This window comes from Myiozetetes cayanensis, unplaced genomic scaffold (assembly GCF_022539395.1).
Source record: "Myiozetetes cayanensis isolate MyiCay16 unplaced genomic scaffold, myiCay2020 scf2-11, whole genome shotgun sequence".
In the NCBI taxonomy this organism is placed as follows: Eukaryota; Metazoa; Chordata; class Aves; order Passeriformes; family Tyrannidae; genus Myiozetetes; species Myiozetetes cayanensis.
This window is the reverse complement of record NW_026087411.1, coordinates 23759260-24047617: the sequence shown is the minus strand read 5'-3', so window position 1 is coordinate 24047617 and position 288358 is coordinate 23759260. Positions and strand designations below refer to the sequence as shown.

At 38.9% G+C, this 288358-nt stretch overlaps 1 protein-coding gene and 2 non-coding genes across 9 annotated transcripts; 1 reads left to right on the top strand and 2 right to left on the bottom strand.

The window, feature by feature from the left end:
* The first annotated feature begins 13714 nt into the window (after positions 1 to 13714).
* TRNAM-CAU (transfer RNA methionine (anticodon CAU)) lies at positions 13715 to 13786 on the top strand. The gene has a single exon. It is a non-coding gene; the product is annotated as a tRNA-Met (tRNA).
* A 57488-nt stretch (positions 13787 to 71274) lies between these two features.
* EML4 (EMAP like 4) lies at positions 71275 to 221097 on the bottom strand. Of its 7 annotated transcripts, none has more exons than XM_050314223.1 (24): positions 220807 to 221097; positions 141245 to 141427; positions 130806 to 130935; positions 125480 to 125653; positions 123264 to 123392; positions 120210 to 120235; positions 119724 to 119756; positions 107795 to 107918; positions 103136 to 103285; positions 101594 to 101663; positions 100148 to 100258; positions 97862 to 97957; positions 96086 to 96220; positions 95729 to 95864; positions 93791 to 93942; positions 92158 to 92283; positions 91905 to 92036; positions 91511 to 91578; positions 85853 to 85941; positions 84579 to 84676; positions 80208 to 80295; positions 78854 to 78952; positions 74592 to 74722; positions 71275 to 74107 (listed from the first exon to the last, which is right to left on the bottom strand). In XM_050314223.1, the coding sequence occupies exons 1-24, from the start codon at positions 220829 to 220831 to the stop codon at positions 73643 to 73645; spliced, it is 2970 nt and encodes a 989-aa protein (XP_050170180.1). In that variant the 5' UTR covers positions 220832 to 221097; the 3' UTR covers positions 71275 to 73642. The 7 variants fall into 7 exon arrangements, with proteins under 7 accessions (XP_050170180.1, XP_050170178.1, XP_050170179.1 ...); XM_050314221.1 differs by lacking the exon at positions 220807 to 221097 and adding an exon at positions 160298 to 160367; XM_050314222.1 differs by lacking the exons at positions 119724 to 119756; positions 220807 to 221097 and adding an exon at positions 160298 to 160367.
* Positions 157372 to 157445, bottom strand: TRNAD-GUC (transfer RNA aspartic acid (anticodon GUC)). The gene has a single exon. It is a non-coding gene; the product is annotated as a tRNA-Asp (tRNA).
* Positions 221098 to 288358: the final 67261 nt, after the last annotated feature.

Genomic DNA, 288358 nt, shown 5'->3' with positions numbered 1-288358 from the left:
GAGATAAGAAAGTCAGATGCAGAGGTTGTTATCATCTTATAGTTTTTATAGAACTATTCTGCTTCTGTTAAATGTGGAGAGTGTGTCCTAAGGACATTGTTATCAACAGTACATCAGTACTTCTATTTCTTTACTGCCATAAAAACGTACATAGAAGGTGTACAGCAGTCCTGACAAAAACACCTTTTCACAGTTACCATAGAGCTGGAAGTAAACTGAAGAGGTAAAATGGCACTTACTCCAACATGTCCCCACACCTGTCATAAGCCCGGAGCCCACTGGGCACTACCTGTGAGGTGATGGGCAGTTCTTTGCTCTGGATGGAAGCATCATCATCATTTTCCAGCTTTGGTTTGAGGTACTGCTGGGTACTGGCTCTGGCTGACCAGTATAACACCCGAAATTTTGTTCCTTCTATTTGACCACGTGGTTAACTGCATTAATTTTTGGTGTACCTGTTTATGTTACATTTTTGAAGAGTAAAATACCTATGTGTTAGCTTTTCATACCAAGGTACCTTGTGTGCTGTTGGTTTATAAACAATTTAAAACTGTAAAAAAAAAAGTCTTTCTGCATGACTATGGATGGCTATGTCTTTAAATTATGATTCAAATCAGGATAACACATGCTGAAGAAGTATATTTTAATCATGAGTGAATTCTACACACCTCTACAAACAAACCATGCTGCTTGTCTAATATCTGCAAAATGTAGTTTCTAAATGTGCATAAACAAGGTTAATGCGGAACTTGTGTTACCTTACGACTCGGGTTCCACACATTCAAAATTAAACCATTAGTAAACTGATGCAAAAGCCTAGAGACAGACAAACTTATTAAGAACTTAGCATCATGATGTATAAATAGCAGATAGGGCTCTTGCACATGGGTAAATTGCAGCAGAGCTGATGAACACTTCAAATCCTGCTCTCTACTCCATTAAACCCATTTTATGCCCAAGTAGCACTACTATTGTTATTATTGAAAAGCAAATAAGCAGATCCATTTGAAAACAACCTGTTTGTCAAAATGAGGGCAAGCCGTGCAGTAAATAACCTCATCACAAATAAAAGCACAGGATTCTATTAAGAGCTTTTGTTCATGATGATTTTTATTACAGTTGTACCCTGAGATCCCTGCTAGATGCTGTGGATATAGAACAGGAATCAATAGCTCAGGAAGCACACAACCTGAGAAGGAGGATGAAGGAAAGGTCCGTGTCAGTGAGGTGACCTGACTGAAAATGTACCAAACACAGAGCTACCAGCAAAGAGGAGGTAAAGAAGTGAGCACGTGCTGAAGGTTTTTAAGTGGAGAGGTTTTAACTGTTCCTCTCCATTTGCAGCCCTTCAGTTTAATAACTATAATAAGATGATTCTTCACTGACTATTCGTTCACAGACAGGATGGCACATGTGTAAAATGATAGATTCACTTACAAAATAGAGACAATCTAACACAGACAATCTAGGACATACCTTTTGCCTTTTAGCTTAATCAACGTCTCTCAAATTTTCTCAGTAAATATTATAGTGTTGACACTTTTATCTGCATTACTGTATGAACTAATAGTTTAATTGCCAAAGGAGAATGTGAAATATTTCAACACATAGAAATCAATAAGATTTCTAGATGGGAGTATAAATTCTATTGAACAAGCTGCTAATGTATTTGGATTTATTTCAGAGATATTCATTATGGCAGACAATACTGAACTACATTTTTATTTCACAAGCAGTAAAATATCATGGAAAGATAATAAAATGTGATTATTTAGACTAATACTTCAGATAAGTCCCACAGAAGCTATGAGTATTTATTGTTTTCTTTTGGCAAGATATTAATTTTAACTTAATTTGCTTGAGTGCTTTAAAGATGGACAAAAGAGGCAATCAGGGTTTTGATTAAATGCAAAAGGGGAGGATATCCACCACAAGGAACACCTGGAAAGAACACAGGGGTTCATCACCCTCTTAAAGGACCAGAGAAGATGAAGGTTTTTTCCTATCTTCTATTCTGTTACTCTTCCCTTCTGCCACACAATCATACTTCAGCAGTAAAAAAGTAATAATACATTTATTTGCCATGTACCTGCACCCAGCCTTATGATTTGAATTTTTATTTTTTAAGTTCTACTCCCCCTTCACCATTCTAAATATTTGATTTATGCTTTGATTTGGTATCTCCCTAGCACATGCATTCTTTTCTTCCTTTGGTCTCTCTCTCACACACGGGTCAAAAAAAGACCTGACACCTATAACTGAGAGTGAACAAGAATCTACTGTGCCTCAGAGAGTTCATGCATTTGACCTGAAGGTAAACCAATAGGATAATATTTGGACTTGGGTTGTTTCTGACAGAAAACCTGCTGGTAAAGGCACAAGAAAACTTCTTCAAACTTCAGAAAACTGTGACTGAAACATATCCTGATCAGCTCTAGAAGATATTATTAAACACAGGACTCTAATTGCATATCCCCTTCTTAGCAATATTTCTTTCAGAATATCAGCAGCAGAATTTGGAGATCCATTTTAGCTCTTCCCCACAGAAGTGAAAAAAGAACCTAAGCATTTTCTTACAGTACTTGGAGAATTATTATGACCACTATTCAAGCAAGGTAGATGCTTTTACTTTATTAGTTTGAAATCAGGGAATTTACTTTTTTTAGTGGGGTGTTGGTTTCCGTGATGACCAGATCACCCAGGTTTTCTAATATCTTCCTGAAGGCTCTGCTTTTTGAAGACAGCTCATTTTCTGTTCTAGAAGAATAATCCTGTGTTAGCCTTTATGTTACCTTCAAGACAGTCTCTTCAAGAGGTTGAACCTGAGAGGACATAAATCCAATTTTCTGTTTTCAAAATTTTTCATGATGTGACTTTTCTAACAGATAGCAAAAGCATTTGAGGGTAGATTTCCTTAACCTTATAAGATAACCTTAATAAAGAAAGACTTTAACTTAAGAGCTGCAGGAAAAGTAATATAGGAGGACACAGATGTCCTCAGGTCCCCAGATTTACTACTTTATTTGTGTTTTTGAAGCTAGAAGAAGCAATTAGGTGGGCAGCTATTTTTTTATTCAGTGCAGACAAACAGGGAGGAAACGCCTGAGATCCTAAAGACAGAAAGCACTTCAAGTGAAGCATGTTGGGAGCAACGGCACTCAATGCCAGGGCAGGAAACCACGGTGGGGTGAGGGGCTGAGGTGGTGGTACTCCTACAGAGGAGCAGGACAGGACAGTTCTTCCTGAGGAGGGAACAAGCCCACCTGAGCAGTCTGACAAGCTGCTATGGCGAAGGAGCAGGCGATGAGCACGTGAAGGGATAACAAGGAGAAGGCTGAGTTGCCCGTTTGCATTAGCGTGCACAAAATTTGTGACAAGCCACTTAACACAGTTAATACTAGCAGGTAGGTAGAAAGCATGATAGAGAATGGATAATTTGACTCTATTTAAGTCAATGGGGCATGCTCAAATGTACCCTAAAGCCAAAGAAATCTCTTCTGAATCATTATCCTTGAGAAATCACAGAGAGCTGGTGAAAGGCAAGCACTGTGCTCTCCTTAGCATCAAAAGAGTCCAGGGAATCATTTGTCGTCTTACTTCCTACACTGAAAAATGCCAGAGCAAACGTTAAATGATCAATTTGTAAGTACATAAAGGATAGCAAGGTGGTTAGTAGACATAGCAGTTTTCACGTACCTCAAAATTGTTTAAAAAGGATATAGTGGTTAACTATTCTCCAAGGTAGTTGAGAGTGAAACAAAGAACAATTTGTTTCATAGCAGGGAAAGGTTAGAGGGTAGACTGGAGTTCAGAGCAACTTTGTACTTAATCACAAGGACAAATTCTACAAGAGTACCTACAAAGGTTACAGAAATTAAACTGGAGGTTTTCAGTAGCATGTCAGGTAAATATTTGCTAAAGAGCATTTCAGTGTGACCTCTTCTGTCTCAGAGTAAGAAGATGAAATAGCAAAACAAAATATATCTTCCAGCTCTTTATTTTTCAGACTCTATGTTTCATATACTTTAAGAGGGTTTTTTTCCTCACAGTTTCTAACACATCTATATCTTACTTACAGATTTTCACATATTGTTTTCAAAGGCAGTCCCAGACATCTATCATAACTCCTGACAGCTCTGAACTTCCAAAGGGGGACTTTCAAAGTATTCAGTGATTTTAAGACCTCAGCTCATTATCCATAACAATTTATCAGAATACTAATTTTAATTAAAATAAATAAATAAAAGGAGTAAGTACATGGTCCTCTCATACTTTATAATCCTTGTAGCTATAGAGAAAAACTTGTCAGTGTGGCCAAAATACAAGGCTCAGAAACCAAAGAGAATGAGATTCCATTTTGTAACACTTATTTTCAGAAGATTGATGAATATTTTTAAAATGTTTAGGACTGGTCATAAGATAAAGAACAATAGATATTTTCTTCTAATATGAAGAAGAATTTCAATTAAGAAGTGCAAAGTTGAAATTTGTTAGGTTTTAAAGCATTCTATTCTTATTTTACATTGTTTAAGGAATTGATAGTTTGCATAAGTAAGAATATATGGAACAAAGCAACAGGGATTTATTAATCATGCAACTCAAGTCTTAGGCTCCTAATGAGCTACATCTGCATTGCTGAAAAAGAAAGGAATAATATAAAAATTTTTAATTAGACCTCTTCCATGCCTTCCTTGGACTAACCTTTGTCACTTTGAACAGATGTACATGAGAGTGTGTAGCAGAACCCCAATTCTATTCCTAAAACAAGCAACCAGTGTTTTTAAAACATTACCCAGGTAAATACCCAGAATAGCTGTTGATAATGCTAGAATGTACTGTGTTGATTTACAACACCATGATTGGGAAAAGAATGTTATCCATGATTATGAAGACATCATGTTTGGGTAAGTTTTAGATGTTTCTCCCACCTTGACAGGCTTTGTTTCATGTTTCATACATGACAGAAGAATAATGCTGTCATCATGCTCTTGCCACAGTTGCATTACTACATGTTAGATATTATTCAACATATATGGTTTTTAACTCTATTCCATAAAGTGGCAAAGTTTAAAAAATTAGACACAAGTCCACCTTTTCTTTATTTCTCTTATACTGATTTTTAATTATTACATCACAGTGATGTATGCTGCTGGGTGTTTTTTGCTCTCTTTTTTTTTTTCCATTTAAATTGTTATTCCTTGAGTTTCAGTCTTTCAATACCTAAGCCCAGATTTAAAAAAAAAACCCTCAGTCTCTCACTCCACTGACCTTGTTTTGCATTTGTACATACATATGTAATTTGATTAATCTAAATCAAGATTCTCCTAAACATCAGTTGGCTAATCCCTTATCTAGGTATTCATCCCTAACAAATACGAATTACGCAGAATCTGACCTTATAAACAACTGATGTAACAAAACATTTGAGTTCATGACCATCTTCAGCACTGAATGCCTAATGTCCAGCATTTTGCAAGACTAGAACCCAATGAGTAACACAAATGATAAAGATCTGTGAGCTGCAGGAAGATGGGCAGACACATTTGGAAAGAATGAGGCTCAGTTCTGCCTATATTTATAAAGTCTTCCCTGTCAGAACCCATGGGATTTATCAGAAATAATACTGCTTTAGTCCTAAATCAACTCTTACTCCAGCCAATTTGAAGAACTCTCAAGCAGGATCCAGTGTGAATTCCATCTAAGAGTGTGTATTAGGATCAAGCAAGCACAGTACATATAATTCTTTATGTATATAAAATCAGTAATTCATGCAATGGTTTTAAGACAGTTTGATTATTGCTTGCTGGGATATTTCTAGAAAAATGTTAGTCTAAAAAATAAACTTAATTGTGTACTGCAGAGTAGGAAGTGACCATCCTCTTTAATTTCAACAGACTTTGTGATAGTGTTGTTTTAAACCTTGTATAGTAGGAGGGATTATTTTTAAACGGCATGTGGGTGAATTAATAAAGTGTTCTCTTACATTTAGGGAGAAGATTAATTAAGACCTTTTGTTTTTTCTGAACCATAGCAGTACCTCAGAAATAATAACATAATATTAATTCTATGAGTACAGTTAATCTTTATCATCATGATTTTAATTTTAAACATGAGATTTTCCCTTCAAACAAGGAATAACAACGAGATATCTTGGTTACTTGTTCTCTATGGAACTTCCCCCATGCTCTCCACCTCCTGCTCCTCTTTTTAGGAGTATAATCTTCATCAGTTCTTCCTCAAATGAAATGGAAAGACTATTTGACTTTGGTAAAGGGAGTGATGAAAACAGATGCTTTTTCCTCTTAACTTTAAAAATCAGTATTTTTAACTGTTTTAACCAGTTTGGAAAAGTAGGGCTCCTACCCGAAAATCTTGGTACCTGAGAAGTATCATGTAGAGTGAGAGGAAGAGGTTGTGTGCTGCTGAAATGTAGCTTATTTAATTCACCAGCTTTCATAACACTGCAATGCTGTAGCAGGACGGCTGAACTAATCCATTACTGCATGTAACAGTCTCACAGGAACAGCTGCACAAACAGATTGAACATTACAGAGATCACAGGTGCTGAGATTTTCAGTCAATCATCTGTGCAAGCACAAATATTTAAGGCCAGCGTCTCACATAACACCCTCTCAGACAGCGTGGAAATGAGCTTATCACAGTCACTTTAGACATTTCTTACACTAACAACCAATAGTTTCTGAAAGTCTTATCTGCAGAGCCAAAGTGTAATCCTAACAAATCTCTCTAAAAATCAATTAGGTTAGATCCCAGTACTGGAAGACTTATTTGTGTAGAAAAGTGACATCTGTAAAAACAGGAAGCAATCTCATATTGAATACCATCTCCTTACTCTCTATTTTTTTAACCATGAGAGTACCCTTCATAAGGACTGTATTTCTCTAGTGGAATTATAAAAAGCAACATGGCTCGTGAATACTTCATGGCACTACTTCCTGGCATGTGACACAGAAATACAAGAAACCTCTTTTACATTTGTAGTCGGGGAACATCTCGTGTAAAATGATAAAACTAATTAAGAAATTATTATTTCTTTTTACTCTAAGCAGAAAAGCAGAAAACCTCCAGCTCTCAGAAAGAATAACTGCAAATTCATCATAAGCTATACTATCTTCCTACTCCAACTCTCAGTTCAGAGGGAGAAGTCAGCCTGGATGTCAAACTCTGCATCTTTTATACTACAGTACTCAAAATAAGATCTACTCTCTAAAATCTAGTGAAATTGGTGGGTTTTTCCCTGGGCACACAGAAGCAGACAGTGAAGTCTTGAGTGGCAATTTTTCTTAATATATCTTGATGCATCCGCTGTGAACTTAGCAAGTAAATCAAGTGCTACTGATGTTTTGGAATTTGATGAGCTCTTCACAAAGGCATGAAGTACATTTACATGTAATTTACAAAACATAGTTAAGATACACAATATATGACATCATATTGCACAAGGCTACCAAGAGCTGAGACTAATCTGGAGTCAAGTTCTGGGACTGCTGAAGTCAAAGACTGCAATCCTCTTCCCTTCAGTATAGGCTTGATTTTATCTGGCTGTACACCAACAGGAGGCTGCTAGAAAAGCCACAGCACATCCTGAGAAGAGGAAACTAAACTGTGATCATTCATAGTTCTGCTTAAAGGGTATAACCAACCACTGAGGCATGACAGGTGTGTGAATGCAGAAGAAAATGTACTGCAAGCCAGTCATCAGTTTCCCTCTACTGAATATGTCTCACATGAGACTGAGCTTAAGTTTTGGTTTCTTATGACTAATTAGTTAATAGATGCCATAAATGAAGTCAATAGTGCAAAGGCTGTAAAAGACAAGCTATAAGAGTGCTGCACTGACAGAAAACACAGTTTTAGGAAGAAAGTCAAATATTCTGTTCTCATGCAGTTTCTTTACATTAAAGCTTTTGTAATCTGTCAGCATCATAATCCTGAATTTAAACCTAATTTTTATTAGAAATGAGGATGACTTGTTCTCACCCCCACCAGCATTTGTTCATTGCTAGAGGGGAAAATAAGACAATTTTCTCTTCTTTATCCCTAGGCTGTACTTAAGTGTTGAGCAGCTGTCTCCCCCTCCTCCCTCCTTTTTTGATGGCATGGAGCAAGTGCTTCAGCAGCAGGGCAGATTCATGTGAAAAAAGAGGATTCCCTATTTTTTTTTTAATTAATCCATCTCATGCCAGCACAAGGTAGGATATACAACTGGACTGAAAAGCCTAAAGGGAGACAGAAACAAAGTGGCAACTGCTTAACCAACATTGCAGTAAAAGTTTTTTGTGATACTCATGTGTTCATTAAATGAAAATGAGGTATAGACAGAGCTAGATTAGGTAAATAGAATGAAATTATTGAAGGCAGTTTTAGCTGGTCCATCTAATAGCATTCAGCTCACCATATTTAATCTAGAGCAACCTGTGGGCTGCCCTAGATTTTATTGTCGATACTCTCAGACACCTTTTCGAATACCCATGAAGCATAGCTCTGGAAAGCTCCTTTTCCCACAGTTCCCCACCAAATTCCACCCCAAAATAGGAAAGATGAAGGTGTTGGAGAAGGTGTTCTTCATATCATGTAGAAATCATGCTTGTGCAAAGGTGATTAAGATAGGACAGTAAAACAAGACCTCCAGTTATTTTGCAAGTTTACTGCAAGAGCAAAATTGCCAAACCACATGAAAGGATCAGGGCTTACATACTTTCAGGAAGACCATATGAAGTAAAACCACAGTAAATGATTCTCTGACAGTTAATTGTTGAAAATATTGAGTCATCGTACCAGATGAGGAGCTGTACTTTTCCTTTAGTGCTACTTGAGGTCACAGTCTCACTGGATTGCTGTGGCAGGTCGATTTATAATGCAAAATGAAAATTCATCCAGTATTTGCAGGATTAGAAGCAACAAGATTAAAAAAAAAAAAAAGTAAATGACTGGGAGGAATTGCTATGTACCTAAAAGCAAGGAATGCTAGGAAATACGGCAGATGCATTTTGACGGATTTCTCTGTGGCCTGCCTGTTTACTTAGCGACTTTATGAAACCAGAAGAATCCCATCTCAAGTCTGAAAATACCTAGACTAAGATTTTTCTTACTGATATTCAGTAAAATCTTAATTTCTCTTAGCTATAATCAGTGAAAGACTATACCAAACCAATCACTATATCTTTCTGCTCAGATTCATAATCACTCATCAACTGAGATACAGTAGCACTCCAAAGATTAATCTCACTTAACGTTAGACAGTAATATCTGAGCTAATCATGTAGATACCTTTTAGACTCAGTGGAGCAGGATTCACACACTGTTTTGAACAGCTATCCCAAGATAAGACAAAGGGCACTTCACATACACCTGTTTCTTTCCACTGACTTTAAGATGAACTTAGACAACTAGCTCAGATGTAGACCTCTTTAACACACAGATCTCGATTTAGAGCAGTGAAACCCTCTCAATGTGCATTTTTAACCCATGGCACACTGGGAGTAATTTGATTCAATGAAAGAGAGTTAAATAACATTACTTGGCATTTTACATGTCAAGCACATGAATGACCAATTGCCACAGCTCAGCTGACACATACCGAAAACGTAACTTGCTGAGTTGTGGTAACTTGACTGTGAGAGTGAGCTGTTAATCATACAGTATCCTCCACCTCCTTGGATATGCAGAAGGACTAAGAGAGATAAAACCCTCTGGGGCTTGGGTTAGGGTTCTGGGTTTTTTTTAATCATCCTGACATTGTCGTAGAGTCAGCAGGAGGAAATATGGTACACTGGTCATAAAATAATCAACATTTCACACCACTGTGTTATCTCTTCTATTTCTCCCCCCAAACACAGTTGAACAGCTCCAGCTATCCAAACTCTCAGCACTTCTCAACTTCTCTCTTATGGGTACACGATGAATTAAGAAGATCAGGTAGCAGAGTGATGTTGATTATGGCTGAGCAGATGAGCTTTGGATTCCCAGTCACAAACAGGGTATCATATGTCCAGTCTGCTTTCATCTCTCTGCCTCGCTGTGGATTTTTCACATGGAATTTTGCAGCTGTCTTATTATATCAGCTTTTAAATTTTTCTGTTATTCATATTGCACTTTTGTGCACACTGTCAAAGGGAATGACATTCAAACTGATTTTTTCTCCCATTCAGAATATGCACCAGTTACAGTGAGTTCAAAAGTGTCATAGTATTTTCTTGATATCAATTTGTTCTGAGATATACAGTGACAAATTTTACCCAGAGCCTTGCTTTGCCTGTCACTCTAATAGCTGGACTTACTCAGTGTTGTCTACAACCTCCTTCATGGCATAGTAGAGAGTGTTGAACTAAATAGTAAAACTAACAAGTAAAAAGCATACACTGCCCAGTCTTAAAATCCATTCCAAAATAATTTCAGTGTTTTTCCTTATGAATCCTCAGATCTCTCTTCAATTATTTTTTACCCATATGTACTCATCTTTCTACTGAGTTCAATCCAAAACCTATGTAACTGAATAGAATAGAAGATAATTTCTCCTTATGTAGACATATATGTATGCACATATATGTATATACATATATTAGTCCTTTATGTACCCAAGGTGATTTTTAACTTATTTTTAAATAAAAGCATATAAATGGCCAGTTTGGTTCCAAACTCCAGTTGATATAATTAACAAGGATATTGATAGCATTTTCTTTCTTAGCTTTTGCTGGACCAGAACTCCAGATGGCAAAGACTGAAGTAGGACTGGTATAAAATGATAAAATTGCTCTTAGGTCATAGGAGCTATGTGAATTTAAGTCTGAAGGTTGAATAACGTTTTTTTCATCTGTACTTCAAGAGCCCTCAAAAGTTATTCATTCTGAGGGAGAGGATTATAGCTTACCAGGAGTTATAAAACCAAACAAAGTGGGCTTGCTCACAGCAAGGCACTATGCCTAGAAACACTTCACACTTCTGGAGCTTACCTGCTTGTAGGATGTGCAGCTGGAGAAGAAGTGTTCAAAGGCTGGTTAAAAGGGCAAACCCCTGCTGAGATCACCAGAGCTGTATTCCCATTGTAGGTCCAGAATCAGTGATACAGGTTTAGTCATACCAGCATGGAGGCAGCCTAGCTAGCTGCTAGGAAATTTTTGCAGTGAACAAAGTCAACATTGTGAAACCTTTGCAGGAGTTCCCTTCAGCTACACAGCCTGGTAAAAACAGGCTACCAGGAATTCTCCTAAAGGAGAATAAAGGCACCTCCCTGGTATTAATGTGATTGGGATAATAAGCCAACACACCTCAGCTGTGGCACTATGCTATTTAGCAGTCCCTAGGCAGGCTGCTATTCCCCACCACAGCAAGGACACTGCAACTACACCAAGCAGGAACATGAAGGAGACCATGGTGCACAAAGCTCTGTGCCTCCTTAGTAAATCTGCCCAAGACAGGAACAAAGTGTGTTGAGCATCTTCAGAAAAGCTTGATTTAGTGAAAAAATGTATTCATTTAGCCCTGCCTCACAGGGTAAGAAAAAAAATTCTTTTCCATTTGTTGTAGTCAGCACCTGCCTAAAGAGCTCTAGGGTAAATTTCCCAGAGTAGCCATTGTGCAAAGTGCTCACTTCTGAGCCTCAGAGGAAAAGTTCAGCAACTTTCATCCAAAACCTGCTTCCTTTGGGCACATCCCACCTCTTCTGACACACAAGTAAAATGAGTTTCTTTTACCAGCTCTGTGAGCGTTCATCACGTTGTGCAGTTCTGCTGTCCTCCCACCACCCTTCCTGCTCTCTCTTGGGGAAACCTGTCTGTCACAGTAAAAGCATGAAAGGAACATGGCAAAGCCACAATTTCCCACTTTTATGAAAGTGGTCTTCTGCTGCAGGAACAAAGCAATATCACTGCCGAATCCTCGGTAGTGTAAATGGATGAGAGTATATTTACTTTGTCATTTTCACAGAGATGCCACAAGGTGAATCTTAAGTTGATTCAGATTGAAGCAGGAAATGTTAAAGACTGTAAGTCAAAGAACAAATAAACCCAAACAAGTTTATCTCAAAGGACATTTCTTTTATAATGTCCTGGCTGTGAAATGTTAAAAGGCATGTATCTTAAAGGGATTCAAGAGCTCTACAAGATCATCCTTCTCTTGCTGAAACAGCCAGAAATAAATTTTCAAATGTCATGTGTCAGAAAAAGCATGGTTAATAGGGCAAAAGATATAACTCCATTTGAAAATGCTGCCTCTGAATTCAAATATCCTCTGACCTGTACTCAAAACTGTGTGTGACACTTCAGCTTAATACTGAGAGGTCCAATCCAACAGACAGTGTTTGGATGAATAGGAAGTTTTGAAAATGCTAGTTCTGCTCCTCCAAGAGTTTCACAGAGATGAGCTTTTTTTTTTGTCTGGTAGTTAGCTGTCGAGTTCAATAACAATGAACCAATTTGGGTACTAATGGTATTCCTACTCCATGAGTCTTGTTTAAGAAGTCAGTGACTTGCAATTTGGGGCTATCAGGATCTGTGTTTAAATTGTATTTTTTAAAACTATTTTAAAATATTGTAAGAACATAAACATTTTTTGTAGTCATGCACCACATAATTTGAAGCAGTGGACAAACAATGATTTCTGGATTAGAATCACAGCACTTCAGTTTTCCCAAAGTTGGGTGGTTAAATACCTTAGTGTAATACCTGAGTAATGCCATGTTGGGCTTATATCTGTATCTGAGTAACAAGCAGAGATGTCAAGGCATGTAGGCTTTGTATCTATGTGATACCTTAATAGATTGAGTAGTGGTTCTCAAATTTATTATATTCTTGGTCAACACAGGAACAATGTTGTGGTGAATCCATGGGAGAAATTACTTTTCTCAGCCTTGATGCAGTTTCAGCAGAGGTGTAGCAAAAAAGCACATTTGAATGTGGTTAAAATCATTATTGGTGGCAGACACTTGGTGGAAAATGGGAGATCTCTGAAAGTATACTGGAAGCATTTAAATTGAAATATTAGGTAAATACCCACTGAAAACAAAACATTTCAGTCAGCATAGGTATTAGGGTATTAAACAGTTAAATAGTTACTAAGAGACCATCTTGTACAATAAAATTGCTTTCTAGATTGAAAACCCAATACCTTTATGCTGAAGCCAGTGAAGACCATCTGAGGCCAAGGATCTCATTATCAAGCAGAGCTTCATCTGAGATGAGAGAAATCAATAAACAATATAATTACATTAAAAAGAAACTAAATATCTAGAAACAACGACAAGGAGTGAATATGCTGCTTCAGAAAAGATAACATGTAAAACCATGATAAATAAGGCAACTCAACAGCCACATCTCTTCAACATTTAACCTGGACTACCTCCACTTTTGGAGGTAGTAAATAAGGGCAGTGGTTAATGTGGCTGAAGGAAACTTTTTTGAATCCCCATTGCCCTGACAAATAATTTTGACTCCAGAGAGGCATACTAAAGCCATTTGGTACTTTCAAGTTTTATGTTAAGACAGATTGCCTTTAAAAAACTGAGCTGTTTTACTGCATGTTCAGCTTAGTAAAAGGCTTATGTAGATTTCCAATCAGTTTCTGTAATTTAAAAAACACTTCACAATAACAGAGTCTTTCTATCCAAATTGTGCTGCAGCTGTGAAAAAGCAATTCTTCATGCACATTCTCTGTTTGATAGTTAGCATTTACAGTCATAGCACTGGGGCTCAGGAGGAGCAGAGTGGCGCAGCGGGAGCGTGCTGGGCCCATAACCCAGAGGTCGATGGATCGAAACCATCCTCTGCTAAAGCCTTTTTCACTCTCGAGGAGAAAAGACAATGCAGAAAGAATCGCATCTCGTCTATATCACCTGGGGAGTCTTTCTGCTGTGCCTTCTGCAACCGGACTTGTCTATCTCTCATTGGCCTTTTTAGCCATCAGCGTGCTTGTAGCAAGCGTGGGTAAAGCCCCCTACTCAAATCTTCATTTGTGAAGCCTAGCCACGATGATAGTCATAGGATTGTTCAGATTCAAAAAGACATTCCAACTGTTAACCCAGCACTGCCAAGTCCACCACTAAACTGTGTCCCTAAGTGCCACATCTACGTGGTGTTTTAATTCCTCCAGGGATCATGACCAAACACCTCCCCTGCCATTTCCCTGAGCAGCTTGTTCCAGTGTTTGACTACCCTTTCAGTGAATAAATATTTCCTAATATCCAGTCTAAACCTTCCCTGACACAACTTGACCTATCATTTGTTACCTGGCAGAAGAGACTGTCCCCCACCTGGCGACCACCTCCTTTCAGGTAGTTGTAGAAAACAATAAGGTCTCCCCTGAACCACTTTTTCTCCAGGCTAAACAATCCCATCTCCCTCATCTGCTCCTCAAAAGACTTGTGCTTCAGACCCTTCCCTCTGTTGCCCTTCTCCGGACATGCTCCAGTACCTCAATCACTTTGTTTTCGTGAGGAGCTCAGAACTGAACAGAATTCAAGGTGTGGCCTCACCAGCACTGAGCAGAGCAGGACAATCATTTCCCCAGTCCTGTTGTCCACAGTACTGCTGATACAGGTCAGGATGCCATCGGCTTTCTTGGCCATCTGGGCACACTGCTGGCTCATGTTCAGCAGGCTACTGATCAGCATTCCCAGGTCCTTTTCCACTGGGCACCTTTCCAGACACTGTTCTCCAAGCCTGTAGTGCTGCCTGGGTTTGTTGTGACAGAAGTGCAGGACCCATTTTATTGACTTCAGCTTATTGACTCTTATACAATTGGCTTTGGCCCATCAATCCAGCTTGTCCGGATCCCTCTACGGACTCTTCCTACTCTGCAGCAGACTGACACTCCTGTGTAACACAGTGTTCTCTGCAAACTGGCTGGGGGTGCACTCAATCCACCCATACAGATTGTTGATAACGATATTAAACAGGACTGGCCCCAGTACTGAGTCCTGGGGAACACCATTTTGTAACACTTCACATTGCAATACTGATGGATAAGCTTCTAAAAACTTGGCATATGTATAAAAGCATTTTTATTGCATAGTTTTTTTCATTTACAATAATTTTCTTGCTCAGCATGTTTGCAGAAGTTATGCAGGTAAAGAAGCTATTAATATACATTTCTACAACATGAAAGTTTACTGTCTGTTGTCTGACCTCTAGTGGAAATAAGGTTCATTTTGCAATATTTTTTTAATTGGTATTGGGTACTATGAGGATTATGGGATTTTGGGGTGCTAAAAATGTATTTAATTTGCATTATATGATTGACTGTGTAAAATGCAAAATGAATCTGGGTACACATGACTTCTTCTCTCAAGTTATATCCAAATACATTACTAGAATGGCAGGATGAAACCAGACCCCAGAACAACAACAGTGATTAGTTACTACGACTGTTATGCTGCACATTCAGAAGGCAGGCCTTTAGTTTTATTTAAATGAGGTAACTCTGAAATGGCAGGGTGCGAAATACACCAATAACACACATCAAGGCAAACTGTTCTTCAGCAGGGTACAGACCCTGCTACTTTCTCTGTGCTGGTCGAAACCACTTGATCATTATAAATAATCAAAAAATTCTCACAACCACAACATTTTCATTGTTATGCATCAGTTTCATCCATCTACAGATGCCTCCTATATCCATTTCAACTCCATTCTTGGACAGGTGTTGGTTCCTCTCAAGATCAGTGTTGAGGCTTCTCCAAAGTCTAGTGTCATGTGTTTTCTTCAAATTTTATTTTCTTCCCTAATTTCACCTCTCCTGTAGCTACTAATGGTTGGTACTTTAAGAAATAAGGGGTGAATAAATACATCTACATGAGACACAAGTTTCATTTCCCTATTTGTAGCACCTGGAAGTATTTGAAAACTTGGTCAATAGAGAGAATGCTGAGCATATTTCTTCTTTACTTTTCATCATGCCTGTGTTTGTTTGCCTGATTGCTAACGAAATTCCTCCTCCTCTCCCCTGACTCCATTGGATTCCAGATTCATCTTTGCAATTAAACCTTTGGTTCTGTAGCATATGGTTGTTGATGATTTTGAATAAGGAGAACACAGTGGCATCTGGAGGGCTTTGATTAAAAAATGCATGAAATATAAAATAAGCCAAACTCTTTCTTGTAAAGGAGCCTCTTGCAGTCAAAACTCCCTGTTAGGGAAAATATTAATGGGTAATTTCTAAGGCAGCAACATCTGAAAATTTTGGGCTTGCTATCTGTTTAGCTCTGCCAGGCTTGTTTCATTATTTGCCACCTTTTAGAAGGTTGGAGAAGCAATCTTGGATTGCTGTATGATGCGATCAGAGAAAAGCCAAGGAGTCTGTGTACTGGAAACAGCTAGGAACAATAAGCCTAATCTCTAGTACGTAAGCATTTGACTTAAAAAAAGAAGATACTTTGGCTTCATAAACATGGAGTCCTCCAGTATTATTACTCAACACCCTAGAATACATAATACCTTCGAGTTCAGCTGTATTTACTTCTTTGAGTTTACCTTTCTGGACTATTCCCCATCCTTTTACCCTTACCCCCCTCAAGAATCTGTCATCCTAAACCGAGTCAGACTCTCTTGTCCTGCTACCACTTTTGCTTACCAGGGAGTCCCTGTCTGATTCCCATTAACCCAAGTCAGCTTCACCATCCTGACGTCATTACTCGCATTCCCACTTCTGTCCCCCAGCTCCCACTAATACATTTACACAGTTAAACATTTCCTTGCTTAATGCAAAAGAAATAACAAATTCACTGTGGGAAGGAACACTGAACAAAAACACTGATTGATATTTTATTAGGCTTTACAAATACATTCATTAGGGGTAGAAAATAAAGACAGCTTTTACACTGAAGCTGAATGAGACACATTATATTCCTTAATCTACTTCATGTAATTTTTCTAACCTTTTTAATTACATTTATTTTATAAGTGGAGTCCACAAAGTTGTTTTGATTGATCTGTGACAATCTAAGAAAAATAAACTGGTTTGTTTTGTTGAGTTTATTAAAGAGATTTTATACCATCCCCAGAGCTGTGATCAAATTCTGATAGTTTCTCCATTTTTTAATATTGTCTACTCTTTCTATTAGCAAAATGGTGAAACTGTAAAACTAGACCCCTTGCTTTTAGTAAAACTTTTAGCAATCCAGTGAAAGGAAAAAAAGTATTTCTTTAATTCTGAGTAGAGGACTATGTTTTATACAATGTAATTTTATCCTATTTGTTATTCACAAATTATATAATGACTATGAGAATGAATATTCACTTAGTTACTTTCCTGTACCTTTTTAGGTCTGATTCAGAACTTTCCCAAATTTAGACTTGCAACAGGCTTTTATCTCAGCTTTTTTGCCCTTTTTACCCTTTTCTTGTAATAGTTCTTCCATTTTCTATATCATAAGAGGTCAGATTTCAATCTGCTGACTACCTTGCGCTGCTGTTGACTTAAGTGGGATATTCTCAGAATTTTCCACTGAGTCATTAGTGTCCTAATGTGGGTTCACTCAAGATTTAAAAATACATTTTTATTCTGTTTCACTGCTTAATTTTGCACTTTCATGGTATTGCTAAAGAACATATGGACATTTTTGTTTCCCTTTAGTGTTTGGGAAATAAGTGTAGTGGAAATAAGAAGATGCAGCCCTCCAGAAGGCTGTGCTGGTTTACTGGACTGGGTATAATGAATACATCACATGAATAGTCTCTCCTGCACTACCCCAGTTCCCTGCAGTTTAAAGTACAACCATGGAAATACACAGTGAAAAGAAAAGAAAATTAACAAAAAATTCTTCCACTGAAAGGAGTAGTACTGCATTTAATGAAGCAGAGGATTTGTGAGATTTTGGTTTTCCATTAAAGCCTTTTCTTGTACACATTTTTTTTAAAATTCCTAATCTGAGCTTTATATAGACAGTTTAATCATTCTTAATAGAAAAGCTGATCTCCAATCCTATTTGGCTGAAACCCCAAATCATTACTAGCTGCAAGACTAGCTCCCTACAGACCATCCTTTCTTCTGCTTATATATAACAATCTTGAAAGCTGTTCAACAGATTGTAGGCAATTTTAGGCTTGAGATTAACTACGTTTTGAAAAAAAATGAAAATGTGTAACGGTCTTTTTAGAACCATTCAGGTTTGGAAACGTAAACTCTTATTATTTTCTACAGACAGTAAGTATCAGACTATGCTGGAGCTAAATATAAAGAAGTTTTTTGGAGAATAAAAAAGGTTTTTTTAACCTTTCAAATATGGCTTATGATATGTCTTTGATAAATAAACCCTTACCTCAGGAGTTTTTTAAATGGTCATATCATAAATATTGTGAGGAAATTCTTCGTTTACTCCGTATTTGCTCCTTTTATTTATAACCATTAGATGGGAAGTAAAGCAGGGAGAGCACCAAGCACAGTTTCAGATCTAACAAAAAGTCTAAATTCAATGAAAAGGAAAATTTACAAACTTCAAAATCAATAAAAGAGGCATCTCCCATTCTTACCTTCTACAGCATGCACATTTTGCACATGATTAAATTATAGATCTCATTACCTCAGAATTTCTAAGTTCAAAGAGACTAGAACATTAAACTGATATGAAAAATATCAGGGTTATAATGATAAATATAAATGACATTAGAAATTATAATAAATATAGTGTCTATTTAATGTAATATAAAAGACATAATAAATGATAATGAGGAACTAAACAGAGGCTTGTCTGGTATGATGGGGTCCATTACAACCACTCGGGATTGCTGGCTAGACTGCCCTTGTACAATTTTCTGCTGTGTTTTTTTGCACCTTCCTCATATGCTCAAAGCTGGCTCTGATAAAAAGATCTTAAACCAGCCAAATTCCTACCCTGAGCCAATCTGTCCATCCCTCTTACAGGCTTCTGCCCTGCAAACCTACACATTGCCTCCAACAGCTCAACTATTTTATCACTTAAGTGAGAGATATTCCACTACCTTAGGTGTTCTCAAGAGACAAAAAGACACCAGAAGATGGAAAGAGGGTCCCATCTGTCTCTTGGATGTGATACAGCCCTGTTCAAATGAACCAGCTGTTAAAATTGTGTTTACCTCTTGAACTGCTTATTGAGCAATTTCTTTTGATCATTCCCTGCCTTTTTGTGCTACTGTCCTTTCTGTACAATATTATCACCCCTCAGATTCTGCTTGGTCGGTGGTGCCTTATTCTTTCTCATCATCCCTTATCCTCATCTTATCCACAAACTTCTGAGGAGCATGGGAGCCACCAGTGTGGCATAGACAAGCTGGCTAGATCTTTTCTGCTGGTCACCATAGGCTGAGCTGGGTGATATTAGAAGTCCAGTACAACTGATTTTACATACTGTCACATGCATAAAAACTATATAGATTTTTTTTTTCTGAACAGCCTTTTGAATAGAGGAGGAGGATTCAAGTCCTTTTTTAAAAAAAACTTCTACTCAAGGTGTTTAAAAAATTCTGAAGAGAAGTATGGCAGAAAAAAAATATATATGCAAAGTTTTATATTAGAGAGCTCATTGGATTTTACCTTTTAGAGAGAACATTTTTACCCTTTATGGAACAAGAGAAATTTCTGGCACCTGGTTCTTCCCATGTCACATGGCTATGTCTGGAATTGTTTCACTGTACATGAGGGACCCATTACATTTCAAGGGCTGTGATTATACTTTGGGTCTATCATAGGCTGAGCTATACGGGAATCCAACGGTTTCAGACAGTGTCCTCCTCAAGAAGAATCACACACAGCCAGAGAGTGGAAAAACTTAATCACTTGGCTCCTGTTCTCTTTGTTCATCCTCTGCATGTGTCCCAGCTATTGATATAACTACTGGTTTTGTGATAGCAAGGCCTACAAATGAAAAGGAAGAATTGAACTGACTTTCTTTTCTCTTGAAGCACAAACACAAGAAGGTGCATCATTCAACTGCTGCAAGATCTACCTCGGATCTCAGGAAACACACCAACAGGACAGTAATTAACAAAGCAACTGGGTAGCTGAAGAGCAGCTCAAAACTGATATATCATCTGCAAGGTCTGAGTATTTCCAAATACACCTTGAATAAATATCAGACTTCTCTTTAATGTGTGACAATTAAAATCTATATTTTCAAACAGAACAGATTTCCAGCTTCTGTCAAAAACAAGCAGCAAAAAACTTGGAACACTGTGGTTGTTTGATCCCAAGTGTTACCCTGTGTCTGCTGTATGCCAGGAGTTTTCACAAGTGCAGTTTTCATTTGTGGGTAAGGCCAGGAAAAAAATGGATATAGTCCACTTGAATTAAGTCTATTTATATTAGCCTATAACACAAGGGGAAATTCTGAGTCTAATCTATAAGCTTCTAGCAATCTGGTATTACATTAAGTATGATTAATTCACTTATCTCTTCTTTATTAATTCATCCAACTACATTAATCAACTTTTTATTAATAGAAATTGTAATCAGGATTGCTTTATTAAGAAAAAGGTCATCTAGACTAAAAGCATAATTATGTTTACTAAGAAACTCTTTTGTTCAAAAAAATATTTGGCTAGTTCAATCAAAATGCAAATTATACTACTGTGGAGAAATAAAAGGACAGTACTTAATAGCTAAATGTTCCATAATTGCACAGACCTTGCTGCTAACAGTTTATTTTGGAAGAGCTCACTGTTGAAGTTCAGTCTCATACATCATGGACTATACTGCCATGTGCTTTTCAGAAGAGCATCTTAAGTCTGGGAGCAAATCTTCCCAAAGCTTCAGTAGTGCTTGGCTTACTGAATGCATGGCACCCATACTTTTTCTGTACCTATTGTATATGTATCCTACATACCCTATACCTGCCAAAAACTAGTTCTCTTGGGATGTCTCTCTCTAGTAATGGCCACAGCACAAAAATACAGTAGAAATGTTCAAATATTAGCAGCCTCCTCTCCCAGAAGCTGCCATTCTCTTTCCTGCAAGGAACTGAAGTTGGTGTGTACCACTCACACACTTCTTGGTGACACTGGTGCTGGAACACCACCGTATTGCTGCACCTCATCTCTCTGCTTGTGTTATTCACTGCACAAGGCCTCGATTTTGTCTTCCAGTTGATATTTGATCTGCCCAGTGTAAGCAGACTGTAGCCTTGATAGCAGCTCAACTGTGTGTGTCACAGTGCATGCCATTGCTTGTCATGAAGGTTCCTGTACATAAGCATATCGTGGCAGCAGGACCTGGGCTTTTCTTGGGTTTCTGCAGTTAGCTCATGGCCTCTCCTGCAGAAATCAGTTCCACATGATTAATTTAAACATATTTGTCCCCTTTCTGTATACTTCTTACCAAAATAAATGAAGAGACCAGGGAGGAAATACATTTTCTGTACAAGTTAGACACTATTCTTCATTTTCTCTCCAAGTCCTTCAAGCTTTCAAGTGCTTAAGAGGTGAGGTTATGCTTGACAGCAGAGCAAGGTCTTTCTGGATTCTGGGCTTTTTCATTTTAAAGCTGAACTTTGGCATCCTAAAGCAGTATAGAAAAAAATTTCACAATTATTTGGATAGTTCAAAAGAGCAGGAACACATTAGAGAGATAATCTGCCTGCCACATCTACAATAATAATTAGACTTACTGCTGAGCCAAACATCAGAGAGTTCCTCAAGCCCCAAATTCTTCTTCTTGTGGCACTTGAAGAGCAAAGCTCTGGAGAGGAAAGGATCTGCCTCTGGGCATCCACAAGCTCCCACAATGTAAGAAGACAAAGCAATGCAAACTCCAACCTGATCTTAAATCCAGCTGGGAACTATGAACTTATTACTTCTCTGGCTTTTATATGAAGCCTGATCTGATGGGAATTCTCAAAGCACATCATCTGGGTTGGGCCCTGCAAGGAAAAGAAGCAGAGTAGTCTGCTTTTACAGACTGGTTTTACTGCCAACTTCTCCTTAGTCCGCCTTCCTGCCTCTCCATTTCTGTCTCTTCATCCTTGACATCTCCTTTTTCTCCCTCTTGATTTATCACCTCAGATATCAGCCCCAGCATGCCTGTGCTGAGCCACACCTGTAATCACTTTACTACATTTATTAGTCTCTTTGGAAACAGTTCAACTTCCACAGACTATTTAAATATGCCTTTTGACAGAGCATGATCTTGAGCACGATTAAAAAGTGAGGAAATTTTCCTTCAGTAGGAACCTGTCTCCCTGTCACTGCTCCAGCACCTTTGTCTTTTGTTAAGCTGGGAAAGGAACTGAACTCCAGCCCTTTCCCTCCAAAGGCCCTGCTGTTACCAATCTGTAATGACTCCCTGTAGGAAGTCAGTCCATGGAAGGGGGACCATGTAAGTGAAGCTTAAGGAGCATCATATCCAAAATACAAATAGCCTAGTAGTTTTTTCAGTCTGGACTGTGGATATGAATCCATTTAGGCAGAAACCCAGTTGAGAAGTCACTAGTGACCAACCTCTGTCCTATGCATTTGGGCAACACTTTGCAATGAATTTACCCTCCATTGAATTACATTGACTCAGAGAAATCAATAAATCTGGCCTGAAATCCGAGAGACAGGGAAACAGAGATGCTGTTTTTGCTAAGAGATTTTAGGTTTTTTTAAGACTCTAGATGATATAGGAAGATTAGCTTTATTACATGTATAAATTATGTTTACTGTTGTAGTTTCTGCAAGCAAAAATACCTTTCATTTTCTGAGTAAGCGCAAAGTTTGGTGTTTGTATTTGCATTTCAGTAATGTAATTTTAAACCACCATGAACTTCGGAATTCTTCAGTAAAAAGTCCTCTTTTGCTGAGCAAAACCAAGATTTTACTCAAAAAGAAGCAAAACTGATTACAATGCTTTCTTACTTGTTTGCTGCAGCACTATAAGACTGAGGTTAAGCTTGGCTACTTTTATCCCAGTGATACTTTGTGGTGATTTATAATTCATCATCTCTAATAGCACATAAATATCACTGTCACTCTCTGAGCTCTGTCCCACTGTAGGCATGTGCTGTTTAAAACTGATCACTTGAAAAATACATCTGAAAGTCCAAACTCTGAGATGACTTCTTCAAATTAATATTTCAAATATATCTGTCTGAAAGGAAAGAGAAACTCTTGTCTTTTGGTGTGTCAAATTCTTCTGATGCTTTCTTCTTCATAAATATTACTTAATTGTACTGAAGGGTACAAAGAATTATTAATTTGTATAAATATCAAATATTTTACACTCCTCGCATCTCCTTTGTGCAAGACTGAGATGCAGTGGATCTCATATCAATTCCAAGAGATTTGTATGAACTTTCTTACATCAATTAAACCTTGTCAAATCATGCACAAAAAACACAACTGTTTTATTGCCAAGGAACCTTTGGCCACGTGGATTTTTTTCTAATTTCTTTCAGTAATTAATACTTTATAAAAACTAATCAGAGAATAAGAGTGCTAGAAAGGTGATTCAAGTTGATTCAAGTTATAAGTAATCTTGTAGTGTCTTTCCCAGTACCCAATGCAACAGATCTTCATCTCATTGCTGAGGTTCTCAGCTGCTATAATGGTACCTCATACACACAAAATAATAATAATGTCTCATTATATATAACATTCCTAAAACTATTCGCATCCTTCAGGATGTAGGCTGACTTTCCCTATGGCCCTGAGGACCAAGGCTTTATATAAAGATAGCAATGTGAGAGCTGTCAATAGACGATCAACAAAGAGCAGCATGTGGGAAGAGTATCTGCAGTCACCGTGTACTTGGGGGCATATATTCTCACTGACCACATACCAAATGTTACTGTGATGAGGGAAAAAAGTTACCAGCGGTATTCACACATAAAACAGCAGTGTGGAAGACAAAATCACTTACAAGAGATGAGAATCAACAACTCTAACCATCAAAAATAATGTCTGGATGCAAACTGACACACTAGATGGTGGGAGAGGACATGTGGATGAAACCCATTGTAATCTGAAAATACTTAAGCATACCTAGGGAATGAAAATGCAACCTACATTAGGTGTTCATTTAAAACATATTTAAAGGATTTTATAATTTTGTGTAGTATAATGTTCACTTTGGCAATTTAGCAAAACTGTAGTTTTTTTAATGATGAAAACAGTTCTTTGCAGTCAATACAGAATGCATTCTCTTATCACACACAGCATTTTCTCCTCCTGATCTGCTGTTCTTTTATTATGGCAGAACAGCCACCTTTATCTTAGCTATCATTTATAGAACTGCAAGAAACTGACCTCTCCTGTAAATATCCTATTACTAATAATTCTGGATTTCATTTTAAGGTTTGCTTCTCTGGCATATATAGTTGAATTCAGCTGAAAAAAAGGAAGTTGAAAATCAATCCTAATAGGGAGTGACAGATTGAAGATGTAGGAAATGCTGACTGAGCATGAACCTGGAAAAGATGTTGGCATATGAAACTCATTTGCTGGGTCTCCTCACTAAAATAACACCTTTATTAAGGATTATTTATGAAAAGTTTGTGGTATTGCTGAAACTCTCCCTCGTTACTTAAATTTGGGAAGGACAATTCAGTCAGGCATAGCAATCAGTATTACATACAATTCTGGAATATTTTTTATATTTTTAGTTTACTTTATTCTACCCATATGTAAATCTTGGATCATGTAAATTAACAAATAGAAGATGTTTCACTTGATTTATATGATGAACAGGTGATTTCCTATGCTAAGCAGTTGTGCTTTTTTATTTTTTTTCTGATCAGTCCTTCTTCCTTTTGTGGCTGGACGTAGGATAAAGTAATATTTATCTAGCCTTTTGGAGTCTACTTTTTATCCCTTATTCCTGATGCTTTACATCACCATACCTTCTTCAGTGCTGCTCCATCTCACTGGCCCAAGAGGAGGTTAAGTAGACTCCACCAGGGATGATAAGCAAAAGGAAATCTGTCCCAGATTAAGCTAATGGCAAAATTCCTGCTACCTTCCAGTGAGAGTCAGGATTTCATTGGCAGTGTTTTGCCAAGCTCTCTGTGAGTTGTCCAAAGGAATTCGTCTATTTTGATCTGGTCTAAACCAACACACAGGTTAGTCTTAAACTCTCACAGTCCTGATGAAAACAAAGAGCTAGCATCTCAAGGCATAACATTTGACCATAAATCCTCTGATTTCTGCAAATTTACTTCATATATAAAAGCCACAAGAGTGTTGCTTGATCCAAAATATTAACTGTGCTGGGAAGCCCAGTGATATTGGCTTACTTTGTATGTGAGGTGATTGAACTAACATTGCATTTTGCTACCTAGACAAGCATAAGGTCTCAAAAGAAAAGCATGTAGGCAATTCAAACCAAACCTTTAAAAAATGCACCAGGATTTCCAGCATGATGAATTCCTAATTCTTTTTCCACTGTAAGAGGACTGTAATGGGTAGAACTTATAAGTTTAGCAAATATTTTTAAAAATGGACACTTTTCCCATTTTGTTTCAAGTCTGGTAACAGCCAAGGTGCTTTTATACCTCAGAGTTATGAAGACATATAAAATTGTTGGTATGAAACCGCTTTTGTCTACGTTTAAAAAATTGCAGGTGGCATAGTGATCTTTCCTGATTTCAAGTCAAAGGAAGCATAGGGCTGTTTTTTAAGTCAACACCCTTACCTAAAATGTGCCACCAGTTATCTCAAGAACTCCACACTGATTGCAGAAACAGATCAGATTATTTGTTGGCAGTAATGTTCATTGAGTTCTATCTCCCTATAATCCAGCAAACAAATGGCTTTCAACAGCTTTGATTTGTGCATATCTGATTGTTTCATGTAACATTTGGAAAACTTAATTTAAAACCACAGACTTCTTGTAAACCCAGTATTGTTCAGACCTGATTGAGTAACCAAATGTCCAAGTCTTGTATTTCATACTGTATTCTGAGGCCTAAAAGAATATTATTTTTAAAATCAACTAAAAAAATCTGTTATTTTATTTGCCTTAAAAATGACACCATTAATGCTGCAACACTGCTACCACCTCTCAAAACAGTTGCATTTATGAATTGTGCTTGTGTTTTCTTCTATGGCCAAACAATACCACAGTTTCTTGCTTACCCTGTTTAAACATTGATTTTACTCTTGTTGTTGTGTTTAAGTCTTTGTAACTTCAAGTTCAAGTGAATACTTGAAGGTACTAATGCCCTTCTTCTCCATCTTGTTTTTTGGGCAAAACCAATTGGGTAACCCTCCTTTAGAACATCCACAACAACAAAAAACAAGAAACAACAAAAAAAAAACCAAACAAAAAACCCCCCCACAAACAAAACCAATCAACCAAACCAAACCAAAACCAAAAACAAGAAAGCGATTACTTCCATAATTCAGGTTCAGACTGTAAAAAACCAACACAACTTCCTAAATCAAAATTGGTTTTAGCACTGCATCTAAGCAATCTGTAGCATCCCAAGTCCAGGGCAGCCACAGGACCATTGCCTGCGCAGTTAGAAATCAAGGTCAGGTTTTCATTCCATCTTACTTAAGCAGGCTTTTGGTCACTCAAATTACTTTTTTTTTAATTTTTACCAAGAATTTTATATTAGTTAGTAATGTATACATTCTATTTTTTTATGTTAATTGTGAAATAAATTGATAGAAACTTATCTAGCACAGAAAATACTAAGCCTTCATTCATATCACTTTTCTGAGGACAAAAGTATGCACTGTACAGTCTTAGAATAGCTATGTTTATGTGGATTGTAATCTAGCTGTCCTTTTTCCCTTCAACTTTTGCAAAGCTGTAGTCTATTGACAGCAATTTTCTAGTTCTGAATTAAGGTTCCTCCCAAGGCTTATCAACTTCTTTTCATATTGCTTTCACACTTCTTGATTCATTAAAATACAAATTCAGCCCTCAAAATAGAAACTTGAGCTTTCCAAAGAAAACGTGTGAAAAGCCCTAAAATATGAATGTAAAAACTTCTTCATAACACCACTGGTGAGATTCAGCTTCTGTTCCCACTTTCTTTAATTCAGAACTTTTGAGTTGAGGAAGTTCTGTTAGAACAAAACAAAATCTCTCCAGAACAGTGTATTCCATGACTAAAACTGCAAAATATCATGTTTATTGAGATCACAGAACAAAATACACACCTTTGTTTATTCAGTGTTACTTCTTCAATATTTGCATGAAAATGGGAAGTAATAATAGACATGACCCATTCCTGTGACATTCTGGGAGGCTTCAGACCTGATCTGGGCAGCCCATGATGAGTGTCAGTGCCTCAGGTTCACTCACAGCATCCCCAGAGGATTCCTGCATGCTGGTTGGGCTGCACAGACAGACACACACGGCTCCTTCCCACAGCACAGCTGCAAACTGCTCCAAAACACAGAGAACAAGCAGTGGTCTTCTCCAGGTGAAGCCTATGGCTTGTGTCCTTGCCCTTGTTTACTTTCTTAACAACGCCGAAAATAATAATAAAACCCCACTCATTTTGAACATTTCAAAACCATCAAGTCATTGGTTATGAAGAGTGAAATCTCTTTTTTCTAAAAAAAAAAGGCATTTTTTTACTTTGTTTTAGCCAACCTTGAAGAACTTATCATAAAAAGACACAGAAAGCAGTTATCGTCTCAAGGCCCATTTAAGTGCAAGTAAATTCCCTCCGTGTTTGCGTGTCTTTTTACAAACACTGAGAATTAACTTCTCAGTATGAACTTCTAGTTTTTTCTACAGTATTTTAAAGATGAACAAAACTTCCCAGCCATATTTTATAAACCATATTACTAAAGTCAGTGAAAAATAGCTAAGAACAAGCTCAAATAACTGAATGTTTTACAATTCAGTGAGAAAGAAAAAACCAGACAACCACAAGAGTAAGTTCTTCTTATAACCCTTACTATCTTCCTGTAGATCCATAATATTTTCCTACACATTCTTTACCTTAGTAGCTAGTAGTCCATTTTACCATGTAAATCTTGACTTACAACAGGCATGAAGGTTTCTTTCCAGGGAGCTAATGCATCATTACCTTCCAGGGCCAGTACTACCGCAGAGCTGTTGCTGAATTAATTTGTCCTCTGGAGATGTTGCTTCATGCTCTGAGCTGAACCACAGCTCCTTGTGAGCTGCCATTACCAAATGTGAAATAGAAAAATACCAAACTTGGGAAAGAAAGAAAGGTCTCATGTATTAGTAAAGAGCCTTGGCAGACATATTTCGAGCCCAACCGCACGAGTGACAACCAGAATGCTGCACCTCACAGTCACAAAGCACAAACCACAGAGCAGTCTCCTAAAGCACCACCACAGCTGATGGAGGTAGCAGCTCCCAGACACCTGCAAGCCTGGGAAGGGCCATCATTGTGTGTGATGAGTATTACCACACCATTTCTGGTATGGTACATTTTCCATGGGGTAGGAACCTCAGTGAGTTCAGTGGAAGGTTGAAGGCAACTCTCTCTGAGGCTGACATGATGATTAATGCCTGTGCTGGCCACAGTAGATTCACACTTAATTTACACCTGTGTAAACAACTGGAGACACAGCCAGAAGGATCTGATCCTACTGGAGCGTAACCACTTTGGCAGGTTTGTACTGATGTCAGTGGAAGCATGCAGCAGTCAGGTCCTGACTGTTTCAATAATAATGTCTCTAACCCCCTGAAAAGTTTGCTTAAAAAAAAAAAAAAAAAAAAAAAAAAAAGCAAAAAAAAAAAAAAGGCAAAATAAAAAGCAAGCTGTCTATCATTTACTGACACTGTGACATTCTTAGCCACCCACAGAGAGGCTAAAGCTACATTTCAGCATGTAGAGAGAGAAAATGATCTGATTTTCCAAAATCCTTACAATTTTATTCATTCTACTATAAATAGATAATCTACAGGAGCCTGTTATAATCCCACTTTGTTTTTAGAACAAATCCAAGGACCCAAACTTCTACAGCATGCCTCTTGATTTACACACCCTGGAAGGTATCCGATAACCTGCGCTTCAGACCCCTTCTTCCTTGGTCTCTCTGGGCAATATGTTCTGGGCTCTCAGCCAGCACTCATCCTGGCTGAATTTACTCTTATCATCCACCTTCAACCTCTCACCACCACCACCAATGACAAAACAATTGCAAAACTGTAAAACCTTTTTGTGCCTCTGTCTTTCAAATATTCACCTCTGTGTACTTCTGTGAAGCTGTGGTACTGCTTTTGCACTACTTCTTTCTTGACCCTTGTCTGCCAGATCAATGCATTCATTAAGGAAATCTTCACTACCCAGATGACGAACAGACATCATAAAATTGTTATATTTGACAATTCTTATTACAGGTTTTATATGGTGGCTATGTTTCTGCCACATAAAAGACTCAGAAGACTTTTCCTGATGTACAACCTTTCCAACAAGAGGAGGAATGTAATTAAAATATATTTTCTAGAAGTCTCTGCTTTGTTTAGGGATTAATCCAAGCCTCATTCCTCACATTCCCTTAGTTTTATGGTAATTGTGAACAGAGTGAAGTGGGCTGCAAATATCTTTACAATTGTTTTATATTACTTGGAGAGATAATTACCTGGTTGTGCCAACAAATGCATACTTAGCCTTCAACCAGTGAAAGAAATTATATGCATTTCTAGACATAATTGTATGCAGATGAAAGAGCAGGAATAAAATTTTGAGAGCCAAACTGAGATGCTTTTGAAAAATCAAGAACTTAACTCCTCTGCCCCCAAAAATTGAGATCGAGTTTTAGAACAAAGTTTTTCATTAAATAAATATCTTATATTCTGTGTGATTCAAGAAAACTTTGAGGCTGAGAACTCCACAGTTATTTGGTAGAGAAAAAAGTCCCCTTTCTAGTGAACAGCACTAGGACTGTAGCTTAGTCCCTTGGAAATGCCATAACTTGCCCTTGATACAGCACAAAGAATGTTGCTCTTCTCCACTTTCAAAATGTCAGCCAAGTTCCTGGGAAGTGTGCAAAGGAAAAAAAAAGACCCTTAAATGGCTGTTCTGCCTACATTGCCTCTGCATCACTTATCTTCTGAGGTCTTGCCTGGGCTGTCTGCAGGTTGGATAACTTCTGTCTATCTCACTGTAATCACTGTGATATATTGGAATGAGAATTCATCACATAGTTAAATCCAAATGTCCTTGTCTCAGTTTTCCACACTTTCCAATACTCATCTCCCAGCACTGCAGGGGATAGTGAAAGAGGTAAAAATCCACAATCTCTGATTCCTTAAATGCCACCATATATTTAAAGTATCTCCCTGGTTGCTCATAGCTTACAAACTTGGAAATATCCCCATATGGACACCACAGTGGCACTGCAACAGGACAGTTCCCAATGCTATTCATCTCTATTCATCACTGATCCAGTGATGAATCTGGGATTATATCCAGATTATATTTCCCTGCTTTATCTGGGAAAAACTGCTCCTCAAATTATAAGAGACTTAGGTCCACAATTCTGTCACTAAAAAAATACATGACCCAGAAATCTCTATCATTGCAGCAAAATGCAGTGCACGTCTTCAAATGCCATTGGGCAAGGGTAGATGCTCTTTTTGTGTTTGAATAATAATCATCATATCCACATGTTCATCTATGCTTTTAATGAACAATAAAAGGCATCTTTTTAGGTAGTTTCTTATGAAATTTTTTCATATATTTTCTTTAAAGAGGGAGAACATCATCTCCTGAACTGTCTGGACACATCCTTGTTCTGGTAAGACAAATAAGTGCAGCAACACAAAATTAAAATTAGCTTAAAAATGTTTCAGGGACCAAATCAAGCCTTAGATGAAAAATTCTTCTATGTAATAAAATACGGATTTCACCTCAAGTCGATATGATATTTGGATGCACTAGACATTATGTGAATACACAAATTCACATTAAAATGTTATTTCTTGACCTGTTGCCCTAAAAAAAAAAGTTGCCATGCAAAAATTTCATTTTTTCTCAAAAGACAGTCTCATAGGTGGAGAGAGGGATGCAAAAAATACCAGCCCATGGCTTGTGTTTGACAAAGACAGCGGGGGGTAATCAATTATTCTGTGTGAATCAGCAGAGTAATGAAGAGCCAGAGCTCACTGCGAGGTAGGGCTGCTGAATTAACTCCTCACCTGTCACAGGCACCACCTGGAGATCTGACATCCCCAAAGTCATTTGCACACAATCCTCTCCTTTAGCTCCTTCTAACAAACATGGAGGGTGTTTTTTCCCTGTCACCTCAGGCAAAGTGCAGATTTTCTGTGTCATTTAGTCATTCCTTCCTCCCCAAGGTCTTGTTTCACATATTTTGAAGAGAAGCATTCCTGCTACATGCAGGCCAGATTTATGACTAAAATTAGGCTGCTCTGCTCCCAAGTGGGGAAAACAACCCACCTTTCAAAGACCTGAGATAGAGAGCAGTAGAGACAGGTTCTAGGCAGCAGGAGAGAGAGAAGATTTACACGTGGCAGCACCTTTCCAGTTTATGAAGGTCTTGCAGTTCCCATCTTTGTATTTAACATGGAAGTTTTTGTACACCTGTTGTTAATAATAGCAATCTGAAATAAGATTACTTGAAGCATATTTTAAGTATATCTAATTCACCCTAATAGTTGTGGAGTTGTTTTCTGTTTAGTGAACTTAAGGCAAGAAATGGAGTGAAGGACAAAAAGATACAGACCATAGTACAATAAAGGTGGAAATCACATCATTGCATCTCTCTCTCTCTCTGTATATATATACATATATGTGTGTGTGTGTGTATAGACCCTGTCATAGGAAGAGCAGAGGAATAATTGGTGTAATTTGCTTTCTGTGCTGGAAAGTTTGGAAAGGTTAATCATGATTACCAGGTGTTACATACACAGTACCATCTTAGCGAGTGTATATGCAAACATATATTACTAATTGTTGTTCTAAAGCTCTTTAAGCTGCTAAAATGTGGGATACTGGTATAAAATAGGAATATATTTCATGCAAACCAAAAATACATAAGTATATTGTTCAAGATTGTGTTGTGGGTTGGTTTTTTTTAAATTAATATAGCTTAATGAAGCTGTGGTTGCAGAAGTAAATCATGAACATTCTTGAAATAGAGTATCTTTGCGTAAATCCATTCAAGCACATAACCATGATAAAATCTGAGCATCACAGAGTAATTAACAAATTCTGGTGTTGCAATGAACATCCAAACAACACAATCATTCAAACAGGAGACTTCTTGCCCATCCCTGTCTGCAGGCAGTTTGAACAGGATGCAACTATGGAAAACCACCAGAGATTGCGCAGTCCAGACAGTCCTGTTTATTACCAAGAATTTTGTAATGTGCTATGGCTGCAAACTGGCATGTATGTACATCCCTCACACTGCTCCACTCACACCAGTGAATTTATGGCAAGGATGAATTTAGGCTAATACATTTAATGCAAAAGAAAGTCCAAAGCATTGGAAAAAATGAAGAATGTCCATTTTAGGGACAGTATTGTTTTACTTACTAAAACTACCTCTGTTAAAGCAATATCCTTGATATAGTAAAAAGCTAGAGTTCAGAAGCCTTGCAAGGTCTTCTAATTCTTAATCTTTACCCTCAGCAACTGTGTATAATAGATCAATTTTATCCCACACGGAGAATCATTACCCTTTGACTCTGAATTTGCAGAGCAGAATTTAGGAGCTACAGTCTGTTTCCCACATAATGGAAGACTAAGTATTTCCATCAAGATTGCCTAGTCTGAGTGATATTTTTTGTCACTGCACTATAAAACTTTTAAAATATTGGGAACTTTTAATATTTCACAGTGTTGAAAGTATCCCTTCTGGATTTACTGAGGCATCCCAGAACCTTTCATAGTCTTCCAGTCATACAATGCAGAATGGTTGGTCTTCCTGTGCACATCCAAAAATATTATTCACAGCTGTGTTTGGGCACACATTTCAGGACTGTTAAAAACAGGGTTGGATGTAGCTGCCTGTGGCTGCAATGTGGGTGGGAGGCTGTGCAGAGACATTTATCACCAAAGGAAATTCTCCCCTTCTCCTTTTTATTTCATTAATTTTCCCTAGATTTATATAGGACACATGAAAGGTGCTCTATTTAAAGCATCTTTAGTCCTCAAAATGGAAGCAATACCAAGCATGTCCCCATCTGACAGCCTTCAGCTCCCATGCTCAGGCTGTATCTGTGCAGCATAACCTGCAACAGCAGTTTCCTTGTGTCCCAGGGTTTTCTGGGGCCCCAGAGATCCTCATAAATACTTGGGAAAAATAAAAATAACAACAGAACTGTAGAAGGTCTAACAGTAAACTAGTTTGCTACTAAATCTCTGTACTTGGTGATTTTTGAAGACTGCATGTGGTCAGTACCAATACATTGGAGGATGTTCTATACGCAGTCTAGGAGACCCCTGTGACAAAAACTGTGTAGCATTCCATATCTCTTTATAAATCAATTCATTCATAACCTACACTAGAGTCAATTTCAAGAGAACAATTTCAAGATATGAGTTGTGGTACTTTATCAAGTTCTATCCAGTTCTACTGAGATTCACACAATAGTGAATTACCACAGTGATTATTTAGCATTTGTTCACAGTGGGTATGGTTCCCTAAAAGTTGTAACTTAATTGCTGGAAACAATCATTTGGGGGTTTTGGACATCTTTTACAAGCACACTAAAAGTATTCTTCCTCAAGAGAGATATTAGGCCATAGGAACATACTTAATGGCTAAATAGGAAATTCCATCTTAACATCCAAAGATGTAACTATTGTATCACTTGTAACAATGGTTAAACCCCCCCTAACAAATTAAACCTTTGCAAAAGGCAGCTTTTTATCATACAAACATTATTAGAAAACAAAATATGGAGGCTATTTCATATCAGTCATGGCTGGCCAACCAGCTAGATTTCTACCACATTGAATTTCTTTTGAAAAAAAATCAGCTGGAAGGCAGGAGGGCTCTGTAGAGGGACCTGGACAGGCTGGAGAGTTGGGCTGATTCCAATGGGATGAAGTTCAACAAGGTCAAGTACCGGGTCCTGCACTGTGGCCACAACAACCCCCTGCAGCGCTACAGGCTGGGCACAGAGTGGCTGGAGAGCAGCCAGGTGGAAAGGGACCTGGGAGTGCTGGATTGACAGGAAGCTGAACATGAGCCAGCAGTGTGCCCAGGTGGCCAAGAAGGCCAATGGCATCCTGGCCTGCATCAAGAGCAGTGTGGCCAGCAGGAGCAGGGAAGTGATCCTTCCCCTGTACTCAGCTCTGGTGAGGCCACACCTTGAGTGCTGTGTCCAGTTCTGGGCCCCTCAGTTCAGGAAGGATATTGAGGTGCTGGAGCAGGTCCAGAGAAAAGCAACGAGGCTGGTGAAGGGACTCGAGCACAGATCCTGTGAGGAGAGGCTGAGAGAGCTGGGGTTGTTTAACAAACAACCCGGAGAAGAGAAAGCTCAGGGGAGACCTCATCACTCTCTACAACTACCTGAGAGGAGGTTGTAGCCAGGCGGGGGTCGGTCTCCCAGGCAGTTATCAGTAGGACAAGAGGGCATGGTCTTAAGCTCTGCCAGGGAAGTTTAGGTTTGATATTAGGAAAAAATTCTTTACATAGAGGGTAATCAGGCATTGGAAAGGACTGCCCAGGGAGGTGGTGGATTCTCTGCCCCTGGAGGTGTTTAAGATGAAACTTAGTGGATGTGGCACTTAGTGCCACAGTCTAGTAACTGTGGTGGTAGTGGATCAAGGGTTGGACTTGATGACCTCAGAGGTCCTTTCCAACCTGGCTGATTCTATGATTCTATAATTCTTGCCAATTTTGCTTCTATAGAAATAACTGAGAAAAAACACAATGAGGTCCTAGGAAATAGTTGTGCACTCTCCAAGCAGCTCTGCTGATTTCAATCTTGATCTAGAGTAAAAGAGTACCTAAAAATAAAAAGGTTAACCAGACATTCACTGTATTAACACTTTTTCTCTACTTCTTTTTTAACTACCTCTGGAAAGCCAATGCAAAGGCAGAGGAAGCAGTCTGTTTTCTCTCTTTGCCTGCCCAGCAGCATCTCCTTTGGGATCTGTGCTGGAAAAGTGTTCCCAACTGCCGATTGGTTGCTTCTGGATACTCCTGACACCCTCTGTCCTCCAACAGCCTGTTTCCTCTTAAATACCTAGTAAAGTGATTCATATGAGCAGTAAACCTCCCTTTTCCATTAGAAGAAGTGTAGAGCAACCTGGAACTTGCCTGACAAAAACGAATCAAATTGTGTTTACACTGGAAAGGAAGCAATTAATCAATTCCAGCATGCACATTTATTTGCAAGAGTAAATTATGAAGGTAAAGCAATCTGTTAGGCTCTGCTTTCTGACTTTCTGTTGGGATTTACCTTCAGACTTACCTGTATGTGTTTCAAAACGCTGCCAACTGTGATAACAAAAATAGTAAGTAAACAATGGCAGAAATTGGTGCCATGGGAACATTCTTTATGAAGGAAGCACATAAATGAAGTTATAGGTTACCTAGCACCTGGCACGTGAGCCTCTTGTGTAAGAGTTCTTCCTCTCACATTACTTTCATCCTCCCTCGAACTCAGCACCTCTTCAGCAGCAGGTCCTGAGACAAAGCAGTCCTGGCTCCCTGCACAGAGCTCAGGGTTCCCAGCTGCCCACCAACTGGGATGCATGAGACAGTCAGCATGAAGGGGTTTGAGAGCCCAGGGGAAATATACTTTTCCACAGTAAGGCATACCTTTGTCAAGAAAGTATTTGATGGTTTTGCATAAACGCAGGCTAGCAACAACATTCCAATGAAATGAATGGTTATGAAATTTACATCATTTTTGTGTGCAAATTTTGTGAACCATTACTGTCAAGTAAGCAAAAAAAATTCAGAGTCTCTCCAACTGACTTTCAATAGTTATTGAAAATTGTTTATCACTATTAAGTTTCTCTGTGAACTTTTACTTCTGATAGAAGTAAACCATCAGAATTCAGACTTCCCAGAATTCAACCTCACCACAGAAGCTCCTTGCCAAATCCACATCTGAGACAATGAAAGATGATCTGTTCCAAAGCATCCAGCTATAGCTGTGGGGGAATGCAAGATAAAATGCAATATTAAAGCATTTTTGATTTAAAGATTAAAATGTGGACTATGCATAATTCCAACTGCTCTTTACATTGATTTTATGCTCTTGTAACCGCTCTCTTTCAAAGGGTGAATGTTTTTAAAATACAAAACACTCACTTGTAAAAGCAATGATTTCTGAAAGGGTAACATGACATTAACCTAATCTTTCCTGTTTAATCAGCAGACAGAGTAAATGGGATATAACACGACTGTCCACATCCTCCATGGCTTGAACTCAGAGAGAAAGATGATAGGGAACATGTTGGTGGAGGAGAAAAAAGGGAAATGAGACTTTTTACGCATAAAGCACCGCTCTGTTATCAGGATGATTAAAGCCATTTACTGTAAAATAATAATCTTCCAGATCCTCCCAACATCCTGAACTCATTCTACTGTTCTGCTGTAATTAGATGAGTTTCGAATGTTGTAAAATATAAGCCTGTTTATGGAAAAATGTTCTGCTAATCAAGATGTCTCGGCGCCTTTGGTACAAGTTTTCATTTCTATTCCTTCTAACATCTGTCATATAGGGGAGCCAATGGAGTTTTGCAAAAACATATCTAATACCTCTGCAACTCCTGCTTGCTACATTGAAGAACAGAAAATTCTCTAAAAAACAAGTAAAAATAGGGTGGCTTTCAGGCATGCCCTCTCTGTGTGCATGCATGTCTAGGTTCATGTCCTCCAGGACAGGTTGAGGAGTGAGTACAAATCTCCTGTAGCCCCAAAAAGAGTTTTCTGTCTTTTTTAAAAAAAGTTTAAAAAAGAGGAAATAGCAGAGCTACCAGCAGCACTGGTTTTATATCTCTCCATTCCTTTTACTTTCCTTACAAGTCATGGCTTACAAAGGAAATCTTTTTGTGGCTAAAAGGTTACATGTTTTTTATTTCAGTCCCTCTTATCAATTTTCTTATTGCAAGTTTTCCTAATTCTTTTGAGGCACTGAACTGCTGGTCAATGGCTATTGATTACATATCCATTTTTGTCTATTCCATCACACATTTCACTGCCCCAAGTGCTTTCTGCAGCACAGTGAGGAGCTGAGACCCGTTCTCTACAGCCCCTGCTCGCCAGCTCTTGCTGGTGAGCTGTGCTCTCTCACACAGTGTGAGGGATCTTTGCTGCAGGGCCATGTCATCACCCCAGTCGTGTTTCAGTCACTTTCCTGGGTCACTGACTCCTGCTCAGGAGTTCTGGTCAGCAGCTCAAAGTTGCAGTACATCTCGGGCTCTGCAACCTCAGATATCCTCCTTGGGATTTGGCAATGATTTTTTATAAGTAACATTTTGAGACCATTTTCAAACAAATACACATATACCAAATGCTAATACGCAAACTAATGATTTGGGTGTGGGTGTCAGGACCCTGAGTGCACTAACAGACCTCACTATCCTTTCCCAACCTCCTCTGGGACTCCCCCTACCCTGTCTCTTACCCAGGAGCCCCATTTCAGCTTAGCTTGGGGCTGTCAGTCCCTATTCTGGTGAAACTGCAGCTGTACCAGGCTCCAGCCCTACCTCTGGCCCTGCCTCAGTCCTATGCTGTGAATAGCCTGCCTCCAGAATGAAGTCTTTCGGTGTACCCTATCAGCTGTTTCCTCAGCCCTATCTCCTTTTTCTGCTGTCGGGGATCCCTGTGTGGATATCAGACCCAGTTCATCCTCCCACAGCGCCAGGGGCTCTGGATGGACCTTGCTAGAGCTCTCTAACTGTGGTGACTGGCTGCTGTGGAACTGCACCCCATGGATGAGGGCCACTATAGCTCCTAGCCCCTCAAGATACCCTGGCAACACACAAGCTGCAAGGGGGAAAAAAGACCTGGAGATGTCTTGGTGTATATGGATGCATCATGGAAATAGTTCATCAGTGGAGAAGATTTAGGAACTAGAATATATCTTTTGAAGAAACAAGACTTGATTAGCAGGGTCTAAAGGCAGAAGTTTTGCCAGAGGGATTGTAATGGCACAATACAGATATATATATATATGTTTATGTGTACATGGTGGAGGTTCTGCTATCCCCAGAGCTGAACAAAGCTTTAAGTTTCAAGGAAGTGTGGATTTCTTCAAATGCAGATAAGGGATGAACCTTTTCTATCGTAATTATGTATCCTTTTCTGCAGCCCAGTAGCATGATATAACCTGCCAGGATTAAGTGGCAGCTATCTGCTCCTCTGCCCAAACCTGGGTGTAGTTGACTGCCAGGCAAAATGAATTACCTGCATCGCTAGAGCCTGCAGTGAGCTACACAGCATAGGCAACTCAAGCCAGATCACCTTGTCAGATCCTCTCTCCACACACAACCATTGATTAATAAGAGCAGCAACCCATCACAGACAGCTCAAGGAAGGCTACAGTCACACATCCAAGTGCCACTGGAAGCCTTGAGTCCAGTTAGACTGGATATTTTATGAGTGAAAAAATCCGTGGCATGGACATACCAGTGTAAATATCCACATTGCATCCTAGGGCTTAAAAAGTAGAATCCTTCATTGTGACCATTTGTCTCAAGACTGAACAGATAACAACTGAACTGTAGTAATTCCTGACTCTTCAGAATGCTTCTAAACAATAAAACAATGCAAGGGAACAAATAGATGCAGAAGCAGCAAGAGACCAATCAAACAACAGTTTTAATACCCTAAATCAGGCATGCCTGTAGAAGATGTTCTATATTTAGTAAATTTGGATCACAGTCTCAGGTCTTGTAATTTACAAAAAATTGGTTTGAAAGTAGATTCAGTCCATATTAATAATAATTGACATTACCTTGTAGGTGCTGCAGTGTTTTTTTTCTAGCATGTATAAAGGCAAATCTTGATTGCATCTGAACATCAGAGTTGTTTGGAAAAGAAATACCAACCCTTTGCTGTTTTCTTTTGGTAATGCTGGAAATACTGTTTCTCATAAAAAAATTGATCCAAATTACCAGTTTTGGTTCATCTACTGCACACTAACACGAAATCCTCATTTGTTACAATTTCAGGACCAGATTTTCAATGCTGAAGGCTTGGTATGCTTATCACTCTCTGCCTCCCTTTTTCTTATACTTTTCCTTAAGTTTTAGTCACTATTTGCATCAGAGTTACACTATGGGGTTAGATGGGCCTTGGAATGACACATCCACCCTTAGTGTTTCAGTAATTGAAGGAGGGAAACTTTCTGAAACAGATTTGTTATTCGTTCAGAAGCAAATAGTTTTAAACATAAGTTCTGTTCAAGTGGAAAGCTCATTTTTTCCCATTATCTTTTATTCAGAAGATTACTTACCTTTATGTTTTCACTAGAACAAGTATTTTGAACATTTCAGCATGAATTCTTGTAAAACGTTTAATTGAGACTGCTGAATAACTTAGTTTACATTATTTATAAATTATTAAAAGCAGTAATCTTAATAATCATATGTCCAAGATGGAATGAAACAGGTCAGAAAAGAACATCATAGAGGGTGTAGCAAATGTATTTTCCAAAAGAAAAAGAAAAAAAAAAGGGAGTGGGGGGATGAACTGAGCTACAGCAACAATATTGCAGTGTCAACAATAGCAATATTGGCAACAATTTCCCTGTATGTTCCATTACAGGGGGAAATGTCACAGGCTGAACTAATGTGGGAATGTTTGATTTAGACAGAGAGGTTTTAGGCTGTTGGCAAAAGCAAGAAAAATTAACATTCATGTAAAGAGTGGCAGTCAAATTCAGGTAACAGACAATAGATCTGCACCAAGAACATCAATAGATCAGTGTCAATTTTTAAGTGACTGCTGGGAGACAAATGACCCTGACACACAGTTATACAAAAAGAGTCTATCAACTAAACAAAACTATTTGTATTTAAATGAAGTTACTTCTTCCTTATCTATGATGTTTACAAGAGGTGAGCAGCAATCAGAGCACTTTCTGTCTGCGTGGGAATCGTGAAATTTCTCCAGTCTTTTGTAGATGTTCTGGTGACACCCAATGGTTAATGAAAAAGACATTATGTTACTCTGACCTTTTGTCAGACTCATTTGGAACATCCATAGGTCTTTTTATTTGATTAAAAAGTTACCTTTTTTTTCCTTTTTCTCTTTTATCTGATACATTGTAGTCTGGAATGAGGAATCTAACAGCCTTTTATTTGTTCTATCACGTATCTCAGCTCTCTGTTCTTACTTGACTTTAATTTACCTATCATACAAAATGCTTGACTAAAATAGACATGGGTGGGTGTGTGGCAAAATTGCACTTAAAACAGCAATCTAAAATAGGGTTAGAAAAATTATGTCCTTATGATTAATTAGAGTACTTTTTATTTGATGTGAAGTACATGCTAATGATTGCTTTTAACATATTCCCGTTGCTTCTTCTTTATTTATCTGTCCATAAAGTTATTTGATTGAGTAAATGCTGTGAGTGGGGCTTTATATAAACACATTTTATAAAAACAGAGGAGTACGATTACTGTAAATTTCTTAAAGTGACAGATTCTGGCAGTGGTAGTTCAGAAAAAACAAGAAATTGAGTATACAAGCCTTAATTTTTCTGCCCTTTCATTTAACCAACATTGACAAAGGAGCTCCATTCTGCAAATAGTGAGAGTTTAAATTATGGAAGGAGTGGATTCAGTCCATACTGTATAAGAAAATGTATAAAAAAGCCATTAACTGGGTTTTCCAACACCTCTTTCCATGTCCTGACACTTTAAGCTACTCTCTCCTCTGACTGATGGACAAACTGGGTTCAGAGAGAAAGATTTCTCTGTGAGAGAACTGCAAAGGGACTGTAGAATGCTTGCTGTCACAGGATAGCACAAGATTTGGTCACTCCCATCAATGCAAGGGCTGTCATAAGCTACCAGGAACACCAGGAGTGTCTGTCTTTGAAAGCAGAGAACATCTGTCTTCCATTGTTCCATATGCACTAAGAATTCAAAACATAATAAATACTATATGTATATTTCACCCTTAAGAATAACAAGAGTCACATGAATAATATGAAGACAAATGAAGTTGACCCAAGTGGTTATTTTCAGCCTGTGGTAGACAGTGTGATGGGGATCTCTAAAATGCATCTAAAGAGACTATGAAAGTTAACTAGTTCCTTGTCCATAAGACTTCAATATTTGCATAGAGTTGAAAGATCCACTTGAAAACTTCAGGAAAAATGTTAGAAATACACTGATTTCAATTACAACACCAGTTTCTTTTCTTTGCCCCATCCCTGGAGGTGTTCAAGGCCTGGTTGGATGGAGCTCTGAGAAACCTGATTTAGCCCATAGCAAGGGGGTTGAAACTATTAGATCTTCAAGGTCCCCTTCCAGTCCAAACCATTCTATGATTCTATGAAAAAGAGAGACCTATCATATAACGAAGATCTAAGAAGAAAGTGCCTATTGAAATAGTGGGATTTCATGTCCTATTATTATCAGGGGGGAGGCAGTTTCCGTGTAAATCATTTCGTTTCTTATACTGTCCACCATTAGCATTTCTGCTGTTACTGTTCTTTTCTTTATCTCACTGTTTTTTCCAGTAAACTGTTCTTATCTCGACCTGTGATCTTTGCGTTTTGTGTCTCCAATTCTCCTCTCCATCCTACCGCAGCAGGGAAAGAGTGGGTAAAACACTGGCCCTGCAAGAGAGTGGCCTGTGGTTCCGAGAGTCTTGGTGGGAGCGCTGACCTGGGGAGTACCTTTCCTAAACACCACACTCTGTAAGAAGGCCAAAAGGTGAGGAAGACACATATTTAGGTCATTATACCTATGCAAGTAGGATTCCATGGGCAAGTGAGTAGTAGATGAGATTCTGTTTGCAGAACTCTCACCTCTAAATTTTCCCCTATGTATATTAATTGAGTAATTTTTTTATACATTTTGATTTTACATTCATTTTGGTCTCAGAATGCTATCCAGACAACTTCTACTTAAGTTAAAAAAAAAGCCTTCCAAGGGAACAGCATAACACCCTCTGAGAGATATCCTGGCATGGCCCAGGTTGTGTAAACAGTACCAGTGCTTTAAGCCATACCTGTCCCACTGGTGTGCTCCAGGAAAATAGGCAAATCAGTGGAAAATTCAGAAGAGCCTCATGAACTCAGAATATTCTCAGGCCTTCTCTTTTCTTTAGCTTCTGCAGGCTTGATAACATGTAATGAGCCATGCCAGATAGCTTCTGGATGGAAGAGAAAGACTTGGCTGCACTAAGAGTGGGGATGAGAGTTAGGAGCTATTCCAAAGATAAAACCTGTGACTCCTGGAAGGTGAATGGCTGCATTAAGAAAATGCTTGAGGAAGGACTTCAGATGATTGATCATCAACACATGGGTGGATTTTTCTGAATGGGAGAATGGAAACAAGTAGTTTGAGATGGGGGAAGATGTGAGACAGAATTCCTTGGCAGGAATTATGTATATAAGCAGAGAGTTAAATAAAGGGAAGAAGCAAGGAGAACTGTTGCAGAGATAGAAAATGTTGTCCAGCATTTTGTGTAGGAAAAATTACAGTGGACAAGACTGCAAATTGTTAAAGAAAGAAAAGGGGGGCGAAGTACAGGACCACAGAGAGCAGCCTTTTCCCTCCTTTCCTCTGCAGTAGGAAAAGGGGAATCTCATCTCACTCAACTCCCACCCAAGTCCTGTTTATTTGGCTTATACACTCCCCTACTGTGTTTTTATTTTTACTTCAAGTTCTGTTGAATCTCTGCTGGTGGAGAGGTGTTTCTCACTGCAGTGTCTGACACAACTAAATCAAAATAGCGGCCATCTTACTTATTTTTAGAGGTCAGTATGAGTAAGTCTGAAGCCTCTTTGAGCTCAGTTCAGTTCAATACCACATAAACTAAATTATAAAGTTTCTGTCATTATCTGGTCCTCTGAGCAATTTTGTTGTCTTTCAGAGCCTCCTTTGTTCAGTATCTCCTGCTACACAGTAATCACAGACTTCATAAACCTTCTTGTAAGCATCTCACGGAGCAAAGTACAAGGACTTGAATCCACAATTTTAAAATAAATACAAGTGCTTGACCATAATCAAATATATCATGGTGTGTATCTTCTCTTGTTCACCAATTGTTTATATTTTGAGCCACAAATACATTTGCCACTCCTCAGTTTGTAAGAAAATTTCTTTAGTAACAATTTACTAATACATCCTCAGTTCTTGTGACCTCAATGTTGCAGTCATTTGTTAAATTCTGCCCTTTGCCAGCATTTTAAGCCACAACCTTCTGTTCATTATTAAATCATTCTAAAAAATATCACCAGCTAAAATTAATCTTTGGGAGACAGGAGAAATAGCTGCAAGACTCCATATGTTATCAGTCTTAATTTTATTCCCTCCCAGTCTCATAATCCTGCTTCCATTTGTTCCAGTAGTTCACTTATCAGCTCCCTGAGGGTACCTCAGAGTAGTCACTTCTTATCTCTTTACCACAAATGTGACATTACTTAAAGTACAGGCTTGAAGAATGATGTCAGTCCCTGTGTTTTCCTCTCCCTTTCTCTGTTAATGCACAGGACTAATCCAGCCTACTCTCTTGCACTTGCTATTCACTGAAATAGTTAACAAATACAAGCTGTTTTCTGTGGGGTTTTATTTCTAAAAGATCATAATTATCTCTTGATAGATCACAGTGTATTTGACTATGTAAGATAAGTTAATTTGAATATTTGTTTAGCATTTTTCATTATGAAAATGGCATTTTACCAGCAAGCCTGAGAGCAAAGGATGACAGCTGGGTTGATGGCAGAGTAACCTCTTGTCCTGTGGGATTATTGCCAGGGCTGCTGACGAAAGTCAAGTTAGAAAACACTCCCACACGGAATATCTACCCTGGGATTCTAAACCAGAACACTTATTCCTGAACATAAAGCTTTCTGCCAAAACCAGACAAGAGGAATTCAGCTTGCAGGGTCAAGTTTGTAAGGCGTCATCAGTAAAGGACTATAGCACCATGACTTCAAGGACCAGATGGCAAACTAGGAAAAATATGGAACACCGAGATTATTCACCATCCAAATTATGCAATAAGCATTTATATGATGCATACCTTTTGATAAAACATTTATTCTGCAGTTGGCAAGGAAAGAGAAAGGGTTGTTTGTTCACTAAGAGCAGCTGTGAAGGAAGAGCAAGTTGGACCAAATCCACACATCAGAGAAGACGTGAGAGAAGATAAGGCTTTCTAAGAGAAGAGTAAATCAGTAAACACCAGTGTATGATGGCTGACAGCAAAACTGGTGAGAAACAGGAAGTTAGGAAACCCAAGGTCTTTATGGAGACAGGATAAGAGGAACAGAAAAGTAGTGGCATGGGCAAGCTGCAGGGTGGGATGTTGTTACCAGTTCAATGCTCAGATGCTTTACCTGCAGTTCAGAGCACTAACATAAGAATGTATTCCTTGTTATAGGGAAGCCTGGAAATTACAGCCACAAAATAATAAAATGCAATTACTGGGAGAGCAAGGGAGAAGTTGCCTACCTACAGTCACTTTATTACACTTCAGAAATGGTTGATTTTTTAATCTATTCTTGAATACCACTTCAAAACAACAGTCGTCAGCTCAGACAAAGTCTTCAGTGTGCCCTGGTAGTCTTTGTCCAAGGTGAGCTCATGGGTACCTGCTGCACCCTGCTCTTACAAGTCACAAAGCACAGAGGAGAAGGCAGAAGTGAGGCCAGTGTGAAAATAAAGGCCAGTGGTGAACCCGGAGAGATTCTGAACTCTAGAATTCCATGAGTTGCTTGAATTGGTCTAGGAACTCTTCCAGCCTTGAATCAGACTAGAAATTAGGATATAAAACACATGGCCTGTATTTTCTAGCATATGCCTGCAGGAGGCTAAGCGAAGCGTTTGACTCTGGATTTGATATCTGAATGTCCTTTCTCACGTTTCACTGAATACAACCAGAGATTTGTGTTCTCTGACAGTGCACGCACCTCCTTACAGCATGCGTTATTTCTGACAGCTTATTTTATGATCTGGGATGATTTCATCCCCACTGTGGGAAGCAGGAGCGGGTCTTCTCTGGCTCAGTGTATCCTGCATTCTTCTCTCTCAAACCATGATTAGCTGCTTTAGCTCCTATAAGACACCTCCTGACAAATTTGTGCTTAGATAACCTAATCATTCTTAGTGCATGCTATGAAATCTCTCCTGCCAAATGAATTCTGTATTTCACTCTGACATTTACAGAATATTATGAAGGCTATTTAAAAAAAAGAAAAAAACAGGTCTGTTTTGTGACTCTGTGGAGTAATATTTTTATTTTCTTTTATACCAATATTAATAATTTTAAATGCAAATTTAATGTAGAGTTTAATTTTAAATGCATGATAAATATTAGGTTTAAATATTTCAAAAAATTTTTTTGAACTTTAAGAGAATTTAGAATTATTCAAATAATTACTGACATCTTACTGATACAGTACAAGTAACTCCTTAAGTTTGCCTTTTAAACTTAGTCAATAGGATTATAAGTGGCTGGACTAAGCCCTAGCTGCAATTCTCACATGATCAAGTGAGGCATACATGTCACTGCAGCTTGGTGAGCTGCCTACACTTAAATCTGATTGAAGCTTAAATAGATCAGAAGGATGGTCAGCCTGTGACATATTCTCAAATGCCAAATCCACAAAGGAGGAAGAGAAGCCCTCAGATTTTAATAATTTATCTTTAAATGGCTTGGTTACTCAGTCCAAACCAAACAAAGGCTATGTTCTAATTAAACAATCAAAAAATGCTTTCAGATCTTTTATCTGGAAACTCAGACAAAATTACATCCTTATGTTTCTTTAGCACTATTTAATGCCTTTAATCCTTGATTATGTAACAGTGTTTTAATCCAAAACAAATTGCAAGAGAGCAACAAGGACCTCAAGAGTTTTGATTTTCAGATTAAATTTGGTCTAAAGGCACACTGTACTCTCAGAAAACCTCAGCAGAAACCTCTGCAGAAGCCATGCCTGACTTAGTATTGTTTCAGGCTTGGTCTAGAAAAGATACTGCGTTTTAACTTCTATGCTCTGCACAGTTACAAAGTTTTTAATCAGCCTTTGATGTGTATACGCAGAGTGGCTTGAGCACTTAAATAGAGTTCAAAGTCATTTTGCTCTTCAGTGGCACAATTTTTAGTCCTCACGTGTGCCTCTGATGTCTGCTAATTGTCTCTTCAGACCTGAACAGTCCTTCTACTCTATTTACACAGGCAATCAACAAAGCAGCTTTCCTCAGTAAATTGTTATTTTTTCCACATTGCAAACACCAAATATCCTGCTTGTAGTTACTTTAACTCCTACAGCTGACACAAATACTACTGAACAAATACTTAAAAACCCAAAATCAATATCTTTTAAAAAACCACAGGAAATATAGCTGGGGAATATTCTAAGTGCTTTTTTTGAAAAGTTAGTTAGATAAGGATAATTGCTGTCATGTTACGGATATAAAGACAATGACACACGAGACATCTTTTATTTCCTTGATAACTTTTACAGTAGAGGTGAGCAATGACTTAGTCAAATTCACAAAATATCAGAATTTGCTGGGAAGTGAGTCTTAAGCTCAAGAAAATCAAAAGTTTAAAAGCCAAAGACCACATAGCAGACACCCGAAATGCAAGGTTTTTTTGGGGGGTGTCCCAGATTTAATGCACTTCCCTCAAATTTGGCCTGATGACAACTCAGATATAAAGGAAACGATTCCTTCCAGTTCAGTTGGCCAGAGCTGAGACTGCAGAAAAAAATGACACTTAAGTGTCATGTACAGCAGCGTTTTTTTGTAGTCATTCCTTTTCAGAATAAAATTGGAATCACAATCACACCACTGTTTTTTAATGAGACCTCCAATCAATCATTATTATGATAACAAATGTAACACTATTCACCTGAGCCGAACATAAATTAGAGACTGCACTATGATAAATCCTGGTTAAAATATTAAATTCAACAAAATTACGTTCATTAATTCAAAAAATAAATTATCCCCTGACATGTGAAAAGCTCTATGCTGTTATGTGAGAGCAACTGAAGTCTTTGGGGACGGTTAATGGAGAAAAACAGATTTTTTTCATGGAAAGAAGTTTGGAAAGTCTGCCAAGTGTTTTATAGAACATTCTTCTCTAGATACAATTGAAAATATGAATAAATACTTTTATGTTCATAATTTACTGGATGGTCTTACATAAAAATAGATTTTTGGGAGTTCTATCTCTGCATAAAGAAGGGAGAGGAATTTATTGAAAGAGCATGTTGACTCCCCAGGGATATTAATGCTGTTCCCAATAAAGACTGCAACTCATTGCAAGCGTATCTTTAGCCTGAGTTCTTCCACACAATCTCCTCCCCTTTGGGTCCTCCTGGTTCCCGTCAGATTTTGACCTTGCAAACACTCTAGAAATGTTCACACTAGATATGAAACTGGTAAGGTATTACCCTCTCCACTTTACTTACCCTCCAGTTTCTCGCTTGCAGCCCCAGGATTTGTGTCGGCTGGGTGTACCAGCAGATTATTTCAGCAGCAAGCTTGCGGAGGCTGGGTCCCTGTTTGGAGAAAATCTTCCACCCCCCTGCCAGCTGGTGAGGTTACACATGGACGGGTGTCCAGCTTTGATTTCCACTCCTGAAGATTATCTGTGTTTTACATAAAGAGGCACAGACACAGTATACATGGCTGGGAATCCACGGTTTTCTACTCCTGAGCAAAAACCACTGGACTGCTGGTCAGGTTTACACTTACTGTTACAGTCTTGAGTTCTTCACCACCCACTGCTATGCCTGAAAAGAAGACACAGAGGATGTGGCCCCACTGCCACCTTAGTCTGACCAGTAGGATTTTCTGAAAATTGAAGAAAAAAATGGAAAAAACATATTCACCCTTACTGTTACAATCTTGAGATCTTCACCAGCCACTGCTATGCTAGAAGAGGAGACACAGAGAATGTGTCTTCCACCTACCGTAACCTGACCAGTAGGATTTTCTTAAAACTGAAGAAAAGAATAGGTCTGTGGGTCATTCCAGCTTTAGTGCTTGGTTTGTGAGAACACCACTAATGTGGCTATTACTCGCCAAACTTCTTTGGACATATTTTTCCTACCGAACTGATGATCTGAGCTGATCACAGTCAGCAAAGAATTGTGGTAAAACACGAGAAAACATAGGAGCAGCATGAGCAGCTGATAAAAGTCAAGGCAAGGAGACAACAGTGACAGGTGCTACATTTAGAAAACTGTTATGAAAACGGGATTAAATGCTTTGTTCTCTGTAAAAGCAAAAAACTTACCAGAGAGGTAGTAATTTGAATATTAGGGGATAATTCTAATAATAGAGGTGGAGAAACAGAGGCACAGGTCACCAAAATGGTGTTTCTAAATTCCTAGTCAGGGGAGATTTTAAGATCAGAGCATAACTCAGACAAGGACAGGACTAAAGAAAGTTTATGAACTGGAAATGCAGGTGACCTCTGAACAGAGATGGTCTGTAAACACCAAAATGCTTTCCCTGGGACACTCCTCTCCCTTGAATGGCTGGCTCTTGCCCAGGAGAGCATGCAAACATATTTGTCCATTTGTACTGGGACACAAGGCAAGTACAGTGCAGAAAAAGCAAGAGTGACTGTAAGGATCACATTCTACCACATCTTGGTTTTTTTTTCATAAAGAGGTAAAGTGAAGCAGCTGAATGCACCATACGTATTAAAAGTTCAGGTCACTGCTGCCCCCTGTAAAGTTCCACCACAAAACCTTCCCTTCCCTGTGATCCTGCACATCTCCAGAGCCCAGGAAGGTCTGCCCACCAACAGCACAGCTCCCAAGTATCTCACCACAGCAATCTGTCGTGCACATCTCGTAGAACAGATGATTAACCAGAGACTGAGAGCCGTGGGTTTCTGTGGACTTTAATTTCCTATTTCATAATACCTCTGGTTATCCACACTGGAATGCATGATGAATACATCTATACAAGTTTAGTGGAAAAAACATACTGGGCATTATCCATTTTATATCTTTCAAAGGCTCAGAATGTTGGCCAAATCAAAACCAATTTCCACTGAAACTCTCCAAAGTCCTTCCCAATGAAAGCTATAATCCTTGCCAAATGTGAGTTCTCAACTGAGCTATTCAAATATTAATTTTTAAATGTTTTCATGAAGGCAAAAATATTCAATTTATTTTTTTTATTTTATTTTTACATTTACAAACAGAAAACAGGCATCTCATGAACATTTACTGGACAATGAAAAAGGACTGCCTTTCCCAAGCAACATTTTAGCCTCAGAAGGGAGACATTCTGCCCGAATGAAAAGAGGTAATTTTTGGCTACCTTTATCATGCAATCAGTCTCTGTTTTTGCAAGATCACTGCAGTAAGTTCATAATCAACTATACTAATATTGAATCCTTGCCAGAGTGAGGACACACTGCCACATCACACCCTGACCAGGACATCTCAGGTGGCAGAAGCAGCAGCATTGACATCCCCAGTGCTCATCCCACACCTGCCCTCACACATACTCAGCTCAGAAGGTCTTATAAATTAAAGCAATAAACTTTAATTTATAAATAAAAAGCTGAATCACATAAAATTTTTGCGTAAAATCATTCATAAAAGAAAGAAAAACAACAAGCACATCATGACTCATGCTCATTTATGTGTTTGTTTTTGCAGACTCCCAAAAGCCTACCAATAGTTTGCTGCATATAGGAGTATACTAAACTACCCTCAAAAGGTACATTCCAGGCACAATATAAATCATATTTTTCACTGACAGTACCTTTATTAAGCCAGCAAAATGAATTTTTCACCTAATAATTTCACTTTAAAAAATTTAGAAGAATTTTGTATGTTTATGCTGACTTTGTTATAGCGAGGTACAAATTCCGTGTTATTGGTTTTCAGTAAAATTAAAAGAAAAAATACAGCTGACTCAACCTTACTTAGTAAAACTTTATGACTATCTCAGAAATACATTTTCTTTAATATTCTGGTTCAACTCTAGCTTTCACTTGTTGTTTGAAGGATCTTATATCATTAGTCTGTGGGAGGAACAAGATTAACAGCTGATATTCTGGGGGAGGAAAGGGAAAATGATCATAATTAATTTTGTACCTTCTTTTAATATGTCTTGTTATTATTTGCTATTTTTATAGGCTTCACTAGAACATATGCGAGAATTTCCATCTACTTTTGCTTGATGGTTTAGTGGTTTTATGCACAAGAGAAAATTCAATAGAGGGAGAAAGACAGGTGTCTTGGCAGAGAACTTGGAGTCACCTTCCTTGGTGACAAAGCTCCCAACAAACCTGCTGCACTGCCAGGAGCAGTTGTTTCTCTGGGATGCTGATATCATCTGCCAAAGGTACATCACAAACCTGGCCTTACCAGCCCACTACCAAGACTAGAATACCATGATCTGGAGGCTGGATCTTCAGCCATAGAAAGCAATATGGAGAGGATGAAAACACTGTGCAAGAAAGTACAGCCAATTCTTATCTCAGCCACTTCAGCTTTTCCTAATTTTTCCCACTATGAGTAGGCCATATGTTAGTGGTCACACTCTACTATCATCTTGTGACTGAGCCTGAAATGTCCCTGACAAAAGCCCTTCTATCTGTATTTTACTTGGTTTCCACACTGACATTACATTTTCAACTCTGTCAATCCTAAAAGCCAGAAAAGACTTATTTTCTATCTCAGTTAAGACTATGGTCAGGAAAGTCCAAAACAGCTAGCAATTTAGTTATGGGATCATGATAAATCTTAAAAACATATTTGTGTAGCCTGGGCTGGAAAATGATTTGAGCTGGCACCAAGCATACTTCACAGGAGAGGTTCTCTAAATATGTCACTGCACTGTCATCACAGTCAGTCTGTGGTCTCTAGAAGAGATGACAAACTTGCTGGGAGGGGGAAGCAGTAGCTGTTGAAAGGCACCTTATAGAAGATGTATTTTATTTAATTCCTTCACTGCATGCAACAAAGGAAAGCAAAGGATAGGGAATGATAGGGAAGATAGGAAAGAATGTCTGTACAAAACTAAATTTCCCAGCAGGAGAAAGAGTCCCTTGGTGAAAATGCATCCTTCTCAAATGCCTAAATACCATCACCTTTCCTCATTCCATTCAGCAATCTGACATCCTGGATATGAAATCCTTTCAGCATGGACAAACAATTGCCCTTACCTGAGCCTTCAACACCCTGTAACACATTTTTCCAGTGTTTTAGAAGTACCTCTGGTCTAGGAATTCCTGGACTAACTAGCGCTCAGTGCAAACTGTCAAACAACAGTTGATCTGCATTGTTCCTCTTCCAAAACCTCAGTAGGTTCAACTGACTGTCTATTGCAAGGTAGTGTTCTCTTCTACCATTTTCCCAGCAGCCCAAAATACAAAGGTTCTCACTGGTCACAGAAACAGAGGCCAATTCTAGGACTGTATCTTGTAATATCTTGTAATAAAGATTCTTCTTTTGAAAAAAAAAGTCTCTGTTGTTTACTGAGGCATCTGACAAAATTCAGTCCTGCATCAAGATTATTTTTGGCTTCTGCAGAAAGTGTCTAAATAAATTCAGAATCTATTTTAATGCTAATTTATTTAAATTAATTGGATAGACATGCATATTAATTGTATTTTCATTTTCCTTTCAGATATTTTTGGTGAACAGTTAAAGCAGGAGGGAAAACATCTGTTCCAGGTAAATGACATATACAAAAGCCGTCAACTGGAATATGATACAAAGGATGGCTGAGCCACTAACGTTTCTCTACAAGAGGTGTTTTATGCATCTCAATAACCTAAGCCTAAATACCATAAGAAAGCCTTAGTTTCTGAATAGTTATGCTAATCAGGGTTAAATATACATAATCAGATACAGAAGATTGTGCTAACAGAAAACCAAATGGATTAAAGATCAGAAATTCTAATACTGCACTTTATAAAACAAAGGCCAAGTTCAACTTCCAGCTCTGCTGGTACACTGGTTTCAGTGGTATTACTCCAGGTTTACAGCAGCATAGCAAAGACCTGAACCTCAGTACATGCCAAGAATTAAATATCCCAGTAAAGAATGTGTGTTGTACCTATATCTTAGTTTTATGAATCCTATCATGTTTTTCCCCATCAAGGCTAGAATTATTACAGTCCTGTCAAAAAGTTAATGTAAATAGTAAGAGAACTAAATACAGAGTCAAGAAATATTTTTCAGAAGCATATACCATAGAAAGCAGAAGGAAAAAGGGCATCAGTATATTACTGGAAAAGCAGCTACTTTTGAAAAATGTGCTGATTATTCAGGATGACAAGATTGTTAAATGAAAATGTTCTGTTACCAAAGTAAAGATTCATTCAACCTACTCACAAGTGGTACATGTTCACCATCATGGTTAAAAAAATAAAGGATGCCCAATCACCCCTTGCACACTGCAAGTAGGCATGACTATTTTGAAGTCTGCTTTATACTTGCAGTGCTTTCCTAGGAGTCAAATCTTGTTAAAAGGAGAGACAATACACAGTAAACACTTTAAGACTGAGCAGCAAGCAAAGTACTTTCTTTGATTTTTTCCATAAAGCCTTCTATTCCAGCCTCCACTGTTTCTATCAGGCAAGATCTAAAGCCCCATGATAGATAGAGGAATATATGTGGAGTTAATTACAGGCCCTGGAGAGCAGCCAAGAAGATACACTGCTGTGAAACGTTTACTCACATTCCGTAGGTCATATGAACAACATTAATGGAATTCCCAGTCTCAAGACTGCATGGAAATAAAAGTGGGGAACCTCCCATAGGAATAGAAAAATGTAAGCTAAAAATGGAAATTCAGACAATAGGGAAGGGAGGTTTAGGATTTATTAATGCAAGGAAATGTACTATGATGAAGTGAACATGCAGCTTTTTTACTTATATGAAAAGAGTAGATTTTTAAGATCCAGCATGTGAGTATGCAGCATTAAAATATAGTGAATAAGATGCTGCCAGCAGGTGAGCCTCTCTCCTCAGCTTCCAGGCTCTGAGAGAAATGCTAGTGCAGTAAATAGGAAACATCAGGCGGATTTGTTTTGGTTTCCCTTTCTAACTTCTTTTGTGTCGATTTGGTACTTAAAACCCAGAAGGTCCTGGTTTGTATTCCCTGGGATGGAATATTACTTGGTGAAATCCCTCATTTCTCTACAATCAAGTTGCATAGAGCAGGGGTGCTTGGCCATGCTTCCCAAAGCTTCCAGCAGGACAGATGGATGCACTGACATGAGGAAGTACAGTTCTCCCAAAAGGGGGAAAGATGAGTGACCTGGAGTGGCTGTGCGTTCATTTGAGATATCTTTGGGATACAAACCAAAATGCAGTGAGTGGAATGAACCAGGAGATCTGCTTCAGAATTGTGCTCCTAACCCAGAGTGAAAAATTAATTCCTTATGTGTTAAATACAACACGATGGTGTGCTCCAAGAGTGCACATAATGTGCTAATGGGCAGCAAGTCCACAGGATCAGATTAGAGCTATTAAAATATAAATTCCCCCTACACATATCCTGCAGACATGAGACTCCCCAGCACAAAGCATTTTACCTTTACCTTGTCTGTTTCTGCAGAGCATTTTTTCCTAACATCAGCATAGTATTAGAGGAATGATTAGCTCATCCAAAGCAATCTGAAATGGAATCAAGTGGGATCTGAAAATATTTATTCCACCCTGTGTTGTCTATTCATATACATCTATTGCTAACTCACCTTATTTTGACTGGTTTTCCACAAACAACATCCCACCTATAAAGGTACCTCTCTCAAATAAACCTCCTTTGCACCTCTCAGTAGTTGTCATTGTCACAGCAAGCCCCAAGATTGCTATTAGAAGAGGTTGGTCCGTCTGTCTCCATAGGTGTACAAACTTAATCTCAGGAAATCCTTTATAACCCATGTCCTTATAAAGGCACTGTCAAAGGCAAGGGTTTGCTGCAGAATTCACTACCAAGGCTTCTAAGTGTGAAATCACCTAAAATCACCTATCTGCAGATTCACACACCTTTTTATGCTCAGAAACTGTTTTGCCAAAGAGCAGTCTTCATGGATCCAACATAGATAACTCAAAGGCTTGTCAGCAGTCTTTGAAAACACTCAGGTTTACCAAAATGACCAAAACTTAAGTTTCTCACAGCAACTAAGAGAGAAATGGTATATAAACAAGAGAAGCCACATCCACAGCACAGACCAATGTCTGATTCCTTAATTCTGCATGAAGTGTTGGAAAAATATTTAAGTACCACAAAATATTAAGTTGCTATCAAAGTTCCTGTTTGAAGAATGCACTTGATTCCACATCATCTAACTCAGGCAGACTCATGCTGAAGAACATTCTCTAATCTTACAGAGAGAAAGGGATTATCATGAAGTGATGCACTACTTACACACCAGATAGAATATGTCTTCCTCTGCTCAGCAAAATTCTGATGCCCAGGATGACATTTTACACATTCCCTTTCCCAGGTGCTTTTGCCTTAGTAGTGTTTTCCAGGAAATTTCTATTTCTGGTTAAAGTATAATTGACACTGCTGATTTTGTTCATGATTTAGCTCCTACAAAATAATTAAAAAAAAAAAAAAAAAAAAAGAAAAAGGAAAAAAGTCTTCTATTTGTTACCTCTTCTTGGAGTCTTACACATGGGCTCTGGATATTGGTGTCCTCTTTGTTGGTGTTTTCCCTTAAGCCTCTTTAGGAATCAGCAGCTTTTGGAAGATCCTCTCTTTCATCTGCTGGTTACATTTTCACTCGTTTTTTAAAATAAGTTTTTAGTCTGGGCAGCCATAAAGGAAAGCTTTATTGCTGTAATCCAAGAGCATAAATTCATTTTTTGAGCCAGAAAAATAAAATAAATTTTAAAATGCCAAAATATTGAATATGAAAATAAATTCTTCTTGTTGTTGTTTAACTGGGAAAGGAAGGCAGGGAGAGAAGAGAATAATGCTTAAGACTTAACCACAGTGAAAGCTTGTGTTTGAAAACTCTTTCATCCAGCCCCATTTTACAATATTTGCAAACATTTTATGCAGTGTGAGACCTGAACTTTGTATATGCAAACCACAGAACTCTCTCTAATTGCACGTGACTCTGAAGCTGACCAGGTGTCTTTTCAATAACCCCCAAAACCTGACTGGAGGTATATGGAAACCTTGTCCCTTTTTCAACACCACAGCCTGCAGAGCAACAACGCATTTCTCATCAACTGCTGCACAAATTCTGGATAAGCTGAATTTTCCTGTGTGAAAACTAACAGCAGCTGGCAAGTGTAGTGCCTTCTTAGGAGAGGTCCACAGGTCATGTACAAAATAATCAAAAAGTGGGATAAAAGCACAGATGCACATTGCTTCAAATAATAATGCAGAATCTTTGCACATGCATTAGAGCACAGTAACACCACTGTCTTCAGCAAAGTTGCTGCTGCTTTCATATGTGAAATATCTGAATCTGGCCTCTAACCTTAAAAGGTCTGCATATTTCTTATGTCATGCAGCCAACAGTACTTTAAATCTGTCTTGCTGACATCCTGTAGCCCCAAAGCACATCCATGCCATATTGTGCTTTTCAATCAGGCTTATGTATGTGTGGGTTGCAACTATATCCCTAATGCAGGCCTCCAAGAGAAGTGCAGACTATTAAAAGCATTCCTTCCAATTTTTAACAGGATTCTGCCAAAATACTTAAATATAGCTGGTCAGCAGACTATGCAGTGGTTTCTGCGATGAAGTGAGACACCAGCTTAAGCTCTGTCTGCACCACAAATTTAACCAAGCTGGTAGCTGGTTAGCAGTACAGTCTGTTAATCTGGGCTCATCTCTCAAACATAATACAAGTTCAGTCATATGTGCTTCCACTGAGAGAGTATCCAAAGGTGTCTGTGGCTCTAGGAAGACATGTGGGTGAGTGTGTGTAATTCAGCTTCAGGAACACAAAAGAAGAAATTATCTAGGGTTGTTTATCCTCTGATTTAAGGACAGGCTTTTAAAGGTGAAAAAACGAAAGGCTGCTCCCAGCACCACTTTGCAAACTGAGACCAGGTGAGCTTTTCTTCAAAGAGCTGGATGGCTTACTTTCATATCCCTGGATACTACCCTCTCCTTTTCCTTGTGACACTGATGCAAAAAAAAATCACTAAAACGAACAAAAGCCAAACTATAATTTAAACTTTCCATTGCATTGCACTGACATTATCAAGCTGTGGGTGGATTCACTGACACAGTAGTGGAAGTACGAAATCAGCGTTGGTTCCATTCTTTAGAGACGCAGTGCTGCTGGCACCCGTACAGAAACGCCTACAGGTCTTGAGAGAATATGATAGTTGACCTAAAATATTTGTATACACTAGGTTATTCAAACAGTTTTCAAAATATTTCTCAGAGTGAGCCTTATTTCAGTTTGATCTCTGGCTCCGTGCTCAAGAAACATCTTGCACTTAATTGAGAATTTGCTGGGAATCTAGATTATATCCCAGCACTAAATGCTTCGCCAAGGAGATCTAGGGTCGCTGCCAGCAGAAATATACACTGGAAGACAGGCTGCCTAGTGTGTTTTACCAGTGTTCCACCACATATTGTACTGATTTGAAACCACCCACTGCAGTTGTATTCCTCCACAAAAAAACAGTTAAAGAGGGCACATTTCACCATGAACCACCTCAGAAGGATTTGAATTTATATGGGACGTTTTTTAATGTAATCTTTACAGGGAGGGAAGCAATAGGTCCCAGAAAGACAAGAGAAAAAAATCCAGCCACAAGTGTGTACAGGTAGCCACTTACTCTCATTGGGCTTTATCTTTCCTTGCACACATGCCTCCAGTTAGAAATACAGAAGTTTTGAGCTCTCTTATCCCTTAGAAGGAAGAAATCTATAAAATATGTCCATTTTTACCATTACAACAACTAAAACTCTGCTATGGAAAAAAACCCTAAGTCAATTATTTGTGAATATTTGAAGAGAAGCAAATAATAAAGGCATTCCAAAATATCAGAGCTGCCTTACAGCACCAAAAAAGAAGAGCTGGGCTAAAATTCAGGGGAAAAGAAACAGTCCAGTGAACTGACTGTTGGAAGAAAACTGTTATACAGATGATATGCCCAGATAGCCAAGGGAAATGGCACCAGTCACTTGGGGCAATAAGAACTGGTCTACACAGAGCATAAGAAAAAGTATTTTGGGAGGGAGCCTTTAATGTAAGGGACAGAACTCAAACCACAAAGGTCATAGATTAGTATTAAAAAGTCAGCCTTCACCACCGAGGAACATAGAGACACACACACACTTTGTATGAAACACATTTTCTCTATTTTGACAAGGTCTGGCATTTAAGAGGCACTTGAAGCTCAGTTCTCCCTCCCAAGCAAGTGCCAGAAGCATGGAGTTGGGCCAGGCTCCCGTTTTTCAGTCCATCCTCCTGCTTCCTGAACTCATGCAGGAGGTGGAAGCCCTGCAGCTTGCCCTGGAGCTCTCTTCTGGCAAACAGTGAACCTAGACATGCATCTCCACATGCCAAGGAAGAAAGTCAGCCTCAGGTCCTCAAGATACCTGGTGAAGATATCTAATATCTAAACTAGTTAATTAAAAAAAAACATTGCCCTTCACCTCCCCTGCCAGCCCCATTTTCAAGGACAGCAGAGAGTTCTGGTCAGTTTTCTCAGGAAATGCCTTCAGCTGCCTCCCTGCTGGGATGTCCACACTTTCTGACTCCCAAGGGGACAGGTGCCTTCAGCAGCCTCAGACATGCTTTCAAGCTCTGCTGAGCACAAGAAATTTCCCCAAGTGTCTCAGCTTAACCAACAACTCTCTCTCTTCTCTGGTCAGCAGCAGAGATACTTAACTCTCATTGTGTACCAGCCACAGAGTCTCAGGTCCTCAACTCTGTGAGTTAGAGGATGAATAAATTATAGCAGATGAGCCTTTGACTGAATCCAGCCTTTATGTTCATAGTCACACAGGAAGCCTGTATCATCAGACTTCAATCACCAATGCAGTACTCCCAGGGGTGGGTTTGTGTCACGGGCAATCGGTCCCTTCCTCTGAAGCCACTCAGAAATAGCACTGACATAAGATCAATGGCTGACAGTCATTTTCCAGATCACATATTTTTCTTAACAGCATTTACAACCTGAGCTTTTGTTTCTTCACGATGAGCAGCACACACACAAATTCATCCCATTCATTCAAACAAAAAGAGTTTGAACATATGCTGAGAGCACGCGCAGCATTTGTGCTACCCTGCCCAGGGCTGGTCACTGATACTGGGCATGATGACCTATGACACACTGGCTGATGACCTACGACACACAACTCAGCTGCGTGAGGAGGGATGGGGTAGGAGCTGCAGAGAACAGTAACACTTTCCAGTGCTTTGAGCATCTCCAAGGAGGCAGGAGGACTCCTAGATACTGGCTGTCCTAGGGCACGGTCTCACTGCCCTTAGGCTTTAAAAAAAAAAAAAAAAAAAAAAATTAACTTGGATCAGGAGAAAGTTTTTAAAACAAAAACCCAATCTCTGTCTTGAGGTTCACATCCCCAAGCAATTTCACAGGTTGCAAAACAGGTTTCCTTCATGTGAAACATGCTTAGAAGATAAAGTGCTCTGGAGCTCAACATCTTCCATTTGGTATGGGCACTCAGTGGGCCCAGTCCAGAGCCAGCCCAAAGCATACATATGCACCTAAATGTGTGAAGCATGAGTGCTAGGAGTTCAGCACCAAATGTCTGGATTGTGGATTTACTCTTGCTGGTCCACTTTTCAACATAGATACAATTTCTGCTAACTGAAATTATGGCACCTGATTCAGTACCTGAAATGTTTGGTTGCAGAGGATTTTCACTCTGATGTATTCCAAGAAAATGTGTTATTGCCCATATTTAGCCCTGTGAGACACAATTTCAGAGTTTACTCTCAGGAGCTGTAGTACAAAAGGCTCTCCTCATCTACTTATCATGCTGCTGATGTCACTAGAGGGGAACTTGGGCAGCTTTCCTTGAACATCCCTTCCTGGAGTTTGGATGAATTGCAATGCACCTCCAAGGTTTCTGGGTTATTCTTTATTGCTAGAAGCTGCGTTCCAGCACTCCAGCCCTACATCCATCAATTCCACTTCTTCTTTTAATGATTCGTTCCTCAAATGTGCCCACACCAATACCCACCACCAGGACCCTATCCTCCTCTTGGACTGATAGTTGGTCCTGTGCCCACCCAGGCAGTATTTGACCCAGAAACCCAACTCTCTATAAACTCTTCACACATCCCACAAATTCAGTCCATTAAAATATATAAAAACACTTAGCAATGCAAAGTCCTGAAAACTAAAAATAGTGCAGCTTTCCCTCTCTTCACCTCTATAATACAAACTGTACTAGGAGCAAATGGGGCAGAACTTCACTCTTCAGTGTCTCACAATTCCCATCCTATTCTCTACTGACTTTGAATAATTTTAGATTGTTCCACATCCCAAGAGGGCACCACATTATTAACCCCACAAAACACCACATTGGTTTCTCAATAGCAAGTCCAGTGATTGGCACTATTAGAATAAGTACATGGATCTCATTTCCTCCCTGCCCTCTCATCCAAGGACATTAGAGAGGCTCAAACAGCTTTACAATCTAGTTAAAATTCCCCTCATATTGTAACATGGGTGACAATACTGGCAAATTGTTGATGAATCTAATCTCTTTTTGTTGTTCCCACTGCTAAAATGTTTACCAAACTTTAAAAGTAATGCAAACTAATTTAGATTATAGCAGAGTGCCACCTAGTGCTAAGCAGGTTTGAATTCAAAAGGCGTGCTCTTATCTACAAGAAAATATTGACCAAAAATTCATTCTTCAGTTGTATTGGCAGTGTAAGACACCCTCCCTGAGAGGGTGCAAAGAAAGCAGATGAATAACGGTGGGAGAAATTATAAAAGAGTCTGTACTAATTATGCTCTTCGTAAAGTTGACAAGGCTCTGCTGCTAATGATGCTCTGCAATTCTAGGTGAGTGCATTTACACTCTTACACACGCTCTAGATGCATTTACTTTTTGTCCCACCAAGAGAAAATATAAATCCCCTGGCTGAAGTGTGCACATCACATAGTACCGGGAACATCTTCTGTGTTACAGATGCAAGGCATCTACTGATCCGAGCAAACATCAGCCAAAAGCTTTTTATGTCCCACAACTCCCTGAAGAGACACAAGGTAAAAACTCTGCTTGTGGGCTCTGAAAATGGCCAAGGACATGAACAGAGATGAGAGCGTCAAAAGTTTTCACTCCTTAAATGCTCTCACTGATGTTCCAAGGGAAATATTAGGCTGGCAGAGTGTGGGGGCAGAAAGAACTTCACTGATAGCTCCAACAAAGATTAATCATTTCCTACTGTCAAGCTAGAGAAAGCATTGCCCTGGCTAGGATGATATTCCTGTGCTGCCATTCTTCCATGCATTCAATTCGTCTCTGAGACCAACAAGGGAAAAATTGAGAAGAGTCAATTTATTTTTTTTTTTTAAATTTCCTAAACCTTCAACACACCCAACAACAGGTGTTTTGTAAAATTAGATTTCCCAGAAAATGATACCCAGACTACAAGACCCTCAGTCTCTTCTTTTGGTGAGCTCTACACATGGTAATGAACAACTGCCTCAGACAGACTGCTGGGGTGGAGCACAGATATTCCCAGGAAAACACAGTCTGAGGTAAAGTCTGTTTGCTGCTCAGTTCTATTTTCTTCCTTGGGTGTGTTTGAGAGAAAGCTGAGATTATCTGACATTTGTTACCAAAAACACAGCCTATATTGAGGCTAATAGAAATGGGCAGAACAGAGCAAGAAATAATTAATTTAATTTTTCTGAATTACTATTCCAGTTCTTGTGTCATCCTCTTCAGTGCTTTTTGACTGCAGCAAAGCCACAATACACCACAGTTACTGTTGGTGTTTGTAGCCTGTTATAATTTAAAAACATGGACTGTCACTTAAAAGTTATCAAAATCCTTCGGTTTTACAGGACAAAAAGACTTCATAGTTGCTTAGTAAATGTTTCTAAATATGAAAAGTACACCTTTGCAGAACATGATTCCATGAGTTGCTTTTTATTTTTCTTTTGGGGTTACAACCACTTGGGTCTGAGAGGTGTAGCAATTTGAACCCTTTGTCTACTGTGCAGCTACTGTATGAACAAAATCAGTCTGAGCTACTCTCCTCGTGTAGCAACCAAAAGCCATCATTTAGGTCACATCTGCTGTGACCCAAAAGCCTCAAAAGACAAGAGAGGTTCCACTCTGCTGAGATGGTGCCCATTTGTTGCCATTTTTACACTGGTGGAAGAACTTGGTGCAAGCCCAGCAGCAACACATGAGCAGGCAGGGTGTGGGGGTGCCTCTAGGCTAGTGGGCTTGGGAAGACCTGCTGATGAACATTTTTTTGAAGCATCAAGCTGGTCCCACTACACCCTTTCCCACCACACAAAGCTTGGGATGGGTGGCTCCCACTAGCAAAAGTGTTGTATACCTGCACACAGTTTCATACTGCACTCTGTGTGACAGAGTTCATACTCTACAGGTAAACGAAAGTGTCCCTTTTTTCAAGTCTTAAAAAGCAGAACTCCCTTCACTCAAACTCCCTTCAACAGTAATTAAGACAAAATTCAACTGTGTCTGATTCCAATTATTAAAAAAAAAAAGGTGTGGGGGGAAAGATGCACCCCTCCACCTTTTCAGAATTACCCCAGCATCCCCCAGAGAGTCTGTATCTTTCACTCAACCTCAGCAGTCCACTATCTCCAGCATGCTGCAAGAAATGGAACCTCCATAGATGGCTCAGCTCTCTGGTCCTGCAAACCTTCTTGCTTGTGGCAGAGAAAGAATTAACTCCATCCTGGTTACAATAATTCTCAAAAAGCTCGTTTTTCTCTTACAGGACGCCCAGGCAAAGTGATTTCTGCTGTTGCCTACATTTCCCATTTTACTGAGAATGAACTTACATCAGCCCAAGTACAGTAGGTGCAACGTGCTCTTTCACCATCTAAGATTCTGTCCCATATGCTGGTGTGCCATGGAGAAATTTGTGCATCTTTGCTAGTAAGTATGTGTCATTATCACCACAACACCTATTTTTATATGTTTTTAAACATTTTTTTTTTTTTTTTTTATGGCCAGTCTTCGCGAGCGAAGATCCGGGGAAGGCCTTTACACCTTCCAGCCTGCGCATTGGATTTTTAGGTGAGACACAGTGTGCGCGGAACTGAGCCCACCCTTTAATCCTAAGGTTCATCTGCCGGGGCCAAGCGAGCGAGCTTGGACGGTGGCAGCGAGGTCCTTGGGACGTAGATGGGTTGCCTTTTTAAGAGTTAACGAGCTCCATCTGCCCGGGAGTGGCCCTGACCGGGAATCAAACCCAGGCCTCGGCGGTGACAGCGCCGCGCCCTTACCACTAGACATATTAAATAATATTTATATCTATATATCTATAAATATCTAGAGATACATATATATATCTGGCAAAGCAGCACTCCTCAGTTTTACAGAAGTGAGATGCCCTCATGTTACACACAGGGAAACTGAGACACGTGGGTAAAGCCCTTCGGTAAAGGCTTCCCTGTCAAGTTGGGAGCAGCACTCTGATGTTTCCCAGCTCAACAGGGAAGTTTTCACCAAAAAAAGCTCCATCCAAGGTGCCTCCCTCCAGCTACAGCGCATCCCACTGGTGTTTCTGAGGTGCCATTTGCACAAGGTCAGCTGCCCTGTTTAAGCTGTGACTCCAGTTTAACACAAGGTCAGCTGCCTACCCAGGGCTCTGGTTTAAGAGACCACTTTTCATTGAGAAGCTGACGTCCCAGCCAAGGACCTTTAAACTCAATCCAACAACCAACAAGGAGTCCCCCGTTACAAAACTGCGCAGACAAAACAAAGGGACTGAGCCCAAATTCCCTGCTTGATACCCGCTGGTGGAATCCTCTTTGGGATATTGCATTTGAACTGCTCCAAGTGAAATGCAATGCTCAGCTGTAAAATATTTTCTTTTTGGCAGCTCACAATCTTGTTCCAGAGGCACATGTGAAATACATTCCTGGGTAATCTTGGAGTGAAGTGGGCCAGATGGTAGCAGTCAGATGTGACCCAATTCTTCTTAAGCTCTCATATTTTCATAAATGTGTGCTTAAAAACCTCATGCTTCTCTCCCACAACATATATATATCTCAGCCCCTTTTTTTTTTGAGGCAGTTGCAGGCACATACAAAGCTGTCACCTTCTGGCACACTTTACCTTGGGGATAAAGGAGCTGTGCACATCTGTAGCAGAACAAACCATCCCACTGCAGTTTTCATCCCATTTCCCATGGATCAAGGAGATATCAGGCAGCCTTCTGGTTTAAGGAGGGCGAGGGAGCGGAAACACTTTCTTCAGACTTTACTGAAGGGAAACAGATAAAAGAGAGCAGAAAAGGGAAACTGGTTACATTTGTTATATCAGCTGCGGGGGAGGGAACAGCTTTCAAAATGGCTGAGGGAATGGCTGTAGAACGTTCTAGCTTAAGGTTTAGACTTGTTTTTCTCAGAAAGACTTTAAAATGCCTGAATCTTGTTCAATTAAGCATGCATGCAGGCCCTCCCCTGCTTCCGGAGGGTTTACTTTTTGTTCTTATTTTCTTTCCACTGTCTAGCACAGGGCATCTGAGTCATATCCCTGGTGTCTAAATGTTTCAACATTCACTGCAGCTATTACAGAGCTCAGGGTAAGTCCATGTGGCTATCACTGTGAAACCCAGCACCGCATGAGGAGTGCCTCCAAGAGCAGGGCAAGGAAAAGCCCTGCCAGTCCAGATGGCAGCTGGAGCTGACCAGTGCCAAAGCAGGGGTAGGATGGTCCTGGCCCTACTTTGTGCAGGACTCCTCACCCAGCTCGCAGCGGTTTTAGGATGCTGGGTCTGATTTCACATGTATGCTCAGACAAACCGCTCCGTAAAACTACATTTTTCAGTGTTTTTTCTCTGACAAAAAGCTCATTGGTACTCAGTCATCACTATCTTGCATAATCATGATCCCTACAAAAAAATAAACCACATAATTCACCAACAAATCAGTCTTTCCCAGCTGAGGAGACGCAGAATGAGAGTTGCCTGTTAAAAAGGCTTTTCCCCCCAACAAAAGAGTTCAGCAAAGGTTTAACACGTGCCTCCCTGCAGTGGCCTTGGCTAGAAATTTTAGTGGTGCATCATATTAAGAAGAAAACAGAACTAATGTTCGGCAGCCTGCCATGCCAAGCATGCTTTTGGATGGTCTGTGCCTGGATTTTGCATTTGATAGAAAATGGGATGTCAGCAAACAGAGCTCATACGTACCCTTTCCTGTGCTCTGTAGCCTTGCACCAGCACGGTCCTCTCTTCTGGGGTTCCCCTGCGCAACCAGCAGCACCAACATCACTCTCCAGCTTGGTTGGAGCTGGTGCATGGACCTGTGGACATCTCACTTAATGTAGAAGGTCTACTCTTCCTCCTCCAGAGGAAAAGCTGAATGGAAGCAACTTGTTCATTAGAAGCATATTACATAAAGAAAATTTCAAACCAATGCACACATTTGGTTCCATATTCTGGATGATCAGTTTGAATTTAACTTCTGAGGCAGAGTTCAGCCTCCCTGATGGTGGCTGGGTGCAACTGCTCACTGTGGAAGAGCACACACACACTGCACACTCAGAAGTCACATTTGGCAGGGCCAAGTGCAACCCAAGGATCCGACACCTGCATCTCATCGGTGTCACGGGCTTTTATTGTCTGCCAGGAAGACGCAACTGGAGTTGTTTAGCCTGGAGAAGAGAAAGCTCAGTGGGGACCTGATGATTCTCTACAATCGCTCTCTGAGTTGGGAGGTGCAAACATCTTTCCACTTGGGCAGATTTTCACCTTCTGTGAAAACAGACAGCAACACAGCCAGTTACCCATCCAGCTCTAATCTGTACTGAGCTTGCAGTCAGAGATGAATTAGGGGCACTATAGTACAACTGGAGAAACAGAACTGGCCATTGCTACAAAATAGAATAGCCAGGATCAGACAGGTAAAGGTAACCTGTATAGCCTGTATCACAGCTGGGATATTCAGGGGAAAACTGGAAGAGTAAGTTCAAAAGCTTAAGCTTAAATATGTGATTCCTCAATACAAATGAGGGCAGTGGTCAAATTAACCACTATTATTTTCTGTATGTTAAGGAAAAAGGCCAATGTAGAAACACAGAATACTTGAGGGAGGAAAGAGATTCAAAACCTGCTTGAATAAAGAAGGAAAATAATGAAATCCAAGTGTCCCATAGGGTGTAGGGAAGGGCAAGGGTATGATTTCTGAGGAACAGGGGGCTTGTATCTACATACTGATCCCACAAGTTTTTGTTTTAATAGAATAATATCCCTGGATGAATGTGGGGAAAATCCTTTAGTAAAGTCTGCTTTGTAACAGGTTTTGACAAAACACTGCACAACATATTTCCTATCGTCTTTTCTCTACTAAAATATAAAAGACCTTTTTAAAAGATCAAATTCTTGCAGTTTAGAGAATGAGAATCTCAAACCTACCATCTGGTGTGCAATGCACTATACTGGTGAGGACACTCCTTTGCTAAGAAAACTAGGATGATCCATCCATGCAAATCCTATTTTACAGCTTTCTCCCTCCTATCAAATTACTCAAGAAACATATGATTATTTCCTAGAACACATCAACTGCTGAACTAACCCAACTCCCTCTGCCAGTGTTTGTAAACCACTTGTTTGTTATAATTAAGAAAATCCAGTGGTGCAATCTCCTCTTTTTTTATGTCAGTCATATCAGGGCGTGTATTTCCCTCCCGTAATCAACTCTCAGAGTCACTTTTTCACTTCAAACTTAAGTTTGTAACCATAAGTGACTATTTGTTAGTGTCAGATTAAAATTTGCCAGATGTGAAATGTCCATATTCATGATAAGAAGGGGAGGATCTTTTTGTCAACAAAAAGCCACAAGTTCACTTGCAGCACTGCAGGTCAGGAGGCAGGAATTGTCATTATATTAATTTATATACATGTATATATATGGGCAGTGTCTGGTGCATGCAAGCCAAGGAGAAACAAGTATGAACATTACTTAGCCAAAGCAACTAAAGGCAAACAAGTCTAATCATCATGCTCACATACCTGCAGTAGAAATGGTGTGCATGTACTGCACTTGGGTTTTAGTTGGCACTACTGTTTTGATTGGCTTTTTTTCATCACCATATTCAGCAACTATGGAGTCTCCCTGCTGTAACATTTCAACAAACCATCAGCTGTAGCTGGATTGATTTTGGATCACAGGACACTGATTTTGGATCACCCAATGGAGTGTTTTACTGCTGTTTAAATGCAGCTCTCTCCTGAAAATTACTCTGAACTACCAGGAACAAACCTCATGAAGGGCCTTTGAAAATGTGAAGAACGAAGGGAAAACAAACAAATCAGGTTAAGGTTACAACAGAGTTGCATATTGGGCTGATTAAAACTTGCTTATTCCTTTGCACACATGATACTCATTGCCTCTGTTTCACGTACATTCCATTAAAAACATATTTTAGAGCAATGTGGCACATCAGATGTGCAGCAAGACTATGTGCACAGAGCATAGCACCCCCAGGCCAAGCTCTCTGCACACAAAACTTCATGCAGATGCAGCCAGCCTGAAACTCGTGAACCAATTCCCATGATTTTCAATGAGACAAGTTTTCAATTCAGCAAAAAGCTGGACTGTCAAGTAAGCCATTTATGGCAGCTTTCCCCATCTGCAGCTCTCCCCTCTATGCACAAAATCCCTTTCTGCTATTTGCTGTAGAGTTATGATTTGTTCCCAACGGGTGATTCTGGGGAGATAGTGCTTGCAGCGGGAGTTATTATAGCTGGCAAGAATTCAGAAACCAATAATGCAATACAGGCCATAGTTCCCCTCAGTCTTTTCTTGCAGCACAGCTAAACCAGAATTTCTATAATGCTATCTGCGATAGTAAAATCTGTGACATTGGTCAGGCTCCAAAAAGATGGGAGGAATTTAGGAATAAACTTTCCACTCAAACGTGCTTCAGCCTTTGTGCCAATGTGTTCCTTCACTGACTTCCAGTCAAAAAAATTTAAAGCTGTGGAAGAACTAAGGAAAAAAAGTAAAATTAAAACAGTAAACGAGAATGCTGCATACAAAATCCTCTTCCCCTCTTTCTGAGAAATTTATGGATTGCAATTGCCTGCGTGCTGCTGCTAAACTGCAAATACTCCAGGAGAAAGTAATCCAAGGAAGTGAAACTGCTGCAGGAACACCACATGGGTTGGCAATGATGATGTGCCATTCAGCAAGGCTCACCAAAGAAGGGTGAACTTAACAGTGCTCCACAAGCTGCAACGGGTGGAAGAGTCCACGCAGCCAACTCCCAAAGGGCAGGCACCTGCATATGGGCACAGCCAGTCCCATGGAGTCTCCAACTGCAGCATCAGCACGGAGTAACATTCATCTGGATAGCTGAAGCCTTAGCCAGAAATTTCAGAAAATATAGGTCCTAGGTGAGCTATAGCCATTCCCCTCTTTGATGTTAGGGAGAACAAATCTGATTTAATTGCTGGAAATAACGTGAAATGTCATCCTATTCTTAAGAGGGGAAAAACCATTTTGAAACATTATGTATAATTTAACGAAACGTATCAGAACAAGAAGTCTACGCAGGAAAAGGTATTTCAAAGGCACAACCCTAGGAAGGCCTCTGACAGCAACTTGGAACATAGTTATTCAAGGAGTTTGGTTTGGTTTTGTTGTTTTATTTTGTGTTTTTGTTTGTTTGGATGTTTCTTGGTTTTTTTCCCTTCTAGAGAACTATTGAGTCTAATACAAAATGCTCCAATATAAGCAGAAATTTCATGAACAGTTTCATGAACAAACATACAAAATACAATGTAAGCAGATCCATATGGTCCTGGCAAAGGGTGGAATGGACATCTGTCCCAAAAAATCCCTCCTAGGTATGCTTTTTTGAAAGCTTAAAATGCTTCACATCTGTTTCCCTCAACAGCTGGCAGAAAATCCACAGAACTGCAGATCTCCCGATTTGTGAATCAATCTAAAAAACGCATTACAGCTTTTGACATAAGAAACCCAGCTTCACACGCTCAATTGACATTTAATTTTCTGTTTGCCAAACTTGGGGCAAATGGGATCCTTTCAAGAGCCCTGTCTATACAATAGCCATTTCACATTAAACAGTCATGGAAAATTTCTGTTTAGCATTTGCAACGGAGGACATGTGTGTCCAGACAAGATGTTGAATGCTTCCTCTACTCTTAATTCTCTGTTGCCCAGTTCTTCAACTAAAAATTCTAATCAACATGATGCTGCAAACAAGGTTTTTCACAGCAAGTCTGCCCAGGGTAGAATCTGCAGCATCACTAATGCACCCCACAGCAAGGGGTGCTGCTCACACCCACCTCTGGACCAGAAGAACTGTAGTAATAGCAAGTTTGGCATACAGTAGCTCCTCTGTGCACACACTACATAGCTCTGTTTGCTCCCTCTTCTTTCGCTGCCAGATGGAAAACTTTTTGCCTGCTTTGGTAAACCCAAAAGCTTTAGCTGTATTTTTGTTTGACTCACCATACAAAAAAGCATGTTCTAGAAATAGTAACTTAAAGGCACTTATCAAAAAATAAAGCTGGGACAATATAACTGATAATAATTCAGACAGCCTATAAGAACTTAGAGAAAGTGGTTTTTTTTTACAAAGAACCAACAAAGCATGGTGGTTATCTGAGAGCAAAAATAACGTGACACACACAGAGATACGCAACAGAGGACCTTAATGGTCCTGCCAGAGATCACTTAGCTGGTGAGAGCTGGGAAGTGTCCAGAGGTCCACTTCTGAAAAGTATACTGGGCTGTAAAATCCACCACTTAAATCACAAGGACATACATATCCCTTTATTATTTAGGCTGTTTATACATTCAGGTGTCTTAGTAGAACTTTCTGGAAGAAAGCTGTTTTCTAGAATTGTTTGTTAATAAAAAAACCCAGCCAAAAATCTCTATAAACTTGCTTTCTCAAAACTACCCTAACTTACAGCCAGAACATAGTAGAGGGAAATCTGGGGTGTGTGGTGAGGAACCAAGGTAGTAAACACTGCGCTGGTAAATCCACTATTCCACCACTGCACCTCCTCTCCCAGTCCTCTTACCTTGCCATCCTGCTGGGAACATGTTTTATTCTGTTCTCCTAAACCTGATTAATTCACTGTGAAGTCATCCACTTCTCTCTTTCAAACAAATAAAAAAAAGGCCTAGAGCAGCCATATCCCTTTGATGTTTGCATACGTGTATATGCACACAAAGCCACACCATGCACGCTAAATATATTAAAATGTGTACATTGGCTGGTCTTCTAAATGGTATAATCCTACTGTAAGCAGTTTTTCATTCTCAGTTGATTAAAGTATTAGTACACAAAACATCTGTCAGAAATAAAGATTAGGCAATGGACTTGTTCAGGAGAAGGCAAACATGCAGCTCAAATGTTGCTCAAGTAAAATCCACCTCATGTAATATTAACCCTTTCGTTGCCAGGAGCCAACATCATATTGGCATGAGGCTGCAGAAAGGAGAATTTTATGTTTGTTTGGCTTGACCAAGTTTAAAGTTCATGAGGACGTTCTATTTACTTTACTCCCATTCAACTGAAATACTGCACTTAACTGAAGGAAATATAAGGGGCTGTAACATATCTTATGGGGTGAAGAACAAAGTAGTAAATATGGCATAGTGTTCTGTGTAGACTGCAAACAATGTAACAATCAAAATTTAATTTTTGCTTTATTTTCAGAGACATTCTGAATCTACTTTTTAGGGATGATCGAGAAAAATGAGAGAACTTGACATGCATCAGACACAAAAACTAGTTCTCATTATTTGTAATGAGAATTACAGCAAGATCAAACCCAAGAAACACTTGATTCATCACTACCCATCCACATCCCCAGCCTGTTCCTCACCTATCCTGCAAATTCAATGAGAAAAAAACTCCAGGATATGTGCTCATATCTTTAAAAGTGCCCTTAATATGTCAAACTCAGGATCACTTTGCATGATGTGCACCCCATATGGACATACACTCCAAGAATCCATAAGCATGGCATTTCATAACTTTCTGGTATTTTACTATGTAACTATACAAACATTTTAATACAGACTTTGAACTTAAGTTTTCAATTGTGTTAGATGGGAGGCTGTTATAATTTAACGCCTTCAGTGGAGCTTCCACCCTGAACTTTAGCTCCACGTAACAAATACCATCCCCGCAGCTTCATGAGCTGACAGCAGATGCTGCTGTCCCAGATGAGAGAGGTCACTTGGAAGCCCTATCCCACCTGCATCACAAACGAGGACTCACAGAAGACCAGCTTACCCATTCCTCAGAAAGGCCTTACTGAGAATCCCTGAAGAGGCAGCAAATACTTGATCTGGATTTGGAGAGGAAGAACCTAGAAAAGCACAGCACTGTACAGTTGCAGGTGTGCTGGGAACAGCACAGCGTGACCTTAGGACATCTACTTTCTGCTCATGTTGGAACAGCAGCATTCTCCTGACAATCTGGTGGAAAATGAGAGTCACTGAGGTTTCCAATGATGGTTTGTTTGCTTTTCCTTTATGTGAGAATAAACATGAGGTATTTATCTATCTTGCAGGTTTCTTTTCTCTCTACCCCACCCTGCCCTTTTGTGAAGGACAGAAACCAGATGCAAGAAATGCAAATGATCCAAAGCCTTTAAAACGACAGAATCTCTCACAAGGAATATATTCAGCATATTGTGACCTTCTGCATCTGGAGCTGGACAGAGACTATCAGTAATGTGGAAACCTTGCGGTATTTAATACATTATAGCTAAAATAAGCTTGTAGTCTTCTCCCAGAAGAAAGCTTCTGGGTACAACCCTGGAAGGTAGACTGCACTTTGCATCGGGACAAAAACCTATTCATAACACTCTGCCACTTATGAATTAGCTATAGAAAGATAAGGTTAGTGGGATATTAACGAAATATGGAAAAGGGAAAGGTTGTAAAACTTTTGAGAAGTAGAAAAGAGCAATGTTTAGGAGTGCTAGCACTGTTCATGATGCTGAACTAACTTATTTTTAGGCAGCTTGGGAGGTAATCAAGAAAGCACACGTTAAAAGGTTCTTCCAAAATCACAGACCCTGTAACTGCGATGGCAGCATCCACTTTATAACAGAAACAACCAGAACAGATACGGAGAGAGACACTGCAATATTTTATTTTGATTATTTTATTTTTTTTAATCTTCAAAGTTTTCTGCCTTGAGACAGGAATGCATGATAGATAGAAATGGCTCAAACATCTTCACATGAAACACTCTTAATCATAATTCATTCACAATTATTTTTCTAAAACATCTACAGTTACATAATCCCACCCATTTCCATCCATTATCACAGATTTAATTGTTAAACAGTAGTTGCCAGCAATTGAAAGCTGTAAGGCTTTTTGCATATTAGTAGAGTCTTCAGAACTACAAACACAAGAATATCACAACTATAACTCTCACTTTACATGGCAACCCCAGGTGACAGATGTTCCAAATAGAAATGTGTTGCTTAATGTGGAGTTCATAAAAGTGACAGAGAGCTCTCTGTGCCTCATTAGCTCTACAATCCTTTCTCCTTTACTAAGATTATTTTCTAAACCTACAGCATATTCCTCATTTGTAACCAAGAACTTTGATGAGCTGACCTTTATCTTCCACTGCTATTTGGCAAATTTGCAAGTCAGGCATACTAGAGCTCTCCAGTAAAACTCTATGTACAGAGCACAGTTTAAACAGATGGGTTGCTTGGAATCCATATCTCCCTCCATCTGAAGGGAACTACTTTGAGGTTCTCTGGAACTGTTGTAAACAAGAGGATATTTTTTTTATATATATATGTGTGTATATATATATTTATATATTTTATATATAAATGTTCTAAATGTCCTTTGGGAGTCCATTTGTTTTTTTCTTTCCAAATGATGACTAAATACCTGATCTGTAGCATTTCTCCTGAGAAGATACTAGTAAGGGAATGACAGTTTTGATGCACTTTGGAATGGCACAATCACGTAAACGCTTGCACAATTAAGACTTATGAACTCATCCAAAGTTTCTAAACATGATATTCTAACTAAGAACTAAAATACCAGCACAATGCAGCAAGTTAGAAAAGAAAATTCTATGTAATCAAAATATAAACAAGTACATAGGAAATGGATATCTGCCAGTAAATCTGTATCTTTTTTAAAGTAGGAAATGTATGCACTTAAGAAAAAAATGTAGCTATCTGACAAACTCATAAAAAAAAAAAAGTACTTTCCAAATGCATAACAAAATGCCAAAATATCCCGTAACTGGCCAGGTATAGCCACATGAGAGCTGCATGGCTTAGAGCAACCCAGGGAGGGGTGGGGTGGAAATAAAAAAATCACAAAAATAATAGATCAGCAAGTCTAGGGGGAAAAAAAAATCACATCATCATCACCTAAATTACTGTATGCTTATATCACAACTGCTAAGGGAGCCAGGGGAAAAAATAAAAAGTACAGACTGCAGTTAAATGATTCTTAGAGTTACCTCTAAAAACTCAGAAGAAAAAATTATCAACTTAATATACTAATCCTAAGCACCAATTTAATAATTTAAGTTAACTGTATTTATATTTCTCCTACTAGGGATGGAGCAAATTTTGCTTGAAGGCTTAAAGTTTAACTCTGGAGCCCATCTGATTTCTGTGTTCTTGTCATCCTTCCTCTGCTGCTCACATCAAAGTCACTGTAAAGATTCTCTCGTTTCCAACTCTCTAGGCAAGCAATTCTTTGAAAAGACAATTACATCCTATAGTTTAAATCAACTTTCAGGTCACGAAAAGTGAAACACACCGGTATTTGGTTAGTCTGCTATTAAATAGTCGGTGAAAATGGAACAGCTGATACCGTTCCTTGACAGGATTTGCCTTAGAACTAGCAGCACCCAGGGCAGACCAACTACAAACACATTCAGACTCCACAAAGAATTAGTAGTGTTAGAAAATTGCATATGTGTTAGATCAAGAAGGCATCGCCATACACGTGGCATTGTTACATCATTTTTCCTCTATTTTTCTCCTTAAGAAAAAACAAAGGAAAACAGCCCCACAAAGAGCTTTTTGGTTGTTTGTTTCATTCTGTTTGTCTTTGCACCTGGAAAAAGCAGAACAGTACTCCCCAGCTGGAACAGCTCAGCACTTCCCATAAACTCAGTTCTTTTAGAAAGCACTTTCACACAGTTATGGTGGTCTACTCCAGCTAATTCTCAGAGCTAACCTTTTTTCCAGTATGTATTTCATGCTACTTCCTGACAGCAATTTCAGAACTGAAATGGATCTACGATAATGTCCACTACTAACTGTGACCAGATCTTGACACAGACCATCAAGCCAGGCCCTTGGGATGGTTCCACACATTGAACTGAAGCTCAGACTAAAAATCTCACTGAAACTCAAAATCTGGAGTGGTCATGAATCTCAGCTAGTCTTCCCTATTTGAACCCTCACCCTGTAATGAAAGCACGCACACCAAGGGAAAATAACAACCGCCTGAGCTGGGAGCATTAAGACACTGGTGAGTTATCCTGCTGCTCTTCAGTGACTGTGGATTCGCTGTGCTCCTCACTCAGCTCGTTGGAGGGCTCCTCATAGCTCGGCTCAGCAGGATCCAGGCTGCTCCCCTCGCTTTGCTCCTCACTCTGCTCTTCGCTGGCCTCCGCAGACTGCTCCAAGTTGCTCTCCAAAGAAGCCGGAGAGCTGCCAGTTACACTTTCATTTTGGTTCATTTCATTAAAAGGTTGTGGGAGATGTGCAGGAGACTGCACAGCATTTTCACTGGCAGGGATGGGCACTTTGGTTGCACCAATATCTATGACAATGTCATTTTGTGGTAGAGTTACCTTCTCCACAAGTTTCCACTGAATAATACTCATGTCTTTCCCTCCAGTTGAAATCAAGTGACCATCGCTATGAGTGAAGCTGACATTTGTCACATGACTACTGTGAGCACTGTATTTGTGACTTGGAGCCTATTGAAAACAAGCACAAAGATAAATCACATGCTGACCAGAAAAGCACATGAAATTTAAAACTACTAGTATTTTTGCTTAGCCCTTTCAAGAGAGATCTAAATTCACAAAGAGTAAAGAATTGTATTTATATTAGGTTTTCTGTTGCAATACATCATCTCTTCTTAAGATCTTTAACTTGGGACAGATGTAGATCTCTATGCAAAAAGTAATGAACCTAACACTAAGGCCAGCAAATACAAAACATCAAGTACATAACCCATAATTTAAGGATAACTATTGCCACTTCACTTTTAGGTATATTGTTTTACATTTGTATTATTTTATACTTTCAATTTTCTATATAAATTTAATGGAGGTTCTTGGATATAAATCAGGTATTAGGCTGCCAGGTTCCAAAACAACCACGCTGGAAGCAGGTATCTGGCAGGGAAAGCTTCACACAATGCAAAGAAGCATATGGACTAGACTGGTTTAGACTTACCTTTGGCTTGGAACAGGGATACTGAAAGAGATGGACCTTACAAAAATCATCAGCAACTGCTATCACTTTTCGGTTATGGGATCTGACAAGGGCATTTATATCTGTTCCATCTGATCCTTCAGGCCAAACTCCTAGAAAAGAGTACAGCAGGTATTCAGTCACGGTCATAACCAAAAATAAAATCGATAAAGCTGTGAGAAAATATAAGTTTAACAAAAGGTAAGACAGAAATTCAAATGGAAAATGGAATGTGCATTGCATTAAATATCATAAATATTTTGCTACTCTAATGCCACTCCCCCACTCCGTTCTCTTAACTCCTCAGTCTCAGTCAGGATAACATCTCAGGCTTAACATACACTTCCTGTTCAAAACCTCAGTCTTGTTTAAAGTTTATCTTAAGTTTGCTGCTAAAACTGGTAACTCAGTACTTTCATTCATGCACAGACATTTTAAAAGCAACAGCGATGCTGAAGCATGGGACAAATCCAGGTACTGTACATTATGGTTTTGTTGGTTTCTTCTATGTTTCAATTGGTTTGGCTCCTTTTATGTTAAATCTTAGTATTTGTGTGGTTCAAAGGAGACAACTGATTGATGATACTCTGCACAGAAACCCAGCCTGCAAGGGTTTCATGGATATGAGTGCTGTCAAGTGCTTAAGTACAATTCAATATGCTTTTAAGTAAAAAGAACGACACAGATATGTCTAGACAAAAGAATAACAACATTTCCTGGATGAAAAGCACTGAGCAAAATGGGGATGGGGCAGGCTCTAGTTTTAACAAAAACTGAAGACCTTAGAGATTCCCATAACAAAACAGACGATTCACATCTGCAAGGAAAGCTGAACAAAAGGTAAGCAAGGGGTTATAAGATACCAAAGTACCATATTTTTAAGCTCAGGCTTGGGTTTCTAATTAGGTTCAGGAGTTAGAAGGAATTTTCCCCTCCTCAAATTTCACGCCCACTCCAAAAAACTGTGTGTCTGATTGACTGAGAGGTATACTGATTATCAGATATGAAAATATCTTCTTCCTCCATTACAGTCACTGACTTCAGTAAAATAAAAAACATGTGGTGTCTACTGTTTTATACAGCACAAAAAGCCAAACCATAACTTCCTTATCTTTTTCAAACTCCCACACTATATATTCTTGCTTTTATCCAAAAAGGCAAACAGTGTTTAACTTTAAAGTTGTTTTTTTCCATTCTTCAGTGGGTGGCGTAAGAACTTAATTTTCTCAGAAGAACACAAAGTCAGCTTGTTAAACTTGTTACAATGCCAATAAGATACACTGTAGGTAATTTACTAAATAACAACATGAAGCGCTAAGGAAAGTATTCAGAAACATTTTAGTGTTCTCACACCAATGAAATAAAACTGGAAAATATATATTTTTTAAAATTTTCAAGTAGCTCCACATGAGCTACTTGAATGAATGAATGAATTTTAGCTTTTCTCTTGGTTTTTATATATAAAATACTGTCAAACAGGTGGAAGTAATAAATGAACTTTGGCTTCCCAAAGTTTCAGCTACCACCTTAGGCAGACTGAGACAAACAGCTGTGCTACTGCCTCTTCTTTTCAATTTGTTGTTCTTTTTAATTTAAGATTAAAATTACAAATATTCAAGATTGCATCTCCTATTAAACATCTTTTGTGTTTGCAAAGTCCTTTAGGATCTCTAAATATAAGGCCATCTTTTTTCCTAAGACAGTAGGATTTGCTTTCAATGCATCAGGCAAACGGAAAAAACCAAGACATTAATATAACTGAGTTTTTAGTTCTCAATATAACTGTAAAAATAACAACCCCCCCCAGATATTATTATGAAGCACGACAACAGCACTTCAGTTTCAGTAAATCCTGCTAAACAGCAGTAAGCCTCTCAAAAGAATCTGCTCAGAAAAAAGTGTGGGAAATGTGCAGTAACCCAGAGAATGATTTCTACTGCTGAGCCAATAGTAACATCAACTGCCAAAAAGAGCAATGCTATTTCTCATCCAAAGCATGCATTTCCATCCTTTTTCTTCTGCTGACAATAGTGCAATGCTTGAGCCTACGGTACACTATCCACAGATCTAAACTGTAAAACACATAAACCCAAATCCCATAAACTTAACCCTCTCTCCTGAGCGTCAGTGAGCAGTCTCTGGCTTGCTTGGATCCCTGAGCCCACTGACCCTCAGGTCAAAGCCAGACTAGCAAATATCTGCAAGGTTGGCTTAGCTGCACTGTCTGATTCAATGGGAAAATACTTGCCTTTGTCTGAGACCAAGCCGTAATTTTAAGATTCTGTAAAGGGTGTCAGACTAGTAGACAGTATAAAATTAGGGCATGATGTATCTTGGCTAGGAAGTTTAAATATATTCTGTTCTGCCCCAGAATACCATCATATTATCTGCTTTATCTACTTCATTCCCAGGTCCTCTGGCACACTGAAGCCTTCGAGAGAAGTTGAGACTACTTAAACTTATCCAGAGTGGCAAAGTTTGTATTAAACCAAAAGGGCATGCAGACAAGATCAAACGACTTCTCCACTTTTCAAAAACTAAAAGTAAAATGGTCTCTCAAATCAGTGATTATGGGAGCTGCTCATCTCCAGCCTGGCCCCAGTCACTTGTAGCTTCTATCTAACAGCTGTTAGAGACAAAGTGAATGGTCCAGATGTGAAACCAAACTCTTCCTGCACTCCCACATCTCACCTCCTTAGGTCAGGAGTAAGGGACACTTCTGGGAAAGCCCTGGGATTCAGAGAGCTGCTCTCCTTATTCTGTCTGCTCTACCACCAAATGTAATGGTAAAAGTTCAGTAGCGACAGAGCCTGCTACCTCCATGTTTCTGGTAGATTTAGGTACTTTGCATAGAATGTAAAATGCTTCAGCTCCAAGTCTATTCCAGAAGGAATATGCAGTCCTTAAAAAGTGTTCTCCTTGCTCCTGGAGAAAGACATTATATTAGCATGACAGTTTTGGTTTTCACTTTCTGTAGCATCTCCCGAATCTTCTAATACTCCATTTTAAAAAAGGCTTTTGTGTTGCACTATTATTTCAGTCACAGTAGCAAAGACAGTGAGGAAATGACTGCTGTGGTCCAATTCCTCGTTAGCCTAAGCCTACATGCACAGAGCATCAGGAGGATACAGCCATCCACTTCCAACTTCACCCAGACAGACTGAATAAAAACAAACACGTACACAACCTGGTTCACAGTTCTCAGGATTATGGAAACCAATATTTTCATCAAACTAGCACTAAGCAACAGTATTCAGCACCAGAAAGAGTATGCTCCTGTTTATTTCTGATACCTACCTCAAGCTCCAAAGAACTCAGAAATATTTATGCAGTCTATCAACTCATCATCTTCCTTCTCTGATCCCTTTATTTTCCCTATTCTGTCTCAGATCTTTGTACCCAAGAAGGAAATCATGTCTAGTTATTAAGCACCAAATGCCCTCCACCCAACCAATATGCCACACAAGAGTGTCAGTGTTAGGCCACACATCAACTTTAATCCTTTAAGGCTACTTGCCCATCAAGGACATGACAGCCCTTAAATATGCATGACAGGTGTCAGAAGCTACAGAAAGAACTCAGACTCACTTGATTTCCTTCTATCCTGCATATAAACTGATATTCAAAGCTGAAACCCACCACAGAGAGGCTCCTTATTTATGGCCAACAGAGCTGTCATAAGCAAAAGCAGTTTGAATTGTACTATTAAAAGCAGATCTGTCAGCTGTGTAAAGTGGTTTTGTACATTTTAAAAATAAACTACTAGGTAAAGAATCTGTTTAATCTGTAAAGCATTTTTACTCTTTATAAACAGGGTCTATTACTCACCTTTGACTACAGGTATCAAAGTGCTGTCATGATTTTAAGTTATGAACTATAACCTACACTCACACCTTCTTGTTCCTATCCAAAAATAAGGTAAGCAAAGGAGAATGCACATGTGCTTATATGAGCACCTTAAAAGTATAAGCTTTTTGCTTCGGTGCCTCCAAAACTGGTAGCCTAAAATGACAGCAGAAAAGTCAAATCTCAAACTTCAAGAACTAAACAGAAACCAATTGCACGCTGTCTGTAGAACATCCGGTGCTCTTTATTTCAGACAAATATTGTGGTCGGTCTCTTTGGTCTGTGATCTCAGCACCATCCTTAATAATCATTAACAGCGTACCTCTAATGACAAACGGAAGCAAACAAAAACACAAGCACAGCATGAATAGCTTAAAAGTAAGTTAAACAGTGCTTACCAAACACCTGGAAACCTAGCACACAAGTATATGTTGTCCAATCTATATCCTTACAGTCAGAACGATTCCTGATTAGCTTACAGCCACTTGGAATGTCCCCTGTAAAAAAAAGTGAGTGATGAATTATGCAATGTAAAACTATATTTATATATGTGCTCTCTGAAGATGCTAATACAGTAAATAAATGTGTCTTAAAACCAATTTGGAATTACACTGTAGAGGCAAAGACAGACCAGTACCTTTATCAAATTCCAGATACTTGAAGCTTTACTTGGTTTTTATGGGTCATATTTACTTCTCATTTCCCTCTTCTGATAGCATAACCTCCCTGCAGCTTGAGTACCCTGCTACCAACTCGATAAAATGCTTTAATAGAAGTCTGTAATATAATAATTTCTTCCTCCTACCAGCTCCACTGATGTGCTAAAATTCAATCAATCATTCAGGAAGTTCTGCTTTTACAACAGTGAGCAACTACTGCCAGAAAAACCTTAGACTGCTTTTCAGCTTTTAACTAGGAAAAGAAAGATTGTCCATCTTGTAATACATTAGGCCACTACTAATGGGTCACAGCTCTTTTCTTCCCTGTACATGAAATTAAAGCACCAAAAATGCCCTTTTGATAGATTGCACTATCTAGATTTGAAACTTAAGTGTGACAGGCAGAAAAAGCATGTTAAGGTTACGGATATTTAAATTGCTGGCTATTCTTGTCTGTACAGGGAAAAAGCAGCAGTCCTCTTGGACCTAGTTAAAAGTTGTACGAAGACAAGAATACAAAAAAACAATTTAAAAACAGAATGCTATGTACTACTCAAGTTGCACTTCTGACATAGCCATTATATATTAAATTCATATTTTCACATACTGAAAAAAAGACAAACCCAGAACCATTATTTCCACTAACTCATTAAAGTAGCATTATTACTTTGCTTTGTTTTCAACACCACTGGCCACGATAAAGTTTGAAACCAGAAACCCCGGAACAGAACTGTGGCACAGACCTACTAATTTTATTCCCCCAAAATAACTGGCATTGTTGATATTAATTAGACAACTGTGTATATTATTTTCAATCTACAGAACTTTGGCCAACATCAAAATGTAGTGCCACTTGTTCTGTAAATTCTAAGCCATTAAACTGATTTATGACCTTGTAAAGAAGTAAGCTATATTTGGCATTGCCATTAGGTAATACACAGCTCTGAATAACATCAAGATATCAGGTTACACAAGTTCAAGTTGGTCCCTTTGTCAGCAAGCATTTTGTACAGCCCTGATCAAACATACTTTTTTAAATATTCTGACAGTTAATACATATTTCTGTTTCCAGTCTATTTAATTTCATACTTACAGTATAGTATTTCATAGTCTCCTGAGTTTGACATTATATACTTGTTGTCTGGGGACCAGTCAAGGTGTGTAATATAGCTGGAATGTCCCTGGAGAAGAACACAGTAACACCAGTGTGAAACACCTACTTTAGTGGAAAGTGAAGCAGAAGCTGCACCCATAGATGGGACAGCTAACAGCAAAAAAAAAATCACCTCTCACCCACCCCAGGTCTGCTGCAATTCACTTGTGTTCTTTTAAAGGCTCCTTCCTTACTCACAGTGCCACACTCACTAACAGCTAAATGAATGCAGGCTGGGCATCATGCCTCTTCCACTCTTCCCTTGTAAATTGTGTCCCTTTTGGACCCCAGAATGATTTACTCCAACATCCATGATGCTAAAATATGGATGAACTCGAATTTATACGTGAATTAGGAACATACATGTTGCTACTAATTTAGAAAAGCAAGTAACTTGCATGGGATCATTTTTAGATCCCAACAAAAAAGTGACAGAACTCTTATTTCTCTGTCTTAGATAGAGAAATCTATTTCTCTATCCAAGTTTAAAATAATTTCCATTAAATGCACACACATGCAAATCACCTTTGCTTACCCAAAAAGCCCAGGATACCTCAGTTAACAACCACAATGTAAAAGTACAAGATCGTGGCCTGGTGTTACAAGAATACTCTTCCAAACTTTTTGAAAGTTTCTGCTGTGCTTCTTACACTGTACACGTGTTTAGTACCAGTTCTGAAAGGTGTCTTCTCTATAGGCACGGGGTCATCTATATTAAGAATCAAACCCCTCTGGTCTAGTTGCTTAGTTATCACCATCAACAGCACACTGAGGGCTAAACACATGTCTGGAGTTTTGAGGGAGAAGATAAATGCAGCTGGTCAGAATATTTTTCCTGTGCACAAACTTTTTTGATGGTAGTAATAATAAAAATAACAACAACAACAACAATAATAATAATAAAGCTATGAAAGGCTCCAGAAAAGCCAAAAATTTGCATAAGGTAGGAATAATTTATTTCTCTGTAGAGGAAAGGGTAGGAAATTAATAAAAGTAACATCCACGTCACTCTTTTCTTCCTCCACCCTTCCATTTCTTCTCACTGATCCTCTTCCCCTTGTAAGTCCATCTATTTTCTCCCCTTCCTAGTCATTCCGCTAGGCAACAAAACAGCATTTTCTTGACTGATTCAAGTCAATTTATCTCCCCCTCTCAGTGGGCATTAGGAAGGTGGTGTCCCTCAGCTTCCCCCGAGGCCCCATGGCCCAGCCTGCACTGGCCACACCAGGGCCATGCAGAAGCACTGCACGGGCTGCCACGTCACCCACCACGCCAACTGCTTCCACACAGACACTGATTGCTTCCAGAATTACATGTAGAAATACACCCATGTCTTGTCTCCCTGTTCCCAGGTCCTCTGTGAGAGACTGCAAAAACATTTAGGAGAAAAGCTAGCCTTTATGATTTATTTACTTATGAACTAGTCTCTCCCTCAAGCAAAGGAACTGTGTATTGACATAACTGCTTTGCAGTCATGGGTGAGATATACGATACTGACATGCAAACTTGGTATTAAACAAAAAAAAAAAAAGTGCACAATTGGCTAGGATTTTTTCTCCCCCCTCCCCTTATTTTCCAAGTCTTCGAATTTGCAATCGAATTCCAACATAGAAAAGAATTGGTCAGTCATTTACTAAATCCTGCCAGACATTTGGCAGCTGTTAAAATTCCTGGGGGCTGCAGGGGAAGCAACAAAGCAATTGGCCAGGGGGCTCCAGGCTGCAAAATCCCTTCAGGCGATCACCAAATGATGAACTGGAACATAACATTGTTATCATATTTTCAATAGGAGGATCCTGTTTTCTATTAAAATCTTTCTTTGGTAGCTGCCCACTGATAAGGTAACATTTTAGTCTCTCCTTTTCTGTACCTTTATATACAATGAATGATTCACTGGCTAATAGAACTACCTGCCTAAATGGAAACCCTCTCCTTCATTGGCAATGTCCATCTATTTCAGACTTGAGTGATGAAAGGTTCAAAATGCCCACAGCCTGTAGGAGAGGTACAGAAATCATTTCAGGCCAAGTCCAGTGCATTAAACACTTCGGTGTGGCTGCCTGTGTGGCTTTTACCCCACAGCCCTCTTGGTAAATGCACAGCATTTGCTCCTCTTTTGCTAAGTTATCTCTGATGTAAGGCAAACAGAGACAGCACCAGCCACCCCGGAACTGCTGACATGCTGGAAGTTCATACCCCAGCCCATACCTTCAAATTGCTGACTGCATAGCTGGAGCCCTCAAAAAACAGCTGCACTAGTCAAAACGGTTGTTTAGGCTCATCTGAAATTCTGATCCCAGCCAGCACTATCCCTCACTGTGGAAACAGGCTCACAGGTCACAGACTTGCCTCACTAGCAGCAGCAGAATGCCTGGTTGTGACTGAGAGGGGATTTAAATGTAACAGTGGGCATACAGCCCTCATGCACAAGCTAATGCCGCTTCCGCAGATAAAATCCTTCTGAAAGTATTCAAATAATGCACTCAAGTTGGAAGAAACAAGAAGTTGACTACCAGGAGTACTGAGTCATACTACTTGGAGGTCACCCGCAAGGCTACTGAATGACAGAATGCCAGAAGGATGCACTGCCAGGAGAGCACGCCGGGTCCCGAGCATGCCTGGGTGTCTCCCTGCTTAGCATCAAACTGGTACGGACCTGCCAGCATGCTGGCAGGAAGCGGAGGGCAGGTGCAGGGTGCATGAAATCGGATCAGTAGCCTCACAGCTACATGGTCACTGCCTTCTGCACAGGCTAGAAGGGTTGGGGAAGCTCAGCCCCGACAGAAACCAGCTTGCCAGTTTTGTCTTCCTACATGCAGTCACTCAGACTATAAAAACATGGGACAACAGAAATCTGCTTTGAAGCCTTAACACTTCTGCCTGAGTATAACAATGCTCAATTCTCCCACCCCAATTTTAAAAAACCCCTTCCTGCCAAGGCATAGGAACATACAGATGATGGTTTAAGTTACAATATGGTCTCTCTTGATACATAATACATACAATATACAGAAATAAATACTCATGCATCTTCAAAGAGCTCAGAGAGACCTTGAAGTACATGGTAAGCTAAATATTATGTATGTTAGGATTAGCCATTTCTGAGATATTTTATATTCTATGGTTAAAAAAATAAGTGATGAGGTGAAATATTGTACTGAGGTGCAGTCATCCATTGCCATCCTCACTAGCCCCACTGGGACCTTGGTCTAAGCTCCCTGTAGCTTGGTCCTTTCCCCACTGCCTGAGCTCCTGGGGAAGGCTACAGATCCAATTTCTCATCTCACAACCACTGTGCTATTGGTTAACCCCATCATCACCCTGCTCAGAGGCTGCATCATGCCTGGCTCACCCCACCCCACAATCCTGACATTGAGGAGTCCCCAGCACACCCACCAGCCTTCCCTCCCAGCTGCATTCCATGCCAGCGCTGAGCCCGCCCTGCCAGCCTGCACACTGCAGGAATGGGGCAAACCCCAAACTGTTGCTGATTGCCCTGACAGCTCTGTGCCCAACAAAGCAGCTGCACACAGGCTGCTCTGGACCCACATGCGCTAGCAGTACGTGTCACATTTCAAACTTGAACCTATTCTTATGATGTAATTTGCAAATCCCATTAAGTTTCACGTGTTCTTTACGTAAATATTTCCACTAACCTACAGAGAAAGCTGAACTTAAGGCCAGAATGTTAGATAACCAAACGCTTAAGGAAAAAATAGTGGGGATTTTTTAGCACTGGGACAACCTCATCTAAGTGTAATGACTAATATGAACTCCACTACTTGTGCTACACTTAGACCAATTTACCCTGGACCATTCAGGGAAATCAAATTTTGAACTTCAATTTCAAGTTTTGTAATAACAATTATAGCTGAAAATAGTGTACGTTTGCAACCTCCAAAAGTACATGTTCTAATGGAATTCCACCACCTAATAATATGTTGGTTCAAGGAGTACTTTACCAATAGGGAGAAAATACCCCCAAACAGATGTAATATTTTCCTTGAAAGAATTTCAGCATACAGGTGTAACGCATTTCTCCACCTTACTGCTAATTTCCTATTTCAGAGAAACAGGCAACAGTCTGATAAATTAGTCATATTTGATGCAAAAGTGATCACTGAACACCAAGAGTTGTGGTACCCATCAGACTGAAGTTTCAAATCAATCAAATGCTGAAAAAATTCCTGTCAAACATTTAACCAAAAGGGAAAAGCATCAGTCTGGAAAAGGTTTAATTGTTTAACCATCATAGTATATGTATAAAATCAAAATGCAAGAACTGATGATTATATGTGCTCCAAAACTTACATTGCATTTTCCATATCTGCTATACTTTCTTCCATTTTCAGATACTACGTAGAGGTAAATGAAGTTGTCATGGGATCCAACTGCAAGTAAGGTGCCATCTACAACACAGAATATTTGATAAAAATTAACAGAATGTTTGTTTTCTGAGTTTTAATTATTTCAGACTTATCGTTAAGACAACAGTCTCAGTTAACCTACTGCTTATGAATTGTATTGAAGGATTCATAACTGTTTACATTATGCTGTTTTTCAGTCAGTATCTGTTTACTTTTTGGGCATGGTTTCTGGGCAAGTTCATTCATTTCTGCTTTTTTTAGAGTCAGTGTCCAATGGCCAGGATATAAATCCTCAGATTGCACTGGATTTCTGAAAGCTGTTGACAGCAGGCAGATTTGAATTTTCTGCATCATAAAAATGCAGAACAGTGTTTACTCTATGGACACCTTAACTTTGGAGGTGTGGACTGCATATAAATCATCACTAAATAATGTCTAAAGATGTGGAACATTCAAACGTTTTAAGTAGTTTTCTAATCTACATTGCCACCATTTAAAAATGTACACGGACAAAAGCTGCCATGAATCATGATCAAACACCTCTAGTGTCAATGAACATCAGTGATTTAAAATAAATTGCTGTGCTTGGCACATGCAGCAGCAGCAGAGGAACGTTTTGCTCACTGACATTCCATGTTAGCCAAAAACAAACAAGAGAAAGATTTACAAGAGTGTTCTTCCATCCTGTTTTAACAGAGAGAGGAGTCAGCCTCTGATGATTTTTCATGTCACGCCTGAAGAGGAGACTCAATACTGGCTTTGACTCCACATAATCCCTTAGCAAATACTTGACAAGTAGCTCTGACTGTCAGACAGACATAAGCTCAGTTTTTTGCATTAATAAACCTGAAAAATAACTAAGAAATATATTAAGATATCACTGAAATATTAAGCTTTTTATGGACTTTGCTGTTAACCTGTCAACTATTTAGCTGAGAACTTTTATTTTTTCTTGGAGCAAAGCTAACACTTATTATGACACCACAGTGTAACATGAAGGAAAGGCTGAGAAAGGCCATGGTAACTTTTGTAGTTACAAAACTCCAAGATTTAGCACACGCAAACAAATCTAAGCAAAATACACAGTTATATATTAAGTATTGGAAACCATCTTTTCAAAGCTGTGCCTTTTCTAGTGGCTGGGGACTAGTTTAACATCATTTAACAGAACATATATGTGATTTATCAGAATTATTCTCCATGTACAAGTCTGCCTACCTACTGAGTAGCGCATCACTGAAAGCTGTTCGTTGCCATCAGTGTGTATCGAAACCAGATCCCTCGTTTCTGCATCTAAAACAAACCACCTAGAGAGAGAAGAATTCCAATGAGTATCACTTCCACTAAACAAAAAAGCAAGCAAAAGAGCAATAATCACTGCCTGCCTTCATCTTCTCAAGCTATCCCCTCAAGGGTAGCATAGTGAACATCTGTTTTTAATGGAACACTTTTCTGGTTCACAAAGCCATACAAAGTTTCAGTGAAGAATATATAAAAGATTCTAAATACAGTTCAGTTTTTTCCCTCTCCCCTGACCACTGCAGCAATCACCAAAATTTCTACTGGATGATAAACATGTCAAACAGACGACATGACTGAATCTTATCATCATGAAGACTTAAGGCTAGAGCTGAATTTTATTCTACTTCTTCCCTATTTTGAAGAGCAACTTTGACACAAAAACTGATCTTTCAATTTCTATGAAGCAAAGTTAAAAAAAAAAAAAAGAAGTGAAAGTGGGAAACATTTTCAAACTCATTTTAAACACAAAATATATTCTAATTTGATACTTTCCTCTCAGTCCTTTCCATTTCTATGAATAAGTTTAGCAACATAAGAAGGAATTCACTAAAATTTGATGGTTCATAACCTAGCATTTTATTTTTCAATTTCTTACTTGGTTGAATGACCTATAACTATGGTAATTAATTGCATTTTTTATTAATTAGCAGTAACTTTTAACCTGCAGTATTATTTATGAGGCACATGCAAAAAGCCCAGGGATGCTTACAAAAACTCACTGGCACATACACTGAAATGGCCACTGACAGCAAGATGTGCAAGATCAGCAGAGCCTGAGCATTTTGCAATGGTTCTGATCCCCACCTAACACCTAAATAGAGCGAACATTAGCAACAGAGAGACAATGACAATTTAATAAAAATATAGATTCATACACGCAGATCATGAAAACAGAAGGTGCCAATATGGCTAAATCCCCTGAAGCTGTACTGAGAATTTAATGTCTTTGCTCCCAATTTTTGATTTCACAGCCAGGTTTCTATCCATAATGGTAAATGGTGAGTTTATACACTGTGGAAAAGAATAAGGCAATTCCACCCTCTGTATCATAGTTAGAGAACCACACAAAAGAAATTAAACAACATACACATAAAGAAACCCCAACCCCATATGCCATGGACTGCTGCATAATCTGCGTGCAAGAGATGGAACCAGTGGAATACAGCTAATGTGTTTGCACTGGAGAGCAGTAGAAAACATGCTGAGAGTCTCTCTGATGTAATCCTGTAGGATTCTGACATCCAATCTACACTGAAATCTACTGAAGCTTTGCAGGTTCTCTGAACACATTAGGAGTTACAAGTTGCTATTCTGTTATTTAGTTCAAACTGTGTCACACTTTGGTCCTGACAAATGCTTCACTAAAACGTTACCTGGCTGATAACCCTGAGAGGGGTGTGAATATTAAAGAACAAACTAAAATGAATTTAAACAAAACAAGCACCCCCTCGAAACCAGCAAAAATCTATTTATCTAGCAGGATGACACAGCATGATGCCTGTTTGCTTCTCCTGAGAAGCGTAACTGGAGTGCCTGTATGTAAAAACTGATGATCAGCACAGTAACAACCAAAAGCAGTCTTCTTCCACAAAGTGGATGGGTACCCCCCTTCCCACACCCTCCCAGAGGTGATCATGTTGCACAGTAGTTTTGCCAGGGAGCTGAGGGAAGGGCTCAGCCAGCTTTGTCCCAAAATACACAACCAGGGTAGAGCAGGGAGGCTGCTGCAGCAGGGACATGCCTCTTGATGCTGGCCCTGAGACTGGCTGTTTAAGTTTGTTCTTTGAGGCTGTCACCTGAATCAGTTAATACTCCAGATAACATTACATAAAATGGAAAATACCCAAAGCCTAAAATGCAGCCAGAAAAAAAATGCAAACCATTCCTATTTTACTTAAAGCACAGAGGTGGTATTGTGCAGTATCAACCACAATGCAAAACTTCTGCTGCTCTGAAGAGTGCACACTAAACTGCATTTGGGATGAGGAGAAAGCGTTTGCGACATCAGTACCTCTTCAAAAATTCTTTTGAATAGGAAATACTAGCAGCAACCTTAGCTATCCAAGGAAAGAGTCAGTGCATTGTGACAATTTTGATAGTAATTTAAGAAAGGAAACACTGGTCACATATAGTACAGTTGTTTCTTGATGCCTCCACAGCTGTAATCTATAATCAGAAATGTTCCCCTTAATCTTCCAAGCCTTCCCAATGCCGAGGCAAACACTGCAACTGCCAGCATGAAAGTCCATCTCCATGAAATGTGTCTCCAGTCCAGCAGCTACAGCAGTTCACTGGCATGCCTCACGTAGGCCCTTCTTGCTAACAGCTGGGGTCCACCTTGAGACTGTGTTTTGGGAGAAGATCTTCCTTCCCACGAGAAGGTATGCAACATGCAAACAGCAGCTGACCCAGAAAAACTCTTAAGGGCTGTGAAATGCAAAGCTTGGCTTCCAAGTGATCTTCTGATCCATAGATTGGATGAAATAAATGGATGAATGGTATTCCAGCACCCTAAGATAGTGTCTCTCTCACTTTTTCTGATTTTTATTGATTTTTCTCCCAATTGTTACTGTTTGAGAATTCACATGGAAAAGAAAAAAACGTGAGCAATTTTCATCCGTTTCTTGTCTTCCCATTCCTTTGCTTTAAAAAGAATACTAACAACCTATCTTAAAAAAACCCTACGCTATTAAGAAACTACTCTCTTTTGGAAAACAAATTCTACCCATGACAAACATGTATTACTGATAATCCAAATCTGTAAATATATAATTTTTCTGGTTAAATCACCAGGGAAACAGTATTCCTAAGTAGCTAATATATTTTTGCACTTACACCTGCAATTCCTATGTTTAGTTAGTTAGTTAGGTAATACTGAATGCTGAACTTGCCAGGCATTAATCAAAGCGCACAAACCAACCCATCTTACAAGGTTCCCTAGGATATTTAGGCTTCTTCACCTTAATACAACAACAGATGCTGAACTATATAAATCTCGGTAGCTCGATCGCCTGATTCACTTCCTTGTGGCTCTGGTTTATAACACCCTTGCCCTTCAGCTTTCAGTTTTCCTAATAATTATTAGCAGTTTTGTAGGACTCTTGTTAAGTCTTTTTTTCTGCAGTCCCTTTGAATACTCATACGCTTAGCACTCTAGATATTCTATGTGATTATTCACATGGCAGCACGGCAAAAGGATCTCCATAGTGCCTTGAAGAATCCACTTCTGTGGTAGGACTTCTACCAGGATAGCTGTTCCTTTTTTAGTTTTCCAGCTGTGCCTTTTCAGCAAACAGCAGGATCCACAAAAAGTATCAGTTCTCTCCAAACTAGGCTTACTTCCAAACTGCTGATGATTAGGCACACAGCAGGTATTTAAAGAAGTGGTAACAAAACCTGCAGTAGACCATTTGCAGACAGCCCAAAAAGGGAAATTATACCAAAACACTCATTATGGGAAGTGATACATGAAAAACACACCAAAAGCATGTTGCCTGGCCTAATAAAAAACAAAGCACTCTGCAAAAACAGACAAGAATGGGAAGAGAAGTAGGAAAATCCAGTTTTCTTTAGATGTTACAATTTTAACCACCAAACCCAACTTTCTTAGTGCTCCATTCCCTGCCTGTCTTACTGACCTCTGTACTGGAAGCTGAGCAGCACTAGAATGGCAACAGACACATCCAATGTTTGGGTTAATTGAGTTCTAAACACATTAGACTAATTTAATATTTGCTTTAAGATTTTTGGGCTATGAATCAAATTATTAAATTATTTCTTATGGGTTTGAAGTTATTTTCTCCTGTGTTAATTGAGATATATCAGGCTGCTCTGATTCCTTGGGAAATAGCTCCCTTGGACCAGATTATCTGGCACAGAAAGCACCACATGATCCTGCTGGTTAGGCAGTAATTTTAAAACTCTTTTGTTTATCTTGACTCACAACTCCACTTATTTCTCATCCACTTATACACTTACCAGGTATCATTTCAATTCAGTTTCATTTGTGTATCTCAAACCTATCATTGAGTCATGCAGTTTCGGAACACACTAAAATATAATGGTGAAAATATAACTGCTTAGTTCCAAGAAGAACGGTAAAAAATGCCAAAAAGCCCCAAGGCCATCATCATACACTTCTTGAAACTGGTTGCCTCAAGTAAATTAAAAATAAGTATTTCAACTGAAACATGCTGAACTTAAAAGGTAACATTAAATGCTCTGGGAGAGGGAAAAAAAGTCAATCAAAGCAAACAACAGACTGCTTTGGCCATGCAATGCCTCAATTGTGCTTGACATAAGTTCAAAAATGTCTAATAACTCTGAAGAAACATAAACTGACCTTCTTTCACCTTTTCCCTGTTTCAAGTACTATTAGGCCCGAATGTCCAGCTCTCTTTAATGAAGATAGAAACATTTATTCAATTTAATTTTTATAATTATAAGAAATAAATAATTGGAAAGGTTCTACACGGTAATCAAATATACAAGAGCTCAGCTTGGTTTTCCAGCCTGATGTTATACCAAATGAATTTAGTGTAGGCTACATCTTTACCTTGGAGAAGAAAACTCCCTAAAATTGTTTAATATTTCATTTTTCCTGGAAAGTTTAAGGGTGTTGCGCGTGCTCAGAAGTTTCTAAAAACCAATCTTCAAATGGTTTTTAGGCATGTGGTTAGGAATAAAAAAAAATTCTAGTGGGTGAATTAAACAAACTAAAAAAAAAAATCCCAATTTTCTTATATGCACCAGGCATTATTTTATCATCAAGTTATATCAACAACATTGATATGAGATACCTCATATCAATGAGGTGTAACTGAAAAACAGAATAAAATGCTAGTAGATTTAATATCTGCTCCTCTCACCATTTTAATGCTATGAATATCCTATTTTTCTTTTAATTGGTACATTGGTACTTTTTTTTTGGGAGATAATACCAAACCAGAGTTGGACTATGAAATAAACTTTTTTCACCACTGAAATACGCCTGAGTTAAAAAGATTCAGCTTGTATTTTTACAGATTTCAAATACACAACCATTTGCGTATTTCAGGAAGAACAGATACAGTTCAGTATCACTTCACTGCAGCAATGTGCCATTTTGAACTCTGTCTTACACAAAAGTCAAAATAGTATCCTGCTCACTTGCCTTTCCACCTCAATTTAAAATGCTGCGTGTTCGATCTGGGAAAGAGAAAATCTGTACTGTACCTGTCTTACAAACTAATGTAACATGCACATATTATTAAAATATATGGTACTTGGTAAAGCCAATAAGGAGTATTCATGGAAACCCCTGCAAAAAAAATAGCTAAAGAAAAAAAAATCAAGATCTGGGCTTTTGTGAAGCAGTTGTTAAAAACCAAAACAGCCTAACAACAATCAATTAATTCTTCTGTCTGCGTCTAACATATATATACGATGATCTGCCCCCTTCTTCCAAGCTTTTTAGGCTCCATAAACTCAAGCAATAGGGAATAAAAAGGAACTTAATTCCAATTATAAGAAGCATCATATTAAACCATCTCCTTTAAACTTTCAGTCATCAGAACTGAGTTGAAAGGCGTTTACCTGCCCGAGTGTGTTCCTATCGCGACCACCGCTCCACTGGGATGGAAATCAGCACAGTGCCCCGGTTCCTGAACAGAGAGCGACAGACACGATATTCACCCATCCACTTCCTGAGGGTCAAACACCTCTCTTTATACCAAAGCTATCCTAAAAATCTGAGGTGAACTGACATAGGAAAAACTAATCAGTTAGCAGCATGCTAATCCTCAGACAGCTTTTCTTTTAATGTATCAGTGACATGCACTACAAGACCACCTTGAAAGTAAAAAGCCTGAATTTCTGTGTAAAAAAATACTTCTGCTTGTATATTAGGACAGAACTAGCCAAAACAGGAAATGAACACTGCTTTTTCCTATTTTCCACCTTTATATTTAACATTAAGGAGTTGACATACATCTAGCAGCCTGGTCCATTCCAGTGTGTGGTCCACAGAGTTCCACATACAAACTTGCCTATCTTGGGCACATGTTAAAAATAAGTCTTTGAAAGGATGAGATGCCAGTCCCCAGAGTTCATCTGTATGTCCCTAGAAAGAAATCACATATGATTTAGCAATTAATAAAATAAAGATCCTTAAAACAACACACCAGCAGGGAAAATCTTTAAATTTTTGGGTTATAGTTCAAAAAAAAAACAGTTGTGCTCACCTGCACCTCCACTACGAAACCATCATTAAATGTTCCACGCAAAACAAAGTTTCGTGAAGTACCCACTAAAAACTGATCTGCTTTTCCTTCTGCTACTGCTCTAATTGTTCCATACTGGTCAGGAACCTAGGAAAAGAAACATCTGTAAAACCACATCACGCCTCTTGACAGGCACTCATTTTTGAAGGCCACAAATAGCACACAATGACAGCACCATAACTGGAGTTCCCCTGGTAAAAGGGAACAATCTAATCATGTATAACCTAGATCACAACTTGACCTGAAACCTACCTCATCTGTTTGTTCAGTACAGGCATATGAGACGATCAGGTTCCAAGACAATCGCAGTTATGTCATTTTAATAAGTCTCAGTAGAAAATAATTACAAACTAAATTACATGGCTTTAAAGGGTCAAATACACTAAACAAATGTACTCCACAACTTCACAACTCATCTTATAAGGAAAGGAATAATACACAGTTACTATTTACTTTCCAAAACACATTTTGAAAAACAAGAAAAATCTTGTAGCACACAGTAAATGCTTCCTGGTTTTCTTAATGTTTCCTGATTAGCCTTAAGTAAATGTTCATATGCCTTATGTCAGCAATGACTCTGAATTTTAATGACTTTGTTTATTGCAGGCTTGAATTCTAATATACTGTTTTATTTTACAGTGTGCAATTGTTTGGTTTTCTAAATGATTTATCTTAGAAGATACACTAATAATAGACACACAAGATAAAAAAAATCAATCTGTCAGGGTTCTGGTAAAATAAAAATTAGCTTTAAAGTAACATTATTAATAAAAAGAAAACAAAGAGACTGATATGAATAGAGTATGTTACTTAAGCCTAAGAATTGTATATGATAGTCAACGCTTACTTTTTCTCATCCATGTTTTCTAAATGTCAATATTAGATTCAAGGCAGTAACAAACTCTAGATCAAACTTATGGAAGTGTTAAGAAAAAAATGCTGCTATAAATGAACACTATGTAAGAGGAGTAACCATTGGCTGAAGAACTGTTTAAGAAGAATACATTATTTCAAAATCAGGGAAAAACAAAAAGTATTTTAAAATCCAAAATACGCAATCTTTTCCAGTTCAAACCTTTTGACCTAGTGCTGCCATATAGTTAAATTACAAAGAACATATGTATTCACTAAACACCTGTTTTAGGTTAAATTCAAAATAAATTCCTCATCATAGCTTATTAATCATTATACAGAATATCAATATGCATCCTACCATCTATTTACCTTATGTCAAACATTCTATTAAGACCCTCAAATGCTGGTAACATTGTCTTTCTCCAGACAGATAACTTAACAAAAACACAGGCGATACTATGGAACATCCTCAAACACCTCCTCAAACAGGATGAATAAAAAAAAACCTAAGGAAGGTTTTGGAGAAAAGAAAACCCTTAAAGTTTCTGTTCAACTTAAACACAAAAGAACTGAAGTCCCCTATAGGTTCATTTATAGGCTAAAAATTAAGCCCCCCTATCATAAAACATTGTCACCCACTTAAAAAACAGCAACCAGAAGGTATTCTATCATCCTCCAGAGTGTGGGGAAGGCTGTTCTGCCAGCCAAGGCAAATTCCTTGTCACATTCGCTTTCTTACCTCAATTTCCCTTTCAGGATTCAAATCATGATCCCACAGGATGATCTTTCGGTCTTTTCCACCTCCAGTTAGCAGCATCCCATTCCTCATCTGACAAAGCGTGAACACACTGCCATCGTGCGCTTTGATTTGTCTGCTTATTTGATATACTCCTGTAAGCACAAAAAAAAGTGATAAAGAACACTACTCACTTTTTCACCTGGGGTTTGCAAGAAGTTTTGCCTTTTGGCAGAAGAAAAAAGTAAGTGTGCAATAAATAATTACATTTGGGTTGTCAAGCTCTTATTATTGCATCAGTATTGCAAACACAAGGTGGTAGTGTTTTCTTACAGGATAAAAAGGATAAAACAAAGAGTCTGCATTTCTGAAGAGAAACTTTTTTGAGATTGATTGTCCTACAACCTGTGAAGGCAAGAACAACAGTTTGCAAAATGCTTTCGTTTCTCTGCTATCCAAGGCAACACAATTTTTCCAGATGCAAGGGAAACCGTGCTTTAGAGTCAAAAAATCTCTAGTAAGTCATTATTAGAAAAGAAGTAAAACTATTTTATTAAAGAAATTCAAAGACTTGCTGTCTACAGTCTTTTGGGAATAAAAAGTAAATTACTTATAGCAAAGTTTCTGGGATGCATGAACCTAGTACCTAATGCTGATGTTGCCACATTTAAAAATAGTACAACCAGTATTTGGCATCTGCCAAGACTGCAGTCTACTCAAAGGAAAACACATGGAAGAACGAGAGATGAGAAAATTAAACAACAAGGGTAGCAAAACAAGTCCTTTGCATCCTAATCAGAAAGTGTATTTAAAAAAACCAAACAAAATAAGACTCCAGTGCTGCATATTTTTAAATAGCAATCACGGAAAAGCCTAAAACATCACCCAACTAAATATGAGCTTAACTTTGCTGACTCTGCCTATGGTTCAAATCAGTGTGCTCTCACACTGTTAAAAAGAGTATAAGATCAAGTCCTGTGACCCATCTAATGTGATAAAGCAACAAAAAAACCCAACAGTTAGTTAGCCTTTGTAAATTAATGTTCTATTTGACAACTTTTAAGATTATACTGGAAAAAGATTATTTTTGCACAAGAAATAAAAAATTAAACATCAGAAAACTTGTTAAATTACTTTTCCATTGCAGTTAGCTTGAAAGACAAAAAGATTTACCTACAAAAACAGACTTACCATTAAAAATTTACTTTTTATGTGAATGTTTTCCTGGCACACCAATTTAAACCAGAGTGTTTGAAATAGCTGCCAAGCAAAATAAATTATCACTGAATTTATGAGTTACCTTAGGGCTCAACTGTGCCAGGTCTGCATATGTTTGGTAACAAATCATCTCCCTTTCTTTTTTACAAAAGCTTTGCCCTAAAATTTCAAATAAAATGTGTTGGGTTTTTTTTTTGTTTGGTTGGGTTTTTTTAAGCATATTTTACAGGCAAAACTTGAGTGTCTGATAAACTGGAGACTGTTATTCACGTAACTGGTACAACTAAGCACTGTAATCTTTCTTCACATACAAGTCCTATTAATGTCACCACTTCATGGTATTCCTCTGTGACTGAGTGTGGTACAATATAAGCACTTAGAGGCAAAGGTAGCCTGCAGAATCCTCAAACTGATCCCACAGCCTTTTTCAAATCACAGGATGAAAGGAAAGCCGATTAACCACATTTTTTAAACACGCAAAACATTCACATAAAATAGTTTTCATTCATTTGAAGCACATCTCATTAATTATTGAGAAACTCTAGACTGCTCTTATGAATGCAGCACACTCATAAGACTTGCAGGAATTAATACCATCTGTTATTTATAGGAAGTGAATGCTCTTGGTCAACCTGTTTCCCTGTTCCTTTTCTTTCTAATATAACCCTTTATGTTTGTCTTCTACAGACCATCTAAAATCTGTAATTAACAAATGTATCCTACCTTTAGGTCCTTTTCCTGGAGTAGCTTCTACAGTAGTTTTGCCCCATATAAGTATTATGCCTCCTGAGTCTCCAGTGAGCACATCACCATTTCCCAAAAAAGCCAAACACTGAACAAATTTGGGTTTTTCATATTTCTGAAAAGAAATAAGCAAGACAGAGGGATAATTGCTTGTAGTTGTTACATAATTAGTATATTGTATCCACACCCTTACACCTTGCATACATGTGAGCAGAATTTAGTGCTTTTTGTTTGTTTACCTCTCTGCTCAAACAGTACATGGTAACAACAAAGCAAACATACAGAAAACATGATTTCCATTGATTTAAAGCTGTTGTGGTATTAAGACATTATTACCCCGAATATTCCTTGCTTCCTTGATAAAGAATTACCACTCCAGGTCCAGAAAAATATATGAGATTTGCCACATGTTATTATGGTATTTGCATCAGTTGGGTGGAATTCTATAGCAAGAACAACTTCATTTGTAGTCTGAAATAATAACAAAAAAAAAAATTTATTCAGATTGGACATTAACTACTAGAAACACACATAAACACCTTTATTAAACTTCAGTATACAAGGCAGGGTTTTACATTCCCTTTCAAATCACAGAAGCTTCTGCTCTCTGGAATAGCTAAGACTTCTGCCAAGGAAAGTGAATTATATATAAAAGACAAGATTTTTGGATTGAAAACCCTACTTGATTTTTAACACGGACTGGTTTGCTATTCTGGATAACAAAGTTGCGACAGAGCAAGTAAGACAATGACAACATGCTAGGATTATATCCATCATTTTCTTTTTGAAATGCTATAAAAACTCATTAGGGTTCTTCTCCTTTCTTCCTCATGAAGAAGAAAAAGAGAAACCTGCATAATTCAAAGCTCTGAATCACAGTGTCCCACCTTTATATTTTTTACTGGCTGCATATACTGTTACTGAATTACTAACATCTTAGAGCATTTCATCCTTTACCAATACAGTTTACAAGCATAACAAACTGACTGGCCATTTACTTAACTTCTAATGGATATTCAACTTAACTGTCTTTGAAGACAAATCTCCTGGAGGCAATGACTACAAAACACTAAACTAAATGCATCAATGCATTTGTTTCTACTGGATTTTGAAAAACCAGAGAGGTCGTGGAGTCGCCTTCTCTGGAGATACTGAAAACCCGCCTGGACACAATCCTGTGACAACCTGCTCTAAGTGAACCTGTGTTAATCAAATTTGAAACACCAAAGCACTCCCTGGAGAGCAAAATTAGTCAAAACAGAACACTAAGTAAATGGGAAATACAAGGCACGTGCCAAATAGTTTCACATAAAATATCAGCAAAGACATGAAAACACTGACATAGAATTAAAACTTACAGAACAGAATACAATTAGTATTGGTCAACATAATCTAAAGAAAATGCGTCAAACCAACCTGATTTTGTTATCTGAAATGGCAAGTTTGTAATGATATAGACATAAATATGGTTGTAGAGCATGACTTAAAAAACTTTAAAAATACTCAGGTTCACATGTATGTAACATTTCCTTGCTTGATACTGCATAAACGAAGGATTGAGTGTTCCCAGCGAAATCAACTTTACATGAACACTGAGTACACCACCTCTGAACCCACCTGATTGGTCTGAAATATAGAAAGGTTAAAAAAGAAACTGGAAAGCAGACAAGATCACAATCTACTTAGGACTTCAAATGAGAAGACACACGTGCTGAGAATCAATGAACGGAGTTTGATTCAGACAAAAATGAAATAACGAATGTCTGAAAGTGGTGTTGTGTTTTTTTTAACAGCTACAGACTGAATCATCACTTCACTTTCCTAAAGTTCCCAGGATCTATTTTTTTTAAATTGAGAAAATATCAGATAATTGCTTTATTTGAATTGGCTGTTAAGGATAAGTAAAATGAAATTACAAACCTTTTAATATTCAAAATCCTTCCATTATACAAGTTAAAAATACATTTCTTTGGTACTCTTACACAAGCCAGCATTATTATACAGTTGCAGTTTCTGACTAACATCAAAAGTGTTTTATTTATGGGAATAAACTGTTGTATTTATGGGAATAAAACCACTTACATTTCAGAATATTAATTTGTTGAAAATTACCTTTATTTCTGCTATTTTTGATTTCCTCTGCCAATCCCACACAGTAAGCATATGCTCATTAGAGTCATCAATTACACACAAATGAGTACCAGAATCCTAAAGGAAAAAGAAAAGAAAAAAAAAAAAGAAGTGCTGACAAAGTACTATCATACTCCATTTAGCAACAGGGCAGGGCAGAAGCATTTTAAAAAACCACAAAGGCACAAATATAAATTAGCCAAGTCCTTTTAAAGTAATTACAAGCTCAAATAACATTCTAGGAAAGCTTTAAAAGTATTTTATCAAATGTTTCTTTTTTTTGTTTGGTTTGGGTTTGTTTTTTTTTATGTCACTGTTTGGTTGGGTTTTTTTGCATTCTTATTTGCAATTTCATGCTAGCAGCAAAAAGGTTTCTTCCTTTTTCTAATACGTAAATATTTTGGTTTTTCTCAGGTCTCAGAGTACAGACACACAAGCTCTGCTTGTGTTTTTTTCTTAAATGCCACCATCATGTGCACACAACTTTACATTATCAAATTCTGTAAGCAGCACATCTCCTTTTTTTCTCATGGTGTGTAAAGTACCAGCAGTTTCATCATGCAGTTGGTAAAACCGCAGCAAAGGTAACACCTTCTGAACAAAACAATGCTTACAGAGCAGGAAGAGCAGCACGTACAGTATTAAGTATTATTTTGAACCTTTTTACAATAAAATGGTAAATATGGCTACATATAATTAAAGGAGTAGAAGTTGGTTCTTGCCGTTCAACCACATTCTCTTACAAATCATGAAAATAGAGGTGGCTGAAATTATTATTCCCAAACACTATTATAAGCATTAGTATGCAAATATATATGTAAATTATTAACTGGGAAGAACCCTGAAGACAGCAATGGTGATATACACAGCTCTTGTGGGGGTTATACTGCACGTGAACTGTTTCAGTATAATGAGAAATCACGTGAAACTGTAACAATGTACCCAAATTAGTTTCAGCTGCAAAAGAGAATTAATATCAAACTAGAATCTAGTCCTCAAAAATTCCTTGAGGTTTTTTTTTTTGCTTTGTTTTTGAAGTGATGGAATGCATTCTCATTCACCTTAAAAAAACACTTATCTAACTTCATAAGTTTTATTAGTTTGTTGGAGTGACAGAAATGACACTATTCCTTTCACATTATTCTATTTTATTTATGTTGCCCCCCACCTAAAAAAACAAAAGCCTTGTTTACTGAAACACAAAACTATAACTAACCTAGCAACACTTCAACGTGAAGTGAAACTGCAGCAAGAGAGCATGAGAATTTCTTTTCAACAGATCACCCAGAGACACTGCTGAGTGTCCACTCTTGGAGATACCCAGAACACAGCTGGACCACAGCCCTGAGTAGCCTGCTCTGACTGAATCTGCTGTGAGCAGGACAGTGGATGAGGTGATCTGCAGACAACCCTTCCCACCTCACCTGTCCTGTAAGTCTCTTCCTCTATTAGCAAAATACAGCAGAAACTTCTGTGTTTTTTATTTTTTACATATATTAATTCTTCTTGCTGGAATGAAAGAATCCAGCCTGAGTTTTCAGGAGGTTTGATACGTGTCAGTGTTTTGGCGAAAATACAATGGTGGCTTAAAGATTAAAATATGCACATACTTCACAAAAAAACCCAACTCATTGCTGATCTTGAAATGAGAAATTTCTCAATGTCAAGTAGTGCATCTCCATGTGCTACTGATTTTTCTGATAAATTCTTTGGGCCCAGTAAGAAAGATCTCTATTTTTTTTCCTATGTAAAAGTAGAGGCAAGAAGAGAACAAGCTATTCCTTGGAGAAAAAATAGTACAAGATAACAAGAGTTGTTTTTTTTTTTAATTTCCTGTTGGTGGATAAAAACCTACTCCAGCTGTGCAAGCAGAAGAGTTAACCCTCCTATCAGAATTCACTAAAATTTGTCTTCACAAACCTCACTACCAAACTTGTTTTTAACATCAAAACAAAAAAACCCAAGCCCATCAGAAACAGAACCAAACCACCAAACCCAGTAAAGAATTCAATTTCTAGTTCAGGTTTTTTCTTGCCTGCTATTTATTTACCATGCTAGTTTGTTACCACAATTTTACATATGCCATTTCCTGTTTTTCCAGCTCATTTGCTGTCAGCTGGTTTTATCAAGTACACATAAACTTTACTGACACACTTTCATTTACCAAAAGAGTTCAGCTAGACAACCACACGCAAACTCTCCAGAGATTTCGTTCCCGTTTACAAGGACCGAATTATTTAACACACCGGGTCACTGCACCCATCTTACCGCTTTTGAAAAATCCAAACACCCAACTCCACGCTCAAAAGTCCCCAGGCCGATAACCTGCAGCGTCGCCAGGCTCACCGAGTCCCATACTCTAACATGGGGTTGCAGAGGCTGCATGAGAAAGCAACGGGACAAACAGCGTCATCAACAGTGAAAGCATCATATGCCGGTGTCAGATTTTGTTAAGCAAATGCCACCTGAATTACAAACTGCAGACCAAAATGCAGGATGACCCATGCTAATGATGCTGCTGGACACTGACTCTGAAGTCAAAAGGGGAGAGTCAAGACAACGTTGCTCCCCGTGTCTGGGCTACAAACAAGGCAGTGCTGCCGTCAAGGCAGGGAAGTAACTATCGTGGCACTTGGTAGTTATGAACATACTTCGACCAATTTAAGTTAATTGAACAAATAATGGAAGAGTCATCTTGCATTTCAGACTCCAGACCTAGCAATATTATGTAACAACTGAAAATAATGATCGAACCTTTGCTTTTATATAGAAAACAGGAAAACAAAGAAAATAAAAGAAACAAACCCTAGTGCACCAAGTATCCTAACCATCACCAAACACTCAATGAAAATGTCCATGGTTATGTTTCATAGAACTACTATCCCAAACCAGCTTAGTCTCATAAATGTGAAACAATCACAAAGAAAGTGGGAATAAAGTTGGCTTAAGGACAGCATTCACCATAGAATGTTACAATAAATCACTGTGCTGATGGAAAAACAATCAGCTCTAACAAGAGTCAAAAAATGCTCAGTGGAAATCATAACATCACGTATACAAAACGCCTCACATGAATTTCTTAAAAAATCTAAGAAATTAGGTTGAACATCTGAAAAAGGGTTATATTTAACATGTTTCTATATGTTATAGCATCTGTCTTTTTTTTCCCCCGTTTATAACTTCATGAAAATAATCCAATTAAATAAATTCTGACAGAGTTTGCCAAGAACCAGAGACAAGAGCACTTAAACACACCTTATCTCAAATGAGCAAGTTTATAGGAAAGCTTGGCACACCTTCCAGGAATTCTCAAAGTTGGTTTCCTCTTCCATGAGGGCTTAGGAGTATGACCCACAGAACCGAGGACTTGTTCTCCTCTGGGAGAAGACTTATTGAAAGTAATGTGAAAGAAATGATGTGGCCTTATAAATCAATTACATGTTTCACATTTTCCTGTAGAATCAAAATTGCATTTCCTATGTCACAGATAAAGGACTTTATGAGCTTCTGCTCTTTTTGATATATGGTCGAGTGCTTCATTGTTACTGTCTTTTGCTAGAGGTAGAGGCTGTTACCTGAGAATTATCAAAATATCTCAGTAAATGCAGTACACAAAATAAACTGCAAACAGAAGGTGTTGATTAAAAAAAACTCAAACCACTTTTTCCTGATTTTCAGAACAAGATACTACGGCTCAACAGCTCTATTACTTACCCTTCCATCTTTATCCACTCCAGCTAACTGTCCTGTTGCAATTCTAATTTTGTCTGGATGAACTGCAAGACTAAGACAGACAGAAATATGACTTGCTTTTGCTGTCATAGGTCTTCAAAACTGAGAGTTTTTTTGTAAATTTTTGTTTCTTTGTTTCTCAACAGAAGCCCATGAAGACACTTATGATCCTAAATCCCACTTTTAACAAGACAGCCTGAATGTTTTTCTTCAGACTATTTCATTATACACTGTATTGATGGGTTGACTGGGCTCTTGCAATGTTTGCTGGCACACAACTAGGAGTGCCAGAAGAGCCACCTCCACATGTGCTCTGACCAATCTTAGGTTCGCACTATATCAGGAGTCCACTGTAACAAAATCTACATTGTCTAATAATGAACCTTCTGCTCATCATTATGTGCCATATTTATAAACACTACAGTGTATTTTATGCCTCAACTTACAGATATCATGAATCTGGGGGAAAAAAAGGCAGAAAAGTTGCCTGAGGGGTTGCCTGTGCACCCAGGAGTCAGAGATTACTGCCATGTGAAATGAGTTTCTGCTGTAATTGTACTAATGAAGTATGGTGCACTACTAGCGTAAGTAAAAATCTGCTCTTGCTTATCACATTTTGCTTTTGAGAAAAAACAGATTTCAGAGTATACATCCTCTCAGTCCTAGGGATTTTTTGACCTACCTTCTTATTTGCTTTTTCTGTAAAATTACAAAGACGAAGGAAGCCTTTGAAACAAGAAAGGTAAAGCAGGGGCGAGCCTGAAGAGGTCAGAATGATGGACATCAAAAAAATCTACAATTTAGTCCTGTTTTCTGAATGACAGTGAAGAACACAAGACTGGCAGCATTTCTCCCATAGGAAGCAATTACATTTATCAAAACACAGCCAGAAGAAAAGAGCTTCAGATGTCAAATTTTCTCCAGTCAGGTACAGTAGAGTAGGGAGCTTATGTTCACCATTACATTTTGTGCACTATTCTTCAGACTAACACAGCAACTACAGTACCTGCCTTTGCACCCACAGTGACTGGCTTCAATTTCCCTGCCTCCCTAGGTTTTTTTGCAAACATCCTTCTGATTTCCCAGACTCTCTTAATACTTGGATGGGACATTTTTTATAAAAATGAGAAAATGACTGCTCAGTTTTCCTCTTGGTTTTTTAGTTCTCCTTTAACATTACACCTTTGCCATACTTTTTGTAAACAACTGATTTAAAGTTAGGCTAAAACCAATTTTTAATTTCTGGGATAACTATCTGGAATAATTTACCTAAAGATCCTTTCTTCAACCTGATACTCTTAGATGGCCTACATATTGTTTTACATTTAAGCTAGACATCCTAAACTAGCATGGACTGCTCTAGCACCATTCATTTGTGTAGTGCTTACTAAAGTGAAATCAAACAGGAAACAACTACAATTATGATGACATTAATTAGTTTATACATACAGTGGGAGAGAACAAAAAAAGAATCTATTCCTGCATTAATACACACATACTTACATGCCAATGTTATATACTGACCATTTAACGCAGTCTGTATGACCCAAGTAATGCCGCTGAGTTCTCTCCTCATAGTTAAATAGTACCACCACCGATGCTATGAAATATACAATTTCTCCGGTAGGAAGGAGGTAAACATTGGCTCGACAGTCTCTTCCACGATACCCATATCTATATATATATTTTTTTTTTAAGTCAAGGTTTTCATAATCACTGAATACCATTAAAAAAAAGCCCAAAAAACCAAAAACACAACAATTTTTTTTTCTTCTTCTTAAAGGATTCCTGGGGAGCAAATGCCCTTTAAGTTTTTCCCTCCGGAACAAAAGCACAATTTCACTAACAAATTTTAAAAATAAAACAAAAGAAACCCCATGCAACTGGGTACCAAACCCCTGAAGGAATGCTGCTCATCGATGTTAAAAATAAGACATGCTAGAAGTAAAGGAAATACAGCATCTTACTTTTGTAAAAATTTCCATGTGAAATTTCATTAGGTAACAGCAGGACCCGCTGTTCTATTTAAAATTTTTTACAGCAATAGAGCTTTGCATCTGCACACCGGCCACCAGAGTATTACTTTCATTTGGCCTTTTAAAACAATTCCTAATGCCCTACAGAAAAAGGCAAGCGTTCTGCACAGCAGCTGCCAAGTTCAGCAAATATTTCTTTAGACTGTTTTAGAGCATTTTTAAAACAAACCAAACTCAAAAGGAACTTACACAGGGAAAAATATTCTATCCCAATCTACCCAAAATATATAAAAGGCATGTTTTCTGTAGGAATATGCGTGGCTTCTAATGACATTCAGAAGTCTTACACACTGTGAACCAGCCTTGGTTAGCACTGATCAAATGTTATTACAACTCATTATTTCTTTGGAACAGGTGCCATTTTCTTCATCTAGATTATTAATGTGGCTGTCTGCCTATATTTCAGTTCCCTGGGTCACTAGGTACAATTAACATCATAAATCAGACTTTAACAGTAGCTCTACAGCCCCAAAAATATAATTTTCCTGTTATGTCCTGCACTTTAGAGAGCCTTCTGCTTCACTGCCAACTAATACACCTGCAACAGCAATGAAAATATGGGAAACACATTAAGCAACTTTAGCTAAAGGATTCCAGCTTTAGGTCCTGGCTAATCAGGTACACAAAAGAAGTTCAAAGGCTCACATGGAGAAAGCTGGATGGATGAAGCTGACCCTTTCTCACAAATAAAGGCAGGTGCAGTAGTTCAAGTTTGGGAGTATCTAAGTGGGTATCTCCTATCTGATAGCCTGGCCTCTATTCTTCAGGGAAAAGGTCTACCTTTCTATCAAAAAGAGCACTGCATCCCTTCCAATGCCATCCCCCACTCCCAAAACCCCCCCAGTACACTACCGCTCCTCCTTTGCAGTCCCCCCAGACCACAGGACCAGAGAAACACTTGAAATATTAAACACACGCTGTACCTACACAATGGTTCAAAGAGGGACACTGCATTCCGTTGTAAACTAAATCTCTTTGGAGTATGGAAAACAAAACAGATTTATATCTTGCTGTCTTCCGTTTATTAGAGAAGAACACAATGCCTCCTCTGAAGCAGAGATTATTCACTGGTTTGTAAAGCAAGTGATATCGAGAGAAACACTGAGGGCAGAATAAAAGGATGCCTTTGTTTCTCCTCCATTACTATTAACCTTACCATATTTTTTCCTCTTTATTCTTCATTTAAACACTGATGGATCAAAAAGGAACTCCAAAAAGACCTTTTATAAAACAAACAAACAACAAACCAAACCACTGAACTTTCAAAAACAATGGGCTACAAGCCAATAAAAATATTTTTTCTATCCTGGAGCATGAAGAACGCTATTCTAAGTCCCTTCTCAGAGGAGAAAAGTAGATTTTGTTTATCTGCTGTATACAATAGGAAGTGTATTGATAAGGATTAAGTAAGATTGACATCTTTGAACATCCATCCTAGAAAAGTATTAACGACTTACACAAATACGTCTTTCGACAGCAGAAGCCTACCATGCTTAGCCAAGCTAAAGCTAAATATTTTGGCACCCACCATTGAGCTCTGGCATTTATGGGGCTGCAAAAAAAATGGTTACGCTTTCTTAATCCATTCCTTTCCTTTCCCCCTCCTACATAATAAAATACCAAAGAGTGGCTGCATTTTCTAGAAGCATGTTTTTTTAAGCATGTAAAGGAACAACCTGTTTTGTGGGACAGGGAAATTGAGAGACAGCTGTCTTCGCATGGGGAAAGTTTCTCACAAATTACAAGTACTGTTTTGTCACAGCATTCAGTATGCTTAACAACTTTAAATTTTGAAGGTTGTTTGTTTGTTTGTTTTTGCTTGACTAAAAATAGCCACAGCCCTCATGAAAAGTGATCCACTGTACACCAGAATTCAACAGTATATTTACCGCTGTCTTCAATTATTCTTAGAAAGAAGAGCACTAGTGCTAAAAATAATCTCATAAAACGGAGTCCGAAATACCCTCCAGAAACTGAGCTACTATACACTGGGAGAAAGAATCTATAAAGTCACTGCCTGACAAAAGCAGCCCTGACTGTGACCTCTGTAGCTACTAAATAAGCCAATTTTGCTATTACTAGGAATGTCAGATATGCTTTAACCAGTTCTGAAGTGCAGTGGGAAAGATTGCACTACAAAGCAGGGATACTCAAACTAAATTATTAAATTTAAATGAAATCACTCAGGAACCAGACACAGTCAAGAGCTCAGACTTCCCCTTGAACTGCTTTATCTTGCCAAGCAGCTTAGGTATTTCATCAAATGACAGTAATCTGCATGGCAGACAAAAGCTACATTACTCTAGTTGAATATACGGTACAGGGTCTCAGTAGTTGAATATACCTTCAGGACACAGTTCTGTAGGTATATATAAAAAGGAGATCCCACCACCACCCAAATCAACCAATCAACCAACTAAAAACCCACACCAAAAATCTGTCCATTCTTTTCTTGCAGTTGTTCACAGTTGAGCAGCATCTTCCAAAACACTAATAACAAAGGATAACCCGATTATAAACAATCATCCAGAAATACTCTGTGAATCATTGTCCCCATGCCATCTTAATAATAAAGGTGTACAGGGTTCAGTTTGCCATGGTATTTGAAGTTACAGTTGGCTTGCAAATTTGCTCCCCTTGCTAAACCTGTGCATAAAGTACAAAATCTGCTGCTGCTGTACCTTCCTGTCTCCAAAACTGAAGAACAATTTTGTGCAAATTTGTAGACCAATATTATGCCGTTATAAATTTCACTGCCTTCTCCTCATTTTCCTCACCACTGCATCCAAAAGACTTCCTACACTCATAATTTTAGTGGTCTGATTCAGGACGACATTTCCTCAAATAGATTCCAAAAACATATGGACAGTTTGTTTAGAGATTTATTTCACTTTAATTAGCCCTCAGTGGGAAACTGGTTTAACCTGAACATAAGGTCCTTTGACACTAAATAAGTGTGTCCACACTGGGATTTGCACCTACTTAACTGAGGGTGTGATTTCATGATCAGTTTTCATCAGACCATACTGGTCACTGATGCTGGAAAAGTAGAGCTGATATTCCTTCAACATGCCAGTTCCAGCCCTTGCATGCTTGTGGGGTAAATCAAAGTAACGTACTGGTCCTGCTTGAAACTTAACTTTGCCGAGAAAATTACATTTCAGCCAGAGCAGTAACTGAGCTAATTCACTCCACAGTCATGACTGCCACCATGAGCAATCAGGAGCTGTTGGAAAGTTGGGTACCACAGCTTTACAAAGCATGAGTAAGAGCTCCGTTTTCCTTCCAGTCAGACTCTTAATCCGAAACTTTCCTCCTGACTTATGACAGCGTACCATTAACATTCCTAAAAATATTCCTGATTTCAGCAACAGTGGAAGGATGTAACTTCAGATTATTACACCAACTCAAATGCTGCCTAGACATGTTACTTTACTAAAGTACTAAGAAACTTACTTACGCAATCATGGCTTACTGGAAGAACCTGCAGAGATGAGTGAGTGACAGGAAGACACAACCTTGTGCAAAAGCACATCTCTTAAAATGAACTTGATGCAGTAAACTTGGAGAATTGTCGTCAGCCACACACCTACTCAGTTCTTCAAATGATACATTTATATTTAGTGCATTTAGTGCAAAGTAATTTCCAAGAAATTAACCACTTGGGAGCTGAAATAAAGAAGTAGTGCATAGGATGGCTTCTTCTGCAATCCTCACTGCATATGTAAGGACAACAAACCCAAGATCTTCTGTAGTTCTAAAACCTCCTAAAAATGATCAAAGATTGAAAACTAATAATGTTCCTGAATGCAAAACCTATATTGATGTAGTGGGAGGCAGAGGGGGACATTTTTGAAACTGTAACTCTCCAAAGACACTTTCTTTCACACTAAAAATAAACTGAATTAGTTTCAATAGGAAAACAAACAAAGAAGAAGTGTTTCTGTAACTACATAGTCTGCCACTTAAAATCGTTCTATACAGGAGCTACAAACCATTTCTGTTGTTATATTAATCTGAACTTTTTCCTTCACTTTTAAGTAGTGTTTACCTCTTAACAGAGAGAACAAAACACTGGATTCTAAGGGGGTAAAATGCAAGACAAGACAAACAGGGAACAGTGAATAGTTACTGATATTAAGGATACACCCACTCCAGTTTTAACTTTTCAGGAGGCAGCTCTGTCCTAATATCATCATAGTTTTCTACATCAGAAGGAATGTACATTGTGATTGGTCGACCTCGCATGAACATCTTGATATATTCTCCCTCTGTTGAAACAAAAGAGCATATTAATCATGTGGCAAGTTTACACAAGAAACAAGCACAAAAGATATGAGTAATAAGCCCTGTGATGCAAATAACACCTGTGATATAACAATTATTTTTGAAATGTGAGCTTGGTAAAGGCCTAGATTTGTTTTTTTTTTTAATGGAACACACACACATACACAAAGAGTAAGTGTATATTGAATTTGTGATAGAACAGACTAAGCATGTAACATTTTAGACATGCAAGTTAAATTATAAAGGTAAATTGCAAATTCAATTTCAAATCTGAAATGGAACAAATAAGTATTCACAGTATCACAATATAAGGTACATCAGGTTGAAAAGGATCTGAGGAAGTCCAACCTCTGGCCATGAGGCCACACTAGGTTGCTCAGGAATTTGCCTAATCCAGACTTGAAAACTTCCAAGGATGTAGATGGCACAGTCTCTTTTTGTACCTGGCACCCCCAGTGCTACCCCCTGCAGCCTCTCCCACATCTCCTTCCCACAGGTGCGGGACCTGGCATTTGTCCCTGCTTAATTTTGTGAGGTTCCTGCAGGCCCGCACATCCAGCACACCAACAGGCCTGCTGGTCTGCTGTCACCTGTGAACTTGAGCATGTTAAAGATGCTAAACAGGAGAGGTCCCAGCCAGAATCCTGCAGACTCCACTTGTCATCTATTGGCCACCAGGCAGAGTGTGACCCAGTAACCAACACTCTCTGAGGCCACTATCCAATTGGTTCTTTCACCCACCTAGCTGTCCACCCACCCAAATCCCAACAGCCAAGCTAAGACACAAGGATACTGTAGGGAAAAGTGTCAAAAGCTTTGCTGGAGAATATAATCTAGAATTATATATCATCACAAACTGATACACTAACCTGAGTTATTAAGTTATGGAAAACATTACAAGTACCTAGTATTGTATGTGGCATTTTATCCTGATCAATGGAAAGAAACAACAGCCCCTGATGACTCCAGCTATAATACTGCCTTATAGCCATGACAAAATACATGTATTTCACTAATTTTGCATCAATGAAATAGTAACTTTTTGTCACTCGTCAACTTCTTTAGTAATTAATATGCTTTGTTAATGCAACTATTTACCAAAGGAATAAAATATTCTGCTGTGAGTTTGGAGTTCTGACATTTTTTTTTGTAAGTGGGGATTTGAAAATCATAGCAGACATGGGGAAATCAGACTCAAATTAAAATTTGAATAGTTGAGTAGAACTGGAGTAGAATAGCTATAAATCAGTAATACAATATTAAGAAATCTCTATCCAAATTTGATGCAGCAATATTAAGCTCTAAAATTAAGATTTTTAAACAATTACTTTTATATTTCTTTCAGAAGACAAACTTGAGACAGACTTCCTCATAAATGCCCAGGGAATGCTTGGAAATATTTCCCCAATTAAGCATAGGATTATTACTCAGACTGCATGATTATGCAAACTATGTTTTGCATTCCCTAAAACATCTAAAATTGAAATTATGAGAAATTCAGGCTCATTCCCACAGAATCACAGCTTAACAACTCAAATCAAACTTGGAGATCAAATCAAACTTGGAGATCAAATCAAACTTGGAGATCAGAAAATTTAGGTGACAGCAGAAGCAACATAGTGTCAAAAATAGTCTCTTGCTTACAAAACATTTTTAGAAGATGAAAAGATCAAACAATAATCAAAGTTGTGAACAAGACTAACCCTAAGCCAGGGTCTCTACCCTGAGAGAATCAAAACTTGTAACTATTTTCATCCACTAAAGTTATAAAGCTATCCTCTGCAAAGTTTGGAAAAAAATGTGGTGAATATTCCATGTTATTTAAAAGAAACATTTCTGACCATAAAGGATTTTATAATTTTACTTATTTTATAGCATTGTGTGAAATTCTGTTGAATATCCTCAATTCTGAAAACAGCAGAAAGCACTAGCTTTGAATACTGCAGTGATGATCTTAGCACACAGCACTGATTTGGACAGCACTGACACATACAGAAAAAAAATCTGTGATGACCAAACCATATAATATATTCAGTAACTCCTAACCCAAGAAAGAACTACCCACGAACTTGTGTGATTTTAACATCACTGGTCACTATATTGATCAAACTTGACCAGATCAATGAATCCACGTACCTGAACACAAGCTAGTTGAAAGTATTCTACTACGTGCGTGATACTCACTGCGAAGATTTCACAACACATATGGCAGAATTTGTCAAAAACTTTTTGTTTTCGCCTTAACACATGGTAGTTGGAGCTCTTAGTGCTTAAGAGTTTTAACAATTTTTGTTTGTTTGATGAAACAGACCACTATTTATCAAATTTACCAAGTTACCAGACCTAAAAATATTAGTCTAAAAAGATTAGTCAATTCAAGTCAACCTTCTGAGACCAAGAACTCATTTTAGTTGAATTCTATGTCACTTTCATCCTCAGTAAGTTTACTCTGTGCTGGAGGCAACAGTCTAAATACAACTGAAATCTAACACAAAAAACTCCCCAGGTTCAAGAAATTACTCCTGAGTAGAAATTGCAATAATTGAGCAATGTAAAACTAGACATAAACAATGGTTGTTCTTATTTAGCATATTAATACAAGGAAAGCTGAGCATATAAGTCCAGTATGAAAGGAACAAACACTGAAGAGGTGAGAAACAGTTGTCTTGTTTCTTTCTAAGAACAAACACACATCCTTCGAAAAAGATCTCTGTGAGTAAATCCACTAGCAGCAGTAGAAAGTTTGTCTCAGATAAAATAAAAAAGAATAATCACTTTGTGGTAGCTAAATTAGAAACAATACGTATTTTACCAAATGTGCATTGTTTAATTGCACTGCTGAGAAAAGCTAAAGAGTGGAGCTGTCAGTAGTTTGACACAAATGTTTAGATAATTAGTCCAAACTAGTAATATGTCGCATTTTTCCACCAATATATTTTTTATATATTTGTATAAAATATATGTATTTTCAGAGATAAAATAGCACTGGCCAAAACCAAGAGTAATGTATTAACAATGACCTTTCTATTAAAATCTGGTACCTGCACTCTTATAAATTAAAGCCTGAGGGCATTTACAAAAGACCGCTCATTTGTGCAAGTCATATTCTTGATTTAATACTGAGCTTGACAATTCTAGTTCCATAAAATCAGTGCAAAATGACACCACAAATTTAGGATCAAATTTCTCATTGTTGCTTAGAACAGTGGAGACAAGCTGCAATTGAAATTCTTAAGGATGGAAGCAGTTGCACCTGTCAGACTTTGAAGATGAAAGAGATGAAGAGCCCAAGAGGAATTCAGTCAAGTCTCTGGTCAGAAGAGGCTCTCCTGGAGCTCAGGGAAAAGAATGTCTGCAGGGCATTCAGATACAAATTAGCTCTCTGAACTTCCCATTAAAGAAAGAACACTTTTTACCTTTATTACCTGGCTGCACTTACTCAAGATTACCTTTGAAGATACATATTTAACACATTTGTCAGAAAGACATAGGTTAAGTATAACTTGATTAAGCCTCTCCCTACAGAAGAGGAAGGATTAGAAAAAAAGAGACAAGCCACTGAAAGATTTTTAGTAAATTTCCTTTTGTCAGAATAACCTGTAGGGCAGATATAATATTAATGTAAAAATCTTTTGAAATACTAGAGAGGATGGCAGCGTATCAACACCACCATTCCCAAACAGCAACTAATTGCCTGAGGCCAAATTCTTGTATTTGCAAGTTAAGAAAATCAGTGATTTAACTCTTTCATACTATACTTGCTCAAATTAATGTTCAAGAGCGTTAGACTATGCTTCTTTCCTGCACTCTCACTATTTTCCAGTACAAAGCAGCATATCTAAACTTTTTCCTTCTTTTGCAAGAAAAGACCCTTGGTCATGTTATGACAGCTTATGTATGAAAGGGAGTACAGGGAAGAAAAAGTTTTAAAGAGAGCAGGTAAAAACCCCACTGAACTCCAACCACACAAAAAATCCTTGACAATTCTGGTATCTACCAGCCTGAAAACAATAGATATGAAAGTAAAAATCTCTACTCCATACAAAGACATGTTCAGGCCCCACTACCTTCTCTGCAGAAGCACTTGGGGAAGGCAGGGTGGAAAGGGATAGGAGGGCATACCTTGAAGAACCCCTGGCACTTGCTAAGTTAATTAATCTGCAACTGCAGACACCTATAAATCCTTTCAAATATGGATCAAACGAATGAAAAAGTACAGTTGAAGCCCTGCAGACAGCACACCCAGGTGCCATGGATTATCCACGCCACAAAAAACGTAACAGCTCAGGCTCAGAGTTGCTACAAAAGGTAGCATCAAGCGGATGGAGCTCCCTGGCTTCAGGGGCCAGCTCTTCACCAGGAACAGCTGTAGCTGCTTTTGTGCAGCTTTGAGCTCAAATTCACAGCCCTTGCCAAACTCTGCTTGGCTCCACAATAATTCACCTCTGGAGCCTTGACAAGCTCTTTGCACAAGTGCCAGGGAATACAGGATCAGCACTCCTAATTTTTGCTCCCAGGATCGGCTCAGGCTTATTAGCATCACGAAGCAGTCCTCTGGGTGTGCTGGACCTAAGCAAACTCCCTGCAGGTCTTGGCTCTCCGTGGGTTCCCCAGAGGTTTGGGGAAGTTATTAACTCAGCCCCAAAGATGCAGAAACACTTAATCTGACTAAAATGCAACTGCAGTTACATGAAGGGACACAAAACACTGCTCAGAAGGAGAGACACAAAAAGAGAAGCCATGGTGAGGGCCCACATAAAGGTGGGTTTGAGCGCTGATCAGGCTTGTGGCTTTGCAAATTCATGTTATGAGCTGCAGGAACATCCTGGCCTACCTCATCCTAGTCCAGCCTGACGAACACAGAGCATGCCCCTCAGAGCCCTCTCTCTGCTTGCATCACTCTGCTTTGCACTCTGCAGGGTACTGCAGCGCTTGCTTTGGAGAGAAGAGCCTTGGCTGTCACTGGGTGACACAAACACATTCTGCTGATTTCAGAATAGCATCCAAAGACCTCCTTCTCTCCTAGTAGTTGGGAACCTCTCAAATTCCAGGTGGTAATACCGCATGTTCAGGTTGTTTTCTTTTTGTGCGTGTTGACAGCATGACTGCTCACTTCAGTGTAGGTCTGCCTTGTCTGAAAATGCATCAGTTGAGCACAAAACCAGCAATCCTCCCAGCCTTAATTTTGAAAAAATAAAAACATCAGCTATTTAACTCTCTTTTGAACAACAAAGTTTCATTCTGCCTCCACACCACCACAAAATTTATCTTTTATGATTGTTGGTGCATGCAGTATTACAGAAGAGAACCTACCAGGGTTTTGATGCATTAACGTTTTCCATAGGGCTATGGATCTGTTTTAGAATTACTTCTGATACATCCTAGGATTGCATTTGTGTTGTCATAAGTGACTGGTTCAATCTTCATATGATTAAGTAGCATTTTATAGCCCTTTTCCCCACCATTGAATTCTAGCAGACAGCCTGTTTATAACTAGAACTTTGCTAGCAAACCCTGTATGAGTAATCCTTCATTTCGAATAATTTAGTTTTGTCTTATGCTACTCCAAACCTCAGGAACATCTAGGTCTTACTGTATTAAAATCTCAGCTTTCAACCCTATCAGTTTGGACTCTCAGCTTCATGCCATCAGTGAAATTTCAGTGCTACTACTTTCCTGTGATAAGTTCATTAGTGTAAACACAAAGCCAAATAGGTCCCAACAGGTTGGAAGCAGATGTTAGCAACCAGGGAATCTACTGCAGGTTCTTTGAAGGTTTATAGGCTGATAAAAAAGAGGAATAAATATTGTCAGTGAAACAGTGTGCTGCTAGTGAGAGGGAACTCCAGAAGCCTGTCTCATCTTCAAGGAAACAAGTGCACCTTCACTCACTATCACTGTAAGGCAGTATACTGACCTTGCATGCAAAGAAACTGTTGGTAAAGCATGCAACACTGAGAATCCAGGACTAAAACTAGGGGTAATTAGAAAATTGTAGACACAGAGTAGACTGGCTGAAAATTTTTTGAAAATTTTCTCCTTGTATCGAAAGCAGATTACTATTAACATAAAAAAGCTTTTAATCTTATAAAAAAAATAACAAAAAAGACAAAAAAGCAGCACAAAGGTAGCAGTAAAATTCAACTCCCAATGTTGTCTATTAATTCACTTTTGGAAGAAAGTTTAAAATCCAGCAATTCAGGGGAAGCAAGCTGGAAGGTAAGGCCAATGAAAAACACTGCAGGTGATAACAGATGGCAAAGATAAGGCAATGCAGACCATTTGAAAGGTTGAAATTAGGTGCTATCGAAGCACTTCATGGAAAGTGCTTCCATGAAGTCAGCACACAAAGACTCATGCAATGGCACGTAAGCAATTTATTACTTTCTATGAATCATATTCTTAGGGGAAGATAGAAGGTTTGCAAAAGAAAATAACAAAAATAATAGGAACTGAATGGAGGAGGAAAAAAACATCAAAGAAGCCTCTGTAGATTAACTACTCAGAAATGTCTAGAGCGAAAAGCAATTCAGGAGATATGAAAGCTACTTTTTAGATAGTTCAGAAATTTGAAGACAGTCACATTACAAAACCAAAATCCTGTTTTCCAAAAAGCATTCCTCAAAAAGAAATTTTCAAGGTATATACAGTGGTTTTGTAGAAGGATGTGAGAAGGTTTCATTCTCAATTACTGATTTCTTCAACAAAACTGGACAAAATATTAGAAGAATGTATTTTATATCACATTTGTCCTCATTATTTAGACAAGACACTGAGGTAGCCCTGCAAGTCTGTGCTGTAATTAACTTCTCTTAAGCCAGCAAGTGTATGCGTAAAGGGAAGTCTAATAAGCATACAGCAGATTATATATACACACAAAGAGTAGGTAATAGTGAATAAATAGTAAAATTATCTGTTTTTCTACATGGTTTTAAGTTTAATTCTAAAGAAATCACTACAGGAATTTTGCAAATTATTAGTGCATGTTTTTCAGTAAGCCTCACCCCATCTAGTTTGAAAGATCAACATGGGTCGATGCATTAAAACCCTCAGCTCAGTTCTATTTGTGTGTAGCATCTGAATCTTAATCTTAAAGTGAATTACAAGCAAATGAAAATTCCCCAAAGACTCCAACTAGCTTGGCCAAGCAGAACGCTCTGGTAATATACAATAAACTACCACATCCAGAGTACATTTATTAATCTGTCTTCACCTTCTAGTTGCTTGACCAATGAAGTTATGCTTTTTAATACTACAAATAGCTTCTTTCCCACAAGCTTTCTGCTTTCAGGCCTGTGTCCAAGAACTCTGCAGGACCACTAACCTGAGGGACAAAGGCTTAGAAGCCTGTTTCTAATTTAAACCAGTGCTAACAGCAGAGACAAATAACCAAATTCAGCCACCACACCCAGACCACTACATTTTAAGTTACTGAGGAATTAAAATGTGGCCGCAGGTCTGCCACCTCTCACCCCATGCCTGCTGAACCTGACAAGAGGACATGCACTGTTGCTATTGGTGCAATGCCAACCAAAAAGTTGGAAAAAGCAGATGAGGTAAGAGACTTGCCTTGATTTGGAATGATTTTACAACTTTGCCTGGAAACTTCTTACCAGATCTCTAGTTAATAATTTTCTATAATTTGATAAGTAAACCACAGTTACAACCTTGCTTTTTCACATATCAGGTGACATTAAAAATCTAGGTATTAACAACAGTTACCATTTGCAATAAAATAACTGAAATTTTAATATTAAACTCTAGCTTTTTATGAAAAAAAAAGAAAAAGAAAAAAGAAGGACTCAAAAAGGAATATTGGACACAAATGAGTTCAATAAAACTGTATCTAAATGCTTCCTGCTTAAATAATAAAATTCTGTCTTCAACAAAAATCAATGGTAGAAACTTCCAAAATACAAATTTGGTTTTTTGACAGTATTGATGGTTTTTAACAATATGCACTGTGCCTGAATGAGATCAAGCAGCCCAATAATGAGAGAGACTAGGTCTCCATTTGCCCTCAGGGCAAGAGCACCTTCAATAACAATCTGACAGAAAATCTGTGCCTGATGAAAAAACTGATCCAAGGTAGTTACTGAATTTTGCACTCTCAGTGGACAGGACACATTGTCAGCAGGGTAAATTTTTTTCAATTCTGTGCTCCATGACTGTTCTGTGCTGTGAAGCTAGAACTATAGCACAGTTAAACTAACAGAAGAAATAGTATTGGAAAAAGCTCAACAGAAAAAAACCCCAACAACAACAAAAACCAAATGTAGGAATGCGGTGAATGTTTCTCATTAATTCTTTCCCATATGGTTTTTATCGCCATCCAAAAACTTTAAGTGTCTCTTATTACTTTATAACAAATGAACAAGTGATTCATATATGGAGCTGCTATCACTGAAAATCAAACTCAAACACAGAATCTAAGAGAAATAAATTACCTTTTATCTTAAAATAAGAGAAGCCTTTTAACTTCTAGGTATAAAAATATGAATGCCTTATGATTAATACTTTAAAAATGTTTCTGCTGAAGTGAAAAGCAAGATGGATTTTAAGCAAGATGGATTTTACAGGCAATTATAAACACCTGCTGGTAAAGAATTTAAAAGAATAACTTTAGTTAGGGCTCTTTTAGGGCTGTAGTAAGCACCTGTTCATTTCACTCATATCTTCATTGGATTTTCACAGAATTTTAATACCTTCTTAGTACCAGATTTTATTGTATAAAGATTGGCCTGATTTACAAAGACAAACCAACAAACTGACCATATGACCCCTGCTTCAGCAGATGCATACCCAGATGCAAAAAGCTCAGGACTAACCTTAACATGAAGTAGATGCAATTCAACCCAAGTGGGAGAGATAAAGGTACCGAGGGAATGTGATGAACACTGTAATACATGTGGCCTTGGCATGGAGCTAAACAGAGGAAAATCAACTGGTTGCCCACAAGGCAGCTGCAGGCTGTGGCTTCCCGTGCTGCTGCTGCTCCTGGCAGGAGCAGAGAATTTCCTAGGTCTTGTCGATATTTCCATGCAACACTCTCTAGGGACTCCATATCAAACCAGTCAATCCAGACACCAAAGCCAGTGCCTTTCACTACTGAACCTCATCTCAGATTCTTACTTGTTCCTGAAGTCTTTCACTATAATAGCTAATACAACCTATCAACAGAAATCACAATGAATCTGCACAGACTTTTGCAAGACAGATAGTACTAAAGTAACTTCTGCTGATAGAAAAATTAAGTTCCAAAAACTAACAATGCAAAAAGATATTGATCTATATTTTGTGGTACTGTACTATACTGACCTTTTCAAAACAGTTTCTTTAATAGTTGAATCAAAAAAAGGAAACAAAGTGATTCCAGAATGTTCAAAGCTACACAAAAATGTCATCTTCCATCCCATTATCCCATGCAAACACCTTCTGCTATGATAATTTGCAATTTCACAGTGATTCCAAACTTATTTTATGTGTGTATAAAGACACTGAAGCATTTTTAATGTAGATTTGCTTTGAAGCTTGACAGTTTGCACATCAAGCAGCCTTCCCAAGAGCCTCTTTCACAGAATTTCTAGGTCTAGGAAGCACATTGATACAATTGTTACCGCGGGTGGCATGTGCCGGGGGCACATACAGTGTTTTACTTACAGCCTACTGAAATGAGCAGCTCAGGGGAGCAGCTCAGGGGAGCTGCTCTAACTTAATTAACTCCATGCTACAGACTGCTCGCCTCTAGGGGCAAAGGCTGGCAAGCCACAAAGGAGTGTTAAAGCAACGATAACTTCTCATGCCTTTGGGTTGCAGAACAGGAAGGTCCTGTGCAAACACCACAAGCAAAGGCAACCCTTCATCCCACCCTGTCAAAGACAACACTGTCCCAGTTCCACAGGATTTGCCTCCAGAAACCTCATGTTAACTGTCTGTGCAAGTCTTCAACTCCCTGACCAGGTAGGTTAAGGTGTCAACTGGAAATTGATTTATTTATGTGGCAACTATTAGCTACAAAACAAGCTAAAGTCACCTGCCCTGAACAGGATGTTGCATTAAAGAGAAAAGATGGGTGAACCCCCTGCAAAAGTAACTTACACATGGTTACTTCTGTGGCAGTAAACACAACACAACACATACAGTCTCTTGCACACATACACATACTCTAAAAGCTGTCAAAGATACACTCACTGCTCCATTATTTTAGAAAAAAATAAACCTCTGAATCCTGCTAATTGCAAGTCCATCCATGTTAGAGGTAGAACTATGTTTTGCCACTATATGTGTTCAAAATGCAGTAAATGCATTTTCTGTGAGAAGACTTTCTCTCCATCTTCCATATATATGGGGCGGTGTTATCTGCATCGTGTTTCTCTTTCATTCCAGTTAGGCTGAGAACAGACTATGGCATATCAGACTTGGAAGCTGCCTGTTCATCACATCCTCTGCATGGTAACACAATAGGTAGCAGGGCACATGTTGAGGCCACTTAAATTATAGAGCACTAGGATGAGAGAGCTTATGGATGGCCCATTCTTGGCAGAACATGTAGAACTGTGGAAGCACATTGTAAGGAAAGAATTAGTACTGAAAGTATTTTAGCTACATGCAACTTGGTTTTGTGAAAAGCTGTTTTTAGCAGAAAGGGTATTTTTAATATAATAGTTTTAGTCAATCCCTGCAAAGCTAAATTGCAGCTGGTCTGGCCACTAGTCATTACTTTTCCTTTTACATTGCTGCACATATATACTGGTCCACAGCTGGTGTTAAGCAACCTGGCATAAAGAAACATTTCTTCTTTGTTCTTGATGCTTATGCATTCTCTTTCACACATCTTGTCTTTGAAGGATGCTCTTGGTAAGCATCAATTTAGAATACTTTTATACCTGTAATTTCTCTATGAATTAGAAAAAGATAAAGCAACTGGATTCAAATTGATTTTGCCTTCATTCCAACAATTAGTATAGTACCTTTCAAAAAATTGGAGGGTTTTTTTTTCCTTTTGGAAGGAGACCAAAAGCAACCAAACTGTGAATAATGTAAACTTGCTGACAGCACAGAATCTGAAGACTACAGGTTTGTTAATTAGCAGCAAAAAAGCATGAGACAGAACCTCTGTACATAGATATGTTGAGTACAGCATGCACTTGTGTTACGTGCTTTAATTTTGAAACCGCATGCTTCAGCACAGTTTGCAGGACATCAAAGCAGAGTAGTTTTGCAACACCAGAAGTGGATTTCTTTTGTTGTCACATCCCACCACGTTCAGATAGACAGTTCCTTTTCCTGACTGAACAAGCCAGCAGCAGCAGGTAGCCACAGAATGCAAGACTCATTGGTGCAAAGATATACACTTTAGAAGAGACTCATTTTTCATTTTAGGAGACTATGAAACTTTCAGTCTCTGTTCTTGACTAATCAGTGTGTATTTGTTGTCATACTGGCAAGACAGAAAGCTGAGATAAAACAAATCTTTTAGTTGGCAGTTCTTAACACTCTGATATCTTAGGCAACAATGCAAGACTTCTGCTCGAACACATATTCCTCTCTGAGGAAATTACATGTGTCGTAATTTATTTTAGACTACCCCCAAATAATCCCAATATAGATTGCAATGTGCATATGCATATAAATTTACAAAAGAAGAGAGCTGAAATATTTATGTAAATGCTCAAAAAGTTTTTAAGAGATCATGCACTGATGCTCTCTGATGGTGAAAAGCCAAATAGAAGATTTGTGAAAGTGCTAAATTAGAAGAAAGCAACCAAAGGGCATAGCTTTATTCTTACCTTGGCTGTTTTTTTCACGAGTTGACATTTTTGCTGGTTATGGGACAGAAATAAAATATCTTAAAACTATTTCTAAAGTCTCGCTCACACCTGCTTGCATGAAGACTGACACATAGGTCAAAACTTTTAGATTTTTGTTTTCATAAGCTCTCTCTATGCACATATACACAGAGAATTTACTAAAAAAAAAAAAGTTTTTGTTTTACAGAAACAAATCAATCCCACAACCCACCCATCAAAACTTTCTGTATTTCCTAAAGATCCAATCTGATGAAGCATTTGTCCATAATTTCAAAGATTCATATACATGTCTGGAGTAATGCTTGGCCAAATAAATTCCTAGAGTTTATTAATACTTTTTTACCTCTAATTCCCTGTTTCATAAGCATATATGTCCCAATGTATTCATCTACAGGAAATATTATTCAGTCAAAAGTAAATATTTTCAACTTCATTCAATAGTTAAAAATAAATGTTTTTATTTACCTTGGCTGACAATGACATCTTTGTGCCTGGGGAAAAATTCAAAATAATATTGTTAATAATATGCACAATACTTATCAAGGTAATACCATCTAGTTTTTACACATTATTGCATTTGGCAATGTCATCAGATTTTACGTACAGTGTAACTGTAGTATAGGATGCTAAATAACTGATCATTTTAGTTATTTAGCATATATCATTTTATGCAGTTCACTGTATCTTTCAAGTAACTTAAAGTCTTTGGCTCTATAGCAAGGCTTTCTAAGAATTAGTCTGACAACAAAATGCAAAAAGCTTTTAAAATAAATTATGGAGGGCAAGTTTCTTGTGCACAAAATATTCCATTTTGAGACTGTGAACCTGTAATAAACAAATGTTTTAAGCTGCCAAACATCCTCAGGTCTGTATGCAAAGCATTTAACACCTGTCAAAATAAGCCATCAGCATACAACACCATGAATTTTTCTAGGAATTAACTCAGTTGGACACATGGATTAAATGTAAGCAAGTTGCAGTTTCATTTAAAACAGATTCGTGCAGCATTACTGGATGTGCAACACAAAGTCTTCAACAGAGTACAGTTGCAACTCTCCTTTCCAGAGCCAGAAATTAATTACTCACAAAAAAACTCAATAATTTTTTTCTGAAGATGGAAAAAATACTTATTTCCAGCATCAGAGGTACTTTATAGCAGAGTAACACCTCTTGGTGGGAGAATGTATTGCATAAAACACCCTCTTAAATTAATTTGAAATTCAGCAGAAAGGTATGAGTGGCATCCAGTATTTTTAGCTGGATGGCAGTCAAATTTTTGTAACAGTGACAAAGGGTCAAGCATATGCATGAGGAAAGTCATCTCTGGCTATTGGTGGAATCAGCCTTCACCACGCTGCCAAATGAAAAATTTAAAGTAGATTCCCAGTCTTGCCTGAAAAACAGTGCTGTGGGAACCCTCTTGCTTCTTGTGGCTTTATCAAACTGATTTACAGCTCAGTGCTGGCTTAAAGACTGAGCTTAGTAAACAAAGTTCATATCCTGGTCTGATAGTGCAAAGCATATGTAAAACATTTCTGTCCTGGGGCCCACAGTAGGGGCTGAATTCTATTCCCTTGCACAAGACTCATGTAACTTCAAGCAGATGAGGCCAACGTTTCTTAATTGGGAAAAATAAATGCTTGACAACAATATGCCTTTGCACAATATCAACCATTCCTTATAGAAATGTGGCAAACAGAATGTAAGAAATGAGTATTAATATGTGTTCTTGTATGCAAATAGTGCCTTTATGATAAATGCGAGCATAAGAACAAGGTACACAAACAGTACAACAACCAGTCTTCAATCAGATGATGGTCTACAACTGATAATGTTTGAAGCTTTGTTTTCTGCCAAATATATTTAAGATACAACAGCTTCAAGTTAGGGACAGACAATAATTAAAACTAATCTTTCCTTGTGTGTTCCTTTGTTAGATACCTGATTTTTTTCTATGTTACAGATTGTAGAAGGGTAACATTCAAAAGTCTCTTAGAAAATAAGCAAAATCACAGAAAAGTGAAATAAAATACCTCTATTTTGACCATGCCTGAACCAATATACAAAATGTCAATAAAAGTAAAATTTATTTCCTATTTGTAGCAAATTTGAAGTACATATCCCATTGTGAAAGTATTTTAGTAGCACAGTAAAAACCCAGCAAAAAAAAAAAAATCAAGACAAAGGTTTCTTTCATTCCAAAATATTATCTAACAGTACCCTGCTATAATCTAAATTGCCAAAGGGTTTTTAAACTCCAACAGTGAAAACCAATTACAAAAGAAAAAGAAACACTTGCAAAATATGTAATGCATAATCCCCTCACACGCAGCACTTGACTGCTCTGCAGAACTCTTCAGTCTAAGTACAAAGCTTTTAGTAAATGTGCTGATATCCACACCCAAGATTAATTTGTTTTTGTTCTTCCCATTCCTACGAAAGAAGGAATGTACTTGCACCACTCCTGACTCTAAGTATGTATTTGACAGTCTTACATGCAAGCTAAGGAGAGCACTACAGAAAGAATAATAAAAAGACTGTACATTACTCTGAAAGGTCTGTAGTGGGAGGGGTCTTCAGGTAGTTCTGCCTTGAACCAGCAAATGGTTATTTGAATGAAGATTAATGAGCAAATCTATGAATCTGCACACAACAACAAAGAAGTTGCCAGCACGCTGGGGGGATACTGGCAAATAGGAGAGGGGTGTCAATCAAAAAATCAACACCATTTCAACAAATTCTGCAGAAGTTCAACAAAGTCAAAAAGAGAAACTGTGTGAAGACAAAGTGGGAAGCCCAATTGGCAGGGAGTACTGAGGACAAGAGTGGGTCACAATAGGGGTCAACAATGTGGAATTACAGTAGAAAGCAAACTCTTGACCCTGTGCTGACAGAAGCAGAAGGAGTAACTACTCTGTGCCATTCATCTCCAGTGAGGCCTTCACTGGAGACCACAGACTGAGAAAACCTGCTGCTGAGGACGAGAGGACCGATAGGCTACAGCAAATCACCTAATGGAAATGACACTGAAGACCCCTGCATATTACCTAGAACCTGCAAATATTCAAATGGAGGGATCTACCTGAAAACATAAAAGGATATTCCTACTATTACAGTCTACTTTAGAAACACACATACTATGTGAAATCCAGTAAACTGACTTTAAGAAAATACACTTGCATTTTCAAATCACCTTTAATTAGGAAAAAAAAGGTTGGAAGCTTCACAACAGTGGCATTAAGCCATAAATCTTAAATTACAGTACATAATTCTTCTAATCCAAAGGGCAACATCAAAATGTATTTACACAAAACCCTGTATTCACATTTTATAATAAATTTAAGATTCCACAGGCACCTGGAGCATGACATCGGTAGGTTATGTAAGTAGTTACTCATGGTAAAAACAAAGATGCAAATGGTCCTAGTATATACACAAAAAAGTTCACTAGAATTAAGCGATTTTATAATATTTTGACTCTAAAGTTCACTTGCTTTTATGTACCAAATCAATACATACTTGTCTGCATTCTTTGCCACTTTTGATATTAATTTAGATGTTGATGGTATTCTCATCAGCTTGTTACGACCATCATCTGAACTCTCCCAAGCACTATGAGGCTTTTCAGCAGCAAAGGATTTCTTTATGCTAGAAGAAACAAAAAATATTTTCAATGACAAGATGATAACATAACAATAACTGGAACTCGTATGCAACGGACAGATCAAGCAGCAGGAGACAAAAGCAGAGCTAGGTCTTCCTTCAAGCTGAAGCATGAAAAAGGAAAAAAAGATTAGTCAAAAAGTTCTAACTGGATGAATGAAAACAATTGAGCAAGACTGTTGCCACGTTTTTACTATTCCTTTGCATTTCCAAATGCTTCTACATAAAGACTTGAACAAAAATAACTCTCTTCCTTACTACATTGCTAAGAAATTACAAAAGCAGAAAAAATTAACCTAAATATATTAGCCTTAAAGAATAAACTATATTAAAAAAATCAATTAAGTAGATAACAGAGGAAATTAATCTTTTTTCCCCTGATTAACTGTTCACCAGTTCTAGCACAATGATTTGAGGCAGAACAGTTCTATCAGATTACAGTTTCATATGGCTGCTTTGCAGTTCGCACATACTTAACAACATTAATGGCTTCAAACTTTTTGAAACAAATGTCTGCAAACTTCTTGGGTAAGACTAACTAGGTTTGGCCCAGTATTACAGACAATTAAATCCATGAATTGTGATGAAATTTTCAGCAATCTTGTTGTAGTCAATTTACACTGATGGGAACCTGCAAGTTATGCAGTCACTAGTTCATTAATTTCACACATGGATTACACGTTCATAAAGTGATCTAGTCCAAATTATTCTTTAACCACCTGATTTAGTTTGCACATGTCCTGCTAATAGTATCATACTTCATCCCGTCAGAAATGCTTTTTGCAGGATTAAGTCCTGAAATGCAACCTTAGAAATGGCAAGCTCCTTCCACAGCACCTCAAGAAGCTCAAAGGTCCTGCGACAAACAAGTTAATCAAATCAAGTTAAACCATTATGAGACTAAAAAAGCATTTATTTTTTCCCCACACGGCAAAAGATTAGTAAGCAAGACTTCAGACATCTTTACAGTGAGATACCAGGCAAGAGAATAACAGGCCACAAGTTCAGCTTCAGACAACTTACGGGTTTGTGCAAGACATAGAGACAGAGCCTTTATGGAGTGTTATAACATGCATCAGTCAAGTGAAAGTTTAAATATTTATTAGAGCTGTGAATTCAAGCAATGCAAGACAACAATCTTGTGAACTACAGTAAATTTCAGAAGAATAAATTTCATTTTCATTTTGTCTCGGTCTTCTAAATGCCAAAAAGCAAAAAAAAAAAAAATTCACACCTTTCAAAATAGTAAGGTGACAACGAATGAAGAAGAAAGAAACCATACCAAGTGATCTGCATAGTTTTGAAACTCAGAAGATACCACCCAAATCTTAAAATCCATCTTCTTGACTTCAAAAAATGATCTAAAATCCCCAAAGTACCTTTGTGTTTTTTTCTCTGCCTAATTCCCACTAAAATGATGGGAACTTAGAGGCAATTCTACACAAACTTCTGCATTTACTCAAGTCAAGCAGTTCTGTGATCTGGGTGTAAAAGCAGAACTTCACTCCTGTAAAGAATGAGAATAAAAGTGAACCATCCTGCAACACAGCAGGAATTTGGGAAGGGCTACAAAAAAAAAAAAAAAAACAAAAATACAAACTGCAGTCACTTTACAGAATAACTATAAAGTAAAAATTTCTGAAAGAAAGGTTGCGATGATACTAGTATTTTTAAAATACTATTATGAGATGTAGTAAATGGCCATGTGCAAAATACACTCCCACAATTCAGCTATGTCAGACATAATCTGTGAAGTGTATTTTGAGAAGGATCAAGTAAGAGTCATGATTAAATATTTTAGAATAACGGCTGATTAGAGGTAATACACCACATTAAGATTTCAACCAGAGAACAAAAAATCTTTGTAATCTTAAAAATGTACATTAAGAAAAAATGCATTTTTACATATTTGCTCTGCTGCAATGCATACTGAATGCATCTTCTCTAGCAGAAAAAATATCAAATATTAACTTGATCATGAGATTAGAAATATTTCACATGACTTGTTGTCAAATATGAACTCAGTATCATTACAATAATTTTCTAGTTCTGTACTGTGGTACTGTGAAAACCTTTTAGCTGGAGCAGAACTCTTGCTTTCTTGAGTTTGCCTGTGTGTTTGGAGAGTCTGTGAGGAGGGCTGGGGAGAAGGTGATGCTTGAGTTTGTGGACTTTGATCATTAGAATGAGAGTCCTCCTTTTTTTCTTTCTGTCCTGGAGGTTTTTCCTTCTTTTTTTCTGTACCGCTGTAAAATAAAGTGTAACATAAGGGGGGAAAAAAAAAGGAGAACAAGCAAATAAATTACAAAGGTGAGAGAAAATGTCCTCTGTGAAAAGATGGGAGAAGCATTTAACACCTTAATATAAATGATCACGGAAAGAAAACTTTGATTAGTTACTCACTCTCTTCAGGTTAGCATTTTGCTGAAAAAAAAATTTATTCACAAGCTCCAAAATTAAAATACAGTGAGGTAGTCATGGAAGATTATTTTTACTGTACAGTTTTACTACATTTACTCTGATTTTAAAACTAACATAACTTTGATTTGAGCATGTCCTCCATTTACAGGTGTTCCTACAGCATCCAAAGCATATGCAAGTTGATGCGCCACAGGTCTGCCATCCCTCAGAGAAAATCACCCTGTGGTTCAGTTCACTGACTACCTTCCTGTGCTGCCAGCCAAGGCTCAGTGTAAGTGAAAGGTAGGACTGTGACTTGTGCTATCTCCAATTAGCTTAAGCCCACCATGAAACTGTACCTCTCACTCTGTATTTCTGCACATGAGTGGTACTGCTTATTTTGGAGCTGCCACCAAAATTCTGAAATGCTGTTGCTTGTCCCTGGGCTCTCCCTGGCTGCCCCAGAGTTCAAAGGAAATCATCCCTGAAAACTCATGACTGTTTGATTTGTAGCTGACTAACACTGAACTGTCCTGCCACTATTTTAGTGCCTTCAGTCAATGACCACTAAGAACACATCTTTATTTTCATAGTGCTGTACTTATTAGGCTAATATCTGAAACACATTTAAATATGTGTCATTAGAAATCTTTAATCTACTAAGAACCAAACAAAAGGTTCACTCAGTAAACAGAAAGATTAATTAAAAGGCTCTTCTATAAGGTAAAATGCTTTTTAAGATACTGAATCATTCAAACAATACCAGGATCTGAACAAGAAGAGTACTCTGTAGTACACAGCCTATTTATTTCCTAATATAAAATAATTAAATCTTCCAAGACAGATTTCTCAGTGAACAAAACCAGCAAGATACAAACACCAGCTAAAAAGGAAAAAGATTTCTCTCTTAGGGTCAAAATAGCCTGCAAAGTAAAAAATAAACATTATCTTTCTGAAAAGGAGAAGCCTGATTTCTGATCCCAGACACCAATTTCCCCTGCCTCAAACCCTTCTGTTATCTTAATTATTTGTGTTTCCACTTACCTTTTCCCAAAAAAACAATAACAGTAAGACAAAGTTCAAAAAAGTTAATAAAAATAGGCCCCAAATCATTAATAAGATTCTCTTTTTGCTTCTTTAGTTATTTCAGTTGAAGTGTGCCATCTACCACTGAGACAAAGTCCCCAACACTTACATGAGTTCAACTTTTCCAACTGCTTTCAGAGAAGTAAAGCATTGAAAACCAGGTAAAACCATGAATAATAATATAGAACCCAAATACATTTGTAAGGATCACTCAGGACTTCTACTGTAAATCATAAAAACTAGTTTAAGATGTCAATATAATCCATCAGTTACATTTTCTTTTCAAAATAACAGACAAAAACAAAACAAAGAGCCTTCATATTTCTTGAGAGCATATATGTGATCACAGAGAACAAAGCTTGAAGAACTGTGGGGTTTTGTTTAATAATTTATAGCCAAAAGTCCTTAATTAACTAGTAGCATAAAAATATTATTATTTTTTAATCAGAAGACTTAGTTTGCATTTCTGGATGCAAAGTACACTACACTTAATCACTGCAGTTTGTTGCAAGAAATGCAGAATAGTGAAATAAATTCTTGGAATCTCTTCTCACTAAAGAGAATGAGACTTTCTATTCCTATGGCAGGTACAGTCATAGACCTCTGCACTCACTATGTCATAAGCATGGGATTTCTCACAACCATGTCAATCTATTAGGACAAGGTGGGTTTTTTTTTATGGCTTGTTGTTACATTTTTTTAACAAAATTGTATTTCAAGAAGACATGCTTCCAAGTTTCCTTTTCCTCCTACTTGAGGATTTCAAAATACAGTCAAATAATGGTGAAAGACAGAAGGGAAGCAGGAAGAAAAAGAACACATCAACATAATATCTTCTATAAGTACACCTTGCATTGCTACAAAGAATGATCCTACTTGGTCAGAACAATGGCTCATCTGGCATCATCTGTCTCTCTGATGGCAATATAAAAGAATTCTCCGGGTCATTTGGTCATGGTGAGATCATTATCTGTAGTTCCTTATACCTTGGATTTCAATGAAGTGCTTTTATCGGCCACCAGGTTGTAAGTGGGATTCTTTTTTTGACTGCCATTTTAATTTGGAGGGAAATCATGTAGTGATGTGGCAGTCTGAGCAATGAATACATTTCTTCTGAATTTATTTGGTTTGCTCGCTTCTGCTAAATTCTTCAGTTTAATTGTATCATGACTGGCTATTACAAAGCAGCTCTCACAACTAATATCTCTTCAACTAGGCCTTGCATAACAACTGAAACCAAATCAAAACCAGCACCTTTTCTCGTGGGTTTCTGAAACCTAGTTGTTCTGGGAAGCAGTCATTTAATGCAGCCAAAAATTCTTTCCAAAACCCAACCAGATGAGGCATTTCTTCAGCCTACCTCTGAGTAGTTGAGAGCTATCACTATTTGTCCTAATTTTGCAGCTTCTTTAATTTCACTTCGTACAGTGTTTCATCCTTTGGACCACAACAAATTGGCAGCTACTGTGGATGGTAGTCACTGTGAAACACAAAGACTATTCTTACCAGAAGCTGTTTTTAGAAGAATGTTCAGTCGTAAGGAAAAAGATCCAAAGGTCTCTAACAGTCATTGTTTGGTTGGGTTTTGTATGTTTGTTCAAAATACAAACCTGTTTCCATTCCAGACTATAGGACTGAAATTTTCTCAACACACACTGACTTTATCTCTGCCAATGGGACATTCCTACCTGGTGTTCATAGAAGATTTCTGGCCTCTGACTGTAGCAATAGCTGGTATTTTAGCATACCACTGTTGACATGAGACATGCTGCTGCTGCTGTGCAGTTACTGAGCCACCCATCACCTCCAGTGTTCAGGTTGTTAGACCAAGATTGAATAATCCAAGAAATGAAACTGCTCATTCATAGAAGGAATTCTCAGAGATGGTAGCTCTACAGAGGCCAGAGACCCAAAAATGGACAATACTAAGACTGCACTGAACACAGACACTGAACAGTCTGAACACAAGTAGGCCTTCTGTTATTTTGACCAGATGTATGGGTACATATAGTCGGAACATAAAAAGCCCTCGGCAGGCTATGGGGTCTCTTTAGAATCTAAAGTTAATTCTACATCTACAGACAATCATGTCTACTTGCCACACCATTCTAAGCTTCAGCCTGAACAAAGGCCTGGACAAGTTGGGGTGAAGCATTCCACAACCAGCTGACAGCCTCTTCTGGTCTCCCTCCTTTTCACCACAACAAGCGTTAGAAATAAACAGCTACCCTAACTTTGTAAGGAGATGGGACTATCATTAACATTCACTTACATTTTCTTTCACCTTTCTTGAGCTGGTAATTTTACAAGAGGGTTTCTTCCAAATACCAAACAAATTTAAGGAATAAAGACATGAGAGTGAAAGGAACTGCTGGAAAGACAACTAAAGAGCCTTCCCAGGCTTTTCTAAAACATGTCGTGAGGAAAGGAGTCACGTATCTTCAGCTGCTCTGGAAGCAGTGGGCTCTCCTGGACAGTTATTTGAGGGCCCAGGGAGAGGTGCCCTCTGCATATTAAGATTCTCCTCTTTTGGCCTATTCAGGTCTCCTTTTAAAGACCTTAACTCAGATGAAAAGGATGCCGACCACTCCACTCTGCTCTTCTTATGTAGTCAAGTGTTGAGCAGCCAATGAATCAAGAAGATGATTCAGCACAAATGCAAGCTGAACACCACAGGAACCGGACTGGCTCTCATCAAAGTGCCAAGAGCCACAGGGGTAAGATTAATGGAAAAGTGCTAACTAAGAAATACCTTCCTGCAGGAATGTCTTTTGTCCCTGTACCTGTCACATCAGCAGATTGAGACACACACTGATCACTGTCAGACTTACTGTTGAAAAGTAAACATAAGAATACAATAAAAAAAAAGATATGCAATGCTCCACAATGGAGAAGAGCGAAGAGTGGGGCAATTACCCTTGCTTTGCAAGTTCCAGAGGGCACTAAAGCCTCTTCTGGTTTGTTCTCACACAGTTTATATTTGCATGCAGCATTTTTATTCCATGAAGTATTTCCCTGTCTTGTTGTACAGCACACTATTTACATCCACACTAGAAGATAAACCAGCCCCTGCAGTTACCAGAGTACTCTACGGAGGCCAAGAATTTGTTCACATAACTTACCACAGTTACACATCAGAATATTCTCTGCCCCGTGGCTATATCTGGCAGCCTGTTCTTCACAACAAATAGGATAGGTACAAGACCTACTGTTCAAGAAGGCATGCAATCACTGTCTAACAGACCCACAGAAAAACACAGTTAAGCAAACTCTTTATTTACCATATGAAGCTGAAAGTATTATATGGAGGAAAACTACTATTGTTTGGTTCTTGGTTCATTTAACTTACAAATTACTCAAGCAAGGTTATTTCTACACATTTGAGATCTGATACTGATATTCTTCATAGAGACTAAGTAGCCATATTTTGGGTTAAGGTTTTATACACAAAACCATAAACTTTCATCTTAAACAATTCACTATTGTTTCATAATTATTTTGCTATTGCCTACTATTTACACTCCAGACAATGAAGTCAGTTTTGTCCTTTAATTTCCTTGGGAAGGAAAAAAAAAGGCATATAAATATCAGAAGGAAAAAAATCCCATTTGTACTGGAAATACATTTGAGTATTCCCCTAGTGAGAATTCATTTTGGTCACTATACAGTATATTTATATACTATATACTATTTATATATAAATATATATATATTACACATTTATAAATTCTGTTCAGAACCCTGCTGTAAGCAGCCCAACAACATGCTACATCTCCAAAGTTTATTTGTGCCTTACTAGACCTCAGACAGCTCTGCTAAGTTTTGTGCAGAGGCAAAAATCAGACTCTTGTTCTGTTTGTTTTTGGTTTTTTTTAATATATAAACATTTCAATTTTAACAAGAATTTGGTACCTTTTTGCAGCAGATGAAAGAGTTTCTTTTTTGGCAACAGAAACAGATGAACTGTGGCCTGTTTTCCTGCTTCCTGTACTTCCATTAGTTATACATGACATCGAGATAGCTTCTCGCAGGCTTGGCTGACCTAGAAAAAAGTAATATTGAAAAACGCAAGGGTTTAGATTTGTATCCAAAGGTCCATCTGAAAAACAAAAAACTCTAATTTGTTGACTTGATATCACACATCAGCAGTCTGAGCATTTGGGACAACCATCCAGTGACATACACTCATGAAAGCCTTAACCTAGGCAGCTGGACCCAGAAGATGCCTGAGAGGGGGTCTGCTTCTCTACTACCATGCTGCCATGAAATAATTATTAAGTTATTTAAGGGTTGGGATTCTAAGGATTGGAAAAAAAAAATCAAGATTTTCAATTTCTTTTCAGCTGCCTTTTCCACCTTAAAATACCTTTCAGTATATGCACTGTGGTATAGCTATTAAGTTTCTGATATTGCTTACTCTGTAGAACATCTGCCACATCCAGTGAACATTGCAGACTCTCTCCAGGGATGAATCAAGAGTGTATATGTGAAGAAGGCTGTTGTCTGTCAGGTGCCCACTTCACTCATTGCAGAAGTTTAAAACTATGCAGTGAATGTGGGAGGGGATTGCAAGGAAGACAAGGGAGAGCAAAGGCTCTTCTATTTTCAGAGCTGAACACTAGCCTGGCAATTAGCTTGTAGACCTGCCTCTAACACAGAATGCCAGTGAAATACAAGGCATTTTACTCGAACCTGATGTTTCATCCTTTCCTACTAACTGTGTGTCTCTCTCTTTTTGTGTGCCTGTCTTATTTCCAAGGTCCTCCTCCTAGGCACTAAACTTGTACTTTTCCCCTCTGAAGCACTACATGCCCAGAAAAAAGATCCCCAGATTAATCTCGCATTAAACATCCAAAAATCAGTGGTCACTTTTGAGCCCATCTCTGTGTCACATCCCTATTTCACAAACAGCAAATTGTTATTGCATCTCATGCGGTCGTGATAACCAGTCACTCTGACTTCAGCAACAAGCACGAAGGACATGATCAACAATAAAATAACAGGTCTGTGTTCATGGCAGGCTTGGAATAGTGTGAGATAGATAAGGCCACACATTGAAGATAAAAGTGAGGAGTAAAAAAGCAACTGGGGGAGAGCTGCTGTGTGCACAGAGGACAAACAGCTCTGTGCACAGAGGGCAAACTCACACAGATGCCTTATTTGAACAATACCAGCATTTGGTCCATTTGTCACATCACAGCTCTATCAGGCAGGTTGAGAGGCAAATTAATCCTTATTTTAAACAAGCACTTTATATATGAGAGATACTCATCAAGGGAATATTAAATTTCAGAACTATTTGTATGAAGGCAGAAATAGGCTGACTTGCACAAATCATATAATGCTTCAAAATGCACCAAGTATCATGCAACCACACCTGAAATTCAGATCAGGAAAGCAAAAAGGAGCATGCAGAATAACCCAGGCAGAAATAAGGAAAAAAGAAAATCTGAAGAAAGTAAAGGTACACTTAAACCAGAAACACTTTAAAGATTATTTTCTTCCTAAATTCTGTATAAATCGATTTGGTGTGTGATTCCTTCCAACTGGTACTCTTTAGAGACTCTTTTATTTGCACCATAAACATTTGGAATACGGATTTTATTTTAGAAGTTAATATGTGTACAAAACCTCTAAAGCTCAAGGGACTTTTACCCTATGTATCTCAGATGCAAAACCAAAAGCAGAGGAGCTTAAAAAGCACTTTTACTATTAGAAGCCTATAAATTAGCCTCTCTTATTTTCAGTGACAAAGTAAATCATCTTCTTTGTGGAGATGCACAATATCAAGGCCTATGATTCACTCTTGAACTGAATATGACCTTAACATCTCTGTCTGCTCATTGTAATAGATTAATGCCTCTCTAGCCAGCACTAGGATGGCTTTCCAGAAACGTGAATCAGGAGACATAACAGTGGTAATTGCCAGTGCAGCAGGGAAAGCATTCAGTGGAAAGTGTAAAGAATAACAGTGTTACAGACAGGGCACAGGAGCTTAATAAGATGGAGAACATACTGTCAGTTTTATCAAGCAAGGAGCTCATAGCCATTTTGTTTACCGACAACATCTAGAATAAGTCCCCCTACTACCTATGGAAAGTGCTAGTTCCCGTTTATGTCTAGGGACAAAACTGATTAGAAATAAAACTCTGCATCAGTGTAAAACTGTGTATCAGTTTAGTGTCATGTACTCATTACAGAAATGTGCACTACTCAAGGAACCAAACAGCAGTTTTGGGATTATTTGTTTTTCAGTAAAGTGGATATTGATAGTACATTTGCAAAGTGCTTCCTAATCTCAACAAGCGGCATACAAAATAACATTTGAGATTAAGATTTTTGAATCGAAGTAAAAACAATTTTTGCAAAATGACTAGCAATTAAAGACAACCCAGATAAAAAATGGCAGTGACCATTTTGTTTAAAGTGTCAAAAATGTATCAGGCTTTCTTATACTCCAGAAAGAAATCTTGATCAGTTACAGCAGTGCGCCACACTTGATGTGCAATAAAACGTAAAAAAGCAAGAAAAGCAATGAAAAAACCCCAACAAACAAAAAGCCCCGAACCCCAGACCCAACACCCCTCAGAAACAAGGTCCCTTCCAAACTCTACATATTGCCTTTTAAATAGATATTCTAAAGTGACTTTTAGAAAACCTACATTTAAAGGGAAAGAAATTCAATTTATCATCTGTAATTATATCTAAAGAAAAAGCATTTATATTTTAGTCCATGAGCAAGAAGGGTCAGTTTAACTCCTGTGCACATTCCAGGCAGTGAAGCAGTAAAGCCTGGCTGCCCATCGAGACAGAGACACACAACAGGGATCTTCCCATCTGCATCATAAATCTGACAAAGCTGACCCACCAGTTCAAACCACTCAATTCTCTTCATGTCTCTTAACCAGGGCATCTCTGCAGTCAAAAGATGTCAAAAATTAACACCACTACAAGCTTCTTCACTGCAGAGATACTACTTCATAGTCATAGTAGTTAAGTGACTTTGCATCAGAGTGAAGCTGCGCAGGAGAACACAAATTCCAGATCAATACACTAAAACAATTGAGTTCTCCCAGCACTCTGGTTGCACATCTCTGCCAATATCATGTCATACGTCACCTGCTAGCATAAACAGTCTGAAATTTTTCAGGTTGGATAGCACTCAGCTTTATCTGCTAGTTTGGAACAAAAGTTAGACATAAACTGAACGTAAAATGAAAGCCAGCGTAGGGTGACCGGGATTAAAGCCAAATTTTCAGAGATCAAAGTGGTAAAAAACGTCTTTTATGGATAATGGATTAATCTCTGTTCTGATATTTTTCATAGAATAGTATCTGTTGAGTTCAAAAGAAGCATTTTATTAACAGCTGTCAAGTATACAAATGTGTGAATAAAAGATAAGTAGAATTAGAAAAAACAGACCACAATAAACCAAAAATCTTTTTCCAACCCTTTATCAGCCTTGATTAGCTAACTGATGAAAAAAAATGAAGCCAAGCTGTAAGAGACAGTGTTAAGTTTTGAAAATGTGTGTCCTGTGATAATGAGATAGTTTTTCTCTCCAAACATACTTACAAGGTGTTAGAGCTGAGGATCAGTTAGTAATTCATTTTTTTTCCCCAAACCCAAAAGTTACAACGTTTTAGGTTAAAATATAGTTTTTTGTGTTATTAATCATGTTTACTGAAACATCAATTTGCTTAATATCTTTGTATTTGCCAATATCCTGACAGGTAAATTGCCTTACAAAATAAAACCAAACCCTTCTTTCTCTTCTTCAGGTAGTTTCAATTTAAAGTAAGTAGCTGCAGCTATATTCTAACTTCTCTGGACACTTAATTCAAGTGGATTTAAAAGAAAAAGTTCAACAAATGACATGTTATGAAAATTAAAAAATGAGGGCTTTAAAGCCATTTCCCCCCCCCCTTCATTAAGGCATACAATACTCAAGTCCTTCAAAAACCTAAAAACACTTCACTTTCAGCAACACTTCACAAAGATTTCTATATTTCAAATATATTACATGCCACGGGGTTTTGTGCAAATAAAACTGATGCCTGGAAGCACAGGAACCAATTTAGTACTCCTATTAAAGAAGCGTACAGCGTAAGTCACCAGAGAGGTGAGCTGCAGAAAAACAGCCAGAAACAGTTCTAAGTGTACCAGAACGTAAGATTTTATCTGCACTTCCTTCCTAATATAACAACATCAAAAACAAACTAGAAATTATGACAAATCCTAAACTTAAAGATTTTATAATGAATTGTATGAAAGCAGCTACTTGTAGCCACTGGTCTGTTTCCAGCTTTCGAAGGACCTCAAGTCTCTCAGCTCACAGAAGATGCTGGTGAAGAAAAAGATCGGAAGCACTAAAAATCTTTACAAAGAGAGTACTGCATTCTGAAGGGTAGAGAAACATTTTCTTCAGCATTTTGTTTTATTCAACTACTTCACTTACATAGTGAGAGTCAAATTTTGATTGAGACTTTGTAATTAGAAGAAATGTTCTCTTCTTCTATCACATGAACAAACATTACAGGTCGAGGTGAGACACTAGGCCTCAAATAATGACAAAAACAAATCAAGAAAAATAATTCAGTCCACTACCTATGGGTTATGCTGCTTCTTGTTTAATAATCAAATTTTAAGACAGAACTAAGTTTCTACAAATTTTATTATTCTTACAATAATCATATCCAGTTGAAAAAATGCTTGCTTTTTATACCTTTTTTTTTTTTATAGAGGCCAAATTTCACAAATTTTAACTGACAGTAATTAAACATACATTATTTGTCATTTCCTATTAAAAGGAAAAGGACTATCTGAATAGATGAATGTTTATATGCAACAGTTTGAGAATATATAGCTAATGCATAAACATCTTGACATGCAAGTGAGTCTCCCCTAACAGGTAGATGAACGAACTCAGATGTTAAGAATAATTAAATACATATTTTGAGATTTCCTACAAAACTTTTATAGCTAGGGACTTAACCCATACATTTCTAACTTAATGATTCTCCTAGAAATATAAAACTAGTTTTTCAGGTGTTAGGGAAGCCATGGCTCCATTAAAACACAGAAACTGAAGACTTCTTTGCCCATTGCATGGGCATGTTCAAACCACACATCCCTTTTTCTTCTCCCTCCTAATCTTATTATTTTGTTGTACTTTCCTAGAGGCACCATCTACCTGCTCAACCAATTGTCAAATGCACTAAATCCAAGCAGAAGAAATAAAATTTTAACTATGAGAATTTGAAACAAATTGATATAGTCTGGTAAACAGTGAGGAAAAAGCTATTCAAGTGTTATGAACAATAAGCAGTTTTTATTTGAAAAAGTTAGTGGCCACACTGAACTCTTCCAACACTGTAATTCTTAGTTTGAGAAGCATCACGGAGAATAGCAGAGCTCAGGAAAATTTGCCTACTGTTCTAAAAAAAGTACACAGATGCACAAAACGTACCCAAAACTGTAAGGAGCATATGGAAAAAAGAATAAGGATACTTATCACCAAAACTGAAAAATGCTCCACAATGTTCTGAATACTTTCTCCAATGAACAAGATTACTAGATTACAGAAATTAAAAAAAAACAAAAACAAAAACAAAACAAAAACAACAACCAAAAAAAAATCCCCCACACACAAAACAAAACAAAACACACAAAAAAACCCCAAAAAAACCCAAAACAACACCAACCAAAACCAAAAACCAACTCCTGAACTTTTTTCTTCACTTCTCTTCCTAAACTTGGTTTGGCTGGTTAGTGACCTGCAGTTCATTAATGACTTCTAGTCCAAATTCTTTGAATAAAGGGAAATACACGAAGAACATAAAAAATAGTAAGTGTAACAGAAGAAAAAGAAAATACTCAATAACTCAGAACAGAAGATAGGAAAAATGGAGAAGAAATGCAGAAAATATAATTTTAATGCAGAAAGAACAGATGGCACTAAAACCAATACCTGGAAAATGCATTAAGACCTCAAGAGTATCATTATTTGTTATGCGAGCATACAGTCTACAGACTTCAGTTGGACTTTTCTCATGAGTAAAATGACACATGTACAAGTTTGCCAGGTTAGTTTTAATATTGTGGATAAGAACTTATGTCTGATCACTACCATGAACATTTTTCTATTTAAGTTTCTATTTTCTGTTCCATTAACACTTATTGATTAGACAATACAAACATGTACTCAGTTACAGAAAAACTCTGCTCATTTTAAGACTAAAACACCACAAAATGCAAGTCTATCTTATGCTTTCATTAATGAAGCTTGCCAAACACCTGAAGACAATTTTTGTTAAGGTAAAACAAAATGACATTGTTATTGAAAGGAAACCATTGTTGAGATAAGGTAAAAATAACATTTGAAGTGCTTTGCTTACATTAGTGCAATGAGATATAATTTGATGAGACACACTATTTCATATAAGAGAAGAAATCATGAAAAGAAGAAAAACTTGATGGGTTCCGGTTTTAAAAGCCCCACTGCACAAAGGAAAAATGAAAAATAAAAATACCCCACCAACTGCATTTTCAGTACATAGCTCCTTTTGCAGGTCCCCAAGATCACTGCTGTAAGCAAAATAAAATGTCTCTCCATCTGCCAGTCTGCACTGTCATGGGAAACCCTTTCTGCAAATTGCCATCCACTATTCCAATTTCACTTTGTGAGTTCAATTTGCATATGAGTTATTTGATATCAATTTCTGTAGAAGCAGTAGGAAATGTTCCTCCAAAGGTTTAACCTTTGACAAACCTCCTCATTATTTCTGAGTCCAGAAAAAGGACATGAACTCTCTTTCTCTACAGGCAGACATTAGACGTATTTTCTGGTAGAGGGTCACTCATTCAGGCACAAGCTCACACCCCAGAGAAATGATAAGTCTGAGATATTTACTGGTGCTATTGTGTGGCACAAACTTGTCCACACACCCAGAGCCTGCGGGGTGAATTCTCCCGTTACACACATTTTGACACCCTGGAAGATTTTAATAGGTTTACCAGGCACCAGCCATGAGTCAATCTATCTTGCTGGCAGCCACGAGTACCAGACTGCTTTATGCTTTCCTTTTCTTCAGTGTCCAGGTAATCTTTGGTTTTGGAACTTTTTGTGAATGTTAACAGCATCAATCATGCATCAACAGCAGAGGCATGTGGCAACAAGAGCACAGAGCTGCCAAAAGCAAAGAATTTCCCACCAAAGAAATTCTTCTTACAAAGCCATCTATTAAAAAAGAAAAGAAAGAGAGAAAGGAAAAAGAAATCCCACAAACACATCCCCAGGCTCTGATCCCCACAAACCCCATAGCTGCTGGGGATCTGATCTCTAATCAAGCCCTTATACATTTCTAATCCTCAACACTGTCTTCAGACCTGGTAATTTCTCCTTCGCATAGTTATTCTTAGCTGTGCACAGAGCTGAAGAAGTACTATAATAGCATTTTTTTTTAAGAGATTATCTCTATTTAGAATAACTTTGCATTGAGAAGTCACATGCAAACACTCCCAGCCTGCTTTTCTCTGTGAAATAGAGACAAGTGTTAATCCTGTTGCAATCCCTACTAGAAGTATTTTCCTTATACAGTATCTTCACTTCAAGCTTTACTAGGAGGCACTGCAGCGGCTAAAAAATCTTGCCCTTTATCTTATCTTCTACAGTTCATAAATCCCTGTATGAAGAGTAGTTTACTTCTGAGACAGGGCTAGACACACAAAATCATAGGTAGCAACCTCCTCACTGATAGCCCATGAGTTAGAAATAAAAATCTACCCGTGCCCACATGACTATTTTCACTGAAGACTGGACTAAGTTGAAAATAAGCATGCGGCACAATATAGAAAAAAAGAAAAACTAAGATTTAAAGGATAATGCAGAAAACTTTATCTTCATCTACTGTTTTGATCTGCCAATCTAAAACAAAAGAGTAAGAAAATTAAGAACAGAATTAGATCACCAGATGTGCAATGCAGACAAACTAGACAAAGGATGAAGAGATCGCTTTTTGTACTAAGTTGAACCATCAATTTCAGAATAAGAAAAACCAGTGAAAAAGCTACCAGGGTTTGTCCCTTTCAGTGTGATTCACAGACTGTTCACAACACTTATTTTTAGCCTACAAAAAATCTCTCTTCAAAGACACTGCTGAGGTGGCAACAAAAAAAAATTGAAAGGTTTTAGAAAACTCATTTCAGCAAAAAGTAGGAAAGACTCCTTCAAACTAGGTTAGTTATTGCCTCATACTCAGACTAGAACTCCTTTGTTTGATGGAAAGACTCGAGATGGCTTTTTCCAGTATTATGATAAGTTCAGTTTGTTTTCAAAGTATTTATCTCACTCTGTTGCCATACTTGAAATTAAACACATCTCTCTCAATGTATTCAGAAATCTATATACATATCTAAGTTCTTTAGTAACTATTTATGTCAGTATGTGTTTAAGGGCTGTTGTGGAGAAAAATACTTCAGTGATTTAAAGCCTCAGCATTTTTTAAAAAAGAAAGCCAAGAAAACCTACCTATAATATTTACCTTGAAACTGCAATTATTGTATTGCAGAAATCCATTCTTGACAGGATTATGAACAGCAAAACAAATTTTGGAAGAATACAGTTACTTCTACAGCAATCATGACTTGACTAGTAGGAGCCTGTTACATACATGTATAATACTTCAAAGAAAACTTAACAATTGCTTCCTTGGGTATTATTTTTGTATGGCAATTCAGATCTTCTACTAATCCTACTCATTCAAGAAAATAATACACTGATCTCTGTTAAAACATTTCAAGAGTTTTTTAGCTATTGAATGAACTTAAAATATCGAAATCAAACGTAGAACTGAAGGTATTGCGAAAATCTACGTATGAACTTGTCTTAATCTCAAGCTTATTCTTCAAGGTTAATTTTAGACTCTTACAAAATTCTAGTGCTTGTATGTGAGCATTTTCTTCTGTGGTGTCTTTGTACCATCTATATATTATATATATATTCATTATATATATATATATTTCATGATTAACATTGAAGTTAATGTGTTTTCTGGTGACACTAGGTAACTGAACACAATGGGGACACATCCACCACAAATTAAATACAGTGTCAATTAGTCATAACCCACAAGTTCAGTGTATTAGATCATACACGTACATTTCTGTCCCTGTCCCCATCTCTTTCTTCACAGTTACAAGCTGCTGTTGTTCATTCGCAGAGATTTCTACAACCAACCTGAAGATATTTAAATATTCCACCCTCCCTCTGCACTGCCTCCTCCAAATAATTAGGTTTTTTTTCACTGAGCAAACTGACCTAGAGAATTTGGTATGGTCCCAAGATCCCCAGAAAGGAGATGGCCCCAAGGCATTTTGCAGAGCACAGTAAGTTTGTCCCGCCTGTACACAAAGTTTGCTGGGTATTAGAGTCAAAGGTTTTTAGTCATGTTTGTGCACATCTCAGCTCATCTGCATTTAAATGGGAAGAATAAGGTACTATGGTGCACACAATTTGACCACCGTTTTTCACTTGAACATTCTCTTTTTGTCGTAATGGACAGCAGACAGCAGACTGATTTAGTCAAAATACTTGCCAGAACTTTACTTACAAAGAGTTATAAAAGGAAGCCTCAATCTTGATGAGACCAGACATGTAAATCGGATAGATAAAAGCTGCATTTATAAGCAGCGATGACAACAATCTACCATTTAGCAAGCAAGAGAGAATGGCAGGATTCAGAGCTCAAGCCAATTACACATCATGACTTCCTTCCATCTGGCAGAGACACTACAAATTAATGAATTTGATATCTCTGCCACATCTAAAATAATTCAAACTTTCAGCATTTTCAGCTTTTGCATTTTCAGCCTGTATAATGCAGTCACGCGAACACAGACGATGTTGTATCAGTTCAGTGTTATTATACTGGCACTGGTCTAACAGATGTACTTCAAGGTTGAAACACAGGGATTGATCCCAGAGATGTCTGTGCAGAACGGTTTGATAGCATTACATGAAATTATGTATTTAATTTGTGGTGGATGTGTCCCCATTGTGTTCAGTTACCTAGTACCACCAGAAAACACATTAACTTCACTGTTAATCATGGAATCAGTTTTATATAAACGGTATAAAGACACCACAGAAGAAACCACTTCTAGGTGTGAATTATTTCAGATATCTATTAGCCATATAAATTTAAGCCACTATTAAAAATCTAACTCCTCCAGCTCAAAATATATCTGTTTTTCCAAATGTGACAGAAATGGGAAAAAAGAAGTGACCAATGGAGAACATTCTAACATGATTAAGACCAACTGTAGGAAGAGTTGGCCAAATATGGGCTTACCTTTACTTGGTGCTGATTTTCTCACAGAAGCTACATGGTCTTCAGAGATAGCGAGACGCCTTAGCACATCAGCCAGCGCTGCTTTTAGCACAGTGATTTCATCTTCTTGTTGCTGCACTCTCAGTTCCAGGGCTGAAAGACGGTCCTGGACATCGGAGGTGCTCGCAGCTGAGATGCTGTCATCTGTATAGCAGAAAGAGGCATTTAACTGGTTTGTTCTGAATTAAAAGCCACAGAAAGAAGCATGTACAGCACAAGCACATCTGTCCCATCATTCTGAAATACTGAAGACATTCAAACAAACATGTTCAGGCAAATAAGGAATGGGCATTATGTCAAACATCAAATTAATGCTTCAAGACAGAAATGTTACTAATCTTTATCTAACGTAGGAGGCTTAAGGAGTGTGGCCCTACTACAAGAGGCAAAGTGCTTTCTGTTAAAATAGCGCAGAAAGGAAAACACGCTTACTAGTAGAAGGAAGACTGAAATCAAGTTTTTTTAAACAGTTAACTGAATAAACTAAAAAAATATAAAACTGTGGTAAAGTTTTGCAATACATTCTTTTGGAACTGTTTAAGAATGTTAACTATGATTCTTAATATTAAAACCAGTTGTAAAGTTGTAAAAAAAAAAAAAAAAAAAACCAACAACAAAAACAGTTCCACAGTTGAAAATACAAGTATTGCTAGCCATGACCTAACTGCCTCAAGTGGCAACCCCAATTTAAATGGTCTAGATCAGAGTTCTTAATTTCAATTCCTTCTTTAACTTTTTTCACATCACCACCCTGTATGTGCCAAAAAACATACAACCTTATAACATTTGGCCTGAAGCTAACTGAAAAGAAATACACTACAAAAAGGTTCTAAAAAACTTGTTTGGCCACACAGAAATAGATTTGTATTGAAGGCCTAATACAGCAAAATCTCTTCTTCAGTGGTAAAAAGGAAATTACAGCTTCTGCTTACTCTTTGCCTTTGACAGTTCTTTGCATTATTTCTGCCAAGCCAAAATAACACGTAACAGATTTTTGTATTTGGCTGTTCCAAAAAATCACAGGCCAACCACTAAAAGAAAGTCTGCAAAAGAATACATTGCTCAATCACAAGGTATTGAATTCCTTATCCATGCTGTTTAAGGTTTACTAAAATCTCAGTAAGGAATTCTAATACAGTTCTACAAAATTTACCTGTATTATACAAATAGATAATTTAAGTTCATATTCTACAAAATAAATACAAACAGCAAATTTACATGTAAGGGTAAATAGCTAAAAGGTATTATTACTGTGATTATACAGAATCTTAACTTTACTTCAGTAATCTTATGAAGACACACGAAGGAAAAAAAAGTTAATGTAAACCACAATCCTAAAACTCTGTTTTTGCCTAAAAAAATCTTCATCTTAGAAATACTTGTGTAAGAGCACTTTTAAAATACATGAAACTAAAATGAACACTGAGCCAAATTCCTCCAATGAATTAAATATGAAAGAGATTATGGAATTCAATGCCAACTTCCATTCAGTTAAAACATGATACTCACTACTGAAGGACCAAGAACTGAACCAACCAAAATAAAGAACCACAATAATACTTTCACAACACAAACTAAATTCTTAAAATGAGCCAGTAAAAAAACCCCTAATGTTAATTCACAATAATTATTAAACTGAAAGGAACAGTTAAGGTTAAAGTCATTAAACAGTTCATACAAGACAGACAGTTTTGCATATTGATTTAATTCACTAATAGATTAAACCAAATGCACAAGTGTGTCACTTCATGGTTAATACTATATTCATTCAGGCTGATAAAAAGAACTGCAGGGCAATTAATAAGGCACGTAATCAGATTGAGAACCAGAGACAACAGATCAGAACAACTCTGAACAAAATGCCTTTAAGACCACCATTCTACCTGTACCTCCTATGTTCAGAAAATTTATTTTAATGACTTTCCAGCCCAGCATATCCAGTGCTCTCTCAGCAGTACTTTACAAATCCAGACCTGTGACAGCTACCACAGGTTAGGAAGGATTGTGCAAAATTCTTTTATTAAAACCCTCATTTTCAAAACTTAAAACCCCATCTGTTTTAAGGAGCTAGCAGAAGTTCCTACAAGCACACATACCTATGCAGCACATAAAAAGTAACCAAGAAAAATGTACGCTAATCCACGAAGAAAAGTTTTTACTTTAGCAACGTAAATGGACTTTAAAAAGTATCATGTAATTCATACTTCTACTATCCTTAAAGTATTTGTCTTTAAATAGCGGCACTGGACAAGTCAGAACGAACACTGAAGAAAACAATTATTTTCAAAATATTATAAGCTTTATAATTTCCTAGACTGGGTAACAGTCCAAATAGAAGAGAGAAGTTTGACGTTTCTTTAAGAAAAGGGGAGGAAAAAAACCCGCACTTTTTTCTTTCTTTTTTTTTTTAATTTCTTTTTGTCTGCCAAAGCCTTCAATTAATGAACTATTAAAAAGTCTTATAATGGATAAATTATGGATAAGTTCCCAGACTGCGCAAATATACAGCAGATCACTAAAAAACATTTGTAAAAGGAATAAGTAGCTATGTCAAATCATCATTTTAGAAGCCAAATATTACTGCGTTCCCTGTGTGGAGTCCAAATAATAGTAATTACCAAACCAGGAAAGGCTCATTGTTGACTGGTCTTTCTGATGTGCACAGATGCAAGTGTTCTGCACATCTCTGGACATATTTTTTTCCCCACCAAGTGCTAACATTGACAAGACTGTTTCTGTTGAACCCCAACAGCCCAAAAATGGGATATATTACCTGGCTGCTGCAGCTCCCAAAGCCACAGTTATGTCACTAATTAGAAACTTCAAAGAACAGGAGGGCAAATCTTTCTGCCCTATAAGGGTGAGCTGCAAATGCTCTGATCTCCTCAACATATCAAATGAGATGGTAGCAGAGCTGACTGATGCTCCCCTCTGTGAGCTGCACCGTGGAGGCTCAAGCCTTGACACAACACAGAGAAGCAGAAGAACCCTCAAATTCAACTACAAACCAACAGCTTGTCAGAGGTCACAGCTATGTAAATGGGGCATGAATAGAAAGCAAAGTAGGTTAAGCCATTTAGCTGATTCAAAGCCAGGCAAGGTAATGGGCAATGTGTGTACCACAGGAGGAAAGAAGTTTCAAACCACCAGCCAGCTGCTCTGCATCGCAGAGAGGGCACGTGAGGAACAGCAACTGAAAGGAGCTGGAGTAAGAATATTATTGGGAAATCAAGAATATTTTGGTTGATCAAAGAATACAGTAGCACACTGGGAAGACATTTTATTGTTCTTTATCATTCCACAGTAGCAGCATCTGTTTCAAGTGATGACAATCCTGTATTACCCTGGCAACTATTAGAGAATTAAAATGAATAATTCCCAACTCAAAAACCTCACTCATTACAGCAAATATTCAACTCAACTCCAACATGCCCTTCTTGGCAGTGTCTTGGAAAGTAATTCAACAGGGATTAGCTTAAAAGATGCCTTGAAAGTAAACACAACTGCAAGCTGTGAGATAATTCTGACAGATCTGCGTAATACAAAATTATACCTTTTCATAAGTTTTCAAAATCTCTTACAGATTTCTTCTTTCATTAAAAATACGTTTTACAATCTAAAGAACTACTTCAAAAGAAGTTTAAACAAAAAAACTTCCTTCAAGGGCATGCCCTTCCCCTTCAGAGAGGAAACAGCTTTTATACAAGAACAAAGTCACTTGTGAAGCAAAAGTCCATTTTCTCCCTTCCTTTCTCCCACTCCGAAACATCTGCCCTTTCCCTCATGCTGACAACAGCATCTATCCAGACCTTCCATGAGCCACTCTTTCTTTACTAAGTCAGAGGGAGATTTATTTATTTAAAGAGGGAAACCAGTTAAGCGAATATAGCAAAAAAATTTTAAGTACAGTTGACTACTGATTCATTCACTTGATTCATTTAAAAAAGACCAAACAGCATCATTTCGGAAGTGTTGGTCACGTTTCCCAAGCTGTTGATGACCTATGCGTTCAAGAGAGCCACTGGGAGCAAGATCCATTGCAAAGATCCATCTACAGTATTCGCTGACAGTAGCAAGGAGACATCCATGCAGATGTGAATCTAAGGTATTTCAGTCTTAAAAAGTGGTTTAAGGTAAAAGTAGTGGTGACAGCAAAAACATGCTAGCTCACCATACAGTACTGTAATGTTCAAAATAAGATGTTGCATTATTTTTCATAGTTCATCAGTTTGATTTTTAATTTTAGCCAGGAAACCATCAATTCTTCCCCTGCTTTTGGAATACGAAGGGATAAATATGCTGTATTCAGTACTTGTGAGACACAAGGATGAACGTAAAAATTAGGGTTCATTTTTCAGTCAATGAACAGCATTAAACAGACACATTACTCTGTGTGGGACTCCCCAACAGTCAGAGGCACCAAACCAATCCCAGCAGACTGAACCAGGCAGCAGCTCAAACAGTCCCTTAGACTTTGGCCAGGAACTTCAAGAGGGGTATCCAGTACGTAATGATGGTACTTTAACAACCTCCCAAGCCATGTATCACTCCTCTCCCCACGTATCACCAGCAGGTACGTGAGGATAACAGCATCTGAAAAGCATCACCCTTCATCACTCACTGCCTAAGAGAAATCTGAACTGGCTACATTTGGAAAAACAAAAATCTTACTACTGAACCATCTATTCTGGGCCTCCTCAACAATTCCAGAGCAGCCACTATCACTTCTCTGAGTCAATTCCTCCCAGCCTCCACCAAACGTAAGTAAGGGCTTCATTTTAGACAGAAGCAGCATTTCAGAAAAACAAAATTCTACAAACTCCAGCACATGGAAATTTAAACCACAGGGTGGAAAATTCTACGTTTCATCCAATAAAGCCACAGAAACCACAGGTAATTTTAAACCCCCGTCTGTTAAGGCACCCACAAAGTTTTCTGAGAGTGGTAAGAGTCTTTTATTAGAGAATAGCAACAGAAATTACTTGGATTGGTATAAAGAATTGGCTGACAATATCAGGGAATAACCGGCCCAAAAGAATGCTTTCTCACCAGTACTATGATCTGCTCACATCTGCAGGAAACACTGTATTTGTACAACTCGCAATTTTTCTTCTGAAGGGCAGTGAATAATTTCACTGTGGGTGAGGCTTATGTTTCCAGAGAAAAACCTGACCAACATGGTTTTTCTACCATGCTACAAGAAAGAAAACTCTCTGCAGTTTTCTGCAGATCACTTGCATTAAGACTAGATTATAAAGGGTGCAAAGATCAAGAATTGTGTTCCATATCTGTAATTTATAATTCTCAAAAAAAATCCCAAACCAATAGAATTAGACCCCACGCTTTTGCCCACAGTATTTTCTTCACCTCCTCCAAATGCCAGCACACAGACAAATTATCTCAGTTTTGTAAAGGATGTGAGTCATGGCAAGAACACAAAAACGGGAATTAGAACACACAACACAAACATGGAAGATTAAAGGAGCTCCCTCCAACCCAAAAAATATTGTATTAAGTTCTAATTTGCCCCTAGAACTAGACCACGTGGCATGGCAATGGATTGGGAAGTTCTCCCCAAGTTCTCACTTCCTGCAAATGCAAGACTCTGGCCTTTAACTCTCTCAATTATCCCATATATTTTTTGCTTCCTTTGGTAGTTTTTCACTCTTTTTCTTTAATCTCCCATCTTTCCCTACTGAATTGAAACTAATATGCTGCTCAATCTCACACTTGTTCCTGGAGACAAAAGTATAAGCTCTTTCTTTAAAGAATAATAGTGTAAATATTCACAAATAGGTACAGTAAATCATTAAGTGTAGACTGTGCAGTATACTAGCACTTCCAACACTAGGTAAACCTTAAATTTCTCTCTTCCAAAGACATTTCTTTAGTTTTTTGGGAAGGATGTGTGTTGTCACACATCACTCATTTGCTCAGGGTTGATACTGAATGAGGACCATTGTTTTGACCAAACTGTCTTTCTTGTATACCTCATGAGATTTTTTTAACAATTCATAGATCCATCTTATTTTAGTCCCCTACAAATAGTTAATATATAAGCAATATATTACTCTACATTAGCCTTTCACAAACCATTCTGATCACAAGTCAAGTGGCAAGCAGTAAGTTTATTTACACAGATTCTACTGCAGAATCAGACCATAAAACAAGAGTGTAGTATCTAGCAGATAGTGCCTTAAACATCAAAAGTCATCACCCCAATTGCTCATCTGCATTTTTAAACATAAACCATGTAAAAAGACCGGTTATTATTTGCTTTTAAATATAGCTGTGCAATCCACAATATTGTGATGGATACAGAACTTGGCCATGAACAAACCCAAACAACACCCCCCATTCAAAAATAGAATCTAACCACAGGAAACACCACCAACCTTCACTAAAGTCTGAAATTTAGACTATATCTAAAAACCTCAGTTAAAGCTCTGAAAGGAATGTCATTTATGCTGTTAAGAATTTATTCATAACTTGAATAAATGTAAACTGGTCCATCTGTAAAAGATCTATACACATCTGTAGATATTATCTGTAGATAATCATACACTCAAAACCTCAATTAAAAAAAAGGTGGGTCATAAACTGTTAATTTAAATCATTATAGCAATGCATTAAATTTCATAAGAACAACAAAAGATATAACTACATTGGACAAAGCTTCCTTAGGACTTCTCAATTCAGCATGACATATATTCATTTTACAACTGTACTGATTTGTCTGTAGATGATCTACGAGATGATTTTGCTGAAGCCCATGAATATTCTGCAATGCAATAGTTGCTACTGACTTTGATATTTGTGGACTGCTTTATGGTGAATTTGAAGCAAGTTCATGTCTGTGAACCTACTACTGCAGCATTACATTATAAAGAACATGACCCATGTTTCAAGTAATCTCATTTGAAAGGGTTGTTTGGACATGTAAGATGATCTACAACTTCACGCCTAATAATTAGTAGCTCTATTTGTGTATGCTAAACAGACTTGTGCACTTAGGCCTTCATATATTTTTTTGTCCTGACATGAAAAAGGAAGGAGAAAGATTAAAAGATGATACAAAAATATCCTGAAAAAAATAACTTGGGAAAAACCAGAAGTTACAGCAGATAAAAAAATATTTTTCTAATAAGCTTGAGCATGTGCCGCTGTAAACACTCAGTTTTAACACAGATTATCAAAAAATATGTAAGCATATAGATTCACAGGGCACTACTCCACCCATACTCTATTTGACCAACATGAGTGTTCTTCTTCCCTAAGTTTCCAGTAACTGTATTACCTACTGAGCACAAAAGTTTTATACTTTTATACTTGCTGATACTAGTTTTGATAGGCAGACTGTGAAAACAAAACAAACACTTTCAGACACTTCTCATATTTGACATTGATATCCATATAATTACTTGAAGAGGTAGGTAATTATGCAGGCTCTCTCACGTATCCTTCCCCAACTGCATACTTCATATCAGCTCCACCTCCATTGAGATGCATCTCAAGAGTAAAACCATTCACAGTTTTTCTCCACCCACTACTTAAAAAGCCTTGTGGTTTTCAAGTACTTTCCTTACCCTAACATTGCTTAGCTCTTGATGCTCCTGATATTGTTCTGAAGCTCCTGACCATTACACGCTTTGCCTTCAACCAGTAGGACAAGCGCTTTTCCTTCCAAAATAGTGTTTCTGCTCCAGATGAGTGACCTCTACACTCCATAGAGAGAATATGGGGTGGCTATGGGTACCTGCTTGGGATCCCCCACATAACTCATTCAGCAGCAATCCCAGTCACCCCAAGCGCTTTTCAGCATCTCATGCCACCTTATTTTCATGTCACAGTAAGAGAGAGGGGCAGGGAGCATCTTTTCAAACACATAAACTTTTAAATTCACGTAGCAACCAAAGAGCTGTGGATGAACTGCTCTACTCTAAGTTACATATGCATTAACAAAGCACTTTAGCATACATGTTAGTGTTCCTTTGCCAAAAATATTTCATGTTGTGCTCGAAGTGTTAGAACACTTCCATAGTAAAATACTGATTTAAAAGTTACAAACTAAAAAAGCATGAAACTATGCAAATTAAAAATTTCAGTGCCTGCAGATTTTCTCCTCTATCCTCCCTAATGCCCAAACTGATCTAACTAAAATTTTCCAAGAAAACAACTTTTCCTGTGCTGAAGTGGGACCAGATCTCTGAGGTCTTCCTCTTCACCAAGGGCTCAGCCACCACTTGCCTTCTTGTGCCACTAGTGGATGGTACCCAAGCCATCCTATGAAGAAACTCAGCAGGTTCTAGCTGAGTCAAGACAGAGTCAAAGCCAGTCACTACCTGGGGCTCCAAGGTAACCACTACAAGACAGAGAGAGGAGGAAGGCATCTCTCCCACCACAGGAAGAACCTGCATGCTGTGCCTAACCCAAAACATCAGACATCAGTGGGGAAAAGTGCTAAGCTCTCACAGGTACTCCCACCAGAAGCAGTCCAGCTTTTGACATGTACAAGGCTGTCCTACCTATGCACTTTGACAATCAAGCCTTCCTATTTTCAAATTAGGAAATTACTTAATTAGAAAATAAGGTAATTAGCAGATGCTTTTGACCTTAATCTCTTTTTAACTTAACTCCTCATCTGTTAAATGCACTGTCCTAAGTCACATAAACGTTAATTAACACTCGTGGGCTACCAACACACTACCCTAAGTGCTGCAGCAAAATCAATGCTTAAATTTGTGCATTTCTTGAAAAGTACGACTAGAAGTCTTGTCATAAAAATAACAGAAAGACATGCAAGAAATTGAAGGCAACCCAAAACACCAAAAAACTTCTTTTTAGGCAAAATCACCTTTTAAGAGTTCTGACTTGGGGGAAGACTATGAGCAAGTAATTAAAGGCTGCATCTTAATATCTGTATGATCCAGAAGATTAAATACAGTCTTGAAGAAAAACTCCAATTCTGACTTTTATGCTCCCTCTGACTTCCCACTCAGAACACTCTTCTTTAACCATATGTCAATAGTGCATAAATCTACAAAAAGACGGCAGTATTAATTGTTGCTGATCTGCTCAACACAACAAAGAATGACAATAACCATATTCAGGCTCAGATAAAAGTACTGCTATGCAAAACATCACAAAGTCCAGCAACAGCATAGAGTTCACCGACAAGCAGGGGATCATCTGAAACCCTGATTTTCCTGGAATATTCAGCAAACTTATTTATAAACAGACAGGTACCACCAATTATATGGCAGGCAAGGAAGGTGTGAAGGGCTTGTAAACGGAAAGAGTGCTTGGGGAGTGGGGGGGTGGGGGAACGAGGGGAGGGGAAAGAAAAGAAAAAAAGAAAAAAGCACTCAGAGTAATCTCAGATTCTCCATCTCTCTCTGCACCTCTCCCTCCCCTGGGGCCACTTATTTTTTAACTGCTCTTGTAATCGTGATGGTGCTAACTCCTTCTAAGAGAAGTGTCCGCATATTTAGAGAAATTTTTTCAGAATTTATGCCCAAATTCATACAGGTTACCTCTGATTTTTCAAACTCTATTTCCAAAATATATTTTTTTTCCAATAACATGCAAATAACATCCAATTTGCAAAACACTCAATCTTTAGATTGCAACAATGCAGGAAAAGTCCAACATTCCCCATCACTGTAGTGCATCTCCTCTGCTGCAAAACATTTGAGTTCAGTAGTACCAACATACTTTTAATCTGAAACTTATGGAAAACTTCCAACATCTTAAATATTTATTGCCTATTTGAGCAACAAACTTATCTGAGTTTTTGTCTGTGGTATGCTTTTAACAAGTACATTTTTGCCCCGGAGGAAAGATGGTTCTACTCTTTAACATTGCTATATTCTCATCAGTTCTAGAGTATAACTTTACAACAAAATAGAAAAGCACTGAAATCATTAAGTGAGATAACATCAGGCAGAGCAACATACCCTCTTCTTTTATGGATGCATTTTATTTAGTACTATGCAATGTTTAGTTGCAAAATTTTATTGATCTCAAATCCTGACACACAAACAAATAATTTTTAGTTTATGTTATCTAGCAATAAAGTTAGACATTATCTCTGAAAATAAAAGTGTTGTTGGAATATTTCTGACATTTTTTGTACTGGCTGCTTCATTGTGCTGCTCATTTCCTTCCCCCAGGACTCATAAATATCTAATTTGTAACATCGAAAATATCACTTTACAAACTAAGTTTATTTGATCTCATTCTGTGCTGTTCTAAGCCAATCTATCGTAAACGCCACCATGCAAAACTCCATCAAGTCAAGAAAAATAGAATCCTGGCCCATAGTAGTAATTTCCTTTCCCAAAGAAATATGCAACTCCCTCTCACAAAACACTCCTCTACCCTGCAGGGGAAGCCTTCCCTTTCAGCTCTGCTGGAAAAAGCAGTATCTGGTGGGTTTCTGTGCTCAGCAGAAACATGCTTAAATCAGAGCAGGGGGGACGGCACTAGGGCAGGTGTACACAGTGGGGTAATTTGACAGCTCTTATCTGCCAAGTCACAGGATACAGTGATTTCAGATAAAAGTAAAATCTGTTTCGAAATAGACTTAACAACTCACCGCCTTATCTTAGTTTTCTGGTATTTCAGGTATAGGAATTCCTTCCACTTATTCAGGCTCCTATGCGACCACTGTTTTATTTCCTTTCAATACCAGAGCCCATTTAGTAAAATGCCAACTTTCAGCTTCCTCTCTGAAAAGCTAAAGTGACCTTGAAAAGTTATTGTCCTTCTTTGCATTTCCTTATCCAAAAGCTAAAGATTACAATACACTCCTGTAAAAAATAACCTCTGTTAAGAGACAAGCCTTCTGGTGGGAGTATTCATTCCAGTGACAAGTTTTCTCTTGTGACCATCCACCACAGCTGTGGTGCTGCTGCAGTGGGGCCAGGATGGCTGGTTGTGCTTGCATGCCTGTCATGCTTGGTCCATTCCAGTGGGCAGCATCTCCTGCAGAAGGCACCCCTTATCCCAGCTCTGTGACAAAAATGTTATCCTTGCTGCTGCAGGGGATACCCTCTCGCAGTCGTTCAACCTCTCCTGTGTCTTGTAGGCAAGAACAGACATAAGGTTTGGTTTTGACGTTTTTAAAAGTCCATTGTTTCTTGGGAGTGTGAGGCTAAAGCTCTCTAATCAAAAGCTTGATCCAAATCAACACTTCCAACAGTAGCAATCACAATTCTGCTTTTGTTTACCTCCACCAAAATGTCTCCCCAAATTCTGTAACTGCTTGCAGCTCTGGTACTAGACGAACACCTCTACAACAGCTAACGCTTACTCCAGGTGGAACCAAATCCACAGCAGTTTTGTTTGGGGCTTTTTTTGCATGGAAGAGAACTAAACTGTCTTCATAAAGACTAATCATACTATAGAGGCAGCTAAACTCTTTGCTTAGTTTCAAGGATAAAGCACAAGCTGCATCACTCCCACACAGGCAACCTGTAAGGTGGTATCTGCAGCTGCTCATCTCACATTAGTCACAATCTCCATTTCAATTACTACAGAAGAGCAACTATTGAGAAATAAAGGGAATATTTGTGCATTGTGTGTCATAGAAAACACAGGCCAGAGAGCAAGCAGAAGTATCTATGCTGATGTAAGTCAACAGCCACCCTCAAAAAGGTAAACAATTAAACAACTGACTGGTTCTTTAGTTGAGCTCCTTTTCTTTTATTATGTTAGCAATTAAACAGCCTTGGTGAAGTAACAGCTGTAAACAAGGTGTGGGTGGAAAGCATTGCTCACACCTTTCCTGCTGCTGTGACTGCTGCTGCCTGACAGCAGGCTATCTAGACATTAATCCTGCTGTCCTGTAACATGCTGCTTCTGAATAGCTGCAGAAATGTTAAATATTAATATTCATTATTTTACAAAGAAAGATAGTCGTTTAAACATTCAGACCATAGATCTATCATCAAGTGTTGCTGCACTTTCCTTAGCAAGGACATGATCAACAATAATTTTTGACAAATGCTCTGTGTTAATAAATCATATGAAACCATAATGAATGCATGCACAGAATTTGCTTACATGGGAAAAATACCTTTTTGCAGGGATATTTTTTCCTTTCTTCACAAAGGATCCTGTAGGAAAACACACTTCTGTGTGGAAAGTTTGCCAAAATTTGTAAACTCAAAAGGGAGTCTACCAAAGTTATGTCTATTACAGTTGCTTAAATACATCACATTTGGTACCATAAACAAATTACTTCTCTGATCTTTCTACAGATGGAGTCTCTGAAGTGTAAAAAATGCTCAGATTTCTCTTTCCACTATTTGCTACAAAGCAAGTTTTTAGGTAAAGAAAATATCCCTACAAATAGTAAGGGAGACATGACTAATCATGGATATGTCTGGTATTAGAAATACAACAAGTACTACAAATACTTGATAGGGAAACAAGAATTGAATCTGGTTGAGACTAAGTGACAGCAGTGTCCCAAACGATGAATAAGTTGAATTTTTTTCCCATTTATTTCCTTCTTCCACAAAACTAAGGCATTAATTAATCAAGAATTGATAGCAATCCAAGCCTCCTCAGAAAGAGAAATCTTTATATGCTTAAGTACATAGGTTCAAAGAAAGCAGAAATGTTTTGCTGTAGAAGTACATCAGCACCAATGCAACCAGACAGGCTGTACACTGTCACTCAACTGGCCACTGCCCCATCAGCTGTCACTTCCTTTGCAGACCTATCTAAGTGCTCTTCTCTTGGCTATCACTGGGTACCATTTTCAGCTTTTTGTAAGAGATCAGGAACAGCAATGCTAGGTAAAGCCTGCCTGCAACCCACAGAAATAAAGTTTATAGTCTTATACTAATACACTTCAAACTCAAAGTGAAAAATATACTGGAAAAAGCTATATATTGTTGGTCTCCAGTGCTTGCAATTCAGTTCTATTTTCTTTTTTATGTCCTGGAGATTTCTATTTGTTTGATAACTGTGGGGGGAACAACCTAAATCCAGAAAAATAGTAGTTACTCTGAAAGCAGCTATTATCTTAAATCACTGAATTATCCAGTTTATTCCTCTAATGCTTATGTTTTAGAATTGATTAATTCCACATACACTTACTAAGCATTAGCTATGCTAATTCAGCTCTTTATATGTATAAAAGAACCATCCGGGAGCACACTATTTTTGCACAATGCTGCCAGTCAAAATAACAGGATCCTTCATGCATGAGAAAGAGTTCTCCCACCACAACACAGTACATCAGTAAGAACATTATTTTATACATTTTCATCATTTTCTACTCTTTCTGACAATCTTATTTTACTATCTTTATTTTATTTTTAGCATTAGGAAAAAGAATTTAAACTGAGCCAGGATGACCATGTTCTTTGGGCTGCAGCCAGGGGTAGGGCCACACAAACTACCAGGAAGCCAGCCCAAGACAGAGTTAACAACATCACAGCTTCCATGTAGCAACTATTCAAGCACACACTCTTACTCAAGACTAAATGCCAGGTTGTTTAACCTACTAATCCACATTTAGTAACCTACTGTGTCAACATGCTTTTGGTTTCCACCTCCAATTAGCCTTCTGCAGCTCATGTGCAAGCCCACACTCTTAACTAGGTGTGGCCATTCTTTGCAACTTGCAAAGTCGCACACAAGGAAGTCCTCATACGAGAGCACTACACGACATGCAGCCTGTACATCTCTGAGATGTACCTCAAAAAATACCTCACTGCTCAAGACACCACGCCATTTACTTATCAAATAGGTAAAATCATGGAAAGAATCTGAAGGACCAACCCCATCAGCTCCTTCCAGCTGGAAGGGAACATTTCCTTTGATGCATTTCATGGATATCTGACTGTGGGTGTTCTCACGATTTTAAATGGCTCTGAAGAGCTTCATGGGCAAACCACAAAAAATTAATGTAACTTGCAAAGTAAATTTTTAGAACATACAAAGAACAAAAAAGGTACTGGGAGAGAAGAGCAAAAGAAGAAGACGTCACCTAAATTCTACCTGGTTGTATGACACATAAGGGCATCTTCTTATCACACAGTGAAAAAATTGTGATTAATGACCATCACATATGGTTATTCCTCCTCTGTCCCTGCTCACAGAGCAGGATCTGCACGTCCAGCAGTTTTTCTGTATTTCTCTTGGCAAGTTCTGCTCTCTAAGCTGCTCTGAGTCAATGCAGAAGAAGAAGGTTGAAGAAGCCTTTAAGTTGAGCACGCTGCAAGGAGGAAGTTTCCAATGACACCGCTTTCCTGATGAATTTATTTGTCTGTGTGAAGCAGGGGTGTGATATAGTGTTCATAAAGATACTTTTTTAATCAGGGCATTGCTCAAAATTTGAGAGCAAAGACTCGGTGCTGAGAAAGTGTGTGCAGTCTGAACCTTTCCATCTGACCTTTAATGACAAGTTTGCTGTGTCAACTCCACCTTTGACATTTCACCAATTTCGACACTTCAGCAACTTCAAGCGTGGCTTGCAATTACTTCAACTTGCAATTACTTTCTGCAACTGCAAAGAAAACACTACCCATTACCCTGCACGAGTCACTATTATCTCCTTAACCCCCTTTTGATGACTAATACATATTCCTAGAACCGTTAGGAGTGAGACAGAGACCTGAAAAGGCAAAGTAGAAGAAACATTTCCCAAAAATGTAACTATAGTTTTAAAAGGTAACTATCAAGTTAAAGAAATGAGATTGCCATTGAGTCAAGATAAGAATTAGCCTTCTAAATAGTGTGAGATGAAAAAACCCCTACAGATCTTTACACTGTATGCAATTTTATATACACATATCACTGTTGTTACAATGCAATACTGCAGATATTTAGTTAGATGCTACTGAGCAATAACACCCTTATTTACCAAAGTATGTATCAAATACACTGAAAGACTTTTAACGAGATGTGTACATTTACAAACAAGTTAACAGTCAGAAACATGCAGAGTCAAACACTGTGTTTGACCTCACAGAGAGCTCCCCATGGCTCTGCACAATGCCACTGCACCAGCCTGTACTGTGCACAGATGGGTCAGAATAACCATGTCCCCTCTCTGGGGTGGTATCTGATGAGGAAACAGCACTTTGACAATAAATTTAATGCAATAAAGCCTTTTTATACAGCCCATCTAGTTTACAGCTCACTTCATTAAGCATAGGCTCAGCTAACTCACAAAGCAAGTAAATTCTGCTTAGTCCAACTGTGCCCTTCAATAAAAGATTCTTTTAACTCAGCCAAATTAATAGAAGGTGGTAAGTAAAACTATACTAACCTGATAAAGAAAGAGAATTTAAGAACAAGTATATATTATCCTCCAAAATATAGCAGATAAGAGGCAACAATGGTACTTTCAAGAACCACAATGAGATGGGATTTCAACTCTAGACTAACAGAAAAAAAGCTGTTTAGGGAGATTTAATTCCCTGAAATAGGTTGATACTTGGTTTATTTAATTAGTCCCCATCCAGTACCTATCCATTTTAGGTAAAATACTAAGCTGAAAGTAGGACTTCTATGTCACATTTATCTATTTTTTCCTTCATAACAGGCACTAGAAAGAAAAAAGCCCTTGTAACATCCAAATACTCACAGCAAAGTTCCTTATGTCAGATACTAATTCAAATTATTAGTACTTGTGCATGAGCATCCAGACAGAGAAGCAAAGTAGCAGGAACTGTGGCACATGCAGGCCACTGTCACTCCCTGCCAATGAGGCAGGTGGCAAAACCACAACCAGTCGAGGTGCCCTCCAGAGAACAGTGACAGCCCCTGGGTGAGAGGCACCAAGCCCAAGGAGGACTCAGTGTCACCCTTGGAGAAATCCTGTAGAGCCACCACCATAATAATGGCCAGTCTTCGCGAGCGAAGATCCGGGGAAGGTCTTTACACCTTCCAGCCTGCGCATTGGATTTTTTTTTTTAAGGTGAGACACAGTGTGCGCGGAACTGAGCCCACCCTTTAATCCTAAGGTTCATCTGCCGGGGCCAAGCGAGCTTGGACGGTGGCAGCGAGGTCCTTAGGACGTAGGTGGGTTGCCTTTAAGGGCTAACGAGCCCCACCTGCCCGGGAGTGGCCCTGACCGGGAATCGAACCCGGGCCTCGGCGGTGACAGCGCCGCGCCCTTAACCACTGGACCACCAGGGGCTCCAGAGCCACCACTATAACCTCACCTTTATCATCCCTGTCTCCAGCAACTGGTGAATCCACACTGCGAAAAACCCTAAGCGAACTCTATTAGTATTAACATTAAAGATAAATGAATCGAAATCAAAAGTTTGAAAGCAATCAAGTTTACAAACATGGGGATACTTGAGTTTGTTTCAGTTTTTTCCTGTTTATAAATACCATTTTCAATGCCAAGTGTCACTGAAGGTAAGTATTTAATCAAGAAGCGTGACAACTGAAGGTTTTTTTGTAGGTAAATATTTCCATTTGTCAAACTGAAAATTTCTAACCTGATCTGTATCATCTAACATAAATTCTAGCCCACATCTAATTTGATAGCTATGCTCTTCCTGAAAGAACATTGCCTTGTCTTAGCTTTAGTTGTAAAAGGATAATTAGAAAAATTAGAAAAAAAGAACTCACCCCTATTGACATCAGAGAAGCTTTTTAAAAATTTGATTAAGCTGCTTATCAGCATTGGTATCCCATATGTTAAATGAGAGTGCTAGTTCTTTACTCCTGAATTAGGAATTAATTTTTAGCTGTGGCAAGAAATGAGCAACTGAAGGTATGCATAATGACATCTGTGCACAAAACAAATCACAATTAAAGGTAAGGTAGACAAGTTCCTATAGAAAACACATTGCTATAGGATACATACTTAAAAAGAAAAAAAAAAGTTATCCCCATAAACCTCACCTGAAATACCCTACTGTTAATACAAAGCCTTAAGCTCCTTTAAATAAAGTAAGAATGAGCATGTATGGCCCAACAAAAAAGAAAAAAAATTCCTTCTACAGCTTAATCTCAGACTTTTTCATACTTGTTACCACTGCAAAGTTGCTAATAGCCCTCAAGGCAAGGAGCTCTCAAGGATGAAGTTAGAAATTTCATATGAACAAAGCACTTTGTAATTCTCCATCATACCAGTTCCTTATCACTCTAAGTTTATGTGCAAACCAACACATAGTTCTCGAAAAACTTTATATAAAGATACATTAGGTCTAACTGTGTAAGTAGGAATCAAGTTTTAAATCAACAAAGCACATTGCTCTGCTGATAATATCCAAAGTCACAGTTTCTGTTAATTACAAATGCTGTCTTTAGCTCTTATTCAGCAAAATCCTCAGTGCTTCACCAAGATTTTGGGCAAAGTAATTTTCTAAGACGCAGGAAAAAATTGATGTAGAACATATGCACTGAAAAACTAATGTATTTCTTGCACCTTATTTTGCTGGATTTCTATACAATTCTCAAAAGGTAAGTCCATCATGTCACACTCACTTTAGAATTTCAAGATACGCCTCAAGCTGAAGTTTGAGACACTACTACATTTTTTACAGACGATCACAGAAATTCTTGCTAAAAGCAATTAAAGTCAATGGAAATGTTGGTAACATAAACCTCTACATATCAGTAACAAAGCTTAAAGTTGTTGCCGTAAAAATTACTGCTCTTTTGAATTTTGCTCTGAAGACAAACAGCTAAACATTAACCTTTCTTTTCTACTGTAAAATTCCTTGCAAGACTGCAAAAACAATTCATATGACATACTTGTAATATTAATATTTCCAGCTTACTCTCCCCTTTTTTCTTGAGGGTTGCAACATCTTGAATTCTAAACCGAATACTTTGAATTCTGAAGCAGATAAAGTACAGTGCATTGCTCACTTTAGTAAAGTACACCATAGCAAGGTCATTCCTTTCTTCCTCTATATACCCATCGAAATCTATGCACTAAATATTTGCCCTTTTTTTTTTAAACACACTTTCCTGTTGACTATCATATTTTAGGCCAGAAGTGTAAGGTTTTACACGTGAGATGCTGCATTTGTACCAAAACTGCACGGCACAAATCAGCAAACAAAGATCTGCTCGGTGATGTCCGCTCCATTCGGAAAAACACGCTTCTCCACAGCATACAAGAGAAACACGTCTTATCTCTGATGTGATTTGTTGGTGAGGATCATTTGGTTCGCTGGTCTTTTTAAGACCACATACTTTTGGTTGCTACAGTCAGAACGCTGCAATTAATGACCCAATTCACACTGAAGAGGCTAGTTTGACAGCAGCTGTTTATAATGAAATGAAGTCGGCATTGAATTATTTCATTTTTACTATGACACTGGTAAAAATGAAGCCGGAGGGGGGGAAGAAACCCTTAGTTCTGAAGGGCAAATGCATGTTTCAGAGACCGCCAGCCCCGCTCCGGAGGCGCCCGGCTGGACCGCAGCTCTGATGTACCTACGCTGAGCGAGCCTTTACTGCCGCCTGCCTGAGGCCCGCGCAGCCCACGCGTCCCAGCGGGGCTTCCTCTGACTTTTCCTTTGGAGAGCGTCAAATAGAGAGGTCCAAAGGAAGGGTTGGACACGAGAGCCGCCCTTTCCCGAGGGCTGCGAAGCGTCCCTCGCACGAAGCGTGTCCCACTGACAGCCCCGGCCCGCCGGGACCCACGCTGCCCCGCGCCAGCAGCCTTCTGTACAGCGAGCACTAACTTCGTCATTGCCTTCCTGTCGTTTCCTCCGTTATCCACATACATCACAATTTTATTAAGCTCTTTTTTTTCTTTTTTTTTCTTTTTTTTTTTCCCCCAATATTCTCGAGGTTTGGGATGCCGCAGGGTAGCGAGCCGCTCAGCAGGCACCCCTTGCCGGCTGCTGCCGGGGACGCGGAGCTGCCCTCGCACCACACATGGCAGGATCTACCCGGGTACGGACAGGTTTCCCTTCCTTCCCCTCCCGGGATGGGAAAGCGCTGGAGGCCACTCCGAGAGAGCCCTCGCAGGCGCTGCGGGGTGGGCTCGGCCGGCGCGGGGCAGGCGCGGTACTTTACCCGTGCAGAAGGCGGCGAGCGCCGAGGGGTCGCAGCCCGCGCCCAGGCAGAGCAAGGCTTCCTCCATCCCTCTCGCCGACGCCGAGCCGGTCCCGCCGCCCTCCCGCCGAGGCTGATCCCGAGCACCCGCTCCCCCGCCCGGCCGGCGGGCGCCGAGCGGACGGTGCCGGACCCCCGAGCCCTGCTGGCGGCGGCCGGTCCCCGCAGCCTCGGCAGCGAGCGCGGGAGGCCGGCGAGGGCGGGCCGGGGCCGGGGCGGCGGGGGCGGCGGGGAGGGGAGGGGCCGGCCCGCAGGCGGCGGCCACGCGCTCGCTGCGGCAGCGGCCGGAGCCGCGGGCCCCGCTGCCTTCTCCGGAGGGAAGCGGAGCTCGCCCAGCTGCTCCCGAGCAGGAAACTGGCAGCTGCTCGCACACACGCAGAGAGTCCTGCACCCTTCCCGTAGGAAACCACAGCAATCGGCAACAGACACCCCCCCCGCCCGGTCCGGTCCCACCGCGCCCGCACGGTGCTCGCGGCCGGTGGCAAAACCGCGACGCTAACTATAAAAAGCCAACAGCGATCAGTCTGCCCTCGGTCCGGGCATAAAGAACCACCACAAACGACTAATGAAAACGATTTTATACTCTGTCTGTTCAGATAAACCATTATCGTTCCAAAGCATGTCTATCTGTCAGAAACACCCCAGATATATCGTCAGTCACAGAGCAACGTGACACGAGAGGTTCACACGGGGAGGGGGGAGAGAGGAAGGGGGTGGTTGTTTGCTCTCGATTATATTGGAATATTTTTCACATGACATCTTTCGAGACGAAAGAGCAATGACATCACTGGCAATATACTCAAATCCATTATATGAAAAGTAAGCAAAATATCATGGCTTAAAAGCAGCAGCTTTGCAAAGCTATCGTTCTGTTCAGCAGAAGAGAACTCATATTACAAACGCATTACAATCTATTTAATATGATCATGATTTTGTCTGTCTTGCAAGACGAAGCACAGCCAGATGAGAAGTAATGAATGCAACATGTGTTCATTCTTTTGGTAGCCGTGCCTGAAGCCAATTGGCAGAATGACTACAGCAAGATAAATGTCAAAACAAAACTATTTGTGAATATGTACTGCATGTATTTTGCCTCTTCTATCATACTTGAAATAGTTTATTATTTTCAAACTTCGCAAGCATGTTAAATAAGTCTTGATTAAAGTTTTAATTTCCAGACAGCAGTGGGATAGTAAAAAAAAACAACAAACAAACAACAAACAACAAAACCACAGGGCAAGTCCATGTCTCCATTCAAAAAATGAGGGCAGTAGGGTTTTTTCCACCATCACAAACAGTTGCTGAGAATGTTCATAGGTTCAAACCACATATAATTAAGACAGCACGCAATGGGTTTTGTGTGTTTTCCCCAAAATTATCAATCTACATAACTACAGTAGTATATTTCTTTTCCAGCAGCCTCCTGACAGACTGGAGGAATCGACCTCTGCAGTGATCTAAAAAAAGAGAAGGCAGTCAGCTGAACACAGCTCTGCAGTATGAAGCCAGCCAGACAACTACTGTGATTAATATCGGGAAAGGACTGGGAAACTGAATGGTGGGAGATGATAAAGGGTAAAAGGCAAGGGCACACAATTAAGGAAAGGACTCTAATGAAGACATAGGCCTCAACACACACTGTGGCACCGGGATTGACCAAGAACTCATGTTTCCAACTTGTCCCAACCACTATGTTGCAAGATGAAACACTGAGTCTTTTATCTTGGATGGGTTGGGCAGACAGAACAATTTAACATGCACACTTTGGTATCCTTTCAAACTAGACATTCTTCCCAATATAACTATGAAGCCTTGGAAGAAATTGTAGGCAAAAATGCTCCATGAGGCCAACCAGACATTCTGTGTGCTGGTAAGACCAGCACTGAGCAGAAAGAGGCTTGATTTGCAATCATAAGGGGCCATTACTGCTCTGAACAATGATAGATTACATACAACTGGAAAGAAACACCCAGTATAGCTAAAATATGGCACAGACCAAAATAAAACACACAATAGGAAAAAACTTCTCAGATTATTAGCAGTGCAAAGTACGTTATCACACCATGCAAAAAACTAACACTTTAACATAGTAAAGCATATTAAAGATCAGGAACAGAGCTCTGCACACTGCACAAATACAGATTCATGCACTGTTTACCCCCAATATATGGGTATTTAGGAACACTACATGTGGTAAATACAGTGGATGTCTCAAAGACTGCAGCAGCACCAGTCAGGCTCTGAACCTACAAAAAGAATAATTTTAGACACACTTCAGTTTTTCAGGAGCCAAAACACACCTCAGTGCACCTTTTCTTCAGAGGTGGGAGCAAACGGTTCCTCCAGCTTTTGAAGAGGGCCACAGGAAGGCATGAACTTCTTGGAGTCATCACTTCCATGTGAAGAGCAGGAAGAAGCAGGTCCCTCTGCCCCATATCCCCAAAACTGCCTTCCAGTCAACCCAGAGCTAACTAAGGAAACTAGGGGTGTCCCCATCAAAGCCATCACATACCCAGCTGTACAGACTGCAGAACAGACATCTTGTTCCCAGGACATCTTCACTACTTAAAAAACAAAGACGAAGATTATTTATTGAGCTTCCTCGGCACGTAATACTGCTCCTAAGAAAATACATGCAATTACAGGAAATTTGGAAACTGGTTTTCACAGAACTAGGGTTCCTCAATTTCCCTCAGATTTAAAAGATATCAGATTCAAGAGCTGCTGCACAGGTCAGTCACAGTTATCTTCCATCCAAAAAATTACTGGAGACTCTCTCTACATACCTTTTCTTCAGAAAACCGGTAGCTGTACCTAAATATTACAAAGTCTAACTATACTGAGACTACTTTAATGACCATCTTCTTACTGAACTGCAAGAGGGCAGCACAAGTTAATTTTGTTCCTCATATGTATAAAATCAATCACGTTTCCGCTGGCAAACAATCCTGCAATCATTTTGCTTTCTTCTTTCTGAAAAGAAACTGTAGCAATGTTTCTTTTTGAATTGGCAATTAACCTCACTGCCAAACAGTATCACCTTTCAGCAGCTGCCTTCATTAGCTTCCCCCCCCCCCGGAAAAAACAATAACAACGATTTCTTTAACTTAAACTACCCAATTCTTAAGACCTGAAGCCTTTAATTATATTTTCGGGGGAGGGGGGATTCTTTCAGTCTGTTTTTAAAACGATGTTTCATCTGTTATCACCAAGCTAGCACAACAGATCAAAGCCATTTCATCAGATGAGACAAAGTAATTAAGCACAGCTTTAAAAGACAGGCTTTGGTTAAGAATGCTCATTTCTTGGAGCCTGTTTCCAGCAGGGTGTACAGAGGTTCATCAGCTATGAAGAACAATCTCGCAGGATTCAGTGCTCCCATTAACACCTGTGGGATGTGGCAGTCTGCTCACTCCTCTTCACTCCAGGTGCTGGCACTGTAATAAAACCCTAGGAAAGTCCCATTCGCTGAAGCACTAATTCCGAGAATGACAGAAGGCAGGACCTTTGCCTACGATTAAGGTCACAACTGGCATACAGCAGCACTACTGCTAAAATAAGCATCCCTGCCCTTCTCCTACATCCTTCCCATTTTCATCCTGCTCCTGCCAACACAGCTCATGGGGTTGCACAAGGAAGCACACTGGGAGATTGAACAACATGAAACCTAACTTGTCAACATCAAGACAGGGAAAATTACCAGGCCAGTCACATGGTGTATGGCACAATGAACCCTGAAGTAGCAGGGAGAAGACACTCTTTCCAGGACCCTCTGGAAAGAGTGGTGGGAATCGTGCCTGTCAACAGCAGCTCTGTCCGTGGATGACTTAAGATGATTTTTAAACAGCTACATTTGTAAATCACATTTCATTGCCAGAAAACAGAGCAAAATAAGAACTGATACAGAAGAGAGTAAAGTTCCCAAGCGAGTAGTGCTGGGGCAGGATGCGGCAGAGAGCACACAATGGTGCCAGAGGTCCTTCCCTTAACACCCTGCTCCCAGGCTAAACTGAGCTCCTTCATCCTACGGCATTTTTCTCTTTTGAGAAAAAAGACAGTATACAGAAAACATGATAAACAATAGGTGAACACTGGACCTTAAAAATTGTCCTGAGGCTAACAACTAAACCATACTAAACCTGGCTCAACCAGCTTAGGAAAGGGATCTAAATGGGGAGATTTGTTTTATTTGTTTTCCAAATACACATTGCATAACTTGAAAAAAAAACCTACAAACAATACAAATCCCTCCAAATGCACATGCCTATTTTTAAGAATAACCACGTGAACGCTTATTTTTGTCAGGTGGGTTTTCTGCTGAAGCAGCTGCACCAACACAACGGAGGTGGCAGCAGGCTGATGTGGAGAGTAGGAAGGGTGGCAATGTGTAAGGCTGGTATTTCACTGAGCATAACATCAAACCACAGCTGTAGCATGCTTTCCGCTGCCTGCCTGGAGCACTTGCACAGCAGACTACTTGCAGCTGCCTTCCTGCCTATCCAACAAACAAGATGAAAATGCATTAAATCTAAAACACAGCCACAAAAAGGCTTCTCCTGCAAATTTTATGTTGGGCATGTGTTCCAGATCGCAGTACAGACCACATAACCCAGGTGGTGGCCCATGAAAACACGCAACCCTGTCCATGAGAAAGGGAAGAGTCTGAACAGTGGCACCCTTGTCAGACACAGTCTGTATTTTTGTGGAGCTAACCAGTTTCATCTCTGGTCAAGAACCTACACAGCTTCAAATGCACAAGTTTTGCATAAGTGGTATTTTTAAAACTACAGGTAAATCATACAAAGTTGTTAAATATGAAGTATTTCCATCTCCTGAAAGTACTCATCAAAATTTGATTATTAATAATGACAACTAACTGGTAATCTTAGTCATACCGAAGCTTGATTATGGACTACCTATGGTGAAGTGACTGCTATGTAATCATTCAGTTCATGCCAACAGAAAGAAAAATATTGCTTTTGCCATGCAGAAGTGGGGAAACACTGGCAGAGAGGCCAACTACAAAACTGTTTTCTAACAAAGCACTTTCAAAATAAAGTATCTACCTCTAGAAATATGACACTGCTTAAGAGTTGTGTATTCTTTCAAAAAATGATTAAATGTCATTCTTGCACGTCAACAAATCTCTAAATGTTGGCTGTTTCCATTGACATATTGCTGCAATGGTGACTTTTTTTACTACTTTTAGAAGTAAAAAAAAAATAAGAGTAAAACACCCAACAGAATTTGAAAGAGTGCGCTATTTATGACAGAGACCAATAAGAATCACATTTACTATCCGCTCTGAGATACTGAGGAAGTAGAAAAGCCTTTAATGAAAACACCACCACCAAAAAGTGCAATCCTTCACACAAAACTAATTCTTATTGAGGATGTCCAGCACAAGACATGTGGATGCACAGAGGGCTTGCACAGTGGGTGACCAGCTCAGCGGTGCACTGGGATGATGTGGGATCGCACTGTGATCATCCCAACCCATCTCAAAGGGTGGCTCAGATGTAGAGCAAAACATGTAAATGAGGAACAAAACTCACAGATGCTAGTCTGGCTTAGTCTAAATGCCTAGGAATACCTTTTGGCTTCCAGATTTCTGCATACGCCAGCATAACCAATCTTCCACCTGAGGGGTGGGGTGATCATCTCCATTTGCAACCACACAGCATCAACTCACTATCTCTGATTTAAATATTACCTAGTACACACAAATATGATGTAGGTGTCAGACCTTAGACTATTACACCACTTCAGAGTTTGACCTTATCGAAAGATCATTTACAGCCACACACTTTTGACTTATTATACATAACAGCTGTACAGTCCATGAAGTAATTACCCTTCTGATAGCACAGACTACTAAACAAAGTGGTTTCTTTAAAGAATCTGTAGAGACAGCTTTATATCTATGTCATTCCTCTAAATTTAGTTGACAACAGATTTTTGTATTCTCAGGAAAATGGGTCAGAATAATAAACAACATGGTTTATTTACAAATATAAGATTGAACTACTGTGAAATCCTGAGGTAGGGCTTAGGATCAATACTGTTGGAAAAACATACAAAATACACATTTTTTTTTTTAAAAGACAAATATGGAAATCCTGCTTACTTCCCTTGTTTTTCAGTTATATTCTCATTATTACAAAAATTGGTGAATATAAAATGGGAAGAATAAGCCACATTATTTGCATAAATTGTTTGATGAAAAATTGTCATAAGAAGGAATCAGTTTGGTTCACACAGAGATGTCAAAAGAGACCTTTCAACTAAGTCAACAAATTAAATCTGCCAGAATAGAAGTCATGTTTACTTGAAAGTCTGAGTAACATTATTGACATAAAATTAGGTATTGATTTCCCATTTATTCTTCCTGTAGGAATAATAATATTACAAAAAACCACCTTTGCCAGCCTCTCTGGAGAATAACCAAAGGACAGTAAGACACAAGCAACCCACCATTTTAACTGGTACCACTTTCACAAGAGTCGAGACCAAGGTCAACTTTTTACTACAGAAATGTGTGTTGATATTGCCAGAAAAAAAACATTCTATAGATGAGGAAAAATAATTTCTTCCCCTGGATCATAAATCCTGTTATGACAGCTAAAGGTCAAAGGAAAGAACAAAAAGGCTAAACTGAAAGAGGAAGAAAGAGAGAGAGGAAACTGTGGCGTGCAGCAGCAGAGTCTAATTGAACTGACAGACTAAACAGTTATGGTGAAGACAAAGACACATCATACCACAAGTGGAAAACATCACAAAAGAAAAATGGAGAAGGTCCTTGGTGGCTTTAAGAAATGCAGTTGTATTTTCCAAGAATCCATCTTAACAAAGATTCAGAGACTGACTAAAGGTCGAAAGCAGGAGGAATTTGATGGTATCATATTACCTAAGATGCTTTTCCATACACTGTAAACCACATTAAGAGGTGGAGATGGTTATGGCAGTAAGTGATAAGCTCATTATGTCCTCACTTCACCACAAGAAGCTTCTGTACTCAGCATCTACCTAGTTATCTTCAAGTAATAACAGCTGGAAAACAAGAGAATAATCCAACACATACTGAAGTCACAACTTTTAAAGGAATTTAATCAAGACTCAAATGAAGAGTTTACCCATCTGTTCTTTGAGAAGGATAAAGTCCATGAGCTAAGTGAGTAAAATACCAGGGGTGATGGGACTACAACTAAAAGGAACTTCTTCATTAGCAAATAAGACAACAGTACGGACTGCTCTAAGCTCCCAATGGCTTAGGATAAGGAATAATCTCTATATATTTGCATACAAACTAAAATAATAAAAACTATCTTTGTGTGCCTCACTCTCTCCTTTCTTTTTTTGGTTGTTTGAAATACAGACTATGGCAGCATTTCTATTTTTCTTGATATGTGTGGGTGAGAAGTTAGTAGGCTCCATGCTTACATGCCAAGTTTACACAACAAATCACAGAATGGTCTGGGTTGGAAGACACCCTAAAATTCATCTAGTTTTAACCACCCTGCCAGTGACAAAGAACCTTCCACTAGACCAGGTTGCTCAGAGCTCCATCTGACCAGGCCTGGAACACTTCCAGGGATGGGGCATCCACAAATTCTCTGGGTAACCTGTTCCAGTGTCTCACCACCCTCATAGAAGAGAATTTTTTCCTAGTATCTAATCTAAACCTACTCTCAGTTTGAATTCATTCCTCCTTGTCCTGTCACTATATACTCTTGTAAGAAGTCCCTTTCCATCTTTCTTGTAGGCTCCCTTCAGGCACTGGAAGGCTGCAATAAGGTCACCCTGAAGCCTTTTCTTCTCCAGGCTGAACAAACCCAAATCACTTAGCCTTTCCTCGTAGAGGAGTACTGAACACAATTCCATCAGAGGATTTTTTGGGTAAATACTTGACAAACACCTTTACACACAGCAAGTTTTGGGGACTTTTGTGTGTGTGTGTTTCTTTTTTAACACTAAGTTCTAACCTACAGACAACCTGAACACATAACTCCCATTTGAAATACATGTTACCTATGAAATGGACTGTAAATACTTTTTCTCATATCAGCTTGTGCCATTTTTAAAGCATTCCACAAAGCCAAATGGAGAATTATAGAACTGACAAATGCACATGGCTACACAGATTTTAAATTTTGGACATAATAAAGCATTGTTACATTTACAGTCTGTGATGTTCCTAAGTATTCCAAATTTTTAAAGTAAGCAACACTTGACTGATCTCAGGACAGTCTTGAGACATAAAAGATGTCCAAATCTCAATAAAGTGATCAAAATTAGTTAAGAGATTTTTTTTTTCTGAATTACGCATACCACAGGTTACATCTAACCACTGAAATATTCAGTCTGGTATACAAGTTCCCTAAAAAAATCCACATTCCTTCTTTTTCTATTCTCAAGCCAAAAGAATTTGTTGTATGTTTAAGATATTTTAATCAAAACAAAAGCTTCAGAAGACAAATGGTAAAGTGTAAGTGTAAAATCTGTAAGTCTGTAATCACCACAGGAGCTCACAGGACAGTGAGCAATAGGCAGTGCTACAATTTCAGTGTAAGTTTTATTTAGTAGAAATGTTTTGCCTGCTATCTCTATAAACAGGAAGACTCAGCTATTTCCTTCAACCAAGTGCTAGTGACTTGCTATCTTAACAGAGCCCACAGCAAAATCTACTTGAAAGTAACAAACCTGCAATGCTGAATATTTTATTTCTCCATGGGCTGTATTTACAGCATGAATACCTGGTTTGTTTGTTTGTTTGTTTTTATTCTCAATATATATGAAGGCTTCTACAGGAAAGCATGCACTACAAAATTATACTGCAGGACATCAGAACAAAAGGAACGGTATTAAGAAAAGAGTGTCCTAAATACCAAGAAAATTATAGTCCCCGTTTCTGAAGTTTTTGCTAAATATTGTGTTCTTCTTTAGGCATCATTTGAGGATGCATCCCACTTGCAATGTAAAGATTTGAAGCAATCTTAAGAGCATTCATCTGCATCAAGAATATAGTTTTCCACTATTCTGTCAAATTGCTCAATATTCTGCCACTCACATCATGTGAAAATAAAGTGGAAAATTATGTTATTGCAGTCAGGAACTGATGAATTGTTGCAAGGTACTTGTGCAGCTTTCCTACACTTAAATAGCCAGGATATTAACATTTTAACATACACATTTGTATTGCAAAAGTAACCCTCAAAACCACCTTATTGAAGCATCTATCACCCTACAAGGTTGCTCACAAGGAGGCAGCTCCTCCCAGCTCCTTAAAAACGAAGTCAAGGGAGAATAGTTGTGGATTACAGATGACAATACTTCATATCTTTAAAGAATTTCATAACAGAGGATTTATACCTTACTATTTTTCTTTGCTAGTTTCTTGACAGAATTCAAATCACTCCTTTTGTTTCACCACAGGAGAATTATCTAATTTAACGAGCAACTCGTTTGATGGGTAATCAGGCAACTGATTTTATCTGCTTCATTGCGATGAAGAGGTCAGCACTACCTTCCATTAAGGCAAATTACAGGTTTTCAAGCATACCCACAATCAGAGGAAATCAGTTTGTTCTTGCAGCATCCTCAAAACAAATGGAGCATATGGGTATTGGAGGGACGTGGGGAGAAGTGGAAAGAAGAGGATTAAATTAAACAACAATTTGGAGGAAGCATCTTGCTGTTTTCCCTGATGAAATCAGGTCTGTGGCATTAAAACGGACATGAGAGAACACGGCTTATTTGCATTGTCTCCTTCCTTTTCTCATTTATAAATCAGTTGCTATTCTTAGGCAGGATATACATTACAAGGAACACACTAGCAAATAGTAAACTGAATTTGTAATCCAAACTGAATCACCCACCCCAAGAGCCATGGAAAACGGTCTGGAGGTAGGCTGCATCTGACCACCCAACAAGGGCAGCATGTGTAAACATCAACATAGGATAAGCATTTGGGCTACATAAAAAAAAAAAAATGGTTGTCTTTTTTTTTTAATAACAATTGCATTTATCTATAGTGGCAATGCTTTTTAAATATTTAATAGCTATTTATTTCAGTGAAGTCCTCCATTCTGCAAGAACACATTACCCAAAGCAATACTCTGGGCTGTCTGTACCACATGCACACATATGTGTCACAGAGCACCTTGATGCAGGTGGGGAGAGCAGCATAGGTCCACTCTCCTACAGAGTCAGGATGGAGTCAGGCAGCAGCTGTGGAAATAAAGCTGACCATTCCTGAAAACATGCCAGAAAATGCTTGCAGATAAATGCTTTCAAGGTACCACTCTTCAGTAAAACGATTAGAGTGGAAACAGTGCATACTTGGCACAAACCTCTCAAGTCAGGAGTTTGGTTTAGACCATTAGCAAATTAGCAGTTTAAACTAGATTCACTGTTGGAAGATTTGATTTGGTAAGGAACTTTTAGATCCTGAGGCACAATTTAGCAGCAAAGAGCCTGCCTGGAAGCTGCAGCACTGGGCAGAAGGGGGACACAGTTCTGAACACAGACCACCTCCTAAGTGAGTTGATAGACAGGCTAAAAAACAGGGAGAAACTCCACTGATTAAAAAGGAAACCAGGATTCATCTCCAGATTATTACACCTTATACTCTGATATACAATTTAACATAACATGGCAATTCCAACAAGTTATTAACACAAGGTAACTGCGTAGATACAAAAGTCTTTTGAAAAACATTTTAATAAAACTATATCCTAATAGCATTTGGACAACTTGGGCTATGTTAAATGTATACGTTAGTATATGATACTGTCATTGTTTCTTTTATAGTATTATGTTCCCAATGACTATCATAGGTACTTTTGTAAAAATAATGGCTACTAATACTATTATTCTACCAGTTAAAAAATTGCTTTTGCAAATTATAAAAGTACTTTGATTTCCCATACTTGTTTTGCTAGGAAAAAAAAGTTTAATAAATTCATAAAGATGAAAAAAACAATAATATGCTGACTTAATAGAATTACAAAGAAAAAAAATGCTTTAGAGGTACAGTACGAGAGACTGTAAAACTGAAAATTGGTCCATTATTAAAATCCGAAACACTAGTTACTACCAGACATTTTCCTTAGAGAGAAAATTACACTGATTTGTCATTTATGTATAAGTTCTACCTTAAAGAGAAAAAGATGGTATAATTGTAGTCTGAAAAAAAATGTAGGTAATAACAGAAAGTCATCTTTTTCCCCTATGGGTTGCTGTGCTAGTACTATCCCTCATGTTATGGAACAATATAAACTAACTCCCTAAGCAAGGCATGCCACTTTTAAATTTTTTTTTTCAAATGTTCCATTGCCTTTGGTTTCTTTGATCTAACCTAAGTACAGCCAAGCTGGTACAGCATCCTACTGGTACAGTTCATCCAATCAGCATGAAGTGATTCAAAGCCTTCTGCTGGCTTCAGAAAATATGGAAGTGATACAGGAGAATCAGTGTTTCAAGTTCACCTGAACTGAACACAGTCAAAGTAAAACACATCTGATGCATCTGGTACTCTGGATTTGCTTTTGAAATTATCTGATGTTAACAAGAGAATGGGTAGGGGGGAAATATCAACCTTCTATTGAGAGGTGGTGGTGGAAGTTTATTCTATAACTACAAAAATATTTTTCAATATAGGGGTAGCCAGAGGAGAGTGAGGCCTTCCATAGGTGAGTGAGGTTGTCTGCTGGGCACAGCTACTAGAAAGCAGGATTTGTTCAGGGAGATACAGTTTGAACAGGACAGACAGACACAGTGTCCGTTTAACTATCTTTGTTCATGACTATGTTATATGAAAAGTATCTGCCACTTTCAAGTTCTTTAATTTATGAAGCAGATCTTAAATACAAGGCCAATCTCAGAACCCAGCTCACGGGGAGGAGGGCAGTGTGTTTTTGTTCTTGTGTCAGTTAATTCAGGATTATTTTTTTCCCCCCTAAACAGTGCACCTCAGATACATCTAATTTTCATGCTTTTTCCTTTTGCAACTTTGAGACTGTTAAATTTTCAGTTTTATTAAACAAACACAGACATTCTCTTCCTTATACTTCACAGCTTCCTCAAGAGTGGCTTTAAAGAAAACCAAACTCTTGAAACATTCCCAATGAAGTCATATCCATTAGCAACAGAGCTGATGATGTAAAAAACCTCACATCTGGAGCTGTTCAAGACCTCCTCTACCAGGAGGATTGCAGAGTTCAGTCCCTGGATATGCAGCTCCTGGTAATGCTCACTTCACTTTGGCTTACTTGTGCACTCACAACGAAAATGAACAAAGCCTCTTATTTTTATAGGCCATACCAATTGTTCCAATGCATGCTGATCGTATCTTCTACAAACAAAGCCAGCCTTTAATTGTGTTGGAGCATTAAGCAGAAAGCCTTTAAAACGCTTTTCTGTTTAACCTGTCTGAACTGCAAGTGTCTGTATCAGAAAGGACTGAGCATGTACCATTCTGAAAAATACTCTGCAATTGTATACATGGGTAGGTGCATTTCCAAGCCACTTCAAAACACAGAACTGACAAGGAAGAACTACGAGTTTGCCTTTCTAACCTTCTCACAGATAAACACAATTTTTGGTTCATAAAAAAAGTAACCACATGCCCTGCTTGAGGCATTGCCAACATTGCTGGATTATTCCCAGCACAGTTAGGAGGGACTGCACAGTAATAGCAAATCCACACATCTGAATTGTCTGTGCAAAATTCCTCAAGTTCCAGTTTAAGCCAGACAAGACTCTGTATTTTTTGCTGCTATTCATTCTTCTCGATGTAAGCCAAAATTTTGTGCCACTACAGTTTTATAATTCCTTTGTAGATCACGAAAACAAGCCAGTAAGGCATTATCAATGAAAACAAACTCATTTTCATATTAAGAGTCAAAATTCCAATCCACTGGCAAATTTAGGAAAGTAGTGATTTATTAGCCATGTCAAACAACTCAAAGGGACACAACAGTATTCCAGACACACAAAGTCAAAACCAAAACACAAGACACATGAACACAGACCACCCTGCAAACCCTCCTAGTGATAGGATAGATTTCTTTCCTTTAGCCAGTATTTAATTTCCCAAAGCTTGCACTGAACCAGGCACTTCTTAAGGGTTCTTAAGGTGAACCCTTGGCTGCAATGCTTTTCCAGCCAAAACAAGACAAGGGCTGCTTCCAGCTCTGTGACAGACATGACACATATCAGCCCCACAGTCTCTCCAAATCAAGGATGATCTCCTGGGAGCACCATGGAAGGAGAAGCCACACTCCCAACAGCACTTGCACAAAGGGTCTGTTTCCAAATTCCTCCAGGGACCACCTTTAAGTAATAACACTAAAACTCTTTGTTTTGTGCTAACTCCACAAGCTTGGGAACAGAGAAGGTGTAAAATTGACAATTATGACCAAGCAGGAAATAAAATTTAGAGTATACTGGCAAAGAGTGGCGAACAGACGGCCAACGAAATACCTTTATTTATTTTAAATATTTCCTTTTATCCTGTTTTTGCTTTTCTTGCCTATTTAAAGCATGAATTGTTGATGACAGGAATTGTTTTGAGCCTTTCATTATGCTAAAAGAGATGCTTAGATGTATTATGAAAGGATATTTTTTACTTTTCAATCTAGTAAGTTTCTCCTAGTATTTTTGCCTAGAAACAAATAACATTAGTCCAGGATTCTTCACATACACAATTCCAATTCCATCTGCACATCAAAAGGACAGAAAAAAAATAGATTTAAAATTTACACTTTACTCCACTCTCCAAAAGGACCTTGATAAGAACCTACCCCCAGAATAGAAAATATTTTAAAAATATATTTTAAATCCTTATTTCTTGTTTTTCTTTCTTCCCCTTTGTCTAAAAACAGAGAGTTGACAGATCTGACAAAAAACCCTTCTTTTGTCAAGTAGCAAGTAATACACTCAACAAGATCTGCACTTCCCCAAATAAAGACTAAAGGCTCCCTTTCTTGACAAAACGCGACCTGCTTACAATACTCCCTGGATCCCAATATGAAGTCATCTTAAAAATAACCCACTTATGGGGGTAAGCAGATTCCTTAGTGATAGGAGGACAGAGGACAAAAGAGTGGCCTTCAAAATGTCTATGCACGTATGCAAGCATGCATCTGTGACCTACAAAGCCAGGTACCAACCTGGCCTCTCAGAGCAGCTCACTTAGGGTGCATAAAAGACAAATCTAGCACCAAGGTAGAGAGTGCTTACAATAAAATGCAACTGAGCTACAACAGATGCTGCACCTGTTCGGTGACCATAAAGAAAAGGAAAGGAAGTACTGCTTTAAGTGAGAAGACAAAATGATACTTATTAATGAGTTGGTTTGGGGTTCAAAAGTTTTGAGATCCTTTTTCTGATCTGAATCACCAGACTAAGGGTGATTACACTGACATCTCTGTAGATCTCTAGAAAGAGTAGCAGAGACCTTGTCTCACCATGCCACTTCTGAAATCGCTCAGCATCCCTACCTGTATCCAATGTCATTAATATTAAAAACATGCTCACCTTTTGAGAGCACAGCAACAATATGCCTGGGGTTACTTGAATACGAATGTCTACAGGTAATATTAGGAAGAAGTCTCAACAGTTGACAATACTGAACATTTTCCACACAGAAGATAATCTGAACAGTGTTATTGCACATACTGCAAAGATAAATTGTAGAGCATTAAAATAAGTTGTTAGGCAGGATGTGTCCCACTTCCTTTTCCTTCTCATTGAAAACTAAATAACAGAGATTACATTTAGTTATTTCAAATGTAATCAAACCCTCCCAGGCATTACTACTTGCTAATGCTTTCCCTCTGCCCATCTCTCCTCAACATTAATTCCGAAATCCCCCCAGGCCCACCCTAGCCAGCAAACAGACTCACAACCAGCAGACCTGATGATCTCTTCCCCTTCTGGAGCTTAAGTAAAGCTAAACAAAAAAGCAAACAAACAAAAAATTAGGGGAAAAAACCAAGCATGAAAGAAAAAAAAAATAAGAGGGGAAAAAAAGCAAGATAAAAGGAAAAAAAGGAAACACACATAGAACAAAATCACAAAACCCCAGCAAGCACAGAAGAGGGTCCAGGAGCACTTTGAACAGTACAATACATACAGTAGACCCAGACATACAAGTAAATTTTAATCTTATCAAACTTACACAGCTTCATATCATGATTAACATCTATCTTTCCACTTTGAAAGAGAGACACCACTAACTCTTGCATATACAATACATGCACCTTTAAGCAGATGCCGCTACTGTTCACATGGAATTAGAAAACAACACGAGTCTATTATTGGTGATCAGACCTTTTCTACGAGTCTTTCTGATCCTAAACCTTCTCATGCACTAAAATTGCAATTAAAGGTAAAAGGAACGCATCTGGAAAAAGAATCATACAACTTCTTGCTTTTAGACAGCCACATTTCTCGTATGGCTGTTAAAACCTGCCAGAATTTCCCCTATAAACATGTTTCCAGCAATTTCAGCTCTCCCACGCTGTATTTGGTCCTAAAGTAACAGTCTCCTGCAGAAAGGGTTGTTTTTTATAAACATGCACACACAAATAAATGGGCCACACATTTCTCTTGCATGATGCATTGTTTTCCACATGCTAGCACTGAAGTGTCCTACTACAGTTGACAATTAAGAGATTCACAAGAAAAAGCATGAGTCTTGCAAAAGACGAGTCTTTGCCACATTATGAAATACAAGAAGTAGATTACGAGAAACAATCTTTGAGATGTGGCCAATACTTACATAAAGGCCAAAATTTCCAGGTAGGATAGTAAACGTGGGAGGAGAAAAAAAGAAAGGAAGCTAAATCCTAAACACACAGTCTTCATCAGTGGATTCATCCATCCATCAAACCAGACCAGTGCAGACAGACTGAGCAATTGACCGTATCAGTGAGTTTGCTGTGTTTTACTGCCAAGGAGGATCAGGCTGACTTGCAGAACACAGAGCCGGTTGCTCTGCAGCACACTGGCCATGTCTCTGCTCTGCACACCAGCTTCCACACAGGCACCAAAGGCTGCAAGACATTCCAGCTGGACAACGAAAAAAACAACAATAAAGGAATGAGGAAACACTTATACCAATTAAGTGGTTAAGAAATGGAACAGCTGAAACATAACAGATTTCTGCCAGTTATCACTTTGGAGAGCAACTGGGATCCTACAGAGTTTTACACCTGAACACAGACTGCGGTCTGCAGATGACCTCCCATAAAATGTCAGTGGAAAGCATGAACTCCTGAGAAACTAACATTTTACTTAAAAAAAAAAGCCAAACATGACTGTTAGCAATGGTATAGACATAACAGCTGAAGGATTCCTTTGGTTAATGGTCATCATCAGTCACAGGTCAACAGGGATGCTGTCTAAGAGACAGTTCATGCTGTTGGAAAGGTGAGATGACCAGTAGCTCAAGCGATCACTAGCCAATCCTGATAATTTCTGATCATTTCCCAGGGACACAGTCAAGCAGTCTGGAATATGGAAAGGTCAGAGAGTATTCAGTTTCTCTTCCAAGCTAAAGAACAAATTTGTTCAGGAATCCAGACTACCTGGATGAATAAAAACCTGACCTATAATGCTAGAAATAAGCAGGAAACCTTTTTGGGGGAAAGAAAAGCATGTTTCAGAGGTTACAGGGCACCGACAGAAGAATAAAACCAACCGGGAGCCTGCTTGAGCTGAACCATGTAAAAGAAATACTAGGGCATCACTGTTACTATGCACTGCAGTTTCAAAAGAGGGAGAGGAAGATAAGTACCTACATACTAAGGTTTAAAAGGATGTTTAGGAAAAAATAAGCAAGAACAAACATCAAAGACGGTATTTTGTCTTCTGCTTAAATAAAGATAACAAAATGACACACTGAAAATGAGGATAGGATAATGGTTATTACCACATGCAGTGTGAAAACAAAATTTGGTCATTTACAATAAATAAAGAAATAAGGGGATCTGGATAATCTCCATTTCACAAAACTGAAATAACTGACACTCACAACAATGACATGCCAAAAATCAGTGCAAGAGGGAGGGGGAAAGGAAGTACTTTGGGAAAGAAGGAAGAGCAACCTTGGTGCTACAAGTGCAAAAGCATGACCTTGATTAAGACAAAAGAGATCAAAGAAATGTAACTGAACACTGAAATGAAGACAAGGCAGATGTGATTTTATCTGGGGAATTTATTCCTATAAAAAGGATAATACAGTGAACTTAATCCTGAATTAAAGCAAAAAGTGATGTGATATGTCATGGAATAATATTTAAGCTATAGACACATAACATTTTAGAGATGAACAAAGCACTGGTTTAAAGAAAAGCAACAGAAAGGTAAGATATCCAGACTAAGAGAAGGTCCTGAGTTCCTTACGGTTTAGTGACACTGGGGCTATACATAAGTTATGTAGCAACCACAGAAAAAAAGCAGGTAGAATAATAACAACTTTCAGGAGACCAAAATTTGGAGAATTTGCTCTTCCTGAAAAAGGATCTCTCTGAAGCTGGACAGTCTTTTGGGCTAGCTGGAACAACACAAATGAAATGAAATTTAAACATATAAAGTGAAAGGTAATTATGAATAACAATTTCAGCTATGACCTGGGACACTGTGACAGGAGATGAAGGGGAGAAGGGAGCTGACAGAGCATCCAAAGATCACAGGATCCTACTGGTCCCTTTAACTGCTGTTTGATACTTGATACTGATGCTTTGCAGCAGTTCTACACACACACAATAAAAAGGTATTTTTAACAGAAAACCAGATCGATCAATTATATAAAAAGTGTTTGCAAGCCACTGCTTGTCGTTTTGTATACATAGTTGTGGCTACCAAGTCAAAAGCAAAACAAAACCACATGCCTTTCCCAAAACCAATTTAACTGAAACAGGTGTAGAGAAGATAACTCAGAAGACAGAGGATAGGAAAAAAAAATCTGTTTTATAAGGGAAGCTAAAGCACGTGTGATCCTCTAGCCTAGCAATTAAACAACAGAGTTCTGTAGGCATGTCTTGTGCAGGGCAGGGGAAATCTCATAAGAAAATGAAGGCTTGTTTTGTGAGGGGAAAAGTAGAGGCTGGTGGAAGGGCTCTCACTGCCCCAAAACCCGAGATACTACTCCCTCTGGAAAGATGAAGGGCAAGCTGTACTTAAACAAGAAAACTTCAGCAGAGCCTGCACAGCACCTCATTTATATTTTTACTACTGTTTGAGTAAGTCTTTCCTGGGTGAGAATTCTGTAGCTTGGGAATGGTCTGTTCCCCCACTCAGCTAGACATTTACATGTAGTACATTCCCTTCTACAACAGAGATGTAGAAAAAATGTCTCTGATCTTTCCTGCTGCCTCCCTAGGGCACACCATGGTTTATTCACTCTTTCAGTCACTTTATTAAGGCTTTAAATTTGTTAGAACACAGGGCAGAGGGAGTAAGAGGCCCATCTAAACTCTTCTTTTTTACACAACTGTTTGGGGAAATTGTCCCCTTCAGCCCTCCATTCCCAAGTCAGCTGCACTTTAATAGTCCATTACAAGAAGAGAAACAAATCTCAATATTTACTTTTGTTGAACTATCAGATAAACGCTGGGTCTATTTCTGTTCTATTCACATTCTCCCACAATTTCCATTACAAGGTATGCACTAAGCACTTTGACAAGAAGTTCCCCACTGCTAAAAATCTCAGTGCTAAAAGAAAACAGAAATGTTTATTTAGGTTTTGGTTTCAAACCAAAATAAGTTTTCAAAATTGAACTGAAATTCCCTGCAGCTTAACCCACCTGCAAAATAGGTTCACACCATCTAGGAGCTCAGAGACACAAACTCTAACTTTGCAAAGTGAATTTGAATCCTGTTTCACAGGCAACACCTTTGGTTTGTTTAACTGTCCTACACTACCAACAAAAAGTACACTTCTTTCTGATTCATTTCAGTAGAAATGCTTCATGATGACTTTTGTTCTCTTCTCAAGCTTGCATGGCACCCAGCAAACAGGATTACCTTCGCTAGGTGTAATATCCAAAATACAGTAGCATTTAAAACTCCTTTTTCATCACCAAATTGTTAGGATATCCACACATGCTGTTACTTGTTTTAATATTCTGGGTAAAGGCAGGCATTAAAACCTAAAAAGGATATCTGTATGACACTTCAACAGAAATCATAAGCATGTCTCAAAATAATTAGTTTCCAGCAAATATCCGTATTACTTTGCATGTATTATACCTCTAGTCTTACCCTCTACTTGAAAGCATGACAGTATTCTGGTAAACTAGCCGTCTTTCTTCCACCCCCCTTTCTGCTGCCTTCATTTTTTTTTTTTTTTAAATACAAGTTCAGCTTGCCATACCCTATAATGTTTTGGAGTAGTTACCTTTGAAAAAAGTTGCCTTCTCTAACTTGCAAACATGCCCTATTTAAAAAGCAGCAGCCTACTCTCAAATCTAAAGCAGTGAGATGAACTATGAAGGACAAAAATTCACTTGATTTGAACAACTGATTATGATTTTTATCCCTGCTTGACAGTGAGTCAATTAAAAAAAAAAGTAACTTTAAGGAAAAAAAAATATTAAGTCTACTTCAGCATTTTTTTTTCTTATTCTTTCCGATGTATGAATGATGAGGTCTAAACCTCACTGAAAAACTCTGGTAAGACTGGTATGTAAGAGAAGATGGCATGTGCATATAGAAACCTGAAACTACAGTCCCAGAGTTAACAGTTAACATCCTCTTATATTTCAGTTTATGTTCAAATGTTGCTGTTTGCAGGTCATCGACCTGTATGTCACGTTTCTACAGTTCCAAACCTGATAGAGTAAACAAGGACACAAAAAAAAATTAGTTGTGTAGGACAAACAGCTTTAAAAAAAAAAAGTCAAGACTTCCTGACTGCAGAGGAATTAGTTTTTCTTCTTTCATTGCTTTTTAGTAGAAGCTCTAGAAGTGTTTCACAAAATTTTACTTACAGAGTAGCATGGTTAGTTTGCTGATTTTTATTAAAGAAAAGCATAAAGACAGTATACAATCTATTCAAAACTGTTCAGAGTACTTAATATTTTTCTCTAACCAGCTTTCTCTGATTCATGAAAATGCAGCTAGTACTGCTTATAAGAACTTTATCCTTTATTTTCCTTCCCTCCTTCAAAGGAACATGTCGTTATTTTGGACAGCATGTTAACACGTTCTGTCTGCTATAAATTGGTTTTAAAAATATACTACAATAAGTTAGTTTTGTTTGAGGATTATATACAGGCAAAAGCAAATGTGACAACCACACCAGCCCCTCCCCTTCAAAAATCAAAAAAACTTATCCTGAACAAAGCTGTTAGTTTCACACAGCAGTACAGAGAGAAGAAAAATTCACCTGACACCCTGAAATTTTTCATAGAAAAAAAAATCCTCCTTCAGAGGAGGTTTCAAATTGGCACTGGTTGGCACTTACACTGCTCATGTCGAATTTGTGCAAAACATGCTTTTAAAATGCATATGAAACACTTAACTATCACCAGCAATTCTTCTACATAATGTTGTGGTTAACAGTGATATTGGCTCCAGGACCCTCTGTCACCCAGCTGTGTTGCTAGCCCAAACATTTCCTGTGCACAAGTTCATATCAGCTGGTGGTATCACCTACTTCCAAACCAGAGACCTGCCAGGGAGCCTGATGTGAGGGGAAAGAAACAAAATCTCCAACTGTAGTTCAAGTTAGCAACTTTGAATCATAAAATCATAGAATCAGCTGGGTTGGAAAGGACCTCTGAGATCATCAAGACCAACCCTTGATCCACTATCACCATGGTCAACTTACTGAAATAAACCTGCTTGTAGAAGTATATTGGAGTTATCAGGAAAAATGAACTCATTAGGAAAACTATGATACTGTTAAGAAAATAAAAAGTTAAAAACCTTTAGGCAACAAGAATTTTATCATTCTGGAAACCTCAGATGTCCCACAATTTAGGGCTTTCTTGCCCTGATCCACTGCTAAACTGTATTCATTGCCAAGCAGCAAAAGGGAGATGCCATGGGAAGGCTACAAAGGATGGTGGAAAGACCATTAACATATGGGGTTGAGAGCCAAGATCCCTGTGCTGAATCTGGGCACTGTCTGCTGGTGCTCCTAGCTCTGGGGAAGCCAGTAGGACCCAGTGCTAGCACACTCATTGTTCTAGAAAACACTGTCTCTGCTAGAGCTCAGACAGAGTTAAGGAAATTGAGCTTCAAAAAGCACCGCCTCAAATCCAGAAGACGCACTGAGGATTCTCTACCTTCCAGCCTGAACCTTGGGGGATGCACAGGTCCTTGGCTCCTGGCAATCACAGCCACACCATACAGAAAAAAAGGTCAGATGGAGCTCTTACGTGCCGCCTAGGAAACTCTAGCAACATCAGGAAGCTTACAGTTACTGGATTTGGGAGACAGTATCATCCTGTTATTGAAGTTGCTGAGTATCTACCCTCTCAGTTTCACCTGATTAGCGTTGCCATTTTAACTAAATTATTCTCTCCAAGGAGATTTCCTGGAGCCAGGCCCATAAACCAATGGCCCAATAGCTCATTAGGATTACTTCCTTTTCACAAATTATGTACGCAACAGAGATTCTATCAGTCAGGACTGGAAAAAACTCAAGACTTTTTCTTTCCTTTTATTCACCTCACCCCTTTTTAAACACATAACCCCTCAATAATTGAGAACAGTTTTCTTGCTTTTATGTGTTTGGCACATACTAGTCTTTGACTATGCTAAATGGAGTGCTTCCTCATGCACAAAGCATCTATTCTCTCCTTGTGCTCCTGTGAGCTTTATCCAAACAACCTGAAGAGACAGGATGTTTAAATTCAAAAATCACTCCCTGAAAGGCATTAAAAAAAGGAGCTTTTTAAAGAGTATCATCTGTTTCTGGAAAGCAACGCAAAGCATTGTGCTAGCTTTACCAGCCTTTCATGGCTCAGTGTGGCACTTCGGTATAGGACCCATCTGAGCAACTTTAGTTCAGGGTTGTGGTGATAACCAGCAATCTCTCAGAAAGAATCCATAAAATACTTCTGACAGCAACAAAATATTAAGGTATTCAATTACTCTAGGAGTTCCCCAATTCTCCTCCCAAGAAATCAAGGGTAAAACACCAAAAAGAGCAGGACCTCTTTTTAGCCTCAACTCTAATACTATTATCAAATTCAAGCAGACTTGACCACTGGCACTGAAACAACCTGGTGCACCAAATGGTGCCATATGTTTGTATTTGATGATGATGCTTCTTTATTCCCTGTGCATCGCTCAGAGGGAGCACTTGTGCTCCCTACGATGGCTTCTTCAAATGTAGAGGCAACCCTAATGCTCCTTCTCTTCAAGTTTAACAAAAATGGTTTAATACCAGTAACCAGACATCTTAATAACAGTTATTGAAATAGGCTGGTAAAATAATCAGAGATATATATATATTTGTATATATATATATTTTGTGTATATATATTCATATACACACATATATAAATATATAAAAATATACATATATACATACATCTATATTTACCTATAAATATATAATATATACACATTTCATGTGTGTATTATATATATTATTTTAAACAAACCAAACAAGGTCTCACTTTAAAATATTCTCTTCCTATTCCTGCCCCAACTTGTGAGTTTTCAGAACTTCAAGATTTTAAATGGAAGCTGTTTACACAGGATGCAAAAGTCAAGAGCCTAAAAGCATTTGCAAAAGGGAAGCATATTATTCTCATTAAAGCACAAAACTTATGGTTAAGCAATGTGTTCCCGATTTTTTTTTATTTATTTATTGTGCTAGTAAAGGACAAATGACATTTTCCAGAAGCTGTACAGTAAAGAGCTATGGATCTAGTACATGAATCCATAAAAACTGGGCATTAGTCTGCTGGAGCCTTCAAAAGCCTGAGACCACAGATAGATTCAATTTAAAAAAAAAATTAAAAGGGGGAACAAAATGGCACTTGCTAATCCTTGACTCATGACCTACACAAGCCGCCTTATCATGGCCAAGACTTTCCTCCAATTCTCCCGTCCTCACCTTCCAGCTAATAGTATGATTAAAAGATGTTGTTCCTCCAAATACTAAATTCCACCCACAGTCAGGTTTTTAATTTTAGTAACAAACACTTTGCATCTTGACACATGTAATGCTAGCAGATAAAGGTCCCTCAATGAGCATCTTGATCAGAATAGATCTTTCTGCTGGGTACTACAGGACATGATAAACTACAGCCACTCCAGAACTGTCCACTAAGCCTTTAATAAAAGCCTGGTTTTGTACTGACACCCTTACTGATACAGCTACACGGAGAGCTTCTTGTACAGCCATAAACTGTGTGAAGATCTCTGAAGTATTTTTAAAGCCTCCTAAACACAAACTTATATGCTATCAACAAAAATGTCGATAATTCCCAGTACAGAGTATATATAAAATATTACTTTAGCACTGTCTTTTGTGCCTGAGCACCAAGCCTTAGCGTACCCTTCGACAGAGTATATTTTTCTCATCATATGCATACTGTGCACCTCTTTTGACCACAATGAAAATGTGACTACTTAAATTATTAGATGCTTAGCATTTCCATAGCAGCCCAAACACACACCACAGTCATTTTAATCTAAACACACATAACAATACTGATTTATGGAAATGTTCACTTTCTAGAAGCAGCAGACATTTGTTCACGCAACAGACTCCTCCAAATTTATACACACAGACGAGCTCCCAAGTAATCTGTACTCCCCACCAGAACAGGCTGACAAGATGCTCCTAAAAACATTGTATCTTTGCCACTTTACACATCCAAATGTACGTGCTGAAGAAAATGCTTCTTTCATTGGAAAAACCGGAAATAGTTCTTATTAACTCAGTACCTTAGAAATCTGTTCACCAGCAGCAAAACAGAATGTAATAAGTTCTTCATCCATGAGCAGGCACTGAGAAAAAGTTTTATTTAAAGGCCAGGTATATTGTTCCAGCTAAGTGCAAGCCACAAGACTTCAAGTGACATTTACTTTGGCAACCTCACACAAATCAAGATCATCCATTCTGCCTTCAAAAAGGGATTTTGGATTGACCACAATAATGGGACACTGTTCATTTCCAAGTATGCCAATTCACACAAATCTGGTTTTCAATAGAAAAAGTCACAGACTAAAACTATTTCAATTCCCCTTGGAAGAAAACAAGGTTTTTGTGAAAGTTGGCAGTGTCCCCTGCCTTTTCTTCAATTAAGAGAACAAAGTCGATGCAGGAGAGGTGGAACTCGCTATACAAGAAACACCATGAGAGCACAGAACGAACTGTGTTTTGCAAGGATCTGTAATAACATGGACAAAACGATCTCTTTTAACCAAAGCACAATGAAGTGGGCAAAGCCACAAATAAAAAGCAAGGGTGTCTCAGTTTGGCACAGAGAAGATATGACAAAACAGAACTAAAAAGCTCTCAGTTGTCCCACCCCAGAAATAAAAAGGGTGAAGGTTGTATAGAGAATGTGCAGAAAACTGCTGTTAGAGAGGAAAACCAACCAAGAGTTGTATTGCTCTCCCATGCAGAAGAGAAGAGCGAGTTGGGCCAAGCGAGGCAGGTCCTTGCTTTGCCATTACCCCCGACACGTCCTGGCGCCCTGCAGCAGAGCCCAACCAGCGCCAGCTCGCATCACACTGGCTCTCTGAAATCCTCCCTGCTTTCCAAGCCCAAAATGCTTTGTGCTGCACTGCTCCATTTCTGAGGAGCTATTCCACAATGATCACAGCTCTGAGTCTCAGGATTAGAAACATTTCAAAGGCAGTTGTGTTAAATCTTCCTATCCTTTCCTATTTAAAAATCAGTCCTAATCACTACTTACACAGAGTAAGCTTTGGTAATCTCCATGCAAATGTATTTGGGTGTTAATTCTCAAGGTAGGTAATGGAGATGGATGTTCTTTCCGTAACTAGAGAATTTTCCTTGAGCTAATTGAAAACAGGCATATTTAGAGTAACGTATTCTACTGCCAATAGTCTTGCAGGGAGGCAATGCAAGAATGATTTATGAGCTGTGAATATCACGTAAATCTGTCTTCAAGTAAAAGGATCATCTCTGCATAGAATAACTTTAAGTATTCAATTATCAACACTCTTAATTTTACATATTTCCTAAAAGCAAGAAAAAAACCCCATTACATACCCCAGCCCTTCCTCAGCGGTTGTCACACACCAAGTGAATGGGTACCATTTATATCTAAATGCAGCCAGCAAACCATGGCTCAATTAAAACATTCTTAAATTAGACTATTTCATGTTTTTTCCAAGTCTTTTACCGTCCTATATTCACATTACTTTACCATTTACCACTTACTTTGTGGCCCAAGGGGAAGGCAATAGTTAATCAACCTTCTGGAAGCTAAAAGACCTTATTCATCTATAACAGATGTTGTATACCTCCTCTTTTTCACTGCCTTTTCCAGCAAGCTTTTTTTAATTCATTTTAATTTGAGGCCTGCAATTTCTGATTATTACAAAGACAAGGAAAAAAACCCTTTCATTTGTTCTAGGAAACTTTTAACAAATGTCAAACGCTTGAACAACTATCCTGATTCTTGGTGGAGTTACATTCCCCAAAGGTTTTCTCAGGCAAACAGTTTTCTTTTGTTTACCATTTAGGAGACACCACTCTTGAGCATCTGGACTTCTCAGGTATCTTGCATCTATCATGTAACAACTTTAGCTCAATTAAAGCTGAAGTTGTTCTCTCCACAGATACTGATTCCTAGCCAGATGCAAGCTCTGAGCGCATTGAACACAGCAGATGCCTTTTTGCATTGCAGCAGGCATGTCAGTATATATCAATGACCGAGGATGTACTCACTGAGGAAATTGACTTTTTTTCCTAATGATAAACCATACTAAATACTTAGGTAACCATATTAAAATTTTCAATTAAAAAAAAAAAGTTTCTGAATCTGATGACCATTAAGTTGGTTGGACAGTGCTGCCCATGAAAAAAAAAAAAAAAAAGGGTTTGTAAGTTCATTTTCCTAGTCTGTGCCTAGAAGAAATTACAGTTTAGTCCCTTGGGGTACAGAATATGCCTAAATCCTTCATCAGCTCCTCCAAAGGACTCAGGAAACGAGTGGCACAGTATGACGATGAGGTATAACTGAATGCAGTGGTAAATGAACTACAGAGGCTCCACATGCTACTTTTATCACTTCTTCACAAGTAATCTGTAAAAAGACTGCTTTATTTACGTCTAGTGTAAACAAAGGTTTGACCCCTGGCATCACATCTGGCTGGAGAGGAGTATTAACAAAGCACTCCAAGACCATGGCTCTTGATTTCAGTCCTCTACATTCAGAAAACATTCCAAAATGGTGGTTAAAGCACTTTGGAGCTTGACAAAAATTAGCATTTGCATCCGAGGGGCAAATTTCAGAAGTCCCAGTACAAAACTTTAGTATTTGATAATTAAAAGCTACATGTGTATGCACACGCATAAATATGGATGGCTCCAGGCAGAAATGGATTGGATCTACTTTTGAAATGCTGATCCTTCAGAGCTCGATTTCAAAACTCTGGGGTTTTTTTCCCAAAGCAGTTAAAACAGCTAATTTGTAATTACGTGCTCACTGTCAGTTTGATAACGGTGAGAAGTTACACTCACCAGGGACTCAGTCCTGGAAAGAGGTCAATACACACAGCAGGTACAGCACGGGAACCAACTCAGCCACGCAGCACATTAATAGAGACATACACCGCAGAACTGTAATTGCTGTCCAAAACCTATTAATTTTGAAAGGATTCTTACAAATCCATAATTACAGAAAGGTAAATCCTCATCATAAAGCAGTGGAAACTATATCCACACAGTCCTAGAAGGAGCACTTTCAGCAGCATGGCTCATTAGAAAGGTATTCTTGCATTAAACACCAATATCAAAGACAAATGTTAATGCAATACCTCAGAGTTGCACCAAAAACTGTGTTACAGCAGTGAAGACGCACCTGCTTAATTTGGTCCAGTATCCCTGCACAATGGAAGACAACTGGAGCCCAGTGATGGTATTCTGCATTGTTTTACAGATATCAAGCATAGCTATTATGGAATCCTATTCTACAAAACCCACACCGTCTATACCATCTAACACTTAATATTAAGCGTCAACCTTACCGCAATGATTGGGAAGAGAATCCATTTATTCTTTGACCATCCACTTGCCCTAACACAAAACAACTGGAAATCTCAACAGTACTCGCTGCTGCTTTTTCTTCTAAAACTTGGCATTTCTTTAGCACAGTTTCATTGCTAAAGGAAGAAAGCAAACCACCTCAAATGTTTTGCTGGAAAAGGAATATGGCTGTGAACAAAGGTTAAACCTGAAAACTTTAAACTGCTTAGCAGAGGTGTGGCTGCTGAAACATGACTTAGTTGCGTCACCAAGATTTTACTTTGGCAAACACAGTTTCCTGAATTCAAACAAATCATAGACAGAACTATCTTTTGTTCCAGCAATAAGCAATTATTGCACAGAAGGTTTTCAAGGTCAGTAGCGGGAAGAATAAACTAGACCAGGATGTGTCAGTCATAAGTAATGTTTTAAAAAAGTTAACACCATGCAATACATATTTAAAACCTTCCATGTTTAGCAGGATGCAAAGTGCTTACTTCCTTCCAACTGACCACAAATAAACATGAACAAAGAGACCCATAAAAAAAGCAATTAATATTTCAGAGGTTCATATTCTTTTCTATTACACCTAATTTTTAACATTCTTTGGAATCTACATTATTTTTTATTACTTTGGTAAAGTAAAACAAAATTAAATGTTTTGTCTTATTGAATTTGGTAGAACAAAATGTTGCCTTCAAAACCATTTTACGAAGAGAAAAATATTAAATGGGGTCTTAGTTCATTCACTTCAGAACTATAATGCAAATGTATATTTGGAAAAGAAGTATTTCTGTATTTGTTAACGTAAGGTTAAATAAGCTAAATCCATATTCTCATTAAGAAACAGAATAGCACTATAATTATAAGTATTATTGTATTTATGTTAATAAAAAATTTGCTTTTGCAAAATGTAAAGTCAAAATTATCAACCATTCCTAAAAATGTCACTTATTCTTTTCAGGAGGGCAATAAATGCATTCAGATTACCATTGATAAAAAACAGGTATAAAAATAAATAAATAAATAAAAATAAATTAAAAAAAAAAACACTACAAAGAAAAGTTAGTTTAAGAAATGGACATGGTAGGTAAGAGTATAAATAAGCTCAAGTGCTTTAGAAGAAATATCAAAAACCCTTCTTAAGGATGGTAAAACAACTTCTATTAAGAATCAGGAGGGAGATCATCCCACATTTATCTGTCAGGGAGGTTTTACACCCCTCTTGAAATAGGCTGATGATGCCTGAAGTTAAATACAAGACATTGGACTAGACAAACAACAGAATGTTCTCTCATTCTGAAGGTCACTAGGTCTGTGAAAGCTATTACTATGGGCTTTCCAACATAATTGTTAAAAACAGCAGTTTCTTTTAATTCACCTGAGTTTTCATCCTTCAGTTATGATAAACTGAATATTGTCAACTGAATACTAAGTGGTAATGAAGAAAATTATGTGATTGCTGAAGGGTTTTTTTTCCTTTGACAAATGTGTGGGTTGTCATGTCTAATGCTTCGATAGATCTAACTATATTTCAAAATGTGCAATTATACATCAGCTTTACTGTGCTTCAGACTACTACCCAAACATCACAAGACCACTTTTTGTTAGAAACTGTTCACCAGTGGTTACTGTATTTAAAAACACTTTGAAAGCTCCTAACACAGGAAAATCATTACTCAATATCTCACTGTGTGCATGGAACAGAAGAAAAACATCTTGAACTGTTAGATTTACTGCCTTCAGTGAACACATTCTCTCTCACTGCACACACACACACGAACAATGATTAACTCCCGTAATTCAATGCAAACAGTAATAAAAGATGGGTTTCTTCCTCCAAGCAGAAAAGTCCAAGCTAAAGCACCTTCCTTTCGCAAGCCTCAGAAATATGTATTGAGATAACACTTTGACATGAAACATCCTCTTGCCCAAGAAAGTACTTTAATCCTTAACATGAAGACTTTGAAGTGAGGGGTTTCTACTTGAACACATCTGCACAATCAAAGATTTACATACACACCCCTAAGTAAAAAAAAAAAAAATGTAACTAAGCCAGTATAAATGCAACAGGTGTGTAAACTGCTCTGCAGATGTGCTTTGTAACACAAAGTGAACGAGAGAAGAATACTTGTTAAGTGCATTATAAAGTTTAAAGCCACTCTGAAAAGTATTTCATTACATTTGATGCTTACTAGTAGCGGTAGGCCAGGATATATCCTGACCATCAAAAAAGAAAAAAAAAAAAGGTTTATTTCATAATCACCAGCTACACAGCTCCCTTTGTCACAGGAGGGAGACACGACCACCAGCCACCATCTGCACAACATTAGATGGAAATCTCAAGGAGTGACAGAGATCCAACATGCCCAACCTGATTTCAACTAACTCACATTTCTCTTCAATAAGAGAAGAAATAAGTCAAGAGTTGTATTTGACAACTTCAGAACTGACTATTACACCAGATTTTTATTTGCATATTTGAGATGGAAATTCATGTGCTGTGGGGCACATATCAACCCCTCACAAGCCTTGTCCCAGGTGAGAGCAGTGGCTGCAAAGTATCCAGAATTGGGTGGATGAAGGTACCATGGCTCCAACAGCCATGAGTGCTTGGAAGCACTTGAACTGCTAAGGCAGTTCAGTTTCCAGCCAGAGCAATTCCTCTTTAATTCTGTTTATATTTACAAAGATAAGAGCCCACAACATCTCCACTGATGCTACAGCCTCATATAAGCTTCTTAAATATTGGAGAGCAGATACTTGTATGTTCATAAGACAAATTGTTCCTAATGATTTTCCCCAAACAAAAGCCAAACAACATACAAATCAAAGCATTTGATTTTGGGGTTTTGTTGATTGTTTGGGGCGGGAGGGGAGGGGAGCTGGTTGGTTCTTTAAAAGAATGTTCCTCCCATCACCCCTGATGCACACCAAGGTCACAAGTTGCCCATATACCAGGGCCATACTTCAGGAAAACATTCAATCTGCTGAGACTACCGGTGAATCTAACCTGCAACAAGTATCAGAAAAAGGGAATGTATTTGCTTTCCATTTATGTTAATGATATATTCCGACATACTTTATGGGGGGGGGAGGTGGAGAGGAAGGGGAGGGACCACAAAAATTAAAAAACCACGCCTCTGAAATTGTCCAATCACCAAAACAATGACAATTCTACACTTGTCTAAAAATAGATAATGTTTACTGTAACACCTCCCGCTTGCTACTCATAAAAATGTGTAAATCATCTCAATTCTCAGAAGAGTTCTCAGCTTCAGTGGCCTCTGAAGAGATGTGTTTTTTAATGTAAACACTAACTCTGTGAGAACAAGGATAAGGAAAAAAGAATGGGTGGGAGTATTTCCTTTTCCTTGGATTTAGTTTTGCTGAGTGTTCATTGTTCACAGGAGATGTTCTACCTTTCCATTGTCTCATACATTTCCCCCACCCATTTTTTTTTTGATCCCTTGGAGACAAGCATTTAGATAAAGCATTCTATTTTCTTCCACATCCTTGAAATTTGGTTGCCCAATTCTAGCTTTAGAATCTACACCAATGTCCTCTTGTCTGTAAAAATCACATTTGTCCTGCCCCCTTCCTTCACAAGTTAAGACAGTAATTAAGCCTCTGTAAATCCTCTTAATTCAACATGCTGTCCTTGTCTCCTTGTTGCCAACTCATGCTGTTCATCAGGTTACTCTGTATTTTCTCATCAACTTGTCTGGTCTTAGCCAAAAAAATAACTTTTCTTATTCTTTTTGTCATTTCACCATGTTGCTCACACTGACAGCAAAATGCACACTGGGAACAGAGCAACCTCATCATCCCTAAATTCTACTAGAATTCTTCAGTATATCCAACTGGTCACAACACCTTGCTGTTTTTCAATGCACCAGCTAGTGTATCAAGATTTTATTTAACATCTTAAAGTCTGACAGTAGTTTCTTCTTAAAACCAAGACCAAAAAAACCCAAACCAAAACAAAACACAAACCAACCAACCAAAAAACCACCAACCCCGCAGATTTAGAGTACTTATCACCACAGTCCCATCTATTTTTTTCCTTTAACTATCTATTGGAGAGGGAACCATTTCAACTCCTATTTTTGTAAGGGGACACATTACAAAGTAAACCACCTGCTTCACAGACTTATTACCCTTCTGATTTCCTTCCCATACATTTGCCTGATGTGTTTTTATGGCCTTCTGCTTGGTTTCACTAGGGTTGAATTCCCCTTTTTGTAAGGGTCTCTGTTGACTCAGCCTTGGTGTACTGCTCTGTCTTCCTGCTTCCCTTTTGTCTTCCCCCAACTCCCACTCCAGATATACCTATCCTTTCTGAGACCGGATGTTACTTAAATTGTTATGACCTAAATTTAATTATTCAAGATTCTTTGCTTCCCAAGTCAAATTATTGACGGCACACTTCTGTCTGAAGTGGTAGGAGGACAGGAATTAAGTCCCTTCCTACACAAATTCACTGGTCTTGTTTGGGTAGGGTATTAGTTATCACTTCAGGTTTATCACTTCAGCAGTATTCTTTTATCTTATATTTAGGAAAATATCTAGAAAAACCTCATATGAAAAACAGACAAATATCATGGTTTAGTGTCCTCCATGACAAAAATTTTAAAAGATTTTTGACTCAGAGCTAATCTTCTTATAGTTTAAGAAAGTAAAAGGATGGAACACAGAAGAGGACGACCTTTCCAAAAATGGGTTTGCCTTTTTTTTTTTTTTAAATCACAGCTGGCATGTGTACATTTAAATAATTACAACTGATGTAGCATAACTTGGTCACCCCCAGTCAGCTGCCTCTGTACTTTGTGCACAAGAAAGACAGGTATTCAAAACTGCAGGAACCTGTTTAGCTCATCTTTCCAGATCAGTATGTATTGCTGAAATTGGGTAAATACTTTTAGATACAGAATTGTGTAAGACAGTTCTTACACAGACAAAAAATTACTCCTCCTTCATACTCAGCATGGTAAGAAACACAGAGTAGCAGAACACAAAAAGACCAAATTAAGAGTTTTAAAATCCTAAGGCTATCCAGAACTAAGTATGAGAAAATGTTCTATTTACCATAAGCAAAAAAAACCAAAAAAAAACAAAAACAAAAAACCCCCACAAAACAAACAGAAAGCAAACAAACAAAAAACCACAACAAAACCCAACAAAAATCCAACCAAAACAAATACACAAACAAACAACCCAGAAACTTCAAGGTACACAACTCTAATTATACCTCTGATACTATCTGTATGGGTAATTAGTTAAGGCTGGGAACATTCATTGCATAAATAGAGGTTATTCATTTATTTTTGAAAAACCCTCCACCATAAATTCAAAAAGAGAGCAGTGGACTTGTGATTAAGACCCTTGTAATATAACTTGATGTAAAACTCAAACTACAAAAAATTTAAATAAATATGAATCAACATTTGATTAACTGTAGACTAGTAAAGTTCATCAGAATATCAACAGCCAGTTAGGTTGGTATCAATTCTACTCTGCACAGCCCCCACACCCATTCAAAAATATGTTTCACATTACACATCCATTCTCCAATTCTTTCCTGGGAAACAAACAAATCCAAGAAAGTACATGGACACCTATGCAACCTTTTAGAAAGCACTAATTTAATTAGACCGGCGCTCATGCCAAATCAATCAAATTCAAAGTATTATATTTTAGTTAAGACTAATGCTACCTCTTCTCTTCTACATAAGAAACCCAACTTCCTCCTGAATTTAGACCACTGCATAAAAATGGATGAGTTATTTTATAACCAGAATGGTGAACACAGTTTTCCCCATATGAGCTATTTCTGTGCCCACATATGGCTCTGTGTGTGTGTTTTGTTCAAAGAAGTTAAACTTGTCAATATACTTCAGAGAATCAGCTGAAGGACACAAGTTCTTGCACAATACATTATTTTACGCTTGCTCAAAGCTGGTGTAACACCAAAAATTCACATCTTCCTTTCTTATTTTCAGCATGGGGACCCAACTGCCCAACACTACACCAAGGGAATAATAAAACAATCTTCCAGTAAGGAAGAATTCTGCATGCTTAGTAGACAGGATAATTACCACTGCCCTTACAGCGCATTGTATGTGGCTACAGACGATTAAACAAATACATTCAGAGGCTCTCCATCTGACTTTCAAGCCACATACAGTGAAATTCATGTTTTATAAATAATTAACTGCAAGTAAAAACGGTAAGGTTTCTCACAGCTGTCACAGCTTCACGCAGCCAAATTAACAATAGAAACCCTTAGGACAATACAGATAAGGGAAGTTTGCGATTACTCACAAAAACCAAACTGCAATACACACTTCCCAGCTCCTGAAGCAGGTGCCATCAGGATCTCGCCGAATTCCACCAACAAAGAGGAAAAAGCTGCCAATCCCTAACAGGAACTTGTTTTAAGCACCTACCTGCACCTGGGTAAATAAAAATATGCAGCAGCCAAGCCAGAGGAGCAGAGGGATGAAGTAGAGCAAGAGACTGGTGGAGAAAAGGCCAGCACATCACCAAGGGAGATTTACAGTTCTTCAGGTCTGATGCTACTAAGTATTACTTGCAGTCTGAACTTTATTCATAAGTAGTCACACATATGTATTCACACAGAGCAGCTAAAACTTCAGTTAGCACTTTAAATCTGCAAGGGGAAAAAAAACATTAACGAAAGTAGCTGGAAAATCTGCATTTCTCTTTTGCTTTCTGGTAAAGTTACTGAACTGTCAATTAGATGAATCTTGGGAACTGATCATACAGAAGTCAGTGAGCAGATTTCTTAAACTGCCTTTTAATTTCAGCTCCAACTTTGTTTTTAATTCCATTTATTCTTTCATTTTAACTCTAGCTATACTCCCATTTCTTCTGACAGTTTCTGGATATCCCTTGATCTAAACCGCAGAAACAAAGAAAATAATATTTGTCCACTGCAGACTTTCTGCCCCCTGCAGAAATAAAGTTTCTTCTTCATGTTCTACTACAGTGTTCACTGAATGCAAAATGTAATGCAGTTATGGACTGAACACGAGCTCCAGATCTGCTCGATCAATATAACAGAAAACCCTAAGAGCTCCTGCATTACAGAACTGGCTTTAGGCAATCTTGGGCAAGACCTCTGCACGACAGAAACATAGCAAATCTCAGCATCAAAACAATACACTAACTTTCTATTTCAGCAACTCATAACAAAGACGAATTCAAAATTCATATTACATTTATCACCAGCTTTCTTCCTGACACGTTATTAATATCTTATGTTTCCAGAGCTCAGATCCACTGCGTCATTACAGTTGAAACTGCATAATCCACTGAAATGATGCAAAACTTTGAATTTAAAAAAAAAAAAATCTTATCTACAAGAAAATATCAGCTACTAAAAAAAAATCCCGAAGAGAAACTTACATCACAGCCTCAAAAGAAAAGAAAGTCATATGTAATCGGAACCACGTATTTAAGACTGAGTATCCTGTGAGATACTAGGGTGTTTCTGGAGGATCACAGTAAAAGCTTCTGATAATTACCTTTCTCAGAATTGCTAGTAAGATTTAAACCTATGGAAATGGGAAAGGAAAAAAAAGAGTACAGTACTTATACCATTTTGTTTATTGCCTTGGGGGAAAAAATATCAAAAAGATTAGTGAAAGGGCACAACTTGAACATCGTTATCTGATAATGTGCTCTACACAGTACTGCATCCACAAGCTACAGGTATATTTTCACATATAAATTGAGTTGTCATTAAAGACTGATCCTATCAATAAAATAAAAACCAGAATACATGATTTCTCCCTGTGGTACTATAAGTGATATTTCCAACTGCACGTGAGCTTTTCCCTGTCAAAACCCTGCCCAAATCTTCCCCAACACCAAAGTCCTCTCTCACTGAAATAGTAGTTTAAGGTGAACTTGCAGCTCCTTCTGGTAGATATACATTGCTGCTCAATTCCAAATTCAGCCACAGCAAGACAAGGTTCAGACAATATTTAGAGAGGAAAAAAAGCACTAAAAAAAAAAAAGGCAAAAAAAAACCCCCACACAACCAAAAACGAAAAAAAAAACACAAACAAACCAAACAAACAAAACAAAATAAAAACACACACACAAAAAAAAACCCCACACATGCCACTTACTTACTAGGCTGCAAGTTGACAGTTGTCACTTTTTCCCTGTATTTGACAGCAGATTATTTTCAGAAGAGTGACTACTCCTCAAGGCACAGTGAACAGGCTTCTACTCAAAACTGGTGTTCTCTACATTCTAAGTATTCCTGCTGGCATCAATCTCTACATCCAGCACCTTAAGCAATAGATCATCGTTTCATTCTGTGCTTCCAGCAAACTCAAGTGTTAATAAAAGGTCAATGTATCTCCATTTATATTTATATTCCTTTACATTTGACAAGTCAATATCTCCAGTACCATGCACAGCCATATAAATTCATACCTGGAATTTTTTCCAAATATATTCCAAGAGTTCTCAGGTTTTTATTTTGGTGGGGTTTTTTGTGGGTTTCCTAAATCTATTTGGAGAGAAAGCATTGCAGTTTTATATAACCTTCAAACAAATTGTTATCAACAACTAGGAAAAAAACAATCATATGTAGATTTTCAAGAACAATATTTTTCTCATTTCCAGAACACTAGTTCTGATCTCTGCCAACAATTTTCTTTTGTGGATGATATTCTGACCATTAAATTTGCTAATACAAGTCAGTTATGGTACACTGAAAATGTATGTTCATTCATCAAGGTGCATCACAGATGAGATTTTTCTTGCCATAGATCCATTTCATTCATCTACTCAAGACCTGTTCACTTGCAAAGCCAACATACTTGTGTATCTTTTGACAATCAAGGCTGGTTGGCAAATACACCTTTGGTTGGGGAAACTTTTACAAGTCCAAATCAAACAATAAAAGAAAAGAACACATAAATAATAATGGTTAGCAAAATTAATGTACTAAGGCATGATGCAAGATTCATCTGCATAATGCACAGCAATATGTATATATTTGAAGCTCAATATACCCGTTCGCACACACACGCCTGCCAGTGCAGCAGATTGTGGTGGGCACTGGCAAGTTTGCCAAGGAGGAAGGAGAAGGGGATGGAGAGGGATGTGTTAAGGGAGGAAGAGCAGGAAAAGAGGTATAAAATCCTTGCAATGAACACAACGCAGGACTATCATACTAATCCTCCCTTAAGACAGGACCGCTGGACTGAAGTATTCCAGCATTAAGGTGCTGTGCAACACTGGAAACCCTGCCTCCTCCCAAACAGCGTTTTCCTGTATTTGCAAACTCCATTCTTCACATTCACATGGTTGGAAAGTGCTCCACAAAGCTCACAGACATCAGTTCTTCCTGGGCTGGACACATGCTCTCTCATTCCCTTTACCTCCTTAGAAAGTTCCATAGTGTTCAGCTGTGACTTCCCAACACTCCCTCAAATTGTCTCTCTATCCAATAAAACAGGACCCCTGCAGGCTGCTTCAATCAAACCTTGTCCAGAACCACATCCCACAGCTGGGATGAGCCCAAATGTTTCAGGACAGTTATGCCTATAGACCTTGGGGTTATCCAAACCAAACAAATTCATTTTCACACAAAGCTTAATTTACAAAACCAATTCTGATTAACAAACAATAATCTGCCATTACATCCAGAGGACAGTCTCACAAATTTTAAAGAAAAAAAAAAAAGAAAAAGGAAAAAAGTTATACATTTAACAGCCTTAAAACTTCAGTGACTTTAACGCAAAAATGATCTAAAAATAGCTGCAATATGCTGAACCCTCCTGATACTTTGTGGTTTTACTGTCATGCATTTCCTTTAAAATCCCTCTTCCTCAACTACTTTTCCTATCAAAGGTTTCTACACACAACCAGTGCAATTAAGCTTAAACAACACAAATTAGTACTAAAAAAAGTAATTCAACCCAATTGCAATTCTCCCTTTAATTTCTTTTCAGTTCAAATCACTTTGAATGTGTCACTTTCACAAATAGAGACTGGTTAAAAACAAATAAACAAAAAAATTCCTTTGCTGGATTATGTTTTTTCACAAACAATTCTGAATTCCTCCTTAAATGTGATGATGCATTTTTAGAAGTCTACAATATGAACAATTTCTGTTCCACTGTTAATCTTTCCACTAATCTGTTTATTAAATCTGCATTGCTGAAATGTAAGGATTGGGTGAGAGAAAAAGATACATGATTAGTTTTAAAAATGGGATAAAACACTAGCTGGGTCATCAGGCTTTAAATGCAGTGGTTGTGGTCTAATGGTCCTCCTGGCAGTTGATTTCAAGTGGTGTCCCTCACGAGTCATTACCCAGGTCAATGCTGCTTCATCTGGTCAATGGGATGGACACACCCTCATAATATTTAATAGTAATCAATACCCCACTCCTAATGTAGTTTAAGGAGAAAATTCAGGTCACATTAAATAAATAACTTCTGTGTTGAGTCACCACCCCTGGAGGAATTTAAAAGCCATGGAGATGTTGGCTTAGGGATGTGGTTTAGGTTTACTGATGGATCTGGTAGAGCTGTGTTAATGGGTGGACTTGATCATCTTAAAGGTCTTTTCCAACATAAACAATTCTATTCATCTGTGACATCAAGCTTGGAGAGGACTAAAATGGTGGGGTATAGAACTGCCACTGCCCAGCATCAGGACAAACTGGAAGACAGGTTGGACAGCAGTCTCGCAATATTCAGCAAAGACAAACACAGAGTCTTGCAGCAGTGCAGGAAAATCCCATGCAGCAGTGCAAGGCTGGGGTGACCAGCACAAAGAAGCTGAAGATCCAGGTGGATGAACTGAGAGGGTATCCTTGCAGCAACCACAGCTGACCACGCACTGGGCTGTCTGAGCAGAATCCCAGCCAACACACTGGCAGAAATTATTCCTGTCTGGTTGGTACCTAAACACATGTCCAGGCTGGTATCTCCCAGTACAGAGGAGACTGACTAACTGGAGTGAGTCAGTGGTAAGGAGGCTGCAGCACACCATGTAAGACCAGAGGCTGTGAGAACTATACACTGTATTCGTTCAGCCTAGAGAAAAGGAAAAGCGGGACCCCAATTCAACTCTTCACTACACTGGGGGGCATGGACTATAGAAAAAAAAAGGTGCACCAAACTCTCTTCAGAGGTGCAAAGAAAAGAGTCAACAAGGGAAACTCCAGCTCAGCAATCTGTTTTAGTGCTTAAACACCCTCAGTCCATTTTTTTTCCTTTGACACAGAGTTGTAGTCTTTCCCTTCTTGCAGATATTCAAAGCTCAACTGGAGCAAGACCTGAGTAACACTATCCGTCTTTGAAGCCATCATGCTGGAGCTGGAGGGTGTCGGACCAGATGACCTCCAGTGGTTCCAACCTAAATTTTTCAGTGATTCTATGATCTATTCTAGGAGAGTATGCATGGTATAGGGTTACAAATGTAATGTACCAGCAAGCCAAAAGGCACTGCCAGCCAAAATGCAAGAATAGAAGATACTACTCTACAGTCTTGACATACCCTTGTCAGCAGATGCTCCAAAATACTGGGTCCAAACTCATGGGAAAGGGAAACAAACCGAAAAAAAAAAATCCAGAAATGCTAACACATAGTTGTTCTGACTTATCTGTACATAAGGACTTCTACCTTAAATATGGCAGATCGTACCTTTCCGTGGCTCACCTTTGAGCAACAACACAGGTAGCACAGATACTGGAAGCACAGATTTGGTTTGAAGAGGAACAAGCATCTGAGACAAAAGGTTAAGTTTTTTGAAATGGAAATTTTTACAATTCTGTTTGCTGGTTCACTCCCACTAGAACCTCCTTTGAAAACACAATTCAGTGACTGATTTATCAATGTGTTTCAACAAATCCTGATGTCACTTATTAAATACATATGTATCACTGATTTTGTCTCAATCAGAGATACTTCACTGCAGGACATCTTGAAGAAAACTTGGGGAAGAAACTTGTTTGTTTAAATAGAAGCATCTGATAGGCAGCCAAAGTCACAATGAAAAGTCTGTAACAAACAGCCCAGGGAAAACAGATTTTCTGTAACACAGCTGACACAACAAACTTTCCTCCAATATAAATGTCGCACTGGTGTCTCGCAGAGCCAGTATGGCTATGTTTGGGAATTGAGAGCACTGGGCATGCTGGGCCAGAAATTCAGCTGATGTTAATTAACAGAACCCCATCAAGGAGAATGGGTCTGTGCTTTTGTTGCATGGGTTGAAACAACTTCAGGAAGGTCTGTTGTGATAACTTTGATTTATTTTGGTGGATAGTCCTCATGACAGAAAGCCTGTTAAGGAGAACAGAGTAAGGGATTGGTTGTTCGATATTTGATAGTTTAAGCCCAGAGTGGACAGAAGTATTCCACCTCTTCGGAGAATGTGAAACCAGTCTACTCTACATATGGAATATGGAACTATTACATTTTGCTAATAAACATAATTAAGATACTGTGTGTCTAAAGTCCAAGTTAGCTTCAGAAGTCTAACTGAAATTTACTAAAAGGCTGGAATCCAGCCATAATTTAGATTTCCTGGCAAGGTGGAACAAAAGGAACATAAACTGACAAAAAACATAGGTGCCAGCAGAACCCAAAGATGAGATAAGCTGTCTCTTAGACACACACTGACCTTCCCACTTCCTCTAATTAGAAGGACATATCTCATCTACTCTGCTGGAAATTCTATTTTCATTTGCAAACCCCTATTTTGAAGAATTTTGTTTACACTGATGGCCTGCAGGGAAAAATGAAGGGAGACAAAAGAGAACAGGCTCATCCAGCACTACACTAACAAAAAAAAAAAAATTCACTCACTCCATGTTGTTTAAAGTTGTGGGCATTTACAAACAAGCCCACAAGCAAATCAGGGAGACCAAGGTGACCAGACTTGGGTGAAAGTAACTTTAGAAGTTAAAATACTGGGGAATTTATGCACTAGTATGTAATTAAAAAATAAAAGGTTGAGCCATGTTGTAAGCATTCATCCCTTACTAAGAATGCAATTCTGACATTTGGAAAACATAGACTCTATTGTAAGAGTTTCTGCATGAGCTGTACAAATAGTTATTAAACTGAGTGCAATTTATACAAGCATACATGTGAAAAAAAGGAAAAGAAAAAAATTATCACAAAGAATGGAAAAGAGGGAAGAAATTATTTCAGTGGAAGATTTCCTGTTTTGCTGGCCAAAACATTAAGTCTTCTGAGACTTCTGATGAAAGGATTACAATGAAACATGATGAATAGGTACTGCAAGAATGCTGTCAAAAGCACAGGAAAGATGTTAAAGGCTAAATCCTACCAGTCTTGCCAACCTGCAAATTAACACTTTAAGCATGCATTACATTCTTGCAAAGTAAAACCACCTATACCAGTAACGTAAGTTACATACAAATAGACATTAAATAAATTCAACAGGTTTTGTTAGCTCCCTGATTTCAAAGAAATAAAACACAAAAATAACCCAACTAAGGCATCTGCAAATTAACTAACAAGCAAAGAATAAGCCCTACATTAACAGATGCAAGGGGAGGGAAAAAAACCCCAAAACATACCTCAGAACATCTTTGAGAGAGAGCACGTGTGACAGAACGTGATTAGCGACTAAAGATGCCAACACTTACCAGTTTCTGAATTCCTGTCTGCTGGCTTGTCAAGTGTCATTTACAAAAATGCAGTCTGAGCAAATGAGACTTCATGACTCAACATAGCGTAGCATCAGAAATACATGATTTAAATAGATACATCTGGTGAACCCATTTATAAAATAGAGAAAAGTTGAATAACCACTTAGACATTTGAAGAAAGTATGTAGTGCAGCTAATATTGGTACCAAGTTGTACAAATTGGAGGTTTGGAATTGTCTACTAAAAATATCAAGAAAACTTAATTGTTTAATTGCACTTTTTTGACCCCCATGTCACTTCAGATTTGCTTAGTTGGATAATTAAAGTAATCACACTAGACAACCAAAAAGAGCTGAAGAAACCATTATCTATGCAGTTAGGGATACATTAACCCGAAACATTTACATGTAAGCATTTTAACCAGAGAACACCTGCTACAAGAAGTTTTTAAAGACCTACAATTCCTCATTAGCAGTTTTACTCAGGAGGGGCATCAATGTTTTGCAGAATCAAGAACACATCTACTATTTTCTTATTCAGATATCTCACACTAAAAACCTCAAACATGCCCATATAGAAAGAGTAAAGGCATCAAAAGGTGCCTTTTAAACCAAGTATCATCCATTTATAAACATATCCATGCCAAAAGCCACAGCATGGGGGATTTTTGACTAACACAGATGAATTTCTCTATTAAGAAATTAATTGTATCCTTAAGTTTCAACACTCAACAATACTTCGGGTTTTTATGCAATGCATCACCTTATCTTTCAACACACTTTGATTATTGCAACCACCCGTGCTCCTAAGGCACTCTCTCCTCACCACATCTTCAGATTTCTGTAGTCTAATGTAGTATATTAATTTAACATTTAAGTGTTTAATTCAACATTTAATACTGTGTCTTGTCTCCTGGTAGCCTACATTTCACCTCAGGAAACACCATTAGCTTGTGAGGAAGGATATGCTGGGGGAGGCAACCATACCTCCCATTATAACATCCCTCTCCTTTTTTCAAATCTTAACTCTTAATATTTGCAGCAAATTACTTCCATATGGGCCTGTGTTCTTTATGCCTGCTTTCTACCCAAAGGTTATTCCAGTAGAAAGATTGAATGTACCCTATTTAGCCATTTGTTAAGCTGATTATGCATCCACTCCACATCATTTTCCTAGTGCTCTGAACAGAAAATTGGTGTCGGTATAACTGAGTGACTTCTGCTCCAAAACACAGTTTCTGTCATAAGTAACTCCAAGATCTTAGATGCATGTACACCCCCCAACAGCCTCCATCCCTTGCAAGGGCACATGTGGGCAGGTTTTGCCAGTTCGCAGTGGTTTTTCTCGTGGGTTTCTGACTCTCGAGCAAAATCCAGTTGCCTGGAAAAAGTCACACAAAAAGCTTCTGAACAGCTGAATCCCACAGGCACCGTAGGAAATACCAGGAAAAGGAGTCCCCAGAGAAGAGAGAGCTGCTGGTGGGTGTGGTGACAGTGTCTTCCTGAAACCCTGATGCAGAGGAATGATCACAAACCTTAAAAAATGCCAGATGGTGCCTCACTGCTGCTACATCAGCTATTAAAAATAAAAAAATGCAGGTAAAGAATACCTCAACCACGCATGCTAACCAGCCTTACTTGTCAAGGCAAGTTTTCCAGGTTAACTGCTCACCAGATAAATTATTTTTAATTCTAAATGAACTGAACAGTAGGTGGGATTTCATTTGCAAAGTAGCATTTCTGAGGGGGTACTTATAAAGCAACTGAGCAAATGAGCGTAATATTGCAAAAGCTCATTCCTTGGTTTCTCAAAACAACTGCAAGGAAATACTCTCCTCCTTATACACAAGGGCTTGTGAATATATTTAAGCTTACACACTGTAAGAAACAAGCCAGTCAACAGGAATATCTAACTGCAAAAAACTGTTTTCATCCAACATGTTGAAGGGTCAAGGCGAAGGTTGCATAGAAAAGTGACTAAACCCTTTAAAATACAGAATTTGAACAAAAAAAAAAAAAATAAACCAGATATAAAAATGACCACAGAAGTACTTGAGCACAAAGAGAAGTATCATGATATCCCTCTTTAAAGGACTCCTGCATAAAAGTGGTACAGTCACAAGCATGAGAAAAAGCTTATCGTTAGTAATCCCAGTCCCCCTACTGCTAAATTTTGCTCCCCTCCTAATCCTGGCCTCTTTCCTAGCAGTATTTCAGAAATAGCACTGTACAGTAGGTTCTGTACTCCAGAAACTATTTTACTCAAGTTGCACTTATCCACAAAGATGCTGCTTCTTGAAAAATTGAGATGATTTCTCTTAAATCACACATATTTGTAACATCGGTTGAAACTGATCAGACTTTTTAAAAATTTCCTCGCATTTACATTTACTGTAAAAATGACATATCACAGAACTCTGTTTTGTTGCATTACTTAAAGAAAAACTGGATTTTGCTGACACAAACAGTTAATACCTCACCAAAGCAGATGAAGAACCTCTTTATTTAAATGACCCCTTAAAAGTCATTGAGGCAAGTTTCTAAAGGCTGAAAAGCCAAAAGGCTCTGAAGTATTTTATATTTCACACGGCTCCCAAATACTCAGTAATTTAATCAATACTTAATCCCAAGAAGTAGTAAAAGAAGGATAAAGTTCTCAGACATGGAAATGAGTTTTCTAGATATTCTGACTTAGTAATTGTCATGGCCAAAAACAAATCTTTCCTCTGCGATGAAGTAAATAGTTACATTTTACTTCATTAGTACATAGCCTATCTTAAATCAATGAAATTTGACTATGGTAGCAGAAATAAAACAAGCGAGGATGGAGATGAGAAACCAAATTGAAACAGGCACTTTTGATCTGTGTTATTAATAAGTTGCACACAGACCTCATGGGATGTTTTGAATTAAATTAAAAATGAAGAATCTAATGACACAAGTACAGTTGTTATTTCCTACAATACTCACAAAATATTGTTAAATTGTGTGAGAAAGTAGTATATAGGAAGACCCAAGGAAAACACAAATAGACACACATAGTAAAAATTGTAATGATCATCCTGAACTGCCTTGGGATATTCTATTGTCCTATCATAAGGAATAAACAAACTAGGATTAATAAGGGCGAGCGAGAAATGCGATTCAGGCATTCCACATGGGGATCAAGAACAATCAGGCTGCCCAGTGCAGGAGGGTCAAGAGGATTGCTACAACCCACTCCTGAAGCAAGGGAGTCCCAAGTGACCTCAGATACAGGAACATTTAAGACTTCATTAACTATAACATAAAATTACATTTTTTTCACCTTACCATGAGAATGCAGCTGCAATTACTGAGATGAAATATTTAGCTACTGCCTTTGACAACATGAACCCAGCTTATGTCTATTTCTAAGGGGTTTTTGTAACACAGGAGTCCTTAAAATTACCTGATAAACACAAAGTAAAATTACCTGGTAAACACAAAGCAATCTATTAATTTTTTTTTTTTTTAGAAGGGACTCAGAATAAACTGACAAGCTCTCAAAAGTATGTTCCTTTCAAAAGTGGTTGCAGGGTGCACTATTGTTGCCAACCAGAGCCAAGGGTGCAAAACAATTTTCATTATAATAATGTTTTCAGAGGTTTATAACTTTCTCAAATATTTCCCTTTTTATTTGAAAGGTTTCACATTCACTCTGGGAATTCTCTCAATACACGCTTCTTAAAAATACATATTAAAAAAGAATTGTGCTGTAAACTGTGATCACTTGGGGACTACATAATGATGATATACATAAAGGTCTTCACGACCAATCTAAACTTTACACATAGAATCATTAGGGTTGGAAGAAACATTTCAGATCAAGTCTAAACATCAATCCATCACCACCACCATGTTCACCACCAAACCATATCCTCAAGTGCCATATCCACAGGTTTTTTTAACACTTCCACGGACAGCGACCCCACCACTTCCCTGGACAATGCCTTACAACCCTTACTGTGTAGAAACTTCTCCTAATTTCCAGCCTCAACCTCTGTTGACATAAACTACCATTTTGCATTCCTTTATTTTTTTTCTGCTTGTAATACACCTATGGATTGGCCTGTTCACAAAAAAAAAAAAAAAAGAAAAAAAAAAAGAAAGAAGTAAAGAACTCGAAAGAAATTAAATACAAAACAAATTATAAAGCAGCAGCCTTCCATCTGGAATTATTCAGAGGCACATATGGTCACATTTTTAATGTAGAAAGATTCTGCAATCTGATACTTATGTGCCTTTCCTATGATTAGCTGCTCCACAGCATACTAGCTCTAGAATATGAAGCTCACAACCTGGTCTTGTAAATGAAATATTAAGTTAAAGTTATTAATTCATTAATATCAGGTTATTTCCATAAAATGCATATATTTTAAGAGACGGAATTAGGTTGGCTTCTTTTTTATTTTACCAATTAAAACACATTTTTTCATCTGGAATGAATGTGTAACTGCCTTAACAAGGCCATCTAGACAAATAATGATAATCAAATGGGATAATTATATCATTAGCAGATTTCAAGGCTGGGGTTGGCTTAGTTCAAAAAACAGTATTATGTTTGTTTAAACAAGATTTTTGAGATCATACAATGACATAGCCTAATGCTACACATCCACCTTTTTCAGAAAGCTTTGGAAAGGAAAACACATTTTGTCTATTCACACACCCTTTTTGAGGATGGCAGAAGGAAAGGAAGAAGTAGAGGAAAAGGAACAGAAGGAGAAGAAAGATGCTGGTTTTTGGAAAGAAGAGGGACATTCAACAGTATCCAAATGGCTTCCCAAGTGCTCCACTACCACATCAAGTCATTCTCCTCCCCCCCCCCCTCCCCCCACAGCATCAGCTCTACAGCCATGCCTCAAGGAGACATCTTGATCTGTGGGGTGGGAAGTGCACAGACTCCACCATCCTGTCAGACAGGAGCTCCACAACAGAGACAGATGGGTCTTTGCAAAGGGAAACTGGACCACAGGCTGGCCACACTAGGCAGCACACAACAGCTAGGCACCTTCTTTAATTTCCTTCCCCTCCATTCAGAAGCTCTTCAAAAGAGCAGAGGTACAGTGTTATCTCTGCTGTTTACAAGCCAAATTTTCAGACCACTGTCAGCCTGCTCTCTTCCAAGACCCACATCTTCTGTCTTCTAGAGACATGATGACAAATTGATCCTCCCAGTAATCTCCTACACAACCACCAACAGTGATCCACTAGAGTCAAAAGCAAACATAACACTATGCAACCTCCTGCACCTGGGCTTCTTGGGAAGGGCAAAGCCGAGCCTACCACGTTCAGTGTCTTAAAACTCCTCAGAGAGACTGAAAAGCTTCTCTAACAAGAGACAACAGAAGACTTACTGCTTGTCACATGCAAGAAAGTAGTTACCACGAGACAAACCATTTAGCCTGGCAACTCAAATCAGGAATTAGCTGATTTCCTGCAGAAACATACCCATTATTATGCTGACGGGATCACTGCTAATCCTAAACATTTTATACAAAATCTCATTTGGGCTTCAAGTGCTCAGCTTTAATTTTTCTCACCCTCCTGCCGTCAAATACAGTCAGTACACAGTATTCACCTGAAGAGAGGTTATAAAAGGGGACTAGGAAAAAAAAATTCCTTTTTTTCCCAAGGCAGAAGAGCCATGTTCAGGAGTTCTCTCCTTGAATCCCCCGAGGTAGCTCGCTGTCCTCTGCTTCCAGAGCTGCCTCTTACCAGCCCCCTGTGGTCCCCCAACAGCTTCATGCACCACATGGCTTGAGCCATGAGTTTCAGGGAACACCTCCAAACTGGGTACAGCTCCTCCTGAGTTCAGTACAGCACAGTATCATGCAGATGAGCTTACACACACAGAGCAAAGCACAGTCCCAAAGGCAGCAGTGTCTTATCCGTTATCCAAGCAGGGAATGTAGTGAAAACACAACCGGAACTTGAATCCACCTAATTTGCTCTTGCTAACACTTCTAGAAATGTTTTCATACAAACAGGAACACTGACCTACCAAAGGGCTATAAATTACTACCTCAAAACTAAAACCGAGGGGGTTTTGGTAGGTAGAAAGTAGCTGGACTGCTCAATATGCAGCTTACTCAAAATGGAGTAGAAAGAAATGCAAAATGATGGCAGAACACCACATATGGCAATTAAAAGACCACAATATGTAACAGAAGAGCTGCACTACTTCTTGGTAATTATAACTATTTTATATGACTGCTACCAGTCATTTGCTAGATCAATAAAAAAGCAGCACCAAAAAGCATGAAATACAATTGTGTGTTCAATTAAAAACCAAAAGATAGGTTTCCTACTAATTACATTGACGTATGTGGGTTCAAAAAAATATTCTCAGTAATAAAGCAGAAACAATAGACACGATGGATGTGAAACACAACGTGCACAGTAAGAAATCATTAACACCACAAAACATAAAAACTGCTGTAAAAGCAGCAGAGAATCTCCAGTGATCTGATGTTGCACTTCCTTCTAAGTTTTGTGTTGTACATGTGCAATTGCTGCAATAAAAGTCCTTGGGAAAGTGAGTTACGTCAAATAAAATAATCAAACCATAAGGATTAACAAAGAAGTGGAATGTACCTCAGAGTATAAAAAACTCTAATAAAAAGGCCTCTAAAATAAGATTATTTGTTATACATTTAAAAACTGTAGCTCTATTTTGCAAAAACAAATTGTTTCCTATTTCCATAGTGCAATGCATTAACCATTCTGCAAGCAAAAGAAAAATTATAAAAAAATCCATGCATCAAAACAACCCCACAAATATAAGAGTCATCAGGAATTCTAGGAGTTTATTTTACTATTTTCTTAATTCATAAAACTGTGAGTAAGTAAACTGTCTCTAAAAAAAAAAAAGAAAAAAATAGAAACTTACCTACTTTCAGTGTTTTACTAGTATGGAAGATGGTCCTCCTGATGCTTATAGTACATAAGTACATATGAAAAATTAAGAGAAGCGGGTAATGAAGAAAGCCACATGGCAACCATCATCTTATTAAATAAGAAGGATGGTTCTTGTTGGAAGAGAACTGAAGAGAAGATCCTTGCTGGACTGAACAACCAGTACAGTGCTGCAGCAGCAGCACCCTCATGCTCTAAGATCCTGGAAGTGGTCCAGCAACACATCAAGTTCTCAGAGCATCAGTATGATTCAGTTTTCCATTTTGAGAATATTAACAGTTAACGTAGCACAAAAGGTCAATGGCTAAAACCTATTCTAACAGCTGCTTCCAGGAGGCAGAAAATTGTTTCTATAATGCTGAAACCACTAAAAGTTAGTATCTGAGGATGGTACAGATTAGAACAAGGGTGGTATGACAAAAAGTAGCCTATGACAAGCAAGGGTAGAGTAGGAGTACATGGGGTTTATGTTGTGCACCACCAGATTTGGACTAACAGAATTATTTGTAGAGCAGGGCTGCTGCCTGCATACCACTCAGGCCCCCAGATTGAGGGATGACTTTAATCTGTCACCACCGTAAGGTTGGGGACATGCTGCTGGGGATCCAAGCCCAGGGCATCAATAGAAGTGCAGTTACCAGCTGAGGCTAAAGAATACATGAGGTACCAGTTCAAGACAGCATGGACGACCTCCTCATTTCACAATTTATGTATTTTTAATGTATAAAAAGAAATTATAAGTTCACGTCACCTCCACCATTACCCCTAATGCAACAATCCTGAAAAGGAAGACAGGCCACAGTATCATCTTTCTCTGCTGTCAAGTATGCAGGCAGGATGATCAGCACCTTTCCCTGCCTTCCTCTTTGAGGATTAGGTGCAGCTTAGCAGCTAACAGCAAATACACTCGGGTCCCATGTCAAGAGCAAAAACTTGAAGTTAAATGGCACTCAGTGAACAACAGAAAGTAATATTCCACATGGAATAAAAGCTTTAAAAAAAAAGATCACAAAAAAACATCCATAGAGATACTGGATTTTCTACAAAATTACACAGCATTGGACAATCTGGGTATTGATAGTGAGGAGCACATGTTATGGTAGTCTAACACAACAGCAAGAAACATGAGTTGCTCTGCAGAGCACCCCTTCAGCAGCTGCAGCTTGTCAGCATCCCTTGTGAAACCTCCCAGAGAGCAGACAAGGGTGGGTCCTACAGTCTCAGATTAGGGGCTTTTTTTTCAGGGGTAGACATCGTCCTTTCCCTTCCCTACTACAAAATCACTTGTTCACAGTAAGTCAAAACTATATTTCATATCTGATTATTAACACTACCCCTACACATTTTTCTTCTAAAAAAACATACCCAAAGACCATATGACAGTACAGAAGAGCTGTTGGCAAAAATGTAGTTTCTTATTCATCTTAGGCAAATCACTTCTTTCTAGTAAAGATTTCTATCTTCTTTTACCTGCTAATTAGTTTGACTTTTAAGGTATCTTGAGTTTTAATCCGTACACTGTATGCAAAAGACTATGTAAATAGCAATATGACAAAGAGAGAGAAAAGCTACTTCAAAGTGAGCTTAAAGTTTTGCAAACCAAAATACTTACTGCAATGCATAAGACAATGAAGACCCAATAATACTGACAGGAAATTAAAATACGCTTTAATCACACATACAAAAAACTATGTCCAAATAGGGCTATATTACATCACAGATATGGTATATATAAGGTAGGAATCAGTCTCTTCTTTCAGGAAACAAATGGTAGGACAAGAGGAAATAGCCTCAAGTTGCACCAGGGCAACAAGCAACTTCCTCCCTCTCACAAAACAACTCCTCGCTGGTCCCAGGCAAGCACCCCAGGTTCAGAGCATACAGGTACAGCAGTGCTCACCCAGCAGCTCCGAAGAATGCCCACCCTTCCTCCCACAGGTCCAGCCATCTTCAGAGATAGGTCTCACATTAAGCTTTAAGGCTTTCTGCAGGCCCAGAGAAAGTGACACTGCTTGCACAGCTTGCAGTCTTTACATCCATGTGTTTTGAAAAACCTTAACACAGTAGTAAACAGCTTACATTCTTCATTTTTGAGATGGATGACCACTCTGGCATTTTACTAGTAAAATCCAAATTAAATAGTCTCACGAGTCCATATACCTCTACAAACAGAACGCTACACGTATACATACACTCTTGTAGCAGAACCACAAGCTCAGCACTCACATACAAAATGAATGATCAAAAATTATGTTCAAAATTCAGATGACCTGATATAAAGAAAACTGTCTCCCATCCCAGTTCAGCAAACGGGATGTGAGATTAGAGTCCCACACAACACCACACCAACTCACTGACAAATTATCCCAGTGAAAAAGCAATATAAGGTTCCTCCAAACTCACCATGTTTTCTGCATCTGCTAATACACACCACAATATTTAACTCATAAGAAACCATTCCACAGTACGCTAAGATCAGAGATTGATAAAAACCACCAATCTGGATGCCCACAGCTTGAATCCCTCTAAAGTCACCTTAATAATGCATTTACACAGAGTAGATCCTGCATTTACATGTAATTTCTTCTACCAGCATTCTAAGCACTTCTTAAAGGTTCACAAGTGCTTTTTGTGGGTTCCCCTGCAGAAGGAATAAAGTGGGATTGTTTTTCAGTCCTTGGCTGCAGTGATTCTAAACTTCAGAGTTTTCAAAAATTTACAGATTGCTAGCTTCTACCTATTTTCTTTGCACCTAAACCAGTTAGCACGGAAAAACTTGAGGCATGATGTTAATCTCACACAGAAATTATTTGTATTCTCCACACTCTGACAATTTTCCAATCAAATCATAAAAATGTGTATCAGTTTGTAATGCCATTACTGACTCATATGCTGGGTAGACTTTGGAGATGCACTACTCAAGGCACTATGGCACTCAGGGGCCAGCACTCATTTCTTCCCAAACCCCTCACAGGATGAGGATAGAGCTCCTAACACTGCAGCTCCCAACTCTCACACACAACCAGGACATCTGAGATGATTCATTTCTGTATTTGTATTACTCCATGGTACTGAAGTCCCCTAGAAAAGGCACGTCACTGACATCCCTTAGCTTATGATCCATAGAACATCCCAGTGACACAGCTGTACAAGTCCCACTTACTGAGCATGTTCATGTCCAGAACTGAAAAGGCACATAAAGAGCAATGGATATGTATTCACACCTACTTAGGCTTGTACTCAACTGTTCAGGTTAGCTACTCCAGCAAACAGCACAGGAATAGTGCCATACTGGAGTATCACTTGTAATGAAACACTTGTAAGTCAGATCAAGTGTTCAGAAAAATATGTGTTTTCCAAGAATCTGATTTGCTTGCTGTTTTCTACAACTATGTCTAATACCCATTTTCTCTATGTTTAAGAGGAAGAAAAGCAATTTCCATTTTTAAACCTACTCTGAAAATACCTCAAATCACTCACCTCTTTGTTTATAACCAACCTTTCACCCCCTCCAAACATCCTTCAGAAAATACTACAGTCACAAATACAGAAAAAAACCCAAATCTGGAAAACAGCACTGCCAACATGTCATCTTTCTTATATATTTCAAATGATTTTCATGGAAAAATGCCATCTCCTATGCTAAATGCTTAGAAAATAGCCATGGGGACATCTTCCTCATCATCGACCTCAATGCAAGTGAATCTAAAACCATCTCAAAGCAGTGCTTACTACAGCTACCACAAACCTGTCCTTAGGGAGACTCAGTGCTGTTTCATGCTTATCCTATGAAAGAAAAAAAAAAAAAAAAAAAGGCAAAAAGGGTTTGGATTGCCTGTTGTTGTCCCATTGTCCCCCTTGCCTCATCACTTTAATGAACCTGTTTAGAGTTCAGACAACAAGCAACACTGCCACACAAACCAGTGATTTCCTGCCAGGTCTCTCTGACAGCATTTGCACAGTATATGCTGCGAGAGGAGGAGATAGCAGTTCAGTGCAGAATGTCATAGCTAAACAAAGTTGTAATTATCTCCTTGTTAGAGTTCTTGTTTAAAAAAGCTAAGTGATACTATGCAGGCAGACATGAGTATTGCCGTGTCTCTGAATCTTGCAGCCAAAAGCGTTTAATTTATCGTTCCCACCGCTGAAGGTTCCTCCTTTCCACACCTCTCTTTGGAAATACCGAAGACCATGTTTTTAGAAATGCTCTTCTGAAATTCCATTCAATCAAACTGCTTCCAAAAATGCCAAAATCTTAACAGTTGCAATGCATGTTAACATATCTGAAGTGGACTTTGATCCCAGAGAAGCCCAGACATACGTGTGTAGCAGTCATCTCAGAACTGCTCTGACTCAAAGCACGACTTTTAGGCATTGGAATGGGCTGCTCAGGCATTGGAATGGCCCTGCCTAGGGAGGTGGTGGATTCTCCATCCCTGGAGGTTTTTAAGAAGGGACTGGATGTGGCACTTAGTGCCATGGTCTAGTAACTGTGGTGGTAGTGGATCAAGGGTTGGTCCTTTCCAACTCATCTGATTCTATGATTCTGGGACTTCACCACAGCTACATCAAACCAGAGATGTGTGAGAAGATCTTAAACAGCAACCCTTTTCCTTCCATTCCATGTGGTCAGGTTACCAATATCTTGTGGTCCTGGAAAAGAATTCAGTCATGCCCTACCTACGTCTATAATTCAAAGCCACTCCAAAGTTTGCCTATTAATTATAGAAGCCAAAGGTACTGTAAGATGCACAATGAAAACTAAAAAAAAAAAAAAAAGTTAGTTTGTGGAGCTGATGTCCTTCCTGAAAAAGTGAACCTGTAAGATTGGTCTCCACTCTGCCATTTTTAAACAGACCTTGCCAATGAAATTCAGAGTTCTAATTAAGGAAAGATTCATATAATGCACACAACAGGAAATGTCTTAAGAAAATGGCATGGTCTGCCTGTGACCAAGAATAAGGGGGAAAGAAACTGGAGCCCACCCTACTGCTGTTGTTCCAAACAGCGATGGGCGCAAAACTCATCAGAACCCCGATGTAAAAGCAACATTTTTCTTTTGTTTTTAAAAGTGTAAAAAAGTAACATATACTAAACTGTAAGGAAACTAATAGTTCTACCATTTACCTTATGCGTATTTGGGATTGCTAAATTAGCTGTGCCTGGGCAGGCTTGCTTACCTCAGCCACTGACTGAATTTAAGCATTTTAAAACAGTTTCTAGTACTCTTATGTCATAATTTCATGACCATAAAAGTGGTGAAATCATTACTTCCATGTTTGGACAGCAAATATAAATTTCTTTGTCAATAGCCATTGACTTGCTTTTGTGTCCTCAACTTAGAATACAGAAATCCAGCTCTTTTGTCTTCAAAATTATAAAGTTCTCATAGAAACATATTCTCATTTACTTTAACTAAACACACATTTCTAGACATAACTAATTTACAGCATCCCTTTAGGGAGCCAGTTCTGGGGCTTAAAACCATTTTTTTTACTTTAATTTATCCACTGGGTTTCAAACTCCCAATCTTCCCAGAGGATTATGAAAGCCTGCCAATTTAGCTTGATGCATTAAAACTGTTTACACAAATCCAAAATATATTCAAACATAGAACAGGTTGGTTTCAGCCTTCCCTCCAACTCCCTCCACCCCCTGCTTATTTTTTAAGCCCAAAGAAATTGGCAGAAGAAATGGGAACCAACTCCAGGCTGGAGCACTGCATTCACAGCTATAAGTGGAGTTCCAGTGAAACAAGAGAATCAGGCAAGAGGCAACAGAAAGTATTTTTCTTTAATTTAATACAACATCTGAAATTCAACGAAACTGTACCTCTCCAAAACATATCATATTCATTTATAGTGCACAGCTAGGTTCCCTCTCTTGCCCCTTACACTTCACTTCTATTATGCATAAGAATCACTTGCAAGTGGAAGCAGCTTCAGAAAGTTAAGAAAAGGTGTTTAAATACAAAAAGTAAGCCTACTTCTACTGTTGTCTGTTAATACTCACAAATTGAGTCTTAGAGATTTCTTTTAAGAGCTAATTTTACAATTAGACATATTTGCACTCAAAAATATCTTGTTTAAAAGCTGAACGAGCATGCAGCCCACATCACTAGACGGGGTAGAAAGACAGTGTACATCATCAACCAAAGAAAGAAACCAGATTCCCCAAAGTCTTACTAAAACAGCTGTCCTTCACAATGAACAGCACTGTCATGCAAAGCGCAGCAGTGCAGCCATTAAAGAGTCAGGAAAGGAGTCTGAGAAACCAGCAGTTAAAGAAAAAGACATAGCTATATTTAGTAAACAAGTTAGGCTGAAACTATTGAGGATGAGCAAGAGAGGCAAAACAATCAAAAAGCTAATTAAAGAAAAAAAAACCTAGTTCATCCAACCCTGTAAGAAGTCTTAGGGCAGAAAGCCCAGGTATCCATCCTTCAGCATCCAATGAAAGAAAAGCCCAGCAAAACTATAATTTTGCACCAATTTAAACAAGCAGATGATGAAAACAAAGCAAGCAATTTCTCTTCAAGCTGCTGATGCTTGTGCTCACTTGTTTACAGAAAAGAAAAGCCAGGCGAGCAGTGGTTCCACCTGAGACCGTAACTATAGAAAGACTTCTTGAAAAGGAAGTTAGTGAAGCTTGTGAAAAGTTGTTTATCAGGTGATTTTCATCTCGTAAACAGAACAATGTCCGTACTAGAAATGCTCAGTACCAGTAAGAGCAGAGAGACTTGCACTGTCATCATACATGCCATGTGCTATAAAATTAATTATTGTCTAACACCCTTCCTATTATATTATGTGTGGGTAAAACAGGAACAACATTCTTGGCCTGAAGATCACATTCATTAAGGATTAGATTTAGCAAGGACCTAAGGAGAGAAAGAAAAATAAACCTCAGTAATTGATACAAACCACACGAAGGAAGAGAAGCAGTTCCTTTGAAGAGCAAGCAGTATCATACAGATCACCCTGTACTTACTAGCAACACAATCAGCAACATAATGCTGCTTAAAAAACAAAATGATGCTTCAGAGAATTTGTAAATACACTGTTCTTGACCAATTTTTTCCCTCTTATATACTTCATGAAATAAAGCACAGAAGAAAAAAATCCTTTCATAGTAGGTTCTTCAGGCAAGAGACAATCCTGTCAGATAACTCTATTTCCATATCAAAAATATTCAGTTAGAGTATGAAAAACACCCTGTAAGGCCAGAAATTCTTCTCAGTATCCCAGGCATTAAAAGCCTTTCTAAAGGAGAGAAAGGAGTCTTTCTCATAGAGACTCCTATGTTTGGGATACTACTTCTTTTTTTCGTTTGTTTGTAAAAGTGAGAGTGTTACTCACAACCAGGGCAAATATTGCCAATTGCTCTCTGCAAAAACAGAATTGTTTTTTAAACACACAATCCTTTGCTTCTCAGCTGGTTAGAGAGCAAAGGGTTCCTCCTCGCTGCCCATAAACTAAAGACCCCTTTAGCAAAAGGTGAGCCACCACCGAGTTTCTGAACCCAACAGCCTGTTCTCCTCACTGCTGTAGTTTAATCACCCTTGGCACCAACCAAGGCCATCCTTCTCAGGCAGAGCAGACTGACGTCCTGCCAAAGCTTTTATTTTTAAGAAGACTAGCACACTGACAATAGCACACAGCAAGCCCACGAACAGAGCCCCAGGAATCAGGCTGAACTCGCCACTGCTATGAGCAATTGCACTGCAGCACCACGGCCACTTCTGCAGTCTAGACGGGCAACGATAAAGCCTAATATTCTAGCCCAAATAAATGACAAATACCCCACACACTCATTTTTCTCGGTAGTAAGCCCAGCCAGAGATGAATCATGATCCACACACGCTTCCCAGGCTCACAGCACTAGTGACCACAAGATCCTCTCCGCTTGAGCTCCCCTGAGCCCTCTGGCAGACCTGCCCACACATACTGGGGGCTTTGGAGAAGACTTAGTGGGTTTTAGCAAAGCCATGGGTTCAAAAGACACTGTTGGCTCTTCCAGTGCAGAGGAACAGCACATACTCACAACACTGCCTCAGTACCTACCCCAACACTGACCTGAAATACCTAAGAAACAGGAATCTTTTCCAAAAACTTCTATACAATGACTTCTATACAAACTTCTATACAAGTAAAAGAAATGGGGCGGAGGGGGAAATATGAACTTACCTACATGTCACCCCTCCAGTGAGTAGTCAGCATATAAACTGCAGTTAGTAGCAGTATGTATACAGTGATAGAACAATGTGTAAATATTAGATAAAATTATTAAAAAATAGTCTCTCTTATGTCTCCAGTTCTCCCTCCATTAACACCAACAGCAGAGCAAACACTGGTCTCCACTTAGTCATTTCAGCTCTCCTTTACTTTCTATTTCTCTGAAAAAAGTGCGTAAGCTCAAATAATCTGTAAAAAAAATTCTTACATTTTTCTGCTTGCCTGAGACTTCAAGAGTGATTTTAATTTCTCTGTGAAAATGTTTTCAACCATAGAGAATCCTTCAGTAAAGAGTGCTTCTAAGCTTCAAGGCATCCTGCACAGCTGCACAAAAAACATGGTTAGTATTCAGAAGTTGAGACTTTTTCACCTTTTTTTTTTTTTTTTTTTTTACGAGTTACTATTCTGTCACAGAGCTCATCACTGGAGAGAGTCCTATTGAAATGCTTTCTTCCACATTGTTATCATACACTGGTGACAAACTTGGAAAAGGCTGTGGTCATTTTTTTAACAAAATCCGATGAATGCTTCCATATCTTTGTTTACAATGAGTTATTGTTACAGAGCTCAGTTAACAGAAGCTTTCTCAGACGAGAAAACAATGTAGCAGCTAAAAGCAATGGAAAACTGTCCACCAAAGAGCACTCCTCATCAGCCCCAGGCAGCCTGTCGTGGTTGACTCTTCATAACTCTAAATCTAGCAGATCTCATACCTTTGACAATTAACCTTACAGAAAGTAAGATAAATTAACAGCTTAAGAGGTGCCACGGGGAAGTGACAGAGTGACAAATGCTTCATATTAAGACAGTACTCTAAGACACCTTTCAGCTGAAAGTGGACTTTAGCTCCACCAGAAAGTTACATTTTAAGCCTAAGAAAGGCATTGCCCTCCTCACTGCAGCAGGTTCTCAACACGGCAGAACCACCCTAAGAGCTGACAACTAGGTGGCACAGTGCCACCAGGTCCCACCTACCCTCAGCTGAAGTCTCCTATCTATTCCTTCCCACTACCTCCTGTCATGCTTCTCCTACTCCCACAACAAGTCAATTTAGGCAGAAAAACACCGAAATACAGGGGCAAGCAGGAAGGCTGTAAACTAATACAATCCATGACGGTAGCTAAAAATCAAAATTACCATTGGTAAAACTGTCAGTCTTCTGCAGTCCTGAAGCCCTCTGATGGGCATATCTGAATCAGTTCATCATAAGCTCACAGGCACCAGTAATGAGAGTGGAAGAAATACAGGGCAGTAGCACAGACCAAACAGGAAAGAGGGATGAAGCACAACACCACTTACAGAAAGCCTTGGCTGCACTATTTCCCACATGGGCTTTTTATTTGCCCTTTTTTTTCCCCTTTGATAGGACTCTCTGCTTGATTCTTTTGGTGGAACTAACAGAGCTTTCGTTCTCCTGAAGATGAATGTCTTCAGGCTGTTTTGATGAGGACCCTAATAAGCAAGGGAACTTGGCAGAGTCAGAGCCAGACACCCATGCTGTGCTCCTGTCTCAGCAAGGGCACAAAGCAAGAGCCCAGGCGCTTGGTCCAAGTCCCCAGACTTCTTGTTCCCATTCAGCAGCATATTCTTTTACTTCCAGGGATGCACCTGACAAAGCAGATGGCCAAAATCCATTGAGCTTTCTGACAAACGTCATGTTGGAATTGCTCAAATGTAAGGTATGCCTGTCCTACTTGAGACAATAAATGAGATTCAATAACCACTTTGCTACTGGCAATATTCAAAAGGTATTGAAGCCCCTGAAAACGTGAAATAACTCAGTGCTTTATAAAGACTCAATCAATGCGTATTTCAACTGTGCAAATTAACTCATAACACATAGGGGTTTTTTTACTGTATACAGTAATGGTATATTCTCATGTTGAGTGCTACATAAGCATTTACTAAACTAATAATCAAAACAATTTTCTAAATTACATATAAAAAGGTTTCTTTCATCTGTTTATTCTCATAGAAATTTCAATATGAAGCCAAAAGAAAACAGCTGCATAAAGTATTTTCAACTCCAAGAGACATGTAAGAAGGTATTTCTGCCTATGCTGGAGGGCACAATCTGTAATAACATTTTGCCTTCCAGATAATGACAAGAGGCATTAAAAGGACAACTTGCTCTCTAATAAGCTCGCTTGACTGGTTGAGCATGCACATACAGAGATAGTACAGTTTTGCCAACAAAAATTTTAATTAATTTTTACATTTCATTCTAAAGAACATTAATTTATGGCCTTCCTAAAAGACATTTAGCAGATAGCTAATTAAATCCAAGCCATTAGATTTTAATTAGAGGTGTTTAAAAAAAAAAAAGTCTCAGAACATCAGAACAATTCACACATCTCTATGAACATTATGTGCTTGTTAGCAGCCAGAACAGCCAACAAGTGATTATAAACTCAGAAGAGGACTAAGCAGCATGATTCAAACCTGAAAACAAGAAAGTTACACAAACTTTACTACTTCAAAGCAAAAGATTCTGGGAATGCCGTCTTCACAGCCCAAGCCCAGAAAACCACCGTGCATCACTGCTTGCCACAAAAGCAAAATCAAAAGGCCAACTAGCAGTGAATATCATAATACACAGTTTAAAAGGTTGAGCTGAGCTTAATCCTCATTAAATTCTAATAAAATCACAGTGCCTTCCTGACCAAACAGTGAAACAAATTAAAGGTCCAGATGGAGCCTCCCTTAATAAGGCACATGAGATACCCCAAAGAGCCCATCACCGCTCCAACACAAGGTGCTGGGCAATCTGACAGTCCCGTGCCACCACTCAGCGAGAAACCTCTATGCAATAAAATAATGCTTTATTATTTCATAATAATTGGTTTTTTCTACTTCCAACAGAAAACAATTATTTCTAAATATCGACCTCACGGGGGCAATACTCTGTGAGTTAAAAGCAATATCGGTGTGCTTTGATATGGTGATCAGGTCCTCTGCTGGGTAAAGAGGTTCATAAATATTAAACATAGCATATTTGCATATGTCACCCACAAGCACAATCTTCCCTCAGAAAATCAGGAATAGAACCCGTACAATTCCTCCGTGTGTCGCTTTTTGATCGCCAGATATAAAACGGCCATGGCAGTTACTTGAGCAAGGACAGTATATCAGGCAAAGAGCCAAACTACCAAAGCATACTGTTAATTATGGTGCACCAGTTTGGTTTGGACAGGTGCCTAAAATCCTGGAGTTGACATTTCAAAAACCTGAAAGGTTAGGATCACACTCAGAAGTATTTAAATGAGTCAATTTTTCCACAGAATTGAGAACTATTCACTGTTGCTACAGATTTCACAGGAGTGACATAAAAATAAATTAATCTGATTTTTAAGAGGCACAGATTTATTCTTCTACAAAAGATGGAGTGAGTTTGATCACGAAATGCCTACAACAGATACAGGAGTGCTGAAAGCAAAGAGAAGGCACACGACGAGAGCGGCAGGTAAGCAGCACTGCAAAGCCAATGGTCTTGCAATTTGCCGAAATGGGAACTTACACGGTTTACAACTCTTACATTTGGATACATTTTCAGTTCACACTTGTAGTCAGGACAACTTGGTAGCACATGCAATCTGTCCTTCAAACCAGTCAGAAAGTAGGCTGGTGGAGCTGTTTTTCTCTCCAAGAAACTGCTGACCGTTTGCCGCAGCCTTAATAAAACTGAAGGGAACGCAGCCTGTCAGTTTTCTGGCAATATTTAGATGAGCAAGCAGCAAATATTTTCGATCACGCCACAGCTCCGGGCAGAGGAACCTGACACCCAGGGAGCCCTCGGGTGCACGGACGGATGCTCGGACAGCGGGAAGGCGGCGATCTTCCCCACTAACATCTCCGCGGACCCCGCCACGGCCCCCAGCTTTCCAGGGGTGCGAGGGAGCCCCATGGGGCCGGGGCAGGGCAGAGCTGTCCGCGCTCCCGGGGCTCTTGCTGCGACACCCGGGGTCTCTCCCGCTCCGGAGCAACAGGGAGACAGGAAAAAACAAAGTAGCGTAAAAAAAACCCAAACCAAACCAAACAAAAACCAAAACAATTAAGTAAGCCAACAGCCCAAAGCCAAGCAACTAACTCTGGGGAAGCGCAGGAGGGAAGAACAAAGGAGGCAAGTGCAGCCGGAGCTCTCGCAACAGATGGTTTGAAGCTGACCAGATTTCGCGCTGGCATCCCCTCCCCACCCTCCCTCCGCGGGCAGTGTTCGCACGCACCGGCCCAGCCGGCACCGCATCGCATCGCCCCCACACCGCGGTCCCCGCCGCCCGTCTGGCCCCGCGCAGCCCCAGCCCGCGGGTCCCGCATCGCCGCCGCCCGCAGGTGCCCGGCCCCGGCCCCGCCGCCGGGCTGGGCTGCCGGGCGGCTGCCGGCACGCTCGTCCCGTCCCGTCCCGTCCCGTCCCGCCGCCGCTCACCCAAACTCCCGGCGAAACCGTCCATTTTGTGCGGGGGGACACTGGTGCCGCAGCCCGAGGCGAAGCCGCCGTCGTCGTCGGCCGGGACAGGTTCATTCACCCGCGGAGCGGCGGCAGGCAGCGGCGGCGCCGCAGCCCAGGGCTCATCAGCCGCCCAGGGCAGCGGCTCCGGCGGCTCCCCGCGCTCGGCGGAGGGAGGCGGTTCCGGCTCCTCCTCCTCCTTCTACCGCTGCTGCTCTGTTGCTGCTGCTGCTGCGGGGCAAGCGCTGCCCGGCTCCGTCCCTGCGCCGCGACCCCAGCACGGCAGCGAGTGCCGAGCTCCTCCCGCTGCCGCCAGCACCGCCCCAGCGCCCCGTGCTGTCGTGCTTCCGACTCCGCCCGCCCTGGCAGCCGCCGCTTCCCCTGCGGGCGGGCCGGCCCCGCCGCAGCCCCCGCCGGCGGGCAGGCGGCTCGGGCCGCCTCCGGCTGCGGCTCCCGCGAGAGCGCCCGCGGCTCAGGGACTCCCGGGAACGGGGGAGAGGACGGGCTGCAGATCGCAGCTCTCGGCCGGGGGCAGCGCAGCGGCGGTGCTGGGATCAGCACGCCTTCTCCGGGATGGGCCGGCGAGGAGCAACAGCTGAATTTGCCTTTATAGGCTTGTACTCATAAGCGGTTTGTGTGAGGGTTAATTGGGCGACTTAATGTAATGATCCTAGCAATCAAACCAGAGATTTTTTCATACGTGAGTCTCAAAACGTTTGCTCACTCCACTTCGGGGAAGTTTTTCCTCGATACTAAGCCAGAGGAACTGTCACTTCTCTACTTATATTTCTTGTAGCTGTGCATAAGGAATCGCTCCTTCCACTTCCAGCCGGCCGGGTTCCTGACCGTCTCCTGTAACTTGCAGCCATGTGCTTAATGTCGAGCGAAAATAGAAAGTAGTAGCAGAAATTCAAGTCAAGCCATGCTGCGTACCATCTAATTGCCTAGCCGAGAGCATTTCGTATGTTAAGCAACATAATCAAGTTGCATGACGCATTTTCTCCTTGGTCAGGAAAAGCTGCGTACCCATTGCAACATCCTGTTTTGCTATAAGTATTTTCCTGTAATGTATTCGAGCGCTAGTGCCGCAGTCATACACAGACGGGGATCATTGCCTCATGAGCACGTCCGTGGCATTTGCAGCCGTGCCCTCTAATGACAGGCTATGGATGTTGTCGAACAGGACTGAGGAGAACGCGGTGCTGGAGAACAGCACAGACCTGCTGGTGACAGCCCACGCTTCCCCAGTACCTTCCATCCGCTTAGGCAAAAGCATCGTTATCTCGCTGATCTGCAATATAAAATAAACCCAAGAGGTTTATGCTTGCTCACATTAGAGAAAAGCGCCTTGAAATTTTTCATCAAAACCTAATCTCCACTGGATTTTCCAGCAAATTTTACTGAGCAGCTGCCACAGCGATGAATTTGAGTGCAGCTGCCTGCAAACTACATTAATAATCCACCATTGTACATCCTGTAGTCCTGTCAAAAAAAGATGGCTTGCAACCGGTCTGCTATAAATGAGCCATCATTAGCCACTAAAGGTCTGGTCTTAATTATTAACAGGTATTATACTTCCTACTAGTGCATGCTGTAGAACGGCTGTATATAGACTACTTCCACGATCTTTTAGCTATGACGAATGGGTGCTGGAGTCAGTCTGGTTCACCAAAATTTCCCTTTAAAATGCTTCATTGTACAAACAAAAGCAAGAAGAGCAAGGCACTAAAGCTCCAGTCCTAACTCCCCAGCCCCCAGTTATTTCTTGCCTCAGGGTACATTTGCAACGTACTCAAAGCATTAGGAGTACAGAGAGAAACCTCCTCAAGCTAAGAAAGGAACAGTGCTCTGGGAATTCAGAGCCTGTGCACAGTTTCCTTCAGAAAAGGGCCCCTTCCCCTGAGGCAGAGCCTTATGTAAATTCTTCAGGTGGGATTCAGGTGCATCAGGTGAGCTGTTTTGTTAAACAAAAAAACCCCAACAAACAAAAAGCAAGCCTAGCTACTTTCTTCAGCTGTCAGTAAACCATCCTTCAGACACACCCGTGAGTGAGATATTGCAAACATTCTTAGGTTTGTAAGTGAAAAGGTTTTGCCTCTATTTATAGATTGAAAACTGAGGCTCAGAGGTGAAGATGGCATCGTGGATTCTTATCTAGACGTTTAATTCTTACTGAGTTTAGTTAGGAGCATGAACCTTTGATTATCTGTGTCACGCAGAGCTTGCATGGAAGTATGTAAAAAGGTTAAAGAGCTGCAAAGAAAACTATTTCTTTATAATGTTATATTAAACATGAGTACTGTAGTACTGTTGAAATCTGAAATTTTGGTTTCAGTATTTTTAAAGTAAAGCTATATCACTGCAGAGTTAAGGAACTGAACAAAACTAAAGAATTTAAAAAGCAAGGAAGTTTACCTTTGTGTGATTTGTTAATTAGGAGTTTCTGAAGAGCAAAGACTGTGCAGAACTTTACAAAATATGGCAAACTTCAGCTTTTAAATTCTTACGTTTATTTCTTCAGTCTAACCAAGTTCTGCATGCTACATAAATTTAGGTGGGGCTTTGACTGGAGCATTAATTTATTATGTGTTTATGGTGTACACAACAGATGTAATTGTGCTATGGACAGGAGCTTTAGCAAAAAAAAATCTGCAGTAAATACATGTATGGCCAGGTGTAATCTTTAACAATTTACTTGGCTGATGAGCAGAAGAACTTACAATTAAAGAAAAAATAGTCTTCTTTGTGTAGGTTTCAGACAGGTACTGGCAAATTGCTTAACATAGCCTGTAAACTGATAAACAGTTTGACTGTTCCAGGTGCAAACCCTGCAGAATGGGTGATTTCTTACCTCCAGTATAGTACCTAGTGCTTAACTTGGAGGGAGGAGTTGTATAGTGCTTTAAGGGATTTAACTTCTGTTTCTTTGTTGACACTGATTCAAAAACACGAACCAGAGAGTTGTTACAAAATTTTAATAAGCTCAGCAGTTATCTCCTTCTAGTTTTTATTTTGATGCTAAGGAAAGATTACATTATTCAAGATTGGAGTGATCCCACCTCAGCTTTCAAATCAGCTAACATCCAATGCTTCATTGCACGTATAGATAGTAAATAGAGAAAGACAAATGTGATACCACAGGGCAGGAATTTTACATCAGTTTAACAGATTCACTGTTTAGGAAATCTAAATTCTTGTCTGCATCCTTCCCTCTCTCTGTATTGCACCCTGACCCTTTGTCACTCCCACTAATTCAGGAGGCATCTGGACTGATGCTGAGGCAGGCAAAGCCTGAGCTCTGCTTCTCAGAGTAGCTGGTGAGCAATGAGCTGGTGCCTCAGCTTCAGTAAATCAGTTTGGTGTTACTGATTTCACCGGACGGGGCTGACATGCCCTTGTTGAGGACCTGGACATACACACAGAGTCTCCCTCTTACTAGAAGGAAGTTATGAAAATACAACCCCCAGAAAGAGGTCACCCTGAAATGCACAGTGGAGGCTACACACATTCCAGAAATATTTACCCAGCCCTTGAAGGAAATAGTCTGTTTTTTCCCCCATTGTTTCATTTCTTTGGCACATTTTCCTTGAACTGCAGGTTTTTGAACAATACTTCTTGCAAGAATACCTGTGTTTGTCTTGGTGGTTTTTTCAATTGGCATAGCTTGGCAGCCTTCATCCTGGGAATTGTTTGTAACTTTTTGGTGGCTTGAATGTAAATTACATTTAAGCATTTTTACACTGAGGAAACATTAAAAATATTAACAACTGAAAATGAAATTGCTGAGATTCTTGTACATGAAGTTGGGAGCCTGAACCTGAGCCACTTTGTCTTAGCAGTTAGAAAGATAAATGTGCTTTCCATGGTACTTCTCCCTCCTGCAGTTTTTCTGGTGCACCTCCTCAGGGCCAGCAGCAAGGAGCCCAAATGCATGGCAGCGAGCAGCCAGAAAGCCCCAGCCCCACCTGTCTGATCCTGCTTCTCTCCTGCTCTCATCTGCAGACCTAGGAAGCGGGGAAGAGGTGATGCTATTTGTAACCAGCTGTGCCCCACAGCTGGTGGTGTAATCAGTGTAGGATCTCTCCCTATGCTCGTTTGAGATGTTGTTGTTTTACAGATATGTGGCTTTCTTTATGGTGTATTATTTTGAAGAGGAACAACTTTGTTGCATGGGATATTGTTAAATTTCCTAAGTGAGTCTCAGGTTATAAGTTCCCAGGGGTCACTGATGTGAGGGGAAAAGTTTGATGCCTGACCTAGAGGAAAATTAAATTACTTCTTCCTGATTTATAGAGGGTACTTCTCTTACCTCCAACACAGAGTCTCTAGATTTCTTTTTTCTGGGCTGGGCTTTTTCCTCCTCCAAGAAGCAGCCTAAGGTTCAGTCCCCCTAAATTATCCAGGAGCATGAATCAGCACCTGTAATGCTAAATGGGTTGGAAGGCACTAAAAGTCTTGCCAAGGACTTGAGGAGACCTAAGAGAGCTTCTGTTAAGGGTTTTAATTATGTATTCAACTAAAATATGACACATAGTTTTTAAAATAGGGACAAATTAACTGCTATCTTAATTAATTTTGATAAAGACACCTAACTGCTACTGTATAATAGATGTTAGAAGCCAGACTTCTGGGTATTGCTGTGTACCTGCTTCACGCAATTTTTGTAACTTATTCCTAGAGGTTTGAGGTTATGGTATACCTAAGTATGTCCTGGACTTCCCCTATTGTCCTATAAGGTAGAAACAGAAGTTTTCTTTCAAAACAAAAACATAAAGTTTGCCAGAAGATTTCAAGGGGCTAAATTCTGTTAATGTGGACTTTTTTGTAGTAGTAGAATGGATCATAGTCTTATTTCTGTAGTGCTACTACTTCATTGCTGATTAACATAAAAACTCCTGAGGAGGTTGACTTTTGCAGCTATATATAGCTGATCTTTGTTGCCTTCTGCACATTTTAGTTTTTCAGCTTATTGCGAACAGATTTTGGTCAGTTTGCTAAGTTGTTCCCAGGTGTTCAGAAATTGCTTCATTTAATAGTATAAATACAATTTACTGGCAGTCAAAAAACCTAAAAAATTTTAAAAGATACTAATGATTCATGAGGGTCTCTGTAATTAAAACTCAGTGGAGATAGCTTTTGAGGATGTGCTGAGCATCCACTTCCTGAAAAATCCAACTTACAGGTTGCAGCTTTGTATTGATTATCCCAAAACTGCAATTCCAAACCATTAGATAAACTTTGTCAAGAACTGCATCATTTCTTGGTGTCCTCATTAAAAGCATGTTTTGGTTCAAATGTAGAACCTACAAATCTCTGTTAGTTTAAGGTAAATATCACACTTTTACATTCATGTGTTTAAAAAATGGCAGTCTCCTACAAACGTGACTACTGAGTAAGAGAAAAATAGCAGAGCTCTAGTGTTAATTCATTCACCAGCCCTGGTGGGAAATGAGCAAATTCAGTGTGATTCCTAAGCATTTAAAAATTGGCAGAATTTGAGCAGAGATAGTTGAAACCCTGCATGCACAAATTTTCTTTTTCTCATGAGGGAAAAGGCTTAGCATTTTAATTAGTGAGCAGGTTAAAAATTTTATTCTGCAATTTTGTATTGAGCTTATTAAGTGAGAAGATCTGAAAAACATTTCAGAAGGCTGGAAAAATAAAATCTTATCTTCCTTCATCTCTCCCTAATTGGATAAGTGGTCTGGTTTGTCATACTGAAAAGCACACTCAGTTGTTTTCTCAACTTAGTGAGCTCCTCATGAATTCATACCTTGGTCCAAGCACTATAAAAGTCTAATGTCTTACATAAGTGCTAAGTTAAGGATTTAGCTGAGGCATAAATTGGTGTATTGGCTTTGTATCAGCCATTTACATTAGGGTGCATTTTATTCTCTGCCTCGGGAAAAAATGTGCTTCAGCTTGTACTCAGGAGCACTATGATGAGCTCTGGAACAATCCCTTTTCTGTTCTCCTTAGAAAAATTACAAAAAGGTAAAGCTAGCAGGTCAGCAATGTTAACAAAGAGTGCTATCTAGTAAATGTTAAAACTGCTGGAAGACAGGCTGATTCTTAGACTGAGAAGTTAATGGAGATCCCCCTTAGGGACAGAATAAATTAGCATTACATGTGGGATTTATATATTTTCCCCCGACTGTTAGAACATCTCCTGTAGCTTTGCATTTTATACAGATCATTATCCACAATAAGAAACTGGTCTACACAATAATCCATGTGCATGTGTATGTAGCTGTAAATAAACACACTCATATAGATCCTTCTTCATCAGTGCCGGTCACCCCTCTGTGCAGTTCTGTTTAAGCCATTACTCCTCTGGAACCATTTGTCAATGGAAGGAAGTGCCTGTAGAGAAGTGATACATTACTCTATAGTTTCTTGCTGGGAAGTGTTGATTTTAAAACGGGCTGGCAGTTTGCAGCTGACTCCCTAGTAAAAAAAATGAACAGACGTGGTTTAGGAGGTTTTGTTTATCTTTTGTCGTGTTGTTATGCCCGTTTTATGGAATTTCTTATTCTCTTTCAGCTATGCCATACTCAGCAATGGATTTATCTCTTATGTTTGGCCTTTTCCCCTCTGGGAGCTCAGGATTCTTTCCTATTTCCATTTCTACATTTTTAATCTGTGACAGACATCCTATTGCCTAGTTATTAGCTAGCAGAGCAGGTTTCTTCTGTGCAATGTTTTCTTTTAGAAAGGATAATGTTAGCACCCTAATTCAGTGAGCAGCATAGTGATCATCGTCTGTTCTACAGATTGAAAACATCAACAAGGATGTTTGTGTAGGATAAGAGGCTGGAGAATGAAGATCAGAAACAGGTCAGCATGGGCTAAACTGAAATAAAGTGGAAAGAAACTCTATTGCCATTTAAAAATATTAATCTTGCAATAATATCTATGTATAGATAACATGGATTAAGAGTAAGGCTGCTCTCTGAATACCAACAGTGCACAACTGAGGTTTTAGGCATTGATATCTTCCATATCTGCCATATCAGACATTTACTTTATTACTCCATGAGAAAATGTAGATCTAGGAAGGAGCTTCTGCCATGGTCTAGTAACCATGGCAGTGCTGGGTCAAGGGTTGGACTTGATGATCTCGAAGGTCTTTTTCAACCCGGTTGATTCTGTAATTCTGTGATTCTGCCAGGCTCTTGAACACACACCATTACTGCATTTGCAGGATGGGTCAGACAGAAATTATATATGACTTGTAAAGTCTCATGAGGTAACTGATTGTATCTTTGTGGATTAATATCAAAACCATCACAATAAAGAAAGTAAAAATTCTAATCTTGGTTTCTTAATAGTCATCAAAGCATATGTCTCACCTTAGTATTTCCTGCTTTGAGAAGACCTTCGAAGGTCATTTAGGCACATAGTGGAACTGGGCAGTGATAATTGACCTTTCTTTGGACCAAAATTCTAAAGACTCAAAGATGAGTCTTGCACCATGATTCCCAAACACGGGTCCCTAACAAATGTAGCCAGGGGAGTTTTCTGTAGTCAAAGGCAGTAGATTATTACTTATTCATAATAAGGCTGTCTCAGGTGTGCAGTGAGTAGTTGGGGTGAATGAACTCATTTTCAAATAGATTACCTGTGCCTGAAGAATAGTTAATGAAGCACATTTTTTTTAATTTCCTTTACCTACCCTACATTTAGTAATTATAGTTCCTAATTAATGACATCAAGAGTTGAACTTTGGCTTTTAAAGCACCAAACCCATGCTGTGCTGTAGATACATTTACATTCCATTTATGCAAGTCACCCAATTAAAATGTACTCATAGAAAGTATACAATACACCCAAATGAATACATTATTTCCCCTATTAATCTGCTTTCTTTTCTTTTCAGCAGAAGTGAACAACCTTTCCCTTTACCCCAAACGGGAATTCATGGAAAAAAAAAAAAAAAAGCAAGAAAACCAAACCCAACCCTAAAATAGGCAGCAAAAGTACATTGAAGGAAAATTTCTCAGGTCAAATTAGTAAATTAGCATTCTTAAAAAAAGAGTTGGGAAAAAGAAAGCTTTACTTTAAACTTTACTTATATGACTGCATTTAGAAATTGAAAAAATGTGGTAGAGGGAGAAAGTAACTTGATATTTTCCATGCTGCCACATGAAAACAGCAGATGGCAGCAATAGAGACAGGGTTCATCAAAATCCAGGGTTTATCTTCCTCACTTTGGTGGGTAGGCTTTGAATGATTTTTTGGCTATAATTTCTTTTAGTTGGTCCTGAAAACATAAGAAAGTCAAAAATTCTCTTTCTTTTTAGGCATGTGATCTCAATACCTGTGATCGTCGTTCTGGAAAGGTTTTTCTTGGCTTAAGTCTCTCTGGACTGGCACTGAACTATCCTTTGTCCTTTATCTTCTGTGCTTTATAATGCTTGAGAAATTGTGCTCAAGGCAAGGGTGAATGCCCAGAGCAACTTGGTCTTTTTATTTTGTTTTAAATGTAATATTGGTGAATCCCTCAAAAACATACTTCTCAGACAAAATCCTTTGTGTAAAAGGGTCACAGTTCCCAGAGTTTTCTGCTGGATGTAGAGAATGCATTAGGCTGGAGACAAGACAAGAGAATGTTGCTGCATGAACATCATGTGATGAATAAATGGAGTCACAGGCATAGGCAGTGCTTCTCAAAAGACAAAAATGCCATTCAAAAACTAATATTGCCAAAGTTGTGAGACAGGCATTGAAGATAAAAGTTACATTTAAAATCCAGTTGCCTGTAAATTCATCCTTTAAATAGCAACCAGTGTAGGGTAGATTTCCACAAGTAGTTCAGGGCATTGACATTAGGTTCTGTAGCTCTGTGTTTTCAGAGGTATAAAGCGTTTTAAGGAAATAGAACTTGTTACTGTGAGGGGCAAGTTTTCTTTAGGACTTCATAGTCAAGGAAAGCAAGTGCATTGTGACAGTGCAGAGTCAAATTTAGCAAAATCATCCCAAGCTAATAATTCCTGTAACATTATGGAATGGTGTGTCGTGCTATGTACATTCCTTTACCACATTTCAGATCAGGCAACCCAGTCCTCTCCAGAGGACATTTCTAAATGTTTCTAAATGTTGGGGGTTTTTCTCTGTACTCTGCTAATTCTTTCACTATGTTCTTTTCTACTATGAGATTTAAGAGGTTGTTTGGCTCCGACAGCCCTGCCAGGTTGACTTCCTGTTCCAGTCACAACTGATGGTGATTTTCTGAAGGTTATTTGTTTCAAATTTAAAAAAGAAAATTTCTAATGTCCTCATAGTGACTTTGAAGTTCCAGTCCTGCATAAGTTCCCTGTTCCTGTGTAAACCTTTGTTCTGTGTCTCTGCATGCTTTGGTTGAGGTATGCATGACAATGAATGACATTTTCTTTCTGAATAAAAGATGCATCAGACAGATTACATTTGCTATAAATACTATTTTCCTCTGCCAAATCAAAGGATTTAGAGATGTCTCCAGCATTTTTTCATATGGAAAACCTTGTGAGCTGTTCCAGCTGTTACAATTTATGGAGCTCAAAATCTACTTTAAATGTACTTTCTATGAAGTCTCTCAAGCCAGAATCTGGCTGGGAGAGGACAGGTGACACCATAGGAAAGGGAGAATTCTCTTATTTTTCTTGTTTCAATATGATTGCTACTATATTTTGTACTTCAGGTAATGTTCTGAAGCCCAGGAAGTCTGAACTGAATATTCTTTTAGTCATGTCCCTCCCTACCTATGTCAGCCTTCCAGCATCCTTCAGAGCGGGGACTACCAGTTACCTGCACTGACCATAAAACTGGTACAGAACATAAACTGCACTCATTCTGCCACAGCACACCACACCAGTGGAGTGGATGAAAGGATGGAGTCTGCCCAAGCCTTTAACAGCATGGAAGAAGGGGATGAGAATCCAGTCCTCTGGTTTAAGGGGAAACTGTAAAGATAACAGAAAAGTAGAAAAGGCAAAAAGCATCATGCACTGGTAGACCTTAGGTAGTAGTTCAATGAAAATACCACTACATTGACTATATGTAAATGAGGGTAAATAAATGACGAGTGGAAGTTTGATTGTGATGACAGGTGTTTGGAAGGTCTTTTAAATTATTCTAGCTGGTTCCACATCAGTAAAAAGGAGACTGATTTTGAGGATTGCAAAAGATATATACAAATTAATAAAACAGCAAGAAAAATACAGGACTGCAGCAGCTGGGAGAAAGAAAACACGGAGGAAAACATACTAATTATGCCTGACAACTGGAGGAGTAGAGCAACCTTTCTTTAACAGACATGGAGTCAAGTTAATCCTATTTTTCTTGTTTTCTATACCTTATGGGTTTATGTTCATAGGAGGTATACTGCTGAAAACATGCTGTGTATTTCAAAGGACAAGTGAAAAGCTGCATTTGAATCATGTGTATGTAGCCAAAAAAATTTCTTGCAAGCATTTCAGGTGCTACTGTCCTACCTCAGGGTCCAGAGAGGAGCTGGTGGGCAGATACCAGGTTCTCACTCTGCTCGTCTGTCTATTGCATGAACAACTGCACCAAGCAAAATCAAAACACTGCCCTATTCCAGCAGCAGTGCTTTATGCCCATTCCTACTCAACTAGCTCTCAGTTATATAAATGTAGGATGGAGAAAATCCTGACTCAAAAGTATGTGTCTCACAACTGGAGGAAAACTACATGATGCACAAAGGGACTTTGGCCAAAAAGTTGATATTTCTCAGGCAAACTCATTTCCATTTAATAAAACAACCATGGGGTTTTTAAATACAAACTTTTATCTGTAAAGGTTACTGGAATCACATTATAGCTAGAATGTGAGATTATGGAATAAGCACAGTTTGAATGTAATGTGAGCATACAGTATGAATAAAATGCTTTTGGTGTACTTGCAGTTGCCTGTGTTTTATTTTTTCTCAGCATTCTTCCTTTGCTCAGTTCCTATATTGTCTATACTGCTTATTTAAATAAATTTGATCTGGTTTTCATCTGAAAAACCAGTGAGGACCATATATGCCTTTTAAGATAGAATTACCTTTTAGTATTCCTACTGCTTGCTATATGATTGCAAGTACAGTTTATCCTCTAAGTTCATTGCAGCAGAAGAATTTGAATCACCACTGGAATGCATGAGCAGAGAAACTCTACCAGCAGTGAAGCTCCTCGTCAAAAAGAGCTCCTAGTAGTTTTAAGATTGCATTATGGCTTGGACTGATTTTCTGGTGATTTTTCTTTGATTTCTTGCCATTATTCCAGAAAATACAAAGATCAAAGAAAGAAAGATGTATTGATTGGCTCGGATCTGGTCAAAAACTAGATTTGTGTCTTATAATGTAACTAACATTTTACAGATGGCTTGGTTCATGTTAAAGCTAGGGATGCATGTAGATTGAATTATCAGAGGATTAGAACCAGCTGCATTTGGTTTGAAAATATTTTTGTGTGTATTTCATCCAGCCAAATGCACAGAGCAGGCTCCTGCTATAAGAATTGTAGCAAATGCTTAAGAAAAAAACCCGTGAAGAATAATTGAAGGTCTGCCCCTGTTTACCACTGGTTACCTTTCCTTCAAAGAAAACATGTACATGGCTGAACTCATGTTCAGGTCCATAAATCTCATCTTTGACTGTGAATTAACCATAAAAAAGGATCAGATCTGAAGAGTTTACTTGAATAAAACTAGAATCCAGCCCGGTATCTGTAGGAAATCCACAGGACACTGGGAGTGACTTTCCAGTTTCCTGCCTTACATTTTGTGCACCTTCATAAAGGGATTTGGAACAATCTGATTCTAATTTTGTGATGTTTTGCACTGACTCTGCACATCTCTAAATGACTACACCAGATGCAAATCAATGGAGAATAAGCACCAGCGAACAGTGAGTTCATCTGCTAGCAAAATTATGTTTTATTATTTACTTCTTCATATTCTGAATATCAAAATCATTTCATAATGTCTTAGGACACACAGAAATATCAAACATAATGCTAAAAGAGTCTGTCAAAATTTTCATTGTTAGACTAGATTTACCCCATTGAATTTATTTAAAGCTCTTTGAAGATACTATTAAAAGTAGTTAATTATAAAAGTATTCCAAAGATATGTATCATTAAAATACTGACATCCACATTTGCAGCCATCTTACTACCATTAACCAGATAAAACAGAGCTAGTTTTTCTAGCATTAGTGCTATATAGTTTATTCTATTCCAGCTTCTTAAGTTTATTACTTTTGAAATTATGAAAAACAAGGATAAATTCTAACTTAGTACCCTGGAAGTCTTCTGCTGTTGATATCCTTTTACTACTGATGTCCACATATTCAATTATTCTGGATGCTTGTCTGCACAGAAAATCACTTGCTGCAAAATTCAGATTTTTTTTGCTAAGTTAAGTTCTCTTTGTATATATGTCTTAGATTTTAAAATATATTATTAGTAATGCTTAGTTAGAACAGGTAATTTTTAAGGGGTGATTCTTTTCAAATTTATTACATGGAGTAATCCCAACAAAAAAAGTTCAGGCTTAACAGGAGTAAATGCTTTATATTTTTATTAAGTTCAGGAGATATTTCTTTGCAGAGCTTTTTTCCTAAAGCAGATCACTTACGGTAAAATCAGCATGATTCTACGATGCATGTTTTTCCCATAAACTTCAATTCCCTTTACAGCTTATGCTGATGCTTCTGAGAAATAAGGCTTTGTCTCGAATACAGAGCCAAATCAATCACTAACTTCTCATCCATAAGGTTTATGATGCAGGCCAGGCTTCTAAAGTCGAGTGTAATTTTGCATCAGGTATTATAGCTATATGATTTTACTAAAAATGTAGCATTAATCTTGTGTGCATGTATTTGTATATCAAAGGAAAATACAAAGCAAGTTCTGAGTCTGTCTTCATCTTGTCTTGGCAGTCTTTGTGGATTGCATTGGAGCTGTACTGGTGCAATCCGGTTCACCCGGTTAAGCATCTCTCCCTGGTTTATTGCTAATTACCTTTTTGATCCCCAGTGGTAGTGAGTACAGTCTGACTTGCTACAGCAAACTCCAGTGAAAAGCATTATTCAACTCCCAGGAGATTCGTTTCTGGAAGTCCTGTTGTATTTTTGTTTTAAAGTATTAGTTTAAATGGAAAATGTGTCTCTTTAAATTTCTTAGCCATAACCAAAGAAAGCTGAAGGCATTCAAGCCCAGAGTTCAGGAACAACCTCCACACTTGTGCAAAGAATTATTTCAGTTTTTGCTTACTAGCAATTTTTATTATTTTTAATCAGGTGTCTCATCAACTTTTACCAGGCTTGTGTTCACAGAATGAAATCAGCTTACAGAAAACTTTAACAAAGACATGTATTTTTCTTCTCTTTTAGTCTGATCAGTTTGAATTCAGCTTAGGCTTTTGAGCTTTCTTTACACCAGGGGATATGAAAATTGCTTTAACTGATACATGAAATTCTCTTGTAATCAGATATCATATTTTCAGGAGTTCAGAAAATGCTTATAATTTCATGATCAATTTTGCAACGTTAATAGATTACTACAAGAATAGTTATAAAATGCATTGAGCCTTGCATTTTGATATTTAATATTTAATATTCCATTACATACAATTGTATTTTGATTAAATGTATTACAATAAAATTTATAATTTGGGTTTATAGTCTTTTCTAAAATGCTGATGTCTGTCTCAAAGGGTGAGTAAATAATTAGACACCCACAGAACTTCAGCAACTTTCAGAAGCTGAAATTGCCACGAAGTGTTTTTATGCTGGAATTATAGCAATTTCTATTTTTGAAAAATGCATCTATCAAGGCAATAGATCTGATCTAAGGTTTGGTTGCACAGCATTTAGAAAGAGGGGCCATGGATAAGTTGAGTAGACACTAAGCTGGACCACAAAGAGCTCAGCTCTCCTCTCCTTGTGGCACTCTCAGCAAGCAGCCCTGCTTCTCTGCATTCAGATCTGATGGAGGGATTTCATCTCTTCTTAGTCAAATAGCCACGATGGGACTGCATGAAAAGTGGCCAGCAGCAAGAAAATACACCTTGACTCACAGGTGTGTTATTAACAGCAGATATTGCAAACTTTGTGTTCCAACCTTTAGAAAGCAAACCGATTTGCGAAAATAACCTTCCTGATTGTTTTTATTTTCTGTCTCTAAACCATTGACTGGGTACTGACAGGTCACATAATTAGGTCTAACTAACAACTAATGTAAATTTAAATATTGCAGAGAGGAAAACTACCCATGAAATTTTAGCTTAGTCTGCTAACATAAGTATAAAGTAGAAATAAAGAAATTTAAATTACTAAAAACATATTAAACAAAAAAAGTCTAGGTCAGCTCTTCCTCTATGTACTTACCAAAACTGAAAGACTGATTTTTTGTTTGTTTGTTTTGTGTGCACTGGCCTCTGGGATGGGACACCATCACCTAATCATATCTGTTCACCTGACTGACAAGCATTGCCATCCCAAGTGACTCACACCAGAACATAATTGTGCAGAGAGATGTCAGTGCATTTTTTAAAGGTAAACCATGTTTCTGCTGCCTGAGTTTCAAGACTAGCAAACCTCAATATAGGTACAAGACAGAAATAAAAAGAGATGAGTCTGATGTTGATTAACTAGAGGTTTTGTTTTAAAATAGATATGAGATTTAATGATTCTGAGTAGCCATGTTCAGAAATTTCTTCTCTGATTGTTTCACTAAGAGGGAAAATGGAGTACAGGGAAGGTCAGGTTGCACGATATAATGGCTTACATAATTAAATATATATAGTATATTATGTGATGCAGTTCTGCATTTATAAAAGGGATCCTGAAACTCAGTGGAAACTGGTAATGTTAATAACTTGTACATCTGGTTATCTACAGAGAGGCTCAATTATGCCATGGGGAATTTACTTCTAGGTATTCTTTTGCTGTTGCTGTTTTTTGGTTTGGTTTTTTTATTTGTTAAGTCTTGATGCCTGTTGTGAAGTTTTCTGGAGCATTCGCAGATTATGAGTATTTTGCTGATAAGGTTATATTTCTGAGGGCTATTATTGGATTCAGTGATGAACTATGCCTGTAGGATACTCTATGTCCTTATTTGGGTACAAAGGCAATACAGATAAAATTATCAGGCATAAACTGGTAAGATCATAGTCAAAGAGAACAGGTAGGAAGCAAGAAGCACCAGGAATGTCAATGGGGAGCAAAGTGGTGGTCTGGAGAAGAAAATGTACTCACTTCTGTGACAGCAACACTTCATCTGCTTTATGGGCAATGTTGTGCTGCAGCTGAAGCAGCCCTGGAGAGAGCGTGAAAGCTGACCTGGGAAGGTCTGGAGTCGGAATTGTGGTCAGAGCCATCAGCAGAGCGACATCCATCTCAGCTGAGTGGGGCCACAGCTCCGAACGCTCCACTGACTTTGTGGTCCTGCAACAGGATCTGTTGGAATACTTTAACAGGAGCACAGGTTTATTTTTAAAAACTACCTAGAAATAAGAACAGCACAGAATTCATAAATGCTTTGCAGAAAGAACAAATGTAAGGTCAAAACCAAGAACCTGTAATATAAATATGGCAGTGAAACTGCCTGAGAGCACTGACAACTTCTTTTGTGTTAACTGAAATGGACTTTGGGTAGGACCTGGTAATAATTAGAGTACAAAATGTCTGGCACTCTTAGGAAAACAGGTGGATGAATCCATAACTAAGCAAAAAATGAACTTATGCATATTTATTATGGACAGCTGCAGGCAAAATCCCAATGTTTTAACCCTATACAGCCTTTGTTATGTGCCTACATTCCTTTGCGCTGACCACCTGTTATTTATCAGTTGCACCACACCAACATTGCCTTATGAGGAAGAATTGGCCATGATTGATATGGACACTGTCCCCAGCTCATGGCCTTGCCCAAGGGACTCCCAAGGAAGTCAGGGACATCTGGTGTGAGAAAGGACTACAGGCTGGCTGTAGAGTGTAGCCCTTGAGTTTGGATCTTATTTGAAATAAATACATGTGGCTTTTCATCACCTCTTTGAAAAGGATGATAAAATTTGCCCAGTAAGAGGAAGGAAAACCAAAGACACTGAATCTGGCACTACAGCCTCCACCCGTGAATATGCTTTTCAAACCTTTCTTGAACCAATCAAAACAATCAGGTGAGAACTTAATGAAATGTGGCTTAATATTTTTTAACAAGAATTGTTTCAGAGATAAGCAGACTCTGCAATAAACTACATAAAAAAAAGGAAGGACTGGGTCTAGCACACAAGAATAATTTTCATGAAAAAACTTGACTTTAGCAGTACTGTGCCACCACTTACTTAATGATCTTCTCTGCTTTGCTGATCTGAGTAAGACTAGGACTGCTTCTAATAAAAGTGGGATGCAAAACTTTACTTAGTCCAGAAGCAGAAGGCCCAAACTTTAGACCAATCCCTTCATTTAACCCCCACTTACTGACGTATGTCTTAATAACCAATATACTGTGCAGAATTTGAAACGGGCATTCTAGAAGATTTGGGAGATATTCTTACATGATTTCAGCAGCTCCTTTCTACATTGTTAAATTACCACCTACCTCCCACTAAATCCACTGATTAGCTTCAGAAGCTTCAGAAGGCTCTGCATAAGGCCCAGTAATTGCAGTTGAAAAATATAATTAAGGATTAAATCCTGATTTTTTGAAGTCAATAACAAAGCTTCAATTTTATGTAAGTGTTAATGCCAGTGATTGCAAAGAAAACCTTCCACCAGGAATTGAATTTAATTCAATTTATATAATTATATCTTTGTGTATGTAATGACTAACATTTCTCCATTATTGTTTAAAAGAGATTCTACTTTTTTTGTTTTCCTCAGTTTGCCAACACAATGCGAACATGGTCATCAGTTGGCAAGATGGTCTGAACCTGAGTCTGGTAAGCACAGTTGGAGTTTCACATTTTGAGCATTGAGTGTTGTGAACATGAGAAAAAAATACCAGGGAAAGATTTTAACATTTACCTCCTACTCTGTGTTTTCTTTATTTCTCTAGGTGTTTACCTGTACTAGAAAACCACTGTGACTCAGCCTATGTCCTTTCACTGTTTGAATAAATAACTCGGTAGAAGACATTCCTTCACTGTCTCCAAACTCCCAAACTCTTATATCTCATTACAGTTCTACGTGCAGTTGGTGGGATATATAGTATGGGTTGAAAATGATACCGTGGAATCTCCAGGTTTCTTATTCAGCCTTCCTTTTAAGTGGTAATGATTGAATTCACAAATAAATATCATGTATAAATTTCCAGTACCCGTTGTTTATATTAATATTCACAGTAATCCCTGCAGTCCTTTTAGTGATATTATTCTGGGATGAAGAGTGCTCCTCTTTCTGTGTTGGCTGTCAAATCAGTATTTCCTGTATCCTTTCAAAAGAGGAATTTATTCTTCACCAAGCGCTGTCAGTCAAAATCTTGGATATATTTTTAAACCACGTAGAGTTTGTTTTGGTGGGACAATTTTTTATTTGTAATAGCGTTGGATTAGAACAGGAGTTGCATAAGAAGATACATGTATAACTGCTGAAAGATACTACTGGGCTAATTCTGCATTGAATTAAGAAGTTTTGAAGTTTTACTACTCTCTGGAAACATTGCCCCTTGCATATCATAGAGTTTTATGTTCCTACTGGTTCACATTACCAGGCCCTTTCTCTTCACTGCACCAAGGATGGTTTCTACAGCAAGGTAACTTGTGCTAAAGGGATTGTTATAATACATTAAAATACCAGTGAAGAAAAGGCACTAACTGGTTTTGCTGTATTTTTTTCTCTTTAAGTCAGAAGCAGACCAGCACAATATCTACTGATGGCTAACCTTACCTTTTTGACCTCTCCAGTATATCTTCAGTGCTTTTCACCCACAAAGGCTATGCAAGGAAAATGAGGCACACAGTAAGAGAATGCCTTTCTAACTAAAGAATTAAGCGTTGGCTTCTTTTTATTGTACATCAGCTGTCTTATTTTGATGATAAAAGGAAGATAAAGCACTGTGCACCTACTGCTGGACAACATAAGAGAGGTCAAACACAGTTATATGGCATTGTACTGAACCCTCCTCAGGACCTACTGTGACCACTTGCTTTCGTCTAGGACACAGGTTGAGATGACATTTTAGAAACAAGCATTTCTCTGCAAACTACATCTTCCCTCCCCCCCATCATTCTGTCATGGAAGACAAAGTCTAGGATTTATGTGCTCATAGGAGAGCTACCACTTTATCTTTAAAAAGTGGAATAAGGTACCTCATATCTATTATGCATTAGGGGGTATCTGGGCAGAAAGGTAGTACTGGATAACTGGTGCTCTGTAAATTCACACACTCCATTACTGCACTGTTTCTTCCTTTTTTGTAGTGAAGTTATAAGTATGGAATCTCCATAAACACTTTTCATTACAAAGTCTTCTCTCCAGATGTAATAACAGCTATTTACTTGGCTATCTCTTAACTATATAACACTTTACAAAATATCTCATTTCTAAGGTTTCCTTTTAAATATAGTGTCTTCCAAATCCTCCTAAATAAAGCTGTTGTCCTTAGTCTCACATTAAGGCAGGTCTATCTATGATGTAAAAGGTGCTATAAAGAGTTACAAAGAGGCAAAAGGATAATGCTACCTGGCATAAGAAAATGTCACCTGACACAAAAAGCTAGGGAGATAATTATTAGATAAGAATGTCTCTTCCTTTTTAGCCATTGTAATACCTTAATCATGTCAATGGATTCCCTGCAACAGCCACCCTGACAGCAACCTGAGCTTTATTCCTAACCCACAGCAGGAAGTGTGACTGAACAATAGATCCCTTGTGCTTGCTCCAAATGGGCAAATAGGTGGGAGCAACACCATCGGATCTGCCTCACCAGTTAGCTTCAAGTATCGTTAAAAATTACGGGAATCTGGGTCCACCTCTGGTGCACACAAACATAAGTGTATTTCAGTGGCACACAGTGCCAAACCAAAGTGTTTATTTGTACTTCCAATGTAATTCTTGTTTTCCTCATAGACTGTGAATGTATGGATTGTCCTATTTATCTCTGAAGAACTTATTTTGCAAGAACTATTTCTATGCCAGCAAAGTAACCGCAGTTATTATTTAAACAATGCTATCTGGAGTTTTGATCTGGATGCACCAGTCACACCATTAATTTCTATTTCATGATTCATTGGATAAAATTCTTGGAATTATTTTTTATTTCTGTGGTCTTCGAATATGTCCTTTTACTGTTTTTTAAATTCTAATGTTTAGATTTGAGGAGCTTCCTAAAAAATAAACTACAGTCCTGCTTGCTTCCATTCTTGTATCCTTTGGAGTTTTCATTGCTCCCTCCTGTGAGCCCTTGGAAAGAGACATAATGTGTTTAGCACAACAGAGTGGATTTTTTTTTTTTCCTGTGCTCTGCTTGTCAACTGTACATTACCTTGGACTTTCCATGTTTCCAAACTGTTCCTCAAGCAGATTGCTCAAGTAATTTAGTTCTCTCCCTTCTTTGTAGTCTTCCATTCGTTACATGGAGGAGGTAACAAATCCTTCCCTCACCACAAAATTCTTCTCTTGTCAATCATGATCTTTAATGGTGTTACTTTAATGGTGTCTAAAAGAGATGTTGGTCTCCCTGAAAGGCAATAGAGTTTATTCGTGTTTGGCTCAGCCACTCTTCCACACAGTCATACCCTCAGTTCACTGCAGATACAGGAGGTAGACTTCTGCATAGGTAGACCCCCAGTCAAAGAGGGACACCTGAGCACCAGCTCCTGGTGGTATCTTTTTAGCAGTGCCAGCCTGGCATCTGGCTCCTGGGACATCATTTTGTCTCAGTCTACTCCTTAGTCTCTGCGAATCTTTGATTACAAACCCCCGCATAATCCCTTTTTGACCTTCTACAACATTTTCAAGATGAGCAGTCTCAAAAAGAGACTTTTTAAAGAGATTTTTTCAGCAAGAGAATCTAAAAAGGAAGTGATTATAAATTAAGCTAATTTGATTCCTGTTTGGAAAGTACATTTTGGTACAGTTTGTAGCTGTTCTTATCCAGCAGTGCCATGCCCAGACAAAGGGAAATCGTATGTATTTACAGAGAGAGAAAAGGATTTGACTGCCTCCAGTGCCTTCAACTGACTCTTAGGTATATTAGCTGAGAGTATGCTATATTCTTATCCAATTTCTAAAAAATATTATAAAAGACTTCTATGGCCCCTGTCACTTCCTTGCTATTTCATGGGTGAGTTGCGCTGCAGGAGGTCCACATTCCCATTGCTGCCCCTGGAGGTGATGCTGGCAGCAGGGGGTCCCCAGACACCTGGGGAGATGGGAGGTTGGTGGGGAGCCCCTCTACTGCAGGGCCATGCACTGCTTAGCTATGGTGAGGCCACCCCAGGTCTCTGCCAGCACTGTCTCCATCAGACCCATTGCCCCTGGAGCTCTTGGCTCTGGGCCAAAATGTGCCCCTGAGGATCCTGACATCAACATAAAACTGAGATGAGAGATACACTTTCTACTTCTCCAGCCCAGAGCTTTTAGCATCTGATTTTAGTCATCTGAAAGCTGGGGCGGGGGGAGTGTTCACTGTTTTTTCCTCCCCCCTGACCCTCATGTCCATCAGAGCTGCACAGAGACCTGAACAGCTGCCAGGCTCACAGGGCTGGATCTCAGGACATGGAAACTGCAGCCTCTTGACCCCACTTTTTTGCAGAGACATCATCTCCTTCACAAGAGACACACAAAAAGAGGAAATGTTCCTTATTCCTCCTCTTTGCAGTGCACACATGCTCCAGAGCAGCCAGACTATGGCCTTCTGGTTTTCATTATGACTAAATGTTGGAAATGTGGTGTGCATTTTCCAGAAGGGACCCAGTGTGTATTTAATTTATGAAAGTAAAGAAGAGAGGAAGAGTCTTAGTAGATTCCTTTTGGTTCAGCATTTTTTTATAAATGCAAGAAATGGGGTAATATTGTGCCATGTCTTCCAATACTTGTTAGACAAATGTTGGTGTATATGCTGTTAAAAAGTATATATATATATATATATTACAAAAAAGACAACTGTTTTGTTTCTGATGTGGCTGTGTATGGAGTCTTATTAACATTTCTTGATATGAGAGACATATCCCTAAAGGGAAAAAAAGCTGAAGTGTGTGGATACTGTTTGAGTTCTGAAGCTTTGGTATTTTTAGCGCCTTCATTTTTGGAACAACTTCTACCATAGCTGTACTAAACAGAGGTCCATAATACGTGCAGAGAATGCAGGAAAATACTTATTTTGCATCAGCTATGCATATGTACTGGCCTGCATAGTACAGCCTGTGTATTGGGAACTGGCTTAGAGCTGAGACTTGGCAGTAGGCAGGTGTCCACAGGACAGATAAACCAGCAGTTTGCGTTGACAGACCCTGATCTCTGCTACAGAGCAGTAATAAGACCTCACTTGTCAAAAAAAACTTGAAAGAAATGTAGGATGTCATACACCCGATTTGTTCCTACTTTGTAAAGATTTAAATCAGGAGTAAGGGGTTTTTTTGATCCAGTGAAGATAAGATCTAAACTGAACAAATGGGCTATCTTTGTCTGATGAGTTGTATCTGCTCTGTGCAAACTTTTTGCAGAACAAGACAGGGAGGTAAAGCTTTAGTCAGCATGAAGAGGACAGATAGAAAATTGATAAACAAAAATCCACCTATAATTGCTGATGGAAAAGAGAACTTCTCCTTTCCTTCAGCTGAAGCTGATGTTGCCCAGCATTTGTTCCTTTCTTTATACAGGCAGCATCCTGAACTACGTGGCAGAGTTACCTCTGGAGAAAAAGTTTTTACCCTAGGAAGTGCCAGAACTTCAGCATGTGAAGAGCATGCCCCTCAGCACAACAGGTACTAAAGCTGATGCAGCAGCCCTATGCATTCAAGATCACAAAGGCAGATCACAAAAACCATTAGACTGGTCTAAAAATCATGAGATAGAAAAATACTACATGTGCAATTCTTTCCATTTGTTTTTGATGGTAAAAAGTTTTCAATTTAATTTCAACTTTTCTCTGCAATCCTGAGGGCAAATTAATTTTCAAATGAAACCTACAGTACTCTAGAAACCAAAATTAAAAATAAAAAAAAAAGAACAAAACCAACAAAGTAAACAAAACAAAACAAAACAGAGCTAAAACCAAAACACCAAAACCAAAACACCAAATGGCAAGAGTTAGAAATATTACACTAGTAGTATTTATATTTATATATATATATACATTTATATTTATAATTACAAGAGTAGCTGAGAAGGATTGCTTTATTACAATTAGAACGAAAAAAGAGGACGTCCAATTAATTCCAGAACTTGATACTGCTGACATGATGAGGGACGGTAAAGGACAGTATAACTTACTAATATGACACATATGTTTGTAGTGAATATATTGTAGTGATGGGAGGTTGCCAAAGACTTTAAAAAGCATACTCAAACACACAAAAGCCCTTCTATGAGAGCAGAGCTAAGCATCTCTCTGCAAATTCTGGAACTAATCATGGGGACTGTATTTCTTTCTTCCTTAATCTCGTGGTGAAGCAGATTGGGTGTCAGCTTGGGAGGGAAAGCCTTACTGCCACCATGAAATAGTCTTGAACTTCCCCTAGTACTTTACCTCACTCTTCCTCTTTCACTGAAGGAGCCACAGATACAGACAATATTTTTTCTTTCTCATTCTTTCTTCAATGGCTTTGTTCTTCAGATTTTACATGAATTCAGGGAGAGTGAAGGTATGTTTTGTAACTAGGGGTGAAGGTTATTGAATGTTGAGGACAGAGGCCAAGCAACAGCAGGGAAGATGCTGACGGGAGTCAGTAATCTCTGTTTTGTTTTTGGAGGGAGGGACATCTGTTGTGCCCAGGTGGTCTTACCTCTGGACTGTGTTCCCATGAATCTTATCTACTTGCCATTTTAATGATGAAAGCAATTGAATACATTCAAGTGAGGGCTCTGATGGACTTTGAAACAAAGGGACCATGCACATACAGAGCGGGAGGGTTCCCCTGTGCCAGCAGGCACTTCAGCACACGACACAGCAAGCTGATCTACCAAGCATTGCTCACTGGGCATAGAAAAGGTATGCAGGAGCAGGAAATGGTGGCTCTGAGGAGTGGGCAGCCATATATTCACTCCTCCAAGAATAACCAGTGATGCTTCTCGGCTATCTGGGCTTTGCTGGAGGTAACCTGGGGGGGTACTGCCCCAGGCAGCCAGCAAAATATGCAACAGGCCATTGCAGACACTGTTTGCCTGTTTATGAGCAGCCTGGGGATGGCTCCACAGGATCCCAGGTCTCTTTCTCAAGCAAGAGGAGCTTTAGAGAGAGCAAAAAAGACACATACTTTCACAGCAGGGAGGGAAAGAGAAAGATCAGGAGTGTGGCACTAAACAAGGAAGAAAATCTGATGGGGGAAAAAGAAGAGTTGGCAGTGGGAAAAGCCAAATCCAAATACTAGCCTGTGGGTTGCACGAATTATCTGGGCAATTAGGATAATAGCTTCCAGGGTAGTTACTGTGGAAGAAATACCATAAGACTCCAAGAGACTCAACAGAGACCCAACTACAGAAAAGAAAAACAAAATGATACACAGATGAGAGATCCCATTCTGTATTGTTCAACAGACCATGCTCTAGAATATGTGATGATTTTTTATGTCTTCAGTATTTTTCTTTCCCCTTTTAATCAAGACTTTTCTCTCAACTTCCATCCCCCCCTTAGTTCTGTGTGCATAAATCATCAAGGCTGGCACTGTCTTACTGACCTCATCTGCACTAAGAAATCTCGTGCAAAGTAGTTCATGATATAGTGGCAACATCTGAACCATATTTCACATGAATGCTCATATATCATTGTTTGTAACACTGCAAGGGCATGATTGCTGAAGACAAGTACAAATTACCCTGCTGGAAGGATAGCTGGTGAGATTTATGTTGTATTGTTGCCTGTTCTCCCAACTGGAAGTTTTCTTTGCTGGTGCAAGTATGACCCCTTCCCATAGCAATATACTAGATGGCCAGACATATACAATCCAGCCTTTCTGTCTTTATGGTGCAATACCAAAACATGCTACAATACCCGACCTAACTCCAATTGAACCAGCTCCAGAACTGGGAACAGTTTAGCTGCATCAGCACAGTGGTATGCCTAGGCTAATTAAAATAGGGCAGAGGCTGCACTGATACAGCTATATTGTTCCTGAAACCAAGATATTATCTCGTCAAAGACCTGTACTGTGCAATAGAGATATACCCTTTTAAGACTGGTGAGAGATATATGGACACGTCCTTCAAGATTCAGAGACAAGCACCTATGTAATAGCTTTCACCTTATCTACCTGTTTTAAATATTGGCACAATCCTAAATGATTTTCATCTTTCCTCCCAGGTTTTCCCCTACATTCTAACTGCTGCTGAAGAAAAACAAAAACCCACAACCAAAGTGACTCAAGGAGGGAGTTCAGAAAGGTTCTCAGCCTTTTCTTGTAAAATTTTTGAAACAGAAATTGTCCAAAGTTTCCCAGTAATACTGTACATTCTCTCTTGTTTATTTCTGTTGAAAATGTGACCATTTTCTCAAAGTTGACCATTTGTTATGGTCATATATATGCACTGCCTAAGTCCTTTTACTCCTAGTCTATTAAAGATCTCTTCTCAATGTTCTTAACTCTGTTGGTCTTAATTTTTTTGTTTGTCTTTTCAAGTTTTCACAGTGCTTCATAAGATGCATTTCTGATGCATATTTTTATAATAAACTTCCTTTTTCTTCTTGCAGTTGCTATTTTTAAAATTTCAAGGCTTCTTTCTACACACTCTGCAAATACTGACGCTTCTAGAGTGTTCCAGCTATGCTAAATTTTACACAGTTCTTTTCCCTTTCATGATCATGTCTTGCTGATAATTTTCTGCCTTCCACCCTATGAGAAGCAGGCTTATCCTCTGCCATGTACTGGCTGAAAATGTTTGGGCCTCCCAGACAATTTCTTCACTGAGCTGAAGAAATGATGCTTTCTGAATATGTTTGCTCAAGACCCCCTGAGTTTCTCCCTTGGCCTCAGGTAGTATTGGAGCTTTTCAGCAAACTCAGCAGAACCAACAGAAGTAGCTTCAGGGAAGAAAATACAACAGGACAAAAGCGCTGTTACTGGCCCCTGTGTGACTGCATGTAGAAGCCACTTGGGAAATGTAAAGCAAATTAAAATACCTGCAGAAACTCTTCAACTGGTGAATGGCTTGGTTCAAACACTAAAGGAGACACCAGAGTGCCTATCCAAAAAGCTGGTTTTTCTAACAAATGTAGTTAGGATCAACAGCTATAAGTCTCAGGGAAGAGTTGCCATTAAGAACTGTCAGGAGGGTGTACACAGGAAAAATCAAAAGTAATCATCACCCTTTCTCATCCATTCCAAATTTGTTTATCTGTACCAGAAATCCTTTCCCTTTATTTGGGCTGAGAACAGAAAAAACCCAAGAAATTCTGTTTTCAGATTTGCTTTTTGCAACACAGTAGCAGTGAAGATTTACAGTGTTAATATATTCACTTTTCAAAGGAATAGCTTGTTTCTAGAACCTGACCTTATCATGCTCATCTTCTTTTGAAGCTTAATCCTCTCCGAAAACCAGCAAACTGAAACAATGCCTTCTGCACTACCCCACACGAGTCTATCTGGGCAGCTCCAGAGGCATTGCACCAGGTATGAAAAAAGAGGTATTCTGAAAAAATCATATCAATAAAATACAGTTGGAAAAACTGGCATCTGGAAATTGATAGTATATAGGCAAAACAAGTAAAAAGAGTATTTAATAAAGTAGGGTTTAATTTATTTATCTTCACCTACAATACCTTTATAGGCAAAAATTGTGCAAGTGGGGTCTATCACAACAACGTGGAGAGAACAAAGGGAAATTCATCTCTGAGTCAGATGGAGAACGTATCTTATAATCATTAGCTTATTTAAGGAGACCAGTCATGTAATTGCCTAATCGAGGAACCCCCTCAAATATGCAGTTGTACCCTGGCAGCAGACCAGGTCTCCTGGGCCATGCCTTGCTTCCATGTGTATTTACATGCTTTCAAATTTAAAAGTAGCACAGGAAATTGCAGGAATTGCCTGTGCTTTAACTTTCTTGATAAAGGTTAGACAGTCACACCCTGCATGATAAGTTAGGGGTAGAAAGGAATCCTTTTCCACCTCAGTCACAATATCAGATTCTCCTAGCACATCCTGAATGTCACCTGATCCAGGGGAGAAGGAAGAGCCAGCCTGGTGCTGGAGACCTGTTTTCACAGCTTGTCAGCTGAGATGCCATTCAGTATGTCTCCTCAGATGATCCCACCAAAACAAGTCTCCTGGGGTAAGCCCTCAGGAAGTAGTAACACAAACCAGTATTCCCAGGGAAAAACATGCGTATGTGTAGCTTCATGAGAAGGAATTTTCTGTTGCTTGACTTGCCTTGTCTCTACCAGCAGTCCAGGCAGAAAGCCATCTCTCTACCCAAATTATAGCTGATCTGCCCTTATTTCTTCCTGAGTGATCCTTTCCACTGGCTTTGTTGAATTACTCATGGCCTCATCATTTACTTCATTGCACATGAAATAAAATGCGGCTTTTTCATCTCTTCTCATAAGGAAGACCCACAGGTCTGTAAAAAATTTCATTGCCCTAGTCTGAACATTTCCCTTTTGTGTCCTTTGATGAGATTAAATATACTTCATTAACAACAATAACGCACCAGGACATAAGAGTGATGGTTCCTGTCATGTATAATAACTCTTGTGATCTGTTCCAAGTAGTAGTTTTTTCTTCCCTTTCTCTCTTTTAGTTTGTTTGTTTGTTTGTTTGCTTGTTTTCTGCCTTGCCTCTTAATATTGTTTCAAAACTTAATCTGATTTTTTTTTTGGGGGGGGGGGGTGGCTATTTTTTGGGGACATTTTTCCAGTACAGGTCTTCATTAAAAGAAAAGGAAAAAAAAAAAAAAGGCTACCTAAGAACAGCTTTGCAACCATTGCAACCATCTTTGACCTGCTTTGCACAATAGCCACTGCCAAAAGTAACTTCTGCTGTGCGGCTCAGTAATCACACAAGTGCTGCAGCGCTTTTAAATTGCTCTGCAGATGATGGGTAAAAATAAGTGAGCTAGACATAAATGCAGAGAGTGAGTGAAAGAACAGAAAAGAGAGACATGTCCTCAAATAGATTATACGGGTCAAGTCATGCAAGTGCTTTTATTACTGCTGATTAATTCTGTCAGCTGTTATGTTAATGTGCTGCATGGCATGAGTGGGCACCGAGCAAAAGTACAGGGAAACTGAGACTATTTTCTAAATAAGGATGTGGCCCAGACTGCTTGAAATTGTGTGTGTGTGTGTCTGTGCCTGGCAGAGTGATGATGGATGATAACAGGATGAGAATGAAATCTCTATTGCTGTGCTTTGGCAATGCAGACACATCTCTCTCCAGACTCAAGGAATTAGAAGCAGGTTGTTTTTTTTTATTGCCAACCCCAAGCCTTCAGAAATCTTCAGACCGTCTGACATAATGTATTTTTTAAAATAATAACTATGAATTCTGACTTTGGTTGCCCTTTATTTTCTGGACTGACAGCATTTCTTTTTCAATCCTCCTACTTCCATAAGAGCTAGAATTGTACTTAATAAAACAGAAAGCCAAAACCTTGCTGAGTGCCAAGAGCTGGAATCTTGGGAAAATTACAAACTTACAAGCTTCTGATAACATTATGCATTATGTAACCTATCTGTAAAGTTAGGGCTCAGGATAGGAAGCACATTGAGAAGGGTGCGTGCAAGCTGGGACAGGCTTCATTTGCGGAGATTCAGCATGCAGGAAAAGAGCACCTGAAAGGTTTTGGGAGGTGGTTGCAACACAAGCCTGGCATTTCAGCCAAGGAGCTATTTAAGAGAAGAAAAGGATTGTCAAAGGCATAGGAAGAGCACTGCATGGGCTGCTCGAGCCAGCTGCCAGCTCCCCAGTGAGAAAACCTCCTGCAGATGGTGGTGTGAGAGCTCACCCGAGAGGTCTCTTCCCCATCATGCTGGGCAAGCAGCAACTTTGTTCACTGTGAGCTGCATCCCTCCCTGGGAGCCCATCTGGGAGTGAGGATGGGTCCTTCTGTCACTGTAGCCCCTGCCCCAGGCTGTCTGTCACCCACAGCCATCTTCACACACGTCCTCACTCCTCTCCTCAAAAACAAGCCGTGTGTATTGCTGCAATGATGGGAGCTCCTCCACTGCTATAAGCAGTTGGGATTTTATCCTTAAGGAAGCACTTTTCCCCACCTCGGCTCTAGAAGCAGTAGGCTAGCACAGCCCACCTGGATTTCCTGCAATGTGTTATCCCCCTGCAGCTGTCCAGAAAAATTCCCCTCTTCAGATGTGCAGTGGGGCCTTGAAGTGCTGCCTGCAGGGCCCTGAAGGAGTTGCACCTTGGGATAGTTATGGCATGGTCAGGACAGGACAGTCCCTTAGGGCTAGGGCAGGGTGACAGGTGGGTTTCCCTGGGAGCAGGAGGAGGATGGTGCTCTCTATGTCTACGGTTGTAGGGGCTGCGAGTGGGAGGCACACAGGAAAGTCCCCACCTGTGCTGGACCACTGTCCCCCTAGAGACCTAGAGGAAGACCTGAAGTTAACAGCAAGGGAAAGCCACAGGACCTGGCTTTCCTGTGAGCTCCTGAGCCAGAGGACTCCCTTATCATGCCAGCATTGCCCGTTTCCTGTCCCCATGGGTGCTCCCCTCCTGCTTCAGCCTCTGAGTGCCTCACTGCTATGGCAAGGCCATGGTCCCAGCAGCCCATGGCTGGCGATATCTGTGTGGCAATAGCCCAGCTGGGATCCTGCCCTGAGCAACACGCTGTGCTGCAGGACTCCCTCACAGCCACTGACCCTTTCACCTACAACGTGCATCCTAATGTGAGCAGCTAATACAATAATAATCTTTAAAACCTCTCTAAAGCCAGCAAGTTGGTGTCTTTTTGTATCAAAACTTTCACCAGTGGTTTCCTCAGGACTTATGCTCTTTTACACAGCTCCTGTGGTTCCTGTACCAGCAAAGATCATGGCTACGTGACACAAATAAGATTTGTGGTGTAAAGTCAATCTACTAGAATGAAACCCTGTGAGAGGGTGACTTTTTAAATGATCTTCTCAACTTCCTTAAACAACAAAAAATTGTGAGGATTGAGGAGTAGCTGGAGAAAGAACAGGCTGAAAGGGTTTTCGGATAGTGCCTTGAAGAAGTTTGTGTTCCTCAAACCTTGTTCATCTCTTCCAAGTACTCCACTACTCTAATAAAATAATTTGTCCACCCCTAGAAGCCTTGCCTTGCTTATAACCATAGTGATAAACATCTGCTATTGAGAGATACTATTGCAATGAATAATGTGGCATTATTTGGGTGTCTGTTGCTAAGAGCGCCTTGTCGCAGGGGACTTCTCTCTTGCTTTTAGTAGTGGTTTGCATGGATGGGCTCACGGGTTTGCGAGGGAAACTCAGCGCTGACTAATGCCTTGGTAGCTTTTCAATTGCCATTGGCTCAGTAAATACTGCCCTGTGCCCAGCATGGTGCATTTCAGCCCCGAGCAGATATGTCTGGTCAAGTGGTGCAGGATGGGAATCTTGACAGTCTCAGCTGTAATTGGTACAACTGTGCACTGCTGTAATGAGTAACACACAATGCAAACGTCAAGTACCGGGAATCTGTTTTTACCAACACTGGTGCTGTTTAATAAGCAATTGTTTTTTTAATTTCCATGACTATTAGGAAATTTTCATCATTTTTTTTTTTTTCTGCTAAAGTATGGATATGGCCATAGATGAAAGAATGACATTCTTTTATATATATACATTTATATATATTTGTATATATTTTTATAATTTTTTAATATATTTTTATAAATTATTTCAATACAAATGTATAAAAAAATATTTATATACAAATTTCCCTGCAGGACAAAAGAAAAAAAGAAAGAATGAATATACAGCTGAAAATGCAGATGTTTCAAAAGGCTCTCTTCTTTCTGAATTTCTCTGAGATAGTATACACTGCTGCTCAGTGTGCAAATAAAAACGTCTTAGACATGGGTAGTTTTGGTGCCTGACATTTGGTAGGTAAGTTTATTCTTTGTAAATTTGTGAATGCATATTATGACAGTTTTATTATTTCTTTTTCCTTCTCAGGAAGGGGGCTGGGGAGACTGGATTTGAGTGGCAGGAAATGAAAAGCAGGCTGGAGGGGAGAAAGATAGAGACTGAGCAGCTGAGAATACGACCAGAAGGCTGAATGCTGACAAAAATGGGAAGTAACCCCATGTACTGGCAGATGTTTGAAGAATTAATTTAGCAGCTTTCAGTGCAGCTAGAAGTGGTGTTAGTTTTTCTAAGGGAAGCTGGAGTTGTTCAACAGGATGAGGGGGAGGTGACTCCAAATTTCTGGAGCAGGAGCACATAGCATGTTAACACAATAAAGCAGGAATGAAGAATTACAGGGTGAGAGATTGCATCACATTGGGGAGATGCTGGGTGTTATCAGGAGATTCAGTCAATTAATTACTCAGAGGGTGGTCTTCTCCTCCATCTCCTCTGTGTGTCTGTGATGTTTCTCTAAGATCAGCTTCACAACCTTTCAACCTTTTCATGCCCAATGAAGGGACAGTGAGTAGGCTGAGGAAGGAGAACCTCTGCCCAGAAACTGGGGAAAGATAAGCTGCACCGATTCCTCTGGGTTGTCCTGTCCCTTGATCTTCCTAACCCTTCCCGAAGATGGGTTGCCATGAACCCTGCAGCCAATACCAAGGAGCTTAGTACTGCTAAACCCTACAACAGTAGCAAGTTGCCTTTCTGACCATTTGACTTTTCTTGGTTTTGGCAGAAGGCAGTCAGAGACACCTGAAAGTGAAAGGAAGTTGAAAGACATTTTGCTCACGACAACAAAAAAAATTTCACTACCAATCATTTTTGTAACTAAAAATAGAGTCTGAATACGTGATAGCATGAAAACTCTTTTAAATAGATGCCATGTTCTTTTTGGGTACGTGACCCCTTTCTTCTGGCACACTACTTCAGTTTTTCTTATGCCCCCTTTGTAGCCCCCTTTTTAAGGGAAGGAGGTTTAGCCTCAGATGTCACATGTGTAGAAGAAAAGCTTTGAAATCTGATGTGCTGAAAGAAAACATACTCTAACTCTGGAAATTCATTTCAGAATATGGACTTTGGAGCCTGCCAGTGAAAGAATAACAGAAGCAGAAGGGAAAATGAATGTTTTAAACTGACAGTTTGTATATTTTATTCCTAATGCAAAAAGACAAATTGCTACATGAGTGAGCATGCACCAGAATGTGATTAAATCTCAATCTAGTGCACTCACCTTCTCCACAGCAGGGGCTTGCACAGAGCTCTATTCTGAGTATTTCTGTCTTTTTGTGGAAAAAATAGTTCATATCTTGTCAGAAAACCAGGCCAGGCAACATATGCACAGCCTTCTACCCACCTATCTATTTGTTGAAATCCTCTGCAATATAGAATTTGAATTGTAATGAAACACACACAGAAGCATCCTGGAAGTATTTGGGATCACACTCAGCAAAAAAAAAGAATGTTTTTTTTCAGACACCTGCAGAAAGAGTGAGTGTCCGACCACTGTGCAGCTTGATCAGCTTGTAAATGTGTACAAGGGCTCTGACACGTCTTCTCAAGGAAAGACTCTTTTAAGTTCATCTAAATGAAATTTGTTGTCTCATGAAAAGGGAAATAAGACTTCGTAATCACTAATGAAAATTGTGAGAGGGAATACTACTTCCGATAAATGCAATGAATTTTGCAAGGGTTGATTTTAAGTGCATGGTCATGTAAGAAAGTACAATTTGGCTCACAAGCTGTCAAAGAAAGGCTTCCAATTTCTGTTGTAAGCACCACAAGTAGTAATACAGATAAACAAAATAAACATAGTTGTTAAAAATTAATGCTAATGTAAACAAGAGGAGAATCAGGCACAAAAAAAAAGTAATATGGTAATTTTCCCCCTTCAAACAACAAGGTAAAAGAACAGCATAATAAAAAAGAAGGTTTTTAGAACTCTTTCACTATTCATCACTAATGGTTATTTACTGATGTAAAGCTTCTATAGTATGTATGGAAGGAAGCTAACTCTAGGCGACTACAAATCTTGGGAAGAAGTCCACTGAAGCTAATGTATGCATATGACAGAGGCTCTCTTTGTGGGAATGGCCATTAGTAGAATGATCCCATAAACCTGAAATGAATATTATTTCAGTGGAAAATCGCAGTTTGTGTATCACAGTACTGCAGAGCGGTGCCAAGCAACTTGCAGGCAAAATTTTCTCTGACAACCTCAGTAGCTTAGCTGAGTAAAAACTGAAGTCTAAAGCAAAGAGAGAAAGTCCAGTAAGCAGATCCCATTGCTCATTCTGTGTGATAATACTTTTCTTTCTTGATCCTTTACCCGTAAATTGGTAAGGCTCTGTGTGAATTTTTGAATAGGAGTTTCCAGGGAAAATCCCGGGCATGTTTCCCCCTGAGTCAGCCCTCAATCATACCTCCAGAAAGTCTGGAGGCATTGCAAACATCCCCGTCTTTCATTCAGTGCTGACCTAAAGACTGCTCTCTTCTGAATAGAAGGACCAAGACCAGGGTCACCAATGATGCTGGTGGACATCCTTTTCTGTGTCAGTCTCCCTGGTGCCAGTAAGGGTGCAAGGCTCTGGCTCGCAGCCAGGTTAAGACATTTCTCTGTATGAATAGTGGTGTTAATGCTGGTATTCTGGCAAAAGCTCTGATTCACCCATTGCGGTTTTGTTTGTGGAAAGTTTCAGATCAAGTTGAAAGTTACAGTTCAGTAATCATTGTATTTGTCTTTAGTACCTTCAGCTGCCCTTTCAGGAGTAAGGCTGTGCCTTCTTCACCTATCACCGGCTATGGCTGAACTGGCTTTTAAGTAAACAACTTCCAGGCAAGAATTTCCATCTATTATTTTGCTGCATCCTTCAGGTTTCCTTGGTATTAGCAGAAGGAAAGGTTTTGTCCAAAGCTGAAAGAAGTGATGTGAAATTCAGTTACCACTGAGGTTTGGTACCTTTAAATAATTCCTTTCCTTTTACATCTGTGCTGGCATATGTTTCAGAAATTCAAAAATACTGATTGATCTAAACCAAGAATCTAAATATTTCACATTTGTGATTGCAATTTTGATTTTCTATAGTTATAATGCTTTGGAGAGTAGATCTTTACCAAGATTTAAACAGCAGCATAAGATGTGTTTGGATAAAATAGAACTAGCAAAAAAGGATGGGCTTTCTCCATGTCTGGCACAAATAGGTGGGCTGACAAGGAGCTTCTAGGCTAGGTGGGCTGACAAGGAGCTTCTAGGCTAATTAGTCTTGATAAAAATCAAAGCAATAAGTCAGAAATGTGGGCTGGGCCATATTTCAGATGTTAGGACCTAAGGTGCCATAAACAGACCATGCTTTAATCCATGTTTTTACTTAACATCCTAATATTTGAAAAATTATATATATATATATACATATATATATACATATATATATGCATATATATATATATGTATATTTCTGTATGGAACCAATTTTGTCTTCTCATTTTTATCTGTGTTTACTCCATTATGTAAGATGTAAGAAAGGTATGGTTTTTATAGAAGGAAAAAATAAACAAAAGATTTTGAGAAGATGTTCAGTGCACACAAGACCAGAGTTCATGTTTCTTCCTGTAACAGTAGCAAGACTAATAAAATTCGTTGCTTTTGCTTACAGACCTTACTTCAACTGCTAAATTATTGATGGTCTCTAAACATAATTTTCTTTGCTCTGTTACTGTCATGGCCATTTGAGGCTGTAATCATTAAAAATGGAGCTAGGCTGTTCTCAAAGGTGGGAAAAATACATGTAGTCTTCAGATCATGCACAGTTTTTCTCAGGTCTTGGCATATGTATGTGTTTTTGAAGTTCTTCATGTCAGACAGATTCTGGATAACTCTGAATTTTGTCAAGATGCCATGGAGGAATCAGTAAGGCTGAAAATCAATACCACCCAGGAAGAGGCAGTTTCCATCTCACAGATACCTACCAAGGCACATCAAGCTCTCCACCCTGCATACCTCTGCATTGGCACACAAGTCACCTTCTGCTGAGGACAATGAACCCAAGTAAAAGTCCTGGAAGAGAAAAAGGAATTTCTGGTTAGTCTACAAGTCTACAGAACTGTTTTGGTGCTCTGATGCTCATAACTAAATTGGAATGTGATCTACCCATTTATGTTTCATTATTAGCCTGGATCTGGTGTTGTGTAAACTTTGGCTTCATGAACCTTTCCACCTTGTTCAGTCTCTTGGATGAGCCTGCTTCTCATCCGGCAGTTCGGCTCCCCCCTTACTGCAGTGGAGCTGACAGCTTGGTCACCACTCATCCAAGGTTTCTCTCTGCCTGCCTGAGGGGAAAAGCACTGACCTGGGACAGAAATCAAGGCTTGGACAGAGACTTTCTCAACGTCAATGTGTTTTTCCTCCCTGATTGCGCCTGCAGCAAGTGAGGGTTTTTAGGCTGGATGCAAAACGCTACAGTGGGACGAGGTTCATGCATTCTGGGCTTCACCAGGAAGGGAATCCCCAGGGAAAAAGGTCGTGATGGGAACTCAGGGTGTCCTATAGCATGGGGGAAGGTTTCTGGAGAGGTCAGCAGCTGGGCAATAGCTCTCTAGTGCCTTGGATAGGATCACAGAGGGATGGTGGTGTCAGAAAGGCAGCAAGGAACACACCCTGTACTTTTTAATAAAAGGAAAAGCTAAGGAAAGTGTAAGATGGCTGACACAAAGGCCTGCAGAAAAGATGAAATGCTGTATTTAAGAGCTGAGGCAGAATGCAGTCAGACTGAAAATGTGCTCCTTTGAAGCAGAAACTGGAGGAGGAGGAGGTGGTGTTGGCTATAAGTTGTTTCCCTGGAAATGGAAAAGAGGTAGAATACACAGCTGACCATATAGGGCTATAAGAAAACTGTGGTGTGAACAAGAAGAGACCCTGACCAACAAGGTAAAACTCCTGCAATAGAGTCAGCACTTCACTCCAGGCTGGAAGGCTCTTGGTTGAGTCCCTGAAGACCGGTAGGGCAAGCCATAGAAAATTTGTATGTAAGGCAAGACATTTGACCTGAACTGTGTTCTCAGACTCTTCCTTTCTTTTAAAGGGGAATACAGGACAAATTAACTCCATGGAATATATTTTCAGAGAGGAAAAGCTGAGGCAGCAGCCAGACATTTGGCAGAGGTCGATTGCACCCATACCACCATGGGTGTGTACACCAAAACTGATCAGCCTCTATGCAGATAATTTCCAAAATACCCACAGAGCTGTTTAATGCACTCCATACATATGGGACAGCAACTGATCTGTACTTAACACATACACATACACATCTATACCCTATCATTAATAAGCAAATTGATGAACCAATTGTCTGACTGAATTAAATGTTTGGATGTTGAATGAGACACAGTTGCAGTGCTGCTAGGTTGGTAAGCCAGTCTGAAAACTGGCTTAATGTTGTGGGGATTGTGAACTGAAGCTTGGATAACTGTGGAAGATAATGACTGCTGATCCCCACCTTCCCTCTTCTTGAGGACTTGAAAGAAAAGTCTTTGAACAAGACCTTTGGAGGACAGTGTTTGCTGCTATCCTTCTCCCCTGGCAGAAAGGAAATCCACTTGGTACTGGTCATAATTGCGGCTACAAATCTGCTTCATAAATGTGTTGTCACTAGATAGGGCTTTTTAAAAAAGTAACAGTAATCACTTTGCTGAGTATTTAAGCTTGAGAGATTTTTGTGGTCAATGTGTTCTTAGGGGAGCTGATGTTTCCGGGATGTTGTTACTGGAATGCTGCAGCTGTGTTTTTAACTGTTAGTGGACTGGAAGCACTTTATTTTCCTGTTCCTCACCCAGTAGGTTTCACACGGAATTTCATAATCAAGGTGCTGCAGAGCCTTGTGGCTTAAAGATCCAGCAGAGCTCTTAAGCTCAGTGCTAAAGTGTGACACTGGATTAAGGTAATGTCTAATAACCCCTTGGAGAATCATATCTTAGCTGCCCAAAGTTTCGCTTATAATAAATAGCAATAGAACATATAAATAGCATAGAACATGAAGATTTCCACTCAACATCTGCCTTTTAACAAGACTTTGGAAGGTTGCTGCTAGTGCCTTAGAGTTTTAGTATTAATGCTTCCTACAAATACCGCAGGTTGTTGGTTCAGACCACAATCAACCATACTATAAATGCACTAGTCATTATTCACTTTGGTTTATCTGTTTATTTTTTTCCATAAAAGCTGTAGTCATCCAAGTTAATGGCCAGTCTTTGCGAGTGAAAATCCGGGGAAGGTCTCTACACCTTCCAACCTGTGCATTGGATTTTTTAGGTGAGACACAGTGTGCGCGGAACTGAGCCCACCCTTTAATCCTAAGGTTCATCTACCGGGGCCAAGCGAGCTTGGACGGTGGCAGCGAGGTCCTCAGGACGTAGATGGATTGCCTTTCAGGGCTAACAAGCTCCATCTGCCCAGGGAGTGTCCCTGACCGGGAATCGAACCCAGGCCTCAGCGGTGACAGCGCCGCGCCCTTAACCACTAGACCACCAGGGGCAGCTCCTGTAGTCATCCAGTCATCCAACAAACACTGGATCAAAACTCTGAGTTTTCAGCTCACTGAACCAACAGCACTGGTGTTTCTTAGTGTTAAAATGAATGTAACATTTTCTGTCCATTGTTGATACCTGGGATGGAGCCTTGGGACAAGCAGACTCCATTTGAAACCCATTTCTCTGAGGGAATGTGCTTGGTCTTGCTTTTGATAAGTTTCAAGTCAGTACAGATCTACAGATACTGAATAAGTCCTTACCGAACCATAAGACATTCTTATCACTTCATCTTATCACTGCTTCTTGAACTCTTCCTTAGAAACTTGGAGAAGCAATAGAAAAATGATATGAAAAGTCACAGAAAGTCCTGTAATTTAAAACAAAGCCAAGCACTCTCTTGTAACAGCTCCTCTTGCAGCTCCTTCCCCTTAAGCAATACTAGCATTATAGAATTATTTCTCCCATTTTTAAGTTAGCAAAAAAGACAACCTTGTGAGAAGAACTATTCATTTAGAAACAAATCAATATATTTAGAAAGTGAGCTTGAATTTAATTAAAGTACTGAATTCCTAAATGAATTAATTAAATGGAATTAAACTGTCTGGTGGATACTATTAAACACACCTCTGTGGCTGCCAGAGCTTAATCCTTTTGGAAAAGTAAAAGCATCTGCGCGGGACTTTAATTTAGTTTAACCAATACACTTTAAAGAAACATTAAGGATTAACTTTCCTGAGTGTCCTCATTTGTACAAGAGCACATCCCTCTCAGAGGTTAACCTGAACATAATCAATGTTGGAAAATTTCTTGTGTAAATGGGCTTATTTGGGCTGATTCTCTGCTTCTCTCTAAGTGAGATTTTCCCCCTTCAAATAGAGGGAGGAAGGGACAGACTCAAACCAGGTTTGATTGGGGTGCATGGTGTAGCAGTTGGTAGGTGATGGTTGTCGGTGCAGTGACCATACAGGTACCCTCACCAGCTGCCTCTGAGGAGGAGGGCAGAGTGGGCAAGGAAGTGGAGGAGGAGATGGTCCTGTGAACGCCTTTGCTACATTTTTCTGAAGAACCTTACCCCACCGCCATGGCTTAACTGTCCTCACCACTCCTTTTTTAAAGCTCCCCCCTTTTGAAGGATTTCTGGCCTTCCTGTAATACTTATTTTGCTTGTCTCTTCAGATAATCCTTGTTCTAACAACTGATAAGGGGGAATTAAGGCCAATTGTAAGGGTTCAGGAGTAGCAAAGCAGCAGAGCTTGTTCCTGGGGAAGGATTCCTTGCTGCAGAAGTAGACTTCAAGTGGAAATTTGACAGAAGCAAGGAAGAAAGGGAGCCGATTTTAACCTTTGTATACAAAAAGCCTTATTGAAACAGATTTACTTTTTTCTTGTTGTTTACTGTCTTCACTTGAAGAATACCCCAACTGTTGTGGGACAGCTCTTATGCTGTTTGGATCCAGCCCCTTCCAACAGGGAGAAAGCTCGTTCTGCAGTTACATATAAACAGTGTAAATATGAACATTGCTGGACTTTCTTTTTTTATATGCAAAGCTTAACACTGAAAACCATTCTACCTGTCTGTGTTAGAGTTCAGCATGGGGGGAAGTAGCAAATTCCCTGAGCAACCCGAGCAAAATGGAGGTTAAGCTCTAAAGGCTACTTCATCCTTCCAAAAATGAGTTTCAATAATTTGTGAGACATCACAGAAGAATGAAAGGAAGTTTTAAAATAACCTTACTTTAAATAAAACCATACTTTGGCAATGCTACATGAAATGAAAACTGACATGCTTGACCATCATATGGACATGTTCATCAAACCTCTCAACAGACTGCAGATATCCATGCAGACTCACTGCCAAAAGCTGGAGCAGACAACCAGATGTGGAGCAGACTGTGGCTGAGCCTGCCTGCTCACCCAGCAGGAATGGAGAGAAGCTGTTTATTGGGGCTACAATCCATCAGTTCCTCTCTGGACATTCCCAAAACCAGAGACACCAGCTTTCATTCTCCTTGTGAGATATTTTGGGGCAGATGTTTCCTCCTCTTGGCCAATGGAAAGCCCACTAGGGAGAGTGTTACAGAGGGACTGCAAGGAACTTTAGGAGGCGAGTGGCAATACAAAATATCAATTCTCTGCAAGTATTCAGTATTTCCTACAAACATGAAGCTGAGCGTGTGTTTACTGGATGCCTGTGTTCTGGCCCATTCCTTGATCAGATGTGTATACCTCAGGGAACTGGGCTTCTACTGAGATTTCACAATATCAGTTTAAAATAGACTTCTATAAGAGACACTTCAGACTATTTAATTAAACTATTCTATTGGCACACTATTTGTTCCAATAAATTTGCTTGTTCAAATATTTCCAGGAAGCAACATTTTAGTACAGTCCTGAGCAGCCTAAAAATCTGAGAGAGATAGTTAGATAGATAGATAGATAGATAGATAGATAGATAGATAGATAGATGGATGGATATTTATACAATGTCTGCCTGCAGGTGCCAAGACGTACCTCAGGGCTCACAAGTTTCAGAAGCATAGGAATAATAGTCATGATTACTGTAAACACATTGCAAACAAACGTTTAAAAAGCTCAGAGCAGCATTACAAAGGCCCCATTATTCACAGTGTTTTCTGAGCTTAGTGGATGTTGGGAAATAAGCACCACAATGCAGATCACAATGCAGGTATCCAAGACCCACGATGAATATGCTATTAGTCATAGGCTGCACTTGTTCAGCTCTGAGTAATGATGAAATACTACAAGAAATATTTAAATCATTCAGTTACAGTAAAATAGCGGCTAACATAAAAACAAAGAGACTGTCGAGAAATAAGAATTTCTTGAGAACTTAGTGATATAGCCAGCTTAATTTTGGGGCAGTTAGTGGTGTGTAACAATGTCATTTAGCCCTGCAAACAGTGCATGGGACAAGCTGGGGCTCTGGGGAAGCTGCACCTTCAGCGAAGCAGCCAGGCCCCTCTACCTACCCCCTTCCTTAAAAACCACAAATCTGTCAATCCAATTTGTATGAGAGTTGAACTGTGAAAGGACACTGCCTTTCTTTGTAAATCACCTGAGAGAAAAGAGGGTGGATTTGGAAAGTAAAGGGAATGCAAGTAGCCGAGGAGAAAGGAACAAAAGAACTTAGAATGCTGGCTCTGAGGGAAAAGACAACCATTCTGAGTAACAACAAATTTGTGATTGTTAAGAGAAGTGTGAATAGTGTTCTGTATATATTAGTAAACTGAAATAAGGCTCCAGTGCTGAAGAACGTACTGTGTTTAGAGAATCAAAAATATATCAAAAATATCACACACTTAAGGAGGGCAAAGTTTGACCCAAACAGTAAAAACTGAGTTGAAAAATTGTGATTTGTGAACTGAAGACTCATTCCTGAACCAGTGAAGAGTAGCACAGGAGACTGTGAAATATGGTTTTATAGCAAGGGAAATGGAGTGACATTCAAGTTTGATTTCAGAAAGTTGTACCACTCCCACTAGCTCCCTGCTGAATGAGGTATGTGGTCTCCTTTGTTTCACTGTCTCAGCCTCCTTGTTTGCTTACACTCAAAACTGTTCTGTGTGTATATTTCCATGTAGTTTATATTAACCTCTTCTTTAACTTCATTTAGCTGCTCCTTGGAATAATTTGGTTTTGATTACTCTTAAAATTATATAATAACAGAAAATGTCCCAATGGAAACAAAAGCAGAGAGATTTTGGGGCCAGAGCTGCTGTTCTGCTTCTACCCTTTTCCAAGCACAGAAGTGTTTTGGCTTGTCTCAGACCAACAGCCACCTTGCACACAATAACTGCATGCTCCAAACATAAAATGAGATTGTTTTGTCCCATAGACAGTGAGCTGAGTCAAGAGTCACCACAGGGACAGTGGTCCTAATACATTTAATTGTAAACACAGCATTATTCTGCAGTGGGCCTTGATGCTGAAAGCCTGGGTTGGAGCCAACCCAGAGTGCACGGAGTTCCCACACCTGCTGTGTCCCCCCCACTACCATGGGTGACCTATCCCTGCTTCTCTGGAACCAAGGAGTGAGCGTCAGCTCCTTGGGGAGGTGGGTTTTACAGGTCAGCCACTCCCAGAGCCACCTCATAACCCTCAGGAAATGCTGTTCTGGGTAAAGGAACCCCACGAGACTTTGAAGTCTGATTCTTGGTAACTCATGGAAGAACATGCGGTTGCCCCAGCTCTGCAGACAGTGTGGGGCTGAGGTCCAGATGCAGGGAGCAAAAATCACTCTTTCAGAAAACTGGAGGCTTCTTTCTTTTCCAGGAAATCACAGGTTCAGCCCAGTATAAAGGAACTCAACATAATGATGTATTTTCTTGCACTGGATTGTAAAAGGGCAGCCGAGAGTGCAGATTTAATAGTGAAAAGAAGTGACGTCCCACTGTACTGTGGAGTTAGAGGACAGATAACATGCTTTTCCTTTCTGCACCCAAAGTATCTTAACTACATCTTTTGTGTTTTAAAAAATCTGACCCTGGGCTCTACTGTGCTATTTACTTAGTCTTACCTTGCAAAATACAAAAATAGCACACAAGAGCTATTTCTGCCTTTCACAAAGCAATTCTAATATTTCTTAGCTTGAATCTTCAGATATGTTCCCTTCTCTCCTTCCCTGTTCCCTCCCTCTGCACAGGATCCACACCATTAACTCTGTGGTTTGCAACTGTATTTTCTTCCTCTCGGATTATTCTTATCCATTGAAAAAAAAAATCCCTTAAACTGCTCTCCAGTCTTTCAGGCTCCTCTCTGTGGGCATATTTGCATAAATGTCACTGTGGTGGTACAGCAATCCTTTCAAGGGAATTGGACTGCAGATGCCAGGTGATTAGTTTCAATATTTATAAAAGATTTTGCATTTCCTTGCAAATACAGCAGCTATATCATTCACAAAGCAGCATTTTCAATATAGCAATCAGATAAGCCAAAGAAAATCAGTCTTTAAACTTATTTTCCACCCTTCGTATTGCAGGAATGCTGTATTAAAATCAAATAAAAATTAAAATACATAGATTTGCATATATATGTTTGCATGGCCTGCTCTAAGGTTCTTTTAAGTGAGTATAACATCATCTTTCGAAAAATTTCAACTGAAATGCAAAATGTCAAGTATTTATCATAAAAAGCTTATTAAAAATTATAACAACCATATCAGGAAAAATAACAAAAATAAAGACAACCCAGACCCATAAATTTGTAAGAAATGCACTATTTCTACATTGCAAAAAGAAAAATTTACTCTCCTGTTCTTCAGTTTTATATCCTACTGTTCCTCCATAAATTATAAATGGTAAAAGGTACTGTCTGGAATGCCCATAATTCATTATATCATCATATACTGTCCAGTAGGGAATATTCTAACACCTTCTTTGTTCGTCTTTTTCTGAGCACAGCATCATAAAGACACTGAGATGAGCTGTTTTCATTGCAGATTAAAGTCAAGCTTGGAGGTAGAGGAGGTAAGAACGCCCCTTCTTTTTCCCGCTGAAACATCCCAGGGGACAGCTCTTTCAAAAAACTCAAGGAATAGGAAAATTTAATTCTTTATAGCACTTTTTAAACAGAAATTCTTGTTGTTAAGTCCATTCATACTTATGTCCATTTAAAAAATGCAAAATCAAAATGAAACATGTTTTGACTTAACGCCCCTGAATTTTTTTCCAAATCTGAATTTTGAAATTTAAAGATTTTGACTTTTGAATTCCCATGATTTTTAGTAGAACAGGCCCCTCTTTTTCCTTCCCTCACCCTGAAACCTCAAATCTGGAAAATATTCAGAGCAGCATGTAAATACTCTCTTTTCCCCCTGTTTCCCTCCCAACTTCACTTTCCTGCTGTTTTCTAACAATTTCCAGTTGTAGGGAAGATGTGCTGGTTAAACAGAATGGAAAGAAAAAGTCATTATATACAATAAACCCCAAAGAACATACAGGTGTTTGCACTTGTGTGTCTGTGAGAAAGATCTTCTCTAATCTTCGAACGTCCTCTAGAGATACAGACTTTGAAATAAAATACTTCAAGCCTCTTGTTTGTCTCCCTTGTGCGTGTTGGTCCAAATGAATCCCTGGACTGATTCTCTTTATAACCTGAGCTGCACCGAGGAAGCATTACTGCTGTCTGAGGGAAACCTGTGGTATTGTAACTTCATCTGTGAAATAGGAACCATCCACTTTAAATACAAATAGCAATATTTCCCTTCCTTTCCAAAGAACTTTAAAATTCATGGAGGAAACAGCCCGTAGAATAAGATTGCATGACATGTTTGCTTTGCAGTGACTAATGCTCAAGGTACACAGAGTTTAAGCACTCATAATAAGGTGCAAAGAAAAAACGAGTGGAAAAGCATATTTTTTTCTAAGTAGAACCGTTTCTGAAGAATTGCCATTAATGCTCTTCATACATTCCTTGTTAACCCGTTGCCTTGTGTCTGAGAATGAGATGACTCCATTTGAAACTACGTGTTGGTTTGGGATGACCAAAAGTCCCCAGGAACCAGAAGTGGTCACCTGGAAAGTAACTGAGGCTTAAAATGTTCTACTTTTTCTCTCCTGCCTCAAGCATGTTTACCTGAGTATTTTTTGCTTTCCTTAAAGGGAAACACTCCTGGTCATTGTAATGGACACGGATGTGTGTGCAGGTACAAAGGTGTCAGCAGGCTTTGGATGTTTCTGACACCACTGAATGTAGAGTGCATGGAGGAGCTCATCTTCATGTCATGTCTACTTCTGAAATGGTCTAACAGGACTTCTAAAATAACAGTTTAGTCAAAATGCATGACCAAAGTATAGCAAAAGGTAACTTTTTTCCATTATCATCTCATTCCATAAATGACTAAATACAGATTTATGAGTAATTGCTTGTACCTTTTCTTAGTCCTCTGGTTATCTTCTTACTCTCTCTAAACCAGGAATCCTCTTGCCAGTTGCCTATGCTGGTATCAGAAATCAGAAAACATGCTTTGTGCTGGATCTGGATGGACACTCACTCCCCATCATCCCTAGAGAAGTCTGTTTTGAGTGACACGTCACCTGGGAGGAGTGGTAGGTCAGTGAGGGCCACTCTGCCATCTGCAGTATTTGAAGGAAATTTCTGCCGTGTGTCTTTTGACCAAAGAAACTGACAATGCCCTCTCCCAGGAGAAAGCTTACTCTCGTTGGCAGCAAAACAATAAACATAAATGCGTGGTAGTGCCAAGAGATGGAAAAGTTGGTTTCTTAGCTTCCTGGTCATTGCCGTCGGGTTCTTCATACTATGTATAAATCATTTTAGAACAGCAGACTCCCATGCCCATCATGGATGAGCACTTTAGCAGTAATACTCTCGGGCTCTTTGTTAATCTTGAATTCCTTGTGGGTATATTGATCACACATTTTGCTTCAAATACAAAATTATTCTTCTGCATTGCATATTCTGTTTGTATTGAACTTTCCTTGACTAAGCTGGCAGGACCAAGGGAGAATGAGCAGAGATAGCGCAGACTGTAGTTTTCCTTCCTCCAGTGGGATAGTCCTTTTTCTTTTGCTACAGCTGAGATAATCCAGACTTCCGTTCCCATCTGTGCTAGCAATCCACAGGCACAGAAGAACAATCCAGTACCTAGAGACTCAGTGGACTGCAGAGAGGAATTAATCATGTTTTCCTTCTTTTTCATGGGTCCACAAGGCTGATAGAGAGGAAAATATGTGACATGGCTTACTGTGATAGCCTAAGCTCCTTCCCAGTAGGTTCTCCGTTTTCTTTACTATTATGTAGATTTCATGGTTTGTTTCCACTGGAGTAGTGTTTGGAAGTTAATTGGGTTTTATTCTAAGTAATTTCATTGTGCCATGACAGCCATTTATAAGCTAAGATGGATTGATATGTTAATGGACAACCTGTTCCAGGGAATTTTGTGTTTTACAGTTCAATTCAATGAGTCAAGCTTCAACCCACTATTGCATGAGCTTTCATAACAGTACAGACTGTAGATGCACACAAAGAAAACATCTACCTAATCTAATGGCAGCTGAATACATAATATTGTGGAAGTGGGCCAGTTTTCTCTACAAGTTAGTGGCAGGTAGTAGTGACTTTCACTGGCTGTAACTTTCCTTTAAAATTTAAAATGCTGCCTGTCAAAAGTGCCAATCTACATTGCCATTTAGTATTCTGAAATATAATTATTTTCCCCTGAAAAAGCAAACAAGTTCAAATTTTCTTTTGACCCCTGTCCACTGAAGTCAATGGCATTCCAGAGAGAGCGACTGAGACTGGGATTTTGCCCACAGTCATGATCTACCTGGAAATGTCACTTGCTACTCCTGGTGAGTTTCAGTAAAGACTGTCATTGAACTACCTCTATATTTAATAAGACTTGCTACAACAGAAATGGACAAATTATTCCAGAAAGAGTGGTTAAAACATGCTCCTGGGGGTTTTATGGTAACATGGTGTAATCTAGCCCTTGGGAAATCTGTTACCCTACCGGTATTTTTCCGGTTGGCTGTTCTTAACTAGATTTGTTCCAGCTCTGAACAGAGGTGAACTAAGACTGAAAATAGTATATTACACATATATCTCTAAATCTGAAAAGGTAATTCCGCTGCAATAATAGCCTGATGTAAGAAAAAGTACGGTGTTTTTTCTGTAATGTTCTAGCTGCTCAGTGAAAATTGAATTTTTTTAAGACCTATTATAACTAACAGAAAAAAAAATTTGTTTCTGATCTTACACTGCAAAATACAGAGTTACATATTTAGCACCTCCAAAATTGTGCTCCAGACAGATACACCCGTGTGTACAGGTTGGTGCATGGCATACAGGCCATGGTATATGTGTTCAATTAACCAACAATTGTGTAAGCCAATCTTCACAGCATTTGACCATCTGCTTTGCAAAAGTCAGAAGCAGCTTCTGAGGATGCAGAGAGACTGTACTTTCCATTCATAAGGCTTTTCAAGGTTGAGTGCTTGGAAATCTTGAAAAAACAAGTCTTGGAATTTCAGGTACGTCTTTTTGTGCTGCTGGTGAGTTCGAAACTATGAGCTCCAAGGCTGTGCAAGCAGTTGGGTTTTTTTTTTTAGATTTCCTAATTACAAATTAAACTTTGAGTATGCATGAAACTTTGTGAACTGACTAATCAAATATTCACTCTATTTAAAAAAAAATAAAAATAAAACCTCATGGTGCGATCCTAGATACTTTTAAAGAGTTTGCAAATCTTGTGGCAAGTATCTGCTGAATCACTACTGAAATGAAGAGACTAAAAATTGAATTGTCACTAAAATAAAGTCAAAGTAATCAACAAGTTTAAATAAACAGTTGAATCCCTTTGTTTCAATGTACCAACTTTTCAGACATGAGGTACCAATTTAGCATACATGCACAAGTCTGCTTTTTTCTGATTATTCTCTATATGTCAGTGATCAAATGGAACTTCTTGTGGGAAAGTTCAACAGTCCTACAGGGGCTTGTAGGAGCCTGTAGGATCAGTGTCTTAGATTTGAGGTGTTTTATTTTGTTTAAGTGACAGCTAAGTGAATAAAGTGTATAAACTAAGTTAATTTGTTTGGCTTGTCAGCAAGAACCCAGCTATTTCACAGTTCTTTATGACTAATAGTTACTGTAATTTTTCGAGGAGATAAATGGTCTAAAAAGAAGCATGAAGGTGGTGAGGCCTTGGGTTGGAAACAGCAGGTATCACAACCGTGCTAACAAAGTGTTTAGAATTATTCAGGTGTTTATTAATTTTTCATAAATTCCTGATACTGGGATGTGTCTCTTGCATTAATAATAGTGATTCTTCATTTGTTTGGAACTGTGTGAGCTGACTAGTTGTCCCAGGTGATATGATGCACTTGTTCTTGATCAGCAAGTGGTTTGGTTTGCACTTGATTGAAAAGGCAATATTTTTGATCCTTTAACCTGTGTAGTACTTCTCATGTACATGTTAAATTAACTATACGCAGTAATTCTTAAGTTCGTGATCAAAACCTGATCACTCTCAGAGAGCAGAAAAAAGCAGAAGACACCAAAACTAACTTTCTCCATCTATGGCTTCATTTTGCACTACTCGCAGGTGGAAAGTGTTCAGTAGTGAACAGTGCACCAGACAACCAAAATGACAAATGAAAGAATCGTGATAGATTTTCTCAGGTATTAAAAAAAAAAATTCTTACAGACTACTAGTCAAATGTCACAAGTGTACATTTGCTTAAAATATCTGTGCACTTATTCTTTCAACCCCCAGTGACCTCATTATTGGTTCTTTTGTGAGTACACAGGGCAGCAGAGAATAAAATCTCTTTTGAGAGCAATTTGTGGAGTTTTGTGGGTGTCGGTGATGAAGATCTTGACTGTTCCTGTGTTCATTTAAAAATTTTACATCAGCACTACTTGAATAGAAGCAAAACAGGAAATTAATAAAACCCCATGAAAATCTTTCAGGGTATATTACTTAAGATATGAATCAGATGAGGAACTTGTCTAAACAGATTAATTTCAACAGTATATAGCTTGTACAAAGTCATTATGGTGTACACATACCTTACCACAGCCAAAGTACTTTTGTTCTTTGAAAGGCTCTATTAGAGGTAAAAATCTGTAGAGACAAGTTGATGAGCATCCCATTAGCCCCCAGGATATTGCAAATGACCTTTGGGTGCCACACATGGCCATGCTGGCCGGCAAAAGGAGCAGCCTCTTCTCGAAAGGAGAAAGTGCTTGCTTCTTTACTGCCTTTTTTTTTTTTTTTTTTTTTTTGATGGAGATCTGGATGATTCAAACTCCAGACATTTGAAGAAAATAAAAATGTTTGAATGCCTTATGAATGAGTCACAAAGCAATTTTGGATCTGTCTGTTGGCATGACAGAGTATCCATTGTAGAGAAAGGATTTCCTGATCTTGAAAATGCTACTGAATCATTGGTGTATAGGAACAAACTTTTTTTGCAAAATCTCTACTATTAAAAAATATGTTTTTAAGCTTTCCTTTCAAGACACAGCTTGTTTTTCTGTCAAGCAATCCCAGGAGTATTTACTCTGCATTTTCAGTGTTGTAAGTTCCTATTGTCAAACTGCTTGGAAAGGAGAAAGAAGCAACAACTAACTTGTCAAGGAAGGCAGGCAGAAAGATTTGGAATTTGCTATCTAGAGACCATAATTTTAACTTTCTTGAGTTTCTGACTTAAAACAGCCTGTATTTCTTTTACAATAAATCTTATTTTTGTTATGATCTTACCTAGCCTTAAAATAAAGGAAAGAAATGTAGAATGTTTACCTATTAACAAAATAAATGAGAATGTAGTCAAAGAAAACAAAAGTAATAAAAGAAATCGCCAACAGCCAACTAAACAGAGCAAAAATTCATGAAATGTTCAAATACTTTAGAATAAATGGAAAAAAGTCAAGAGATGCTGATGTCCCTTCTGAAATTGCTTAGAGGCTGCACAGTGTGTCATGCATTAATTTTGTTCTCTATTTTTACACTTAAGAATATTTGTGTATGTATGCACGCATGCATTTCAATTGGAACAATCATAAGTTTGGTATGTTCAAAATATTAGCATTGGATAGTTTTTAAAATGTCATTCTTGTTGCCTGTTGTTCATTCTCAAGATAGGGATATGGGAAAAACAATAAAGTAATTCTGTCATGCTGGGAAACACTTTGTCAGTATTTTTGCTTAGTAACCTGGGATATTTGAGACATGTTTTCTGGTTTTTACTGATAATTTCATGTTACCTAATTGCATTTAAAAAAAATTCTAACACCTGCCTTTAGACATTTAACATCAAGTAATGACTGGACTTACTTGTGACATAGGAAATCAGTCTTGTGTGGTCAAAACTTGGACTTTAGGGAAATCTGAGTTGCAAGTGCATTCATAGTTGTCAACAGAAATTTGCTACCTCATTGCAAGAGCTGAGATGGCTGAGCATGGCTTCTTGAGCAAGAAAATACTGAGCAGTATGTGAACCTTAACGGGTTGTTACAGAGTTGTGCTTACTACCTATATACGTGTTGTATCTAGGGGTTTCCTAGTTTGGACTAATCTCCAAATTCTGAACTATGGGAAAAATAGTTTTGAGAGATACATGGATCACTGCATATATTTGGTTCAGTGAGTACCTTCTTACATTACCTTTTCCACTATATAGGAGAGAGCAATCAAGTCAAGATTTCTTTATTTTAGTTCACACATTTAAGTTCACACATAAAAAAGTCTGTGCCACAAGCACAGGAATTTTAATAAGGCAAATGTTGTCATTTCATTTCAAAATTAATTGGTGAGGCAAGAAAGAAGGGGAGAAATGTTTGTTCCTGACACAAATTCATTATATATTACATTCATTCATGAAAAAAAAAAAAAAGTATGATGTTATCTTTCTTTCCTACATCAAAGAAAGAATATTCAACGCAAAGTCATAACATGTAAAGTTTTCTTTAAATCAATGAAGACATGATATAAAAGAATTTCATATTTTCCTCCCCAAATAATTATAATTCTGAGTGCCTTAGGGGTATGGAGAAGCTACAGCAATTTTTCAGAAAAGAAAGGGAATGTAAGTTTTATCCAGGCTCAGCAATATCATAAACCTAAAACAACCTTACATTTACTTAATTTTGTCCCAACAGTACTGGTAGTTGTGGACTGGCTCATGGGCGCTGCTGGACACACTATTGGCATCAAGCACATCCCAGTCCCAGGAAGGTTTGCTTGAGAACCATCTCAACCTGGGTTTTCTTTGGTTACAAAGACATGATCTCACTAGGACAAGGTGAGGTTGAATAAATTGATGTCAACAACAAAGAAATCCAACCCTAGGAAGAACAGGTATGTGGTATGCCAGGCATATGTTGTGGATGCTTTGCAGAAACTATAAATCATAAGAACTACTTGTTCACACCCTGTCCCTTAACAAGGGACTGAAGTCACCAAACAAAGAATATTGACAGAGCCAGAAAAGCCCTCAGAAAGGTGATGTGGTCTCTTCTCCCGAGTGACAAGCAACAGGACAAGAGGAAACAGACTCAAATTGCACAATTAGATTGGATATTAGGAAAAATTTCTTCACCAAAATGGTGATCAGGCATTGGAACAGGCTGCCCAGGGAAGAGGTTGAGTAACCATCCCTGGAGGTATTTAAACGACGTGTAGGTGGACACTTAGTGACATGGTTTAGTGGTGGACCTGGCAGTGCTGCATTAATGGCTGGACTCAACGATCCTAAAGATCTTTTTGAAACTGAAGAATTTTACGATCCTATGTTTGCTCCCAGTAGATGCTTGTAGCTATGCCCCAGTTTTTCATATAGTCCACCACCTTTGGCAACCTTGTCACTTCTAACTCACCTGAGAAAGATATGCTGTAATTCCTCACATTTCCCAGTGGTTCTCATACTCTGGTATTTTATGATAAACCATTGAAATCAGTAGGGAAGCTTCACCAAAAACAGTTTATTTTAGCCATCTATGGATGGATGGATGCTGAGGAAGCAACGCACACAGCTAGTGCAGATCTGAGCACAGATTCTGGCTGTTGAGTGTGCAGCTATGAGATTATTCTTAGCTGTGGAGGGACACAGTTGTAAAATATGATGCACTATGGGTTTTCCGCATGTCAAAGATGAAATGCCAGAATTGAAATACACCCCATTTGAACAGCTTAACAAGCGGCAATGAGGAAGCCGGTGGGTTTTCAGGCACTGCCCCACAGAGCAGCACAGAGGAGCCCACAGCTTGGGTGCCTCTCTCTGCTGAGCAGCCCTGCACACACACCGAGACTGACCCAGCAGTGTTTAGATTAATGCTCGCTGTTCAGGTATAGCCTTAACCAACAGCATGCGTGGTGTTTTGTGCCTGTAGGAGTCAGAACAACAGAATTAACTACAGGGCAAAGGCAATGCACAGCTTGTGCTTCCTGGCAGTATTTATGTTGGCAATGCCTTTTGGAAGCCAGCGTGTTTCAGCCAGTGTTTACCTTTCTGCGCATAAAAGAAGTAGACACTAGATTTGTTTTCAGTGAAGGTGGAATATGATATTTCGTGCTCTGGTTTCTTTTAACAGCATTTTCCTTGTTTATTTTTTCTTTCTCATTTGTTTTAGCCATACACCTTTGCTGATTTTTTCCTGAATTTTTCATTCTCATATGATTTTCTACTGCATGCTTTCACTAAGGCTTCATTTACTTTTAAGCATTTTAGTTTGTTGTTCTCACCCTGGTCATAGTATTTTGCTGTTGTCAATCCTTAAAAGGTTTTGAGAAAATCAGCTGTAACTTTTGTTCACACAATGACTATCTACCTCTAGTTTATTTTTTATTTAATTGTATATAATTAGATGACTGTGGGCTTTAATAGAGGAATATTCTAATTAGAAGTGAACTGTTATAATGTGAAATTAATTTACTTATTGAAATTTCTTTTTTCATTATTTCTCAGTTACATCTATTTGTTATTCTAACCACAAAGCTGTGGTTATAATTTTGGGTTTTTGCAGACTGATAATTAGTAAAGGAACAGTAAAAAGATAATGGAGCTGTTATCAGTTGGTATTTCAAATTCATAACTGCAGTGAAAACACTTCCTCCATTTTTAATTCTTTTATCGATGAACAGAAGGTATCTGAGATACACAGGCCTTTTGACCATTAAGAGTATTTGAAATACTTGATTTTATTATAAAATCATAGAATCAGCTGGGTTGGAAAGGACCTCTGAGATTATCAAGTCCGACCCCAGATCCACTACCTCTGTTGTTACTAGACCATGGCACTAAGTGCCACATCCAGTCTCATCTTAAAAACCTCCAGGGATGGAGAATCCACCACTTCCCTGGGCAGCCCATTCCAATGCCTGATTACCCTCTCTGTAAAGAATTTCTTCCTAATATCCAACCTAAACCTCCCCTGGCAGAGCTTAAGACCATGCCATGTTGACAAGCCTGAACCTGACATTCACCTTTTTCCTCCAAGCTCCTTCCTTTCTAGACAGCAATATTATCCCAATATGTTCAAACTGGCTCCTGAGATATACCAGTGAGCATCTTTCATCCTTTCAAAGAACAGTTTCCATCTTGTAGCAATCTCACATCTCTGAGCTGACTAGCCAATATTAGAGTATTCCAGCAATGATAAAATAGAAATGCTCATAATGAACATGCTGCAATAAATGCTTGTAATTCCATAGTAATTATTACAAAATAATAAGCTTCTGGGCCTTCAAATTGCTCCTATGATTCAAGGTCTATTCCATATCCCTTGAGGTTTCATTAATAGAGATATCCCATGCTGCATATTATATAAGCCATTCAAAGACTTTTTTTTTTTCTTTTTTTCTTTTTTTTTTTTCTTTGTCAATTCCAGAGAGAAAATAGTCCTTTCGGTGTGCCACTGGTTGGAGAAAAAGCATTTATAGCCAAGTTCTTCAGACTTATTACACTGGTAAGTTGCATATATGATGCTGTGGAAAACAAACATAAAGGAGACATTGTTGAACCAAGCTATCACTATCTTTCTGTAAAATGGCTAAAACCCTAAAACAGTATGAGGAAGGTATAAAATTCTGAATTTTGGAAGTATCCTGGTTCACAATTGAGCCATGTAATAGGGGTAATTTTTCAAGGGTGCCAAGTGGGCTTTCACCTTCCAGCCAGGGCTGTTGGGTATGGTACTGTGTCCCCACGAGCCATAAGTATTCTGCCTTGCTCCAGCTTTTGTCTCCTACGTCAGCTGGGTTGGTCCCAAGTGATGTTCATCAGTTTGGTTATTTTTTCACACATATTTCCTTTCCCTTTACTGTTACTCATCAGTGTTATGACAGAAACCTGGTTTTGTCTGAACATTCCCAGTTCTTTGTGTATCAGAAAGTTTGTTAGCACTGGTGAGTCAGGGGAATTATTGTTTAGTTTCTGACACAACACTGCTCTTTAATTTGGAAATAAATTGCTGAGAAGGAGGCTGTAAGGAAAATGTTTACTGATGCTGCATATGGCTCCTACAAAACCTGACCTTGTAGTTCCTGCAAAACCTGGCCTTTCCCTCTGTTTTTATAAGCAACCTTGTAAAGTCAGCTTGCATTATCTGGTGTCAAATTTCAAATCCCAAAAATCATACAATAAAGGCAAATAAATTTGGGGTTTTGCCCTAATGTCTGTCAAGGGTCTGCACAATATTTTCCATCTTCTTTATAGAAGACTAAAGTGCGTGTTTCACTCCAACAGCTCTGTCAAACTGTCGCTAACCGTGGCATGAAGACAACTGGGCAGCCCTGGGGTCTGTACTGTCTATTCTGATAGGGAAACAAAACATTGTAGAGAGAGAGGGAAAGGGTAGATGAAGACACATGGGAGTTTTTAAACTAAATTATTGAGCAATGTGGGGTGAGCTAAAGTACTGCTTAATGCCTCAGAGTGAAACACTTCTTAGTATTGCATCTTTCTCTTGACCTTGAGGGAGAGCAGAATGCCCTTAAGCATGATTTCCAAGCCTTTATTAATCAAGGGAAAAGAAAATGTATTCCTTGGATGGTATCCTTTGCTGTGATGTACTTAGGCTAAATGATGCATCAAATTTACAACAAGTATTTTGACAGTCCAAACAGATATATTAGTCATCCTGCATTAACTCAGTTTCTAGGGGAGTGGGAAAATGTGCTATCTGTTCTTATTGTACTGGAAAATGTGTCTATTCAGAGTCCACATGATACAAGAAGAATCATGGAATTCCTTTTCCAAGGCACTCTTTCTAAACACTGAATGGATTTGATTTGGAAAAAAATCACTGCAAGGTTTGCAGAGTGGTCCAGGTGGGCCACCTGAAACTTCTCATTATTAAATCCACAAAGTGATATCTGTTACTACTCTGAATGTTTGTCTCCAGATTATATGGTGATCTTTAGTTTAGCCAAATCCCTTTATTAAACTTGAGAAAAGGGATTTGAAAAACTATATCCCCCAGTCATCTCTCGGAATCAGATGCCATGGCACTAAACATGAAGTTCTGTGCTGCCCTGATGTGTTTGCTCAGTCCCTGGGCTGCTGTAGAGGATCCGTGACCATCTCATCTCCATTTTACGGAGTGCAGAATGGAGAGGTTTTGCAACCATTTGAGTCTGGGGAATCTATCGCCGCAGTCAAGGGATATGACTGAAGTGGGATTTAACAATACCCAGTAGGGATGGATTTTGCCTTGGTCTTGTTCACATTTGACCCTGTAGAAGTTCACAGGAAAGACACTGGGGTAGTTTTAAATCTGTCTATCTAAAGGTAGACTAAATAGTTACAAAGTTGCCCATTAATTAAGGATGTTTGTGCTTTTGATCCCCGGCAGCCAATATTGCTGCAATGCTGCTAACCTCAGCTTTCCTGAAGAGTTGTTATGTAGATGACATCATCTGGAGCACCACATCAGGTGTATCCTCACTGAAGTGGTAAAAATTTTGCACTATAGAATGTTACTTTTTGAATGCATATGTTAAAACTTGCTGTCTCTGCATGGCTGTGTGCTGATAAGGGAATCACTGACATGCTGCTTGACAGAGATCTCTGCAAAGCCACAGCTATCTGAAATAGACTGAAATGTAGGATTGAGTTAAAACCCAAACGGCTCATGTTTACAAAAACCAAAGCTGTTTTATTTTTTGTCTCTGCCTGAAATGAAACCTAGAAACATGCTGCATGCTTCAGCTCACAGTACTCTAGTTAAACTGTCACTGTGAAACATATTTTCCAGATCTGAAAACATAAAGGGAACTGTAAAATATACTAGAGGAGGACTTTATATAACCTTGGTCTGTTTCCTCACAGAATATGGCTGTTCATCTTTATCAGCCGTGATACCAAAGACCTCATTAACAGTGGTCTAATTTGAAAAAGAAAAGCCCATAACTCAAGAACTTGTCGTGCTGACCCTTTACAAAACCCAGGTAAGAAAGACTGAGATTTAAATCATCCTTGAGCTTAGGCAGATTGGGATGCACAATTCTATTTTATGTTTGACTTCTTTAGTAATCTTGTTGTCATTTGGGGTTTTGAACCTGGTCAGGATTTTGCATTGTAGTATATTCACAGGTGTACAAAGCCAGATTTAGTAATGCATTTTCTATCCACCTATTATAGCTAAGTGTTCTAAAATCCTGTTGATATTAGTGAACTCTGTGAAATATTTTGCCATTTTGTGGTAATCAGCAGCAAATCTAAGACTGGCTTCATTAGTCATTACACTTACGCTGCATTTCCACTGTACTTCCCATGGGCAGCAGCTTAGCTCTTCACCTGGCACCAGGGGACATGATTCCTTTTGTAACATCCACTGAGGCTGGGCCCTGATGGGTAAATGCCTTAGGCTTTTATATAATTACTTAGCAGATAAACAGGAAAACCATTAAATTAGTGCCCCTTTCCTAAATTCTAATACACCTTCCAACTCAACACGTTCTGTGATTCTGGGATTCTGAGACCATTCTGTGCATTTCTAATAATAATAAACCATAAGCAAGAGTAGTAGTACCTTGTCAGTTATTCTCTATCATGAAGAAAAATGTGTATTTAAGTGTATTATTCAGTATAATACAGGATTTTCACAGCTTTTGTAGTTTTCTACTGGTGACTGATCCCTATTTCTGTTCCTATCAGATAAAGGCTGAACTCAGCAACACTGTGAATGGGAGAGAGTCATCACATCTTCTCATCACTGTCACTTATCAGTGAAGGCACACTGACCCAAGCTGTGAAAATGGGACACGGGAGAGAGATAAGTCCAGTTTGCTTTCTCTCCCTTTGCTATCTTCAGAAAATTCATACAAGGTGAAACAAGATCTAAGCACAACTCCTGGAAAGGGCTTTGCTAAATCATTTTTATCTTTCGATCACTAATTTTTCTACAAAAGAAATACAACATCACTTCCATCCGATTAAAATTTTGAAATAGCCAAAGAATTCATGTATTTTCACTTTTTTGCTGGTAAGTACTGTAAAAATAGAAAGTGATAATATACAGAACTGATCAAAACTACTATCAGTTCAGCAGCTGAATTCAGTATTTTATTTTGTTTCCATTGGGCCCCAAACTGCTATTAAAAAAATTAAACTTTCCAGAATATTTTATGACATAAAACTGGGAGGAGCTGTTGACTCCCTCAAAGGCAGGGAGGGCATGTAAAGAGACCTTGACAAATCAGAGTTCTGGGCAATCACCAACCATATGAAATTCAGTAAGGGAAAGTGCTGGATTTTGAACCTGAGACAGAACAACACTGCCTGTTTGTACAAACTGAGGAATGAGATGCTGGAAAGCAGTGCTGCAGAAAGGGATCTGGGGGTCCTGGTCAGTGACAAGTTGCATATGAGTCAGCAGTGCCCTGGCAGCCAGGAGGACCAATCATGTCCTGGGGGGCATCAGGGAAAGCATTGCCAACCAGGCAAAGGGAGGGGATTGTACCGCTCTGCTCTGCACTGGGGCAGCCTCACCTTGAATATTGTGGCAGTTTTGGGCACCACAATACAGGAAAGATATTGAGCTCTTAGAGAGGGTCCAAAGGAGGGCAACAAAGGTGGTGAAGGGCCTGGAGAGGAAACTGCATGAGGAGCAGCTGAGGGCACTTGGTCTGTTCAGCCTGGAGGATACTGAGGGGAGACCTCATTACCATCTACAACGTCCTTGTGTGGAGAAGACAAAGGACAGACACTGTGATGATCAGTGACAGGACCCAAGGGTTGTGTCCGGGGAGGTTTAGGTTGAATATTAGAAAAAGGTTCTTCACCCAGAGGGTGGTAGGGCACTGGAACAGGCTCCCCAGGGAAGTGGTCACAGCACCAAGCCTGACAGAGTTCAAGAAATGTTTGGACGATACTTTAGAGCACATGGTGTCACTCTTGAGGATGGTCCTGTGCAGGGCTAAGGGTTGGACTCGAGGATCCTTGTGGATCCCTTCCAACTCAGCATATTCTGTGATTTAGGCCTTATCTGAGTGTTTCCCCTTGAATAAGACTAAAATATTTGGCTTTCACTTAGTCATGTAGAGGGCTGAAATTAATATTTTGATAACACATTTCACACAGAAAAATATGGGAAAATTAATACATCCCCATGAAATATTTCCTCTAATCCTCTCAGCCATGTGGATAAATGAATCATTTAATAATTTTGGTTGCACTTCACTGTCCCAACAGAAACAAAAATGTTAAAATAGAGTCACCCCCAAACTGAGATCTTTTTTAAAAAGGGAAACCTACTATACAGGGGACTTGATTTCTTTGAATTTCTACAAATTTCTCTGATGAAGTAAATGAATCTTAGCCATCTGTTTTCAGTTATCTGGCACAAGTAAGTATTTCTTGTAGTTTAATCTTTGATTAAGCTGAGAAGGGAAAAGAATAATTTAATTGAATTGCATTTCTATTTGGAAGATTTATTCCCAGGATTAGAAGCTGTCTACTCTTCCAGGTCACAAGAGCAGAGGAACCCTGTGTCCTTAAGTCTACTTCTAGTGGATGTTTGCCTGCATCACGAAGGTTGTACATAATCTGATACCACTGACGGCATTACATCAGAAGAAGGATCAGGGCTGGAAAAGCTTAGAGAGCAAAACGTACTCAGAGCTGCATGGGATACTCAGAGATAACTTACTTGCTTGTAGTTTGGTCTGGTTCATACCAAACATGATTAGTTCCCTTTCTCAAGCTCACTGCATTTTTTGCTAAGTTTAAGAAGAAAATTTCCCCTCTTTTTTCCTTATAACCTTTCTAAAGCTGCTGGAAGAGTGCAGAGTTGTCTTGGATAACCAAGTACACATGAGAAGTTTTGGACATGCCAAAATCCATCTACTAAAGGAAATTATTTGAGGTTTCTCTAGAGATAACACTGAAAATTTAAAGTGTAGTTGGATTTACTCCCTATTGCTGCAAGATAATTAAAAATGGTCTCTAGACCATGGATAAACCTTTGGGCATTACAGCTTTTTCTTCTTCATAGCACACAGTGGAAGAATTTATCTGGAATCACTCCAGATCACTCACAGACTTGTCATTTCCTCAGCTTCTAGGGCAAGAACAGCAGAAAGTTGTTTTAATCTTTTCAGGTAACATAGTTATGCAATTTCAGATTTTATGAACCTGCATTCCTTCCAACTAAAGGTACAATTTAATTAAACACAGGAGAAGGCTGATAACTAATGTTATCAAGGGTACATGAAAATTACTCATTTGTTTTCTGTTTCTTCAGCACTAACTCATATGAACAGATGAAGAATGCCACCTACAGTTAAGGTCAGGAATCTTGGTCTTTCCCGGTGTACCTGTTTCAGGTTTCTACCTTGTGACCAAAACACAAAACAGTTGCTAAGACCAAGGTAATTAATTGCTGAAGCTGGATAATATTGCCATAAATAAAATAAAAATTTTAGAAAGTGGTGTCCCTGTAGGCTTGGGCATTCACCCATTTCTTTCTTCAAGAGCATATGCAACTTCTTCTGTGAGCATATATGGTATTTTTAAAAGCACAATAGTCACTGTGCTGGCATCCAGGCTACCTACATGAAAATTTACAGCAAGGATGGTGAGAAGTTGAAATAGCAAGAGGTGCTCAACAGCCTTTTCCACCATTATGCTATGATGCAGAGAAAGAGTTGAGAGGAATGTAATTTAAGCTGAATGCAGTATGCTAAAAATTAAAGCTTATTTTTTTTCCTAGCCAAAGAATTATTAGTCTATGCAAAATGTCTTAATAAAAAGCATTCACTACTTTGAGATACTTTGCAATAGTGACAATAGCTGAAGGCACAGTTTTGAATGTTGGAGTAAGAAAAAGAAATGTTAGAGCCAAAAGAAATCTAAAATTAAGCATTTTACTAATCTCTCTTGCCTGTTATGAAGAGCTCCCAGTAGGACAGCGGCCCCACCAGCTCCTTCAATTCAATTACCACAGCACAGTGCATGTGATTCAGTTGTTCAGAAACTGACTTCTTGCCCTTCTGATACTGTCCAGCTCCGAGACCTCTGTGACTCTACTTTGCTTTCCAGGCAGAATGATGCATATGCTGCTTTAAAAAGATGGGTCACACAAAGAGTATCCAAGACTGTGCTCTGGGCAAATGAACACAGTGTCTGAGGTTTCGGTCTGTAGGATCTTTTCCAACCCTTGACAGCAAAAGACTTCTGAGCAGGGTTTTTGCACAAACAACAGTCCCTTAAATTCTAAAGCTGGCCAAGCTATGAATTCTTTGGGCATTATTAAGGTGATTAAACTTGTGTTATACACCAGCACCAGGTTGATGTAGTTTTTTCGAAAACGGACGAGAATAATAAAATTGCAATTTTACTTTCTGTTTTGGCCATAACTTTGACTTTAGTTTAATTGTTGGCAACCTAAAACCCCTCTGCATATTGCATAGAAAGCTGGGCCTTCCCAGTAGCCTCGGGCTGAAGCTCAAAATGGTGCCCTGTCACAGTGAACCCCTGTCCGACTCAGACCATCCCTGCCTAGGGTTGAACGATATGCTGAGATCCAGAGTCCTAATCATGACTCAGACATCAACTCCTGGCCTTTATTGTAGTGACCTGATTTATTTCCCTCTTTCTAAAATGGAGAGATAAAGCCTACTTTGAGAACACCATGAAGTTTGATCATAAAAGGATGTATGTAAGAACTAGAAAGTGCAGTGCAATAATTTAATGAACTTCCCCATAGCCCGTAAAAATCTTTGTAAGTAAATCTGTCCCAGTTAATAAACCCAAGATATACAAAAAGAATAATTAAAAAAAAAAAAAAAAGATAGCAGTATTCTTTTTGGGTCAGCAATACTTTTTTTTTGTATGTGTGTGTGAGAAGGCCTTCATTGACTGGGTGTTAAACAGCACTTTACCAGTGGTTCCATTGCCATGAGTCAGGTAGCTGGCACAAAAAGCTGGCTTCCTGTTTTGATTTGAAAGGTTGGCTTTTTGTAATCTGGGTGTTGCTAAACCAAATCTTTTCTTCTAAGTCTTTATGCGATAATTCAGTAGAGACTACAAGGTTATTACATGATATGCTGCGCTCCCAGGGCTCTTGAGAGTATTGTGAAAGTTGTGACCTTTTTGGTTTTGGTTTAAGGCTCCATCTGGAATCCTGGCATTAAATCTCTTTAAAGCTGAAAATAAGACCAACAGTTTCAAGAACAAGGGCAAACAGAGCCCAGAATGTATTTTATATTTTGACAAAACACTCCTGAGCAGAGCCTGGACAAGCCACAAATTTGTAATGCTGATTTGACTATTGATTCCACAGAGAAATTGGGAAAAGACTTGCATTTGCATTTGCTTCCTTTAGAGTACAAGGGAAGAGGAAGGGTTGAGCTATGAGGTTGCCAGTATACAAACAGCCAAGGAAATAATTTTAAGTTGGAAACTGTGGGTACCTCTTTCTGGCTGGTATCAGGTAGCTGGTGTGTGTACTTGTCGCCTGCCAAGCTGGAGTTGGATGGACAGCTCTGTCTGTCCTTCCATTAATTCTTTTTCCTCACAATATTATATACTAGTTACACGCTAGGTCAAGCCCCTTGTGTTTATAATTTCATTTAGGTTCATTGTTGGGAACTATGTCAGAGGCTTAAACTCTTAAGAATTACTTCATTGCCAGCCAAGATATTCCTCTAAATTTGTCTCACTTCTGTTTCCTTTACTGCAAGAATCAAGAAGATAAAAGGTAACAATCAGCAGCTGAGGACTCGGTAGTTCCTCTGCAAAACTGCAGCTGCTGGTTTGTCTGTGACCGTGCCCCCTCCCAGGGAAGGTCATTTCCTTCCTCAAAAGGCCAACCACACCAACGCCTGCAGGCACCAGACAAGCTTCGGGAAGGAGCTGTGTGCTGTGGGCAGGCAGCTCGGTGACGTGGCTGGGTTAGGCTCTGCTCAGAAGCTCAAGGTGCTGAGTGTTTCCAACCATGCATGGCCAAACCTGCGTTATCTTGATAAGAACTGAGTCATTTCTTGGCGAGCAATGACATAAGGATTTCTCCTTTTCCTACTTCTTCTAACAGGTTTTCTATAGCTCAAAATTTTTGACCAAGGCAAAAATTTTGAGCTATAGAAAACCTGTTACCTCTCCCCAAAATTTTTGACCAAGGGAAAAATTTTGGGGAGAGGTAACAGCACCTCAGGAAGTTTTTTGCCTAATTGCAAGCCACCAGCCAAACACCCATACTCTGAAAGTCAGTCTGTGAGCAGGCACTAAAGGGTGCTGTGTCATTCTCAAGAATGGGAGAGAGATAAAGGCTGTTAAAACCGGGGAAAACCAACACTACCTGCTGGCAAAAGCTGAGGTTGTCATCACAGATGTGTGTTTCTGATTGAAGTTTTTTGAAGGTGGTGAAAACAGAGTATAAATTTATCTATATCAACATAGGAAATGCAGGTTGACATTTCTTATACTGATTTTTACCCTATGTTGATTTTTATTTTGTCAGGGTTGTGCTCTAACACATATTAAAAGGTACCTTCAAGGGACACCTCTGAAAGTGAAATTATTTTTTTGCTTGTCTGGGAGCTTCAGGGTTTTTTTTTGAATCAATGCTTATTATTCCAAAAACTTCAATCTGGTGAAAAAATTCCTTCAGCTTGGATGGTCATAACCTTCCTATGAAAAACAGGGAGCTTGTAACAAAGAAAAATGAGAGCTAAATGTGGAAGTGATTAGTATAAGACCATGAGGAGCACTTGTGTCTTCAGGAAACCATGTGGCCATTTGCATTTACATCCCCTCTAACACATTCATTGTTGAAGCCTAGAATCTGTCAACAGCATAAATCAATCCCCTGAACATATCACTAAGTTCAAGTTTATTATACCATCAAGGTGGAGCTCAGCTATCCCTGCTGTCATGCTGCTTTAAATAAACATATAGATGAAGCTAATTTAAATATCATCTGGTTTCGGAGAGGACTCTGCTCTGTGCTTATATTGCAAAGAATTTGTGTTGGATTGGATTGGAAATAACGGATCTGAGTGGGGAATTTTTTAAGTGAGGTAGAACTGAAGGGGAGTGAAAACTTATACTGAGGTTTTATATAATGCATCGAAGCTTTGGCATGGTTATTGGCTTTATGGGTGTGTAACTCTATCCCCTAATGTGAATTAGTTTCACTCTGGTGACAGAGCAGCGAGTGTTGTGCTGCAGAGCTGGGTATTATCTTTTGGGCCCTGGTGCAGTGAGCCCAACCTGGTAGGACTAACTGTCAGATTTGGTTCTTCATTACCTACAGGAGAGAATGGGCCAGGTATTCATCTTGTGGTGAGACTATATGAAAAGAATTACACAATTCAAGTAGGGATAGAACTAATGACACTTTATGAAGACAATTTTAGCACAGTTCATACTTCCCACTATGATTGCTAGAAACTTCTGTAATTCTTCCCCACATTTTAAAAGAATTCTCCTGAAATGTCAGGTGGATGTGAATGTTTCACCTACAAGTTGCTAAACTTCTGAACTCAGGAATAATTTTAATTCTTTTCCACTTTCTGCAGATCAATTTCTCAACATTCCTGCTAGGCAGATGGAAAACTTTCCATTCCTTTTTAAAGGCACCATGAAACAATAAAACTAAGGAAAAGATAAATTTCTATTTTACCAATTCAATATTAATTTACATGGCAGACCTGCTTTTTAGTGATCCAAATAAAACTCTGTGATTACAGTTAAATGTAGTTCTCCATTATTTAATGTTAAATATTAGAAATATCTTTAATCACCTTAATTCCATTGTTCTTGGTCTATGATGAAAAATTCTGTCCCTCTCAGCTGCTTATGTGTCTCAGATGCTCATGGTAGTATCTGATGGTAGATCCTCAGGACAGTTAACTATTTACCTTGCAGGGCAGTGAGTCCATAGCCCCATGTCCAGGACATTCAGCTGGGAGACCTCAATCCCTGCCCATCTTGATTTGTATCTCAAAAATGTCTACAAACAGAAAAAAATACTCAGCAGAGAGTCTAACACTGGCTAGCCACAGAGATGGAAGTTCAGTGTCCTGTTCTTAAAGAGCTGGTGGGAGAGGGATTTTAGCTGAGATCTCCAACAGTTTATCTGATTGCTGTAGTCATTCAAGATTTTATGGTTGGAGAGGGAGGAGTGGGGAATACACCCTGTCCTTCTCTCCCCATGTTCACTGACTACTCTCAGAACACGCATAGCAAAGAAAAGGCATAATCATCCTGGTGTGCAATCTGCAAAGCATCTGCAACAGGGCCTAAACGAGTTGAGGGCTCAGGTACTTACTGGACACTACAGCCAGAAACTGATGCTGAGAGAATACGGGTATTTGTAGAGTTCTGGAAGCAGGTGAATCAGCAAGATGGGATTTTGGCACCTGAACTCAGAGGTGCCTGTCTGAGTGCTTTTAACAGGCAGGGCCCATTGTGACAAGTGCAGCTATTCTGTGGCATTTCACACTCTTCGTCATCAACAAAACCATGTGTGCTGTGCTCAGTGTCCAGTGCCCAATCACTTCCCAAACTCTGCAATAGAAAAAGCTCGTCACAAGCACTAAATTATTAAAAAAATAATGACAGGCTGGGGGGTAGCTGAGTGGATGGATGCACAATGGTGTAAGCTTCATTTCTGCTTTCATTGCACATCTTTAGCCCTGGCCTCTGTCAGCAGTGTCAGAAAGTTATCGCTCTGGACCTGTGTGGATTTGCTGCTGCAGACTTCCATGTTCACCAGAGCTCCCCATCAGGAATGGCATAAATTAGCACTTTGGTAGTTCCAAAGAGGACACCAGTGCTGCGTGAGAAGTTGGGGGCTATCCTGTGTGGCTTATGTGAGGCTATCCCATGGCTTTTGTGGAGCAAAACTTTCCTGGGAGATAGGGTTGTAAGTGAACATACACTAAGCTGTCTGACTGCCAGCACCGAGCTGCTGGTGCTCCATGTGGGATGTGGGATGGGCTCCAGCTGCACCTACACATGGACACCAGGAGCAATGGTCCATCGACTGCCTGCCTGTGTTATTAATCACTTGCTAATGTATTTTGTAAAATTAGTAACCAAAAATAAAGATGAGACAATGACCGATTGAAAAAGGATTTTCTTTGTCCCTAATGAGCCACATGGAAGAAAATCTCCTGAATAATTTATCTGTTGGCTAATGACTGAATATAGCTTTTATAATGCTGACGAAATGGTGCTAAATTAATCCCTGATATACTCTATAGAATTGCACCAGGGAGCAATTTGGCCCAGACAAGCTATTTCAGACATTTTTAACTGTTTCAGTATCAAAGGGACTGTAGGTAGAAGCAATAGATGAAGTCTGAAGCGCCCTTCAGACTGTTTCAAGTGAGTGGGTTTTTGTTGTGCTCCTTCCTGATGTTAGATCTACAAACGAACTAGAAAAACCGAAGAAGACACTCATTTAGAAAAGACTGTTTGTAGCCCTTTATTCAGCATAATCTGTAGTCAGAGAAAATAATAGCCAACAAATCTAAGAAAAAATTACACATGATGTTGAAGTCTAGCTCTTTCCTGTTGAATTGATTTATCTTCTAAAAATAATTATTTGTTGTCATTTCTCTTTCAAGCACAGGGAATGTAAATTGTCATCTATCAGAAACTATTAATTAAAAGGAATTATTTTGTTGATTATAATCCTACCAGAAAAGTCACTAACAAGTATCTCTAAGTATCTACTAACAAGTATTTCTAATAAAAACAAATGAAGTAAGAAGCAAAACCTCTTCTTGATCCCTATCACCTCAAGATCTGGGTCCAAATTTTGTGGGCTTGTGTGGGTTTTCTGTTTGTTTCTTTGTTTTTGTGGGGTTTTGTTTTGTTTTATTTTGTTTTCTTTGGGGGGGAAGTAGTTTGTTTGTTTGTTTGGGGGGTGAAGAAAAATACCTATCTGAAGGAAAAAAAGGCACCCTAAAATAAAATAATTGAGTCAGTTCTGTTGCTTTTTATCATTGTAGGAAGTAGAGCCAGCCAGGATTTGGGAGGAAGGTGTGGATATGACTGCACAAGAAAAGTGGGAATAGCAAAAAGAGCTCACTTTCCCTGACTGGGAACAGTGAGAGGAACAGTGAGAAGTCCTAATGATTGAGCTTTGCTGCAACAGGTGTTGAGTGCATGGTAATTTTAAATTTAAAAATAATCTCTGATAGTTTGTTCTTAATAAATACAAAAAGTCACAGCATGGGGAAAAGAAAGAGAGATAGGCCAAAGTTAATCTTCTGGGCAATTATGATGTTTCTATCCCTATTGTGTCATGCCACTTGTGTCTTGAAGTGTGCCATATATCAAGTACAAATTCTGGAAGTCAGCTGAGTGCTTTGGAAGATGATGGATGCTTCTGCCGCAAACTTTCATTGCCACAGTACGTCTGCCATAATTATCAGCGTGTGCTAAACATAAAGGCCAAATTTAATGTTACACCAGAAAAAGAGCGCATTTTCTGAGTTCAGAGCAAGCGGAGCAAAACCACTGTCATGTTGCAGAGTTTTGCAAGCACTTTGGAACTGGCATTTATGGGATGAGGAATGACGCTTAGCACATAAATTCGGCGTGACACAGACAGCAGGTTTGGCTCACGGCAAAGTTTGTTTTACGAAAGCTCCAAATCCTCCCAGTTTACAAGGATAGTAAATTCCTAGAGCACACTAGTCACTAAGCTGAGGCATTAGACATTTACAGCTTCTGTTTCCCCGCGGATATTCCCTGCGAACATAAATCCGGGCGGCTGCTCCGCTGGCGGGAGCCTCTCCTCGCCCGCGCGAACGCGGAGCGGCAGCAAACGCTCCGCCGGCTCAGCGCGCTGGTGTCGGCTCTGAGCGCCACAGGCGGGCTTTAACCGGGGACACCTCGCTGACTCCTGCTCCCTCATGCCTCCCGGGGCCGCCGCTCCTGATTTCGGCGAGGAATCCCGGATTTCGGCTCTTCGGTCGGACCTGAGGCCCCGCTTGGTTTCCCGCCCGGCGCGGCGCTGCCCCCTGGCGGCTCCCGCTCCTCCCGCCGCGCTCCCCGCCCGGCCCCGCGGCAGGTGGGATGTGGGATTAGGGGCTGTGAAGAGTCACTTTTTACAAACCAGGAAAGAGAACCGCCGAGCCAATGAGCTCAGAAACAGCTCTCCGCATTTTTCACCCCCTGTCCCGTGTCCCCCTGGCCTTGCGCTGCGTTCAGGTCAGTCTGGAGGATTTACCTGTGTGTCTATCACAGCCTTCATCCAGTGAGTCCCCTCGGTGACTTGGGCTATAGGCTACAGACCCTCACAGCCCCCAGAGACCAGTTCAACAGCAGAGCCCTGTGCTGTGTGCCCTCGCCGACCCGTTGGTGTGGGGAGCGGGGCTGCAGGTAGAGCCTGTGTGGCCGACACCTGCCCTGGATGTAGGGTGTGAGCGATGGGCCAGTGATGCTGCCACCGCTGTGCAAGACTGAGACTGTTGGCATCAGGAGCTGGAGTTCCTGTCCTGTCCGTGCACAGAGCGACTGGAGCTGAGCAAAGGGATTCATAGGTCCACAGACAGGTTCTGTGTCCAAAAAGGACCGTTAGACCATCTAGTCTCATCTTTTGTATGACACAGGCTGCAGAGTTTTACTCAGATCTGCACTGAGCTTCTAATTTCCTCACTAAAATCATCTTCCCAAGAAAAGTATCTACTCTTGATATGACAAATAACAAGAGGTGGAGAATTCACCACATCATTTGAAGTTTTGCCACAGTAGTTAATCACTGTCACAATTAAAATGTGCTCCTGAAATATAATTTGATTTTTTTTTGTCTGACTCTTGTGGCTGTATACAGGTCTCAATCATTCTGTCCTTTAAAGTGAAGAGCTTTTGTCTTTTCTGGAAGTTTTTGTGTGATAATCAACTTGTCTTTCACTTTTTTGATAACCTTCATAGCTTGAACTTTCTGACTCTCACTGCACTATGCTTTCCTCAACACTCAAATCACATTGGCAGTCTCTCCAACTTATTGATATGTTTTTGAAATTGCCTCTTCTAAACAGTGAATATACAGACAAGAATATGTGATGCCACTACTGTTACCAAATACCCTTAAGAAGATGGAATTTGTTTACCAGATTCTGCATTTTGTAGTAGCATCAGCTACACTACGCTGGTAGTAGTTTTTTTGACATTGAATTACAAAGCTTGCATGTTTAAAAGCCAATATGTAGGATAAAAGCTTCCTGCCCAGGCTTGTACTGTCTGCACCAGAGAGCCCTGCAGGTGTCTGATCGAGAGGCTTGCAGACAAAGAGTTGTTCCTAAGGGACCGCAGACTTTGGACTACAGTTCAGACCTACTACTTGTGCCTAAAATAGCTGAAAGGAGATGTTTTATATGCTCAGCAAGAGCTTTTTAGGAGTGAACAGAACCAGCCAACCGTGATCTCAGAGTCAGAAGGAGATCTCCACTGCTGCCTGATCTAAGGGAGCTTGCTCTGTTTGGCTTTGTGGGATGGCATTTAAAATTTGCTTCAAGTGCTAGTAGCGTTCAGGGACAAGATTTATCTTACAGTTCATAGGAGTACAAGACTACAATATACTTTATAAGCGTTAAAGATTTAATTTACTTGGTTTACCCCACTCCTGCTGACTAACATTTTTCTATACATTTCCCCTGCTCTTTCTGGGGTTAGGTTTTGTCTTGTCAGAGGTGTTCTGGGAGCATATTTGCCACCTCTTGTCCCGATTTAATTTCCTTCTGTATTTTGTGCTTTCTCTTTTTTGCTCTCTTTTCTCACCCGAATGTGTTCCTCAAGTTTCACACATTGTTCAGATTATGCTGTTCTTTCTCTTTCTCTCTCCTTACCAACCTGTTTCCTCTTC

Excerpts from the sequence above, each read along its gene's own strand:
- EML4 (XM_050314221.1), bottom strand. The coding sequence starts at position 160,364 with ATGGAGGAAGCCTTGCTCTGCCTGGGCGCGGGCTGCGACCCCTCGGCG. Across the intron at positions 103,286-107,794 it reads AAGTTAAAACTGGAGTGGGT|ATATGGGTATCGTGGAAGAG; the intron begins GTATCCTTAATA and ends ATATATATATAG. Across the intron at positions 92,284-93,790 it reads ATCCTGAAAGGGAAATTGAG|GTTCCTGACCAGTATGGAAC; the intron begins GTAAGAAAGCGA and ends TTCTTTTCCTAG.